We start from the raw sequence: 288,358 nt of genomic DNA, 5'->3' as shown, positions 1-288,358 counted from the left end.
CATAGGGAGTTTCTTGCCTTTTGGGAGGTCTGAGGTCTTCTGCCAGTGTTCAGTAGGTGTTCTATAGGAGTTGTTCCACATGTAGATGTATTTTTGATGTATTTGTGGGGAGAAAGGTGATCTCCACGTCTTACCCCTCTGCCATCTTGAAGGTCCTCCTGAAAGCATCTCTTCATTCAGAGAAGTCACACACATCTCTCCCCAGGCACGTGACTTGTTTCCTGGGAAACACATCAAGAGATGAGGCCACCCATCCGGCCTCACGTACAAGCCTAATAGTGGATCATCAGCTTGACTTATCTGCATCTGCTCTCAGGCAGGGGTAAGAAAGATCCCAAGTCCTACAGTGAGTGGGCAGTCTTAGTTACACTGAGGCTATATTACGAATCACCTGCTTCTGCATCTCTGACTGTGAGCATGGTTCTCTCTTTAATTAAATCCCCTGGGTGAAAGGATCTTTCCAATCAAACAAATTCTGGAATGCTCTGCAGAGGTAAGCACATTAAAGAGAAGAAAAGTAGGGTCAGCCAATTATTAGTTAAGGGAGTGGGAAGCAAGAGCTATCATGTATCTCTTTTTTAAAAGGACATGAATCAAGGAGGTTAAAAAAAAAAAAAAGAAATCCTAATAGTCATCTGCATTGTCTTCTCCACAAGGCAAAATATTTTTACAATTTTTTTTCCAAAGCCTATTAAGACAAAATCAATGAGCTTCATTGCAGCATAGAGACAAGAGTTTCTCAAACTGTCAAAAAAAAAGAAAGAAGTCAGCATTCATTAGTATTGAGGGTTCTCTTATCAAAGTCAGTATGCCTTCTCTCGTCTTTATGATACTACAATTCTTAGCTTGTCTACTTTGCTGTTATTAACTAGAAGTGCATGCAGACTTAAAAATTAGTTCATTATTATGTAATGTGTTCTCAATTTCTTTTTTTCTCATAGAAAATGAGTTGGGGTGTGTTGCATTGCTCATTATTATTTTAATAGTTATTAATGAAATTTAACTTTCCCACTTATACAGTATCATTTCATCAAGTTGCTTTGCCAGTTTTAAGACAAGTAGTCTTATGCTCAGAAGATGTGAGCCTGTCCCATATTATAACGATTAATGATGCTATGATGCCTGTCACTTGCACATATTTTCTAAGAAGAGCTGTCTTGCTGACTGCCCTCACACACACTTCTACCTACTTCACAGCCCTTCTATTTCTGATGTCAGTAATTAATATTTGCCATACTTAAGGAGGATTTGTGTCAAGGAGGGGACAGCAGCCTCTTCAACAGTAAGAACCCCGGTGAAAGTGGCTGTCATCGCTCTGCTATTGCAAAGCATAAGCAGGACAAACGGGGGAAAGAAGGAAAAAGAAATGCATACTGACTTTGATAAGGAAATTCGCTCAATTTAATACTAATGAATGCTAAATTCTTTCTTATTTTTAACAGTCTGAGAAAAAAGTAATAAACGTAATAAATGCTGATCTTTATTGAACAGTGGTGATAGGCTGGTATTTTGCTAAATCTTTTCCATGGACTACCTTAATCTTAGTCTTAATCTTCTAATAATCTTATAAAGTAGGTAGCTTTGCTATCCCCATCAAAGAGAAGAAAACTGAGGCTTAAAGAGATTTAGTGACTTGTCTAAGGTTACACGTGAAGCAAGTGGACAAGCAGTGATTGGAACTGGGTTAATTCAAAACTCTCATGGGAATATCCTAAAAAATGCTCATGCCACTCAGGTGAATGGGGAGTGGTACCAACTCCAGAAATTACATTCCCAGGCCATATCTCATTTTGGATAAAGTCAGTGTAATTGATAATTCTGTTCTCTAAATTTTGAATTTGTTAAGTATTTTCTCTCACATAAGCGAATTTCAATCTTATGAAATCAACGAACAATAGTTTTATATTGCAAGGTTCTAACTTTAAACAGTGGGAACTACATTTTCTCAAAAGCTGACTTCTCTGGAGTTATTAAGTGTCTATAACACATTTGGTCCTTTTTCTCAATGAGAGGGACTGATCGCCAGGAATAAACTCTAACCATTCTCAGACATGCATGGACAAGCCCCTTTGCCATGGAACATCACAGATACAGATTCCAATCATTTTCCAACCCTAGAGTTGATTTTCTTTTGGCCCATTAGGGGCTAAAAAACATGTCACATCTGACGGCTGGACTCTATCATTGGAAAAACTCAACAAAGCTTTGCTGGATACCTGCTCTATATTCAACAGTGTGATAAATGCTATGAGGAACACCAAAGAAATACAAGCAAAGGTCCTTGCCTTTGAAAACTTTACAATCTAATTGGTGAAATGAGACATATTCATATGAAATAATTCATAAATGAGAAAAGCATACAGTAAAATGGTAATCATGTATAGGAAATAATACTGTGATGAAAGTGTTGAAACATAAAAATCGGCTGAATTATATATATATTATATATATATATAATTATATGCATTATTTGTTCATTTATCAACTATTAATTCAACACTTGTCAGGTATGTGGGATTTCAAAGATGAATCAGATATGGACCCTGTCCTCTAATCTTGAAGCTTAAAATCTAGTTGGGAAAATATGTACCTATAAACAAAAATAACTATAATATCAGGCAAAATATAACACGTCTTAGAATCTCTGATATGGAAAATCAAAGAAGCCTTCATGAAAAGAGGTTCCAAGTGAGTTTATCTTAAGGGCTGAAGAGACTTTCAGGGAGTGGAGAGTGGAGAGAGATTTCCAGGAGAAGGGCAATTATGCATGTGAGCCTGTACGTACATATAAGCATGCACACATTTCTAAAAATTAAGAAAGAAACGTACAAAACTTTAACTGGTTGTTTACGGGTTAGGGAACCACAGGAGCTTTTTGTTCACTTCTTGACAAATTTCTGAATTTTCCAAGTTCTTGACAAGTACACATATTTTTCTTCATAATCAGAAAATACTTTTTCATTTTCAAAGCATTTTGCACCCCCCGTGGTAAGAAGAGGAAGGCCAAAACAAAGACTAGACAAAGCAGATTTCTTCTTGCCTTGTTTAAGGAAGGAATGAGGCACCATGGGAATGGAAATGCATGGGTCACTTCCTTCTCTGTCCAGAGGTGAGGTCAGTGTAGCTCTCAACTGTGTTATCGCTGACATTACATCAAAGGAACTAATCCCTTCTCTGTTGAGCTGTACGAAGGACGTGTAATCCTGAGACCTTTCCAAGGCCTACTTCCTGTTTATGACCTTTTTCAAAGTCGATTTCTACTTGCCCACAATTATTCTATATTATCAGCAACCTAGCAAAAGCCCTCAATGACCTACAAAACAAGCCTGAGACAAGGCTTAAGTGTTGACACTTTATTAAGAGACGCAATCACTGAACAGTAAGGGAAACAGAGACAGAGGGGATGTAAATAGAAGGTGATACATTACCACGCCAGCTACTGCTTCACGAGCCACAAAGAGATACAGCTGGTCACTCAGCTGTCCTAACATCTCCAAACAAGCTGCATAGAAAACTGTCCCCAAGTACCATCCACGAAGGCAGAAGGGAGAGGAATGTATCTAATCGCCTCCCTTCCCCATCTCCTGTCTCCCATTTGGCCAGTTTCCTCATAGAGAATCAACTCTTCTGCTCTTCCATCTGGGAGTAACATCTCAGTAAGGTCCCTTGTTGTAGAGCAGACAGAACTCAGCCCCCCTTTGGCTATGAACACCCAAAGAATCCAATCACACTCATGATTGAGGAATAACCTTAAGAGATCACATCCATCACCATCCAGCCTCCTGCCTTCTCTCTGAATCCCCTCATACCCTGTCCCCCACTTCCAAAAGGCTGCTCAGGATACAGGACCATGTGACTGCACACCACATTCTTAGTACAGGGCAGGTAGCTTCCTGGCTCTGGTTGTCGTTGAGGGCTGCCTGTACCAGCCTATCAGACTTTCCCATCTCTACTAGGACACTGCAAATAAAATTACATCATTTCCACAACATTATTCATCCAAGAAAACACATATTGACTCTCTGTTATACATCAAGCTCTGTGCTAAGAACCAGAAATTATGGGTACCGTCCATGCCCACTCGGTACTCAAGAGTTTTGTAGAAGAGACAGACAAATATATCATAACTCAGAGTGATAAGTTTAGTAACATAAACACTTCCAAGTAATAGAAGAAATGATTGACTCTGTCTGAGGCAGCCAGCAAGGCTTCCAAGATGAGCTAATGCCTAAGATGTATTTTAAAGGATGAAGGTGGGTTTATTTATGGAGAAAGGATGGAAGAACATTCCAAAGACCATATAATTTATAAAGGCACACGGGTAGGAAGGCCCATGATATGTTTGGAGGAATTAACATAGTTTTAAACTAATGGATGAAAAGTATAAAGGGAAAGAAGTGTGAAATGAACTTGGGTAGGCAGATGAAAACCAGATGAAGAAGTCTGGAGTCATGCTAAGGAACATGGACTTCTCTTGGCAGTGATGACGACTACTGAAAGATTTGAAACAGCATGGTGGCATGACTAATTCAATATATCGCTCTGGGTACCAGGTGGAGGATCAGAGGCCAGTGAGAACAGAGGCAGGGAGATCCACTAGGGATCCACTGCAATAGCCCAGTAGAAAAAGTTTTAGGCCAATGAAAGGCAGCAACATTGAGGATGCAGATGAAGAAAACAGGTATTAGAATGTTAGAAAATGAAATTGACAGAATTTGGAGACTTAGGGAATGTAGAGGGTAAGGAAAAGGTTAGAGTCAAGAATGATATCCTGATGTCTTACTGAGTGATAAAAATGAGTGATGAGGCCACCAATCAACAAAGGAAATATAGGACAAAAGAACAGGTTTATGGTAGATGGTGGAAAAGGAGCTTAATTTCAGACTGAATTTGAGATGGCTGTAGAACATTATTTCTATTGGCTGGCTATTTATGCAAAACAACCACAAAACTCACTAGTTTAAAAAAGTAATTACTTATTATCACTTGTATTTCTTGTGATTGACTGAGGTTTGGCTAATCCAGGCTGCATTCAGCAGAGCAACTTTGCTTTATACTTTGATGGAAGGGTCCACTTTCCACCACCTGTCTTGGGTTGGATGGGGAGGCTCTACTCCAGGTTTCATCCATCCTCCTTGGACTGACAGGCTAGCTAAGGGATTTTTTTCATGAAGATAGCAGAGATGGAAAAGTGCAGGTAGAAACACACCAAGCCTCTTAAGGCTTGAGCTCAGAACTGGCATTTATCACTTCCACCCACATGCCAGTGGCCAAAGGAAGGCAGGGCACATGGCCAAGTCCAAAGTCAAAGGGTGTGGAGCAGATACCTTTATCCACAAATCAGCTACAGCAAGGGTGTGGATGTAGATAAGGGTTAAAATTTTGAGCCAATAATATGTTGGTTCAAATATCCAGGTAACAGTTTAGGGAAGGCAGCTGGAGATGTATGAGGAGAAAGCTTGAAGGAAAATCAGGGCTAAAGTTACAGATTTTTATTTCATCAGAGTACAGCTTATGATTAAAGTGACAGGAGAAAGTTGTATGTAGTACTTACAGTGATAAGAGAGGCAGGCCAAAGACAGACCCCTAGGAACAAACAACATTCATGAGCACAGGGTGGGATTCCTAAAGGAAACTGGAAAAGAATTGATCACAGGGGTTGAAGGAGGTACAGGAGGATTTGCTATTAAGGAAGCCAAATGAGTAGAGATTTTCAAGAAAGATGCAGGGGTTAAAATTATATTACATCTACTAGTAGTAATAATAAAATATTTATTGAGTGTGTGTTAAGAACCAAGTATTACTTATCAACTCTTTTACATGAATTAATTCACTTAAAACTCATAAAGATGAAATGAAGCACTTGATATATATGGACAAAAATTGATAGAAACTATGGAAAATGAAGATCAATTGTTGAGGAGTCTCTTTCATTTATAACATTTCCATTATTATTTCTTTATAATAATGTTCCTTCAGTACATTAACTCTTGTTTCCATATGGTTTTGAATCTATTCCAGGACCTTTCCCCTCCCCTTCTGAATTGAAAAGAATTTTTTTTTATTGAAGTTTAGTTGATTTACAATGTTAGTTTCTGGTGTACAGCAAAGTGATTCAATTATATATATATATATATATATATATATATATATATATATATATACACACACACACACACATATAGTCTCAGTTATATATATTCTTTTTCATATTCTTTTCCATTATAGGTTATTACAAGGTATTGAACGTAATCCCTTGTGCTGTACAGTAGAACCTTGTTGTTCATCTACTTTATACATAGTATTTTGTATCTACTAATCCCAAACACCTAATCTATCCTCCCCAACCCCCCTTTCCCCATTGGTAACCACAAATTTCTTTTCTGTCTGTGAGTCTGTTTCTGTTTTATAAATAAGTTCCTTTCTGTTTTATAAATAAGTTCCTTTTTTAAGATTCCACATATAAGTGATATATGATATTTGTCTTCCTATGTCTGACTCACTTCACTTAGTATGATAATCTCTAGGTCCATCCATATTGCTGCAAATGGCATTATTTCATTCTTTTTATGGCTGAGTAATATTCCATTGTATATATGTATCACATCTTCTTTAGAAAGAGGTATTCTTTAACTCAATTACATTTCTGTCCAAAGAAGTCTGAAACCTATAGATTTTTCTCATAGAAGCAAGTTCCCACTTCATACACTCCCTTTGCCCAGCCCAAAAATTTAGCGGAAAAGAAAGTACTGCAGTGCCCCACACTCTTAGTTCATACCTTAGAATACGACTAATTATATCACGTTAAAACTTATTGTATGTGTTTCTATTTCCACCACGAAACTGAGCAATTTTAGACAAGTAATTTCTTGTGTTTATAATTATACCCACCGTGCCTAGAGTGGTGCCTGGCATTATGAACAGAGGCAACTGTAAATAGAAATCATGAGTTGTTAAGCCCCCCTACTCAATGATTGGTGATTATAATTAATGCTATTTACAAAGTTCCAAGAATTATGTTAAGGACTTTATATGTAACACTTTCTTGAATCCTCATCTCAACTCCATGGAGTTAGTACTATTATTTCCCTCATTTTGCAGATGAGGAAACAGATTCCAAGAGGTAAATAACTTGTTCAGTGACCCATGAATAGGAAGTGGTCTAGATTCAAATTCAAGACATTTTGACTCTGTTCTTACCCAGTATTGTAAGCTACCTGTCTTTGGCGCTAAGGATAGTATTCTCTGGGGAGAATATGAAATGTTCTATTTCCTCTTTATCTAGAAGAGGCACAAAGAAAAATAAGAAAACATATTCTCTGTCAGTTCCTGGACTTCAAGATCTCAAGGCTTGTCCCATTTTGAGGTCATGGAAAATATAAAAGAAAGTCACTCCCTGCAGGTTTGGGCTCAGGAAAGTCCTCCAGATCTCGCCTTCCTTTCTCTTGCTCTTGGCCAAGGTAGATATTGACTCTCCACCCTGACTCATACTTTTCATATTGCTCCCAATTTTGACTCAATAACTCAGTTCCAGACTGCCTCTTCTTTACTAGTTCTGAAATCCCATAGGCCAGTCCACTGGTTACACAAGGTGCCACAGTCATAGACCCTAGACTGGGGCCCGTGTTGAACCCAGGGACCCGTAAATCACCACCTCTCTCACCCTGAACGCAGCGTGCAAGGAAGGGCACCAGCCACCCAGAATTATTTAGTTTTCTTTGAGAATGTTCAGGAGACCAGAAATTCATTTGTATTTTCTTTGACCCTATCTAAATTTTATTCCTCATTCTGAAGAACTGGTAATAATTCTTAAAGTCTAAGTCAACCAATAAAAAGATTGGACATTTGTTTTGTTACAGTTAAAGTAGGGGCTTGAACTTGTAAATATCTGAGGTCTCTTTCAGTTCTAAAACTTGATAACCACCTTCTCCATTAAATCAGATTTCAGCCATTTCTTGTCATTGGGTCTTTCTACTGATTCCTGGAGCAAACACCAAACACCATTAGGAAACTTTTCTTCCTTGATCAGTCGTGGAGAGGCATTGATTTCTCTTGGATGTCTGTCCTTACGGACACTTGGTGTAGCTCTCTGTTCATTATTTTGCCTGTGGAATGCTCTCCTCTTGTTTATTTGGATACGTTGTGAGTACTTGATCCTTTGCGTATTTCTTCAAGGTTTGTATTCCCAGGAGCAGATATTACATTTATAATATATCTGCTTTAAATTATATTTGTAACAAGGTTAGAATATATACATTTAGAAAGTACAAGTATAAAATTAATATTTTCATTGTGAAGAAGGGATGAAGGGCTACATGAAACGGTGTTAAATGAATTAGGGTATTTTAAAAATTATTTATATGTTGTAGGTGAGTTGAGATTTTATGAAACTCTCTGCAGAAGTGAAAAGGTTATATGTTCCTTTTCACTGAAAGAATACGAGCTTTTTAAAATAATACTTTTAATGGAGATTAGAAGGTTCAGAGTTTAAGAGGATATGTATAACTAGAATTAGGAACAAGGCTGACAAACTTCCCAGGTATTCCACGAATAGAATCTTTTGAAATCAGCTCTACTCTGTGGGAAATAAGATGCAGGGAACTAGGTTACAGATGATGCGGGGAGTGGAAGTTGGCAAAAATGAGTAAGACACTGGCCCTGGCCCCAAGGAGCTTACAATCTAGCTGGATGTATGCAGGATGAGAAAAGTGCATAAATAAAAAGGCTGAGAGGAGGAAGGCAGAGTAGGGAGAGTTTGATCATTAAAAGAGCCAATTTTAAGGATCTCTATTGGAACATTCATTTGACAGTCATTTGGGGATATGCTCTTCTTTTTTGCTTCATAACCATTGTATTTAGCAAATAGGATTTTAGTGGCCATTTTAAAGATACAAGTCATAAGACATAACACCAAAATAATGACTTTATAAATAAACGGACTTTTGAGTAACTAGAAATTATTAATTATGTATACTTAAAGAATATACAAGTAGACATGCAGGAATAAAATGCTTTGATGAAAAAAAAATCTAATTCAACCATAAAATATGCACACACCAGGTCTTTGATACACCAAGTATAAACTCCGGACCAGGGAGCTTGTTGGACTGCAGCTTCTTGAGCCCCACCCCAAACATATGGAATCAGATCTTCATTTTAGTAAGATCCCTAAGTGAGTTTTTGCATATTAAAGTTTGAGAAGCACTGCAGTCTGGCAGTTTCTCAAAAGATTAAATATAGTTACCATATGACCCAGCAATTCTACTCCTAGGTATACACTGAAGAAAAATGAAAACATATGTCTACCAAAATATTTTATAAGAATGCTCATAGCAGCATTATTCGTAATAGTCAAAATGTGGAAGCAGCCCAAATGTCTATCAGTTGATGAATGGATAAATAAAATATGGTATATCCATACAATGGAATATTTGGCAGTAAAAGGAATGAAGTACTGATGCTACAGGATGAATGAACCTTGAAACATTATGCTAAGGGAAAGAAACCAGGCACAGAGCACTACATATTGTATGGTTTTATTTATATGACATGTTTAGAATAAACAAATCCACTGAGACTGCAAGTATATGGGTGGTTTCATAGGGCCGGGAAGTTGAGGAGAGATGGGGAGTGACTGCTAATGAAGAGAGTTTCTCTTTAATGATGAAAATATTCTAAAATTGATTGTGGTGATGGCTGCCCAGCTCTGTGAATATACTGAAAACCACTGAACTGTCACTTTGAAAAGGATGAACTGTATGGTACACGAATTATATCTCAATAAAACTTATCTAAAAAGTGCTAGGGGGACCCATTCCCAGCTATAAGCTCCTCAAGGATGAGAGTCATGCCTCAGATGTAGTAGGAACTCAGAAACATTTATTGAAGAGAAATCACATGGACAGATATGAATCAAAGAAAAGACAACATGCCATTATGATGCCAACGATCGCAAAATCTTTTAGCCTTTGGGCACCTAGAATTAAGAACGATACAGAAAAACACCAAAATGATGGCATGTGTCCTCTGTTCCAGCTCTCAGATGTTAACCACCACCAGGGTGTCCATGCTTCCTCCATCAAATTACACATAGAAAATGTGTCCCCAAACCTACTTTTTTAATTGAAACTGGTAGTTAAACCCTGTTTCTCCTACATGACTCTGGAGGACTGAACTGAGAGGTAAGAGAAAGGTGTGAAAACTGGAATTGTTTTTTTTGTTTGTTTATTAACTGGTTGGTTGGTGTTTGAGTTGGTTTGAATTGATCTGATATGGTTTGGTTTTTGGAGACAATGAAAACTATAAAAATGACACACACCAGATTGTTACTTGTGGTTATTTTTGAAAAGGGGGCTGAATTTTGAGCAATGTTATAAGGGGGGAGATTGTGATTTATCTATGTTAAAATTTTTTATAAGAAGAATATATACACTACTATTGCTTTGTCATTTAAATATTTAAATGAGCCTAACCAAAAAAAAAAAGGAAGATTTTAACTTTATAAGAATGAATCTTGCCCTTCCAAATACTGCTTGAGATATAACTTTACTGATTAACCCAATTTTTATTTAATTTCTTTGCATGTTGTGTTTTGTTTTATTTCACTTTCCTCTGCAACCTGGCTTGGATTTGTGTTTGCCTTTGCTACCCAGGTGTATTTATCAAACCAGGCACTAGAATGTGAGTCTAATATTTATGGGAAAAAATAAAACCACATTTAGTCAATCCATAAACAACCTATGTGTAAGAGATGAGAGGAAAGGCATATACTTCTAGACACTCAGGGCATAATTTTAAGAAAATACCAAAGAGCAAACAATTACTAAAATAACTAGGAAGGAAATCTGCCCCCCTTCACCCCGCATCAGTTCACATCACTCTTGGCATTCTCCTATTTCACCAGAAAAGCCATGAGTGTAGACAAGCTCTGGATAGTCTAAACAGGGAAGGAGCTTATTATCCCCTGTAACCCTGGGCCCCAGAATAGAAATACCAGGAGAGACTAGGTAAAAAGGAACCATTTTCATCACACTCAATGCCTTGACAGAGTTATCCAGATTTATTCTCCTTGCTACCATTCAACACTAACAGGCGTTTTTCCTTTAGGTTGTCATCCATCTCTAGAGGAATGTGGCTCACAGGAATCAGTCCTTGCATTCGTCAACCATCTGTGTGGAACTCCTTAGAACCCACCACGATTCTATCATTTAGATCTCCAAAAACAATCAACTCTACACCGAAACCCATTAAACAAATAAAAGCTGAGAAATTGTCAAATGTGACTATACAGCATAACAGGAAGCGTAAGCTTCAACAGGAAGATCATATGTGTGGCAAACCACATCCAACATGTTTACACACTGACTCCAAATAGATTTCTTCCATACAGGAAATATTTCTAAAATGCACATCTGATTCTAATACCCCCTTGCTTCAAATTCTGCAATGGATTTTGTCTACAGAAAATTCCATATCCCTCAGCATAATCTATAAGGGTCCTCTTAGGGTAGCTCCTCCTGTGTCTCCAGCCTCCTGTCTCACTCCACTCCCCGGACACTTGGTATCCAGTAGTTCAGCCCTTAGGGAAACGAAAAGTTGCACCAAAGACTCCAGGCTTTTTTCACACTTGCTAGCCTTGACTCTGAAATTTCCCCTCCAAGCCTTCCCGAAAATGACTTCTCATCTTTCAGTTCTAAACTCAAGTGTCACTACCTCTCTGAAAACTTTCCCCGCCTCTCTTTCCCAGGTAGAACCGTCCCCTCTCTCCCCTTGGCTCCACCGAGTACTGATTCCTACTTTCACTTTTAGATTCCATAAAATTCTATTACACTCATTTATGTGTCTGCTTCCCCCTGTTGAATTGTACACCCCATCAGTGACAGAGACAATGTTTCATTGATTTCGTATTCTTAGTGTCTAAAATGGAGTGGGAAGTCTGTCGGATGAATGGAAGAATGAATCCTGCTCTTCCTACCCCTTCTCTTTAATTGTGTGTCACATTATCTGTGACAAGAGCTATGGAGCTGGACAGAAGTCGCTTTCTGACACTGAAGTCAAGAGTACAGGGTTAGGCTTAGACTGGGTGCCAGTAAAAGCACTGTTCAGCTCTCTGTTCAAGAAAATCTATTCTTTTTTTAAAATCACTGATAATTTTATTTATTTTTTATTTTACTGTGGTAAGAACACTTATGAGATCTATTCTCTTAGCAAATTTTAAGTGCACAGTATAGTATTGTTAAATATAGGCACTATGTTATACAGAAGATTCCTAGAACTTACTCATTTTGCACAACTGCACAATGTATATAAACTGAATGTTTATATACATTGAACAGCTCCCCAGATCCCCCTCCCCTTGCCACTGCCAACATCTCTCTACTCTCTGCTTCTATGGGTTTCACTGTTTTAGATACCTCGTGCAAATGGATTCATGCAGTATGTGTCCTTCTATGGCTGGCTAATTTTACTTACCATAATATCCTCCAGGTTCACCCATGGTGTCATATATGGCAACATTTTCTTCTTTTTTAGGGCTGAGTAATATGCCATTAAATGTATGTATCACATTTTCTTTATTCATTCGTCAATAGATGTTTCAGTTGTTACCACAACTTGGCTATTATAAATAATGCTGCAATGAACATGAGATTGAAGATATCTTTTCAAGATCCTGATTTCAATTCTTTCGAATATATACCCAGATGTGGGATTGCTGGATCATATGGCATTTCTATTTAGGTTTTTTTTTTTTGAGAAAACGTCATACTTTTTTTCACTGTGTCTGTACCATTTTACAATCCCAACAACAGTATATAAGGCTTCAAATTTCTCCACATCCACACCAGAACTTTGTATCTTCTGTTGTTTGTTTCAATATAATATCAATCGTCACAATTATGAGATGATACCTCATTATGGTTTTGATTTGCATTTCCCTGATGATTAGTGACGTTAAGATGATCTTCCCATCTATTGAAATGATCCTTTAGTTTTTATCCTTCATTCTGTTAAGTTGGTATATCATAGTAATTGATTTGATTATGTTGAACCATCCTTGCATCCCAAGGATCAATCCCACTTGGTTATGGTATTAATATATGATCTTTTTAATGTGCAGTTGAATCCAGTTTGCTAGTATTTTGTTGAGGATTTTTACAACTACGTTCATTAGGGATATTGGCTTGTAGTTTTCTTTTACGTAGTGTCTTTATCTGACTTAGTATCCAGGTAGTGCTAGCCTCATAGAATGGACTTGAGAGCATTCTCTCTCTTCAAATTTTTGGAAGAGTTTAAGAAGAACTGGTATTAATTCTTAAATGTTTGGTATAATTTACCCATGAAGCCGTCTAGTCCTGGGCTTTACTTTGTGGGGAAGTATTTGATTACTGATTCAATCTCCTTACTAGTTATAGGTCTTTTTAGATTTTCTATTTCTTCATGATTCAGTCTTGGTAGGTTGTATCTTTCTAGGAATTTATATCTTCTAGGTTATCTAATTTATTGGCATAAAATTGTTCATAGTATCTTATGATCTTTGTATTTCTGCAATATCAGTGGTAATGTCTCCTCTTTTTTCTGATTTTATTATTTGAGTCTTCTCTCCTTTTTTCTTAGTCTAGCTAATGGTTTGTCAATTTTGTTTACCTTTCTTAAAAAAACTATCAGTTCTGTTGATTTCTTACTATTCTCTATTTCATTTTTTCTGCTCTAATATTTTTGATTTCCTTCCTTCTGCTAACTTTGGACTTAGTTTATTCTTCCTTTTCTAGTTGCTTAAGGTATAATGTTAGGTTGAGATTTTTTTCCTTTTTTAATGTAGGCATCTATTGCTATGAACTTCCCTCTCAGTATGGCTTTTGCTATTTCCAATAAGTTTGGTTTTTTTATTTTTATTTTTATTGTATATTGGAGTACAGTTGATTAACAATGATGTGTTAGTTACAGGTGTATAGCAAAGTGATTTAGTTATACCCATAGAAGTATCCAGTCTTTTTCAAATTCTTTTCCCATTCTTTTCAAATACAGGTGTATAGCAAAGTGATTTAGTTATACCCATAGAAGTATCCAGTCTTTTCAAATTCTTTTCCCATTTAGGTTGTTACAGAATATTGAGCCAAGTTGAGTTATACAGTAGGTCCTTGTTGGTTATCTACTTTAAATATAGCATCAATCCCAAGCTCCCAGTATATCTCTCCCACCCACCCTTCCCCCCGGTAACCATAAATTCATTCTCTAAGTCTGTGTTTCTGTTTTGTAAATAAGTTCATTTGTATCATTTTTTTAGATTCTGCATATAAGTGTTATCATATGGCATTTGTCTTTCTCTGTCTGACTTACTTCACTTAGTATGATAATCTCCAGGTCCATCCAAGTTTGCTGCATCCCATAGCTTTTGGTATGTTATGGTTTTGCTTTCATTCATCTCAAAATATTTTCTATTCTCCCTTTTATTTCCTCTTCAACCCACTGTCTATCCAAGAGTGTTATTTAATTTCCACATCTTTGTAAATTTTCCAGTTTTTCTTTTGTTACTGATTTCTACTCTCATTCCATTGTGGTCAGATGATATCTGATATGAAGAAAACCTGTTCTTTAGAGGGATTTAGACACAGATGGTCACCATGATCACCAATTCCATAAGCTTTGCTTCATAGCTTAAAAAGAGAATCACTGAAAGCATTTCTCCTACAACAATATTCCTCAAGTATGGCTTATGAAATGAATTTAGGTGATTCAGAAACCAAATTATCTTTTCATATTTATGCATCCATTTTAATATGAATTAGAAAACAAAGCTATTTATGGCAGTGAATATGACATGCCTATATGTGGAGTGTAAAAAGATGATACAAATGAACTTATTACAAAACAGAAACAGACTCAGACGTCAAAAACACACTTATGGTTACCAAAGAGGAAAGGTGGGAGGGAGAGATAAATTAGGAGTTTGGGATTAACATATACACACTACTACATATAAAATATAATAATCAATAAGACATACTGTATAGCACAGGGAACTCTACTCAGTATTCTGTAATAACCTATATAGGAAAAGAATCTGAAAAAGAATGGATATATATATGTATAACTGAATAACTTTACTGTATACCTGAAACTAACACAACATTGTAAATCAACTATACCCAGTATAAAATAAAAATTGAATTTAAAAAAAAGATTTTTAAAATCTTTTTTTAAATGCATTTGACTTAAGAAATGATGAACTACCAACTTATTGTAATCATTTTGAAATATGTGTAAGACAAGTCATTATATTGCACATCTTAAACTTATACAGTGCTATATGTCAATTATATCTCAATAAAATTGAAATAAATTTTTTAAATAAAAAAAGAAATGATGAGCTACAATATGTATTTTATACAGCACCTTGTCTATAATAAAAAATAAAAATAAAAAAAATATGAAGTACACATGAGTATAGCTGGTAAAAATATCATGAAGGTGAAAATAATGCCCCAGTCTGTTGATATTAAATTTTCAGCTGCACCTGCTAGAGAAGTCACTGATGCCACAAGGTTAAGAAAATTATCATAAGACTTGGACCAAAGCTATAACTTAGTCTCTATTCAATGCCCACTATTTTAATCCAATTTTAAAATAGGTTGTACCCTAGCAGCTTAAATGATCTCATTAGCTAAGAGAATGTTGGCTATTGTTTATTTCACGAATAGTTAGGTTTGTGTTCCTTTTGTTAATCCATGATTGTAATCAACAGTAATCTGAGGGTAACGTTGTTCTATGGTTCCGAGCAGTAACAAAACACTGTTCCTAAAGCCTGTCATTCTTCTACATATTATTGTTATCAAAACAATAGAAATGTTTCAACCTGCTCAGGTCAGCTTCCAAAAAATAAACAGAGGAAAAGTATCTACAAAGGTTCTTTGAAAAGTCATTGTTGGATAAACAGCACCATTGTTTCTCAAGAAGATGCAAAAGTTTATTGGCACTGGTGACATTGAAATGCCTTCTGAGATATTCTAGATACGTGGTCTCTCTTTAATACATTACTACAATGACACAATTCCTTCTACAGGAGGCAAATCCAAACAAGTAAGGAAATAAGAGAACAAACAAATCAGAAGAAATAGTGCCAGGTGAGGAAACAGTTAGGGCTTCACTGTTTGAGGAGTGGAAGCTACAAGAAACTCAGATACATCCCCAGGAGAGCCCTCTGGCAGGAGAGATTACTGTATGAAACTAAAGGTTTATTCACTAACTTAATTATGCTTTCAATGTTCACTAATTATTTCCTGAGCCATTTAATAAAGAAATTCAACAAGAAATTTCCTATCAGCATATTCAGCCTAAATTTTTATTCCACTTTGGAAAATGCCAAGTCCTATTACAAGTACTGAGAATAACAAATGTGGCTCTCAGTTTGACTTTTTCAAAATCCAAAAGGGAAAAATGGACTACAAAGTGACAAAAAAAAAATACCTTCTTAACTCTGGATAGGCAAATGGAAAGAGGGGAAAAAGAAGTCAGACCCAAGAAGATTAGGTAACTGATACGTTTGTGAAATTAAACTTTTCTTATAAGAGGTCTCCTGAACCATTAAGTTTTGCTTCAAAATGGACTGGAGGCCTTTAAAGGTTGCAACTGATTAGTATGTCTTCTGACCCCCAACCAACATAGGGGTGGTATAGTTAAATCACAGACCTGATTTATGTGTAGTAAACAGATGTGGTTTGTGTAAGAAGTTCTCCAATGGTTTTATTTTCAGGTTATGTTAACAACTTTCTCTTTGTCCCTAAGATCTCAGTAGTTTCTCCACCTTATTTATTTCCCATTCATCCAGTTCCCTTTTCCCATCCAACTTCTCCTACTAGCTCTTTCCCTCTATTTATTACCCTATGTTCTGCTTTCTTCATCTCAATTCCATATGCTTCCCATTCTTCTTAGTTCAGTTTCCTGCAGAAATTTCTGCAGATTCTGATACAAACATTCATGTCATAGTAGTTTATTTTTAAAATGCAAGAAACACCTGTATAGGAAAAGGGAAAAAGATAACAGAAGGGAAAGCAGTCAATAAACGGCGTGTATCAGGTAAGTTAACACTGTGTGTAACTGGAGTTTAATTCTACCAGAAAATACTGGAAAATTGTATAAAATTACATGCCTCAGATTTCTTCCAGCTAAGGTCAAGGGAGCTGGATATTGTATACCACCTCTCAGCAGACTGAAAGTGAATAGATGGGGAAAGGTATTACATGAAAATGGAAACAAAAAGAAAGCTAGGGTAGCAATACTTATAGGAGACAAAACAGACTTTAAAACAAAGGCTGTAATGAGACAAAGAAGGCCATTATATAATAATAAGGGGATCAATCCAACAAGAGGACACAGCACTTCTAAATATTTATGCACGCAAAATAGGAGCACCTAAATATATAAAGCAAATGTTAACAGACATATAAATAAAAATTGACAGTAACACAATAATTGTAGGGGACTTCTATATGCCACTTATACCACAGGATAGATCAGCCAGACAGAAAATCAATAAGGAAACACTGGCCTTAAAGAATACATCAGACCAGATAGTCTTAATATTGATAGATAGAACATCCCATCCCAAGCAGCAGAATACACATTCTTTTCAAGTGCACATGGAACATTATCCAGGATAGAGCATGTGTTAGACTGCAAAACAAGCCTCAGTAAATTTAAGAAGACTGAAATCATATCAAGCATCTTTTCAAACCACAATGGTATGAAACTAGAAATCAACTACAAGAAGAAAACTGGAAAAAGCACAAATGCATGGAGACTAAACAACATGCTACTGAATAATCAATGGGTCAACAAAGAAATCAAAGAGGAAATCAAAAAATACCATGAGACAAGTGAAAATGGAAACAAAACATACCAAAATATACGGAACACAGCAAAAGCAGTTCTAAGAGGGAAGTTTTTAGTGATACAGGCCTACCTCAAGAAACAAGAAAAATCACAAATAAACAATCTAAACTTACACGTAAAGAAACTAGAAAAAGAAGAACAAACAAAGCCCCAAATTAGCAAAAGGAAGGAAATGATAAGATCAGAGTGGAAATAAATGGAATACAGACTAAGACAACAGAAAAGATCAATGAAACCAAGAACTGGGTCTGTCAACAAATACCATATGATATCTCTTATATGTGGAATCTAAAATATGACACAAATGAACCTATCTACAAAACAGAAACAGACTCATAAAAGTAGAGAGCAGACTTTTGGTTCCCAAGGGGGTGGGGGGAGGGAGGGGAATTGACTAGGAGTTTGGGGGTGGTGGATGCAAATAATTACATTTAGAATGGATAAACAACAAGGTCCTAATGTATTGCACGGAGAACTATTTTCAGTATCCTGTGATAAACTATAATGGAAATGAATATAAAAAAAGAACGTATATATGTGTATAACTGAGTCATTTTGCTATACAGCAGAGATTGGCACAACATTGTAAATCAACTATACTTCAATTTAAAAAAAAAAAAGGACTGGGTCTTTCAAAAGATAAACAAAATTGGCAAATCTTTAGCCAGACTCATCAAGAAAAAAAAAAAAAGAGAGGGCCCAAATAGACAAAAACAAAAATGAAAAAGAAGTTACAGCTGACATCAAAGAAATACAAAGGATTATAAGAGGTTACTAGGAACGACTGCCCAATAAACTGGACAACCTAGAAGAAATGGACAAATTCCTAGAAACATACAATCAAGACTGAATCCTATAATAACCTAAATGAGAAAATAATTTGAAAAAGAATGGATATATGTATATGCATAACTGAATCACTTTGCTGTACCCCTGAAACTAACACAACATTGTTAATCGACTATACTCCAATATACAATAAAAAATTTTTTAAAAGACTGAATCAAGAAGAAATAGAAAATCTCAATACACTGATTACTACTAGCGAAATTGAACCAGTAGTCAAAAAACTCCCAAAAAACAGGAGTCCAGAACCAGATGGCCTCACAGTGGTATTTGACCAAACATTTAAAAAACATTTAATACCTATCATTCTCAAACTTGTCCCCAAAAATGAAGACGAAGTAATGCTCCCAGACTGATTCTATAAGGCTAGCATTACCCTAAAACCAAAAAACAAGACAAAGCTACTACAAGAAAAGAAAATTAAAGATCAATATCCTTGAAGAACATAGATGCAAATATCCTCAACAAAATATTAGCAAACCAAATTCAACAATACATTAAAAAAAATCATGCACCACAATCAAGTGGAATTTATTCCAGGGATACAAGGATAGTGCAACATCCACAGATCAATCAACATGATACAACACATTAACAAAATTAAAGATAAAAATCATATGATCATCTCAGTAGATGCAGGAAAAAAACACTTGACAAAATTCAACAACCATTTATGATAAAAACTTTCAACAAAGTGGGTAAAGAAGGAACAAACCTCAACATAATAAAGGCCATATATGACATACCCACAGCTAACATCATACTCAATGGTAAAAAGCTGAAACCTCTTCTCTAAGATCAGGAAAAAGACAAAGATGCCCACTGTCACCACTTTTATTCAACACAGTATTGGAAGTCCTGGCCAGAGCCATCAGGCAGGAAAAAGAAATAAAAGACATCCAAATTGGAAAGGAGGAAGTAAAACTGTCACTATTTGCAGATTATGTGATACTATATATATAAAACCCTAAAGACTCCACCAAAAAACTGTTCTAATAAATGAATTCAGTAAAGTTGCAGGATATAAAATTAACATACAGAAATCTGTTGCATTTCTATACACTAATAACAATCTATCAGAAAGAGAAATTAAGAAAACATTCCATTTTCAATTACATCAGAAAGAATAAAATTCCTAGGAACAAATTTAGCCAAGGAGGTGAAAGACTTGTACTCTGAAAACAAAGGCATAGATGAAGAAATTAAAGATAACACAAATAAATGGAAAGATATATCATGCTCATGGATTGAAAGAATGAATATTGTTAAAATGTCCTTACTACCCAAAGCAATCTATATATTTAATGCAATCCCTATTAAAATACTAACACTATTTTTTGCAGAACTGGAACAAATAATCCTAAAATTTTTATGGAACCACAAAAGACGCCTAATGGCCAAAGTAATCTTGAGAATGAAAGACAAAACTGAAGGGATCATGCTCCCTGAATTCAAACTATACTACAGAGTCACAGTAATCAAAACAGTATGGTCTGGCACAAACACAAAGATCAATGGAACAGAATAGAGAACCTAGAAATAAACCCAGGCACTTATGGTCTATACCATGGGGATAAGACAGTCTCCTAAATAAATGATATTGGGAAAATTGTACAGTTACATGCAAAAGAGTGAATCTGGACCACTGTCTCACACCATATACAAAAATAAACTCAAAATGGACTAAAGACTTGAATATGATGGGAAACCCTAAAACTCCTAGAAGAAAACATAGGCAGTAAGCTCAAAGACATCATTATTAGTGATATCTTTTTGGATTTGTCTCCTCAGGAAGGTCAAGAGAAGGAAAAATAAACAAATGAACTACATCAAATTGAAAGCTTTGTACAGCAAAGGAAATCAATAACAAAATGAAAAGGCAACATACTGAATGGGAGAAGATATCTGCAAATCATATATTTGATAAGGGGTTAATATCCAAAATCCTTATATCTCTATATAAAGAACTGATACAATTTAATATTAAAAAAACAATTTGATTAAGAAATGGGCAGAGGACCTGAACATTTTTCCAAAGAAGACATACAGATGCCCAACAGGCACATAAAAAAAATGTTCGACTTCACTAATCATTAGGGAAATGCAATCAAAACCACAATGAGTTATCACCTCACACCTATTAGAATGGCCATTATTAAAAAGACAAAAAATAACAAGTGTTGGTGAGGATGTGGAGAAAAAGTAATTCTTGTTCACTGTTGGTAGGAATGTAAATTGGGGCAGCCACTATGGAAAACAGTATAGAGGTTCCTCAAAAATTAAAAATAGAACTACCCTACGATCCAGTAATTCCATTTCTGAGTACCCAAAGAAAACAAAAACACTAATTTGAAAGGGTGTACGCACCCCTATAATTGCTGCAGCATTATTTACAATAGCCAAGATACAGAAGCAACTTAAGTGTCCATCAACAGATGAATGGATAAAGAAGATGTGGAATACACACATACACACACAAACACACACACACAGGAATATTATTCAGCCATATAAAAGAATGAAATCTTGCTATTTGTGACAACATAGATGGACCTAGAGGGTGTTATCCTAAGGTAAATAAGTCAGACAGAGAAAGACAAATACCATACGATCTCACTTATATGTGGAATATAAAGAAACAAAACAAATGAACAAATAAAACAAAACCCAGATTCATAGATATAGAGAATAAACTGGTGGTTGCCAGAGAGGAGGAAGGGGGGGATGAATGATATCAGTGAAGCAGATTAAGAGGCACAAACTTGAAGCTATAAAATAAATAAGTCATGGGGATATAATATACAGAATACAGAATATAGTCAAAAATATTATAATAACTTTAAATGTTACAGACGGTAACTAGCCTTACTGTGATGATCATCTCATAATATACACAAATGTCGAATCACCAAAACGAATATGATGTTGTATGTCATTACACTTAAGTTTTTTTAAATGATGTGTAGTACTCTTGTATAGTATCAACTTAGTGGAGCTAAAATAATGTTTCCCAGAATTCCCTTCTCTATGTGATTCCAGGTTAGCATTGGCCACTAAAGAAATTCACACAAGATTTGGAAGGCAGAAATGAAGTAGTAGCCATCACATTGGCTACTACTTGAAGGCCAGTGTAGAGCCCCAGGTACTGTGGCAGCTCACACACACTGTCACTGACCTCTGACCTACCTGGCTGGCACAGGGAAGCACCCACATCTGCAGCTCCTCCAGCTTGACTGGTTCTCCTCCTTCAGCTTTTCCAGGTCCTGAGCCAGATGCGTGTGCAGCTCCTTGATGACAGACACCAGCTTTTCCTGCAGATCTGGAAGTCTGCTTTCCTGCAGGTCACCCACTTTGTTAAGACTGAAGGTGGTGAGAGACAGACATGGGTTCTAATTCACCTTCATGGGCTTTCATTTGTCCTTGCTGTTATTCGCATCTAGTCTTCCTTCCTGATTGTAGATATGGATGAACCACAGAGACTTCCAGCCAAGTACCAGATGCAGAGACAACAGCCTGCACAGCTTGTCCCACCAGCTTCCACAGTTATATAAGATCCAACTCAATAATAAATCCCTTATTCAATGTCAAAATCTGACTGATACAACATGGTAGTTACGTGACAAGGTGTCAACATGAAACTATTTCAGACTCAGTTGTACCTAAGTGTGCCATCCATAAACCTTCAGAGAATAAATAATAATGTGAGGTATCTGGAATAAAGAACAGATGACATCAAACATGATGATGAGCAGACAAGAACCTTCAGTCACAAACTCCAATCTCCAGCCAAACTTCAATTCCCCAATGCTTTCTCCTCTCCTCTCTTCTCCTTCCCTTCCATTCCCTCCCTCCAGCTCTCCTTGCCCTCCCTCCCTTCCTCCTTCCCAGTCTTCTCATAAGCTCTTCCATCTATAACACCTGGCTCTCACCACGAATGCACGCGTGCACACACACACACGCACGCACACACACACCCTTCTTTCTCCTTGCTAATCTCAACTTATACCTTACTCTTTTTAGGATATCTATATCTAACCTGGCTCCAAGAATTTGGTCTACAAGTAGTTCCATAAGCATTCCTTCTTTTCTTGATAGAAGGACGTTTGCTCACTTCCTCATGCGAGAGCACCCAAATCACAACTAACTGCTGAACAATCATCGACAGGAAGACCCTGAAACTCACCAAAAAAGATACCCCACGTCCAAAGACGAAGAAGAAGCCGAAGTGAGATGGTGGGAGGGGCACGATCACAATAAAATCAGGTCCCATGACTGCTGGGTGGGTGACTCACAAACTGGAGAACATTATACCACATAAGTCCACCCACTGGAGAGAAGGTTCTGAGCCCCACATCGGGCTTCCCAACCTGGGGTCTGGCAATGGGAGGAGGAATTCCCAGAGAATCAGACTTTGAAGGCTAGCAGGAGCCTCCACAGGCTCCATTCACGGAAGGCACACACAAAGTAGTGTGCGTGTCAGGACCCACAGGGAAGGAGCAGTGACACCATGGGAAACTGAGCCAGGCCTGCCTGCTAGTGTAGGAGGGTATCCTGCAGAGGCAGGAGGTGGCTGTGCCTCAACGCAGGGACAGGAACACTGGCAGCAGAAATTCTGGGAAGTACTCCTTGGCATGAGCCCTCCTGGAGTCCACAATTAGACCCACCAAAGAGCCTGTAGCCTCCAGTGCTGGGTTGCCTCAGGCCAAAAAACCAAAAGGGAGGGAACTCAGCCCCATCCAGCAGCAGACAAGCAGATTAAAGTTTTACTGAGCTCTGCCCACCAGAGCAACACCCAGCTCTACCCACTACCAGTCCCATCCATCAGGAAGCTTGAGCAAGTCTCTTAGGTAGCCTAATCCACCAGAGGGCAGACAGACATCAGAAGCAAGAAGAACTAAAATCCTGCAGCCTGTGGAAAGAAGATCACATTCACAAACAGACAGACAAAATGAAAAGGCAGAGGACTATGTACAAGATGAAGGAACAAGATAAAACCCCAGAAAAACAACTAAATGAAGTGGAGGTATGCAACCTTTCAGAAAAAGAATTTGGAAGAATGATAGTGAAGATGATCCAGGACCTCGAAAAAGAATGGAGTCAAAGATCGAGCAGATGCAAGAAATGTTTAACAAAGACCTAGAAGAATTAAAGAACAAACACACAGAGATGAACAATACAGTAATTGAACTGAAATACAATAGAAGGAATCAATAGCAGAATAACTGAGGCGGAAGAACGGATAAGTGACCTGGAAGACAGAATGGTGGAATTCACTGCCACAGAACAGAATAAAGAAAAAAGAATGAAAAAAAAAATGTAAACAGCCTAAGAGACCCCTGGGACAACATTAAACACACCAACATTCACATTATAGGGGTCCAAGAAGGAGAAGAGAGAGAGAAAGGACCCAAGAAAATATTTGAAGAGATTACAGTCGAAAACTTCCCTAACATGGGAAAGGAAATAGCAACCCAACTCCAGGAAATGCAGAGAGTCCGAGGCAGGATAAACCCAAGGCGAAACATGCCGAGACACACAGTAATCAAATTGACAAAAATTAAAGACAAAGAAAAATTATTAAAAGCAACAACGGAAAAAAGACAAATAACATACAAGGGAACTCCCATAAGGTTAACAGCTGATTTCTCAGCAGAAACTCTATGAGCCAGAAGGGAGTGGTGCGATATATTTAAAGGGATGAAAGGGAAGAACCTGCAACCAAGATTACCGTACCCTGCAAGGATCTCATTCAGATTCAATGGAGAAATCAAAAGCTTTACAAACAAGCAAAAGCTAAGAGAATTCAGCACCACCAAACCAGCTCTACAACAAATGCTAAAGGAACTTCTCTAAGTGGGAAACACAAGAGAAGAAAAGGACCTACAAAAACAAACCCAAAACAATTAACAGTAATAGGAACATACATATCGGTAATTACCTTAAACGTGAATGGATTAAATGCGCCAACAAAAAGACAGAGGCTCACTGAATGGATACAAAAACAAGACCCACATATATGCTGTCTACAAGTGACCCACCTCAGACCTAGGGACACATACAGACTGAAACTGAGGGGATGGAAAAAGATATTTCATGCAAATGGAAATCAAAAGAAAGCTGGAGTAGCAATAGTCATATCAGACAAAATGGACTTTAAAATAAAGAATGTTACAAGAGACAAGGTAGGACACTACATAATGATCAAGGAATCAACCCAAGAAGAAGATATAACAATTATAAATATATGTGTACCCAACATAGGAGACCTCAATACATAAGGCAAATGCTAACAGCTATAAAAGAGGAAAACGAGAGTAACACAATAATAGTGGGGGACCTTACCACCTAACTTACACCAATGCGCAGATCATCCAGACAGAAAATTAATAAGGAAACACAAGCTTTAAATGACACAGTAGACCAGATAGACTTAATTGATATTTATAGGACATTCCAACGGAAAACAGCAGATTACACTTTCTTCTCAAGTGCATATGGAACATTCTCCAGGATAGATCACATCTTGGGTCACAAATCAAGCCTTGGTAAATTTAAGAAAGCTGAAATCATATCAACAATCTTTTCTGACCACAACACTATGAAATCGATTACAGGGGAAAAAACGTAAAAAACACCAACACATGAAGGTTAAGCAAAACATTACTAAACAACCAAGAGATCACTGAAGAAATTGAGAACATCAAAAAATACCTAGAGACAAATGACAACGAAAACACGATGATCCAAAACCTATGGGATGCAGCAAAAGCAGTTCTAAGAGGGATGTTTATAGCAATACAATCCTACCTCAAGAGACAAGAAAAATCTCAAATAAACAATCTAACCTTACAACTAGAGGAACTAGAGAAAGAAGAACAAACAAAACCCAAACTTAGTAGAAGGAAAGAAATGATAAAGATCAGAGCACAAATAAATGAATAGAAACAAAGAAAACAATAGCAAAGATCAATAAAACTATTGATCTTTGCTATTGTTTGCTTTGTTTTGTGTTCTTTGAGAAGATAAACAAAATTGATAAACCTTTAGCCAGACTCATCAAGAAAAAGAGGGAGAGGACTCAAATCAATAAAATTAGAAATGAAAAAGGAGAAGTTACAATGGACATGGAAGAAAAACAAAGCATCAGAAGAGACTACTACAAGCAACTCTATGCCAATAAAATGGACAACCTGGAAGAAATGGACAAATTCTTAGAAAGGTATAACCTTCCAAGATTGAACCAGGAAGAAATAGAAATATGAACAGACCAATCACAAGTAATGAAATTTAAACTGTGATTTAAAATCTTCCAACAAACGAAAGTCCAGGACTAGATGGCTTCACAGGTGAATTCTATCAAACATTTAGAGGAGACCTAACATCCATCCTTCTCAAACTCTCAAAAAATTGCAGAGGAAGGAATACTCCCAGACTTCTATGAGGCCACCATCACCCTGATACCAAAACCAGACAAAGGTACTACAAAAAAAGAAAATTACTTACCAATATCACTGATGAATATAGATGCAAAATCCTTTACAAAATACTGGCAAACAGAATCCAACAACACATTAAAAGGATCATACACCATGATCAAGTGGGATTTATCCCAGGAATGCAAGGTTTCTTCCATATACACAAATCAATCAATGTGATACACCACATTAACAAATTGAAGAATAAAAACTATACAATCATCTCAATAGTTGCAGAAAAATCTTTTGACAAAATTCAGCACCCATTTATGATTTTAAAAAAACTCTCCAGAAAGTGGGCATAGAGGGAACCTACTTCAACAAAATAAAGGCCATATACGACAAACCCACAGCAGACATCATTCTCAACGGTGAAAAACTGAAAACATTTCCTCTAAGATCAGGAACGAGACAAGGATGTTCACTCTCATCACTATTATTCGACATAGTTTTGGAAGTCCTAGCCATGGTAATCAGAGAAAAAAAAAAGAAATAAAAGGAATACAAATTGGAAAAGAAGAAGTAAAACTGTCCCTGTTTGCAGATGACATGATACTACACATAGAGAATCCTAAGCATGCCATCAGAAAACTACTGGAGCTAATCAACGAATTTGGTAAAGTTGCAGGATACAAAATTAATGCACAGAATTCTCTGGCACTCCTATACACTAACAATGAAAGATCAGAAACAGAAATTAAGGAAACAATCCCATTCACCACTGCAACAAAAAGAATAAAATACCTAGATATAAACCTACCTAAGGAGGTAAAAAACCTGTACTCAGAAAACTATAAGACACTGATGAAAGAAATCAAAGATGACACAAACACATGGAGAGATATACCATGTTCTTGGACTGGAAGAATCAATAACATGAAAATGGCTATACTATCCAAAGCAATCTACAGAATCAATGCAATCCCTATCAAATTACTACCAATGGCAGTTTTTGCAGAACTAGAACAAAAAATCTTAAAATTTGTATTGAGACACAAAAGACCCCGAATAGCCAAAGCAATCTTGAGAAAGAAAAACGGAGCTGGAGGAATCAGACTCCCTGACTTCAGACTATACTACAAAACTACAGTAATCAAGACAATATGCTACTGGCACAAAAACAGAAATATAGATCAATGGAACCGGATAGAAAGCCCAGAGATAAATCCACACACCTATGATCAACTAATCTATGACAAAGGAGGCAAGGATATACAATGGAGAAAAGACAGTCTCTTCAATAATTGGTGCTGGGAAAACTGGAGAGCTACATGTAAAAGAATGAAATTAGAACACTCCTAACACTGTACACAAAAATAAACTCAAAAGAGATTAAAGAACTAAATGTAAGATCAGACACTATAAAACTCTTAGAGGAAAACATAGGAAGAACACTCTTTGATATAAATCACAGCAAGATCTTTTTTGACCCACTTCCTAGAGAAATGGAAATAAAAACAAAAATAAACAAGTGGGACCTAATGAAACTTAATGCTTTTGCACAACAAAGGAAACTATAAACAACACGAAAAGACAACCCTCAGAATGGGGGAAAATATTTGCAAATGAATCAACGAACAAAGGATTAATCTCCAAAATATACAAGCAGCTCATACAGCTCAATATCAAAAAAACAAAGAACCCAATCCAAAAATGGGCAGAAGACGTAAACAGACATTTCTCCAAAGAAGACATGCAGATGGCCAAGAGGCATATGGAAAGCTGCTCAACGTCACTAATTATTAGAGAAATGTAAATCAAGACTCCAGTGAGGTATCATCTCACACCAGTTAGAATGGGCATCATCAGAAAATCTACAAACAACAAATGCTGGAGAGGGTGTGGTAAAAAGGGAACCCTCTTGCACTGTTGATGGGAATGTAAATTGATACATCCACTATGGAGGGTCCTTAGAAAACTAAAAACAGAATTACCATATGACCCAGCAATCCCACTACTGGGCATATACCCTGAGAAAACCATAATTCAAAAAGACACATGCACCCCGATGTTCACTGCAGCACTATTTACCATAGCCAGGTCATGGAATCAACCTAAATGCCCATCAACAGACGAATGGATAAAGAAGATGTGGTACATATATAAAACGGAATATTACTGAGCCATATAAGGAAATGAAATTGGGTCATTTGTAGAGACGTGGATGGACTTAGAGTCTGTCATACAGAGTGAAGTAAGTCAGAAAGAGAAAAACAAATATCGTATATTAACGCATATATGTGGAATCTAAAAAAATAGTACAGATGAACCGGTTTGCAAGGCAGAAATAGAGATACAGATGTAGAGAACAAACGTATGGACACCAAGTGGGGAAAGCGGGGGTGGTGGTGGTGGTGCTGTGATGAATTCGGAGATTGGGATTGACATACATACACTAATATGTACAAAATAGATAACCAATAACAACCTGATGTATATTTAAAAAATAAAATTAAATTGAAAAAAAAAGCATTCCTTCTGTTCTTGCCTGCTGGCTTCTCAGTCTTCCCCCTTATCACCACCTCATCTTTGTCCCTCTAATTCCCAATAATTTCTCAGAACTTGGATGCTACTGCTTCCTAAAACTTTCCCTAGGCTACATTAACTTTGCCTCCTACGAGACACTTACTCTTAGGAGTCTTTATCACACAATATTGGAGTTAGATGTCTATTCAACTGTCACTCCTAGTAGACACTTAACTCTCTGTCTGCCATCTGTGTTGGATGCTGTGATGTCCTGCCCGGATTTCCCTTCAGTAACCGCAGTTTCTGGGAAAGCTACTGGTAGAGAGCCCTCTGCTGCCAGCCACTTTGGGGATTATATGGAACTAAAAACTGAAAAGAGATGCCTTGCCCAAAGCTGCACCCCTTACCAGGGGTGACCAACGGTGATACAGATGTGTAAAGGCCTAGCCTTCCTGCACCAGCAGAAGGCAACTCTGAAGGGTCATTCTTCAGAGCTCCTTGTATGGTTGGCTGTGGTCTCCACTGAGACTGCATCGCAGTCCAACCTCTCCATCTACCCCATCCAGCTCCTTCCTTCCCCTTCCACAGATGCTGATTCTAAGAACACTCCCAAATACACCTCTTGCATTCTAATATCTGCTTCAGAGTCTTTTTCCCAGGGAACCCAATCTGAAACAACCTTGTGCCCCCAACCGTTAGCACAAGGCCTAGAATGGGGTGCAGTAGATATTGGCTTATTAAATATAAGACATAGACGGTGAAGACCTCAGTAGTACAGAAACACTGAAACAAGAGGGAAACAAAGCTGAGAGACTACTATTCAGCTGCTTCAAATACTTCAAGCGATCTTTAGAAGTCTGAACACATGTGGTTCCAGAGTTACACAGACTGATCTATGCTCCTCCAACCTTCTGGATGTTGCTGTAATCTCAGCCAGCAGCTCCTTTGGGATGATTTAAATTATATAAGGACACACAGCCTGGTTGAAGGAACCAAATTCTGACCTAGGTAACTAGGGTTTCTGAAAAATTACTGCCAAATTAACTAAAATAATCCATTCTTAAATGGCAAAAGAAAGAAATGACATTCTATGAAGAAAGCTGTTGGTGAAGGAAGAACCAAAGACAAAGCAAAAAGTATTCTTTTTTTTAACGTCTTTATTGGAATATAATTGCTTTACAATGTTGTGTTAGTTTCTACTGTATAACAAAGTGAATCAGCTATATGTATACATATATCCCCACATCCCCTCCCTCTTGTGTCTCCCTCCCACCCTCCCTATCCCACCCCTCTAGGTGGTCACAAAGCACCGAGCTGATCTCCCTGTGCTATGTGGCTGCTTCCCACTAGCTATCTATTTTATGTTTGGTAGTGTATATATGTCCATGCCACTCTCTCACTTCTTCCCAGCTTACCCTTCCCCCTCCCCGTGTCCTCAAGTCCATTCTCTACGTCTGCATCTTTATTACTGTTTGGCCCCTAAGTTCATCAGAACCATATTTTTTTATGATTCCATATATATGTGTTAGCATACGGTATTTGTTTTTCTCCTCTGACTTACTTCACTCTGTATGACAGACTCTAGGTCCATCCACCTCACTACAAATAACTCAATTTTGTTCCCTTTTATGGCTGAGTAATATTCCATTGTATATATGTGCCACATCTTCTTTATCCATTCATCTGTCGATGGACACTTAGTTTGCTTCCATGTCCTGGCTATTGTAAATAGTGCCACAATGAACATTGTGTACATGTCTCTTTCTGAATTATGGTAGAAAAGTATTCTTTATGGTCAGGAAGCAATAAGAATTTTCTAAAGCTGTCTGGAATTCACCACAGAAAGTGGTGGGGGATGATGTGGAATTCAGACAGGGCTGAGTTATAATAGATGGGGAAGTTAGTTTTCTAAAAAATAGCCTCAGAGAGGGTGTGGAGAAAAGGGAACCCTCTTTCACTTTTGGTGGGAATGTAAATTGATACAGCCACTATGGAGAACAGTATGGAGGTTCCTTAAAAAACTAAAAATAAAACTACCATATGACCCAACAATCCCACTACTGGGCATACACCCTGAGAAAACCATAATTCCAAAAGAGTCACGTACCACAATGTTCATTGCAGCACTATTTACAATAGCCAGGACATGGAAGCAACCTAAGTGTCCATCGACAGATGAACGGATAACGAAGATGCGGCACATATATACAACGGAACATTACTCAGCCATAAAAAGAAATGAAATTGAGTTACTTGTAGTGAGGTGGATGGACTTAAGAGTCTGTCATACAGAGTGAAGTAAGTCAGAAAGAGAAAAACAAATACCATATGCTAACACATATATATGGAATCATAAAAAAAAATGGTTCTGACGAACCTAGAGCCAGGATAGGAATAAACACGGAGATGTAGAGAATGGACTTGAGGACACAGGGAGGGGGAAGGGTAAGCTGAGAAGAAGTGAGAGAGTGGCATGGACATATATACACTACCAAATGTAAAATAGATAGCTAGTGGGAAGCAGCTGCATAGCACAGGGAGATCAGCTCGGTGCTTTGTGACCACCTAGTGGGGTGGGATAGGGAAGGTGGGAGGGAGATGCAAGAGGGAGGAGATAGGGGGATATATGTATACATATAGCTGATTTACTTTGTTATACAGCAGAAACTAACACAACAACGTAAAGCAATTATACTCCAATAAAGATGTTAAAAAAAATAGCATCAAAATACCTTAAACTTTCATTCAAGTTGATAATGACATTTATTTACAAATCACATTAGTAGTTACCTTTTAATTTTCCCTTCATTTTCCAAAGAATAATATTCCATTAAAATCATTAAATCAATGTTTCCTGAATTACTCTCTCTAAATCTAATCTACTCCCAAAAATTGAGTTATCTTTTCATCACGTTAGTCTCAGATATTTTTTTACTTAATTGTCATTTAATGCAAGAAATCAAGGCTATTAATAAGCAGAAGAAATGAAATATGATAGGTGGGTGAAGGCAAAGTTTTGTTGTGATATTGAAGCCATAAAAATCAATATATAACAGTCTGATTCCAAATATTGCGAATTCTGTTGGAAGGTAAATGTTTACAAAAATAACCCTATATTCTTCTAAAACTGTAAAGTACAGAGGCTTACATTGAAAATTTCCAGCATCTTGTCCATGTGGTTGCATCTAATGAGATAAATAGCGTTCATTTAGTCTCCATCATATTAGTTGCTACAATCTAGAAGTATTTTGTGCAATTATTTCTATATCTGCCTCCCTACCTACCTAGAACACCAACTCCATAAGGGCTGGAATCATGTTTGTTGTTGCTGTTGTCCTCCCATTTTATCTCTAGCACCTATCACAGCATGTCGCTCACAACTGACACTCAATAACTAATTGGAGAATAAGAATGAATGATTGATGAATAATTGTGAGGTGAAAAAAGTCATTTTGGAGGACTTCCATTATACTGTTAGTAACCTTAGAGATACTGATGAAATCTTGTTTTTAACTTTTGAACACATCTTGTCAAGGGGAATGGTGAAAAATCATATCCATTTAATTCTCACACGCTATTTGTGCCTATATTGAAAAATCATCCCCATCAGCAGGGTAGAGTTGAAGAAAGGGAGAATGGATGATGTACATTAACCCATTTTATGAGTTAGGGTTCTCTGGTGGCAAGTGACAGAAACCCAGGGGCTAACTTAAGCAAAGGGGAATTAAGCTACCGAAACAAAAATGAAACAAGACAAAACAAACCCCAACCAAACAAACAAAAATCCCTATTGGGATTTTTATTGGAATACATTTGTAGACCAATGTGAGGAAAACCAACATATTAACTATATTGAAACTCTTATCTATAAAAATTTGTTATTGCTTCATTACAAGATCTTCTACATATATTTCAACAAATTTTTATATTTTTCTTCATAAAGGTATTGCATGTCTCTTGTTAGATTTACTTCTAGATTTTTCTACACATACATACACATATATACACACAACTGTGTCAACATTTAAGTAATACTATTTAAAAATTATATATTCTAAGTGGTTATTTGATATATACATGAAAATTAAATTGAACAATGTACACTGATTTTATAACCTGTATCATCCAGCCATAGATGTGTAACAAACCCCCCCAAAACTCAATGGCTGTGTCCTTTGCCCCTTTTGTGAGAAGATATATACAATCTTCCATGTCCATGAGACGTGAGCTTTTTGGTCAATTATCTTGTACAGAGTATAGTATAAATCTGAGTAACTGGTAGGTGGATTTAATCCTCAAGGCAAGTCACAACACTCAGTCCTAAGCCCTGTACTAATCGAATCAGGGAAATGGAAGATTGTATTTCCCAAAATGGCCACGATAATCTCTCTTCAACATGCTCTTCTACAGTGTGACCTAACCACTAACTCATCAAGAAGTGGCACTTATGTCCCCTCCCCTCAAATCTGTGATCTATGACTGCTTTGGCGAATGGAGAATGGCAGCAGTGACACTCTGACTTCTGAGGCTAGATCATAAAAGGCACTGCACGTTCTGCCTTGTTCATGCAGACTTTCACATTTAAAGCTCTGAGCTACCCTGTAAGCAGTCCAACCACCCAAAAGCCTCCATGCTGTGAGGAGGCCAAGCCCCATGGAAAGACCATACACAGATGCTCCACTTAAGATACCCAGCAAAGGTTCCAGCCAACAACCAGCACCAACATCCAGACGTGTGAGTCAAGAAGCCATCTTTGGAAATGGACTTTAGCTCTCAGCCATTTGCGTTTTCCCAGCTGAAGGCCCAGCCACCACAAAGCAAAGCAATCTATCCCCACTATATCCTTACTGAATTGCCAACCCAAAGGATTTGGGGGCATAAAAAAATGGTTGTTATTTTAAATTAATTAGTTTGGGCTTGATCACTACAGAGCAATAGTAAATGGGACAGCAGGTTAGCCAAATCCTCCTGAGACCTCCAGTACCTGGTGGTCTAGAGCCCTATTTGTAACTTCACTGCAAAGTGAACCACATCAGAGCAAAGCTATGGAGAATGTAGTATCTAAATCCCAGCCTGCTTGTTTTGAAATTGAGAGGACTCGTTTGCTCTTGAAATGATGCATATTTCAGAAGCAGTGCTTGCCAACTTGGGGCTAGGTCTTTTTGGGGACTCTATTTTCCCTCATCAAGGTCATAACACCTTTCCAGCTACTTTTGAATACAGGATCAAGGGAGCCGACAGAAAAGACAGCCATGCCCACTGCGTCTCTGAGGAACTGACACAGGCAAATTTCAAACTGAGCCTGGTTCTGTTATTTTAGATTTATTTTGTGTTTTCTGAAAGGATGCTTCGCTCAGCTGCTTTTGCCAGATTCTTTTTTAACCAGGACAACTTGAGAAAGAAACACACACGGGGGGAGGGAGAGACTGTTGAAAACACCCACTGTGTTGAATAATTAATTACTCACCGAAATACAATTAGCTGACAGAAGCTGAACTAAACTCAATTCTTCTATGGTTTTCCGTGTTCTCGTGTGGACTGCTCCTTTTCGGTCCCTAAAGAGGCATTCCTCCAACTTTCTTCCCTGACAGCAACAGGGAAAAAAACATCCGCAAGCCTCCCTGTTACATTTCCCACTTTCAAAGGAATTGCTTCAAATATCACCCCAGTAAATTCAGAAGATTTTCTTTAAAGTGGTCTTACTTCCAACCTGAGTAATTAACACAACTATAAAAGCCCAGCTCCCCGTAACAGATGATTACATGCTAAAAAGACATTATTTGATTGTAAAATTCTGAAGTTGCTGAGTGTCTTGTGGAAGGGAGCCAAAAGAATGCTTTGAGGGGAAATGTCTTCCCACCTCTTCCTGAAATTGCTTGCTTCCCCTTTGGAAGGAAGAGGCAACTATCTCAGCTTTGCAGTTTGAGGGACTTTATTTACCTTGCAGGCAAGGATTCTAGCTGTGAGAATCCCAGGATAGTAGCACTAATCCAAGGCCTCTCCTTCAGAGACAGAAGCATTCCCAAGCAAGACGAAAGCACCAGTTCCTTGGGAAGTCTGCTGACAACCATAGTTGCCTCTTTCTGGAATAAGAGGCCATTTTAAGATTTTTACAGGTCTACTTATTTGTAAAAATCAAACCCAGATCACTTCTTTTAATGGGAATGTTCCAGCAGGTTACAGCTTTACTTTTAACGCCTTTCAAATCTCAGAGAAAGATGTTCTGAGGTGGGAGAATTATTACAGAAGGAACCACAGTACTAGGAAACTCGGACCCTATAGAGATGGTGACTCCCTGTGGTAGCTAGTCTCCAAAGACAATTTCCAGCAATCTCTCACTCTGCTTGCACACGCCACCCCTCCATGCAAAGGTGGAGCTTACACCATCGCCCTGTGAATCTCTGTTGGGTTTTCTATTGCTCTGACCAACTGAATGTTGAGGAAGTGACGTTTTGGAACATCTCAGACATCTTGCACTTTCAAGGACCCTTGAGCTGCCATGTAAGAAATCCAGGTTACTCTTCTGGAGAGGAGGATGAGAAACCAAGTGAGAGAAAAGTCACATGCAGGAGCTCTGGGGTACAAATATCCACTGTTTATCAGCACTGTGGCTCATCAGATTATTGAACTTTCCTGAACCTCAATTTCTGAATTTGTAAAAATGAAGATAATACCTATTTCACACTGTTGTCAAAGTCAAGTGAAATAATACTCTCTTTTTTTTAAGCTTATTGGACATCTACTATGTGTCAGACACTGAGAATACAATAATAAATTATGAATATTTCAGATTGGTTCAAGATAGCAGAGTAGAAGGACATGCTCTCACTACCTCTTTCAAAAACACTGGAATCACAACTAACTGCTGAACAATCATTGACAGGAAGACACTGGAACTCACCAAAAAAGATACCCCACATCCAAAGACAAAGGAGAAGCCACAATCAGACAGTAGAGAGGAGCTATCACAATAAAATCAAATTAAATAACTGCTGGGTGGGTGACTCACAAACTGGAGAATACTTATATCACAGAAGTCCACCCACTGGAAGGAAGGCTCTGAGCCCCACGTCAGGCTTCCAAACATGGGGGTCTGGCAATGGGAGGAGGAATTCCTACAGAATCACACTTTGAAGGCTAGCAGGATTTGACTGCAGGACTTCGGCAGGACTGAGGGACACAGAGACTCCACTCCTGGAGGGCACACACAAAGTAGTGTGTATATCGGGACCCAGGGGAAGGAACAGTGACCCCATAGGAGACTGAACCAGACCTACCTGCTAGTGTTGGAAGGTCTCCAGCAGAGGTGGGGGGCAGCTGTGGCTCACCAAGGGACAAAGACACTGGCAGCAGAAGTTCTGGGAAGTACTCCTTGGTGTGAGCCCTCCCAGAGTCTGCCATTGGCCCCACCAAAGAGCCCAGGTAGGCTCCTGTGTTGGGTTGCCTCAGGCCAAACAACCAAGAGGGAGGGAATCCAGCCCCACCCATCAGCAGACAAGAGGATTAACGTTTTACTGAGCTCTGCCAACCAGAGCAACAGCCCGCTCTACCCACCACCAGTCCATGCCATCAGGAAACTTCTACAAGCCTCTTAGATAGCCTCATCCACCAGAGGGTAGACAGCAGAAGCAAGAAGAACTACAGGGGCTTCCCTGGTGGCGCAGTGGTTGAGAATCTGCCTGCTAATGCAGGGGACATGGGTTCGAGCCCTGGTCTGGGAAGATTCCACATGCCGCAGAGCAACTAGGCCTGCGAGCCACAACTACTGAGCCTGTGCGTCTGAAGCCTGTGCTCCGCAACAAGAGAGGCCACGATAGTGAGAGGCCCGTGCACCGTGATGAAGAGTGGCCCCCGCGTGCTGCAACTAGAGAAAGCCCGCGCACAGAAACAAAGACCCAACACAGCCAAAAATAAATAAATAAATAAATAAAAGAAGAACTACAATCCTGCAGCCTGTGGAACAAAAACCACGTTCACAGAAAGATAGACAAGATGAAAACGCAAAGGGCTATGTACCAGATGAAGGAAGAAGATAAAACCACAGAAAAACAACTAAATGAAATGGAGATAGGCAATCTTCCAGAAAAACAAATCATAATAATGATAGTGAAGATGATCCAGGACCTCAGTAAAAGAATGGAAACAAAGATCGAAAAGATGCAAGAAATATTTAACAAAGATCTAGAAGAATTAAAGAACAAACAAACAGAGATGAACAATACAATAACTGAAATGAAAACTAAACTACAAGTAATCAATAGCAGAATAACCGAGGCAGAAGAACAGAGAAGTGACCTGGACGACAGAATCGTGGGATTCACTGCTGTGGAACAGAATAAAGAAAAAAATAATGAAAAGAAATGAAGACAGCCTAAGAGACCTCTGGGACAACATTAAACAAAACAACATTCGCATTATAGGGGTCCCAGAAGGAGAAGAGAGAGAGAAAGGACCCGAGAAAATATTTGAAGTGATTATAGTCGAAAACTTCCCTAACATGGGAAAAGAAAGAGCCACCCAAATCCAGGAAGCATAGAGAGTCCCATACAGGATAAACCCAAGGAGAAACACGCCAAGACACATACTAAGCAAATTGGCAAAAATTAAAGACAAAGAAAAATGATTGAAAGCAGCAAGCGAAAAACGACAAACAACATACAAGGGAACTCCCATAAGGTTAACAGCTGATTTCTCAGCAGAAACTCTACAAGCCAGAAGGGAGCGGCATGATATACTTAAAGTGATGAAAGGGAAGAACCTACAACCAAGATTACTCTACCCAGCAAGGATCTCATTCAGATCCAATGGAGAAATCAAAAGCTTTACAAACAAGCAAAAGCTAATAAGAGAATTCAGCACCACCAAACCACCTCTACAACAAATGCTAAAGGAACTTCTCTAAATGGGAAACACAGGAGAAGAAAAGGACCTACAAAAACAAACCCAAAACAATTAAGAAAATGCTAATAGGAACATACATATCGATAATTGCCTTAAACGTGAATGGATTAAATGCTCCAAGCAAAAGACACAGGCTTGCTGAATGGATACAAAAACAAGACCCATATATATGCTGTCTACAAGAGACACACTTCAGACCTAGGGACACATACAGACTGAAAGTGAGGGGATGGAAAAAGATATTCCATCCAAATGGAAATCAAAAGAAAGCTGGAGTAGCAAAACTCATGTCCGATAAAATAGACGGTAAAATAAAGAATGTTACAAAAGACAAGGAAGGACACTACGTAATGATCAAGGGATCAATCCAAGAAGAAGATATAACAATTTTAAATATATATGCACCCAACATAGGAGACCTCAATACATAAGGCAAATGCTAACAGCTCTAAAAGAGAATATCGACAGTAACACAATAATAGTGGGGGAATTTTAACACCTCACTTACACCAATGGACAGATCATCCAAACAGAAAAGTAATAAGGAAACACAAGCTTTAAATGACACAATAGACCAGATATATTTAATTGATATTTATAAGACATTCCATCCAAAAACAGCAGATTAGACTTTCTTCTCAGGTGCGCACGGAACATTCTCCAGAATAGATCACATCTTGGGTCACAAATCAAGCCTCAGTAAATTTAAGAAAATTGAAATCATATCAAGCATCTTTTCTGACCACAACACTATGAGATTAGAAATCAATTACAGGGAAAAAAACGTAAGAAATACAAACACATGGAGGCTAAGCAATACGTTACTAAATAACCAAGAGATCACTGAAGACATCAAAGAGGAAATCAAAAAATACCTAGAGACAAATGACAATGAAAACACGATGATCCAAAACCTATGGAATGCAGCAAAAGCAGTTCTAAGATGGATGTTTATAGCTATACAAGCCTACCTCAAGAAACAAGAAAAATCTCAAGTAAACAATCTAACCTTACACCTAAAGGAACTAGAGAAAGAAGAACAAACAAAACCCAAAGTTAGCAGAAGGAAAGAAATCATAAAGATCAGAGCAGATATAAAGGAAACAGAAACAAAGAAAACAATAGCCAAGATCAATAAAACTAAAAGCTGGTTCTTTGGGAAGATAAACAAAATTGATAAACCATTAGCCAGACTCATCATGAAAAAGAGGGAGAGGACTCAAATCAATACAATTAGAAATGAAAAAGGAGAAGTTACAACAGACACTGCAGAAATACAAAGCATCCTAAGAGACTACTACATGCAACTGTATGCAAATAAAATGGACAACCTGGAAGAAATGGACAAATTCTTAGAAAGGTATAACCTTCCAAGACTGAACGAGGAAGAAATAGAAAATACGAACAGACCAATCACAAGTAATGAAATTGAAACTGTGATTAAAAATCTTCCAACAAACAAAAGTCCAGGATCAGATGGCTTCACAGGTGAATTCTATCAAACATTTAGAGAAGAGCTAACACCTATCCTTCTCAAACTCTTCCAAAATATAGCAGAGGGAGGAACACTCCCAAACTCATTCTACGAGGCCACCATCACCCTGATACCAAAACCAGACAAAGATGTCACAAAGAAAGAAAACTACAGGCCAATATCACTGATGAACATAGATGCAAAAATCCTCAACAACATACTAGCAAACAGAATCCAACAGCACATTAAAAGGATTATACACCATGTTCAAGTGGGGTTTATCCCAGGAATGTAAGGATTCTTCAATATATGCAAATCAATCAATGTGATACACCATATTAACAAATTGAAGAATAATAACCATACGATCATCTCAATAGATCCAGAAAAAGCTTTTGACAAAATTCAACACCCATTTATAACAAAAACTCTCCAGAAAGTGGGCATAGAGAGAACCTACTTCAACATAATAAAGGCCATATACGACAAACCCACAGCAAACATAATTCTCAATGGTGAAAATCTGAACGCATTTCCTCTAAGATCAGGAACAAGTATGTCCACTTCACCACTATTTTTTTTTCAGAGTCAAAGAAAATATTTACTATATTCATATCAGCATATATATACAAATATTACAATTCTTTAATAATAAGATACACAGTCTGATTTATTTTGATGACAAAAGATCTGAACAAAAACTTTTAAAGAAGACATGACAATAGCCAATATAGGATGAAAAGATGTTCAACATCATTAGTCAGGAGGGAAATGCAAATCAAAGCCCTCATGAAAACCTGAAACCATAAAACTCCTAAAAGAAAACAGGGGGAAATGCTCCTTGACATTGGTCTTGGCAAAAATATTTTTAAGATAGGACACCAAAAGCACAGGCAACAAAAGCAAAAATAAACAAGTGAGACCACATCAAACTAAAAAACTCTACTCTGCAAAGGAAACAATCAATAAAATGAAAAGGCAACCTACAGAATAGGAGAAAACACCCGCAAATCATATATCTGATAAGGGGTTAATATCCAGAACATACCAATAACTCCTAAAACTCAAATAGCCAAAAAACAAATAACCTGATTTTTAAAATGAGCAAAAGATCTGAATAGACATTTTTCCAAAGAAGACACACAAATGGCCAACAGGCCAATGAAAAGGTGCTCAACATCACCAGTCATCAGGGAAATGCAAATCAAAACCAGAATGAAACACTACCCCACACTGGTCAGAATGACTATTATTAAAAAGACAACAGATAACAAACGTTGAGAAGGATGTGGAAAAAAAGGAATCCTTGTACACTGTTGGTGGGAATGCAAATAGGTGCAGCCACCATGGAAAACAGCATGGAGTTTTCTCAAAACATTAAAAATACAATTACTGTATGACCCAGCAATCACACTTCTGGGCATATATACAAAAGAGATGAAAACAGGATCTTGAAGAGATATCTGAACTCCCATGTTCATTGCAGCATTATTCACAATATTGAAGATATGGAAACAACTAAAGTGTTGATTGACAGATGAATGGATAAAGAAAATGTGATACACACACACAAATAGAATATTATCCAGCCATAAAAACAAAAAGAAATCCTGCCATTTGTGACAACATGGATGAAACTGAAGGACGTTTTGCTAAGTGAAATAAGCCAGATACAAAATCACCACTATTACTGAACATAGTTTTGCAAGTCTTAGCCATGGCAATCAGAGAAGAAAAAGAAATAAAAGGAATACAAATTGGAAAGTAAGAAATAAAACTGTCACTGTTTGCAGGTGACATGATACTATACACAGAGAATCCAACAGACGCCACCAGAAAACTACTAGAGCTAATCAATGAATTTGGTAAAGTTGCAGGATACAAAATTAATGCACAGAAATCTCTTGCATTCCTATACACTAATGATGACAAATCTGAAAGAGAAATTATGGAAACGCTCCCATTTACCACTGCAACAAAAAGAATAAAATACCTAGGAATAAACCTACCTAGTGAGACAAAAGACCTGTATGCAGAAAATTATAATACACTAATGAAAGAAATTAAAGATGATACCAACAGATGAAGAGATATACCCTGTTCTTGGATTGGAAGAATCAATAATGTGAAAATGACTATACTACCCAAAGCAATCCACAGATTCAATGCAATCCCTATCAAATTACCAATGGTATTTTTTACAGAACTAGAACAAAAAATCTTAAAATTTGTATGGAGACACAAAAGACCCCGAATAGCCAAAGCAGTCTTGAGGGAAAAAAACAGAGCTGGAGGATTCAGACTCCCCGACTTCAGACTATACTACAAAGCTACAGTAATCAAGACAATATGGTACTGGCACAAAAACAGAAACATAGATCAAGGGAACAGGACAGAAAGCCCAGAGAAAAACCTACGTACCTATGGTCAACTAATCTATGACAAAGGAGGCAAGGATATACAATGGAGAAAGCACAGTCTCTTCAATAAGTGGTGCTCGGAAAACTGGACAGCTACATGTGAAAGAATGAAATTAGAACACTCCCTAACACCATACACAAAAATAAACTCAAAATGGATTCCAGACCTAAATGTAAGACCAGACACTATAAAACTCTTAGAGGAAAACATAGGAAGAACACTCTTTGACATAAATCACAGCAAGATCTTTTTTGAGCCACCTCCTAGAGTAATGGAAAGAAAAACAAAAATAAACAAATGGGACCTAATGAAACTTCAAAGCTTTTGCACAGCAGAGGAAACCATAAACAAGATGAAAAGACAACCCTCAGAATGGGAGAAAATATTTGCAAATAAATCATCAGACAAAGGATTAATCTCCAAAATATATACACAGCTCATGCAGCTCAAAATTAGAAAAACAAACAACCAAATCCAAAAATGGGCAGAAGACCTAAATAGACATTTCTCCAAAGAAGACATCCAGACGGCCACGAAGCACATGAAAAGCTGCTCAACATCACTAATTATTAGAGAAATGCAAATCAAAACTACAATGAGGTATCACCTCACACCAGTTAGAATGGGCATCATCAGAAAATCTACAAACAACAAATGCTGGAGAGGGTGTGGAGCAAAGGGAACCCTCTTGCACTGTTGGTGGGAAGGTAAATTGATACAGCCACTATGGAGAATAGTATGGAGGTTCCTTAAAGAACTAAAAATAGAATTACCATATGACCCAGCAATCCCACTACTGGGCATATACCCAGGGAAAACCGTAATTCAAAAAGACACATGCACCCCGATGTTCATTGCAGCACTATTTACAATAGCCAGGTCATGGAAGCAACCTAAATGCCCATCGACAGACGAATGGTAAAGAAGTTGTGGTACATATATACAATGGAATATTACTCAGCCATAAAAAGGAACGAAATTGGGTCCTTTGTAGAGACATGGATTCATCTAGAGACTGTCATACAGAGTGAAGTAAGTCAGAAAGAGAAAAACAAATATCGTATATTAACACATATATGTGGAACCTGGAAAATGGTACAGATGAACCGGTTTGCAGAGCAGAAATTGAGACACAGAAATAGAGAAAAACGTATGGACACCAAGGGGGGAAAGCGGCGGGGGCTGTGGGTGGTGGTGTGATGAATTGGGAGACTGGGATTGACATGTATACACTGATGTGTATAAAATGTATGACTAATAAGAAAAAAAAATACAAGGTAGAAGTAAACTCAGCCAAAAATATAAATAAATAAATAAATAATAAATAAATAAATAAATAAGTAAGTAAGTAAATAATGAACATTGCCTTACAAGAGCCCACATTCTAGAAGATGCATATAAAATCCCTGAGCTTAGTCCCAGAGCACACTTTGAAAAAAACAAATAATAATAAATATGGTCTAGAGGATGTTGAAGGTCTATGAGGCATAACTCTTGCCTTTAATATGGCTTTAATCTAGTTTAAAATCTAGGACTAACACATAAATAATAAATTAAGAATACTGCTGCACACTATGTTCTAAACTCCACAAATTCTGCCCAAGATATATAAAAACTGGAAAATGCGGTGTGGAGTAGACTTCCAATGCATGATAGAGGTGAGAATGAGTCGGGCTTCAGTAAGACTAGTAAGTTTTGCAGAGGCAGCAGTAAGGGAAGCTGATATTCCTGGATGGGAAAAAAACTTAAGCAAAGTGATAACTAGAGCAGTGTTGTTGATAGAACTTTCTGTCACAATGGAAATATTTTATATCTGTGCTATTCAACGCAGTAGCCCCTGACCACATGTTGCTATGACACATTTGACATGTGGCCAGTGTGACTGAGGAACTGAAATGTCAATTTATCTCATTTTAATCAATTTAAACTTAAATAATTTAAATTTTGTGGCCAGTGGCTACCATATTGTATGGCATATGCCCAAAGGACTTGGGGAAGACCAATCTTGATTTTTTTTCTATTATTTTCAGTGATGTCATCCAAGCTCAGTTATATTAAGACTACTTTACCCGAACTATCCACTCCAAAGTATAAAACAAAACAGACTGTCAAAATAAGAGTCTTTCCCTGTAACATAATTCCAGGTTGATTTCATGAGCTGCCAAAGCTTATTCTTTTTGCACATCCTCACCTTGGGTTTACCTGAACCAATGGTTTCTCCTTTCAAAGGATTGTTGTTTTCTATAAAATCCACAGAAAAAAGTGGAATTTTTTAAGCCAGCAATGAAGAAGAAAATGATGGAAGGTACATTTACCAGAAAGCTTTTAGTATGCATCAGTTTCCTTGGTTACAGGTAATAGAGAAAATGGGGAGGGGCAAAAACATTTGAAGCACAAAATGCTGGAACAAGAGACCAAAGAATTCAAAGCTCAGAGTAACATTTAGGTCACTAGCAAAGCAAAGTGGAAAAAATGAGGCAATTATCCTGGTAGTCCAAGGCAAAATGAAATTTTTCACCTGGAATTAGCCAGATAATTCCAAATGAAAGGACTTTTTTTTTTTTTTTTCCCGTTGTTGTTTTTCACTGAGTTAAGCTGATAATTGCCAGGGTTTATTTTCTCAATGTACCTTTCAGTATAGCTATAGATAAGAAAAGTTATAGATAAGACTCCAGCTCCTAATAGGCAGACAGACCTATTAGGAGCTGGAGTCTGCCTGTGATGTTTATGATGGAATCCGTATCTCCTGAGGAACTAAATCAGGCCAGATAGGAAAATCAGAAAAGAATGGAGTACACCTGAATCCAGAAGTCCTGAGGAATATAAGATGAGATAGCTATTTTTTTTTTTTTTTTTTTTTGAAGAAACTTTCAATGATGCTTCATACCCAGGTGTCAACCCTGGGTTTAGGAAAGCATGAGTGGGGAGGGAGGAAGTTGTAATTCTGGGAGTAGTAGCAGCTCCACGCTCCTTACGGCGCAGGCTCTTCTGTTGTGGCTTGTTCTATTTCTCTCACAGTAGGCCTAAGATAAGTCTCAACAGATGCCCTGATGCAGGAAAGTGTCCCTGAGGGGAAAGTGTATTCATTAGACTAGTTAGTGAGGGGGAGAAATAAACCAAACAGCAGAAAGAAATTCCAGAATCATCAGTTTAGTGTATTGCCTAGGATTCTAAATATTGCCTCTCTGCCCAGACCCAGCAGATATAGAAAATCAGAGTAGGAGCTCTAGGATATTATACTAGGGGAAACTCTCAAGTGATGAATTAACCTCAGTATAGAACAGGCAGCTGAGACGGACTTTGCCCTCTAGCAGGTTAAAAGGAAGGAACAATGTAGCAAGGCTCTCCAAGTGTACATCAGCCACAAAAGAATCCCTCATGCTGTTCAGCACATTGTGCTGGAGCAGTCAGATTTCCAGAAATAGACTCACCCAAATCCCCTTTTTGTATTTCCCAGAGCTGAACCTGAACTTTCCAGGGGCTTGGCTTGGCTTTTATTTTTTACTCTTCTTTTCATAGATGATTGAATTTCCTAGTGTTGCTTTCAGATCAGATGTTATTTTGAGCACAACTCAAAGGGAGCCATCCATAGACATTGAGAAGCAGTAGGTGGCAGAAAAGTTCAGCTTCATTCCTGATTAAGCAAAGAAACACATCAGGGGGTGTAGGAGAGGGGAAAACACTAAAGGCTCCAAGGTCATTGAAAAGTACAAGTATTTGACGACATAGGATGATGCTGGCTGATGCCCAAAGTCTACTAGGAGGGTGGGAGGGAGGGAGATGCAAGAGGGAAGAGATATGGGAACATATGTATATGTATAACTGATTCACTTTGTTATAAAGCAGAAACTAACACACCATTGTAAAGCAATTATACTCCAATAAAGATGTTAAAAAAAAAAAAAAAGACGCATTTACAGTTTTTAAAATTCCATAGCTATTGTTCACATTTGCTACCATCACCAACAACTTATTTAATCACTACACCTTGAAATTTAAATGTTTAACAATAGAAACTATAAAAAGTCACAGTGGAAAAACATCATTTGATGTAATAAAGGAATGTTGGTGGTTAAAACCTGAGTTAATCTTCTCCCAATAGCATAGCAATCCTAGTTCATAAATCACCCTCAAACCTCTTCCCTCCCTCTCTCCGTCCTCCTTCATGTCCTTCCTCTCACCTGCCAGGAGATATTTGTTGAGCCCCGACACCCTGTGCAAAACCATCTGCCTAACTGTCTCATTTAATTTTCATAATTACACTATATGGGAAAATTGGGGCTTAGGCAGATAAATAGCTTGCAGATAGATCATAATCGGATCTGATTACAAAGTTTACATTCAAAAGCTTTCTATTTGACCACAAGGAGAGAGGAGCATTTATTTTAAATTCAATGTTTGAAGAGTTGGATGTAAGAAACTAAGGAGGAAAATGCTGGTACATCCAGTGACTTATCCACACTAAAACACTCCAAGTCATTATTATCTCACCATTGGTTCCAAGGAGTATTGGGAAAACAATATAATTTTAATGTACCCCCCAGGGACTAAATAACAAAATGTGTTGGTGTCTGAGCCTGCTGAAGTGGAGCTGAAACTATTTTTTGTCATCCTTTCCTTCTTTGAAAGTCTAATTCACCAGTAACCACCTGGGACAGTGCCCCCACACACTTGAGCATCACTTCTCAGCTGTGCTCCTTCCCTCCGAGCTCCTAAGCTGGATCTCTGGCAAAGACCCTGTGCTTAAGGGAAAAATAACAACAGCAAGAACAACAAAAGAAAAAAACCACAGCAGCCCCCACACACATCCATTTCACAGGGCTAAAATCAAATGAGGTGAATAACAGAGCATGGGCTTCATATAGTCAGAGACCTAGAGATTTTAAAATATATCTACATATATTCGTCTACTTTTATGTTCCAGTAAAAACATTTGAGGTCTCACTGAAGATGTCTTAAAACAAGTGGAAAAGTATTTAAGCCCAAACTAGGTACCTACTTTGTTGTCATACCCTGCCTCAGCTTCCAGAAAAACTTGTAGAGATTAAATTTACTAGAAACTTAATCTCCACAATTCTCTTCGACATTTCTTGGTAGCAAGGTGGTAGAATCAAGATTAAAGAAGACAATTCTCTTGTTCTGAACCACCCTTTAAAGATAAAATATGACATCAAAATGCTATTATCCAAGGGATGGGGAGAAATTTGTGGACGATTTTTATCTTTATCATTTTTACTGATCTCTATTTTCTATTTTAAATGACTGCCATATATATTTTAAAGGTTGTTTTATAAGAAAGGGAAGTTAAAGCCTGCATGTAAAAAAATAAACAAGAAGAAATCTGATATATAACTAAAATTTTAGCAAGAGCTGGGGAAAATTTTTTTAAGGCTTCATTGGGTCTACGTAGTTCTCAGGCTCCTTTGCGTCCATATAGTTCTCAGGCTCCTTTGCCTTTAGGAATTCAATGCTCAGGCATTAATAAAACGTAGTGGAAATCCCTCTGGAGCAGAAGGCAGACTATCTGGATTCTAAACCCCAACACGTCCACCCAGTGGCGGGATTACTTTGGGCAGATATTTAACTTCTCCAACTCTTGATGCAAGTTTAGAAAAGGAAAGATAAACCAGATACACTCTAAAGAACTCTTAGAGTCCTAACTGCTCAAAATCCAATGAAATACACTGTATTTAAGCTGTAATGAATGTTGCTTTTGGAGGTAATTAGATATCTTTGAGGGAATTGCAAGATGATAAATGGATGCCTATTTCTCCCAAAGGATATTATTCCCCCATCTGTCAATTCCCTTGAGCCAAGATAATAATCATTAGTCCTTTCCTGAACTTGTTCTTGTCTCTTTTATTGCACATATAATTTGAAAATGATGTACATTCCCCTATCCCTTGCTGGTAACAAGACACATATTATTCTGTCCTCTCACCATCTCTACAGTCAAAAAGTCATCACCCTTCACCTGATGGGAAACACCACAGAATCTCAAAAGAACTCAAAAACTGAGTGGTTAGATGGAATATCATAAATACTATAATGGCAAATACCTGAGGGAGGGCATTTGTTTCTTCGTTTTGTTTTGTTTTTATTTCCATTACTCTAGGAGGTGGGTCAAAAACGACCTTGCTGTGATTTATGTCAAAGACTGTTCCTCCTATGTTTTCCTCTAAGAGTTTTACAGTGTCTGGGCTTCCATTTAGGTCTTTAATCCATTTTGAGTTTATTTTGTGTATGGTGTTAGGGAGTGTTCTAATTTCATTCTTTTATATGCAGTTGTCCAGTTTTCCCAGCACCACTTATTGAAGAGACTGTCTTTTCTCCATTGTATATCCTTGCCTCCTTTGTCATAGATTAGTTGACCATAGGTGCAAGGGTTTATCTCTGGGCTTTCTATCTTGTTCCATTGATCTATATTTCAGTTTTTGTGCCAGTACCATACTGTCTTAATTACTGTAGCTCTGTAGTACAGTCTGAAGTCAGAGAGTCTCATTCCTCCAGCTCTGTTTTTTTCCCTCAAGATTGCTTTGGTTATTCCGGGTCTTTTGTGTCTCCATACAAATTTTAAGATTTTTTTGTTCCAGTTCTGTAAAAACTGCCATTGGTAATTTGACAGGGATTGCATTGACTCTGAAGATTGCTTTAGGTAGTATAGTCATTTTCACAATATTGATGCTTCCAATCCAAGAACATGGTGTATCTGTCCATCTGTTTGTGCCATCTTTGATTTCTTTCATCAGTGTCTTATAGTTTTCTGAGTACAGGTTTTTTACCTCCTTAGGTAGGTTTATACCTAGGTATTTTATTCTTTTTCTTGCAATGGTGAATGGAATTGTTTCCTTAATTTGCCTTTCTAATCTTTTCTTGTTAATGTTTAGGAATGCCAGAGAATTCTGTGCATTAATTTTGTATCCTACAAACTTACCAAATTCACTGATTAGTTCTAGTAGTTTTCTGGTGGCATCTTTAGGGTTTTTTATATATAGTATCAGGTCACCTGCAAACAGTGACAGTTTTACTTCTTCTTTTCCAAATTGTTTTCCTTTTATTTCTTTTTCTTCTCTGATTGCCATGGCTAGGACTTCCAAAACTATGTTGAATTACAGTGGTGAGAGAGGACATCCCTGTCTTGTTCCTGATCTTAGAGGAAATGCTTTGTTTTTCACCATTGAGGATGATGTCTGATGTGGGTTTGTTGTATATGGCCTTTATTATGTTGAGGTAGGTTCCATCTATGCCCATTTTCTGGAGAGTTTTTGTCATAAATGGGTGTTGAATTTTGTCAAAAGCTTTATCTGCATCTACTGAGATGATCATATGGTTTTTATTCTTCAATTTGTTAATATGGTATATCACATTGATTGATTTGCATATATTGAAGAATCCTTGCATTCCTGGGATAAATCCCACTTGATCATGGTGTGTGATCCTTTTAATGTGTTGTCGGATTCTGTTTGCTAGTATTTTGTTGAGGATTTTTGCATCTATATTCATCAGTAATATTGGTCTGTAATTTTCTTTTTTTGTAGTATCTCTGTCTGGTGTTGCTATCAGGGTGATGGTGACCTCGTATAATGACTTCAGGAGTGTTCCTTCCTCTGCAGTTTTTTTTGGAAGAGTTTGAGAAGGATGGGTGTTAGCTATTCTCTAAATGTTTGATAGAATTCACCTATGAAGCCATCTGGTCCTGGACTTTCGTTTGTTGGAAGATTTTTAATCACATTTCCATTTCATTACTTGTGATTGTCTGTTCGTATTTTCTATTGCTTCCTGGTTCAGTCTTGGAAGGTCACATCTTTCTAAGAATTTGTCCATTTCTTCCAGGTTGTCCATTTTATTGGCATAGAGTTGCTTGTAGTAGTCCCTTCGGATGCTTTGTATTTCTGCAGTGTCCATTGTAATTTCTCCTTTTTTCATTTCTAATTTTATTGATCTGAGTCCTCTCCCTCTTTTTCATGATGAGTCTGGCTAATGGTTTATCAATTTTGTTTATCTTCTCAAAGAACCACCTTTTTGCTTTATTGATCTTTGCTATTCTTTTCTTTGTTTCTATTTCATTTATTTCTGCTCTGATCTTTATGATTTTTTTCCTTCTACTAACTTTGGGTTTTGTTTGTTCTTCTTTCTCTAGTTCCTTTAGGTGTAACGCTAGACAGTTTATTTGAGATTTTCCTCGTTTCTTGAGGTAGGATTGTATTGCTATAAACTTCCCTCTTAAAACTGCTTTTGCTGCATTCCATAGGTTTTGGATCATCGTGTTTTCGTTGTCATTTGTCTCTAGGTATTTTTTTATTTCCTCTTTGATTTCTTCAGTGATCTCTTGGTTATATAGTAATGTACTGTTTAGTCTCCATGTGTTTGGTTTTTCTTTAATTTTTTCCCCTGTAATTGGTTTCTAATCTCATAGTGTTGTGGACAGAAAAGATGCTTGATATGTTTTCAATTTTCTTAAATTTATGGAGGCTTGATTTGTGACCCAAGATGTGATCTATTCTGGAGAATGTTCCGTGTGCACTTGAGAAGAAAGTATAATCTGCTGTTTTCCGATGGAATGTCCTATAAATATCAATTAAATCTATCTGGTCTATAGTGTCATTTAAAGCTCGTGTTTCCTTATTAATTTTATGTCTGGATGATCTGTCCATTGGTGTAAGTAAGGTGTTAAAACGTCCCCTATTATTATTGTGTTACTGTCAATTTCCTCTTTTATAGCTATTAGCATTTGCCTTATGTACTGAGGTCTCCTCTGTTAGGTGCATATCTATTTATAATTGTTATATGTTCTTCTTGGATTGATCTCTTGATCATTAGGTAGTGTCCTTCCTTGTCTCTTGTAACCTTCTTTATTTTAAGGTCTATTTTATCTGATATGAGTATTCTATTCCAGCTTTCTTTTAATTTCCATTTGCATGGACTATCTTTTTCCATCCCCTCACTTTCAGTCTGTATGTGTCTCTAGGTCTGAAGTGGGTCTCTTGTAGACAACATATATATGGGTCTTGTTTTTGTATCCATTCAGTGAGCCTCTGTCTTTTGGTTGGAGCATTTAATCCATTCACATTTAAGGTAATTATCCATGTGTATGTTCCTATTACCATTTTCTTAATTGTTTTGAGTTTGTTTTCATAGATCCTTTTCTTCTCTCATGTTTCCCACTTAGAGAAGTACCTTTAGCATTTGTTGTAGAGCTGGTTTGGTGGTGCTGAATTCTCTTAGCTTTTGCTTGTCTGTAAAGCTTTTCATTTCTCTGTCGAATCTGAATGAGATCCTTGCCTGGTAATCTTGGTTGCAGGTTCTTCCCTTTCATCACTTTAAATATATCATGCCACTCTCTTCTGGCTTGTAGAGTTTCTGCTGAGAAATCAGCTGCTAACCTTATGGGACTTCCTTGGTATGTTATTTATCATTTTTCCCTTCTTGCTTTTAATAATTTTTCTTCATCTTTAATTTTTGTCAATTTGCTTACTATGTGTCTCAGCGTGTTTCTCCTTGGGTTTATCCTGTATGGGACTCTCTATGCTTCCTGGACTTGGGTGGCTCTTTCTTTTCCCATGTTAGGGAAGTTTTTGACTATAATCACTTCAAATATTTTCTCTGGTCCTTTCTCTCTCTCTTCTCCTTCCGGGACCCCTATAATGCAAATGTTGGTGCATTTAATGTTGTCCCAGAGGTCTCTTAGGCTGTCTTCATTCCTTCTCATTCTTTTTTCTTTATTCTGTTCCATGGCAGTGAATTCCACCATTCTGTCTTCCAGGTCACTTATCCGTTCTTCTGCCTCAGTTATTCTGCTATTGATTCCTTCTATTGTGTTTTTCATTTCAGTTACTGTATTGTTCATCTCTGTTTGTTTGTTCTTTAATTCTTCTGGTGTTTGTTCTTTAATTCTTCTAGGTGTTTGTTAAACATTTCTTTCATCTTCTCAGTCTTTGCCTCTATTCTTTTTCCGAGGTCCTGGATCATCTTCACTATCATTCTTCTGAATTCTTTTTCTGGAAGGTTGCCTATCTCCACTTCATTTAGTTGTTTTTCTGGGGTTTTATCTTGTTCCTTCATCTGGTACATAGTCCTCTCCTTTTTCATTTTGTCCGTCTTTCTATGAATGTGGTTTTTGTTCCACAGGCTACAGGATTGTAATTATTCTTGCTTCTGCTGTCTCAAGGGCATTTCCATATGGGCTGGCCAGAAAAGAATTCTTTGAGGAAGAGAGATTTGAATTAAGATGTGTTGGATAAGGAACTGGACATGAGAAAAGCAAAGAAAGAGCTTCCCAAGAGAAAGGAACAGCACGAACAAAGGCCCTGAGATGAGAAAGAGATTGCCATAGCCCAGGAACTCAGAGAAGACCACTGTGATCAACTGGGGAGAGAAGTACACAGAACAGGCTTGGAGAGTCAGCAAGCCTGGTTCATCCAACACACTGTAGGCTGTGCTAAGGTGTGCTGCTAAGAGCCGCAGAAGCCATGCAGAGAGGCATGACATGATCTACTCTGTGTCGTTGGAAGAAAAAGTCATCTGGCTGCTGTATGGAAAATAGATGTTGGGAGGGTGGTTTGGCAAGAGCAAAAGTGAGGAAAACTGTGGAAAGAGTACTCCAGTAGTTCAGAGAACAGTTGGCTGGACCATGATGATGGCAATGCAGATGGGGAAAGTGGATGGGTATGAGATACATGTTGGAAAAGAAACAACAGAACTTGTTAATGGATAAGATGTGATGGGAGGCAGGGGTAGTTGAGAGAAGCAATAATGACCCCTCCCTCAGGTTCTGGCTCAAGTAACAAAGACATGGGGAAGTTTAATGCAATGAGAAACACTAGGAGAAAACCAAGTTTGTGTTGTGAAAGCAAGACTACCTGTGTACAGATGATATTTAAACAATGGGAACAGATGGGTTCATCTTGGCAGAGAATATGGACAGAAGAGGGTAGAGGACATGGGACCAATGCAAGGGATTACAACATTTACAACAGAGAGTGAGGAGGAACAAAGAGGTAAAAGGAAACCAAGAGAGGGTGCTTCCCCAAGAGTACAGAATTTTCAAGAGGGAAAAGTAGAGAACTGGGCCTAATGCTACTCAGAAGTTTGGTAAAGTGAGACCTGAAAAGTGACAATTGCAAGCGGCAATATGGAAGTCATCAGTGACCAAAACAAAAGCCATTTTTCACCTTTTAAGTACGTCTTTAATGGCATGCTAGGAAATCAGCTTCATTGTAAAGAGGAATAAGTGGGAGATGAGAAAGCAAAGGCAACACACAAATACAATTCTTTTATCTCTTTTTAATTTTTGAATAGGAACTATATTAATATAACACAAAAGTAAAGGTTACAAAAGAGTATGCAAGGAAAACCTCCTTCCCACATGTGAGGCTAAGCCCCACTCTTCTTTCTGAGATATTCTACACATATGTAAGCAGCGTGCTTGTCTTTTTTGTTTCCTTTCTACACAGATGACACTATATACACAGTTCTGAGTCTTCCTTTTCTGACTTAAAAATCTCTTAGGGAGATGCATATAAAGGAAAATATTTCAAAGGACATTTTAGACTCTCGATTCTCATTCATCAAACCAGCCACTCCAAATGTGAAATTATCATCTACCAGGATGCAATAAAAGTCTCGTGGCAGCCTACAATGCAGGCATGTAAAGAAGTCATGACCTGTGATTGACATCATCCTGACCACACTAATGAAAAAACAGCCATGTTTAATTGTCCAGTGTTCTATTAATGGTTCTCAAGCACACCTTCAACAAAATTAGTGTTCATAATTTTGATCCTAAAGTATCCTAAACTGTCTCATGCATCTTCAGAGCAAAATTAAATATGCTATTTGATATAGCTTAATGTTTTATTTAAATGCTTTGAACATCTACAAGTCAAAGAGGTTAATATACAACTTATCCAATAATATCATGTCATGGATATTATATATGAGAACTGTCTGTTAAATAGCATATTTGATTAAGCAGAGTATCTCTTTTCATAACTAGAAAAGAAAAAATAAAAATACAATTTTATGTATGAAAACTGTGACAATATTAAAATGTAGCCCCAATTTTTTGGTACTGTTCCCCTCAAAAGGAAAGGATATATGTTTACTCTCCCCATATCTGCATGAGTTTCTGCTTGCCCTGACCAATAAAGTATGGTGACTCATCGATAAGTTTTTAATGTCTATATTTTCTTCTTTGTTTGAAAGCAAACACAAGGTTTCTGGATTAGAGGCAGTCTATCATTACCTACAGCAATAACCACACCCCGTGCTCCCCCTTTAGAGCAATGTGATTCACACCAGATGGTTACATCTGCCTTCACCATCTGAGGAGGACGGCCTCCTCACAACTGTGTGATTTCTGAGCTGGGTTGTGAAAATCCAAGCCAGAATGCTCGAATTTTGATCCCTGAGCCACCACCATATATGAGTCCAACTACCCTCCTTGTGCCATGCTGTGAAGAAGCCAGGCCACATAGAAATGCCTTGTGTAGGCACACCTGCTGTGGTCCTCGTCTTGAGTCACTCTAGCCTAGGCACCAGGCAGATGAGGGAACAAGCCTTCAGAGAAGCCCAACCACCATCTGGCCAGCCACTTTCAGCCTTTTAGACTTTCCATCTGAGGCCCAAAGCATAGAGGACCAGAGACAATCTAACTCCACTAAGCCCTGTCAGAATTCCTGACTACAGAATCCAAGAGCAAAATAAAAACGGTGGTTTTAAGCTGCTCAGTTTTGGGGGAATTTTTAAATGCAGAAATAGCAACTGAAATAGCAGTGTTTTAAACAAGCAAGTCAGTGATACACATATAGCAGTAAGATACCTTTACATCACTACACCACTATCAGTAAAATTGTGGTGGGATTTTTAAAACAAGTAAAGACACAGAATCTTTACTCTTAGACTCTAGAAAAGATGGTTTATAGGGACAACTATTCAGAACAAGTGGACACGGCAATGTTATTAATGACAGCACAATTGTAGGCACCCTTCCCAAAAGACAGTGTTTTTTGGTTGGAATTTGTGAGAAATAAAAAAAAAGGTTGTGAAAATTAGAAAATGTAAAATAAAGCTGCTTTCTTCATTGGGAAAATAGTGATGACATGCGCTTTCTGATCTCTAATCAAACATTCTTCCCTTCTTTGTGAGGGTAGCAGTAAGAAGACAAACACTCTATAAATTATTGGGCAACTGATGAGATGTTTTTATGACCATTTAAAATAAAAATGTGTAGTATATTAGCAAGTGCATGTTACAGAAAAATTGAGTAGGAATATATTAGAGAAAATCAATTCAAAGCACGATTATAACATACATATCAATAATTACCTTAAATGTAAATGGATTAAATGCTCCAACCAAAAGACATAGACTGGCTGAATGAATACAAAGACAAGACCCATATATATGCTGTCTACAAGAGACCCACTTCAGACCTAGGGACACATACAGACTGAAAGTGAGGGGATGGAAAAATATACTCCATACAAATGGAAATCAAAAGAAAGCTGGAGTAGCAATACTCATATCAGACAAAATAGACTTTAAAATAAAGACTAGTACAAGAGACAAAGAAAGACACTACATAATGATCAAGGGATTAATACAAGAAGAAGATATAACCATTGTAAATATTTATGCATCCAACATAGTAGCCTCTCAATACATAAGGCAAAGGCAAACAGCCATAAAAAAGGGAAATTGACAGTAACACAATAATAGTAGGGGACTTTAACGCCCCACTTTCACCAATGGACAGATCATACAAAATGAAAATAAATAAGGAAACACAAGCTTTAAAAGGCACATTAGGGGGCTTCCCTGGTGGTTCAGTGGTTAATAATCCACCTGCCAATGCAGAGAACACGGGTTCGAGCCCTGGGACAGGAAGATCCCACATGCTGTGGAGCAACTAAACCCGTGTGCCACAACTACTGAGCCTGCACTCTAGAGACCACAAGCCACAACTACTGAGCCTTCATGCCTCAACTACTGAAGCCCACATGCCTAGAGCCCGTGCTCTGCAACAAGAGAAGCCACCACAATGAGAAGCCTGCGCACCGCAATGAAGAGTAACCCTCACTTGCTGCAACTAGAGAAAGCCTGTGTGCAGCAATGAAGACGCAACACAGCCAAAAAAACCAAAAAAAAAGACACATTAGACCAGACAGACTTAACTGATATTTATAAGACATTCCATCCAAAAACAACAAACTACACTATCTTCTCAAGTGCTCATGGAACATTCTCCAGGGTACATCATATCTTGAGTCACAAATCAAGCCTCAGTAAATTTAGGAAAATTGAAATCGTATCAAGTATCTTTTCTGACCACAAAGCTATGAGACTAGGTATCAATTAAAGGAAAAAATAACTATAAAAAATACCAACACAGGGAGGCTAAACAATATGCTACTAAATAACCAAAAGATCACTGAGGAAATCAAAAAATACCGAGAAACAAATGACAATGAAAACACGACAACCTAAAATCTATGGGATGCAGCAAAAGCAGTTCTAAGAGGGAAGTTTACATCAATACAGTCCTACCTCAAGAAACAAGAAAAATCTCCAATAAACAATCTAAACTTACACCCAAAGGATCCAGAGAAAGAACAAACAAAACTCAAAGTTAGCAGAAGGAAAGAAATCATAAAGATCAAATCAGAAATAAATGAAAAAGAAATGAAGGAAACAATAGCAAAGATGAATAAAACTAAAAGCTGGTTCTTTGAAAAGATAAACAAAATTGACAAACCATTATCCAGACTCATCAAGAAAAAAAGTGAGAAGACTCAAATCAACAGAATTAGAAATGAAAAAGAAGTTACAACAGACACTGCAGAAACACAAGGGATCGTGAGAGACTAGTATAAGCAACTATATGCCAATAAAAGGGACAACCTGGAAGAAATCGGCAAATTCTTAGAAAAGTACAAATTCCAAGACTGAACCAGGAAGAAACAGAAAATATGAACAGACCAGTCACAAGCACTTAAATTGAAACTGTGATTAAAAATCTTCCAATAACAAAAGCCCAGAACCAGATGGCTTTCCTTGACAGGTGAATTCTATCAAACATTTAGAGAAGAGCTAACACTTATTCTTCACAAACTCTTCCAAAACATAGCAGAGGGAGGAACACTCCCAAACTCATTCTATGAGGCTCAAAATCACCTGATAGTAAAACCAGACAAAGATGTCACCAAAAAAGAAAACTACAGACAAATATCACTGATGAACATAGATGCAAAAATCCTCAACAAAATACTAGCAAACAGAATCCAACAGCACATTAAAAGGATCATACACCATGATCAAGTGGGGTTTATCCCAGAAAGGCAAGGATTCTTCAATATACACAAATCAATCAATGTGATAAACCATGTTAACAAACTGAAGAGTAAAAACCATATGATAATCTCAATAGATGAAGAAAAAGCTTTCAACAAAATTCAACACCCATTTAAGATAAAAGCTCTCCAGAAAGTGGGCATAAACCTACTTCAACATAATAAAGGCCATATATGACAAACCCAAAGCCAACATCCTTCCCAATGGTGAAAAACTGAAACAATTTCCACTAAGATCAGGAACAAGACAAGGTTGCCCACTCTCACCACTTTATTCAACATTATTTTGGAAGTTTTAGCCACAGCAATCAGAGAAGAAAAAGAAATAAAAGGAATCCAAATCAGAAGAGAAGTAAAACTGTCACTGTTTGCAGATGACATGATACTATACGTTGAGAATCCTAAAGATGCTACCAAACTACTAGAGCAAATCAGTGAATTTGGTAAAGTAGCAGGATACAAAATTAATGCACAGAAATCTCTTGCATTCCTATACACTAATGACAAATAATCTGAAAGAGAAATTAAGGAAACAACCCCATTTACCACTGCAACAAAAAGAATAAAATACCTAGGAATAAACCTTCCTAAGGAGACAAAAGACCCGTATGCAGAAAACTATAAGACACCGATGAAAGAAATTAAAGATGATACAAACAGATGGAGAGATATACCATGTTCCTGGATTGGAAGAATCAGCACTGAAAATGGCTATACTACCCAAAGCAATCTATAGATTCAATGCAATCCCTATCAAGCTACAAATGGCATTTTCCACAGACCTAGAACAAAAGAGTTTACAATTTGTATGGAAACACAAAAGACCCTGAATAGCCAAAGCAATCTTGAAAAAGAAAAACGGAGCAGGAGGAATCAGGCTCCCCAACTTCAAACTATATTACAAAGCTACAGTAATGAAGACAGTATGATACTGGCAAAGAAACAAAAATACAGATCAAAGGAATAGGATGGAAAGCCCAGAGATAAACCCATGCACCTATGGTCACCTTATCTTTGACAAAGGAGGCAAAATATACAATGGAGAGAAGACAGCCTCTTCAAACAGAAATATAGATCAATGGAAGAGGATAGAAGGACCAGAGATAAACCCATGCACATATGGTCACCCTATTTTTGATACAGGAGGCAAGAGTATACAAGGCAGAAAAGACAGCCTCTTCAATAAGTGGTGCTGGGAAAACTGGACAGCTACATGTAAAAGAATGAAATTAGAACACTCCCTAACACCATACACAAAAATAAACTCAAAATGGATTAAAGACCTAAATGTAAGGCCAGACACTATAAACTTCTTAGAGGAAAACATAGGCAGAACACTCAATGACATAAATCACAGCAAGATCCTTTTTGACCCACCTCCTAGAGAAATGGAGATAAAAACAAAAGTAAACAAATGGGACCTAATGAAACTTAAAAGCTCTTGCACAGCAAAGGAAACCATAAACAAGATGAAAAGACAACCCTTAGAATGGAAGAAAATATTTGCAAACGAAACAACTGACAAAGGAGTAACCTCCAAAATATACAAGAGGCTCATGCCGCTCAATATCAAAAGAACAAACAACCCAATCCAAAAATGGGCAAAAGACCTAAATAGCCATTTCTCCAAAGAAGATACACAGAATGCCAACAAACACATAACAGGATGCTCAACATCACTAATCATTAGAGAAATACAAATCAAAACCACAATGAGGTATCACTTCACACCAGTCAGAATGGCCATCATCAAAAAATCTACAAATAATAAATGCTGCAGAGGGTGTGGAGAAAAGGGAACCCTCTTGCACTGTTGGTGGGAAAGTAAATTGATACAGCCACTGTGAAGAACAAATGGAGGTTCCTTAAAAAACTAAAAGTAGAATTACCATATGACCCAGCAATCCCACTCCTGGGCATATACCCTGAGAAAACCATAATTCCAAAAGAGTCATGTACCACAATGTTCATTGCAGCACTATTTACAATAGCCAAGACATGGAAGCAACCTAAGTGTCCATCAACAGATGAATGGATAAAGAAGATGTGGCACATATATACAATGGAATATTACTCGGCCATAAAAAGAAACAAAATTTTGTTATTTGTAGTGGGGTGGATGGATCTAGAGTCTGTCATACACAGTGAAGTAACTCAGAAAAAGAAACACAAATACCGTATGCTAATACATATATATGGAATCTAACAACAACAAAAAAAAGGTTCTGAAGAGCCTAGGGGCTGGACAGGAATAAAGACGCAAAGGTAGAGAACAGACTTGATGACCTGGGGAGTGGGAAGGGTAAGCTGGGATGAAGTGAAAGAGTAGCACTGACATATATACACTACCAAATGTAAAATAGCTAGCTAGTTGGAAGCAGCTGCATAGCCCAGGGAGATCAGCTCGGTGCTTTGTGACCACCTAGAGGGGTGGGATAGGGAGGGTGGGAGAGAGACACAGAGGGAGGGGATATGGGTATATGTGTATACATATAACTGATTCACTTTGCTATACAGCAGAAATTAACACATTGTAAAGCAATTATACCCCCAATAAAAATTTTTTTAAAACCCCATGATTATAAATCTCCTAAATTATCACTTGATAATATTTTGTTGATATATTGCCAAGGGACAAAAGCAGAGGTTTTCAAAATACATACATACTTAAACATACACATAATATATATATATAATATTTAATAACATAAAACTACATAATAAATATCTTATATGCTTATATAAAATATATATATAAATATGAATATATATATGCATGCATATACATAAAAATATGGCCGGGAAGAAATAGACCAAAATATTATTGATACTCTCTTGGTTCTGGTATTACCAGTGATTATTTTATTCTACTTTTGTAAGAAGGAAAAAGAAACATTTTTTTAATTTATTTTATTTTTATTTTCTAAATTTTTATTGAAATATATTTGATTTATAAAGTTGTGTTATTTCAGGTATACAGCAATGTGATGCATTTATACATATATATATTTTTTCACATTCTCTTCCATTACAGGTTATTACAAGATATTGAGTATACTTCCCTGTGCTATACAGTAGGCCCTTGTTGGTTATCTATTTTATCTGTGAGTCTATTTCTGTTTTGTAAATAAGTTCATTTGTATCATTTTTTTTAGATTCCACACATAAGCGATATCATATGATATTTGTCTTTCTCTGACTTACTTCACTTAGTATGATAACCTCTAGGCCCATCCATGTTGCTGCAAATGGCGTTATTTCATTCTGTTTTATGGCTGAGCAATATTCCATTGGATATATATATACCACACCTTTATCCATTCATCTGTCAATGGACACTTACACTGCTTCCATATCTTGGCTGTTGTAAATAGTGATGCTATGAACATTGCGGTGCATGTATCTTTTTGAACTATGATTTCCTCCAGATATATGCCCAGGAGTGGGATTGCAGGATCATATGGTAGCTCTATTTTAAGTTTTCTGAGGAATCTCCATACTGTTTTCCATACTGGTTGCACCAACTTACATTCCCACCAACAGTATAAGAGGGTTTCCTTTTCTCCACACCCTCTGCAGCATTTATTATTTGTAGATTTTTTTGATGTTGGCCATTCTACCCGGTGTGAGGTGATACTTCATTGTATTTTTGATTTGCATTTCTCTAATAAGCAGTGACGTTGAGCATCTTTTCATGTGCTTTTTGGTCATCTGTATGTCTTTTTTGGAGAAATGTCTTTTTAGATATTCTGCCTATTTTTTGATTGGGTTGCTTTTTTCTTTGATATTGTGCTGTATGAGCTATTTGTATATTTTGGAGTTTAATCTCTTGTTAGTCACATCATTTGCAAATATTTTCTCCCATTCTGCAGGTTGTCTTTTCATTTTGTTTACAGTTTCCTTTGCTGTGCAAAAGCTTTTAAGTTTAATTAGGTCCCATTTGTTTTTTGTTGCTGCTGTTGTTTTGTTTTTATTTCCATTACTCTAAGAGACGGATCTAAAAACATACTGCTGCAATTTATGTCAAAGAGTGTTCTGCCTATGTTTTCCTCTAATAGTTTTATAGTATCTGGTCTTACATTTAGGTCTTTAATCTATTTTGAGTTTATTTTTGTGTATGGTGTTAGAGAATATTCTAATTTCATTCTTTTACATGTAGCTGTCCAGTTTTCCCAGCACCACTTATTGAAGAGACCGTCTTTTCTCCATTGTACATTCTTGCCTCCTTTGTCATATATTAACTGACCATATGTGTGTGGGTTTATTTCTAGGCTCTCTATCCTGTTCCACTGATCTATATTTCTGGTTTTGTCCATAATGTTTGTCCAACAGTACCATACTGTTTTGATGACTACAGCTTTGTAGTGTAGTCTGAAGTCAGGTAGCCTGATTCCTCCAGCTCCATTTTTCTTTCTCACAATTGCTTTGGCTATTCGGGGTTGTCTGTGTTTCCATAAAAATTTAAAAATTTTTTGTTCTAGTTCTGTGAAAAATTCCATTGGTAATTTGATAGGAATTGCACTGAATCTGTAGATTGCTTTGGGTAGTATAGTCAGTTTGACAATATTGATTCTTCCAATCAACAACGCAATATTCTTTCCATTTCTTTGTGTCATCTTCAATTTCCTTCAACAGTGTCTTACAGTTTTCAGAGTACAACTCTTTTGCCTCCTTAGGTAGGTTTATTCCTAGGTATTTTATTTTATTTTATTTTTTTTTGATGCCATGGTAAATGGGATTGTTTCCTTAATTTCTCTTTCTGACCCTTCATTCTTAGTGTATAGAAGTGCAACAGTTTTCTGTATTAACTTTGTATCCTGCAACTTTACCGAATTCATTGATTAGCTATAGTAGTTTTCTGTTAGCGTATTTAGGACTTTCTATGTATATTATCATGTCATCTGCAAACAGTGACACTTTTATTTCTTCTTTTCCAATTTGGATTCCTTTCATTTTTTTTTTCTTCTCTGATTGCCATGGCTAGGACTTCCAAAACTATGTTGAATACAAGTGGTGAGAGTGGACATCCTTGTCTTGTTCCTGATCTGAGAGGAAATGCTTTCAGTTTTTCACCATTGAGTTTGATATTAGCTGTGGGATTTTTATACATGGCCCTTATTATGTTCAGCTAAGTTCCCTCTATGCCCACTTTCTGGAGAGTTTTTATCATAAATAGATGTTGAATTTTATCAAAAGTTTTTTCTGCATCTATTGAGATAATCATATGGTTTTCATTCTTCTATTCGTTAATGTGGTGTACCACACTGATTGATTTGCAGATATTGAAAACATTCAATAAGAAAACAAAGAAACATTCAAAATCATAAAGAATAAATAATTTCAAGAGTGAAGTGTTAGAAAGAGAAACGATGGAATGCATTATTATTTATCTTTGTCTTTATTTATATATGTAAATTTTTCCTTTCCAAAAGCAGAGAAATTTTAGATGAATTGTTTTAGAATATACAGGTGTATGCATACACACACACACACACACATATATATATGAACATTGCTACTCAGCATATAGTGCTTCCAGCTGTCTCTAAAACATATTAATAAAGGATTTTAAACTAGAACTGTATGCTATGATTGCTATTGGAGATAAGATACTAAGCATAGATGTTTTTCATCTAATAACATTTCTGATTTCAAGTCCAGAAGAAATTAACTGGAGCAGTTTTATTAAGAATAAGCTAGTAAATTAATTCTGGTTTACATACTTTGGTTTTGAGATTCAGAGAGCCTACTACTTGAGGAATTGGCTAAGCTGAAAATTAAGGTACATACTTATTGGTTGACTGGGGCAAATACCATCAAAATCTCAGACACAGAAGAGTTTCTGGTTTGGAGTTAGGGAAGGCAGCCCAGGGTTTTTCCAGATCTCTCTATCAAACTATGGTGACAAAGCCTCTTGATTCTTGCCTGCAACTCACAAAATTAAGTGGCACAGGTACCACCTTTAAAAACATTCCAAAATTATACCATTGTTAAAAATATTCCAAATCAGTTTTTAATAGAGAAATTGGTGTCTGTATGGGCAAAATTTTTGTTTTCAATACTCTGTGAACATCATGAAAACATCAAAGCAGAAATTTCTGATAAAGTTATTCATAAAATTAGACTGATTAAACTAAGTTCCAAGTCACAGATTTATATCCAATGAGTTTCAGGGCATTTTTCCTCCTGTGTTCTACCAGTTTACTCTGTGAATATAGAGACTGTCTATACATGATATGGTCAACGTCAAAGGGGATAAGAAGTTGAAAAGAACTTTAGCTCTCTTTTTGTTTTGTTTTGGATTTTTGTTTCTTTTGTTTTTGTGTTTTGTAATTTATTTTTTCCAGTTTTATTGAGATAGAATTGACACATAACATTGTATAAGGTTAAGGTGTACAACATTAATGATTTGCTACATGTATATATGATCATATTAGCTTTCTTTTACTGATATGTTAATATTCATTTTATTTTCAGACACATGCTTGTGTGGCAGCAGACTCTACGGTGCCCCCATGATTCCTATCTCTTGGTATCTAAGCCCTTATATAATCCCCCCTTGAATGTGGGCAGGACGTATTTCTTGCTTTTAGCCAACAGTGATGGAGTGTCACTTGCATGATTATGTTACATAAGATAGTGACCTCCATCTCACAAAAAGATTCTCTCCCTTGCAGGGTCTGAAGAAGCAAGTGGCCATGTGGGGAGGACCCTGTGGCAAAGAACTGAAGACAGCCTCCAGGGACTGAGGGTGGCCTCCAGCCAACAGCCAGCAAGAAATTGGAGCCCTCTGCCCTACAACCCCAAGGAACTGAATTCTGCCAAAAACCATGTGAGCTTAGAAGCAGATACTTTCCCACTGGAGTCTTTAGATGAGAACCCAGACCTGTCTGATGCCCTCATTGCATCCTTGTTGAAAATCAGCTGTGACCAGATTCCTGATCCATAGAAACTGTGAGATAATGAGTACTCTTTTAAGCCACTAAGTTTGCAGTAATATTGTTAAGCAGCAAATCAAATTAATACAGCTTGATTTTCAAAAGTGAGCAAGATTTAACTCTGCCATATTTCATAAATCTGAGTAACTTTTAGCCCAATTGTAACCAAAAAAAGGTTGAACATTTTTTAGTCCAAATAATAAAGTGGTTTCCCTCTAAATAAGCTTAACTTTTATATACAAAACACCAACCGTGTTAATTTTATGATGAAAGTCATTTTACATAATTTATTTTTCCTTTTCAAAATACACAAGTTTAGATCTTAAGTAGAGACTAATTACAGGGGTATGCACCTTTTTCTGACTTTTTTACTTAACTCTCTCTTGACTGTGACTTTCAAACCTGTAGAAGTTTTACTCCTCTGATTCAGATCAAAGAATAGTAGAAGAAGAGGAAAAAAAAGAACCTAGCATTTACTCTGTGCCTGCTATATTCTAAACCCTGGACTAGATGCTTTACATATATTCTTTCCTTTAATTTTCACAACCACCCTGCAAGGTAGGCATTAACTCCACCATTTCACTGATGAAGAAACTGAGACTCAGAGAGCTGAAATTACATACTTAAGGTATCACAAGTAGTAAATGACTGAGCCACGGTTTATATTCAAAGGTAGTATGTCTCCCAGTTTCATGTTTTTCCCACACTACCACTTTTAGAGACTAGAGTGTTATTTTTAAATGTCTCTAAGAGTATTGCTAAATTCTCTGCAAGTAATTCCAAGTTGCACTAAGGAAAACCTATATTTTTAAACAATTTCTGGTGCCACAATCAGTTGGTGCTCATTGAACATCACTTAGTGGCAAGAGGTGTACAAGACAAACCTGGGTATGCAGAGAAAATTTTAAAGCATCCTTTCCGTAAATAGCTTCTATTCTTACAGACTTGGGTCATTTGGGAGGGAGCGGGAGAGGTGGTGGACCCAGGGAAAACAAGTACAGTGGAGCACTGACCTACATTGTCAGAAATGCAGGGTCGGTTTTCTGATGATGGCATTCTGACTGGTGTGAGGTGATATCTCAATGTAGTTTTGATTTGCATTTCTCTAATGATTAGTGATGTTGAGCATTCTTTCATGTGTTTGTTGGCAATCTGTATATCTTCTTTGGAGAAATGTCTGTTTAGGTCTTCTGCCCATTTTTGGATTGGGTTGTTTGTTTTTTTGTTATTGAGCTGCATGAGCTGCTTGTAAATCTTGGAGATTAATCCTTTGTCAGTTGCTTCATTTGCAAATATTTTCTCCCATTCTGAGGGTTCTCTTTTGGTCTTGCTTATGGTTTCCTTTGCTGTGCAAAAGCTTTTAAATGCTGGAGAGGGTGTGGAGAAAATGGAACACTCTTGCACTGTTGGTGGGAATGTAAATTGATACAGCCACTATGGAGAACAGTATGGAGGTTCCTTAAAAAACTAAAAATAAAACTACCATATGACCCAGCAATCCCACTACTGGGCATATACCCTGAGAAAACCATAATTCAAAAAGAGTCATGTACCACAATGTTCATTGCAGCTCTATTTACAATAGCCAGGACATGGAAGCAACCTAAGTGTCCATCATCGGATGAATGGATAAAGAAGATGTGGCACATATATACAATGGAATATTATTCAGCCATAAAAAGAAACGAAATGGAGTTATTTGTAGTGAGGTGGGTGGAGTTAGAGTCTGTCATACAGAGTGAAGTAAGTCAGAAAGACAAAAACAAATACAGTATGCTAACACATATATATGGAATCTAAGGGGGAAAAAAAAGGTCATGAAGAACCTAGTGATACAGGGAGATCAGCTCGGTGCTTTGTGACCACCTAGAGGGCTGGGATGGGGAGGGTGGGAGGGAGGGAGATGCAAGAGGGAAGAGATATGGGAACATATGTATATGTATAACTGACTCACTTTGTTATAAAGCAGAAACTGGCACACCATTGTAAGGCAATTATACTTCAATAAAGATGTTTTAAAAAAAAATTGATAGATTAAAAAAAAAAAAAAAAAAGAACCTAGTGATAAGACGGGAATAAAGACACAGACCTACTAGAGAATGGACTTGACGATATGGGGAGGGGGGAGGGTAAGCTGTGACAAAGTGAGAGAGTGGCATGGACATATATACGGTACCAAACGTAAAATAGATAGCTAGTGGGAAGCAGCCGCATAGCACAGGGAGATCAGCTCGGTGCTTTGTGACCACCTAGAGGGGTAGGATAGGGAGGGTGGGAGGGAGGGAGATGCAAGAGGAAAGAGATATGGGAACACATGTATATTTATAACTAATTCACTTTGTTATAAAGCAGAAACTAACACACCATTGTAAGGCAATTAAACTCCAATAAAGATGTTAAAAAAAAAAAATGCAGGGTCAGGCCTTGAATCAGAATCTGCATTAGCAAGATTCCCAGGTGGTGCATACTAAAGATGAAGGAGCACTGAGGTTGAGAGATTAAGAAATTCTTTCTCTCCATGGGACTGACTGTCTTAAAAAGAAAGGTGGTTTTTTTTTTTAATCAGTCATCAATTTTACACACATCAGTGTATACATGTCAATCCCAATTGCCCAATTCAGCACACCACCATCCCCACCCCACTGCGGTTTTCCCTCCTTGGTGTCCATACGTTTGTTCTCTACATCTGTGTCTCAACTTCTGCCCTGCAAACCGGTTCATCTGCACCATTTTTCTAGGTTCCACATACATGCGTTAATATACGATATTTGTTTTTCTCTTTCTGACTTACTTCACTCTGTATGACAGTCTCTAGATCCATCCACATCTCAACAAATGACTCAATTTCATTCCTTTTTATGGCTGAGTAATATTCCATTGTATATATGTACCACAACTTCTTTATCCATTCATCTGTCGATGGGTATTTAGGTTGCTTCCATGACCTGGCTATTGTAAATAGTGCTGCAATGAACATTGGGGTACATGTGTCTTTTTGAATTACGGTTTTCCCTGGGTATATGCCCAGTAGCGGGATTGCTGGGTCATATGGTAATTCTATTTTTAGTTTTTTAAGGAACCTCCATACTGTTCTCCAAAGTGGCTGTATCACTTTACATTCCCACCAACAGTGCAAGAGGGTTCCCTTTGCTCCACACCCTCTCCAGCATGTGTTGTTTGTAGATTTTCTGATGATGCCCATTCTAACTGGTGTGAGGTGATACCTCATTGTAGTTTGGATTTGCATTTCTCTAATAATTAGTGATGGTGAGCATCTTTTCATGTGCTTCTTGGCCATCTGTATGTCTTCTTTGGAGAAATGTCTATTTAGGTCTTCTGCCCATTTTTGGATTGGGTTGTTTGTTTCTATAATATTGAGTGAATGAGCTGTTTATATATTTTGGAGATTAATCCTTTGTCTGATGATTTATTTGCAAATATTTTCTCCCATTCTGAGGGTTGTCTTTTCGTCTTGTTTATGGTTTCCTCTGCTGTGCAAAAGCTTTGAAGTTTCATTAGGTCCCATTTGTTTATTTTTGTTTTTATTTCCATTACTCTAGGAGGTAGATCAAAAAAGATCTTGCTGTGATTTATGTCAAAGACTGTTCTTCCTATGTTTTCCTCTAAGAGTTTATAGTGTCCGGTCTTACATTTAGGTCTCGAATCCATTTTGAGTTTATTTTTGTGTATGGTGTTAGGGAGTATTCTAATTTCATTCTTTTACATGTAGCTGTCCAGTTTTCCCAGCACCACTTACTGAAGAGACTGTCTTTCCTCCATTGTATATCTTTGCCTCCTTTGTCATAGATTAGTTGACCATAGGTGTGTGGGTTTATCTCTGGGCTTTCTATCTTGTTCCATTGATCTATGTTTCTGTTTTTGTGCCAGTACCATATTGTCTTGATTACTGTAGCTTTGTAGTATAGTCTGAAGTCAGGGAGTCTGATTCCTCCAGCTCCGTTTTTTTCCCTCAAGACTGCTTTGGCTATTCAGGGTCTTTTGTTTCTCCATACAAATTTTAAGATGATTTGTTCTAGTTCCGTAAAAAATGCCATTGGTAATTTAATAGGGATTGCATTGAATCTGTAGATTGCTTTGGGTAGTATAGTCATTTTCACAATATTGATTCTTCCAATCCAAGAACATGGTATATCTCTCCATCTGTTGGTATCATCTTTAATTTCTTTCATCAGTGTCTTATAGTTTTCTGCATACAGGTCTTTTGTCTCCCTAGGTACGTTTATTCCTAGGTATTTTATTCTTTTTGTTGCAATGGTAAATGGGAGTGTTTCCTTAATTTCTCTTTCAGATTTTTCATCATTAGTGTACAGGAATGAAAGAGATTTCTGTGCATTAATTTTGTATCCTGCAACTCTACCAAATTCATTGATTAGCTCTTGTAGTTTTCTGGTGGCATTTTTAGGATTCTCTATGTATAGTATCATGTCATCTGCAAACAGTGACAGTTTTACTTCTTCTTTTCCAATTTGTATTCCTTTTATTTCTTTTTCTTCTCTGATTGCCATGGCTAGGACTTCCAAAACTATGTTGAATAATAGTAGTGAGAGTGGACATCCTTGTCTCATTCCTGATCTTAGAGGAAATGCTTTCAGTTTTTCACCATTGAGAATCATGTTTGCTGTGGGTTTGTCGTATATGGCCTTTATTATGTTGAGGTAGGTTCCCTCTATGCCCACTTTCTGGAGAGTTTTCATCATAAATGGGTGCTGAATTTTGTCAAAAGCTTTTTCTGCATCTATTGAGATGATCATATGGTTTTTATTCTTCAATTTGTTAATAAGGTGTATCACATTGATTGATTTGCGTATATTGAAGAATCCTTGCATCCCTGGGATAAATCCCACTTGATCGTGGTGTATGATCCTTTTAATGTGTTGTTGGATTCTGTTTGCTAGTATTTTGTTGAGGATTTTTGCATCTATATTCATCAGTGATATTGGTCTGTAATTTTCTTTTTTTGTAGTATCTTTGTCTGGTTTTGGTATCAGGGTGATGGTGGCCTCATAGAATGAGTTTGGGAGTTTTCCTTCCTCTGCAATTTCTTGGAAGAGTTTGAGAAGGATGGGTGTTAGCTCTTCTCTAAATGTTTGATAGAATTCACCTGTGAAGCCATCTGGTCCTGGACTTTTGTTTGTTGGAAGATTTTTAATCACAGTTTCAATTTCATTACTTGTGATGGTCTGTTCATATTTTCTGTTTCTTCCTGGTTCAGTCTTGGAAGGTTATACCTGTCTAAGAATTTGTCCATTTCTTCCAGGTTGTGAAAGGTGCTATTTTTAATTTAAATTTTAAATGGAAAAAATATGTGAATGTTGATTTTTGCAGAATGGTAGGATTTTCACATTCAACTCTTTAAAGTTATCCTTAGAAATAGAAAGGTTCATGAATTTTATTTCATACTGGTTATCTCTAAATCAAATCCCTTTCCTTGCACATCAATACCAAATTATATCCCACTACCCATAGCTCATGTGTTCTGTGTTTTATTCCTCTCATGGACAGTAACAACTAAAGAAGGCAACTTCTATATGCCTCCTAAAGTTCTTCTTAGCTCATGGATTACTAAAACAACCTAACAAAATATTTTTGTTATACCAAAGAGATCTAAAAAGATTATTGCTGAAAACGCAAGAAATACAATGTTGTTTGCCTGTCATCCAACCAAAACAGATTAAAGTTTCCCAACTTTGCAGTGAATGCACTTGTAAGAACAACTGCCAAGTTAGTAACTACAGTCGATGGTCAAACTTTATCCTTTTAGGCGTGGAGAAAAGGGAACCCTCCTACATTGTTGGTGGGAATGTAAATTGGCACAGCCATTATGGAGAACAGTATGGAGGTTCCTTAAAAACTAAAATTAGAACTACCATATGATCCAGCAATACTACTCCTGGAAGTATATCCAGAAAAGATGAAAACTCTAATTCAAAAAGATACATGCACCACAATGTTCATAGCAGCACTACTTACAATAGCCAAAACATGGAAGCAACCTAAATGTCCATCAATAGATGAATGAATAAAGAAGATGTGATGTATATATGTGTATGTATGTATGTATGTGTGTATACACACACACACACGCGCGTGCACGCGCGCGCGCAATGGAATATTACTCAGCCATAAAAAAGGATGAAACAATGCCATTTGCAGCAACATGGATGGACCTAGAAATTATCATACTAAATGAAGTAAGTCACACAGAGAAAGACAAATATCATATGATAGCACTTATATGTGCAATCTAAAAAATAATACAAATTAACTTATTTACAAAACATAAATAGACTCACAGACATAGAAAACAAACTTATAGTTACCAATAGGGAAAGGGGGGAAGGGAGGGATAAATTAGGAGTTTGGGATTAAAATACACACACTACTATATATAAAATAAACAACAAGGACCTACTGTATAGCAGAATACACATTATATTCAATTGCACATGGAACATTCTCCAGGATAGATCACAGCTTAGGCCACATAACAAATCTCAATAAATTTAAGAAGATTGGAATCATATCAAGCAACTTTTCAGACCACAACAGTATAAAACTAGAAATCAACTACAAGAAGAAAACTGGAAAAAATACAAACACATGGAGTCTAAAATATGCTGCTAAACAAGTGATGAGTCATGGAAGAAGTCAAAGAGGAAGTCAAAAATACCTTGAGAAAAATGAATTTGAAAACACAATGTTCCAAAATCTATGGAATGCAGAAAAGGTAGTTTTAAGAGGGACATTTATAGCAATACAGGTCTACCTCAGGAAACAAGAAAAATCTAAAATACATCTAAAGGAACTAGAAAAAAAAAAAGCAAAGGCCAACGTTAGTTGAAGAAAGGAAATAATAAAGACCAGAGCAAAAATAAATAAAATAGAGACTTAAAAAAATATAGAAAAGATCAGTGAAACTAAGAGCTGGTTCTTTGAAAAAGTAAACAAGATCAATAAACCTTCAGCCAGATTCATCGATAAAAAAAGAGATGGCTCAAATAAATAAAATCAGAAATGAAAGAGGAGAAGTTTCAACCAACACCACAGAAATGCAAAATATAATAAGAGATTCCTGTGAAAATAATACACCAACAAACTGGACACCTAGAAAAAATGGATAAATTTCTAGAAACATACAATCTTCCAAGACTATATCAGAAAGAAATAGAAATCTGAACAGACGAATTACTAGTGATGAAATTGAATTATTTAAAAAAAAAAAAAAAAAACTCCAAACAATCAAAATTCGAGTACCAGACAGCATCACTGGGGAATTCTACCAAACATTAAAGAAGAGTTAATACCTATCCTTCTCAAACTAGTCCAAAAAGTTGAAGAATGCTTACAAATTCATTCTACAAAGCCAGCATTACCTTGAAACCAAAACCAAACAGAAACTATTATAAAAAAACTAAAACATGGACTAATATCTCTCTTGGACATATATGTAAAATTCCTCAACAAAACATTAGCAGGGCTTCCTTTGGTGGCGCAGTGGTTGAGAGTCTGCCTGCCAATGCAGGGGACACGGGTTCGAGCCCTGGTCTGGGAGGATCCCACATACCGCGGAGCAACTGGGCCCGTGAGCCACAATTGCTGAGCCTGTGTGTCTGGAGCCTGTGCTCCGCAACAAGAGAGGCTGCGATTGTGAGAGGCCCGTGCACCGCGATGAAGAGTGGCCCCCACTTGCCGCAACTGGAGAAAGCCCTCGCACAGAAACGAAGACCCAACGCAGCCAAAAATAAATAAATAAATAAATAAAATTTTTAAAAAAAAGTCAATTTGTATTTGTAACCTAAAATATTTATAAAAGAAAAAAAATTTAGCAAACTGAATTTAACAATACATTAAAAGGGTCATATACCATAATCAAGTGGGATTTATCCCAGAAATGCAAGGATGGTTCAATATCTGCAAATCAATCAACGTGATACACCATATTAACAAAATAAAAGACTAAAATCATATGACTATCTTCTCAATAGATGCAGAAAAAGCTTTTGACTAAATTCAATACCCATTTATGATAAAACTTCTCAACAAAGTGGGTATAAGAAGGAATGTACCTCAACATAATAAAGACCAGATATGGCAAACCCACAGCCATCATCATACTCAACAATGAAAAGCTGAAAGCATTTCCTCTAAGGTCAGGAACAAGACAAGTATGCCCACCCACTCTCACCACTTTTATTCAACATAGTATTGGAAGTCCTAGCCACAGCAATCACACAACAAAAAGAAATAAAAAGAACCCGACATAGAAAGGAAGAAGTAAACTATTTGTCAATGACATCATACTATAGAAAATCCTAGTGATGCCACTAAAAAATTACTAGAACTTAATACGTAAAGTCAATAAAGTCACAGGATACAAAATTAATATACAGAATTATACTACATTTCTATACATTAACAATGAACTATAAGAAAGAAAAACTAATGAAATAATTCCATTTACAATTAAATGAAAAAGAATAAAATATGTAGGAATAAATTTAACCAAGGAGGTGAAAGACCTATACTCTGAAAACTATAAGACACTGATGAAATAAATTGAAGACAACACAAATGGAATTATATACTATGCTAATAGATTAAAAGAATTAATACTGTTAAAATGTCTGCAATACCCAAGGCAATCTACAAATGCAATCCCTATTGAAATACCAATGCATTTTTCACAGAACTGGAACAAGTAAGTCGAAAATTTGTATGGAGCCACAAAAGACTCCAGTAGCCAAATTAATCTTGAGAAAGAACAAAACTGGAGGTTTCATACTTCCTGATTTTAAACTATGCTATAAAGCTATAGTAATCAAAGCAACATGGTACTCACATAAAAACAGACTATACACAGATAAATGGAACAGAATAGAAAGCCCAGAAATAAACTACAGTTAATTAATTTATGACAGAAGAGCTAAGAATATACAATGAGGAAAAGACATCCCCTTTAATAAATGGTGTTGGGAAAACTGGACTGCTACATGCAGAAGAATCAAACTGGATCATATTCTTACATGATACAGAAAAGTAAACTCAAAATGGATTAGACTTAAATGTAAGACCTGAAACCATAAAACACCTAGAAGAAAACATAGGCAGTACACTTTTTGACATGGTTCTTAGTAATATTTTTTATAAATGTCTCCTCAGGCAAGGGCAACAAAAGCAAAAATAAAGAAATGAGACATCAAATTTAAAGGTTTTTGCACAGTGAAGAAAACCATCAACAAAACAAAAAGGCAACCTACTGAATGAGGGAAAATATTTGCAAATGATATATTTGATAAGGGGTTAATCCCAAATTATATATAGAAATAATATAACTCTATATCAAAAAGAAACAAACGATCTAATATAAAAATGTGCAGAGGACCTGAATAGACATTTTTTCCAAAGAAGACATACAGATGGCCAACAGACACATGAAAAGATGCTCAACATCACCCATCATCAGGGAAATGCAAATCAAAACCACAATGAGATATCACCTCACACCTTTCAGAATGGCTATCATCAAAAAGACAACAAACAACAATTGTTGGCGAGAATGTGGAGAAAGGAACTCCCATGCATTTTTGGTGGGAATGTAAACTATGGCAGCCATTATGGAAAACAGTATGGAGATTCCTCAAAAAATTAAAAATAGTACTACCATACGATTCAGCAATTCCACTTTCGGGATTTACCTTAAAAAAAAAACCAAAAACATTAGCTGGAAAAGATATATTCACCCCTACGGTCATTGCAGCATTGTTTATAATAGCAAAGATATGCAACCTACATATCAATCAATAGAAGAATGGATAAAGAAAATGTGATATATGTGTGTGTATAAATATATATATATTTATACACACACACACGTACACCACACACACAATGGAATACTACCCAGCCATAAAGAAGAATGAAATCTCACCATTTGTGACAACATGGATTGACCTAGAGAGTAGTATGCTAAGGAAAATGTCAGACAGAGAAAGATAAATGCCTTATGATCTCATTTATATGTGGAATCTAAAAACAAAAACAAACAAAACGTATGGTCAGACCACTCAAAATGGCTATTCTCTTGCTCTCTGTACATCCCCTGCTTGATCAGTGCCTGCTTCACCTACACCCTACTCACATGACTGACCTTCCTACATACTTGTCCCAGGCCCCAGCCAATGATTGTTCTAGCTTTAGATCAGAACATCTCCACTATGCTTATCAAAGGGGTCGTGAGGGGCATGCCCCTCTGCTGGCTTCCCTGGTAACCCAATGAGCCAACCTGATGTCAATTCCCCCTATAACTGACAACCTCCCTCTGCCCCCAACAGCGAGGACTGCCACCATGTACTGCTCCGCCAGCCACTGCACATGGTGGGGTGTTGCTCCAGGATCTTGTTTCAGACATGTAAGCTCCCCCATCCATTAAATCACTGATGTCTCTGTCGCTGACTCTGGGCTCTATTTTCAGTCTTGAAGCTGGGCAAGCACAGGCCTTGTAAGCCTGTGGGGTGCAGCCCAACACAGAGCAAAACAGAAACAGACTTACAGATACAGAGAACAAACTGGTGGTTGCCAGAGAGGAGGTGGGTAGGGTGTTTGGCAAAACAGGTGTAGAGGATTAAGCAATACAAACTTCCAGTTATAAGTCATGGGAATGTAATGTACAGCATAAGGAATACAGTCAATTATACTGTAATAATTTTGCATAGTGACAGATGATTACTAGACTCATGATCATTTTGTAATGTATTGGATCGTCAAATCACTATGTCGTACACCTGAAACTAACGATATTGTACATCAACTATACTTCAATCAGTTAATCAGTAAGCAAATCATATAGCATGTTAGATGGTATTCATTGTTACAAGGAAAATAAAACAGGAAAAAGAAGCCTGCAGTTTACATTTTTCATGTTTTGAATCCTGACTTTTTTCCATATTTAATTCTATAATATAATCATATCTATACTATCAATATAATTTAAAGTCAAATTTTAACATGTAGATATATCACAATTTACTCAACTATTCACCCATTATTAAACATTACATTGTTTCTAACTTTTCACTGTTTTAAATAATTTGTAATTGTTTTTCATCATTCCATATATGAATATGTGGTCTTCTAGACAGTTTTTCATCAACTCAAATACAAGAATAATGTCATCTTCAATTTTTATGTCCTGAGAATAACCCGCCTATACAAAATTCTCTATGCATCTGCACTCAGTGAATGCTTTCTGAATAGTAAACACACCCCCAATAATAAATTAGAAATTAATTATAGAATGAATGGATTAAGTCCCCAGGGGGCACTGAACTAACACTGAAAGCAGCCAGCAGACTGCCCCAGGCTAAACAAGGCTCGCTACAATGGTAGAATGGGAGCACTCCATGCTTTGATAAAACTCTACAGAGATAGAAAGCTTCTTGCCTTCTAGTCATTATGTCATCACTAGGGAAAGAGAGAATTCTGTTTCTAACTATGAAGCACAATTCCAGTGACTTATGAAAGCTCTTGAATAGTAAATATGTACACTCCCTGCAAAAAAGTCCTATGTTAAATTCGTAGAAAAGCCTGAATGGGAGAGGGAGTGGTGAGAGTAGAGATCAAAGGATCTACATACCTTCCCATATAAAAATGTTCTAAAGTCTGCTTGAGTCTCCTGTGTCAGAGATGACGTACCTGTATTGCTACCTGAAAGCAACAAAAGGCACCAGACCTCCATGGAGTAGCTACTGTGTACCAGACACTCTAGTAGGACAGACAGTAGTTCTTCCTGTAGTTGAGAAACTGGAAATGAAATGGAAGTGGGCAATGGGGAAGGAAGACAGACAACCACAATGTAAGCAAACAAATAAATGATTGAAAGTAGTGGGAAGTGCTACCACAGAAACAAACAAGGTTCTGAGAGTTATTTGGTGGAGACGGTGACTACTTAAAGTAAGAGCATTTCTGAGAAGTTAGACCTGAGACTTTAAGGATAAAATAAAGTCATCCATACAAAGAAAGAGGGAAGGGAGGGGAGTAGCAGGAGGAAGAAAAATGTCCCAAGTAAAGACCACAGCATGTGCTTGGCTGTGAAGAAGCCAATTTAACCTCAGAGTGTCCCCCACTATCCTTTTTCATTTTCACAGCCCAGGTGCTCCCATCCTGGCTTCCTGACTCAGCCTACTTTTCACAACCTGTTTCCCAATTAAATTTTAACTTCTGTTTCAGTGCCTAAGCACCCCGTTCCCTAACAAGGCAATTCATTTTGATGTACTCCGACTAGAGGTAAGTCCCATGTGATACACTTTTTCTGCATGTTTTAATTTTTGTCTATAACACCTGTGTGTATGTGCATGTATAAACTTACATATAAAAATTAAATTCTAAGCAATATTTCAAAAGTCCAGCTGAGAGTAATATTTACGGTCAGTGAAAGAATACTCAAATATTCAATGATCACAGGAAAACCTTACTTTAATTTATATATGTTGATAGTTTCTCAGAAAATCAAGGTTCTACATATTTATTTAAGTTACATTGTTATTTATTTACTTGTGAAATTAGTTTTAAATGTAGGGGGGCTTTTGATATTTTTGTTGTTGTAGAGAAAAATCCTCACAGCCTTTTTAAATTGTTGAACTCCTTCAAATTTATTAAATAAGCTCAATGAGTTAATTATCATAAAGTTGATGCATAAAATCAACCTGCTATGACAAACATAACTTACAAGTTAAAATAAACAAACACAATTTTCCGGCCACAAACAGTCTAGCAAATGAATTTTCCCATAACATTTGACTTTGGCCTACCAGTCAGCCCTTGAATTATTACAATAATATTGTCAACTTCATAGGAAATCTCAAGATTTTAGGAAACAGGGCTTCCCTGGTGGCGCAGTGGTTAAGAATCCACCTGCCAATGCAGGGGACACAGGTTCGAGCCCTGGTCCGGGAAGATCCCTCATGCCGCGGAGCAACTAAGCCCATGAGCCACAACTACTGAGCCTGCGCACCTAGAGCCCTTGCTCCACAACAAGAGAAGACACCGCAATAAGAATCCCGTGCACCACAACGAAGAGTAGCCCCCGCTCGCTGCAACTAGAGAAAGCCCATGTGCAGCAACGAAGACCCAACGCAGCCAAAAATAAATAAATTAAGCAAATAAATAAATAAAAAGATTTTAGGAAACAGACACAAATTCAACAAAATAAATTTGATATAACTTTAGTATCATGGTAAATACTATGCAAATATTCACTTTTGTGTGTGGTCAATGGAAACAAAGTATAATGCTTAATTGTGGCCTTTAAGTTCTCAAAAGCTCTAGGGTCCATAGTTCTCTCCAGGTTTCTATTATTGAAGATAATAATCTCTAAATTTCAATGTTTTTTATTATTTATTATTAAATATTGAACAGATATAAAGGAATAATTATAAAATGTGTAAGGCATAAAGAATAACAATAGAGGAACCCACACGTACCCATAAACTCATGCTTCAGCTTAAGAAACAGAACACTTCTGATTAACCTCCAAACGTGTCACCAATTCTGCCATTAAAAAACTACATATAAAATTGGTGCAGTCACTATGGAGACAGTATGGAGGTTCCTTTAAAAACTAAAAATTGAGTTACCATACGATGAAGCAATTTGACTCCTGGGATCCAGAGAAAACTCTAATTTTAAAAGATACATGCACCCCAATATTCACAGCAGCACTATTCACAATAGCCAAGACATGGAAGCAACCTAAATGTACATCAACAGAGGAAAGGATAAAGAAGATGTGGTATATTTATACGCTGGAACATTAGTCAGCCATAAAAAAGGACAAAATAATGCCACTTGCAGCAACATGGATGGACCTAGAGATTATCATACTAAGTGAAGTAAGTCAGACATAGAAAGACAAATATCATATGATAGCACTTATATGTGGAATCTAAAAAAAAAAAATGATAAAAATGAACTTATTTAAAAAACAGAAACAGATTCACAAATATAGAAAACAAACTTATGGTTACCAAAAGGGAAAGGGGGGAGGGATAAATTAGCAGTTTGGGATTAACAGATACACACTACTATATATAAAATAAGCAATAAGGACCTACTTTGTACCACAGGTAACCATATTTAGTATTTTGTAATAACCTATAATGGAAAAAATCTGAAAAAGAATAGATATATATATGTGTGTGTGTATAACTGAATCACTTTGCTGTACACCTTAAACTATCACAACATAAATCAACTATACTTCTTTAAAGAAAATAGTACATATGAAAGACATGAGTAGGGACTTCCCTGGTGGCGCAGTGGTTAAGAATCCACCTGCCAATGCAGGGGACACGGGTTCAAGCCCTGGTCCAGGAAGATCCCACATGCCACGGAGCAACAAAGCCTGTGTGCCACAACTACTGAGCCTGCGCTCTAGAGCCCGTGAGCCACAACTATTGAACCCACGTGACACAACTACTGAAGCCTGCGCACCTAGAGCCTGTGTTCTGCAACAAGTGAAGCCACCACAATGAGAAGCCCACGCACTGCAACGAAAACTAGCCCCCACTCGCCGCAACTAAAGAAAGCCGGCATGCAACAACAAAGACCTAACGCAGCCAAAAATAAATTAATTAATTTTTTAAAAAATTGGCTATTATAAAAAAAGAAAAGAAAAAAAGAAAGACATGAGCAGATGTGACTTTTTCTGAGCATTAGTTTACTTAACCAAATAACTTGTGTTGTTTCTGGAAGTTAAATTATGTAATCAATATTCAACACTTAAAGAAATGTACAAATGGGTGAGTTGAAAAATTAAGAAAGCGTATACAGAGTAAACAGAGATCACTTAACAGCCCTCTATGACAACCAAGATGAACAAATGATGAAACAGTAAATCAAAACGGGATTCATAAAACAAAGTACCAAATGCAAATAGTCAACACTGTTCATTGTGGAAGAGCAAGAGCTTGAACTCTGAGCCCTAAGATGGAAAATATTTGGGTCAAGAATTCAAAACTTAAACATAACAAATGTTGTTTTGGTGAAAGTGATTCATCTCACTAATTTTCTGAATCATCAACATTTTAATGAGTTTCTTACAAGGAATACACCTGAAGAAAAAAACTACAAGGGGCATGTGTGTAGGATAACAACCAAGCCAGAGGATGTCCACCAGATGGGCACCAAGGGTCATTCACTGCCTGTATTAGTCACGAATAACTATTTGTTAGTTTTGCTTCAGAATTTCATCTTAAATCAAACATATAAATAAGGAAATAAAATGCATTAACATTTTATTTAGTATTGAGACCCTAGAATAACTTATGTTAACACTATTTGCAGCTAGTTATTTCTTCAATGTTTCCCTTTTCTTCCATAAGTTTGATAAGGGCAATGACCATGACTTTTTTATTACTGTATCCACAAAATGTCCAGCCCAGTATCCAGCACATGAAGATCTTCGTTAAATATTTGCTGACTGACTACAAATAAGTTCATTGGTTCAAGGTCTATCCTCCAAGAGGTAATACACTTGATTTTTAATAATAGCCTCCAAACTTTCCAACTTTCAAAACAGTCTTTTCATTATTCCAAGTCCACAACAATCCAATATTTTGAGAGACTTACTCTATCATATTATAATAATTTATCTCATTTTTAAACATAGGTATATAAATCTCAATCAGTACTTCCAATTGGTCCGATAACCAGTGTTATCTCCTTAAATTCTATAACACCAGCCAACGTTAAGAAGCCATGATGTTATATACACTCCCAAATGTACAATAGATAGCTAGTGGGAAGCAGCCACATAGCACAGGGAGATCAGCTCGGTGCTCTGTGACCACCTAGAGGGGTGGGATAGGGAGGGTGGGATAGGGAGGGTGGGAGGGAGACGAAAGAGGGAGGAGATATGGGGATATATGTATATGTATAGCTGATTCACTTTGTTATACAGCAGAAACTAACACACCATTGTAAAGCAATTATACTCCAATAAAGATATTAAAAAACAAAAAAAGGAAGCCATGATGTTATAACAAGCCTCTGTTGTCTAATCACCAAAGAATTTCCTTTAGGCTGTTTTTAAATACTGAAAATATTTCAAGACTGCCCGGCAAGTTCCTTCTTTCTGGTCAACTTAATTCCTTTTGCTTACATCTGCTCCAGCCGCCAAAACTGCCCTCTATCCCATTCATGCAAAAATATTTATCCTCACATTTCAGAAAACACAATGAAATGATTACTCTTTACTGATTACTCTTCCTCCTCTCCAAGGCTTCATAGTGATAATGCTGCCCAAAAGGCAAAAGAAATACCACTGTCCCACGGGCCCAGTTACAAGGAGAAAATGACTGATTTTAGGAGTTATGGCCCTTCCCAATGTTAAAACTATTTCAAAACTTTGATTTTGTAAATTCTCATGAAGCATTAAACTTCATTAATTTTGTTATGTACCTACTGGCACTGAATTTTTCTTCTCATAGTTGGCAGAAGGACTCCAGGGTATTCAACTTTTCAGAAGTCTCAATTCTTCTGAACAGCCCTGAAGTTAGTTTTATTCACAGACTGATAAAATGAATTGTTTCTCCTGAGAAGCCAGCTTGAAATATAGGGAGAAAAATAAAACTCTATTTTTTTCTTAAAAAACAGAACCCACTATTTAAAAATGTATTAAGGCTTCTATTTACCAAGGATGGTTCTACACTTGAATAGCAAGAGTCATTTATTACTGAAGCTTGTGTATTGTGTTTGACTTCTGGAAAGAACTTACACCTTAAGTAGCAATATCTTCTTTCTATGGATTCTTCACTGCCATCATTTGTGTTCTTCCTGGAGCTTCCCCATCACCAGAGCTTCAATTCACTATTCTGTAAGAATTTATTCCTCACCCAGGATTCCGGAAGAGTTATACAAGTTTTCCCTAACCTGTCCCCAGATTAACAGAACAGTGAGTATCTAGTGCTTAAAGTAATCGCATGCACATCAACTCTGATGAAGTTTTTTTTCCTTCTAATTGTCAATGAATTTTGTGAGGCATTCAATTGGTTATGACTACAATTTAGGCTATAATCTTTCAGAAGGCTGCAGGGATATTGGTGCAATAAATATAACTTACATCTCTGATATCCTAACCCCTTGCTCCTCAAAGAGTGGTGCAGGACCAAACAGCACAAGCATCCCTCGAGCGCTTGTTACAAATGCAGAATTTCAGACCAAATCTCAGTTCTAGCGAATCATCAGCTGCATTTAAGCAAGGTTCCAGGTGACGCCTATTCACATTATATTTTGAAAAGCATTGTTTTAACTGACATAATCCATCAGTGCCAACAGCATTCAGAACCATTTAATGAATCTGCCAACAACCACCACCACTAACCATTTATACAAAACATGTGTCTTGTTTCTTCACCTGTGTTACTAGTACAAATAACTGCACATTCTTAAAACCTGGCTTTTCAAACTGATGTGGAATGTTCACAACAAACTTATTCTTGGGTTGAGAGAATATTGTAAATATACTTCAGAAATTGGTTTTTATAAGCTAATATTTCTTACACCTAAAATGGAATTCTAACCTGAACAGTAATATGTAAGCATATTACTTAATTTCTCTGGAGTTTACTTTTCTCATCAGCAAAATGGGGATAGCAATGGATACTCTAATGGAATATTGTGAGGATTAAATGGGATCACACAAACGGAGCACCCTGCATCTCAGTGCTTCTCTTGACACACTGGTCCCTTTCTCTCCTACTGGAGATGACTCTCCGCCCTCAGTCAAGGGAGATGGCAGCAGATTTACAACTCCAGCAATCCACAACTCCTGATGCCTCCAGCCAAAAACTATCAGACAGGATGCTTGTTAGTCCTGACGGAGCATTCTGAGAAACAAACCCAGGTCACATTCCCAACCACAATGTGAAAGCTGGGATAGGGGAAGAAGAATGGGGTCCTCTCAATTCAAATTATGATTGAAAGATGGGATGGGATTGCTTTGCAGAGGAATAACCAACGAGTAACGGGTACCTAGCCACTTCCAATGTCCATTGCACGAAATGGTGTACTTGGAAAGGGAGGAAGCTGAAACCAGAAGCAAGGCAGAGTAAGGTAGATGAAGGGATGGGGATGCATCAGAAGAATCAGCAGATGCAGGGGTGCCTAGAGCATGATCAGCATAGGGTGGAGATAGTAATATGAGTGCCTGGGGTCCACTGGAGGACACTGAGAGGTTTTAAGCAGACTGATTAAGGTATTAAGGATTTGGCTCTGCATGCTGCACGTGGAATGGAGCGGTGAGTCTCAACTCTGATTACTCATTATAATCACTTGGGGAAATTATTTAACTCACTTATACCTAGGCCACACCCCAGACCAATTAAATCAGAATTCTGCAGGTGAGACCCAACTACCAGTAGTTTGTGTGTTTTCCGGTGAATCCAATATACAATCAATTTAAGACCCACTTACCACTGGATGGGGGAGGCAAGAAAAAGGAAGGGAGTCCACAAGGAGACTGTTGTATTAGTCCACATGAGAGACCATCGAAGCTTGGATGGTGCTACTGGCAGTGGAAACAGAGCGCTTCCAGGTATCTTTAAAAAGCATCTTCAGGAGGCTGCTTCCTCAAATCTCTCACTTTTAAGCTGTTGAAGGTGGTCTTACAGTATAGGCGTTACGATTTCCCTTTTCTCTCTAAGGTTCAAATTTTACAATGCTTCCCTTTGTAGCCGTGAGACAGGCTGGGACCTGCGACCCTTTGCTGCAGTGCTGCTGGGCTTGCACCTGGATACACGTCTCCTCCAGCAACACAATACAAACAAACTGTATGGGACTAAAAGTAACTGCCTGCACGTTCAGTTGGGGCAAATTATGGACAAAAGATACAAAGAAACCAAAAAACCCAACTACCACTTTTGAAGAGCCTGGAGCAAAAGCAGAGGGTCGGCAGCAAAGGCAGGTATTGCGCATGCCCCCTGCGCACACCACCACAAAGGGATGGGCAAACCACCTAAGCCATCCCTCCAGCCTGACCCCCCTGGACACACCCTTACCCTCACCCCCATATTAGGAACAAGCTCGTCCTCCCACGCCCAGGGAGGGAGCAAGCAACGGAAACTGTTACTTGTTCTCACTCCCCTCTGCTGCAGCGTGGGCCCCTATAAAGCTTTGCCTGAATTTCTTGTCTGGCCTCTGATCAATTTCTGTTGGTTAAAGAGGCCAAGAACCCTGTTCGGTAACAGCCCTATGAAATTCGAGTTGTTTTTGTTTCCCACTCCGCTAAGAATACACTGACTCTAGGAAACAGCCTTTCTGTTAACCCTCTAGCCTCCTCTCTCCCGTCCTAAGCGGCCCTGCAGAGTCCCTGCTTCCTGTGACCGAGTTCTCCGGGAGCTCTGAGCCCACCGCTGGGCACCTGGAGGGAAAAAGAAGGAATCTGACCCCGCGCCTCCCTCTGCCCTGCTCTCAAGTCTTCTGTCACTGTGTTGCAGGTTTAGAGGTCAGAGGTCAGGCAGGCGCGCCTGCGCCTTAGGCCTCGGGCGGGGTTGGGGGCGGGGGCGGGGGCGGGGCGGCCGGAACCGCGGGGGTTTCTGTGAAGCGCCTGAGGCAAACGCCGCCCCGCTGCTGGGCTCGGCCTGCATCCCGGAATCCGAGTCTTTCGAGCTCTCCGAGCCCTCTGGGATCCGGTGGTCCTGCGACTGCTGTCCCCAGCAAGTCAACAGTTCCACAAACAATTTTTCCCCAGTGTCTTCTCCCCAAGCTGCCCAGCCCACATAGCCACCCAAATGGCTGGAAAGGGCTTTCTCAACCAGGGCTTTCTCGACCTGCCTGCCTGGAACTTTCACTCGAACTGAGAGAAGCAGAGCGAACAGATGGATACCAGATCTGCCATTTGTCTGGATTCGTGTTCTGAAACCCTTTAGATAAGACCTTCCTATCACCCATCTCAGAAGCATAAAAGTGTGATGGGATTTTCAGCGGACCGACCAAAGAACCCAGAAGGGTAGAGGAAAAAGTCTTCTTCCCCTCCAATATGAAGAAATGTCAGGGAAAGATCACCGTCTTCACCCCAAGGAGAGAGGCCTGAAACAAATCCTTCCCTCCCAGCCTCAGAAGGAACCAACCCTGCCAACACCTTGACCTCGGACTTCTAGCCTCCAGAACTATTTGTATTTACAGTTCTCTCATATGAGAGTTCAGACAGATCCACAACTTCCAAAATTAAGTCCCCAGCTTCAGAACTACAGCTCTTGGGGCTTCTCGGCCTCCATAATCATGTGAGTTAATAACCCATATAAATCTGTTTATCTAACGTATACGAGTTCTGTTTCTCTGAAGGACCCTGACCAATACAAGTAGTAACTTTCTAAAAAGTCTAAGAAACCTTGGAGTACTTATCAATAGATTACATTGCTTCTTCAGTTAATGATTTTGTGCTTGAGCAAAACTTCCTCCTTTCATAGCATTGCCCTTATGCGGCTCCAATCTGTGCTCAGATGTGTTCCTAGGATGCTTAGAGCTTTGACTTGGATGAGCCCAGCTAGAAGGCATCTTGGGCATTCAGTGAATGATAGGAAGCTGGGACTGAGGGAACTCGGGGCAGGGGTAGAGAGGAAGGGAGTAGCCAGAAGTGCAGTGTGCACTCTTCTAGGGTGTTCCGTGGAATAGTCAACATGAGGCTACAATCAGTGTGACAATTCTAGATGATCCCTCTATTTGTAATAGACTCCCAGGGAGCCATGAGCTGGATATATGGGGTACAAAGGAGGAAGGGTTGCAGGAACTTGGCAAATATCAATCAAGTGGGCTGACTCTTTGGACAAGATTCTAGTCCCAGCAGAGGACCTGGAGGGCTAAGTAGGAACCATCAAAGATGCACTAGATATATAACATGGGAGTGAAGAGAATAGGCAGCTCATTAGAAATGGGGGTACCCGGGGCTCATTCCAGTGATCCCAGGTATGACTGTACACCCTATCTACCCAGTGGTCATATCTGTTCTGTTTCAGCTCTTTTAATGCAGGCCAATGAAAGAGTTCCCAGAATCTAACAATCAGATGAATTATTTGAACCATCCTTTTGTAACCGTTACAGATTTATAGCCTTCTGAAGGTCCTACAACATGATTGGGTCCAGAATTACGTGGGCTTGAACCTGCATGAGAGGAGATGGAGATGATTCATTATGAAATAAATATCAGAAATTAGAATCAGAGACCATGCCTTTTCATAACAGCAACAAAAGAAACATTGGGTGGCCAGGCCAGGACTGGCGTGAGGCAAGCAAGGTGTCTAGAATTTGTGCACAAGGTGCCTTTCTTGCCTCAAGTAAGTGGCCCAAGGTTGGCAATAGCGACCTAGTAGTGACCCTGCTGGTTAACAATATTGACCCAAAGATATTTGATAAGAAACCTAAGAAATGTGGGGAAAACACAGCCTTCAAAACAGATAAGAAAAAATGGTGAGAAGGGGGGTTGGGGGAAAAGGAGAATAGAATATAGTAGATAGTAAGCTCTGTGCTGTGGTGCTGGAGGGCCCAGTGGCGACAGCGGAGGGGAAAGGCAAAAACGTGGAAGGAGAGCAGTAGACGTTCTCACAGGAGAGTGGGAGCAACAGTGAGTAGCTCAGTGCCAGTGGGGAGTCTGACTTGTGAAGACAGCCTCATGCCAACAAAAGTGCACATCAGTGACAGGACAGGTGAACTCGTGTGTGTGTGTGTGTGTGTGTGTGTGTGTGTGAGTGAGTGAGAGAGAGAGAGAGAGAGAGGGAGATTGACAAGGGAATAGCCAGTATCCTTATCCTTTTCAAACAGAGATTTCTGGACTTTGTCTTGAAATTATACTTTATGGCCAGGTATTTGCCATTTGCCCTTATACCTATTTTTAAAAAATTTTTTTTAAATTTATGTATTTATTTTTGGCTGCACTGGGTCTTCGTTGCCGCGCTCAGGCTTTCTCTAGTTGCAGCGAGCAGGGGCTACTCTTCCTTGCGGTGGCTTCTCTTGTCGCGGAGCACGGGCTCTTGGCGTGCAGGCTTCAGTATTTGCGGCACACGGGCTTAGTTGCTCCGCGGCATGTAAGATCTTCCTGGACCAGGGCTCAAACCCATGTCCCCTGCAATGGCAGGCGGATTCTTAACCACTGCACCAGAAGGGAAGCCCCTTATACCTATATTTAAATCAGGAGCTCTCCCATTGTAATCTTGGGCATGTTGCTTAACATTTCTGTGTTTTAGTTTCTTCATCTGTAAAGTGGGGGTTACTCTACATATGGTTGCTGTGAAAACTAAATAAATTAATAAATGTAAAGTGCTTAGAATAGCATCTGGCATGTCATATGACATTCGACAAACGTTGTTGCCACCACTATTGTTGTTATTAGTAGTAGCAGTGGTGTATGAATCTATTACAGCAATATCAAAGTATGTTATACATAATAATGACTGTAGCTCTTAGTAAATCATTAAATATGTTAACTTAAGAGTGCCTGAAAACATACAGTGGATGTTGGAATGATTTCTGTCAAACTGTAGTTAAATAGTTAATGTTGGCGTTTAAAGGGGTTCATATTTGCTCATGTGGAAACTTAAGCTCCTTGATTATATCATTTCTAGATAGTGTTGGATAATTGAGATGTTACCATGAACAGTTATGAAATATTAAAAAAAAAGAATCTACGGGAATTGGTGATGGATTGGCATAGAGCTGGGGTGGGGTGTGGAAGAGAGAAGAATCAAGGGTGCTTCCTACATATCTGCATAGATGGTGGCTATTCCCTGATAAGGAAAAGATGGAGAAAAAACAGGTTGGGTGGAGTGGACAATCATGAGTTCAGGACATGTTAAATTTGAGACATAAGTGAATCATACTGGACTAGAGATGTAAATCTTTGGATCATCAGAATAGAGGTAATATTTTGAGCCATGGGAATAGATTAAATATCTCAGTAAAACATAAAGAGAGAAAGACTAGAAGGAAAGTATTGTATGCCAACCCAAGAAAAAGCATAAAGTATTGATGGTTGCAGATAATGTAAATTGGTGTATTTTGAGTCTCCCAGGTGATTCTGATAATGAACCAGGCTGGAAACCACAGCTTTATAGTATTTTTCCTAATAAACTTTCTGGCAAAGTTACTTCTCCCATGGTTCAAATAATCCCAAGAATGCTGAGAAGGGGAATATGCTGCTCAAAATACTCAGCAAAAATAATTACTGGGAGAACTCATGAAAAATATCATTAAGACAATAGAGAAATAGAGTAATATGATGTGTATAATAAAATATGATGTGTATGTAACTAGGTTTCTTTTTTTTTTTTTTTAATTTTTTTTTTTTTAATTTTATTTATTTATTTATTTATTTATGGCCGTGTTGGGTCTTCGTTTCTGTGCGAGGGCTTTTTCTACTTGCGGCAAGTGGGGGCCACTCTTCATCGCGGTGCGCAGGCCTCTCACTATCGCGGCCCCTCCTGTTGCGGAGCACAGGCTCCAGACGCGCAGGCTCAGCAGCTGTGGCTCACGGGCCCAGTTGCTCCGCGGCACGTGGGATCCCCCCAGACCAGGGCTCGAACCCGTGTCCCCTGCATCGGCAGGCAGATTCTCAACCACTGCGCCACCAGGGAAGCCCGTAACTAGGTTTCTTAAAGAAAGAAAGTTGACTAATCGGATAGATATCAACATAACAAATATCCTGGTTTCTTGTGCCAACCATTTGAGACCAGGTAATTAAACGTTCTCAAGAAGTATATGTATTTTTTCCAGAAGCTTGCACCAAACTTCTTAGATCCTGTTAGTGTCAGAAGGAATCATGAAGGGACAGATGGAAGCTCTAAAATGGAACAGTAATTACAGTAAAAGAGCATAACTGTTATTTATAATTACATGCCTCTGAAGAGTTCTTTCCTTCCAGTTCTAGAGGTTTGACCCCTTCTGAGGTGGAGTACTTGTAAATACTAGGGAAGTAAGACAGATTTAAAGGTTATCTGTCAGGAGGTGGGGGCATATACTTCACAAACTTCTGTAGCTTCATGAAAGGAGGCTAAAAAACACAGTAAATGTCATCTTAAGAAATAGGTGCTTAAAGTCAGAATGAATATAAATAATTTATTTAAATATTAAGTTTCAGGGCAATACCTATAACTTCTAATAGATAATAAAGACGCATAAAAAGTAGTTTCATTCCATAAAAAAGAATGAAATTTTGCCATTTGCAGCAACACGGACTTGGAGGGCGTTATGCTAAGTGCAATAAGTCAGAGAAAGACAAATACTGTATGATATCACTTATATGTGGAATCTAAAAAATACAAAAAACTAGTGAATATTAAAAAAAAAAAAGCAGACTCACAGGTATAGAGAACAAACTAGTGGTTACCAGTGGGGAGAGGGAAGGGGGTAGGGGAAATATAGGGATGGGGGAGTAAGAAATACAAGCTATTATGTATAAAATAAGCTACAAGAATATATTGTAAAACACAGGAAATATAGCCAATATTTTATAATAACTATAAATGGAGAATAACTCTTTAAAAAAAAAGTGATTCAGGGACTCTTTCCCAAACTCTGATACTGACCTCAATGCTGTTATGTGTGGCCCTCCTCTATATTCTTAATTAGTTACCCCACTGGATATCACCCATTATTTAAGATAAATTCATAGAATGAGGAATCTAAAAAAGGTAGATTCATTCCAAATAATCTACTAAAAAAATGGCAGTCAGAAAGCAAATAAGAACATCCAGATAGCATATGAGTTCTACAGGCAGAATTCTTCCATTTCAACCTCTGCCAAATAAGGAGGCAGCTCCATCCAAAGACTTCTGATCTCTCTGCATCCTCTCTCTGGATAATCTCATTCTCTCACAACACTCATGTTGATGTTGGTGACCCCTAAATTCAGACTTCTTTCCCAATCTCTTTTTTCACGTTTTCAATGGCCAGCTGAATATTTTCACCTAGATAACCTTAAACTCACTCTGTTCAAAATTGAGTGCATTCTCTTCCTTGGAAAACCTGCACCTCCTTTTGTGTTATCTTTTTCTGTTTATGTCATCACCACCTTTTTTAGCCCTTATAAACTGTAAATCTCAGCTCTATCTTTGTCTCCTCCTCTTCTTTGTCTCCAGCAGATGCTGTAAATCTGTCTATTTTTAGCTTCCCAGTTGCCAAGCCCTACACTTTTACCTCAAAAGAGTCTGATGTCTGTCCCATCTTCCCAGTTCCCTCTGCCATTTACATGTCCAGTTCTTGTTATTTCTTACCAAGACTAGTGTTGCAGCCACCCCATTTAATATCACCTGCACAGGTGGATGTTCTAGGAGGCTAGTGAAACTTAGATTTCAGGACCCAACACTCACATGAGCCCCTTCCAAGGTCCTCTACCTAATGTCAAATTCATTCTTGAAGAGCACCCCCCTAATTACTTAAGCTTCAGGCCCTCAGAGCACCAGACTTCCTAAGGCATGACTGACCATGCCAATCTCTGACTCAGTGGCCCACCATCAACCCACCCAAGGTGACTACATAATAAACACATTCTCCTCTACCTGACTGAACCTTTCTTGGTCTTGCCCAAACATTCCTTCCCACCTATGTCCCTTTTAGTCCACTTAATATATACTATTCTTAAACCAGTGAGTTGCTACTACACACCCTCTTGTTAACCAACTCCACTGTGGTTTTGCTGACATATTTTCCTCCAACAAGAGCATCCCTCCTGCCTCACCCTCCCTTTCTCCCTACCATACCCCCAAGCTTTCACCCAGTGCTAAGGTTCCATATTAGGTATCATCATCCTCATGAAGTCCTCTTAGATGTTTGCTAGCAAAATGCAAGTTCTCCCTCCTCTAAACTCCCACTAACTAGAATTTCCCAAATGAAATTATTACTTTATATCTTTGGGGTATAAGCAAACAATGGCCCATGTGTTAAATCCATACATTTATGGATTTGTTAAATCCATAAATAAATCCTGTTCATAAATAAAGTTTTATCGGCATACAGCCACACCCATTTGTTTACATATTGTCCTGTGGCTGCTTTGGTTATACATGGCAACAGCAGAGTTGAATCTTACAACTTTTATCCAGAATATATATTTTTTCATCTTTTAAACTTTCTAAAATTGAGAGGTTTTCTTTTTAGTCATTAGTTAGACTACCTTAATTAGGTAGACTACCTCATAATATCAATTTTTATTTGCATTGTTATTTCTTGCATCCCAGGTGAAAGATACCTGGAATGCAAGGAACAAGGAGTAGAGATATTAAGATGGCGGCTGGGTACAATGGGAAGACACTGATTTATACATTAAGAAAATCATTCCTGATGTAAGGGCTTGTGGATATAAAAATCCTCCATCAAAGTTGTCTTACCGTAGTAGACAATGAAATGTGATTCTCAGATACCCTTTCAAGAAAGGACTCATTTTGGGACTTCCCTGGTGGTCCAGTGGTTGGGACGTCACCTTCCAATTCAGGGGGTGCAGGTTCGATCCCTGGTCGGGGAGCTAGGGTCCCACATGCCTCGCGGCCAAAAGACCAAAACAAAAAAAAGAGGCAATATTTTAGCAAGTTCAATAAAGACTTTGGAAATGGTCCACATCAAATAAACAAGCAAAAATATCTTAGAAAGAAAGAGAGAGAGAGAGAGAAGGGAGGGAGGAAGGAAGGAAGGGAGAAAGAAAGGGAGAAAGAAAGAAAGAAAGAAAGGACTCACTCACCAGCTGTGAGGAGAGTGGTTGACTGATAGCCTTACCAACACAATGTGTACTCAAACTTTCTGATCTTTGCCAATGATAGGTGAGAAATGGCATTTCAGTAGTTTCAATAAGCATTTCTTTATCATGAACAAGATTGAATACTTTTTTGTATTCTTATTTTCTTATGTTTAAGAATTTTTTCATTTCTGTAAGGTGTCTCTTCATATCCTTTGACTATTTTTCAATTGGGCTGATAGTCTTTTCAATATTTATTTGTAGAAATTCTTTATATATTAGGGAAATTTACCTTTTTTTCTACAATGTAAACTGCACTTCATTTTCCTAGTTTGTCACTTGTCTTTTGACTTTGTTTATGGTGGCTGTGTTGCAAGGATTAATTCCTGTAGGTCTGGAATTAGCCTGGACTGTTTGGCTGAAACACATGCACAGCATTGGTCAAGGAATGAAATGAACTGATTAATAGTGTTGCTTTGAAACCATGGGTTTTAGGTGAGTTTTGGCATAGTAGTTTATACCAGCTTGTTAGCATTGTTGATTGATAACAGTGAGACTGATGATTTGTACCCAGCCTCACTAAGACTCCTAGAGGAGCTCTGACTTAAGCTCTTACATGGAAGGAATATGTCTAAGTGACCAGCAAGGTAAGAATAAGCCCCATCTGAGACTCCTTTGGGGGCTCCCTGGTCTGAGATATTTTGTGCATACATCAGTGGTTCCTGATCTGAGAGATAAAGTACATCCTGGTACAGCCCTCCAGACAGAGTACGGTTGAAGTTTGCACCTAGCCTCTCCAGGCTGCCCTTGGCTGTGATGCATATCCTTATTTTAATGTTGTTGCTATATTACATCATTTTCCTAAAATAAACTGTAGATTTGAAAGCCATTGTCATTTGGGATCCTATGAGTCTTCTTTAGCAATCAAATCCTGTCGCCATCAATCAATGCAATGACTTTTGCAATACAAATTTCTTTTTATCTTTATATAGTCAAAATTGTCAATCTGCTTTATAGCTTTGGGATTTGTTGTGTTATTATTTTTATCTAAACTAATTTTTTCATCTGATTGTTGATTTATTTTACCTTCGTTCTTGGCTTAAAGTTGCTTCGTTTGTTGTAGAATTTGAGTCTCAGATTTGTTGAATGGGAGCTTTTGCCTTCTCTCTCTTTCTCTCTCTCTCTCCTCTCCATCCCAGGTGGACTTATATTGATGATTCAAAGTCCTTATCCGAGAGTGATTTGGGGAAATATAACAAATCCAGTTCAGTCACTGAGCCAGTGGGAGACTTGCTCGGTTGATATTGGTGAGGCTGAATCCCAACTCCTCAGGCTCACAAATTAGTCATAAGCCCACAATAGCCTCTTTATGCCTCATTTCCAGAGCAGGGGACATTAAACAGTGAGCCCTATACAGTCCCTATATACATGTTACACGAAGCCCAGAAAACCTATACTTTGAACCTCAATCACACCTTTGATTTTCTGCCCAGAGAGATGTTCCTCTAGATTTTGAGCCCACATAGGGTCTTTTATATTTTTTATATCATTCCAACATGTTTGGAGAATAATTTACGACTCCTTCTTGATCAGAAATGTATGGTGATATGCAAATATTTTTCCTATATTTCTCTATCTATATGCTGAAAGAAATAAAATGTTATATTATTAAATAAAATATGTATTTCACATACATATTTTACTGTCTGTAACTATACTCCCAAGAAGAGCTCTCTTCTAAAACCATGATGAGGAGAACAAAGAATAGCTTTCAGAAGAGTTTGATAAATAACTTCTAATCACTCTTAATCAGGACTCCAGCCAGAATTTCTGACACTGCTGTATATTTTAATAATCCCAGCTACTCACTAGGCAATCTTCCCATGTAACAATAGATGACTGACCCACCATTCCAACTAAAGTTCTGAGTGTGATGTTTTGATTAAAAACGAAATTGCTAAGCATTATACATTAAAAATCAGACTTATATAATTATGGGTTTAAGTAGCTGAAAGTGCCTGAAAGAACAGCCTCTGATCTCTTCTTTCATTGATACAGGCAAGAGGATTAAAGCTGAAAGACCATCCAGAGATCTGAGATCGGAAAGAATGCGTGGATGAAGTGGTCCATGAAGAGACTTTGGGATCCAACTGAGATCCAGCTTAAGAGTCTTAGAAAGCAAAGTCATTAGCACCTAGCAAAGGCTCTGAGCCTCAGCTAAATCTCTACAGAACTATTGTTCTCCCATAGTAATGAAATGGAGAAAATTATGTTCACTAGAATTCTTTTTCAGGGACAGTACTACCTTTGTTTGGAAGTCACTCCTCAATAAGCCTGCCTGGGGTAGATACTGAGACCTGCAGGGAACCTCAGAGTGTGTGGAAGTGACCTGGAGGAAATTCTCAGTGAAGCCAGATGGAGAGGGGGGGAAAGGAAGAAGAAGAAAAAGGTGCGATAGCAAGAAAAGTGACAAGATGTGCAATATGTGATCCCTTCCTACGTCCCTTCCCCAAAATTCAGTGAAGATCCTCAAAATATATGTAAAAATTTGATGGGAATGTTTTTTTTCCAGTGGAAACAGTGAACGGATGGTCCTATACATCCATGTGGTCCTGGAACAACTTAGAAACAGCCTACACAGACAAGGGAATACAGGAGCAGAGAGAAACAGAGTCAGCAAGTATTGTCTATAAAGAGCAAACAAGTAAATATCTTAGACCTTGTGAGGTCCATAGTCTCTGTCACAACTGCTCAATTCTGCCATTGTAGCATGAAAGTGACTGTGGACAATATGTAAAAAATATATATTTCGAAATTGGAATTTCACCTAAGTTTTCATGTGTCACAAAATATTATTCTTCTTTTAGTTTTTTCGTCAACCGTTTAAAAATGTAAAAGCCACTCTTAATTTGTAAACCATATAAAAACATAAAATTTGGGCTTCCTTGGTGGCACAGTGGTTAAGAATACACCTGCCAATGCAGGGGACATGGGTTCGAGCCCTGGTCCGGGAAGATCCCACATGCCGCAGAGCAACTAAGCCCGTGTGCCACAACTATTGAGCCTGTGCTCTAGAGCCTGTGAGCCACAACTACTGAGCCTACGAGCCACAACTACTGAAGCCCGCGCACCTAGGGCCTGTGCTCTGCAACAGGAGAATCCACCACAATGAGAAGCCCGCACACCGCAACGAAGAGTAGCCCCTGCTCACCACAACTAGAGAAAGCCTGCGCGCAGCAACGAAGACCCAACACAGCCTAAAATAAATAAATTTATTTTAAAAAATTAAAAATTAAAAAAGCAAGAGTTACAATGTTAATATAAAATCAGAATTAAACATTGAAAGCATTAAACAGGAGTGTCATTTAAAAAAAAAAACAAAACAAAATTTGGCCCATGAGCTATAGTTTACTCTCCCCTGGCCTGAGATATAATGTATAGGAAGGTAGTTAAGTCATGGGAAGACCTTCAGGCTGTCCCAGGCAGTAGAAGACATGCTAGTCTATAAAGGTAGGGTCGTACCTGCAGCCATGCAGTTAACTTCTATCAAAGCTACGGCAGCTCTATAATAAAGACATGGGAAACTCTAAGGAGCTTCCTAGTTACCTTAGAGGACCCTCCCTCCTGACCTCTGCACTCCTCTTTCTGCCCAGTGAAACACGCTTGTGTAATATTTAAGCAAAACAAGTGTTTTTTCAGACTAGGAGGGACAAGGAGAAAAGTTTCATGGTGAATAGAATGAAAGAATGATCAGATGACACAAATTTGGTTTTTGGGAACTCAGGATGCAGTTAGATTCCAGGCATAGACTTTCAAAGACTTGAATTCATCATATAATTACATTATTATCTTGGAACTTTGAAGATGAAGGCCCTTCTTTCTCTGGCTCCTCTGAGCCACACATGTCCTAAACTAGGAGGCAAATGAAGAATCAAGCAGTTCAAGCTTCCATGGGGCTCACAGGCAATGGTGTGGAAGTTTCTGGAGTAGGGAGAGAAAGCTCATGTGTTCCTGAGTCACTCCAAAAAAAGTATTAAAAACTGAAAGCTGCATGTTAGAGTTAGAGTAATAGAAAAGGGAACATGTGGGGAGAGAAAATAGGAGATGTGGATAAGTAGATGGGTGTAAGAAGAAGAAATAAAGATTAGAGAATTGACTTCAGTTCAGTTTCTAATTCACTAGTTTTTTTCTTCCCCTCAGCATTTAGAAAGTCAATTGTATTTCCAGTTTAAAATTGCCTTACAGTTTTAAAAAACTGCCTTACAGTCTAAAAATTGCTGGTAAATGTTTTAGGCATTGTTGGAATGCAAAGCCTTCTGGAAAATATGTGGATCACATATTCCAAATTTGACTATATAATGTACTAACACACCCAGCAGGTCAGAGAATCTCAATGCCTTTCGTTAAACTGGTCCTAGTTAAGGACTTAACAAGTTGCTCAGGGAGATTCCTCTCTAACTCTGATGGATTTTTTAAAATATGAATGTTCTCCCCTCCTTCAGAAACATTAAGGGCATTGGTTCCCTTCCCTTCTGGTCCCAAGATGCTGCTAAGGGCAACCCCTTGAATCCAGCTGAGATAGGCTGGGACCTGGGATTCTCTACCAGAGTGCTTGCACCAGGACAAAGATCTCCTCCAGTAACAAAATACAAAGAAACTATGAATGACTAAAAATAACTACATGCATGTGCGGTTGGGGTAATTATGAACAGTAGGATACAAAAAGGCCACAAACCAACTGCCATTTCTGAGGTGCCAGGAGCAAAAGCAGGGTACTGTGGCATGATTCCTGCACACGGCACCACCACAGAGGTGAGCAGACCACCTAAGGTAGGCCTCCTGTGGACCCACGGACCTGACCCTTCTATTACCCCATTTAAGGACCCACAGAGCTTCTCTCAGGGAACAGTAAGGACACCTGTTTCTTGTTTTTACTCCTTGGAGCTACAGAAGTAGCCTTGATAAAGCCTTACCTGAAATTCCCATCTGGCCTCTTATCAGTTTCTACTGATTAAAGGATCCAAGGGCCCTTGTCGGTAACACAGACTCATGGTGTTCTTTGGTTTTTATTTAGGTCTTTACATCTTTAAAAACACTTGGGATTGCTTATAATAAAACACAGGCAGCATAAGACTGAATATGATGGGACCTCCCTGGTGGCACAGTGGTTGGTAATCTGCCCGCCAATGCAGGGGACATGGGCCCTGGTCCAGGAGGATCCCACATGCCGCGGAGCAACTAAGCCTGTGTGCCACAACTACTGAGCCTGCACTCTAGACCACAGCACCACAACTACTGAAGCCTGCGCACCTAGAGCCCGTGCTCCACAACAAGAGAAGCCACTGCAATGAGAAGCCCATGCACCACAACGAATAGTAGCCCCCGCTTGCCGCAACTAGAGGAAACCCACATGCAGCAATGAAGACCCAACACAGCCAAAAATAAATAAATTTATTTTTTTAAAAAAGATCAAAGATGATTAAAATAGGACCAAAAGGGCAGCTACAAGCAAACAAGGGAATACCAAGGAGCTATAGAAATGCTCACCAGAAGTTTGCTCTGAGTTTCTGACAGAAAATGAGGTATGTATCCTTCATTATTATTAGAAGGAAATACACCGGTTTATTTGAAAGATTCAACCCTTTGCTTCACCCTAAGTTTTGAAATGAATTTCATTATTCAGTAACATGGGTTTATTTATCAAGACCGACCTCTGTGCCTCTGGATGTTATAGGCAATAGAGAAACAGAGATAGAGTGCATTTCCTGTCCTCCAGGTGTTCATGGTGTAGGAAGGAAACAGGTATCTAGATAAACTATTAATATGGGTTAAGATCCCTAATGGAACCATATACAGGATGCTATAGAGGAGTCATCATGACTGCCACCGCCACCAGGCAGCCAGGGGGCATCCGCCCGCATCCCCGGCCACGGGGTCCTGCTAGAGAAGCCCCCTGGTGGCTATGCTGAGTGTCTGAACCAATGACGGAGCGGGCGGGGAGGGGGTGCCGGCAGGAAGGAGGAAGTAGGCCTTCCCGCCGACCCTACTGAATGCTCCGATTGGGAAAATGAAACGGAGGAAGCAAGACGAAGGGCAGAGGCTCCTGCATGGCTGCGAATGATGCCCTGGATCGACTGATACCCTGGACGTGGAGCGTGAGAACAGCACCGCCCTGGGGCGTGAGTGGAGCCCGCGGAGGCAGAGGCGGGCCACCACTCTCCTGGGAGGTGGTTTTCCAGGCTCTGGCTTCCTCACGTACCACGGCCAAGAGAATCGGGACAGGGATGCTGACTTGGGTGTGGATGTGGGTGACATTCTGGAGCTTGGGAAGCCACGGTACACAGAGGCTGACGCCATCCCCTGCACAGGCGAGGAGCCAGGTGAAGCCAAGGAGAGAAGCACATTCCTCCGGGGCGCAGTCCTACACGGCCCTCCCAGCACATGCACCACGCCCGAGTTCTCTAAACAGGCAAGGAACGAGATGCCTTCTACCAGCAGCAGTGAGAGCGGCACGCAGGAGGCCGTGCAGAAGACCGGCAAGAAATAGCGACCAAAGATGTAGCTGTGACCATGTCTGAGGCCCTGCTGGGTCAGGGAGCTTGGACGGCGGCTCTCCTGTGGGGACCGTTACGAGTGCCTCGTCGGCATGGACTCGTACTCGATACCCCTGAAGGCCATCCAGGGTTAGCACGTGCACTGTGAGGGGTGCTGACTACAGACCCTGGTTGCCGAGAATCTCCGCCCAGAGACCCACGGAGAATCCACTCGTGAGCCAGCCACCCCAGGCAGACCTTGCCTCCAGCAGCCCCCCTCTCCGCACCCCACCCCCCGTGACATGACCTCCCCCTTGTACACACTTGCACACAGGTTCTCCACGTACATACATGCACACACACAGGACTCTGGAGTCAGAGTGGAGGCAGAGGCTCAGGCTCTGCCTGCCGGATCCCACCAAGATGTGGGACCATACCTGTTCCAGGTTCCACTCCTGGGGTGGGAAGGTGGGGGCAGTAGGAAGGGGAGGTAGTCCAGCAAGGCTCCTGAGATCCAGCCACCAGCCTGACAGATGGACAGACAGACATGCAAACACCAAACTGAAGCACATGTAATAACAGGACCATATATGTTTACAATGTTGTGTATAAATGGGACAACTCCTCCCCTTAGGTTGTAGGAGTTTCTTCTTTTGTTAAGAACACCTGGAAGCAGTGCCGTATTCAGGTCTGGCTGGGGGCAAGGTCCTTCCACATCTTGGGATGCCTGCCTCTCCCCCTCCCTGGACTGTGGTGTCCCTTCCATCTCCCATGTGCTCCGTGTTCAGTGGTGTATATTTCTTCTCCCAAACATGGGACGCATGCCCTAAGGACATGATCTTCTTAGCCTTAGCTCCTGGGGCTCTTCATCAGGGGTAAGGGAATGGGGAGGCACGGGAAATGGGAACCCAGCTGAAGCAGGGGCTGAGATTGGGGCTGGAGGAGGGTGCTCCTGGCTGCACAGACTTCAGCTGAGAACCTTTCCTGATATTAGAGCTGCTGTTCCCAGGGAAAAGTGTTGTCTGCCCTGCCCCTCTTATGGACCCCATGGACTGATGCTTTGTCTGTATATTCTATACAAAGGTACTTGTCCTTTCCCTTTATAAACTACATTCGACATGGATTAAACCAATATAGACAGATTTTTTAAAGATGCTATAGTGTACAGAGATAAAGGAAAATAACTTTGCCTATGGTTGGCTAGCTAAACTTCCTGTAGAAAGGGAAATTTGAAAGATGAGCAGAGGAGAGGCAGCTGCGCAGGCAAGGAGATGGTCAGCCCAGCTCTGCACTGAGGGATGGAGGAATGCCCAGGAGCCTCCTCTGTTGCTGCTTGGCTGTGTGGCCGAAAATAAAATCTGCCATTTTTTTTAATACTGTTCTAAAAATAGGGGGTTTGCTTAAATCCGCCAGTTGGTGTTTTGATTTTTAAATTATGTGCAGAGGATCATGCTTAAACCCTAGTGAGTACCGGAGTGGGGAGGGCCTATAATTCACTCAAAGTAAATGGAAGAAAAATTGGCATCAGGGCTGTGCCTCTGAGGTGGGAGAGACAAGTTCAGGACATTGGTCCATCAGAGACCTCCCAGCTCCATGTAATATCAAACGGCAAAAATCTCCCAGAGATCTCCATCTCAACACCAAGACCCAGCTCCACTCAATGACCAGCAAGTTACAGTGCTGGACACCCTATGCCGAACAACTAGCAAGACGGGAACACAGCCCCATCCATTAGCAGAGAGGCTGCCTAAAATCATAATAAGGTCACAGACACCCCAAAACACACCACCAGGCGTGCACCTGCCAACCAGAAAGACAAGATCCACCCTCATCCACCAGAACACAGGCACTAGTCCCCTCCACCAGGAAGCCTACACAACCCACTGAACCAGCCTTAGCCACTGGGGACAGACACCAAAAACAACGGGAACTATGAACCTGCAGCCTGCGAAAAGGAGACCCCAAACACAGTAAGTTAAACAAAATGAGAAGACAGAGAAACACACAGCAGATGAAGGAGCAAGGTAAAACCCCACCAGACCTAACAAATGAAGGGGAAATAGGCAGTCTACCTGAAAAAGAATTCAGAATAATGATAGTAAAGATGATCCATAATCTTGGAAATAGAATGGAGAAAATACAAGAAACGTTTAACAAGGGCCTAGAAGAACAAAAGAGCAAACAATGATGAACACCACAATAAATGAAATTAAAAATTCTCCAGAAGGGATCAATAGCAGAATAATTGAGGCAGAAGAACGGATAAGTGACCTGGAAGATAAAAGAGTGGAAATAACTACTGCAGAGCAGAATAAAGAAAAAAGAATGAAAAGAATTGAGGTCAGTCTCAGAGACGTCTGGGACAACATTAAACACCACAACATTCGAATTATAGGGGCCCCAGAAGAAGAAGAGAAAAAGAAAGGGACTGAGAAAATATTTGAAGAGATTTTAGTTGAAAACTTCCCTAATATGGGAAAGGAAATAGTCAATCGAGTCCAAGAAGCACAGAGAGTCCCATAAGGGATAAATCCAAGGAGAAACACACCAAGACACATATTAATCAAACTGTCAAAAATTAAATACAAAGAAAAAATATTAAAAGCAGCAAGGGAAAAAACAACAAATAACATACAAGGGAATCCCCATAAGGTTAACAGCTGATCTTTCAGCAGAAACTCTGCAAGCCAGAAGGGAGTGGCAGGACATATTTAAAGTGATGAAAGGGAAAAACCTACAATCAAGATTACTCTACCCAGCAAGGATCTCATTCAGATTTGATGGAGAAATTAAAACCGTTACAGACATGCAAAAGCTAAGAGAGTTCAACGCCACCAAACCAGCTTTACAACAAATGCTAAAGGAACTTCTCTAGGCAGGAAACACAAGAGAAGGAAAAGACCTACAATAACAAACCCAAAACAATTACGAAAATGATAATAGGAACATACATATCGATAATTACCTTAAATGTTAATGGATTAATTGCTCCAACCAAAAGACATAGACTGGCTGAATGGATACAAAAATGAGACCCATATATATGCTGTCTACAAGAGACCAACTTCAGACATAGGGACACATACAGACTGAAAGTGAGGGGACGGAAAACGATATTCCATGCAAATGGAAACCAAAAGAAAGGTGGAGTAGCAAATCTCATATCAGACAAAATAGACTTTAAAACAGAGGCTATTACAAGAGACAAAGAAGGACACTACATAATGATCAAGGGATCAATCCAAGAAGAAGATATAAAAATTGTAAATATTTATGCACCCAACATAGGAGCACCTCAAAACATAAGGCAAATACTAACAACCATAAAAGGAGAAATCAACAGTAACACAATCATAGTAGGGGACTTAAACACCCCACTTTCACCAATGGACAGATCATCCAAAATGAAAATAAATAAGGAAACACAAGCTTTAAATGATACATTAAACAAGATGGACTTAATTGATATTTATAGGACATTCTATCCAAAAACAACAGAATACACATTCTTCTCAAGTGCTCATGGAACATTCTCCAGGATAGACCATATCTTGGGTCACAAATCAAGCCCTGGTAAATTTAAGAAAATTTAAATCGTATCAAGTATCTCTTCTGACCACAATGCTACGAGGCTAGATATCAATTACAGGAAAAAATCTGTAAAAAATACAAACACATGGAGACTAAACAATACAATACTTAATAACCAACCAAGAGATCACTGAATAAATCAAAGAGGAAATCAAAAAATACCTAGAAACAAATGACAGTGAAAACATGACTATCCAAACCTATGGGATGCAGCAAAAGCAGTTCTAAGAGGAAAGTTTACAGCAATAAAATCCTACCTTAAGAAACAAGAAACATCTCAGATAAACAACATAACCTTACACTAAAGCAATTAGAGAAAGAAGAACCAAAAAAACCCAAAATCAGCAGAAGGAAAGAAATCATAAAGATCAGATCAGAAATAAATGAAACAGGGCTTCCCTGGTGGCACAGTGGTTGAGAATCCGCCTGTTAATGCAGGGGACGTGGATTCGAACCCTGGTCTGGGAAGATCCCACATGCCGCGGAGCAACTAGGCCTGTGAGCCACGATTGCTGAGCCTGCATGTCTGGAGCCTATGCTCCGCAACAAGAGAGGCCACGATAGTGAGAGGTCCATGCACTATGATAAAGAATGAACCCCGCTTGCCGCAACTAGAGAAAGCCCTCGCACAGAAACAAAGACCCAACACAGCCAAAAATAAATAAATAAATTAATTAATTAATTAATTAATTAATTTTTAAAAAAGACTGGAGAAGGTTTGCCATTGCTTTAAAAAAAAAAAAGAGGGGCTTCCCTGGTGGCGCACTGGTTGAGAATCCGCCTGCTAATGCAGGGGACACGGGTTCGAGCCCTGGTCTGGGAAGATCCCACATGCTGCGGAGCAACTGGGCCCGTGAGCCACAATTGCTGAGCCTGCGCGTCTGGAGCCTGTGCTCCGCAACAAGAGAGGCCGCGATAGTGAGAGGCCTGCGCACCGCGATGAAGAGTGGCCCCCGCTTGCCGCAACCAGAGAAAGCCCTCGCAAAGAAACGAAGACCCAACACAGCCATAAATAAATAAATAATTAATTAAATAATTAAAAACAAAAAACAGAAAAAAAACACACCATAAAAGCACCAGACACATATTTATTCTAAACTACCCACTGTTTCATAATGTTTCTTTATAAAAAAAAAAAAAGAAAGAAAGAAATGAAACAGAAATGAAGGAAACAATAGCAAAGATCAATAAAACTAAAAGCTGGTTCTTACAGAAGATAAACAAAATCGATAAACCATTAACTAGACTCATCAAGAAAAAAAGGGAGAAGACTCAAATAATCAGAATTAGAAACGAAAAAGGAAAAGTAACAGCTGACATTGCAGAAATACAAAGAATCATGAGAGATTACTACCAGCAACTATATGCCAATAAAATGGACAACCTGGAAGAAATGGACAAATTCATAGAAAGGCACAACCTTCGGAGACTGAACCAGGAAGAAATAAAAAATATGAACAGACCAATCACAAGCACTGAAATTGAAACTGTGATTAAAAATCTTCCAACAGGGCTTCCCTGGTGGCGCAGTGGTTAAGAATCCACCTGCCAATGCAGGGGACACGGGTTCGAACCCTGGTCTGGGAAGATCCCACATGCCGCGGAGCAACTAAGCCCGTGAGCCACAACTACTGAGCCTGCGCGTCTGGAGCCTGTGCTCCGCAACAAGAGAGGCCGCGACAGTGAGAGGCCAGCGCACCGCGATGAAGAGTGGTCCCCGCTCGCCGCAACTAGAGGAAGCCCTCGCACAGAAACGAAGACCCAACACAGCCAAAAAAATAAAATATAAATAAATAAATAAATAATTAAAAAAAAAAATCTTCCAACAAACGAAAGCCCAAGACCAGATGGCTTCACAGGCAAATTCTATCAAACATTTAGAGAAGAGCTAACACCTATCCTTCTCAAACTCTTCCAAAATATAGCACAGGGAGGAACACTCCCAAACTCATTCTAAGAGGCCACCATTACCCTGATACCAAAATCAGACAAAGATGTCACAAAGAAAGAAAACTACAGGCCAATATCACTGATGAATATAGATGCAAAAATCGTCAACAAAATGCTAGGAAACACAATCCAACAGCACATTAAAAGGATCATACACCATGATCAAGTGGGGTTTATCCCAGAAATGCAAGGATTCTTCAATATACGCAAATCAATCAATGTGATACACCATATTAACAAATTGAAGGAGAAAAACCATATGATCATCTCAATAGATGCAGAGAAAGCTTTCGACAAAGTTCAACACTGATTTATGATAAAAACCCTCCAGAAAGTAGGCACAGAGGGAACTTACCTCAACATAATAAAGGCCATATATGACAAACCCACAGCCAACAACATCCTCAAAGGTGAAAAACTGAAACCATTTCCCCTAAGATCAGGAACAAGACAAGGTTGCCCACTCTCACCACTATTATTCAACATAGTTCTGGAAGTTTTAGCCACAGCAATCAGAGAAGAAAAAGAAATAAAAGGAATCCAAATCGGAAAAGAAGAAATAAAGCTGTCACTGTTTGCAGATGACATGATACTATACATAGAGAATCCTAAAGATGCTACCAGAAAACTACTAGAGCTAATCAATGAAAGTAAAGTAGCAGGATACAAAATTAACGCACAGAAATCTCTAGCATTCTTATACACTAATGATGAAAAATCTGAAAGTGAAATTAAGAAAACACTCCCATTTACCATTGCAACAAAAAGAATAAAATACCTAGGAATAAACCTACCTAAGGAGACAAAAGACCTGTATGAAGAAAATTATAAGACACTGATGAAAGAAATTAAAGATGATACAAACAGTTGTTGAGATAACCATGTTCTTGGATTGGAAGACTCAATATTGTGAAAATGACTATACTACCAAAAGCAATCTACAGACTCAGTGCAATCCCTATCAAACTACCACTGGCATTTTTCACAGAACTAGAACAAAAAATTTCACAATTTGTATGGAAACACCAAAGACCCCGAATAGCCAAAGCAATCGTGAGAAAGAAAAATGGAAGTGGAGGAATCAGGCTCCCTGACTTCAGACTATACTACAAAGCTACAGTAATTAAGACAGTATGGTACTGGCACAAGAACAGAAATATAGATCAATGGAACAGGATAGAAAGCCCAGAGATAAACCCACACACATGTGGTCACCTTGTCTTTGATAAAGGAGGCAAGAATATACAATGGAGAAAAGACGGTCTCTTTAATAAGTGGTGTTGGGAAAACTGGACAACTACATGTAGAAGAATGAAATGAGAACACTCCCTAACACCATACTCAAAAATAAACTCATAATGGATTAAAGACCTAAATGTAAGGCCAGACACTATCACACTCTTAGAGGAAAACATAGGCAGAACACTCTATGACATAAATCACAGTTAGATCCTTTTTGACCCAGCTCCTAGAGAAATGGAAATAAAAACAAAAATAAACAAATGGGACCTAATGAAACTTAAAAGCTTTTGCACAGCAAAGGAAACCATAAACAAGACAAAAAGACAGCTCTCAGAATGGGAGAAAATATTTGCAAATGAAGCAACTGACAAAGGATTAATCTCCAAGATTTACAAGCAGCTCATGCAGCTCAACATCAAAAAAACAAACAACCCCATCCAAAAATGGGCAGAAGGCCTAAATAGACATTTCTCCAACGAAGATATACAGATTGCCAACAAATACATGAAGGAATGCTCAACATCATTAATCATTAGAGAAATGCAAATCAAAACTACAATGTGATATTATCTCACACCAGTCAGAATGGCCATCATCAAAAAATCTACAAACAATAAATGCTGGAGAGGATGTGGAGAAAAGGGAACCCTCTTGCACTTTTGGTGGGAATGTAAATTGATACAGCCACTATGGAGAACAGTATGGAGGTTCCTTAACAACTAAAAATAGAACTACCATACGACCCAGCAATCCCACTACTGGGCATATACCCTGAGAAAACCATAATTCAAAAAGAGTCATGTACCACAATGTTCATTGCAGCTCTATTTACAATAGCCAGGACATGGAAGCAACCTAAGTGTCCATCAACAGATGAATGGATAAAGAAGATGTGGCACATGTATACAATGGAATATTACTCGGCCATAAAAGGAAACAAAATTTTGTTATTTGTATTGAGGTAGATGTACCTAGAGTCTGTCATACAGAGTGAAGTAAGTCAGAAAGAGAAAAACAAATACTGTATGCTAACACATATATATGGAATCTAAAAAAAAAAAAAAAAGGTCATGAAGAACCTAGGGTCAAGACCGGAATAAAGACACACACCTACTAGAGAATGGACTTGAGAACACGGGGAGGGGGAAGGATAAGCTGGGACAAAGTGACAGAGGGCATGGACATATATACACTACCACATGTAAAATAGATAGCTAGTGGGAAGCAGCCACATAGCACGGGGAGATCAGCTCGGTGCTTTTTGACCACCTAGAGGGGTGGGATAGGGAGGGTGGGAGGGAGGGAGACACAAGAGGGAAGAGATATGGGGATATATGTATATGTATAATTGATTCACTTTGTTATACAGCAGAAAGTAACACACGACTGTAAAGCAATTATACTCCAATAAAGATGTTAAATTTAAAAAAATTAAAAAAAAAGAAGATGAGCAGAAGCTCATCAGATGCATAAAAAGAAACAAGTATTCCAAACACAAGAAAGGGTAAGCATGCAGAGATAGAAATAAATGGCTTCTTCAGAGCAATGCAAGTCTTCTATAGAGCAAAGAGTATATGGTTAAGGGATGATGAGGCCAAATAAAGAGCACAAGAGTCAATTTATAAATTATTTCTTCAATAGATTTTTACTGATGTATAGTTTACAAAATTATATTAGTTTCAGATGTACAACATAGTGATTCAAAATTATTATAAATTATACTGCATTTAGAGTTCCTGTGCTATACGATATATCCTGTACCTTATTTATTTTTATTGAATACATAGTAGTTTGTACCTCTTAATCCCCTATCCCTATCTTGCCTCTCCCTTCTCTCCTCTTCTTACTGGCAAGCACTAGTTTGTTTTCTATATCTCTGAGTGTTTTTCATTTTATTCATTCTTTTGTTCCATTTTTTAGATTCCACATATAAGCGATAACATACAGTATCTGTCATTCTACATCAGATTTATTTCACTAAGCATAGTAACTTCCAGCACCAGCCATGCTGTTGCAAATGGCAGAATTTCATTCTTTTTTATGGCTGAGTTGAGCCCGTGAGCCACAACTACTGAACCTGCTTGCCTAGAGCCTGTGCTCTGCAACAAAACAAGCCACCACAATGAGAAGCCCGTGCACCACAACGAAGAGTAGCCCCCACTTGCCGCAGCTAGAGAGAGCCCGCATGCAGCAACAAAGACCCAACGCAGCCAAGAAATTAACTAATTAATTAATTTTTAAAAAGAATTTTAAATAATAAATGATCGTATATTAAATGAGAGAAAGGGAAAGTATTGTTCAAGTGCTTCGAAGTAGGATTGGGATTCTTGGGCAAATTCCTCCTTTTCCTTCCCATTTAACATCTTACATACCAGGGATCACAGGCATTGTGGCCTTGCTCATCCCACTAAAGAGTCTGTCAAGAGCTAAATGGCAGTATAGAACTACCATACGACCCAGCAATCCCACTACTGGGCATATACCCTGAGAAAACCATAATTCAAAAAGAGTCATGTACCACAATGTGCATTGCAGCTCTATTTACAATAGCCAGGACATGGGAGCAACCTAAGTGTACATCAACAGATGAATGGATAAAGAAGATGTGGCACATATATACAATGGAATATTACTCGGCCATAGAAAGAAACGAAATTGAGTTATTTGTAGTAAGGTGGATGGACCTAGAGTCTGTCATACAGAGTGAAGTAAGTCAGAAAGTGAAAAAAACTACTGTATGCTAACACAAATATATGGAATCTAAAAAAAAAAAAATGGTTCTGAAGAACCTAGAGGCAGGACAGGAATAAAGACACAGATGTAGAGAATGGACTTGAGGACACAGGGAGGGGGAAGTGTAAGCTGGGACGAAGTGAGAGAGTGGCATGGACTTATATATACTACCAAATGTAAAATAGATAGCTAGATAGCTAGTGGGAAGCAACCACATAGCACAGGGAGATCAGCTGAGTGCTTTGTGACCACCTAGAGGAGGTGGGAGGGAGACGCAAGAGGGAGGAGATATGAGGATACATGTATATGTATAGCTGATTCACTTTGTTATAAAGCAGAAACTAACACACCATTGTAAAGCAATTATATTCCAATAAAGATGTTTAAAAAAAAAGAATCCAGTGAGAGAGGTATCAAAGGAAAAAAAAAAAAGAGCTAAATGGCCATACTAAAACATTTCTAAACAAGAAGGTCTGTTCCAGATAAACTAAAATCTCAATCTGCAGACATAGGAACTCTGATACTTTAAAGACTTCATTTGAAAGGAACCCTTTGTTAAAAATTCTTGCCTTGACAGATATAGTCTACCCTGTAGAAATACATAATACAAGAAACTTGAGAGCTATCAAGAAAAGGTTTCTCCATGTTGCTGCAAATGGCATTTTTCATTATTTATAATGGCTGAGTAGTATTCCATTGTATATGTTTACCACAACTTCTTTATCCATTCGTCTGTTAATGGACACTTAGGTTGCTTCCATATCTTGGCTGTTGTAAATAATGCTGCTAGGAACATTAGGGTGCATGTATCTTTTCAAATTAGTGTTTTCAGTATTTTTAGATATATACCCAGGAGTGGAATTGCTGGGTCATAAGGTCATTCTATTTTTAGTTTTTGAGAAATGGCCATACTATTTTCCACAGTGGCGGCACCAATTTACATTCCCACCAACAGTGTATGAGGGTTCCCTTTTCTTCACATCCTCACCAACATTTGTTATTTGTGTGTGTGTGTGTGTGTGTGTGTGTGTTTTGGTGATAGCCATTCTGACAGATGTGGGATGATATCTCATTGTGGTTTTGATTTGCATTTCCCTGATGATGGCAACATTGAGAATCTTCTCATGTATGTGTTGAACACATGTATGTCTTCTTTGGAAAAATATTCAGATTTTCTGTCCATATTTAATCAGATTGGTTTTTGATATTGAATTGCATGAGCTGTTTACACATTTTGGATATTAACCCCTCATTGGTCATATCATTTGCAAATATTTTCTCCCATTCAGCAGGTTGTCTTTTCATATTGTCAATGGTTTGCTTTGCTGCCCAAAAGCTTCTGAGTTTAATTAGGTCCCATTTGTTTATTTTTGCTCTTGTTTCCTTTGTCTTAGGAAACAGATTATATATATATATATATATATATATATATACCTACAATTTATGTCAAAGAATGTTCTGCCTATGTTTTCCTCTAGGAATTTTATGGTTTCCAGTCTCATATTTAGGTCATTACCTACTTCAACTTTATTTTTGTATATTGTGTGACAAAATATTCTAATTTCATTCTTTTGCATGTAATGTGCAGTTTTCCCAGAACCACTTATTGAAGAGACTTTTTTTCTTCATGTATATTCTTGCCTCCTTTGCCCTAGATTAATTGACCATAAGTGTGTGGGTTTATTTCTTGGCTCTCGATTCTGTTCCATTGGTCTGTGTGTCTGCTGTTGTGCCAGTACCATACTGTTTTGATGACTGTAACTTTGTAGTGTAGTCTGAAGTCAGGGAGCATGAAACCTCCAGCTCGATTCTTTTTCTCAAGGTTTTTTTTGACTATTCAAGGTCTTTTTTGTTTCCATACAAATTTTTAAATTATTTGTGCTACTTCTGTGACAAATGCCATTGTTATTATGATAGGGATTCCATTGAATCTGTAGATTGCCTTGGGCATTATGGTCATTTTAACAATATTAATTCTTCCAATCCATGAACACAGTATATCTTTCCATCTGTTTGAGTCAGTTTCATCACTGTCTTATAGTTTTCCAAGTACAGGTCTTTTACCTCCTTAGGTAGGTTTATTCCTAGGTATTTTATTCTTTCTGATGGCATTGCAAATAGGATCCTTTGCTTAATTTCTCTTTCTGCTAGTTCATTGTTAATATATAGAGATGTAACATAATTCCATATGTTAATTTTTTATCCTGCTACTTTACCAAATTCATTTATTAGTTCTAATAATTTTTAGTGGCATCATAAGGATTTTCTGTGTATAGTATCATGTCACCTGCAAATGATGACAGTTTTACTTCTTCCTTTCCATTTTGAATTCATTTTATTTCTTTTTCTTGTCTGATTGCTGAGGCTAGGACTTCTAATACTGTGTTGAATAAAAGTGGTGAGAATGGGCATCCTTGTCTTGTTCCTGAATTTGAGAAAATGCTTTCAGCTTTTTACTGTTGAGTATGATGTTAGCTGTGGGTTTATCATATATGGCCTTTATTGTGTTGAGGTATGTTCCCTCTATACCCACTTTGTTAAGAGTCTTTATCATAAATGGATATTGAATTTTGTCAAAAGTTTTTTCTACATGTGTTGGGATGATCATATGATTTCATTTCTTCACTTTGTTAATGTGGTGTATCACACTGATTGATTTGTAGATATGAAACATCCTTGCACCCCTGGAATAAATTCCAGTTGATCATGGGGTAAAATGCTTTTAATGTATTGTTGGATTCCATTTGCAGTTTTTCCATCTGTATTCATCAGTGATATTGGCCTGTAATTTTCTTTTATTGTGATTTCTTTGTCTGGGTTGGTATCAGGGTGATGCTAGCCTCAAAGAGTGAGTTTGGAAGTGTTCCTTCCTCTTCAACTTTTTGGAATAATTTGAGAAGAATAGGTGTTAACTCATCTTTAAATGTTTTGTAGAATTCACCCGTGAAGCTGTCTGGACCTGGACTTTTGTTTTGGGGCAGTTTTATTTATTACCGATTCAATTTCATTACTGGTAATTGGAAGGTTCATATTTTCTATTTCTTCCTGGTTCAGTCTCGGGAAATTATACGTATCTAGGAATTTGTCCATTTCTTCTAAGCTGACCATTTTATTGGCATATAGTTATTCATAGAAATCTCTTATGATCCTTTGTATTTCTGTGGTGTCAGTTGTAACTTCTCCCTTTTCATTTCTGATTTTATTGATTTTGACCATCTCTTTTTCTTGATGAGTCTGGTTAAATATTTATTTTGTTTATCTTCTCAAAGAATCAGCTCTTAGTTTTACTGAACTTTTCTACAGTTTTTAAGTCTATATTTCATTTATTTCCATTTCGATCTTTATGATTTCTTTCCTTCCACTAACTTTGGGTTTTGCTGTTCTTCTTTCTCTAGTTCCTTCAGGTATAAAGTTAGGTTGTTTATTTGATATTTTTCTTGTTTCCTGATATTGCTATAAACTTTCCTCTCAGAACTGCTTTTGCTATGACCTATAGGTTTTCGGTTATTTTGTTTTTGTTTTCTTTTGTCTCTAGTATTTTTTTATTTCCTCTTGATTTCTTCAGTGATCCGTTAGTTGTTTAGTAGCATGTTGTTTAGCCTCTCTGTGTCTGTAGTTTTTGCAGAGCTTTGGGGTTTTTTTCTTGTAACTGATTTCTAGTCTTGCACTGTTATGGTCAGTTAAAATTTTTTGAGAAAACAAAAACCAGTGCACTAAAATAATCTAAATTCTTCTCAGCCAACAGAAGCCTAGAAATGCTACATAAAATATAACCACCTCTGAACTGGGTTTTGTTTTGTTTTGTTTTGTTTAAGTTTACAGGAAAGAAAAGGAAACCTCCAGATGCTATAAAGGAAAAGTAAGTTAAATATTAGAGTAGTAAGGGCTTGTTCTGATATTAGACTTCCCTGGAGGGTAGGTGTGGATCTTGGTAGTCTAATTAAAGTCCTATAAAGAGCTAGATAACTTCATTAGACATCTGATTTTCTAGTACAGTGCTTCCCAAGCTTAAATGTATGTAGAATCATTTGGAGATATGGTTAGCACACAGATTCTGACTGAGCAAGTCTGAAGTAGAGTTTCAACTTTCAAGTTTCTAACAAGTTCCCAGATGATGCTGATCCTGCTGGTCCAGAGGCCACTCTTTAAGTAACAAGACTGTAGTAGAGCCAGAACATTTTCAAAAACAAAAGCAAAAAAGCATTCATTCCCCTATTTATACCAAAATGTTCCAGGACCAACCATAAAATGGTTGAGTCTCTCCTATCAACACCATTATCAGCATGCACTCCAGACACTACAACCCACATCATGGCACAGAATGGGCTTGATTTAAAAAGTTGCATCTGAAGCTGGTGTGGAAGGAAAAACAGGGGAAAGGGAAGGGAATGAGGAGAGATCAACAAGACAAAATCTTCTATTTTGAACAAAATCTTCTACACTGAATTGCCAGGTTAGCTAAGTAGTCAACTTTTTATATTTTCTATCTACAAGCTATTTTCAATAATGATAATTTGTCCAAATTAGGACAAAATATAAATACCACTTGAGATGCACCAGGGGGCCCCAAAGGGCTCTATTCTATCAAATCACATTTAAGAAGATTTAGCACAACACTTGAAGAACATAAAATGGCTGGGCAAGAATGTTTGATATCAGCCAGTGTCAAAAGGTTCATCTTCAATGAGCAACACTTGATAAATTTCTATTAAATGAACTCACACCCCAGCCTGAATGTCTCAGAAAGTCATTCATGTCTGCCATCATTTCAGCACTTAGCAAAGCAAAACTCCTTGTGTCTGTGCTTTGGGATCCACAACCAACTGACTGGACACCTGGGCAACAGGCAAGTCATACAGCTCTGAGTGATTCACAGAAAAAAAGAGATGGAGATTATATTGTGTCAGCTACCCCAAGTTGGAATAGGGATTTTTCAGGACAAGCTAAACTAACTCTTCTCAGGATTAAAATGCATGAAAGTTCTGAAGGTTGCTTAGCACATTGTCATTTATGGGTAACAGATACCAAAGATTTTCCAGAACCCATCCCAAAACTTCATTTTCTGTCCTGTCAATTCCAGGATTACAATTAGCAGTGGAGACTGCTAATTGCCTTACAAAATCCATTCTCCCGTTCTCCTACAATAGAATTTAGGAAAGAGTTACCCAATTAACACTATATTGCCTGACCACCCTTGAAGCTAAGTGTAGCCACGTAACTGCTATCACTAATTTAACATGAGCAGAAGTAAAGTGTGCATCTTACACTTCAGTTACTTATGAGAAAAGATAACTTGCCCTAGACATCCCCTTCTTCCCAGTCTACTGTCCCTGAGATTCAGCTTGACCATGCAGATGAAGACAAAGCCCGAGGATGTGGAGGAACCCACAAGATGAAAGACACCTGTGTGGAGCTGAGCTGTCCTCACCTGGACACTCACCTCAAAAATCTTGTGTGAGACTTGAATAAACAAAATTCTTCTTTAAACCACCATAATTTAGCCCCCTATGTTATAACAGCTTTGCCTTTATGTTATCTACTGCTGTAGCCTTCTGAAGAAGCTGTCAAAAACTGAGTCTTACTAAATTAGTCTGATAAAGCAATTTCACACCTTCCTAGGGAAGCTATACCAACCATCCATTAGAATTTACTGTGTTTTTAATAAAAGAGATATATTTATGGGCAAAACTATTTAAAGGAGATTGAAGAATTTAGCCATTTTTCTATCTGTTAAATCATTGTGCTTTAAATAACAAGAGAAATATATTTAAAAGCAAAACAACTTGGAGAAGATAGCTATTTGTATCACTATCAGTCATTTTTATTTCCAGTTATTCAGTAAAAGCTGATGATATGTGGTGTAAAGGGGGAAATTATTTTTATAAATTATCAAAGCCAACTCTCTTTCCAAAATCAAAGTGAACGCTGATTCATCCTATCCCTGCTGATATACAGCTCATGCATTGAAGAACATATCATTGTCATAGTTCATTAGGCAGATTCTCCCAGCATTTTCCCTCTTTCCATGGCTCCATGGGTTAAGGGAACAGCACGGCTTTTGTTATAAGATCCACCTCTATCTGAACATTGGATTTAGCAATTGCTATCTGTTCATTCGTTTAGCACTAGGGATACAAAGATGGATGTGTTTCTGTCACTATCCTCTAGGAACTCGTGGCCCAGAGTTGGAGACAGAAATCTAAAAAGATTATTACAGGGACTTCTCTGGTGGTCCAGTGGGTAAGACTCCATACTCCCAATGCAGGGGGCTTGGGTTCGATCCCTGGTCAGGGAACTAGATCCCACATGCATGCCGCAACTAAGAAGCCAGCAAGCCACAACTAAGGAGCCTGCCTGCTGCAACTAAGACCCAGTGCCACCAAATAAATAAATAAAGTTCTAGGAGGGTAAGCTTGCAAGAAAAGAATCTTAAAAAAAAAAAAGGATAGAAAAATACAGTAAAAAGATTACTACACACAAAATAGCAGAGGAGAGCAGGTACATCAAGAGAGGCCAAAGGGGTATGTCATCCATTTATGAAGGTCAGGGACTTTGTCTTCTTCCACCCTTGTATCCCAGTTTCCATTTAATATATACTGATCAAACCAAAATTAATTTACACATTCTTTGGCCTTAAGTGAGTTGCTTCTTTAAGTCATATTTTCCTCACCAGTAAAATGGAAAAACTAATCTTTGCCTCATAAGATTGTTTTGAGGAATAAACGAAATAAAATGTGTAAAGTACCTTCACATAGTAAAGACTTAATATATTAAAGCTCCTTTTCCTTCTCTTTCCCTTCCAACAATGACTTGAAGCTAGAAATGTTCATGTGTATTACATTTATTATCAATTTCCCCACTTTCACTAATTTCTATACTAAATACTCTGTCATGTATTTCTATTTTCAGCCTATAGATCTCTTGTGGATAAAATGTTCTGATAGTTTATTACTTTCTATAAGGAACACTATTTCCATATAATGGCTCTAAATTTGCTTCTTCAAGTATCAATGGAGTTACTCTATTTTTTAACACATGATGATTTATTGCACAACTTTGTTCACATGAGCCAAACTGTAATTTCCTCAACTGAGTCCAGACTCAAGAAAAACAGTCTATCTTCAGTGAAAGAAGTTCAGAAAATCTCAACCCACCGGTCCAAAGTTGTAGCATAAATCAGTCACCCACCTCCAGCCATGTTGGAAACAGAGCCTGAGAGAAATTAGCTGTTATTCTATCCATGGGTGAATATCCAATATGCACCACTACACATACAGAAAATCCAGTCACAGAAACCAAGGTGAAAACTGATACAAAAATGGAGTTCTGGCAAAAAGGAAAATGAAACTTCCCTATAGAAAAGCCTCCACTACTAAAAACATATGCAAGCCCCCCCACACACACACAAAACAACATATATGCATACATAGAAGATAACTTCCTTTAAAGAAAAACTCATAGAAATTATAAAATACAGAAGATATTCAGGTAACTGTAAAATTCATGTACCAAAAAATACATGAGAGACTTCACCTTGATAGAAAGGAGTAGCTTGTGGAAGAGCAATTCTTCCTCCAAGAACAACTAGAAAAAATTGCATACAATACCAAAAAATATCTATTTGAAGGCTCAGAGAGCTGCAAGGCAATTAGGACTTGAGAAGCCAAGAAAGGTTAAGCCAAGTAAAGCCACTTTTACCTTCAAAGCATTTGCAAATTCTTGGCGTGGTGTAAGAATCTGGGAAGAGAACTACAAACGTGGAGCTCCTGACAAAGTTAGAAAGATTAGAACTTGGGCCTCCTAAGGCAGCTAATAATTGAGTGCTCAAGTTCCTAAAGAGAAAAGAAATGGAGAGAAGTGTGACACATCATGGTATTCCACCCAAGGCTTGTGTTGGATGCACACACTGCATGGGGCAAAAATCTAAGAGGTTAAACAAAAAGATGCTGAAAGAAAGGAAGAATTTTGAACAGTCTCAATTGCCAAGGAGGCAAAAATAGGAATTCAAGACCAGAAAGTATAAGGCTCTAGTAAATATTTCATCTGGACTCTCAGCTGGGACCTCAAAATGGCTACATGTCAGGGATAAACCAAATATCATATGATATCACTTATATGTGGAATCTAAAAAAATGATACAAATGAACTTATTTACAAAACAGAAATAGACTCACAGACATAGAGAACAGACTATGGTTACCAAAGGGGAAAGTGGGGAGAGGGATAAATTAGGAGCTTGGGACTAACAGATACACACTACTATATATAAAATAAACACAAGGTCCTACTGTATTGCACAGGTAACCATATTCAATATCCTATAATAAACCATAGTGGAAAAGAATATAAAATATATATATATATATGAACTGAATCACTTTGCTGTACATCAGAAGCTAACACAACATTGCAAACCAGCTGTACTTAAATTTTTTAAAAAAGACATGGATGAAAGAACCTGAAGACAACACAGATGGAAAGATACACTGTGTTCTTGGACTGGAAAAATTAATGTTAAAATGACCATACTACCCAAGACAATCTACAGATTCAGTGCTATCCTTATCAAAATACTAATGGCATTATTCACAGAACTAGAACAAAAAATTTTTAAATTTGTATGGAAACACAAAAAAACCCAAATAGCCAAAACAATCTTGAGAAAGAACAACAGAGCTGGAGGAATAACACTCCCTGACTTCAGACTACAATACAAAGCTACAGTAATCAAAACAGTATGGTACTGGAACAAAAACAGACACATAGATCAACGGAACAGGATGGAGAGCCCAGAAATATACCTACACATTTATGGCCAATTAACCTACGACAAAGGAGATGAAAACATATAATGGAGAAAAGACAGTCTCTTCAATAATTGATGCTGGAAAAACTGGAGAGCTACATGTAAAAGAATGAAAGTGGAATATTTTCTCAGACCATATACAAAAATAAACTCAAAATGGATTAAAGAACCTAATGTAAGACTGGAAACCATAAAACTCCTAGAGGAAAACATAGGCAGAACACTCTTTAACATAAATCATAGCAAGTGTTTTTTTGATCTGTCTCCTAAGGCAAAGGAAACAAAAGCAAAAATAAACAAATGAGACCTAATTAAACTTAAAAGCTTTTGCACAGCAAAGGAAACCACTGACAGTACAAAAACACAACCTACTGAATGGAAGAACATATTTGCAAATGATATGACTGATAAGGTGCTATATCCAAATCTATAAACAGCTCATACAACTCAATATCAAAAAAAAAAAACCAACCTGACTAAAAAATGGGCAGAAGACCTGCACAGACTTTTTTCCAAAGAGGAAGTGCAGATGACCAACAGGCACATGAAAAGATGCTCAACATTGCTAATCATCAGGGTACTACAAATCAAGTCCACAGTGAGATATCATCTCACACCTGTCAGAATAACTATCAATAAAAAGACCACAAATAACAAATATTGGTGAGGATGTGGCAAAAAGGAATCCTCATACACTGTTGGTGGAAACTTGTGCAGCCACTGTGGGAAATAATACGGAGGTTCCTCAAAAAACTAAAAATAGAACTGCCATATGATCCAGCAATTCCACTCCTAGGTATATATCTGAAGAAAATGAAAACACTAATTTGAAAAGATACATGCACCCCAATGTTCCTAGCATCATTATTTACAATTGCCAAGGTATGGAAGCAACCTAAGTGTCCATCAACAGATGAAAGGATAAAGATGATGTGGTATATATATACTATGTAATACTACTCAGCCACAAAAAAAGAGCAAAATTTTGCCATTTGCAACAACATAGATGGACCAAAGGGTATTAGGCTTAGCGAAATAAGTCAAAGAGAGACAAATACTGTATGATATCACTTATATGTGTAATCTAAAAAATGAAACAAGCAAATGAATATACAAAAGAGAAGCAGACTCACAGATATAGAGAACAAACTAGTGGTTACCAGTAAGGAGAGTGATGGGGCAGGGGCACGAAAGGAGTAGGTGATTAAGAGGTACAAAATACTATGTATAAAATACATAAGCTATAAGGATATATTGTACAGCACAGGGAATATAGCCAATATTTTATAATAATTTGAATAGAGTATAATCTATAAAAGTACTGGAGCACTATATACTTTAAACTAATATAATATTATAAATCAACTATATTTCAATTTATAAAAAGAGAGAAAAGAGAGCGGTGCATTCAGGGTGGTATTGGAAGGGCAAGAATAGAAACAGAGATGTAGAGAACAGACTTGTGGACACAGAGGGGGAAAGGGAGGGTGGGATGAATTGAGAGAGTAACATTGACATATATACACTACCATGTGTAAAATAGCTAGTGGGAAGCTGCTGTATAGCACAGGGAGATCAGCTCAGTGCTTTGTGATGACCTAGAGAGGTGGGATGGGGAGGGAAGGAGGGAGGCTCATGAGGGAGGGGATATAGGTATACATATAGCTGATTCACTTTGTTGTACAGCAGAAACTAACACAACAATGTAAAGCAATTATAATCCAATAAAGATATTAAAATAAATAAATAAAAATAAAAAAGAGAGAGAGAAAGGTGAAGTGGAGGTGAACCGAAGCCACCCAGCTGACAGGCAGCACCAAGGCTCCCAGTGTTATGAGTGAAGCCACCTTGGACATTACAGCCTTCCCAGCCCCGGTCAAGCACAGCTGCATGAGTGAGCTCAGCCAGCAGTGTGCAGAGCAGACATGAGCTGTCTCTGCTGAGTCCTGCTGGGATTTCTTGACCCACAGAATTTTACACAATAAATGGTGTTGTTTTAAGGCACTAGGTTTTGGGGAGGCTTGTGATGCAGCCATCTAATAAGCCATCTCTTTCCCCTACCTCCTCATCTCTATTACTCAACTGCATTCCAGATCTCATCTGTCTGGGTGTTTTTAGGAAGCCAGGAAACGATGCCCAGGTAGAAAATCCTCCCTGGTGCCAAAATGGGCCAGCAGGCTTGCTTCCTGCCCACATTTCCCAAGCCAGTCTTGTCCCATTTCCACTTTGCTTTGCCTCAGATAAACTTTTAGGAATTTTCCCCATTTCTGATTTATTCTGCAACACCTCTGTCTCGTAATAGCAAGGCCACTACCATATTCAGCTTGGATCTTCCCTCAGGGACCCTAAAATCACAATTTGCAGATGGTTATTTTTGAGCATAAGGAAGATCTGGAAATGTGCATATGTATATCTGTATGCACATACTTATTTTTATTTATATGCCCTAGGTCTCAACCAAGTCAAAATTACATTTAATTCTATATATATTTGAATAATTCAACCTAGATGTCTACCTCTTTATATGTCTCCCAGTGCCAACTAATAATGTACCAATTTCCGACAAAAAGCCCCTTTTAATTCTCTATAAAAGATTCTTTAACCCAATTTGATTTATTCAGTAGTCACAATATGAATATGAATTGACCTGGAGAGATTATTCAGCGTTTTTAAGAGATCTAAATTGTTTCCAATGGCAACCAGAGAATCAGCTTGACATCTCAGACTATGACAAACTTAGAGTTCATCCATATGATGAGCCCAGCAGAGAACTGGGCGGTTTATGCATTTTAATCATTGGTAATTTGGGTGGTTGCTGATGAGAAGACTTTAATGTGAGGAACTTGGAGAGTGTCCCAAGGAGAGTTGCCAAGGTAATTAAAACAGCCTTGTAAATCAGTTTTAAGAATATGCCAGGCTGCCCAAGTGACCATCAGCCTGTCTGACCCTCCCCTTCCCTCCCCTGGCCACCCCCATCTATTCATCAGACGTTCTCAGCCTTAATTGAAATTGACAACACAGTGATGACCAAAATGTGCCATGGTTTATACAGCACATACTACTTCATAATCTCATAGGGAATGTGATACGAAATGATGAGATAGGTCGTTTACACCCTGCCGACTTTCTGAAAGTGTGTTACATAGCCTACATTTTAAAAATGCAATGAGAATTAACACAAGGTAATAGCCAGGCTTGGGCGTTTTTAAATGTATATAGGAGAAGGTAAAGAAGTAGAAATTAAATCCCCAAACATGCTAAATGAAGAAACCTAGGATATGTGGATATAAATGTAGCCTTGACAATATAGCATGGAAGAGAGATGGGGGGAGGGGAAGGAGAAAGCACACTCAGAGTGGGATGAAGGAGTTGGAGGAAGAGATAGTGGACGCAGAGTGCTGACATATACTGGGTTCCAGTCTCCATATATTGAGCTGCTCTAGAGCTTTCACGTGTCTCATGTAATCTTCATGGGATTTGATGAGAACATTGAGACTCAGAGCTGGAGTCTCACCCAAAGTCTCACAACCAGAAAGTGATGGAATATTATGCCTAACTAACCTAAAGCTGTATGACCCCAAAGCCAATACTCCTTCTGCCCCCAAATTCTCAGTCAACAAGGAATTTATTTAAGGGCACTAAACAATAGAATAAATAGTCTTATGCAAAGCAGTTAATTCATGCATGCAAGGGTGGGTCTATTTTCAGAAGTCAAGTATGTTTTAGTGGTGAGGCATTTGTACACAGTGGTTAAGGGCACAAGATCCAGAATAGGCAAAAAAAAAAAAATTTGAATCTTAGTTGCATCACTTCCTAACTGTGTGATCTTTGGCAATTTACTACACCTCTTGGACCTTCACTTTCCCCATCAGAAAAGTGAGAACAGTTATGCCTAGTTGATTGGATGTTGAAAGGATGACACAACGAAATACAGAATGCTTAATAAAGAGTTCTGAACACAGAACTTAATACATGTAAACTATAATAATCTATTTTATTCTCATTCCTATGTAGATGATTATTAAAATGGCCATGATTTCTTTTCTTTTGTTAAAACAGCTTTATTGAGGGGTAATTTACATACCACAAAATTCCCTCATTTTATACCTACAACTCAATACTTTTTATTAAATTACAGAATTATACAGCCATCACCACAATCTAATATGAAACATTTCCACCATTCCAAAAAGAAATCTCATGCCATTTGTGTTCATTTCCATTCCCACCACCAACCCCAGGGAACCACAAATCTTCTTTTTCTCCCTACCCTTATTCTAGCTTGGAACAAAGGTCAACACTACTAAGAAAAATATTAATTGAATGTTAATAATATTTTAAAATACAAGACATAAAAAAATTTACAAAGAAAATCAGGTATATATTACTGTAAATGATCACTCAAAGTAGAAGGTATAATATTGATGTTAAACCAAACCAACAATAGTGATAAACCTTGCCAACGAAAGCTCATTATTCAGACAACATTTAGTAATAGGTCATAATGCAAATTCTCCTTTGAAAAAGATAATTATATATGTATACGTGTATATTCTTCTAAATTTGTGTAACTCTTTACATTTTATAAGTAAAAAAAAATGTTTTTGTTTAAAAAAAAGAAAATCAGTTATAAACACAATTGTCAAATCATTTTAAAAATATGATATGGTGAAATATGTGCTTTATTACTAATGAATTAAATAACAAGATCTAGTGTTGGCTCCAATAAAGACTAAAATCTTAAGGTAATGATGAGTATTAGTGATAATTTGAGTATCTGCAACAAGTATGATATGAAAGAAAGATGATTTCTTTTTTTTTACTAGTCTAAATGGAATAGTTTTTATTGAGTGAAAGATTCTTTAAATTCTATGATGCTTTACAATTTTCAAAAGTTTCACACACATAATTTAGTATAATCCCATAATAACCCTTTTTATTTCCACTACCTTTATCTTGCCCCTTCCCTCCTCCTTCTCCCCACTGATAGCCACTAGTTCATTCTCTATAAGATGGCCATGATTTTACTGAAGTATTTACAGGTAAAATAACATACTCTCTGGGATTTGCTTCAAAATACTTTAGCTTAAAAAGGGGACTGGAGAGAGTGGTGGGCTGGGATGGCCCCGCCAGGGCGAGTGCGGCGCTCAGGTACGAGATGTTCAAAGAACACTGTAGGAAGAACACACTCCACGAAAGATACCCTCCTCTACACAGCACTCTATATATGCTGATGAGGAAGAATTCTCCAAACACTGTGGATCACCTATCCCCTCAACTTCTCAAGGAAAATAAGCGAAAAGAAGTTTGGACACTTCTGAAATTGAAGCAAGTGAAAACGAGTCTGTAAAAAATAGTGCAAAAAAGCCAGGAAGAAAACTCAAGCCCATTAGTGATGAATCTGAAAGCACTGAAGAAAGTAATATAAGAAGAAAAGTTAAACCAGCAGACAACATAATACACGACAACATGAAGCTGTTTCAGCTACAGCATCTTCAGAACTTTCAGAGAAACCAGCTGAATCAGTCACGCCTAAAAAGATAGGACCACTTAGTACTGAGCTCTCTGTTGAAAAAGAGACACTGGCAACAGAAAGTCAACTGAAAACTCAGAAAAAGATGTTTCGTGGCAAAAGGAAGAAACCAAGAAGTGAAGTCACAGACTTGGATACTTCCTACTGTGTACCTATTTGGTGTTTGAAAGAAAACCAGTGACATCATGGAGTTAGATGTTGTTTTGTCTGCATTTGAGAACATCCCCTTAGAGTATAAACAAAAAACAGACTCAGAATTTGTAAGGAAACCATCGACAAATTTCATTCTGATTTGAAAGAAGAACTCATCGAACTGCTTAAAGAAATCCAGATGTTGAAAACTCTGAAAAGGAAGAACACTAAGATGATCTCAGATATCGAAAGAAAAGGCAACTTTTGTCTTTTTGTGTTTGTTTTTTTCTAATTTCTAACTTGCCTTTTAATTTTCTTTCTTTCTTTCTTTTTGGCTGCGTTGGATCTTCGTGGCTATGCACAGGCTTCAGTAGTTGTGGCTCGTGAGCTCTAGAGCGCAGGCTCAGTAGTTGTGGCACACGGGCTTAGTTGCTCCACAGCATGTGGGATCTTCCCAGACCAGGGCTCAAACCCGTGTCACCTGCACTGGCAGGCAGATTCTTAACCACTGGACCACCAGGGAAGCCCGGGAACCCATTTTGAAAAGGTAGAATTTAAGACATCTAGTTCCCTTTAGCATTTTCTAGCAAGCATGAGCAGTGATACGACCAGCATTTCTAGGATCTATGTAATGAGCTGCAACCAATAGAATAGTCTCGTTTCTGTTTCATCCAACTTCTGCAGTTTACTCAGTTATTGCCTCTGGCTCTTTGCAAAAATAGATCTGGGGATATTTGTCTCCAGTTAAATTATTTTATGAAACTTGAAATTACCTTCAGTATTAGTGTTATCTTTCTTTGAGAAATCAACTGCTAAATAACAATGAAAATTTTAGCTAAACCTCATCTTACTTACAGATTTCAGCCAGAAAAGGATTTTCCACATTTAGTACCAACCCTACCCACCTGTTCTCTATCCCTTTTGTAGATAGAACCCATAAAAGGTAAAGTCCAAGTACTCTATGAAGAAATAATGTATTCTAAACAGAAATAGACTCACAGACATAGAAAACAAACTTATGGTTACCAAAGGGAAAAGGGTAGGGAGAGGGATAAATTAGTAGGAGTTTGAGATTAACAGATACAAACTACTATATGAAAAATAGATAAATAACAAGGACCTACTTAAAGCACAGGGAACTATATTCAATATCTTGTAATAACCTATAATGGGAAAGAGTCTGAAATTTATATATATATATATATATATGTATAACTGAATCATTTTGCTGTATACTTGAAACTATCACAACATTGTAAATCAACTAACTATATTTCAATTAAAAAAAAGAAATAATGTATTCTTCCATGAAAATTCTACAAACATAAATTCTTTGGTCCTTCCCTTTTTTTCCCTCGCAGATATAGCGGAAGCCCGGAGATGTTTAGATCTTTTCCCTTCGTCTGCGGTTACCTTCATGGTTGCTTGTGATTGAAAGCTTTCCAAAACCCACTTGGGCCTCTGAGCAACACTCCAGCGACTGCACGTTAACCTGAGTAACTAGAGACTGCAGCTAACGCACCTCACACCTGTGCTTTCCCCACTGCCAGCCTTTCACACACACACCTTGTTACAAAAGCAATTTAAAGAACTGTATTCTGAAAAGAAAATTTTTTACATGTTATTTTTCCTTCCTAGATGTCTCACTTCAATTAGCTAGGACATTGTTATCCCCTTAGCAGGCTGATTAACCCCTGGTGCTGCCCCATCTGTGTATCTGTGTGCTCCATTTTTCCATTTATCAGCCTTTGGTTGCACTTATCCACTGACCTGTCTATTGCTCCTTCTAGACAAAGAGTTTCTTCAAGGCAAGGGTCATCTCTCACATGCTTCTAAATCACTAAGCATCTGACACAATGCCTGGTGCATAGGAAATGTTCAAAAATTTGTGATGAACACATGGTCCATACTACATTCTGTCCAGTGGGTAAAACCACGTCTGACACCTAAGTATTTCCACATCAGCTTTGCTATTCTTAACTTCAATAACTGCTATGTGCCTAAATATGGATATAAAGTACATATTTATATTGCTCAGTTGGCCCTTTCCATCTGTCTTCTGTTCTAGGAAATTTCCTTTATTTCTCTGAGTATATCCTTCATTCCAGTTCTCATTCCAAGAGACTACCTTTTCTCCTAAAACTCCCATTAATTGATGTAATTGAATGTTACACCTTTTAAATCTGTTCTCTCTCTCTCTTTCTCTCTCTCTCTCCTGACTTCATATTCATACTTTCCATTTCTTTATCTCTTTGTGCTGTGTTCTAAGAGAAATTTCTTCAGCTTGGGTTCTCAGTGGTATCCACTGGTTCATCTATTAAATTTTTTCCAATACTATATTTCTAACTTACATGCAGTGAAATGTTCAGATTTTAAGTATATGGTTTGATGAGTTTTAACAAATGTATATATCCATCTTTACATCCAAGACTCAATTTATTACCCACAGAGCCATGCTGAAAGAATGATGAGAAAACAAACTTCAGGAGAAAGAAAATGAAGCTCAGAAGAACAGATACATGCATGAACTATTAGAAAAATTTATTCTTAAGTCTAAATAATTGTTTGTTAAAATATTGAAAATAATCTGAAACTAAAATTCCAGTTGAAATCAAGATAGGAAATGGAGAGGGACTTCCCTGGTGGTCCAGTGGTTAAGACTCCACGCTTCCACTGCAGGGGCATGGGTTCAATCCCTGGTTGGGGAAATAAGATCCCGCATGCCACGGGGCATGGCTGAAAAAAAATGTGCAAATAAAAATGTGTTTAAAAGAGAAGAGGGAGGTGGAGAAAGGAGAGGAAGCAGAAGACATAAAAGCATGCTACATTTTTTGTATTGTTTAATGGAAAGCTACAGAGATACTATTTAACTGCAGACATTAGAACAATACATTTAATATGGAGACACAAAAGACCCTGAATAGCCAAAGCAGTCTTGAGGGAAAAAAACGGAGCTGAAGGAATCAGACTCCCTGACTTCAGACTATACTACAAAGCTACAGTGATCAAGACAATATGGTACTGGCACAAAAACAGAAATATAGATCAAGGGAACAGGATAGAAAGCCCAGAGATAAACCCATGCACCTATGGTCAATTAATCTATGACAAAGGAGGCAAGGATATACAATGGAGAAAAGACAGTCTCTTCAATAAGTGGTGCTGGGAAAACTGGACAGCTACATGTAAAAGAATGAAATTAGAACATTCCCTAACACCATACACAAAAATAAACTCAAAATGGATTAGAGACCTAAACGTAAGACTGGACACTGTAAAACTCTTAGAAGAAAACATAGGAAGAACACTCTTTGACATAAATCACAGCAAAATCTTTTCTGATCCACCTCCTAGAGTAATGGAAATAAAACTAAAAATAAACAAATGGGACCTACTGAAACTTAAAAGCTTTTGCAAAGCAAAAGAAACTACAAGCAAGATGAAAAATCATCTCTCAGAATGGGAGAAAATATTTGCAAATGAATCAACAGACAAAGGATTAATCTCCAAAATATATAAACAGCTCATGCAGCTCAATATTGAAGAAACAAACAACCCAATCCAAAAATGGGCAGAAGACCTAAATAGACATTTCTCCACAGAAGACATACAGATGGCCAAGAAGCACATGAAAAGCTGCTCAACATCACTAATTATTAGAGAAATGCAAATCAAAACTACAATGAGGTATCACCTCACACCAGTCAGAATGCCCATCATCAGAAAATCTACAAACAACAAATGCTGGAGAGGGTGTGAAGAAAAGGGAACCCTCTTGCACTGTTGGTGGGAATGTAAATTGATACAGCCACTATGGAGAACAGTATGGAGGTTCCTTAAAAAACTAAAAATAGAATTACCAAATGACCCAGCAATCCCAGTACTGGGCATATACCCAGAGAAAACCATAATTCAAAAAGACACATGCACCCCAATGTTCATTGCAGCACTATTTACAATAGCCAGGTCATGGAAGCAACCTAAATGCCCATCAACAGACAAATGGATAAAGAAGAAGTGGTACATATATACAATGGACTATTACTCAGCCATAAAAAGGAGTGAAATTGAGTCATTTGTAGAGACATGGATGAATCTAGAGACTGTCATACAGAGTGAAGTAAGTCTGAAAGAGAAAAACAAAAATCATATATTAACACATATATGTGGAACCTAGAAAAATGGTACAGATGAACCGGTTTGCAGGGCAGAAATTGAGACACGGATGTAGAGAACAAATGTATGGACACCAACGGGTGAAAGCGGTGGGGGAGGGGGGGTGGTGGTGTGATGAATTGAGAGATTGGGATTGACATGTATACACTAATATGTATAAAATGGATAACTAATAAGAACCTGCTGTATAAAAAAATAAATAAAATAAAATTCAAAAAAAAAAGAACAATACATTTAAGTGTGCATGTTAAAATCTAAAAGTAATCATAGTAGAGTAATGAAAAAGTGGACACCACATCAGAGCAGTTTGGTAAGGCCACTGTGAGAAGGTACTACTTGAGCTAAGACCCAAAGGGTGAGAAGGATCCTGTGACGCAAAGATCTAGGGAAAGCATATTTTAGGCAGAGGAAATAGCATGTGCAAATGTCTGGAGGCAGCAGAAGGATTGGCATGTTTGAGAACCAGAGTGGAGGCCAGTATAGCTGGAGCGCCAAACAAGAGTGAGAAAGAAACACTTAGATCTGAAAGGTAGGAAAGAGTCAGACCATGAGAGGCCTTTACACAATGTTAAAGGGTTTGGATTTTATTCTAATTTTTGAGGGGCCACCCTGAAGTGAGTTTTGTCTGTTTTATTGACATATAGCTGATTCACAATATTATATACATTTCAGGTGTACAACATAGTGATTCACAGTTTTTAAAGGTTATGGTCCATTTAAAGTTATTATAAAATATTGGCTGTGTTCCCTGTGTTGTACAATATATCCTTGTAGCTTATTTACTTCATACATGGTAGTTTGTACCTGTTAATTCTCTCCCCTTATCTTGTCCCCTCCCCCTTCCCTCTCCCCACTGGTAACCACTAGTTTGTTCTCTATATCTGTGAGTCTGTTTCTTTTGTGCTGTATTCACTAGTTTCATTTTTTTTAGATTCCACATATAAGTGATATCATAGAGTATTTGTCTTTCTCTTGCATTTCTCTGATGATTAGCATCTTTTCACATGCCTGTTAGCCATCTGCATGTCTTCTTTGGAAAAATGTCTATTCAGTTCTTCTGCCCATTTTTTAATTGGGTTGTTTGTTTTTTTGATATTGAGTTGTATGAGCTGTTTATAGATTTTGGATATTAGCCCCTTATCAGTCATATCATTTGCAAATATTTTCTCCCATTCAGTAGGTTGTCTTTTCATATTGTTGATGGTTTCCTTTGCTGTGAAAAAGCTTTTAAGTTTAATTAGGTCCCATTTGTTTATTCTTGTTTTTGTTTCTTTTGCCTTTGAAAACAAAAAAATATTGCTTCAGTATATGTCAAAGAGTGTTCTCCTTTATTTCTTCTAGAAGTTGTATGGTTTCAGGTCTTACATTTAGGTCTTTAATCCATTTCGAGTTTATTTTTGTTTATAGTATTAGAGAATGTTCTAAATTCATTCTTTTACATGTAGCTGTCCAGTTTTCCCAGAACCATTTGTTGAGGAGACTGTCTTTTCTCCACTGTACATTCTTGCCTCCTTTGTCATAGATTAGTTGACCATAAGTGAATGTGTTATAAAATCATTATGGAGAACAAGTTTCAGAGAAAAAAAGTGGAATCCAAGAGGCTAAGTCAGAGATGATGGAGATTGGATTGGGAAATGGCAATGGAGATAGAAATGAATGGATCAGGGGAAACTTTTAGAGGGGACGCTGACAGTCCCTGGTGATGGGCTGGGCATGAAGGTGAGGGAAAGGAGAAAGTTAAAGATGATTCCCAGGCTTCTGGGTTTTACAATCAGGTGAATTGTTTTTACAGTTGGGTAAATGGTTTCTATAATTGAGTGAGTGGATTTTATAATTGGGTGAACCTTACTGAGTTGGGAAAGTAATTTGAGAAGAGAACAAGGAGTGAAGACCACAGGCCTCCTTTACATGCATCCAGATGCCCTTTTAGATGCCCACGTGCAGGTGTCTGTCCACAAACCTGGAGTTCTTTTTTTTTATTGAAGTATAGTTGATTTACTATGTTATGTTAGTTTCAGGTGTACAGCAAAGTGATTCAGTTATATATATGTATATATATATTTTATACATATATATAAATATATATACATATATATTGTTTTTCAGATTCTTTTCCATTGTAGTTTTTTATAAGATATTGAATATAGTTCCCTGTGTTATACAGTTGGACCTTGTTGTTTATCTATTTCATACATATTAGTGTGTATCTACTAATCCCAAACTCCTCCTTTATCCCTCCCCTACCCGCGTTCCCCTTTGGTAACCATAAGTTTGTTTTCTATGTCTGTGACTTTATTTCTGTTTTGTAAATAAGTTCACTTGTATCATTTTTTAGCTTCGACGTATAAGCAACTCCCATGTGTTGCTCTGCCAACATGGAAACATCAACTTTTATTTCCCTGAATACCAAACTACGTTCTTATGAGCTCTGAACACACAGAGTACAAGATACTCTGTTCATTTGGCAGAAATGGCATTCCTCCCCCAAAAGGCACTAGTATCTTTACCAGGGGTTGATGCACAAACTTGAATAGAAAAAATGATTTTCACAACATCCACCTGAAGTTTAGCACTTCCTTCAATTCTGAATGTAGGCAAAAAACTGCAGTATTATTTGCTATACCTGTGACTGTGTTACAAATACAATTACAAATATTTTCCTATCACGTCAGAGGTGTTCCAAGTATCTCAAAATGTTATTTATGCTCATCATTACTTTGAAATATGCCAGTTATTTGACCTGACACTAGATCTTTTTATTTAATGTGCTATTAAATAATATGATATTTAATATCACAATATTTTAAAGATTTGATAATTTTTTTCAGTATAATTGGTTTACTTTGTAATCCCATGCATTTTATTTTATGCATTTAAAAACATTATTCTGAGAAGAAACCCACAAGGTTCACCAGACTCATAAAGTTTGTCAAGTGCTTAAAACATGCCCAGTTCCTATTAGCACTACGTAAGTTTTAATTAAACAAATAAAAATAAATTTCATGGGTTACTGGTGGGAGGGGGTTACAGAGTCATGGACTGGGAAGGCTAGGAATGGAGAATAGCAAGTGGAAAAGGAAACAGGAAAAATATAATTTCACTAAATAAAATCCCAATATGTGTGATATGATCCCACTAATGCCTGTTTATATAATTTTATGCTTATTTATAAAGCAAAATTGTAAAACAATGAGCAAATTTTAAATCTCTTATAAGTGTTGGAAGTCACTTTCCTAACGCTGTCTTCAGAGTTCAAAGATAAAATAATAAAAAGCCAGAGTTAAGGCATCTGCAGAAAGACCAAACATAGCAAATTCAGCCACGGAGATGATACACCCTGCCTTTCTCTGAGTGTAGAACCAGTCCCAAGTTACTGAATTTCAGGAGATTTTCATTAAAAAATAAGATAGGTGAGAATTTAAGGAAAACATTATCATCTGTTCTGTGAAAATCTCTTTCAAAAAAATTACGGTTTCTTGGCGGTTCACTTGAGAACAACAACAAAAAAGAGACAAGTAATGTGTTATAAGATATATTATGAGAAAGCCAGGCCACACCTTCAGAGTCCACCAGGGTCCTTCCCCAGGATCCCCATCACCCACAGACCTCCTGGCATGGGTGACGCTCTCTGATCTCGCCATGTCTGAGGACTCTTCCCTTTTAGTCCGTTAAGTCCAAAGTGAGCCTCGGTCTTTCTGGGTTATCCTTCTTGCAAAGAGGAGAGTCATAGGATACCAAGGGTCCCCAACCCCTGGGATCTAATACTTGATGATCTGAGGTGGAGCTGATGTAATAATAATAGAAATAAAGTGCACAATAAATGTAATGCGCTTGAATCATCCCGAAACCATCCCCAACCTACAGTCCTTGGAAGAATTGTCTTCCACGAAAACAGTCCCTGGTGCCAAAAAGGTTGGGGACCACTGGACCATTATACGGTAGGCACCATCCGCTAAGCTTCCACCTACCCTCGATCCATTTTTCTTACTGCAGCCAAAATCATTGTTTCTAAACACAAATGTGGTTCTCTCAAACTCTCCCTCCAAAAACCTTTTAGTCTCCCCCATTTCTCTTTGGATCTGGACAAAACTCCTTCATGTGGCTCCAACGCCCTGCGCTGTCTCAACTGAGCCCACCTCTCCAGCCTGACCCACCACCATGTTCCCTGCATCTGTGCTCTGTACACTCGGCCCTCCTGTCACCTGACCTCCCTGAGTCTCCCTCTCTTTGGGGCCCTTTGCATGTGCTCATGCCTCTGACTGGAATGTCCTCCCACCTCCTCACCAAGGTATAGCCTGTGAATCTTTGAGACCCAACCTCCATCCCAGTTTCTTCATGCTTTAGCCTCTCTGAGATTAGAGTGTGTCCTACAAGTAAGTGGAGTCTTGTGAGCACTGTTGGCCCAGATGCAAGTCAATTCTTCCAAAAAGAATTGCGTTTGCCTCTGCCAGTCATCTCAGGGAACTGCCAATCTGAAATCACTTTAAATTCTCTCCTTGAGTTTTGGGACATATTATTAATGTGAATTCAGATGGAGAACACTTAAGCACTGACTTGACATTGAAATTCTCGGGAGAGTTTTCTTTTCCTCCTTCAGCTCAGTGCCGACATTGAGACAAGTAAATTTCCTTGCTGTCCCTTTCCGTGAGATCATTTATTTCTCACTTGCCCTTTTATTGCAGGGGGCATCCCAGCTTCAGGTGGAGGTTCCCTTTTAGGAATTCCATTGTGGTTGATTTTTTTCTTAGTGGTACATAGAATAACCATGCATCATATAAAAACTGCCTCTAAGTTTTGATGAAATACAGAGGTTCAAATTCCCCAGTTAGAGGCTTTCTTGGTATTCTGTATGTCTCCAGTTTTCCCACTCGTCACAGCGTAACTTCAGCTTTGTTTCTGTGAGTGGTTAAATCTACCTCCCTTTCTAAACTATAAGCTCTGTGAGGACTGAGACATGAGACTTTATTTTTGTCATCATGGCAATTCTAGAGTCTTCTACATATTTTTCCAGCTCATACACCCTTTGAGCTACTTCATTCAGTTCTGGGATCAGAATTATCATTGTCATTCTAAAGAGTATAATCCCAATGCACAGGGTATCACAGAGCTTTCTGAACAATACCTGACATATCCTCAGATGCTCAAACGTGACGATATGAATTGACCAGGGGGTTAAATTATAACAGAACTGTGGCAGAGTCAAAGCCCAAACTGGGGCCATGATTTCCATGTTCTTGGTACATGGAGGCTTTCTACTTTCTGCAGATTAGAACCTCCCAAAGTTTCCCAGCTTGGCTAGAACTTACTGTTCACTCCTCAAACCCGAATCCCCTGAAAGCTAAGTTCTCTCCTTTGTCAATTAACACAGCATTATGCATTCTTCCAAAAAGGAAAAAATGAGACCATTTCTCCCTCCCTGCTTCCCCATTCCATTATAAAACTAATCATATTCAGATATTGCACCAGTTCCTCCTTCAGACATCATATAATAAGGTAATGCTTATGGGTGTAAAAATCATTTAATATATTAATGCATTTTTTCAAGTTTAACATTATTTACTAAAATCTTTATTACCCAAAGCATGGAGTGAAAAGGAAGGATGGAGTCAGTTAATACTAATGAGGATTTATTTACTAGTTTTTCCTGTTAGGAAGTAAAGATGACTACCGTTTCCTTTCAAATAAAGAAAAGCGAATGGGTTTCCTAAGACAGAGTTGATAATCCAGGAATCATCTTGGATAATAATAATAGTTATTTGCTTGGGGCTTACCACAAACGGTAAATGCTACTATTGTGCCTTTTAACAAATGGGGAAATCATGTAACTCTAATCAAGCATAGCTGGAAATAGGTGCTCAAATATTGTATTCAGGACTCTCTCTCTCCCTCTAACTCTTGGCTCTACTTGATTCCATGTTAGCTTTATTTCCTAAAAGGCAATTACCATGTAATGAAAAAATCCCCAACAATCCGTATTTAATTTGTCTTCATACCTTACAATCTCAGAAGGTGAGAGATCTTTTATGACTTTAATTTCCCAAAAGAGACTATTTGCCCAGAGTCCCCAGACAGGGAGGAGGTTTCTTGCCACATCAGTGGGTCTGTGGAAAGGATCCCTTTAGTCCCTTTTCACTAAAGAACATCTGTTCAAGTCGTTAACGCTGCATAACAAATCACTAAATTTTAAGTGACTTAAAATAACATAAATGATCATTTTCTTATCTCATGTGGGTGAGAAATTTGACACTGGCTCTATGGGCAGTTCTGGCTCAATATCTCTGAAGCATTTGCAGTGCTAGGTGACTGCAGCTGGAAGTGGGGTGGGGAGGTGGGGTGGAGGCCAGCAGGAGCAGATGGGTGCTGGCCAGGCATCGCTCTAAGTGTAGTTCCAGGGCTTCTCCAAGTGGTGTCTCCACATGCGATAATTTGGGCTTCTTCATGGCACGGTGGCCTTGGGGCAGTTGGACAGCTTTCATGGCAGCACAGGCCCCCAGCACGAGTGTTCCAACCAGCAACTGGAAGATGCACCACATTTTCTGACCGAGACCTGGAAATCATGGAACATCACTTCCACTGACCAATTCTATTGGTTAAAAGTGAGACATAAGAGATTCAAGGGAAGGGGAATTAGATTCCACCTTTGATGAAGGAGGGACAAGTTTCTACAAAACCATGTGGACTAAGAAATATTCTTATGACCATCTCTGGAGAATGCAATCTGCCACAGCAGCCCTTACAGAGCCCTGGCTGGACGTAAGAGCTTCAGTTCTGACGTGTATCCCACACAGGCCCAGGTTATCAGGATATCATGCTGCAAGCATGTTTCTCTAACTTCAAATTACCTTTGTTTTAAGTGAAGTACCCACAGATTTCCATCTCTTTTTTTAAACGTATGATTTAGTTTTGCTGTTGTTCTTGTATTCTATCCATCAGGTCCATGTGTTAGTAATGGGAGGGAAAAAAGTGTTAGTCCAGTCCCCGTGCCCAAAACTAGATTTCAGTTCTGTTCCTAATCTCTGAAACTTCAGTCTCGTTCAGCAAAAATCTCCACCAAATTTAAATCAGGTTATTCTTTATTTTTTAACTTGAGAGAATAAAGCATATGAAACTCTTGGGTTTTCTTTTTAGTTCTCTTGTCAAAAGTGAATCCTGATATAAGGAGTAGATGAGTTTTGAGCAAAATAAGCAAAATAGAGTCACACAAAAAATACGAGAAAGTCTTGAAAGCAAGCAGAGAGAAAAGACATATGGCCTACAAATAAACAATAATTAGTCAGAAAGCAGTTATTTCTAAAGTAACCATGTAAACTAAAATACAGTGAATATTGCCAACATGCTGAGTGACAATAATTATCAAATTGTCAAGCAAACTTCCACATCCAACTAAAACATGTGATTGAAAATAAAAATGAGATTGAGGGTATGACCAAGATGGCAGAGTAGGAAGACTCTGAAGTCACCTCCTCTGCAGGCACACCAAAATTACAACTTACAGAGCAACTATCTATGAGAACGACCAGAAAAGATTTTCCAAAACTGAAGATATAAAGAAGGAACCACAATGAGATGGGTAGTGGCAGCAGAGACACAGTTTAGTCAGGACCCACACCCGTGAGTGGGTGACCCCCAAACAGGAGAAATATCACAATTGCAGAGCTTCTCCCCAAGAAACGAGCAGCCCCAGGCTCATACTGGGCTCCTTGGCCAGGGGTCCTGCACCAGGAACACAAACCCCCAAAACGTCTGGCTTTGAAAACTAGTAGGGCTTAAGTTTGGGAGCCAGAGTACTATAAGATACACATGCACATGCAAAACCTCACATGTTCTGAGTCCCGATGCAGAGGCAATAATTGGAAAGAAGCCTGGGTCAGACCCACTTGCTGACCTTGGAGATCCTGCCAGAGGGACAGGAGGCAACTGGGACTCCCCCTGGGGATGAAGACACTGGTGGCAGCCATATTGGGGAGTTCATTGTACCGCAATGATGCCATCACTGGCGTATGCCATTTTGGAATCTACCATCTAGCCTATTAGCGTCAGAGGCATACTCGCCCACCAGCAAACCAGCACTAGCCTCGCACCCCTCTGGGGCATGCAGGCAGCCTCGTAGCAACATGGCCCCACCCGCCAGCAGGCCCTCAGTGGATGGAGGGAGGTTGGAGCCTGGATTTTCATTGTTGGAGTGGGTGGTTATAGATAAGCAAGGAACGAGGTCTAGAATGATCCATGCGGTAATGGAGTCAGAGACATCCACGTGCCACAGTGTTCATTGCAGCTCTATTTACAACAGCCAGGACATGGAAGCAACCTAAGTGTCCATCAACAGATGAATGGATAAAGAAGATGTGGCACATATATACAATGGAATATTACTCAGCCATAAAAAGAAACGAAATTGAGTTATTTGTAGTGAGGTGGATGGACCTAGAGTCTGTCATACAAAGTGAAGTAAGTCAGAAAGAGAAAAACAAATACCGTATGCTAACACATATATATGGAATCTAAAAAAAAAATGGTCATGAAGAATCTAGGGGCAAGATGGGAATAAAGACACAGACCTACTAGAGAATGGACTTGAGGATATGGGGAGGGGGAAGGGTAAACTGGGACAAAGTGAGAGAGTGGCATGGACATATATACACTACCAAACGTAAAATAGATAGCTAGTGGGAAGCAGCCGCATAGCACAGGGAGATCAGCTCGGTGCTTTGTGACCACCTAGAGGGGTGGGATAGGGAGGGTGGGAGGGAGGGAGATGCAAGAGGGAGGAGATATGGGGATATATGTATACGTATAGCTGATTCACTTTGTTATACAGCAGAAACTAACACACCATTGTAAAGCAATTATACTCCAATAAAGATGTTAAAAAAAAATGGAGTCGGAGACATCAATATAAACTCATGTTTAGCTTAATGTAGATACAAATATTTATACATAGAAATATTTGCAGATATGTGTATATACATGGATTAATATTCACACGTATATTTGCTTGCTCTATCAGTCAAGAGGGCACAGAAGCAAAGATACCCCTGTAGCAACTAACACACTTAGTGCCCAGAACTTGGTTTCCCCTAGCACTCTCTACTAAAAGGGCTGGTTAGGACTCCTTAGAGAAATGGCTAATTCTATGACTGGGGCAGAAAATATACAAGATGAGCCTGGAGCATCTTATAGTGCCAGAAAATTCAAAAGTGCTAAAAACAAACAAACAAACAAAAAAAAACACACTGGAATGTTTTGAGCAACAAAATTAAATAGCACGGAGTTATAATCCAAAGTATAGAATAAATATCTATGATATAAATAAATGATGAAATAGACATATAAATGGGGGGTGATAGACAAATCTCCCATGCAGAAGAATTGCAAATAATTTATGTAGACACTCCACTCTCAGAGAGGTAGAACATAACCTCCCACTTAATTGTGGGCTGCACATGGTGACTGCCTGCCATAGAGAACAGTATGGAAAAGGGGAAAAAAGAGTAACTTGACAGTAGAGAAACTTGAAAACACTACCTTAGCCAGGTGATCAAGGCCAACATCAACAGTGATAAATAATGTTGAGAGTATATTCCTTAGTTGTGATGTGATGAGGATAACACTTTACCTCTGTGGTCTTCCCCCCAGAACACATAACTGCAGTCTAACCATGAGGGAAAAAATCAGACAATTCTCAATTGAGGGATATTCTACAAAATACCTGACTGGCACTCCTCAAAACTGTCCAGGTCATCAGAAACAAGTAATGTCTGAGAAACTATTATCATAGCCAAGAGGAGCCTAAGGAGACATGACCACTAAATGGAATGTGGTGTCCTGGATGGAATCCTGGGGCAGAAAAAGGACATAAGGTAAAAACAAAGAGATCTGAATAAAGCGTGGATTTTAGTTAATGATACTGTATCAGTATTGGTTCATTCATTGTAATGGACCTTAGTTAATTATTAAGAAGTTAATAATAGGGGCTTCCCTGGTGGCGCAGTGGTTGAGAATCTGCCTGCTAATGCAGGGGACACGGGTTCGCGCCCTGGTCTGGGAAGATCCCACATGCCACGGAGCAACTGGGCCCGTGAGCCACAACTACTGAGCCTGCGTGTCTGGAGCCTGTGCTCCGCAACAAGAGAGGCCACAATAGTGAGGGGCCCATGCACCGCGATGAAGAGTGGCCCCCGCTCGCCACAACTAGAGAAAGCCCTCGCACAGAAACGAAGACCCAACACAGCCAAAAATAAAATAAAAATAAAAATAAATAAATTAAAAAAAAAAAAAAGAAGTTAATAATAAGCGAATCAGTGCGGGGAACTATCTTCACAATTTTTCTGTAAACCTAATACGGTTCTAAAATTAAAATTTTATTTTTAAAAATAAAGTGAATGCTACCCAAAGAGAAGGAATGCATGCACGCCTTAGCAGAGAGCAGGCGTGTAAATAGTAAAAGAGTTATACCAACAGGGAGGGTGAATGGTGGAAAGCTAGTACACATAAAGCAAAGGCACAGAATTGCCAGAAAGCTTAACGCTTTGTCACTCCAAGTGTGACCTCTAACCAGCAACACTTTATCACGTGGAAACATTAGAAATGCAGAGTATCAGGCCCAACCCCAACGTACTGAATAAGAATTTGCATTTTAACAAGCTCTATAGGTGATTTATATGCACTTTAAAATTTAAAAGGCACCAGCTTAATGACTATCAAATACAGATTGTCTGTTCATCCTCTGTCCTCCCCAAACCCCACCTCTCCCCAGCAAAATTCTTTCACCTATAAAGCTCAGTAATTCGGTTTTTCTTTTTCTTTTTATCTTTTTAAATTTGTTATATGATTTTTAAAGGTTACTTTTCATTTACAGTTATTATACATATTGGCTATTTCCCCCGTGTTGTACAATACATCCTTGAGCTTATCTTACACCCAACAGTTTGTACCCCAATTTTCAACCCCGATATTGCTCCTCCCTCTTCCCTCTCCCCATCGATAACCACTGGTTTGTTCTCTATATCTGTGAGTCTGCTTCTTTTTTGTTATATTCACTAGTTTGTTGTCTTTTTTAGATTCCACATATAAGTGACCTCATACAGTTCAATAATTCAGTTTTTCTGACAGACATCCTTTACTACAAAAGTCGATGAACTTACCAAGGATTCTAATTGTGAAAATATTTCTAACAGAACAAATTACAGGCTGGATCTCTGGACAAAGACAACACTTTTAGTCTTAATTTAAATTCTGTACTAGTTAACTCTCCCTCAAACAACTTAGAGAGTTGGTATGGGGAGTTCTTTTGTTAAAAAATAATTGTTTATTGATCGTTTTGAAGTATTGATATATGTAAGCTTACTCCAGGAGAGAAAGAAGAAGGCTTTCCCTCTGCCCAGATGAAGGTGTGTTCACCTCTATCTACAGAGTGGAAAATCAGGCAAAGTAATTACAGGTGGAATAAGGGCTGTAAGTTCCAGATTACTCTCAGGAAACATTTCTGAGTCTAAATGTACTTTTTAATTATCTCTTCCAATAGCACCATGCTAATTGGCTAATTTGGAAATGATATGAGACCCCGTGTGCTTTAAAGAAAATCTGTTTGTTTATATATTTATTTGCACCTGAGACTGTCTTATTGCTGGCAGGACAGATATTATTAAAACAGAATCACCTGCTTATTTTAACCAGATATTTTTTTTAACGAACATACATGAATTGGATTATCCCTAGGGTTTCAGGAGGAAGTATTGGCATTTTGAGTGATGGGAAATTGCCACTTAGCCAGGAAATAAACGAGCTTTAAAAAGATCCCATTATTTTTTACAAGGTTATTATTGTAAATGTTTCATAATAGAAGAAATGCCCTTCAAGTTTACCCTCATTGTTGGTTAATGATTGGGGTGTTAACCTCTAAGGAGTCCAGCTCTTCCCATCAAGCCACAGAGTTTTCATAAGTGGTTATTACATAAAATAAAATTACCTTTTATTGGTCCCCATAATATTTCCAACAAGTTCCTCCATTTGTTAGCTATGTTGTGAGGAAAATTTATTGAGTTTATTTGTCTGGGCTAGGAAACAGTGGGTTTTTAAAGTTTTTATGAGTTGACCATATTTTACTATTAACAAGACCATCCTGAACTCTGTAGAAACATGATTTAGGTGAAAACGTGGTGATATATTTGGATATTTATTTATATTTCACATGAATATTTCACATTGCTGTACCTGTTTCACTAAGAGATGGAACTTCATGATACAAACAGACTTCCCCTCTAGCTTACTATTGAAAATGTTCCTTTCCAGTCTAATTACTGCCACTAAATAATAAAAGAGGAAACTGCTAGGATCACCCTGGATTTCGGAAAGTGCAGTGGCAGACAGTCTCCTCCCTCCAGCTTGACATTCTCCTTTTTTCTGAAAGTATTATTGAACGGGCTGCTGCTCTTCTGCACTGTGAGCTGGACCTCATCGCGAAGTTTAGAAATGTTAGGGTGCCCCCTACCGTTGCAAATGGGGAAGCACGGTTCTTCGCTGTTGCATTCGGGGAACAGGATTCTTCCAAAAGGAGTGCTTAACCAAAGTTCACATAAGTGATGGTTAGTCACATGGAAGGAAGGTAATGAGGGAGGAAGGGAGGAAGGGAAAGGAGAGGGAAGGAAGGAAGGAAGGAAGGAAGGAAGGAAGGAAGGAAGGAAGGAAGGAAGGAGGGAAGGGAGGGAAGAAGGGAGGGAGGGAGGGAGAAATAATAACCCTACCTAAGGATAAATTTAAAATTTTGGAGCAGAGCTACTTTAACTTTCAGCCTGGTCTAGAGATCCATCTAGAGATCCATCCATGAAGGGAGCAGGGGTTTGAATATTACACCACCAAAAATATATGTGTATGTGCACTTTTCTAAAATGATAGTGTGTAGCTTTCATCATATTTCAAAGGGATATGTAACCAGGGTCACTCTCTCTCTGCCACCTTCCCTGTCACCTTTTTTGGTAACGTCAACATCCCTGGAGGTGGTCCTTGTACTTAACACCAGACTTCCCATTTTTTGAACTCCTCTCCTTCAGTGATCTTGTTCTCCAACCGACTTCAGTCACTCACGCTCATTGTCACACCCCAAACATTATTACCAACAACCCTACCATCTCCAGGATCTCACGTGCAAGCGTTCCACTCTCTGATCACCATCTCCTATTTTTCTAGCTTCTTTTTTGTGATACTTCTCCACAATTCTTGACCCGCTGGAATGGTCCAATCCATTGACCCTGCCATTTTTCACTACCGTTTCACTTCTGAACTTCCTCTTTACCCATCTTAGTTTCCATGGTAATCACTAGAATCGTTTCCTAGCATGCACTCAGCTCCTAAATCCCCCCACCATCTTATTCACCAGGAGAAATTCCTACCCTTGCTAAATCCAGAGCTCCACTTACTCCACGTCTGAAGTTCAGTGGTTGCATATGAAAGAACTAACTGAAGATAAACACAAAACCGAGTAATCAGTCTCACCTTGGATTTGTAATCTCCAAATTCAAGAAGGCTGGCAATTTCGGTATATTATTGATAAACTGAACTTTATCACAGTTTGAAACTTCTGTTCTTTTTTAAATTTAAAAATATCTTCAAAGCACAAAGCTGAGGGACTTCCCTGGTGGTCCAGTGGTTAAGAATCCACCTTCCAATGCAGGGGACGTGGGTTCGATCCCTGGTCAGGGAACTAAGATCCCACATGCCGTGGGGCAACTAAGCCCGCACACCACAACTACTGAGCCCACGTGTCCCAATGAAGGGCCCACGCACTGCAAAGAAAGATCCCGCCTGCTACAACTAAGACCCGATGCAGCCAAAAATAAATAAATAAATATATTTTTAAAAAAAAAAACACAAAGCTGATAAGAGAATTGCACCTGGAATACATGAAGAACTCTCAAAACTTAATAATAACAAGTCAATTCAAAAAAAGGCAACGTATTGGAACAGACACTTTACCAAAGAAGTTACTGGCATGGCCAATGAGCCCTTGAAGGATGCTCAATATCATTAGTTATCACAGAAATGCAAATTAAAATCACAGTGTGCTATTACTGTGCACCTGTTAGGATGACTAAAATTTAAAAAGAAAAAACTGACAATACCAGGATGCACTAAAACCATCATAAATTACTGGTGATAACACAAAATGATACAGCCATTTTGGAAAACAGATTTTCAGTTTCTCATAAAGTTAAACATATACTTACCATATAGCCCAGCAATCTTACCCATAAGTATTTCCCCAAGGGAAATGAAAACTTATCTTTACACAAAACCTATACATGAGTATCCATAGCAGCTTTATTCAGAATTGTCACAAACTGGAAACAACTCAAATGTCTTTAATTGGTAAATGGATAAGTTGTAGTCTATCCATACAGTGGAAAACCACTCAGCAATAAAAAGAATGTAGTACTGATTCACACAGTGATATGGATGGATCTTGAAAGCATTGGACTAAGTAAAAGAAGCCAGTCTCAAAAGGTGAGCTACATACTCCACAATTCCATTTATATGACAATTTGAAAAAGGCGAAACGATAGGGACAGAAAACAGATCAGTTGTTGTAGGGACTGGAGTGGGGAGTGGAAGATGTTCCCTACAAAGGGAAATGAGAGAATTCTGGCAAGTGGTAGAACAGTTCTCTATTTTGTTTGTGATGGTGGTTACACAACCTCCATGCATCTGTCAACACTCATAGACTTACACCCTTAAAAAGAGTGGATTTTAATGTATGTAAATGATATTTCAAGAAACCTATTTAAAAATTGATGTAATTTATCACAACATCAAAAACAATATATAGAAATAAATCTGACAGAAGATGTACAATATCTTAACGTGGAAAACTAAAGAGCGTTTACTGAGATAAAGAAAAGCTAAGTAAATGCATGGATGTACCGTATTTATTGTTTGGAAGTCAAAACATTATCAAAATGTCAGTTCCCCCAATTGATCTTTAGAGTCAATACGATCACAATAAAAATTCCAGCAGACTGTGTGTGTGTGTGTGTGTGTGTGTGTGTGCACATTTTTTAAAAAAATAGAATGAGGAGGTCTGCTCAAAGCATAGAAAAGTGAGAGACAGACAATGAGAGGTATTAGGAGGAACTGTCATATCTGCCAAAATCAACAATAGACACCTAATTAAGAAAAATAAGAATCACGGGGATGAGGGCAAAGCCAAGAGGTCAACATAAAGATTATATGAATAGGTGGAGAACAAAGGGGTACTTACAAGTGGATGAGATGAGCTATGACCTAAACTAGGCCTTTTGATAATATTTCCTGAGCTAAAACAGTACAAGATACTCCCCTGCCTAATATCTCCATAACCATCAAAACCAGCTTACAAGCTGATAAGGAAGCCCTTGTTATTTCCATTTTGTAAATAAGAACACCACAGCTTTGTAAGGTTAGGGGTCTTTCCCAAAGTCACAGATGCAGTGAATGACAGATTTATTATTCATATCTAATGCTCCCAATTTTCTCCTCAGATGGGGTCTGATTGATGAACCGCTAAGCTTTATAACATTGTGCAGTCAGACTTAGTGAAGCATGAGGGCCTGAAGACCGTGTCATACTGGGGACCATGATTCCTGCAAATGGGAATCAAGAAACCAGCACTCCGTATCTGATGAAATACAATTTAGGAAAAGGGACTCATTGTAGCAAAAGGCAGAAAAAAACCTAATGATGAATTAGAAATCATGGAGGCATGAAACTTGATTGAGATTCTGGTTCTTCATACTTTATTATTAGAGCCAAAGGTAAGAAATTTAAATCACAAAATGCTCATATTCTGCATGTAAACAAAATTTCTAGCATCATGTACCTTACAGCTTCCCGAGCACCCTGAACAGCCCTACAACTCTTTGATTCTAGGAGTCTGTGTGGGGCAACACAGCTGATTTCACAGTTGGGTTGCCTGCTTTCTACTGAGCCCTGATCAGAGAGGACTGCAGCTTGTGGCAGCTCTGTCCATAGGTTAAAGGCTGCTTCTTCAGTGACAGCACGACATATGCAAATAACATCAAGCAAACAGCAGAGATTCTGGCCTCAACTACAGGTAAACTAGAAAGTTTCCAATTGCTCACATGTTAGAAAAGAACAACGTTTTTAAAGCCACAAGGGGGCGTTGGTGACACCACAAGCCATGGAGGTGTCCTCAGCTAGGCTTCTAGCAAGCCCACAGCAGCCAGCAGGCCTGTAACAGGCAGAGGTGGCCTCAGGGTGCAGCGTGCTTCAACTTGACTGTGCATTTCAGTTACAACACAAGGTGTGCTTGTGAGTGGCAGTGACCTCAGCTGATAGCAGATTGCCAAGCCCCAGTAAGAAGGAGCTAAGGCAAGGAGATTCAATTCTAGAAAAGTGTTTTCCATGTATGTAAACCTTTTAGACATTAGGAGATAAAACTTTTAAATGGTAAGTTAATTCAGATGCCTTTTTGCTACAGAGCTTGATAGTAGCTTTTAAACAGGGCTTACCCAGATAGGCATCACTAGGTCCATGGGCCCAAAGACACCTGCATCAGGGCAGGGAGCAAACCATCAGTCAGCTTCACTTGGATTCATGTGGCTTAAGGATCACCCCCCTACACATATCCTATGACTCTAGATGTTCTAATTCATTGGAGGAAAAAACTTTCACAGGAGGTGGTTTCTGACTTGTAAGCAATTCCAAAGCAAGAAGCCATGGAACAGCTCCTGGGTGTAGGATTGAAGGAGCCCACTCACAAAGAAATATTTATAATAGGCTGTGATGTAACACCTACACTCAACTCAGTTCCTAGAGGCTTGAAGTTTAAAGATACAAAAAAATGTTTCAAGTTAATGCAAACTAAAGAGACATGACAATTAAATGCAGCATGTGTTTGTAGACTGGATCCAACCTAGATCAAGAAAAAATTTTTTCAGTATAAAAGATTATTGGAGAAATTTGAATACAGTCTGTGAATTAGATAATAATGCCCTGGTAATGACAATTTCCTGATTTTGAAATTTTCACTATGGTTGGGTAATAGCATGTCCTCATTTTCAGGAAACACATACCAAAGTATATAGAAGTAACATGTCCATGTGCGCATGTATGGATGGGTGGGTAGGTGGATGGAAAGATGAAGGAAAGGATAGATGTGTCAACCTTTAAAACAAAAAGGTAAGTGATTTATCCAGCAAAATCGTGTTTAGCTGAGAAAAGCAGAGGAATTGCAATTCTGGTCATGCAAACTATGGCGAACCATAGGCAAGTCTGGAGAACAAAAGAGAAGAGCATTTGTCTATAGAGGAAAGGAGAAAGTTGAAAGGGGCCGTTTTGAACAGAAGCTCATTGGAGGAGATTGAGAGTTAGGCACCATGGCAACTTCTCATTGAGTTGCGGTGGTTCCTCACTGGCGGGGCTGTTGCTGGGAAAGGGGAAAAATCTTCCTTCTTCCTGCTGGGGTATGTGAAGCAAGCTTTTTCCTGCAGGGGTATGTGAAGTTAGCTGCAAAGAGTAGGATGTGCATGAGAGCTTCCCCTTCAGAACTTCCTGACTCCTTTTGAATGAGGTTTTCCTGTATTCATTTTTACAGATGGGTGGATGGATGGAATTAAAGAAGACAGAGCTGGAAATTAGCTAAAGCAGCAAAAGACAGATTTTATCCAGGAACTATTGCAATAGGGGGAAAGGGACCTCAGTATAAAACTGGGCTCAGTTTTGAATAAAACAAGGAAAAGAAGAGATTTATAACCAAGGGAGGTCAGTGGACAGAAAGATATTAAGAGGAGACATCAGGGTAGGGGGAATTCTTGCTAAGCTGACTTAACAGGAGTTTTTGCCAAAAGCAGGCCAAGGAGTAGAAGGACGTGTTCTCACCCCCTCTTGCGAGAACACCAGAATCACAACTAGCTGCTGGATAATCATCAACAGGAAGAGACTGGGACTCACCAAAAAAGATACCCCACATTCCAAAGACAAAGGAGAAGCCACAATGAGATGGTAGGAGGGGCACAATCAGTGTAAAATCAAATCCCATAACTGCTAGGTGGGTGACTCACAGACTGGAGAACACTTATACCACAGAAGTCAACCCACTGGAGTGAAGGTTCTGAGCCCCATGTCAGGCTTCCCAACCTGGGGGTCCGGCAAAAGGAGGAGGACTTCCTAGAGAATCTGACTTTGAAGGCTAGTGGGATTGGATTGCAGGACTTCGACAGGACTGGGGGAAACAGAGACTCCACTTGTGGAGGGCACACAAAAAGCAGTGTGCACATCAAGACCCAGGGAGAGGAGCAGTGACCCCAGGGGAGACTGAACCAGACCTACCTGCTAGTGTTGGAGGGTCTTCTGCAGAGGTGAAGGTGGCTATGGCTCACCATGAGGAAAAGAACACTGGAGGCAGAAGTTCTGGGAAGAACTTCTTGGCATGAGCCCTCCCAGAGTCTGTCATTAGCCCCACAAAAGACCCCAGGTAGTCTCCAGTGTTGGGTTGCCTCAGGTCAAACAACTAACAGGGAGGGAACCCAGCCCCACCCATCAACAGTCAAGTGGATTAAAGTTTTACTAAGCTCTGCCCACCAGAGCAACAGTCAGCTCTACCCACCACCAGTCCCTCCCATCAGGAAACTTCCACAAGCCTCTTAGATAGCCTCATCCACCAGAGGGTAGAGAGCAGAAGCAAGAAGAACTACAATCCTGCAGCCTGTGGAACAAAAACCACATTCACAGAAAGATAGACAAGATGAAAAAGCAGAGGGCTATGTACCAGACGAAGGAACAAGATAAAACCTCAGAAAAACAACTAAATGAAGTGGAGATAGGCAACCTGCCAGAAAAAGAATTCAGAATAATGATAGTGAAGATGATCCAGGACCTCGGAAAAACAATGGAGGCAAAGATCAAGAAGATGCAAGAAATGTTTAACAAAGACCTAGAAGAATTAAAGAACAAACAAACAGAGATGAACAATACAATAACTGAAATGAAAACTACACTAGAAGGAATCAATAGCAGAATAACTGAGGCAGAAGAATGGAAAAGTGACCTGGAAGACAGAATGATGGAATTCACGGCTGCGGAACAGAATAAAGAAAAAAGAATGAAAAGAAATGAAGACAGCCTAAGAAACCTCTAGGACAACATTAAATGCAACAACATTTGCATTATACGGGTCCCAGAAGGAGAAGAGAGAGAAAGGACCAGAGAAAATATTTGAAGAGATTATAGTCAAAAACTTCCCTAACATAGGAAAGGAAATAGCCACCCAAGATGAGGAAGCGCAGCGAGTCCCATACAGGATAAACCCACGGAGAAACACGCCGAGATGCATAGTAATCAAAGTGGCAAAAATTAAAGACAAAGAAAAATTACTGAAAGGAGCAAGGGAAAAATGACAAATAACATACAAGGGAACTCCCATAAGGTTAACAGCTGATTTCTCAGCAGAAACTCTACAAGCCAGAAGGGAGTGTCATGATATACTTAAAGTGGTGAAAGGGAAGAACCTACAACTGAGATTACTCTACCCAGCAAGTATCTCATTGAGATTCAATGGAGAAATCAAAAGCTTTACAAACAAGCAAAAGCTAAGAGAATTCAGCACCACCAAACCAGCTCTACAACAAATGCTAAAGGATTTCCTCTAAGTGGGAAACACAAGAGAAGAAGAGAAGCTATAAAAACAAACCCAAAACAATTAAGAAAATGGTCATAGGAACATACATAACGATAATTACCTTAAACGTGAATGGATTAAATTCTCCAACCAAAAGACACGGGCTTGCTAAATGGATACAAAAACAAGACCCATATATATGCTGTCTACAAGAGACCCACTTCAGAACTAGAGACACATACAGACTGAAAGTGAGGGGATGGAAAAAGATATTCCATGCCAATGGAAATCAAAAGAAAGCTGGAGTAGCAATACTCAGATAAAATAGACTTTAAAATAAAGAACGTTACAAGAGACAAGGAAGGACACTACATAGTGATCAAGGGATCAATCCAAGAAGAAGATATAACAATTATAAATATATATGCACCCAACATAGGAGCACCTCAATACATAAGGCAACTGCTAACAGCTAAAAAAGAGGAAATCAACAGTAACACAGTAATAGTGTTACTTTAACACTATTTTACACTAAAGGGGACTTTAACACCTCACTTACACCAATGCACAGATCATCCAAAATGAAAATAAATAAGGAAACAGAAGCTTTAAATGACACAATAGACCAGATAGATTTAATTGATATTTAAAGGACATTCCATCCAAAAACAGCAGATTACACTTTCTTCTCAAGTGCGCACGGAACATTCTCCAGGATAGATCACATCTTGGGTCATAAATCAAGCCTCAGTAAATTTAAGAAAATTGAAATCATATCAGACATCTTTTCTGACCACAACGCTATGAGATTAGAAATGAATTACAGGGAAAAAAACGTAAAAAACACAAACACATGGAGGCTAAACAATACGTTACTAAATAACCGAGAGATCACTGAAGAAATCAGAGAGGAAATCAAAAAATACCTAGAGACAAATGACAAAGAAAACATGACAATCCAAAACCTATGGGATGCAGCAAAAGCAGTTCTAAGAGGAAAGTTTATAGGTATACAAGCCTACCTCAAGAAACAAGAAAAATCTCAAATAAACAATCTAACCTTACACCTAAAGGAACTAGATAAAGAGGAACAAACAAAACCCAAGTTAGCTGAAGGAAAGAAATCATAAAGATCAGAGCAGAAATAAATGAAATAGAAAGAAAGAAAACAATAGCAAATATCAATAAAACTAAAAGCTGGTTCTTTGAGAAGATAAACAAAATTGATAAACCATTAGCCAGATTCACCAAGAAAAAGAGGGAGAGGACTCAAATCAATACAATTAGAAATGAAAAAGGAGAAGTTACAACTGACACCGCAGAAATACAAAACATCCTAAGAGACTACTACAAGCAACTCTATGACAACAAAATGGACAACCTGGAAGAAATGGACAGATTCTTAGAAAAGTATAACATTCCAAGACTGAACCAGGAAGAAATAGAAAATATGAACAGACCAATCCCAAGTAATGAAATTGAAACTGTGACTAAAAATCTTCCAACAAACAAAAGTCCAGGACCAGATGGCTTCACAGGTGAATTCTATCAAACATTTAGACAAGAGCTAACACGCTTCCTTCTCAAACTCTTCCCAAAAATTGCCGAGGAAGGAACACTCCCAAACTCATTCTATGAGGCCAACATCACCCTGATACCAAAACCAGACAAAGATACTACAAAAAAAGAAAATTACAAACCAATATCACTGATGAATATACATGCAAAAATCCTGAACAAAATACTAGCAAACAGAATCCAACAACACATTAAAAGGATCATACACCATGATCAAGTGGGATTTATCCCAGGGATGCAAGGATTCTTCAATATATGCAAATCAATCAGTGTGATACACCATATTAACAAATTGAAGTATAAAAACCATATGATCATCTCAATAGATGCAGAAAAAGCTTTTGACAAATTTCAACACCCATTTATGATGAAAACTCTCCAGAAAGTGGGCATAGAGGGAACCTACCTCAGCATAATAAAGGCCATATATGACAAACCCACAGCAAACATCATTCTCAATGGTGAAAAACTGAAAGCATTTCCTCTAAGATCAGGAACAACACAAGGATATCCACTCTCACCATTATAATTCAACATAGTTTTGGAAGTCCTAGCCACGGCAATCAGAGAAGAAAAAGAAATAAAAGGAATGCAAATTGGAAAAGAAGAAGTAAATCTGTCACTGTTTGCAGATGACATGATACTATACATAGAGAATCCTAAAAATGCCACCAGAAAACTACTAGAGCTAATCAATGAATTTGGTAAAGTTGCATGATACAAAATTAATGCACAGAAATCTCTTGCATTCCGATACACTAATGATGAAAAATCTGAAAGAGAAATTAAGGAAACACTCCCATTTACCATTGCAACAAAAGAATAAAATACCTAGGAATAAACCTACCTAGGGAGGCAAAAGACCTGTAGGCAGAAAACTATAAGACACTGATGAAAGAAATTAAAGATGATACCAACAGATGGAGAGATATACCATGTTCTTGGATTGGAAGAATCAATATTGTGAAAATGACTATACTACCCAAAGCAATCTACAGATTCAATGCAATCCCTATCAAATTAACAATGGCATTTTTTACGGGACTAGAACAAAAAATCTTGAAATCTGTATGGAGACACAAAAGACCCCAAATAGCCAAAGCAGTCTTGAGGGAAAAAAACGGAGCTGGAGGAATCAGACTCCCTGACTTCAGACTATACTACAAAGCTACAGTAATCAAGACAATATGGTAGTGGCACAAAAACAGAAACATAAATCAATAGAACAAGATAGAAAGCCCAGAGATAAACCCAGGCACCTATGGTCAACTAATCTATGACAAAGGAGGCAAGGATATACAATGGTGAAAAGACAGTCTCTTCAGTAAGTGGTGCTGGGAAAACTAGGCAGCTACATGTAAAAGGATGAAATTAGAACACTCCCTAACACCATACACAAAAATAAACTCAAAATGGATTCGAGACCTAACTGTAAGACCGGACACTATAAAACTATTAGAGGAAAACATAGGAAGAACACTCTTTGACATAAATCACACCAAGATCTTTTTTGATCCACCTCCTAGAGTAATGGAAATAAAAACAAAAATAAACAAATGGGACCTAATGAAACTTAAAAGCTTTTGCACAGCAGAGGAAACCATAAACAAGACGAAAAGACAACCCTCAGAATGGGAGAAATATTTGCAAACGAATCAACGGACAAAGGATTAATCTCCAATATATATGAACAACTCATGGAGCTCAATATTAAAGAAACAAACAACCCAATCCAAAAATGGGCAGAAGACCTAAATAGACATGTCTCCAAAGAAGACATACAGATGGCCATGAAGCAAGTGAAGAGCTGCTCAACATCACTAATTTTTAGAGAAATGCAAATCCAAACTACAATGAAGTATTACCTCACACCAGTTAGAATGGGCATCATCAGAAAATTTACAAACACCAAATGCTGGAGAGGAGGTGGAGGAAAGGGAACCCTCTTGCACTGTTGGTGGGAATGTAAATTGATACAGCCACTATGGAGAACAGTATGGAACTTCCTTAAAAAACTAAAAATAGAATTACCATGTGACCCAGCAATCCCACTACTAGGCATATACCCAGAGAAAACCATAATTCAAAAAGACATATGCACCCCAATGTTCCTTGCAGCACTATTTACAATAGCTAGGTCATGGAAGCAATGCTGATCGACAAATGGATAAAGAAGATGTGATACATATATACAATGGAATATTACTCAGCTATAAAAAGGAACGAAATTGAGTCATTTGTTGAGACGTGGATGGATCTAGAGACTGTCATACAGAGTGAAGTGAGTCAGAAAGAGAAAAACGAATATCGAATATTAACGCATGTATATGGAACCTAGAAAAATGGTACAGATGAACTGGTTTGCAGGGCAGAAGTTGAGACACAGATGTAGAGAACAAATGTATGGACACCAAGTGGGGAAAGCCACGGGGGGGTGGGGATGGTGGTGTGGTGAATTGGGCGATTGGGATTGACATGTATACACTGATGTGTATAAAATTGATGCCTAATAAGAACCTGCTGTATAAAAAAATAAAATAAAATTCAAAAGAAAAAATTCAGGAAGTAAATACAAATCAATAATAAACATTTTATAATAGCTATCCAAAAAAAAAAAAAAGCAGGCCAACGTTAATACATCATAGTTGGGGGATGAAGAATTTCATCAGATATGGAGGGTAATCAGATATCGACGATGGGAGGATTCTCTGTAAACTGACTTAGCAAGATTCTTGCTAAAACTGTGGAATGCAGGCCCAGGAAGGACAGACACAGAAGCCCAAGGTCAAAACCTAATTGAGAAAAGGGTTCAAAGGAGCCTGACTAAAGTTTGGTCAAGGAGCCTGCCTCTGTCAATAGATGGGTGAATAGACAGATGATAGATCAGATAGATAGATAGATGATAGATAGATAGATAGATAGATAGATAGATAGATAGATAGATAGATAGATAGAGACATAGATAGAGACATAGATAGAGACATAGGTAGGTAGATGGATGGATAGATAAATAGATACGAAGATAGATGGATAGATAGAGACATATATAGGTATGTAGGTAGGTGGATGGATGGATGGATGGATAGATAGGAAGATAGATGATAGATAAGTCGGTAGGTAAATAGATAGATAGATAGATGATAGATGATAGATAGATAGATAGATAGATAGATAGATAGATAGATAGATAGATAGATAGATAGATAGGCAGGGAAATAGATAGATAGACAGGGAAATAGATAGACAGATAGATGTAGATGTGCTTGTAAATGTTCTTTGGGAAGGGTGGGGATCCCCGATCTGTAGCATGTGTTGGTTTGCTTAGTGTAAATACTCTCACTGTAGCTGGTTTCAGGCTACCAACATGGGGTCACGGACACAGTGCTGGGAAGAAATGCCCACAGTTGACTGCAGTGGACAGTAGGAGCAGGCTCCAGCCCACCCCTGCATAATTCTTCGTGCTACTTGTGCAAATCTTCTGGAAGTCTAAAATCATTTCAAAATAAAAAGTTAAAATTTTTCACATAAATTACCTATAAAATAAATGGATTATACAAATTTTTCCTAGGGATTGGGTAAAGCAATCTTTTGAACCTTAGTTGTTTGTTTTTTTTTTTTTTAAGTAACAGTAGCCTACAGAATAACCACAACATCTAAGTTAAAGAGTAATTTTTTTAGACTAATAGACAAAAACCAAACAACAAAATGTGAAGGTCTATCACAGAGAAATACTGGTAGAATACATGCTATTGATCATTCAATTCATCAAGTGATATTGCTGAGAAAGCTTCGGTCATGGATTCAACCCACCCTGGGGCTTTCCTGATGCACAGAAAGAACACGCTGGACCGGGCTCCCACTTCCCCATCACCATCCGGATCTCATCCCGCCCAGGCATCACATTTGTATATCAAAGAGCCGAGACAGGAGGGAGGGAATGATTCAGCACAATTTGCTACAATAACTCTCTAAAGCTACATCTAACAGTGTGGTCAGCTATGTCCTCTTCAGATACTCCAAGGACAATATGCTTTTCCGGCCATAAAAAGATGTGAAAAGCTACCAGACATCATGTCGTTGTTGGAACTCAAGTTTTTATTCCCAAAATTCTGCTCCTTGTGATTAAGTCTTTTTTCCCCAGGTGCTGACAGAGACTTAAAAGCCCATTAAGCTTCAGTTGTGTCACAGTGACACCTAAAGAGAAAAATAACAAAATGTTGAAGGCAGAATTTTGTGAACCTGGTATCACAAACCAGACTTTGAATATCAGGCCACCCACTCAAACACAGCATTCTTAAGCACACTAAACATGACAAACTTCCAGCGTCATTCTGAGCTATGCCTTTGGTGAGCTTAAAGGTTAACTCCAAGTGCTTGGCAAATTCTTTGGTGCTTTATAGAAAACAAGAAAATAAAGTTTAAAGTCCAAGATCTCATTTATTAGCAACGCATCCAGGCATATAAGCCCTATGACAGTGATTGCTGAATTATAATATCTAAAACAAGAATGGACTGAACATTTTAGATGAACACGGATTTAACAATTCTTTGGTGTAAATGAATGAACTCCACAAAGATCACGTGGCTGTTTTGCACTTGGTCCAGTCTGCGTGTTGTAACTCATTCAGAACATTTCTGATATTCTCAACACAAACTTCTCCCCGGTGATGTTTTTCTGATGCAAGATTCCATACATTTTCAAATTCATCCTCCGAAAGCTTGACACCAATGTTACATAATATCTCTGCAATCTAGGGGAAAAAAAAAAAACTTTGAAAGTCAGGCTAATATTTATGTGTTTTTCAGTTTGTATTTTCAAAAATATCTTTATAATATCTAAGACTATGGACACTTATCCCCAAAAAAGATGTGTGCATGTGTGTGTGTGGTGGGGGAGGAGGGCTTATTACGTATAATAAGCCAATATTAAAATTCCAGTACTTTCAGCTCAGGAATCGTTTTGCTAATATGAATGAATATGAGCATATTCAACTCTACTAGCCAGTATACAAAATTACTTTCAACTCTAAGTGTTTCTGTTTATTTTAAAGGGAGGTGGCCAAATTCAAGCAGAAAGTGTAAAAGAGTTAAAGCTAGAAGACTTGCTGGATTTGATTTCCATCCCAGTCACCTCTTATGTATGTTATCTAAACCCCTTGCATATTAGTTTCTCTTCTTTAAAATAAGAATATTTATGGGACTTCCCTGGCGGTCCAGTGTGCTTCCACTGCAGGGGACACATGTTCGATCCCTGGTCGGGGAACTAAGATCCCACGAGCCACGTGGCCAAAAGATAAAGAACATTTATGGAATGTCTCTAACTGGCCTGTTGTAAGCTTTAATTATAGCTGGGGGTGTGCAAATGTCGGAGAGATAGTGCATGCGCGAGCGAGTGAGCAGACTAAAATCTGAGCGTATTGAAAACCAGCAAACTTTGGTTATTAATCATCTCTCTTCAGTGATAATTAGTAAAAGAGATAAAGGGAGGGGGGAAACATGCTTTATATGTCCCAGGGAAAATATAAGAAATGAAAGATAAGAACCGGTAGTGGGAAGAAATATTAGAATGAGTAGAGGGAAGAAAAGATTTGAAAAAAAAAAAAATGAAACTAAATTTAAAAGAGGAAAGACATTTACTATGAAGCATACAGGAGGGAAGCAAAGAGGGAAATGGAATGAAAGGTTAGACAGTGAATAGGAAAGCCAAAGAAATAGAAGAGCCGCAGAATACCTCTATTAAACTAAATCTTAACAATTAAAAGGTCCCCTAGATATGATGTGCCTTGTGGGAAATTAACAATATAATCAAATACACTTGAAATTCAGGAGATCCGTGCTGTCAGGGGCAGCAGCTACACAGCAGAAGCGCCTCAAGGCACCCGTGTATAGTTGCTATTTTCCTCCACCCAGTGACAGGTAAAGAAAGTCCCTGCAGGGACTTCCCTGGCGGTCCAGTGGTTAAGACTCCACGCTTCCACTGTAGGGGTCTCGGGTTCAGTCCCTGGCCAGGGAACTAAGATCCCGCATGCCATGTGGTGCAGCCAAAAAAAAAAAAAAAAAATGTCCCTGCAGAGTGAAGCCCTGAGGTGCGTTCTTGGGCAGCCCAGCCCTTCTCCCCTGCTTCCTTCCCAACTCTTTGGGAGGCATTCCTACCCTCGTTCAGCTTTCCATCCTCGTGTATTGATTAGCTAACACTTTTACAGAAACCCATCTATTCTCAAGGTGACGTTATTACTCCAACCAGGTCTCTGGGTTCTTTTTTTTTTTTTTCTTTAATAGACTTTATTTTTTAGAGCAGTTTTAGGTTTTTAGAAAAATCGAGCAGAAATTATAGAGAGTTCCTGTATGCTCTATCACTTGACCCCTCTTTTCCCCTGTTAGTAACATCTTGCATTAGTGCGGTATATTTGTTACAGTTGATGAGCCACTATTGATACATTATTATTAACCAAAGTCCATAGTTCACATGAGGGTTCACTCTCTGTGTTGCATAATCTATGGGTTTTGACAAATGTATAATAACACGTATCCACCATTATGGTATCACACAAAATAGTTTCACTGCCCTAAAGATCCTCTGTGCTGCACCTATTCATCCTTCCCTTTTTCTCTCCAACTCTCTGGCAACCAACGGTCTTTCTACTTTCTCCATTGTTTTGCCTTTTCTAGAATGTCATTTAGTTGGAATACTATATGTGCAGGCCTCTGGGTTCTTACTTCCTACCTAGAATTGTGAGATAAAGGATGACTTCCTAGTTAAAAGAATTTTAGGCATCAGGAAACAAGCAGGAGATTTTTGTTTCTTTTGGTGGCCCTGAAGCCCTATTTCATAGGCCCTTTAGAGTGACTGAGGGAAGAGAAAATACAGTCTGCAAATGTTTCTTCTCTGACCCTCTGTGGTGGAGCCTGGGTTCCTTCTTTGGGACCAGCCAGCAGGCATCTTCCTCTGAGTTTCTCCCCTCCTCTCCCCCACCTCAGTGGAAATGAATCATTGGAATGAATCTGTTACTAAGTTTGCAAGTTTGCAAGCCATCAACCCTGCATGTGAAGTCCCAGAAAGCATCACACATCTGTTCACATCATTTCTAGCTCTGGATTTGAAAGTTCAAAGAAGCAATTGCTCCCTTGATCACAGCCTGCTTTCCACAATGGCAGATCTAGACAGGCTGCTCTGACCAAGACCTGCCATTACTCCTCGGCCCTCAGAACCCCAATGGCTATTCTGGCCTAGCCGGTTGCACCTGCTTTATAACCAACCTAGGAAGAAAATCACCTGGGGCATGAAGACCATGTTTACCGAGTGAAAAAACAAGATACATGGGCTGACACGTGGCAACAGGACAGAACATTTTAAATCAGTGCTTGTTGCAGATAATCTGAGATAGCAGCTCATAAGGATGGCAGAGTGGGCCTCCTCACACTTACTCTTTGGTTTTGGAGACCCACGACCACAAGGGTACTTACACAAGGAAGGGATTGAGCCTCTTTGCTTTTACTCAACGAAGAATAGTGTTGAATATCTTAGGAAAACATTTTTCTTCTTATACATAGGTCATAGTGAATATATGATGTGAGTGTAATGCTTCTTATTAGAGTAAATTCTACTTCAAGAATTGTACCAAATATCACAACCAAATTGAACATTATCCTCAAGAATCCTAATTCGGGGAGGGGGGCGGGGTGCTCCTGATGACTTTTGTAATATAAACGCTCAAGCAAATAAACATTTCCACCTTTGTGTGTAGTTGGCCTTTCTTTCAACCCTTTTGAAATCACATGTTGTACCTCTTTTTTGGATCTGGTCTTGAAGAAGTCTCTTTCAAACAATCCTTTCTGGCCAAAGATGGTAGGATGCAGCAATGAATAGGCATTTCCCTCTTCACCATAATTGGTTCTGTCACTGATGCGGCGAATTTGGGGGGCGGGAATATCGGACCGAATGGTTGGAACACCGTAGATGGGATAACCTAGGACATGGATGGGGGAGGAAAACAGACATTCTAAATACAGCCGCCACCAACCATGTGGCTACTGAGCACTGGAAATGTGGCTAGTCCAAACTGAGCTCTGCTCTGAGTGTAAAATACACAATTCCAAAGATGTAGTACCCAAAAAAAGAATGTGAGACATTTAATTAATCATTTTATATTGATTCCTTGTTGAGATGATAGTACTTTGGAGATACATATTGTACATAAAATATATATATATATATATATATTTACACACTATTAAAAAAATGTTTTTTTCTTTTGGCCACGCCATGCAGCATTCAGGAACTTAGTTCCCTGACCAGGGATTGAACCCGGGCCTCAGCAGTGAAAACACCAAGCCCTAACCACTGGACTGCCAGGGAATTCCCAATATACTATTAAAGTTAATACCACCTGTTTCCTTCTTCTTAATGTGGCTACTAAAATTTTTTAAATACATATGACACCAGGACTTCTCTGGTGGAGCAGTGGTTAAGAATCCACTTGCCAATGCAGGAGACACAGGTTCGAGCCCTGGTCCAGGAAGATCCCATATGCCGCGGAGCAGCTAAGCCCTTGCACCACAACTACTGAGCCTGCGCTCCAGAGCCTGCGAGGCACAACTACTGAAGCCCGCGCGCCTAGAGCCCATGCTCTGCAACAAGAGAAGCCACCTCAATGAGAAGCCCACGCACCACAATGAAGAGTAGCCCCTGCTCGCCACAACTAGAGAAGGCCTGCACGCAGCAAGGAAGCCCCAACGCAGCCAAAAATAAATAATAAATTAAAAAAAAAAAAAAACATACAACACCAGTTGTATTTCTATTGGGCAACACTTTTCCAAAGCAAGTAGCAAGCTCTCATCACAACAGAATGTAAAGCATGTCTATGAAATCCAAGAAAAATATGTAAGAAAAATATGTTAAGAAAAATATGTAAATCCTTAATCATGGCCTTAGTCCAAAAAAGGGATCTTGACCAATGTAAAAGAGTCTTTCTAAATTCATCATGCTTGATATTGAGATCTGGGCAGTTATGGGTTGAACTGTATCCTCCCCAGACTTTTATGTTAAAGTCCTAACCCTTAGTACCTCAGGAGGTGACCTTATTTGGAAAGAGGGTCATTGCAGGAATAATTAATTAAGATGAGGTTATACGGGAGAAGGGTGAACCCTTAGTCCAATATGACTGGAGTCCTTATAAAAAGGGGACATTGGGACACAGCTGCTCACACAGGAGAACATCAGATGAAGATGAAGGCAGAGATCAAGCTGGTGCAGCAGAAGCTGTGTAGCACCAAAGACTGCCGGCAAACCCCCAGAATCCAGGATAGGGCCTGGAGCAGATTTTCCCTCACAGCGCTCAGAAGGAAGCCATCCTGCCAACACCTTGATCTCGGACTTCCAGCCATCATGAGATGATCAATTTCTGCTGTTTAGCCATTCAGTTTGTGGTATTTGTTATGATAGCCCTAGCAGACTAACAGACTGGGAATAAAGATGTAAGGAACCGTTCTGTAAGAACTCTTCAAATATTTGAAGGCAAATCTGTTTGTAGCTAAGAATCACGTGGTTCCAAAGTCTCCTAGCACTTGGTGAAGTCTGAATTCCAACGAGGTCTAACATTCTGGGTTCTGAGCTATGATGGTTTCAGTTTCATTAATACAGAGAGAATCATTTTACTTGGGTCACCATGAACACTAGTTCAATTCAGCCTACATTTGTTGAGCCCTCCTGGGTGCTTAGAATACAGAACTGAATGAAAGGTCCTGGACTTTGAGAAAGTTAGAGTCTAATAGAGGCTGGGGGACAATGCAAGGACAGACAAAGGACACTCCCCTTCTGTGTTTGTTGATCCTTTTAACACTCAGCAAATAATGTGACATACTCACAAGTAGAAGGAACAGCGCCTACAACTGCACTGATCTCCGAAGAAGTTGTCTTGTAGTGATTAGAAACTTTATCGCTTGGCCTCAGAAGTGTCCGCAGAGTCTTTTCTGAGCTCCCTGGCTCTTTCAGGACAACATCTTCCGGCTTTATCAGGAGAGCTGGTTCAGATTCTTCTACATTAGCCTCAGCAGGGTTTGCACAATCTGGTTTTCCACCTTCAAGCAAAGACGGAAAGGGGAAAAAAAAGTACAGGACAAAGTTACTACCTGGTGCTCACCCTGTAACAAGATGAGTTTTCCCATTTAGTCTCTTCTTGCTGGTGGAAACGGAGGCTGAGCTGGTGTAGACCCTCCGCTGACACCAGTAGCCACTGTGGAAGTACAAGTTCAGGCCAAGGTCATACACCAGGAAATCTGAACAAGGTCTAATATTTTTGCTCACTACTTCGCTCGTTTTATGCTAGATTGAAGCTTTTAAATCTGAAACACCAAATGAAAACGGAGAACTTTTTTTTTTCTTTCCTCTTTTTTAAAATTAGAGCCTATTTTCATATTTGATTTGAACTACAGGATTACCAGAGTTGTTCCTAAGACTGTGCCCTGGGGAGGGACAGGAGAAGAAATATTTGGAGCTGTAAATTCCGCACATACCTGATCGCGGTAGGGAGGGAGCCCCCATGCACTGTGACATTTGGAGAGGCGATGAGAGCTCGCTGTGAGCGCAGGAACCGATTCTATAAATAACTCCCTTCCAATCAGCGTATAAGAGAAAACCCTGAGGTACAACTGCGATTGTAAGATTCTGTTCTCTTTTGCAGATTTGCTTTGCTGAGTCAGTTCTGAAGTTGAGGAGGAAATTCCTGACACAGCTTTTTCACGGAGCCGCTAAGAACACAGCCAGCACTAGGCGGCGCTGTGGTCTCTCGAGCGCTGGAGGAACTCAAGGTGCTGGGCAAAGCCCAGCCCCGGTGACACAGGCGAAGGGTGCCCCAGTGCCAGATCGGGGTGGCAAACCAGAAAAGACAAGCCCATCTAAAGTCTGCACCCCCCGACTCAGCCCCTGCCAATCGCTGCCGTGAAAGCGTCGGGCCCAGTGTTCCAGACCCTCTGGACCCACTCCCTGCACCCACTCCCCACAAAAGGCAGAAATCTGGACCAAGTATGAAATATAGTTTCTCAGAAAACTGCTCGAAAGCCCCTGCCTGAAAGGACGCGCCCCCTTTTCTCCAGCCGTCAACAGTAAGATGGAACTTGATATAAGAAAATTCCTGGCAATGCATTCCTGAGTCCCTTCTGACTGACCCACAAGCCACTGTCTTAGAAGAAGAGGAAAACCTCAAGAACTCCACTGAAAATGGCTGCTCAAGTCAGGACACCCCCAACCAGGAACAATTAGAAGAACCACCTGGTTTGAAAGCAGGCTTTTGTTTCCCCCACTGCTTCATGAGTTGTACCAAGAAGGAAAGTACTCTGTCACCCTCTATTTATTGCTGAGAGAACTAGGGTAGACTTGTTTTCTATAAGAAGCTTCATTAGGTAGAGAAGATCCTCCTGTTCTCCTAGCGGACAGCAGAGAAAAGCCATCCCAGAAACCGGTAAGGGCTCCCGTGATCAGTAAAGCCCCAAGTGTGGTACTGGCTTTGCAGGAATAAAAGTGAAAACAGGAGTATCTTCACGTTTTAGAGGAGAGATATTCCAAGAGGAGATAAAAATGTAGACAATCTTTCAAATGTTAATCGTCTGTAAGAATCAAGACTTGAAAATTAAAGCAAACGAGGTATCATTATATAACAACTAAATCACAAGAATGTTTGAAATAACACTCAATGGTAGCAAGATTGGAGTAAAACCTTCTCACCACCGTGACTGATAAAATTGCAAATTGGTACAATCATTTAAAAAAGCATAATGAAAGAGGGAGTTACTTCTGGGACAAAAATAACATTCATAAGAAATGAGATATAATTAGAAACAGAAAGCTTTCTGAGAGATGATAATCATTATAGCGTCACCCATATTACTTTTAAAATATCTGGAAATAACCTAAGTTTTAAAAAGTGAGGAAATGGTTTAGTAATTCATAATACCTCAGCTTAAGGGAACTGAGAATGAAGTTTACAAAAACCATAAAAGTATCTCTTCATTCCATAGAAATTTGAGAACTAAGTTTTTTTTTTAGCCAAATAAAAATGGTACAGTCACCGTGATTTTAGCTATTTAAAAATATTTCCATACACAGACTTCCCTGGTGGCACAGTGGTTAAGAATCCGCCTGCCAATTCAGGGGACACAGGTTCGAGCCCTGGTCTGGGAAGATCCCACATGCCACGAAGCAACTAAGTCCGGGCACCACAACTACTGAGCCTGTGCTCTAGAGCCCACAAGCCACAACTACTGAGCCCGCGTGACACAACTACTGAAGCCTGTGCGCCTAGAGTCCGTGCTCCACAACAAGAGAAGCCACCGCAATAAGAAGCCTGTGTACCGCTACGAAGAATAGTCCTTGCTCACCGCAAGTAGAGAAAGCCCGCATGCAGCAACAAAGACCCAACACAGCCAAAAATAAAATTAATGAATTAATTAATTTTAAAAACAAAGAACAAGCTTATAAAAAAAAATTTCCATACGCACACACACATATGTATATATGTATATCTATATATGGTTAGTGATGCAGGAAGATAATGTGTAAACATGAAGATATTTGAATAAAAGTAAAGATTATGTTTTTCCTTTTCTTAAAAAAATTTAACAGATCAAATTCTATTTTACAATTGACTTTTCCTGAGGGAAGGGAGCTAATTTCTCTAAGAAAATGGTTTTCAAACAGCTTTCTGAGGAACTCTCTTTCATATTTTGGGCTTCTGTGTAAATTGTTTTGCTTGTAATTGTTTTCTTTTGAATGAGTAATACACGGTTCCAAACTTAAAAGATACAAAAACATAGATTGAAAAGTGAGTCTCGCTGCCACTTTGACCCTCAGCAACCAGTGTCCCCTCCCCAGAAATAATAAATGTTATCAAATTCTTTCCTAACCTTCCACAGATAGTCTATGCATAAAAACGAAAACAAATATATGTATATGTGCATATCTTTAAATATATAATATTAAAGTTGACAAGAGTCAAACTCCTAAGAAAAAGAACATACTAAAGTCCATTTAAGAATTTAGCAAGCCTTCAGAAATTAAATACCTTTAATAATGACCCTCTCTTCATACTCTTTAAAGGGGGTTTTATCTTTCCAGTTAAGAAAATTTGCAAATTCAAGGTAGTTAATCAGCCCGTCGTTATCCACATCACAGTATTCAAATAGCTGGTCCAGGAGCTTCTCATCTATGTGCACACTGGCCTGGTCACACGCTTCCTGAAGCTCAGCTTTATCTATGGCCCCATCTCCCTTCTGTTAGACACGAAGCAAAAAAAGATGACGTGAGCATTGTCTTCACGAGCAGAGTGGGCAACATCTGTTATTTCCTTTAAGAAAAAAAGAAAGAGCTCTATCACATAAATTCAAAGAATCGGTCCTGTTTTTCACATAAGGAGAGTCAGATATTAAGCGAGATTTGTCCCCATCGTGTCCATCTGATATGTGCGCGGTAATTTCAACCCTGGTTGGAGTGGAGTGTGGCTCACAGCCTTTGTTCATTTTAATATCTTTCTCATTAAATCATGTTGTTTACACTCAGGTTGAGCAGGCCTAAGCATGATTCGTGCTTGACATTTCATTTGACAAATGTTGTGTACTTTTGACAGCTTTCTGCAATTTTCAATGCTTTCAAAGTTGGTGTTCCAATTGGGCAGTCAGGGACTTCCCTGGTGGTCCAGTGGTTAGGACTCCACACTTTCACTCACGAGGGCCTGGGTTCAATCCCTGGTCGGGGAACTAAGATCCCACATGCTGCGCGGTGTGGGAAAAAATTTAAAAGTCAACTGGGCAGTGATTATCCTACACTCTATTGCCTGGTAAAAAGAAGAAATTAGGGAAGTGGCTGCAGGCCAAGCACAGAGAGTGGATTCAAAGGCAGCTGCCCCTGGATATTAACGCTCCCGTCAACAAGAGGATTCACTCAGATTCATCCTGGAAGCGGGAGGAGGGGAAGTTTCCACCCCTTTCAGACAACAGGTAGAGACAGAAGCACCTACGCTGAGCGTGAAAGGAGGGAAATTTAGAAAGGCTCTGGGCAGAACCCGGCTGATTCACTTGCGGGGTGAGGGGCTGGAGCACATAATGCTTGTTAAGGAAGAATGGCCAGAGCTGGGCGTCTTACCACTCAGCCCTACTGCAGCCCGTCAAGCCAAACTTAGATCCATCCGAGATGACAGGGAAAGGTCCCAGTGTTTTCAAAATAGGTGCCAGCTGCAATAAGGGAGCTTTGGCCCTCTCAGAGATATTTCCCCGAGATAGTTAAACTCCCAAGGGAAAACATAAATGACTCACTAACAATCAGCTCCTAGGCCCAGGGTTGGATTCACAATGCTGGTGAAGGCAATCCCATTGAGAACAAGAAACTGACACAGTGAATTCTAGATAAATTCCTGCAGCCAGACCCATAGGCCTGGAGAATGTTCCTAACCCTCATGTTGAAACAGAATGAGAATTTAAAATATATTATATGGGCAGGGAACTGCAATGCCCTGGATTAAAGTAGACTGCTTTATGAAAGTCTCCGCTGCCAGCCCAAGTCAATCAAAACTACGAGCCCCACAACCCTAACTGAAAAGCAAAGGGGGGGTGGTGGGCTGTTGAATCGAGGGTCCCCAAATCTGAAAAAGATGGTGGCGATAATGAAAGAAAATGCTTCTTATTCACTGGGTACAGAGCCACTCCTGCCTCTGCAGCCTTGACGTTTCCCTCCCCCCATACCCCAACCTCAGCTGTTCTAAGGAGGACTAGGTGTGGGACAAGATCTCCTTGTCCCCAAGGGGGATCACAGGCCACAAGTATCTGTCCCAGTATGTTGTGGAACTTCAGGGGGATGGAGACTGAAACTAGTACGGCTTCATTGGCTATGGGTGCCAAAGTCGTCACCCTACTGAGTGTGCAGCCAGAAGAGATGTCAGGAATCAGCTGGTGGGGTTTGGGCAGGGTTTGTTCAAAGTGGAGAAGGAAAGTTAACAATATATTATTTCTGTGGCTTCCACTGCTGGATGTGTCAATTGGTATTGATGCTTTCCATACCTGTCTTATGAATGTTCAGGCACTTATGATCAAGAGAAGCCACATGGAGGGAATGCTAGTACCTTTGGGGCCCCTCAACCCTCATGACCCCTTTGAGCTGCAAGTCTCTATGAATAATGATTTCACCACGTAGAGCCGCTGGGCCTGGTTCACTAACCTGAAACCCAATGGTCTTCACTGGTCTGCTGTGGCTTTCAACCTCAGTGAGAGCTAAGGACCAAAAAAGGGCATAGTCACTCTACTCAGTGGGCAGAACTCAAGGTTATTATCACAGCTCCGGCCAATACTGCCATTGATGAATCTGTTATATTTTTACTGACTCTTGGACTGTTGCCAATGGCCTGCCTGCTTGGTTGCCACTTAGAAAACTACAGACTGGGGACTTCCCTGGCAGTCCAGTGGTTAGGACTCCATGCTTCCAATGCAGGGGGCATGGGTTCGATCCCTGGTCAGGGAACTAAGACCCTACATGCCGCCCAGCATGGCCAAAAGTATAGAAAATTAAAAATTTTTAAATTTAAAAAATTTTAAAAAAGAACACTACAGATTGGAAGATTAAAGACACCTCTTTTTGAGACAGAAAACTATGGATCAACAGAGGAATGGATAAAGAAGATGTGGTACATATATACAATGGAATAAAAATGAACAAAATAATGCCATTTGCAGCAACATGGATGGACCTAGAGATTGTCATACTGAGTGACATAAATCAGACACAGAAAGACAAATATCATATGATATCACTTATATGTGGATCTAAAAAAGAAGGGGGTACAAATGAACTTATTTGCAAAACAGAAATAGCATCACGAATGTAGAAAACAAACTTATGGTTACCAGGGAATGGGGGGAAAGGATAAATTGGAAGATTGGGATTGACATATACACACTACTATATATAAAATAGATAACTAATAAGAACCTGCTGTATAGCACAGGGAACTCTACTCAATACTCTGTAATGACCTACATGGGGAAAGAATCTAAAACAAAAAGTGTGGATATATGTATATGTATAACTGACTCACTTTGCTGTACACCTGAAACTAACATATTATAAATCAACTGTACTCCAATAAAAAAAAGAAAAAAGAAAAAAGAAAACTATGTAAACAAATCACAGCTGCTGAGTGAACCATCCAGGTAATTCATATAGATGCCCAGGATAAGGGTCCATCCTCCGATGTGGATGACAGGAATCAAGCTTTGGATTGAGCCTGCACCACCCAGGTTGCACCATCGCTGCCTGGATCCATCCTTGTAGCAGACATGACAATAAATGCACCATTAGACCAGGTGCCAAAAAAGCAGTCGACGTTTCTGAGGCAGAGGCTACCACCACATGCCTAACTTGTGACTCCTGCAACAAGCTGACCCATTTGTCTCATGGTGAGGGAGGACACATCACACACAAGGCATTGCCCCATGCTCCTGGCATACTGACTACATGAACCTTAGTCCCCACTCAGAGCTATTGATGGTGCATCTCTCTGTTGACACATTTTCAAGTTATAGAATTGCTATTTCAATCCGATGAGCCAGCTCCAGACACAAAAGTATGGCCCATGCAATTCATCTGAGTCACATGCTTTGTTTTCTGGACCACTTTCGGTCTGACAGTGGCGTGACTTATAGCTCAAAGGCTACTCAACAATGAGCTGTTAGTCAAGGTATTCAATGAACCTTTTCTGCTCCCAACCATCCACAGCAGTCTGGTATTACTGAGCTTTGGAACAGCCTTCTCAAAAACCACCTCCCTTCCTCACCAGCTCTCAGCTCACACGTCTTAGTAAACCAGTTTTGTCAATGAATTCAACTGTCCCCCAGAAGGAATCATCCCATCTCAGCTACTTCCTGGATAATAAGCAGAATAAAAGGAGTTGGAATTATAGATACCTATTTTGAAAATCTGAGACTCTGCTGTGACCATTATTGGACATGATGAGTCTTTATTTTTCCCCCCGCTTTAGATTTTAAGTTCCCTGAGTTAAAAGCCTGCACATGATCTGGGATAATGTTTGATGTGCTGGGAGTGTTAAACAAATAACAGAATTAATCCTCTAAGCCAAGAAGAGTCATTTAGGAAATCACAGTTTATTTGCTCTGTTTTGTTTTGCTTTTCAATTAAATTAAATCTGGGCATTCAGTAGTATAAGATTCAAATCATCAAAAACAATCCTACAGCTGTACTAGGAAGACCCACGTCTTATTACCCACTCAGGAAAAAAAAAGCTCCTCAAGGACACTGAACACTACATTGTACATATTAAAAGTTAGCTATTTAAAAGGTATATCAGCATTAACTAATTCTCAGTAATTTCCTCCTGCTTAATTTAATTTTATCATAAGGAACGTGCCTGGTGGTTCACTGAGATCATCGACAGCTATTAAGATGATCGTCTTGACTATGATTACATTTAACATGAGGAATTTTTAGAAAGAGGAGCACTATACATCCCACTCGTTTTCCTTATTCACTTTACTACCATGTAAATTTCCCCAATATCATCTTTGTAGACACTTGGAGTTGAGTAAAGTTTAAAATATACTTGTTTTTGCTTACGTAATTTAATTCTGAAGAATAATTTTTAAATTACCTGTAAATAGCCATCGATCTCTACTAAAAACCAGAGGAACAGCTGAATACTTACATTGTCTTTAAACACAACTTTGTGAGAAATGTCGTTGGTGACTGATTGGTGTTTGTCCCCACATAATTAGTACAAACTTAACTGAGATATTTAACCCACTTTTTATTCACCAGTACATCACAGGCACACAGGCCCCTAATCTAAAATCAAATAAAACGAATGGGCTTAAAATGAATTAGCCAATGAGTGATCAAGATTTTTTTATAAGATAAAAATTGTGAGGTGTCACTTTTCTAAAACCGTACTCAACGTTGGAATGGAGATAAGAATATTATCTTTTCCTTTCGAGATAAACTAAAATTATTCTGCTCTTTCTTTTCTTCTCCTATCAAGATTATGATGCACTACATCATCCTGGGTTTATTTATGAGCTTTTATTTGTTTATGTTAGACTCATTCTAAAACGGTTTGAGGCTGCCTAGAAAAAGAAGTACAATGAGAGCCAAAAAAAGTGAGGAAATCAGGGCAAAGAGAAAACAAAGTTGGACTAAAATAAGATGAAACCTGAAATAAAAAGAGTGCACAGAATGTATGCTATAAGATCACGTTCACAAACTAGATGTGTTTCTCTGCATTGGCTCTAAGCTTCCTGGCAGCCAAGTCAAAAAGGTATGCACGATTGGTCCAAAGTCATGCTGTACATGAAGTAAAAACAAACCAGATACTTAGACAAAGCACAGTTATGTGCTTTAGAAAGACTGGGTTTCCTTATAAAGAGGATGCATGTGACAAAAATAAATAACAGCCACATGGGCGTACTAATAAAACATGTGCCACGTTTCACAAATTGTTTGTGCAGTAGCGCTCCTTAGTGCAAGCCTAAGGCACTGTGCAGCTTGGTAAATCCTGTGATGGCCTAAAATGATGTCAGGTAATTATGCAGCCCCGGGTTGATCTGACTTGATCAAAGAATAAAATTTAGAGTAGCTTGAAAATTGAGTGATCTTGCTCTCAAAACTGAAACCACACCTGGTCCCCAGGGGAGAGCATTCTAAGCTTGACTTGGACCGGACTGACAATACCATGTGTACACATTCAGAGTGAGACAGAGACTGTCCATCCCCCAGGCTCCCAGCACACTCCAGTTTAATGATCTGCAGCAGTGGTTCTCAAACCTGAACCTGCATCAGAATCACTGAAAAGCTTGTTAAAACACAATTGCTAGACCCCAACCTCAAATTCCTAATTCAGTAGGTCTGGGGTGGGCCTTAGGATGGCATCTCTAACATGTTCCCAGGTGATACTGATGATGGTGAAAGAACCACATTTTGACAATGCAGATCTACTCCAGCAAACTTTTTCTGTCAAGGGCCAAAAAGTAGATATCATAGGTTTTGCAAGCCATTCAGTCTCTGATGCACTACTCTACATGTGTAGTTGCAAAAGCAGCCGTGGACAATACTTAAAACAAATGGGCATGCTTATGATCCAGCAATCTCACTCCTGAGCATATATCCAAAGAAAACTCTAATTCAAAGAGATACATGCACCCTAATTTTTCAAAATATAGGCATGTAAAACTATTTACAAAAACAGGTGGTGGACTGGACTTGATCCTGATCTACACCATCCTGCTGGGACCTGTAAGCCCATGCGTAGACCAAAAAAGCTTCACTTTACTACTGGCCTTGTCATAGTGTCTGAAGGCTGCCAGCAAAGTGTCAAAGTTTTGGTAGTTAACTTTCTTTAAGTGATGTCGCACTGCCGCAACCAGGGCTCTCTGTCTGTCCTTGCCTCGGAGATATTCTCCCGGAAGTCTTCTGTGGATGAGATCACCAGCTCCTATTGAAGACAGGGGGAAAAGAAAGTCTTTTATCTGAATTTAAAGTCTGTCACAATTATTCCCATACTAAAAAAGAGAGAGATCTAGCAACTTCTGTGAATGAAAAAGCCTAACTCCAATACTATTACGCAGTATGACAGAAAATCCTTTTGTATAAAAAAAAAAGTACAAAGTAATTGATAAAAATGAATACTTCTGCTTTATGCGACTTCTTTGCTCAATGAAAAAAATCTGAAAAAATGAATTTTATGGGGGAATCATGAGCCCACTCAGCTGTCAAATCCTTTCCTAAGACAACAAAGTCCTTGACCGACACCCTCTTAGCAGATATTTGTCTACAAGGCTGAGGATCTGAAAGCTGGGGCTGATTCCACGTGGGAGTCACTCTGTGTGCCTCGGGGTTGACTAAATGTCTGGGAAACCTTGTAAAAACTGGACACAAGTTCCCTACTCCTTCCTAATGTGGGTTTCCAGTCTGCCTTCAGTCCGCATACCAAGTCCCCATTTCTGTCCTGCTTCCCCTACACTATTACCAGCACAGAGACCTCCATCCACAGTCCATTAAGTGCGTCCTGACCCACAACCCTGAGCAATAACCCCTCCAATCCACCTGCTACCACCGCCAGACCTGGCCCTTGCTTCCACTTTTCTTTCATGACTTAAAGGAACTTTCCTGAATTATGACACAAAGAAAGTACAAATACACTACCTCTAAACCCCATTCCTTGGATGTTAATGGTGACACAGATCAGACCAGAGTTGACCATGTTGCTTCAGATGTGATGGCTTGGTGAATGTCACCAGAAGAAACCTTCTGCCTCTGTTCTTTTTCCCCTGGCTTATACCCCTCCCTTCCTGCTTTCTTGCGACAGGGTCATGCTGGCAGTTGGCTGTGATATCCTGGGTAAGTTAATTTAAATTGCAACATTGATGGTTGCAACTACAGAGGATCATACTAAGTGAAGTAAGTCAGAAGGAGAAAGACAAAGCCCATATGATATCACTTATATGTGGAATTTAAAATATGACACAAATGAACCTATCTATGAAACAGAATCACAAACATAGGGAACAGACTGGTGGTTGCCAAGGGGGGAAGGGGTTGGGGGAGGGAAGGACTAGGAGCTTGGGGTTAGCAGATGCAAACTATTATATATGCAATGGATAAACAACAAAGTCCTACTATATAGCACAGGGCAGTATATTCAACAGCCTATGATAAACCATAAAGGAGAAGAATTTTTTTTAATGTATATGTATATGTATGTATAACTTTGCTGTACAGCAGAAATTAACACAACATTGTAAATCAACTATACTTCAATTTTTAAAAATTGAAAAAAAAATAAATTGCAACATTGGTTGCAGTTCAAGGCAACTAATATTCACACTTACTTTGTACAAGGCCCTATATTATTAGGCTCTGTCAAGGGTCTCTTTTAATAGGTACTCGTAGCACCTCTAAGTTTATTATAAAATCAGGAGTTAATCCTGCATATTCTGATAAAAGCCTTCTTTCTAAGGGTAGACCCTAAGTATGGGTGAAAAGCCCACAACCAGTGCTGGTTCCAGGAACTGGGCAAGTGCCTCAGAACAAGATCATCTGAAATGGGGTCAGCTACTATCAGACCATCCTAACGTAGGCAAAACCCAAGTAAGGCTCTGCGAGAGGAAATCAAAGTGGTTAGGGGTGATTTTTGACAAATAAGTGTGGCTTCCTTTTCTCTTCCACATTCCTTCCCCTGATGTCAACCCTCTGGGGGGCTGCTCTGTATAAGGACCTCCCCCCACCCCGACTCTTCCATAAGATGGCTCTTGGTTGAGTTTTTTTTATCTTGAGAGGCCTTCCCTCTCCATTAACATCCAAAAATAACCATTTGAATGGTTGTATCTCCAACTCTACCTGGTTTTCCCACCACAACCCTACCAGGTATGACTGCCTAGTGGATGAGAGGTACGCTGATGCCCTCTTCTGGCCTGGCCCTGAGAGAATATTTATGAAGCTCATGAAAAATCACTGACAACTACTCAAGAGCCATCTCTAAAGAGCTGAAACCAGGAGTACAAGCTGTGGCCCTAAGAGACAGAACCATGACCTCGCTACCACACCAGGGACATCAGAAAAGCCACGCTTGCTCCTCAGTTGCACCCTGCCTACAACCAATTCCCAGGATGCACAACTGCCCATGATTCTCCTCCACATCGCCTCTGCCCTGGTGCATTCTGGGAGCTGGATTCTCCTTCACATCGCCTCTGCCCTGGTGCATTCTGGGAGCCGGATTCTCCTCCACATCGCCTCTGCCCTGGTGCATTCTGGGAGCTGGATTCTCCTTCACATCGTTTCTGCCCTGGTGCATTCTGGGAGCTGGACACAGCCCTTGCACTCTTCCTGGAAGCATAGTAACATAACCAACAACCCCAGGCCTGAGGGATGAGGCATTCTTTGTGCAGTGGCCTTTCTTTCCCTAAGTAAGGGTAAGGGAGCAATCCAGGCCCAGTAAAGAAACCAATATGTTCTCGGAAGCAGGCAAACCCTGAAGCTTTCCACGGAATAGATGCTGCTAGTTAACCCCAATAGTAGTCACAAAAGGCCATTGGGGTTTATCTGTGTCCGTCCATGAGCTCCACGAAAAGTCTAGAGCGGGCTGACAGTCCCCTTTCACAGTTACGCTGTACAGTGCCAAGGCCAATACTGACACATTTTTTAAACTATTAATGTCAGTGTCCTTCTTTTTCATTTTATAGCTCTATCTTATCATTCAACTTTTAAGGATAACGTAGCTCAACTATTAGGAAATTTGTCAATGTTGCCTAATTGTCAACATGATAAACTATGTGTTAGATTCATTGATTCATGCTATAGATACCGGGGAAAACAATGTACTGTACGCTAGACCCCAAGAATCCAACAGACAGCAAGATGGGGTGCCAACCAGCATGAACCTGCCCTCAAGTAGGCAGCTGGGCATTATTATCTACTTGTATTTCAGACTAACTGATGGGTTTCCTAAATCATCCCTTACCCACTCCTAGAGGTATGAAGAGCCTCTAAGATGGGCAGGCATCCGTTAAACATGTAACAGTTGATCTAAAAACAGAACCAAAATATAATCTCCTAATGTGGTGATTCATAGTGCTCTGAAACACCATGTTGCAGAAGCTCAGTAAATATTTATTTTATTTGTCAGTGAGTAGACTTTAACACATTTTTAGTAGCAGTTCTTAAAGTTTAGTGTACGTGAGAATATATGAGCATGGATCCCAGGAACCTGCATACTTAATAAACTCTCTGGGTGATTTTAATGCAGGTAGACTGCAGACTGTATTTTGAAAACCAGTAAAATACAGCCCAATGCTGATAAGTTTTGGCATAGTTTTCCCTTTGGAAGTCTGCTGTTTAGATCCCTTAGCACTAAAGACAAAATCCTGGGAAGTTTCTTCTGCCACTTTATAGGTTGATTAATTGATTGGCTGGTGGGAAGAGTAGTTCTTAAGTATGTGGTTGTAGAGTACAGTGCTTTCTGGAACTTGAATGTCCCTACAGTTCATCTGGGAATGTTGTTAAAATGCAGTTTCTGATTCAGTAGGTCTGGGGTGGAGCCTAAGATTCTGCATTTCTAAGAACCTTGCAGGGGACACCAACACTGCCCATCTGCAACCACATTTTGAGTAACAAGGGCCTAGTACAATATTGGAATTCATTAAAAAGCTGCCTCACTTGACTTTGGCTTGTTTGAAACAGGCCTTATTTATTTTCTAAATAAAATTCTGAGCCTTAAATACACTTAAGGAATTCATTACAAGGGCTTTAAACTGTTCCTATTTCAAATATAATATGAAAATTTTGTTTCTTTCTTGTGCTACAAATTGTTCTCTTTACTGTTAATGTAATATTTTAAGCCATTAAAATTAGAAGCTTTGAGAGAAGGAGATGGTGAACTTAACTGCATGATTTGGGGGGTGGGGGCGGATTTTGTTGTTTGTTTTTTAAGGAGAAAGTTTGTATATTTACCATACTCCTCAGGACGGAGACAAGCCCCAAATGTGTGGTCTGGGGGAACATTCATTGTTTCTGCAATGCTATCAAAGAAAACAAATCCTTTAGTGAAAATTCCCACCACATGGCATCCCTGGAATTTAAAATATGTTTGCCATATGTTTTTAATAGCCTATATTTTCTCCTATAACCAAACTATGAGAATCAAACAGAAGTTCTCCAACAGATCTTTTTCCTAATCTCCCACTTGCATTAGCAATGGCTGAATGCTTTCACTGGCTTCCAGTGAAAAAGTCCAGACTGAAAAAGAAAAAAACAGAACATACTCAAAGCAGAATTATGGAAGTACATACATATATATGGGGGGCTGGGGGGGGGGCAGGGAAGAGAGAGGAAAATTAATGCAATAAGTTAAATTTCTGAGACCCCAGAAATAAAGCTTTACACAAAATTCTTCCACCCTGTTCTCCAAATGCCGTGTCCATTTTGGAGACTCAGTACTTTCCTGGAACCCCAAGCGCTATAGAGGCTAACAAGAGTTCCCTGATTAACACAAAAGGATGATTCTCATTTAATAGATAGAACCTAATAGAACACAAACCAAAATTTGCCACAAGAGTAGTTTGTAAATTTGATCCAAAAATATTTTCAATTCTAAGTTAATCATGAACTTACGGATCTAAAATTCTTCCAAGTTTATGTTGAAATTTTTCTTTGAAATCATCAACTCTCTTGGATACAACCTTAGCTCCTCTTTTCCTATAAAATTAGAAAATTGTCAGGTATCTGTATTACCTAAAGTATTCTTGGCTACCAAATATACATATGGTGAGGAATACCATAGTATCATTTGGGTCATCAAAAAATAAATCCAGTTTCAAAAGAAATGATATGCTAATAAGAAAGCTTTATGTGTTCATTCTTCTATCATGTATATTCTATTATAAAGATAAGTTTATAATAGAATATAAAATTTTGATTAAAGAATAAGACAAGCAAACAAAATTTTTTTCAGTAAACAAAAAGTGTTAATATCATTCTTATAAGTGTAACTCCTAAAATTGCTAACGGAAAAGTAAGCATCAAAGAAATAAATAACCAAAGGATATAAACAAATAACTCAAATCTAGTAAGCAAATATATGGAGAAATTATAATACTCTCCAGTAATAAAAGAAATATAAGATAAAAGAACAACAAAGTACCACTTTTAACACAGTACATAAATATATATATATATATATATATATATATATATATATATATATATATATATATATATATATATATATATACACACACACACATAGAGAGAGAGAGAGAGAGAGATGAGAGACAGAGAAAGAGAATATCTAACATTGGCAAAAAGTATGGTAAAACACTTGTAGATTGCGAGTGCAAATTGCTATAATCCTTTTGGAAATAATTTGGTAACATGATTCAAAAAGCATAAAAATGTTCATCCTCTTTTATCCACATCTGAAAACCAATCATAAGGAGATAATCCACATAATTAAGTGTGAAAAGAAGTTACATTTATAAAAATGCTTGTAGCCTCACTGTCTACGATGGGAAAAAAAGAATCTAAGTGTTCAATCCTGGAGGGTGATTAATTATGTCGTATTAACAAGAACACACTCTGTGTGCATTCAAAATGTTGGTTATTTAGAATACACAGCAATATAAAATTATTTTATGTTAAGCGAAAAACCAGGATATAAAATGGTATTGCACTCTGATTAAAGCTATGCAAAAATCAACACAGGAAGCCACACTAGAAAGGAATAGATTAAACAGATAATAAAGGTTGAATTAAGGTGACAGGATTACGGGTGATTTCATTTTGCCAGTTTTCTGTAATATAATTTCATTACTTCTATCACTGTGATTAAATGAGTAAGAATTTCTTTTGAGAACTGCAAAATTACAACACCGCTATTTAATAACATTAAAATTAATAAATTCTCTATTGTTTTGCTAAGACTAAAAACAATGAACATTAAACCCTTAGATTCCATTTGCTTTTAAAACTATTTCCTGTACTGGAGAAATATGGAGTTGAATAAATTTCTGGAGAAGAGTGACACTCTGTGGAGAAACAAAAGATGAAATATAAAGTAATTCATCTTTTATCTCTTCATTTACTTCCCATTAGTTCAAAAAGGGAGAAAAAGAACAATATGGGTAAAGTCAGAATAAATCAGAGGCAGTTTAAGGGCTGTAATTTGAACAAATAAAGTTGACAATCTAAAACCAGCTCCAGGGACTTCCCTGGTGGCACAGTGGTTAAGAATCCACCTGCCAATACAGGGGACACAGGTTCGAGCCCTGGTCCAGGAAGATCCCACATGCCGCAGAGCAACTAAGCCCATGCGCGACAACTACTGAGCCTGTGCTCTAGAGCTCGAGAACCACAACTACGGAGCCCCGAAGCCCACGCTCCTAGAGCCCGAGCTCCGCAACAAAGAGAAGCCACTTCAGTGAGAAGCCTGCGCACTGCAACAAAGAGTAGCCCCCGCTGGCCGCAGCTAGAGAAAGCCCGCATGCAGCAAGGAAGACCCAACGCGGCCAAAAATAAAAAATAAATAAAATAAAATTTTTTTAAATAAATAAAACCAGCTCCAAGGGGCATGATTAGGAACATGCCTGGATGGTGATGGTAAAGTTAAGGATTCTAAGTCATGGAGCCTACGCTTCTCAGCCTAAAAGTGCCTGGGTTATGTTTCTAGGAGAATCGGGAAGTATTTGTGAGCAGCCAAGTATGTCAGAGTATCAATAACTGTAACATCATTACACACCTCACAGTATTCACTAACCAACTCAGAGTAAAGTCTCTGTGTGCCAATCAATTTTTTCATTCAGACACATACACACACACACACACACACACACACACACACACACCCCATTTCAACATTCTAACTGATTCTTCAGACCAAAGGTCATAAACAGAATATAGATAGAGGTAGTTTTATGGAGGAAATATATTCCTTAAAAGTATATATCCCGGGCTTCCCTGGTGGCGCAGTGGTTGAGAATCTGCCTGCTAATGCAGGGGACACGGGTTCGAGCCCTGGTCTGGGAAGATCCCACATGCCGCAGAGTGGCTGGGCCCGTGAGCCATAATTACTGAGCCTGCGCGTCTGGAGCCTGTGCTCCGCAACAAGAGAGGCCGTGATAGTGAGAGGACCGCACACCGCGATGAAGAGTGGTCCCCGCTTGCCACAACTAGAGAAAGCCCTCTCACAGAAACGAAGACCCAACACAGCCATAAATAAATAAAAATTAATTAAAAAAAAAAAAAAGTATATATCCCTAATAACTCTCAAAAGTTAAGAGTTAACCAAATTTATGTTAAAATAGTGCATATCAAAGCGAGATGTAAACAAAACAGAATAAGACTCACAGACATGGAAGACAAACCTAATGGTTACCAAAGGGGAAGGTGGGGGAGGGATAAATTAGGAGTTTGAGATTAACAGATACACACTACTATATATAAAATAGATAACCAATTATATAACAGGGAATATAGTTCCCTGTGCTATACAGTAGGCCCTGTGCTATACAGTAGTCCCTGTATAGCACAGGGAACTATACTGCATATCTTCTAATAACTTAGAATGGAAAAGAATCTGAAAAAGATTAAATTTATATATATATGAATAAATAAATCACTTTGTTGTACACCTGAAACTAACAGAACATTGTAAATCAACTATTCTTCAATTAAAAAATAAAGACAAAAAAAGAAGAAAATAGGAACAAAAAAAAAGAGATGTAAACGAATCTACTTCACTCCAAGTTTATAATAGAAATCACACTGAAGAATGAAGTAGTGAGTCCTTTTTGAAATACAACAAATCAAGGGAATAAAGAATCTGTCATTTCAGCAATAATTTTCCAACTAAGTTTTGAAATACAGAAAGAATGATCAAATAAAACAGTGTTCCATAAGTGATGTTTCCTTGTGGGTAGAGACAAGTTGGTGGGACATGCATCCTGCATATGGCCTGCTTTTATAAATTCAGTGTGTTTTTCTATGACTATCCCAAATCATTGATAAATATGTGCTTGTTAAGGACCCAAAAGCTCTGCTCTTAGGACCTTCTTAAGGACCACCTTGTGAATATGTTTATTTCATACCTTTAAGAAATGGATAGTAGGTTTAATATTTCTATGCTTTCAGAAGTGGATAAACCATATTTGTCACCTTCTTTTAAGTATCAATTTCTATGTTATATTTAATTATAAATATCTAGTGAAATACTTAAATCATTTCTTCATGTTTTCCTTTATGTATGTTTTAACAACTTTAATAGTGATAAATTAATGAATATTTGTTTTATAAGCTCTTCTTCTATACCCTAAAGAAAAACTATCTCATACGGGTTTAGTATAATATTGAAAGAATTTCTTCTGTGTTTGTGTTTTAACATTATTGTTTTCAATAATTCAAGTATCAGAAACTCATATAATAAGGGAGTGGGAGAAGAATGGAAATCAAAATTTCAGGCCTGTGATCACAGAATCCAGTGCCTATACCCCTGGTGTAGTGGTTAAAGGCAGCCCCTGGAGACACACTGCCAGGGTTTCGTCCCTACCCCTAGTATTTCTCTACTGCATGATATTGGGCAAATGATTTCACTTCTCTGTACTTCAGTTTCTTCATCTGTAAAATGGAAAGGCTAAAACTTATAGTACACCTGAAGTATAGTTGAATTACAGTGTTGTTAGTTTGCTGTATAGCAAAGTGACTCAGTTATGCATATATATATACATTCTTTCTCATATTCTTTTCCATGATGGTTTATAACAGGATGTTGAATATAGTTCCCTGTGCTGTACAGTGGGACCCTGTTGTTTATCCATTCTGTATATACCAGTTTGCATCTGCTAATCCTAAACTCCCAATCCTACCCTCTCCCACCCTCTCGCCCCCTTGGCAACCACCAGCCTATTCTCTGTGTCCCTGATTTTGTTTCTGTTTCATAGATAGGTTCAGTGAATAAACTTTTCCAAACCCCCCCCCAAAAAAATTATAGTACTACCTCACAGAGGTGTTGGTAGGATTAAATTAATCATATATAAAGTACTAAGCATTTGGCCTCTATAACTAGGAACTGTTATTTCAGCGACCAGACAGGCAAATGAGCGAGGTAGGTGGGTGCCTATGGGAATATGCAAATTCTGTGTGCACCCCTGGGGTCTATGGAAACTTGGAGGGTCAGTGTATCCTTTAAAGAGGGCAGAGGGCATAAAAAATGGTACAAATGAACTTATTTACAAAACAGAAATGACATCACAGATGTAGAAAACAAACTTATGGTTACCAAGGGGAAATGGGGGAGAGGGATAAATTGGAAGATTGGGATTGACTTATACACACTACTGTATATAAAATAGATAAACAACAAGGACCTACTGTAGAGCACAGGGAACTCTACTCAATACACTGTAATGACCTATATGGGAAAAGAATCTTAAAAAGAGTAGATAGATGTACATGTATGACTGATTCACTTTGCTGTACAGAAGAAAGTAATGCAACATTGTATTTGTTTTGTTTTATTTTTTGTTTTTTTTGTTTTTGTTTTTGGCCGCACTATGCGTCATGTGGGATCTCAGTTCCCTGACCAGGGATCGAACCCACAACCCCTGCAGTGGAAGCTTGGAGTGGACGGCCAGGGAAGTCCCAACACATTGTAAATCAACTATACTCCAATAAAAATTAATTTAAAAAAAGTTATAAACTAAAAAAATAAAAATAAAAAAATAAAGAAGGCAGAGAACAAAGCAAATCCACTCCCACCATTGATATATAGAAATGCAAGCCCAGTATATTCGTTTCCTGTGGGTGCTAGACAAATGACCATGAACTTGTGGCTTAAAACAATAGAAATGTATTCCCTCGCAGTTCTAGAGACCAGAAGTCTGAGATCAAGGTGACAGCAAGGCTGCATTCCCTCCAAAGGCTCTAGAGGAGAATCTGTTCATTGCTTCTTCCAACATCTGGAGGCTGTTGGCATTTTTTTTTTTTTTTTTTTTTTTGCCTTCCTTAGCTTGCTGTCACATAATTCCAGCCTCCTCCATCTTCACATCACCTTCTTCTCCTCTGAATGTCTTCTGCTTTTCTGTCTCAAACCTCCCTCTGCCTTTCCCTTATAAGGACACTTGTCATTGGATTTAGGGCCCACCCAGATCATCCAGAATGACATCTTCATCTCAAGATCTTTAACTTAATTGCATTTACGAAGACCCTTTTCCCATATAATATAACCTTCATAGGTTTTGGGAATTAGAACATGGACATCTTTGGGGGCCACCATTCAACCCAGTACCTCAGTATTTTCAATATTCTGATTTTTTAAACATAGTAGGAAATATAGGTTTTTATTTTGTTTGTTGGCTTAGATATAAGATATAAGACAGGGAATGAAAAACTAAGGAACCTTATTTTAATTTCTTAGGAAAGTAGTCAAAATGTAGAATGCAGGTGTAAAAAGGTCACAGTTTGTGAGAGTTAAGTCAGATGCTCAGGTGCCCAAATAACTATTAAACAAAGCTGAATGATAAATGACAGGTCAATTATATGTGACATGATTGTCTTTGTAGAGACTTGAAAGCCCACTATCTTTAAGAAACATAGTAGGGTTGATCCCATAGATTAAAAACATTCATGTATGTCTTCCAATCTGCTGAAAAGACATGAAATAACTTTAGAATCACAAACACACACACACAGGGAATTCCATGGCAGTCCAGTGGTTAGGAGTCTGCACTTCCATTGCAGGGGGCCTAGGTTCTATACCTGCTGGGGGAACGAAGATCCTGCAAGCCACGTGGTCAAAAACAAACAAAAAATCAAACAGAAAAAAACCCAACAACAACAACAAAAAGACAGTATCATGGTTATCTCTGGGGGAACTGGACAGTTTAGAAGACATATCACTGTGTATCTTTTTCTATTACTTTTATGTTTGAACCATGTCACTGCATTACCTCTTCAAAAAATAAACGTAATAAACTTTTAAGTCCATATGCCATATATCTAACACTTGTTCCAAGACACAACATACTTAAACTTACATTTGTAGTTCGTGAAGCCAATGTAAAGTTTTTGCCATGTTTCGTCCATCATTAAAATGTGGTGTTGGGATCCCAAACAAGTTAAATCTATGAAAACTTGATGGGTTATACTTTCGGTGCTTTGCTTCTCCTAAGAAAAGAAAAGGGAAGACTTCTGACTTAAGCAACACAACTTTGTGCAAGAAGCGCATGATGTTCTCATTGACAATGAAAATGAGAGTGGGAAAAAGAATGGAACTGTCACAGCGCAGGAAACTGCACACATTTGGCTACAGATGACAGAGGCATTCTCCCATGTGAGCTGGGAGACTGGTGGAACAAGCGTTCCTTGTGTTAATATTTGGAAAGTAAGTAAAAAAATGATGTAGGAGAAAGACATATAACTGATGAAAAATTCAGGCCCCATCAATGTTAAAGAAATCCTGAAGATCAGGGGAGGTACTGCAGGGCTTTGTGACCCCAGTGGTGCTTTAAGCTATGCTAAGATTTGAGAGATTGGTGTTTTATACTTGCTCTCACTGAGATTTGTGTTACAACCCTCACATTTCGTTATAATCACTTATCTCATATTAGAGACATTCAAAGGGTGATAGAGGGCTGAGAACCCAACAGGGAGGTCTTTATTTTTAAGATCTAGTACTGTGCTTTTTTCAAGTCATGATGTGGTATTAGTTTTCTATTTGTAGATAAGAAAGTAAGCCTGAAACTAGAGATCAGCTCAAAGGTTATAAAATGATGGAGAAAAAATATTCAGCCTCACCAGTAACCCAAATAATGTAAGCAAAAACAATAGCGCACAGTCATAATTCGACTCTCAGTTAAGCAAAAATAAAGAAGATTGGCAAAGCTCGCCATTGGGGAGGATGCAGGGAAATGGACATTCTCATACACTGTGCCTGTGAGGGCAAACTGGGGCAGCTATTCAGGTGGAGAGTTTGGCTCTAAGAGTGAAATTTTCAGATGCTCAGAAATCTAGGAATGTATCCTATGGAAACAAATCACATTCACAAAGATATATAAACAATACATTTTTGTAATCCTGAAAAATACAATATTGATAACTGACCTGAAAAGACAACCAAGAAATTTCATATGTGGGGAGTGGGGGGAAGCAAAAGGGAAAAAAAGTGTGTACAGTAGGTTGCAAAACACACACATACACTCATATATGAATGAGCAAAGAAAAACATATATGAAAGTATCACCTATGGCAGATGGGAATTGTGGGAGATTTTCTTTGCATTTCATATATTTCTATACAATCTGCATTTTATAAAAGAAAATATCTATTACTTTAGTAATAATTTAAATTAAGTGTATTTAAAAGAGGTTGTTATTGTTATTGAATGATGCCCTTGACATAATATTTCAAGTAAAAAATTTTAAATGCATATAGCAGGTTCTCCAAAAGCATGGAGATTATTGTCACATTTAACTGAAGATAGCTCCGTGGATGGGGGTTAGAAAGATGTTCAATATATCAAATGTAGTTATCTCTGGCTAATGGGATTTCAAGATTACATTTACTTTCTCTTCATTTTTCCATGATATTTACATTCTCTACAATTACATTTTTATAATAAAAAATAGTGCTTTCATTAAAGGGAAAAAGTAAAAAATAAATATTTAAAGGATTGGATTCTATTCCTTTTCAAGAGGCTAGTGAAACTTCTGTAAAAATCAGCAAATGAAAGTAATTTCAGTCATGTGATAGTCCATTAGAGTCTTCTAAATATTAAAAAAAAAAATTGGACTGGGAGTTTCGGACTAGCAGATGCAAACTACTATATATAGAATGGATAAACAACAAGGTCCTATTGTACAGCACAGGGAACTATATTCAATATCCTGTGATAAACCATAATGGAAAAGAATGCACATATGTATAACTGAATCACTTTGCTGTACACCAGAAACTAACACAACATTGTAAATCAACTATACTCCAATATAAATAAATAAATAAATAAATTTTAAATATAAATAAATAAATAAATAATTTTTAAAACTACACTCATTTTCCTCCAAGTGCTAAATGCATGTAAAGGGCGTCTATATACATATTCATTGAAATCGTTCTTTCTTAAAACAATCAAATGGCATTGGATTAGATTGTGCTATCGATGCTAAACTTTTCCAAAAATGAATAAAATATTTTCACAAGAGAGGAATGGAGGGAAGGAGGAATAAAGAAAAGGAAGACTAAAAGGAGGAAAAGAAGAAAGAGAGGGGACTTCCCTGGTGGCGCAGTGGTTAAGAATCTGCCTGCCAGTGAAGGAGACACGGGTTCCAGCCCTGGTCCGGGAAGATGCCACAGAGCAGCTAAGCCTGTGCGCCACAACTACCGAGCCTGCGCTCTAGAGCCCGCGAGCCACAACCACTGAGCCCGCGTGCCACAACTACTGAAGCCCATGTGCCTAGAGCCCGTGCTCCACAACAAGAGAAGCCACCGCAATGAGAAACCCGCGCACCGCAATGAAGAGTAGCCCCGCTCACCAACACTAAAGGAAGCCCACGCGCAGCAACAAAGACCCAACTCAGCCAAAAATAAATAAAATAAGATAAATAAATTTATATTAAAGAAAAGAAAGGGAGGGACAGAGCCAGGGAAGTGGCGGCGGAGGAGACACGGAGAGAAGCCTTGTCAAGGTTGTGAAAAAGCGCGGGGTGGAAGCCGCCGTGGAAGGATGGAGATTTTCTCAGGACCGGGGTGTACCGGGCAGTGTAAGGAACCAGCAGAGACTGGTCATGGGAGAAGGGAATGGCTGACTCCAGCCGGAGATCAATGGGCATAGCAGACAAGCCCCAGAAGGAGTATGATGTGAAGGGGCGGTGGAGGAGAAAAGTAAAGAAATAAAGACGGAGAGAGGGGTCATGTGCTGCAGTGAAGGGCTAGTTTTGCTTCTAACTAACGCAGATTAGTTCGTGAATCATGCACAGGCCATCGGCTTTCTCAGGACAGGTATCAGAGTCTAATTTTCAATCCTCTGTTAGATCAAGATTCTACTTAACACCCACACGTCAACAATTAAGTTGTAGTTTACAGCACTTAAACATCCAATGCCTTTTAGTTATGCTATAGAATAATTCTAGTAATAAGGCTTTTAGTCAAGATCACTTAATAATAATAATAATAATAATAATAATAATAATAATAATAATGATAATAGTTACTGAGCCCTCACTATGTTCCAGGCACCATGCTTGGCATTTTGCAGGCACTCACTTCATCCTCGCAACATTATTATCCCTATTTAAGAAATTTAAAATAGATGGTGATAAGTAAAATATTCAAGGTCTAAAAGATAATAAATGGACAAGCTAGGCCTTGAACTTGATCTGACTCGAAAATTTCTGCGCTTGACCATTATCTAATATTCCTCATGTAAAGCGAAGCACTTAGAATAATCCTACTATTTGAATAAAAAACAAGATTAGACTACCCAACATTTAATCTTACTTAGCTATTTTTTTCATTTTAATGAAACATATCTTTCTACATTTTACACACAAAATACATAAGTGTATCGGGGTTTATAACCTTATAAGTAATAAGTTATTATTTATTGATCACCTATTATATGCCAGACATTTTAACTTTAAGCACATCATCTCCCTTATTCCTCTTCACAAATCTGAGTCTCATATTCTCAGGCCCATTTTACACTGGAGGAGACTTACCTGCATAATAATCATTGTGAGATACAATATACAGATCGTGTCCTGCCTGTCCTTCTTCAAATACTTCTTGATAGGATTTTGGTGGATTCACCACCTCTCTAGCAGATAATTCTGAAGGAAGAATTAATGAAATCAGTTTTAAGGCATTTTTCAGCTCTTTATAGCATATTTAAGTTGACTAGAGCAAATGACTAACTGGTATGCTAACTACATAAGCTACATGGGTAAAAAGCCAACATACATAGAGATTTATCACCAAAGACAGGAATAGCCCAGGCATCACTGTCTTAAGGATTCCACTTGAACAGATTCAATCCCTAGAATTCTGAAGAACTCCATACTGGTTAACCACTTTGGTTGTCCTGAGCTATATGCCAAGCCCAGTTAAATTCCCAATTTTGAGGATCTCAGGATACTTTTTATTTTAGTTTGCTCCAGACTTCCCAAGATGATCTAGGCAAATTTGAATCACAAGTCAGATTCAGAAACCCTGATGCACTGTAGGGAAGCCTTGATGCAAATTTTGGCAGCTGTAGACAACAGCACACACCCTGAATCTGTTTAGATGTGAATATCTATCTTCAAAGTAGCCCAAAGTGCCAGGGAAATCACTGGAATCAGAAAGAAATTCTTCTTCTTACTGCTCCCAAACCTAGAGCTAGAAGATCTTTGTTGAACAGCTGCTTTCCCAGGACTGGTGGTCCCTGGTTTTAAATACAGCGAATTATTTTGTTTTTATTGTTTCATGTAATGATTTTCAAATATAATTCCATTTACAATTTCACTCTTCTCTTTCAGCCTAACAACATACATTAAGATGTTTTCTTTTGGACTTTCTGCCAAGAAGTGGGGTCTGTAAACAGTTAAGAATACCAGAAGGTAGCCCTACTCAGAATAATCCTGTAAAGCAGTGCTTCTTTTTGACGTGGGAACCATTACACCTATTAATACACATATACACATTTTGGAACATTCTTTCTATTACATATTTAAATGAGGCACACCTAGACAGTACTTTCCATATTAAATGAAGTAATCCTTGATGGCGGTTATGATATAATTACTGTAATTCTGTAATGCCCGGTGTACTTAAATACAATTTTTAATCCTATTTAAAAGAAAAAAAAAGATATTTTATCTGTTCTAAAATACATTTTTCATGTTTCAAATTTTAGCAGGTTTTAACTTTAGATCTGATAAACTAAAGTACAACTGCACATTTTGCATTCCAAGAGAAAGGCATAATTTATCTCCAGAACGGATGTTACTATGTTAAGGAAAATAATCTAATGGACATTTTGGTGAAAAAAAGATAAGTTCCTGGAGCAGAGCCTCAGTGGTTGCAGAAAGACAAAGAAAGAAGCGAATTCCTCTGCAGGATGAAAAAAAGATGGAATTTGAGTTTTCCTGTAATAAGATCCCTGGAAGGAGAGGGTAAGAGACCAGAAAAGACTAAATGTGAGAAGGTGTAAAGGGAAAGCACCCAACAACGTGGCAGGACGCTGGGGCTGCAGAAGAAAAAATGGCCTGTGACCAATTCTATTCTAAGTCGTTTGTTGAAAGATTGCTCCACTCCCTCTCAAGATGAGAGGGGAATCTGCTCTGATACTGCCTGTTCGGTTAATAAGCAAGTGTACACATCATGGATCTTCATGAATGAGTGTTGTACACAGCGTTTACCTAACTTATCTGTTCTGTGGTCTTTGTATGAAACAGAATTTCATAAAGAGTTAAAGAGTTATGCACAGACCTAGAGAACAAACTGGTGGTTGCCAAGGGGGAGCGGAGGTGGAGGAGGGATGGATGGGGAGTTTGGGGCTAGCAGATGCAAACTGGTATATATAGAATGGATAAACAATATGGTCCTACTGTATAGCACAGGGAACTATATTTAATATCCTGAGATAAACCATCATGGAGAAGAATACAAAAAAGTATGTATATATGTGTATTACTGAGTCACTTTGCTGTACAGCAGAAATTTACACATTGTACATCAACTATACTTCAATACCAAAAAATTTTTTTAAATGAATTAAGAGTTATGAACACATTAGAGGCTTTGGTGGAAATAAAACACACAAATAGATGTCCAGGGGAAAGAGATAGCAGCCCTCACAGCTGGTCCCAACATCAACTTCCCTGAGTCTCTTTCCTGCCTTTACACCATCTCTATTCTGCTCCCTGAATCTCCTCTCCAAACCCTGAACTCTTACGGCCTTGACATACATCAACTCTAAGGTTTCTGGGTCTGAGAGTAACTTTCTTGCTATGATTCCCATCTTTCATTCTTGAATCAACATTTACACCAGCACTAAATAAATCCCAACAGGCTATTTAATCCCATTTTCTAAGAAGACATTTTATCACTCTTTCCCCACCCTTTATTTTCACTACCTCTGATGACTGCCGTCCCAAATGTCATATTGAGTATATCCAAGCCTTTAGGTAATCCTGGCGTCTGATCATGAGATTTTCCTAGCGGTGCCCGTTGATTGCTAAAATATACTGATTCCTTCTTATCTTTCATTTTCTGTTGAAAGGTTGTAATAGGCTGTGGGTTGATCAGTACCTTTGCCTAAAGAAATCGTACAAAGCAAAGATGTAACAACCAAAAAAAAGGAAAAAAGTCTGAAACTCAATAGCTGGGGAGAAGACAATATGATTGTGGGAAAACATTTCATGATCGTTGTCTTGGCTCACCTTCAAATGAACCATCAGAATTGGGGCTATGCAGCTTAGACATGTCTAAACATGACTTTTCATTGGAGCTAAAGCATTTATGAGGGCAACTCCCTGGTTACTCGACTCAAAGGTTCCAGAAAAGTAGGAATGACAAGCGCAAGAGCCACGTGCTTCCCACCAGCTCCCTCCAGGTATAAGATCAGGTCTTCTGACCCTTGACTGTCCATTCAATCAGTAGCAGGTAACACCGGGAACCTGCGTGCACACAATGCATGTACAAGTGCTCTTAGCATCTCCAGCAATATCACCCAGCCTTTGTCCTCACCATGCTTTAACAAACCTTGACAGCACTTCTCTTTACTGTGAGAAAATTAAGTGCAGCTTGGCTTTTATTACCTGAGGGGAGAATATTAGTCTGTGGCTTAAACCATCGACTTTTCTACACTCACCCTCTTGGCTGCTGCTGCTTGGATTTTTTTCACTGCCCAAGATTAAGAGTGGGAAGGAGATATTTCACTAATACCTCATTTGTGCATTTTCACCTTGGTAAGTGAATAATGCACAGGGAAAAATAGAAAAGAAGTTACCGCTGTTGAAATTTCAGATCTTATTCCATGTGTCAAAGAAGGTGCAATTTGGGGATCATTTGCTCTGCCGTAAAATACTCTTTCGGCTCCAGCAGGTGGATATCTGAAGTTGAAAAATTTTTTTGCCTCAGGTGGGGTCGTTAGCTACCAACAGGGAGAGAAGAAAATAGAATTATTAAGTACAGTCGATTAGATATTAGCAAGACTGATCTATACCAATCAATGAACACCCTTCATTACATGAGTTTAATCAGTACCTGGGGATCTACAGCTCCAAAAAATGAAACATCCTGAAATTTTTTTAATGGAAATAAACAACATATTTTAAAAGTTATATTTAGAAAACAACCAAGAAGTATCCAGGTTAGGAAGCATACCATAAATGACTATTTCCCATCGAAATAAATGGAATCTCCAGTAGTTTTTGTAGAGCTGGAAATTGTAAGCCTGGAATTTTCACTTCCTTGGACAAACTCAATAGAAAGCCCCAAAATACAGTAAAAATAATCCAAATTGACCACATTAAATTTATGCAACTCTCAGAAGGAATGTTGAGCGTTGTTTATCTTACGTTCACACAAATGCATTTTGAAAACACTCACCCTGGGAAGTTTTTCAGTCAAGCAGTTTGCAGCTCTGTATCCAATCGGAAGAACTTTCCCTGCCTAAAGAGAAAAAAAGCAATAATTGGTCACTGTCAGGTCCAGGGGGAGTGTTTTGAAGAATGGAATGTATTTCAAATTTGGCCTATGTATCTAATGCTAAAAAGTTACTTTCAACTACTTAACACAATTAAGAAAAGTAGTAAGAACAATTAGCAAATCTAAGACAATCCTGATGTATAATATAAACATTAGATGCTACATATATTCAAGCATACCTTTTTTTTTTACAGTGCAGCATTGTTAGTGATCCATCAATTATAGGACCTCTGCAACAGGCTGAGGGATTCAACTTTCAGAAATAATCCTGTCATAGTTCACAGGTTAATTATCGGCTGTCCTATTGTCATCAGTACAATGAGAGTGTGGCTGAATTCAAGCTAAACTCAAAGTATTAAGTATTTCTGAGTGAGTGTGGGTGTGTTTGCATTGTGGGTGTACTTCCACCAACACCCTAACTTTTGATATATGCGAACATGTCACCCCTGGCCAAGCTCCTTCAGTGAATGGCCCAAACCTCACTTGGCTTTGTTCACTTAATTCTAATTTGGGTCTTATCTGCCCTTCCCTTGCCCAAGCAAAGATTATAACAGTTTATTCCCAGCAATGCACCTCTTATCTATTTCCCCTTTATCATTTCAAGGCAGCTGATAGTTATGCCTGCAAAGCATAAGTTTCTCTTTAAAAAACCGAGAGAAAGAAACTTCCCATACAGAATGTTCTAGGTCTCTGGAGGAGGATGGGAGGAAATCAGTGAAAAGCAGAGAGGCTGAGAGCTGGGTGAATGGATGAATGTGTAGGTGTTGGCAGGGGGATGGATCAATTAGATAAATGAGGGATGACTGGATGACAATAAAGACAGATGGATATAGATGGGTAGGTGAAAGTTTTTTATTATGTTAAATGTTAACTGCGGAATTCCTCTTAGAGGGAGAACCATCAAGGATTAAGAGAGTAGGGACTTCCCTGGTGGCTCAGTGGTTAAGAATCCACCCGCCAATGCAGGGGACACGGGTTAGAGCCCTGGTCCAGGAAGATCCCACATGCCGCAGAGCAACAAAGCCTGTGCACCACAACTATTGAGCCCACGTGCCACAACTACTGAGCCCATGTGCCACAACTACTGAAGCCTGTGCACCTAGAGCCCATGCTCCGCAACAAGAGAAGCCACCACACTGAGAAGCCTGTGCACCACTACGAAGAGTAGCCCCTGCTCTCCGCAACCAGAGAAAGCCCGCACGCAGCAACAAAGACCCAATGCAGCCAAAAATTAATTGATGTATTGATTTAAAAAAAAGAGATTAAGAGAGTATCTTGATGACATCTCTGTGTATAAAAGAGGAAGCCTGTAGACATGGTCAGACAGAGAAGTTAATTGCTTTGCTAAAAAATGGGAGAAAATATGAACTCTTGATGGGATAGACTAAAGAAGGATTAAGAGAGATGAGAGAAAGACTGAGAAAGAGGTGGGAGGAGGGAATGATCTAGCAACAAGGTCAGACACCAGGGGGCCCAAGATGTGAAACTGGCCAGTCACAAGCAGCCCAACCTTAATGCCAAATCTTGAGTAAATTCTACTTACACAACTACACAATGGGAGAAGAACCTTGGCTTAAAAAGGAAAGGGGCTGTGCTCTAACTTGAGCTGAAGCAGGGTGGGGAAAAGAGAGGAGGGATGCAAGTGATTTTTTTTAAATTTCTTTTTGCTTGTTTTTTATTTTATTTATTTGTTTTTGTTTTTTTTTTTTTTTGAGATACAAGTGATTTTTAATTCAGCTGGAAATTGTAAGAAATCACAGATATGTCAGGGAACATAAAGTCTCTCTTACTATACATGTTATAGAAGCTCCAGCCATTCTTTTAAATATTTAATGTAAAGATTAACTCATAAGGAATGGAGCAGATGTGGTACATATATACAATGGAATATTACTCAGCCATTAAAAGGAATGAAATAATGCCATTTGCAGCGACATGGGTGGACCTAGAGATTGTCATACTGAGTGAAGTAAGTCAGACAGAGAAAGAGAAAGAGAAAGGAATCTAAAAAGAAATGATACAAATGAACCTATTTACAAAATGGAAACAGACTCACAGACTTAAAGAACAAACTTATGGTTACCAGGGGGAAGGGTTGGGGGAAGGGATAGTTAGGGAGTTTGGGATTAACATGTACACAGTGCTATATTTAAAATGTATAACCAACAAGGACCTACTGTATAGCACAGGGAACTATTGTTCAATATTATGTAACAACCTAAATGGGAAAAGAATTTGAAAAAGAATAGATACATGCATATACATAACTGAATCAGTTTGCTCTACACCTGAAACGATATATCACAACATTGTTAATCAACTATACTCCAATATAAAATAAAAAGTTAAAAAGAAAAAAGACTAACTCCTAAGGCTGGGGATACCCAGGGCAGCTACTCGCCAGGTGCTACATGATGAGAGAGATGGAAGGAAGGATGGATTGATTGACAGATCAATCAGTCCATGGCCTGAGAGATGACTTTACTTGCCCGTCATCTGCTGACCTTCCAAGTGTTTGACAGTGGATATTCCAGGTTTCTATCACTGTAAACATTCTGTTGGACAGAAATGCCCTCGGTATTCCTCATCGAGTTGCCTACTTGAAAATCAGTAGATTCCAAATCAGTAGCTGTAATCAGGTTTGGATGTTCTCAGGCCATTTGACTGGGGACACAAAGATGGAAGCCATTATGTCTGATTTCTATCTACAGTGTCATATGATGTGTGACAAGTCTCGCTCCAGCCATGGATCTCTTTTTATCTCTATTTCAGTTGTTTCCAAGGATGCCTGTTCATCAATTTGAGATGTGAAGGATAGCAGAACTTGCCACCCCCAAATATGCCTCTTTGGCATAAGGATTGTTTTCAACCAATTATTTTAAGAAACAGCAGAAGCTCTGAAAACAGAGTAGAAGTTACCCTTTTGTAAGGGACATGTAAGGGACAAAGGAAATCGCTTGTAAAGGTGTTTCCCTCTCTGTACTAGGAAGAGAAGGTTGACTCTAAATGTCCAGGAACTCTTATCAATGGAGAAGGCACCGATTTAATCTGCATAATAAACCTTACCTTTGTTTACCATGGTTTCCCTGGTAACCTCCCATAGCTGGCCTTCTTTTTGCCCCAACATCTTTTTTTTTTTTTTCATAGTTAGATGAGTTTTCTTCTTTTGTTGAAGTATAGTTGATTTACAATGTTCTGTTAATTTCTGCTGTACAGCAAAGTGATTCAGTTATTTTTTTGATATTCTTTTCCATTATGGTTAATATAGTTCTCTGTCAACATCCTTTTTTTTTTTTAAGTTTTTTTTTTTTTTTGATGTGGGCCATTTTTAAAGTCTTTATTGAATCTGTTACAATACTGCTTCTGTTTTATGTTTTTCGTTTTTTGGCCACGAGGCATGTGGGATCTTAGCTCCTCGATCTGGGATTGAACCTGCACCCCCTGCATTGGAAGGTGAAGTCTTAACAACTGGACCACCAGGGAAGTCCCCCAACATCCTTTTTTGTCTGTAGCTAAAGATGGTATTTAAGGTGGTGACTTGGGCCATCTTGGGAAATATTTTCCTGGGTATCTCCCATGTATACATGAGGTATACATGTTAATAAATGTGTTTGCTTTTCTCTTGTTAATCTGTCTTTTGTCACAGGAAGTCCCAGCCAAGAACTCAGAAAGGTAGAGGGAAAATTATTTTCCCTCCCCTATTATTTCTCCATCAAGCTCCACAACATGAATATACTCTATTCTTCATAGCCTACGCTTTGAATCTGGCTATCCCAAACATACTTCCCAAGTTTGGTGAAAATCTGTTGTGTAATTTTTCATGTGGTCCAGTAAGAGACAAACGGAATGAACTTTTGTTTTATTTATACAGATATAAACACACTAAATATGCAACAACAGGCAAATGGTTAAATAAAATATAGTACCTTCAAAAGATATGCTATCGTGGAATCATTTAAAATGATGTATATAAATCATTTTAATGGTATAGGAAAATGTTCATGAATTTAAAACAAAGACGTAAATTTGCATCATACAAATTCAAAGAATCACATCTCTATCTGCAATATACACAGCACACCATAGACAAAAAGTTGTTAGTTGTGATCGCCATTTCTGAGTGGTGAGATTACATGTGCTTTTATTTTCTTCTTTGTACTGTTTTCTCAATATTTTACTGCGTACTGCTTTATTAAGCAAAAGAAAGCAATGAAGTCTTTCAAAAAATCTATAAACAATATCAAATAGAAGGGAAACAGCTGCAAGAGCACTAGAAATAAGAATGAGAATCAAGTATATGCAGAGCCAGGACAGAACTTAAGAGCAGCTTTAGCAGTCACCTTAATTTCTACTTCCTCAGCTCTAAAGGGGGGACCTCTGCTGATCCTAGTGACTCCCTAACCCAAGAAAGGGAACAATGATCTTTTCTGAGTCTTTTACCTTTTGCCTCAAGGGCATTTGTTTTAATGTCTCGGAAATGTCTTTGATTTCATCCTCCAATCCTCTACTGAATTTTTATTTAGACTCTCTAAATAACTTATATTTAAGTTCTAAAATGTCGTTTCTTCTTCTCTGGCTGTTCTTTTTTTAAATTATTTTTATTTATTTATTTATTATTAAGTTTTATTGGAGTATAGTTGCTTTACAATGTTGTGTTAGTTTTTGGCTGTTCTTTTAGAAGTTCCAATCTTGTCTTACTAATGCAACATCTTTTATCTCTCAAGTAACTTTCCTGTGTGCTTACATTTCCACTATTCTCTCTGGGTTTTCTGTCAGCTTGTTTCGGCCCCTCCCTTCAAGCTGGCATCTGATCATCACAAAGTTTAAGACTCCACAGAGATAATTATGGAGCTCCGTGTGTTACAGGGCTTGTTGACTCTCAGGCTTTCCTATAAGATGATCAGTTAATGAGGCAGCCTTTATTTTGGTAGAGTCCCCAGTATAAATTTTTTTTTCCTCTAGGCTATTCAGAATTTCCAGAGACTAATAATAATGGTAATAATAACTGACGATAATAAAGCACATCACATAGGCTGGATACCATTCTAAGGGCTTCCTATGTATTATTTCATTTAATACTCATAATGGTTTCCACAAGGTAGGTACTATTATCATCTCCCTCGTAAGCAAACTGAGGCACAGAGAGGTTGAGTAACAGGGTTACACTGCTCCTATATTGGCAGATATCTGAGCCCAAGCAGGCTGGCTTCTGAGTCTCTACTCTTATCGGTCATGCCCTTCTGTCTCTCTAGTCACTGCCTACTGGTGAGAGGGTGGGCTTTACCCCCGGCTGCTGGCCCTTGAAGGGCCCACCAGGAGAGGAACCTAGGGCAATTGCACTACAGAAACTACACTTTTACTTACTAACGTCCCATTTTCAGCCTGGAGCTGGCCTCTTGCCTTATCTTTGGCTTGGAGTCTTTTGACTCCAAAAACCACTTTGGGAAAATAAATCCACAGTTTTGGTAGAACGGCGTGGGAGCTGGTGGAGAGAGGTAGGAATCATGGTAGCATAGAATGGAGGAGGGGAACTGGAAACCCAACTACACTGAATTTGGACCTTCAACCAATCCTTCAGTTTTCAGATCCAAGTTTTACTACATCTTCTTCCATGGGCTGAGCTTCTCAGGGATTATTCCAGGCAAATGGGATCATTTCTGGTGGAAATTACCACCTGATTTCCCTCATATTTCATTTCCCCCTGCAAAATCAGTGGCCATGTCTCCATCTTCCTATTTTCTAAAATTTATTGAAATTTTTAAACTGTTGTGTCCTCTTTTATTTTCTTTTTCCTCATGGTTTATTATCTTAAGAAAAAAAAACAATTACAGGCCACAAAAGTCAGGAAATTAGCATGGATATAATTCTAGTATCTAATATAAGGACCAGGTTCAAATATCACCAGTTGCCCCAGTACAGTCCTTTCTAGAAAAAGGAGTAAATCCAAGGTCACAGCGTGAGTGCTTGAGACTACGTTTCCCATTAAAGGAATCTGTGTTGGCTAAACAAGTTCAATTCTAGAGTCCCTGCCTTGCTCTGTCCTGGGGAGTGTGGCCTGGTGAAGGAATGCTGCAGGGGATCCATGGGGCAGCAGGTGAAGGCTGTCAACCGGCTACACTCTCCCCACCCCCCGACCCCGGCCCAGACCCGCACCCAGCAGGTCCTCTTGAGTGGAGTCAGGATCCAAGTGCCTCGGTAACCAGCACACATGCATAGCATTTACTTGTCATGTCTGTTCTGTCTTCTTTGGTCAGGAACAGTTCCTAATGTTCTCTTGTCTTTCATGACCTTGACATTTTTTGAGTATAGGTCAGTTATTTTGTTAAATGTTCCTCAGTTTGGGTTTGACTGGTGTTCTCTTTTTTTTTTTTTTGCAAAGAAAAAAGATACAATGTTTAATTAGTGGAATCAATTTGCAAAAACAAAATTGAATGTTAGTATTATTCAAAGCCAGAAAAAAAATCTGTACTTATCAGGGTACCTAAGGCAATAGGACATAAAAAATTACAAGTAGTTAACACTGCTCTTAAGCACACAGAAAACGTGAAGAAGTTCTTGGGTTCTACTCATTTGGTTTTGGGAGAGTCACTTTACCATTGGATGCCTCAGTTTCCCCACTTGTGAAATGCGGGTCTAGAACAAGGTCTCTTCGGAGCTGAGCACCAGAAGTTCTGTTTTACTCTGATTCCAAGGAGAGGAAAAATAGGCAGGATGCTAAATCTCACTCAAAGCCTTCTGCAACGAAATTACCTCATCCATGGAAAATAGTATTTGAGTATAGACTAAAGATATAGAATTTTGCTAGGGTCATTTCTTGCCCTGTACTGGAGTTTTTCATTATGTTTTCTTCATATTTTCTGTTTCTTCCGGGTTCAGTCTTGGAAGGTTATACCTTTCTAAGAATTTGTCCATTTCTTCCAGGTTGTCCATTTTGTTGGCATAGAGTTGCTTGTAGTAGTCTCTTAGGATGCTTTGTATTTCTGTGGTGTCTGTTGTAACTTCTCCTTTTTCATTTCTGATTTTATTGATTTGAGACCTCTCCCTCTTTTTCTTGATGGGTTTGACTAATGGCTTATCAATTTTGTTTATCTTCTCAAAGAACCAGCTTTTAGTTTTATTGATCTTTGCTATTGTTTTCTTTGTTTCTATTTCATTTATTTCTGCTCTGATCTTTATGATTTCTTTCCTTCTGCTAACTTTGGGGGTTTTTTGTTCTTCTTTCTCTAGTTCCTTTAGGTGTAAGGTTAGATTGCTTACTTGAGATTTTTCTTGTTTCTTGAGGTAGGCTTGTATATCTATAAACTTCCCTCTTAGAACTAACTGCTTTTGCTGCATCCCATAGGTTTTGGATCATCGTGTTTTCATTGTCATTTGTCTCAAGGTATTTTTTGATTTCCTTTTTGATTTCTTCAGTGATCTCTTGGTTATTTAGTAATGTATTGTTTAGCCTCCATATGTTTGTGTTTTTTACGTTTTTTTCCCTGTAATTCATTTCTAATCTCATAGCATTGTGGTCAGAAAAGATGCTTGATATGATTTCAATTTTCTTAAATTTACTGAGGCTTGATTTGTGACCCAAGATGTGATCTATCCTGGAGAATGTTCCATGCGCACTCGAGAAGAAAGTGTAATCTGCTGTTTTTGGATGGAATGTCCTATAAATATCAATTAAATCTATCTGGTCTATTGTGTCATTTAAAGCTTCTGTTTCCTTATTTATTTTCATTTTGGATGATCTGTCCATTGGTGTAAGTGAGGTGTTAAAGCCCCTCACTATTATTGTGTTACTGTCGATTTCCTCTTTTATAGCTGCTGGCAGTTGCCTTATGTATTGAGGTGCCCCTATGTTGCGTGCATGTATATTTATAATTGTTATATCTTCTTCTTGGATTGATCCCTTGATCATTATGTAGTGTCCTTCCTTGTCTCTTGTAACATTCTTTATTTTAAAGTCTATTTTACCTGATATGAGTATAGCTAGTCCAGCTTTCTTTTGATTTCCATTTGCATGGAATATCTTTTTCCATCCCCTCACTTTCAGTCTGTATGTGTCCCTAGGTCTGAAGTGGGTCTCTTGTAGACAGCATATATATGGGTCTTGTTTTTGTAACCATTCAGCAAGCCTGTGTCTTTTGGTTGGAGCATTTAATCCATTCACGTTTAAGGTAATTATCAATATGTATGTTCCTATGACCATTTTCTTAATTGTTTTGGGTTTGTTTTTGTAGGTCCTTTTCTTCTCTTGTGTTTCCCACTTAGAGAAGTTCCTTTGGCATTTGTTGTAGAGCTGGTTTGGTGGTGTTGAATTCTCTTAGCCTTTGCTTGTCTGTAAAGCTTTTGATTTCTCCATCGAATCTGAATGAGATCCTTGCCGGGTAGAGTAATCTTGGTTGTAGGTTCTTCCCTTTCATCACTTTAAGTATATCATGCCACTCCCCTTCTGGCTTGTAGAGTTTCTGCTGAGAAATCAGCTGTTAACCTTATGGGAGTTCCCGTGTATGTTATTTGTCGTTTTTGCCTTGCTGCTTTCAATAATTTTTCTTTGTCTTTAATTTTTGCCAATTTGATTACTATGTGTCTTGGCGTGTTTCTCCTTGGGTTTATCCTGTATGGGACTTGCTGCGCTTCCTGGACTTGGGTGGCTATTTCCTTTCCCATGTTAGGAAAATTTTCAACTATAATCTCTTCAAATATTTTCTCCGGTCCTTTCTCTCTCTCTTCTCCTTTTGGGACCCCTATAATGTGAATGTTGTTGCATTTAATGTTGTCCCAGAGGTCTCTTAGGCTGTCTTCATTTCTTCTCATTCTTTTTTCTTTATTCTGTTCCGCAGCAGTGAATTCCACCATTCTGTCTTCCAAGTCACTTATCCGTTCTTCTGCCTCAGTTATTCTGCTATTGATTCCTTCTAGTGTAGTTTTCATTTCAGTTATTGTATTGTTTATCTCTGTTTGCTTGTTCTTTAATTCTTCTAGGTCTTTGTTAAACATTTCTTGCATCTTCTTGATCTTTGCCTCCATTCTTTTTCCGAGGTCCTGGATCATCTTCACTATCATTATTCTGAATTCTTTTTCTGGAAGGTTGCCTATCTCCACTTCATTTAGTTGTTTTTCTGGGGTTTTATCTTGTTCCTTTATCTGGTATATAGCCCTCTGCCTTTTCATCTTGTCTATCTTTCCGTGAATGTGGTTTTTGTTCCACAGGCCGCAGGATTGTAGTTCTTCTTGCTTCTTCTGTCTGCCCTCTGCTCTGACTGGTGTTCTCTTATGATGAAAGTTATACATTTTTGTCAGGGCTATCAGAGGAACAATGCTGTGTTTTTCTATCGGGAAACACACGCTGCCAATTTGTCCTATTACTGATAGTGTTAACTTTGATCACTAAAGGAAGGTAAAGCCAGCTAGGTTTCTCCACTGTAAAGTTTGTAATCAATAATTATTCTATGTAATGGATAAACAACAAGGTCCTATGTAAAACACAGGGAACTATATTCAATATCCTGTGATAAACATAATGGATAAGAATATAAAAAAGATTTATATATATATATGTGTAACTGAATCACATTGCTGTACGGCAGAAATTAACACAACATTGTAAATCAACTATGTATCAATTTTAAAAATTATTCTGTGTAAATATCCAGTTCCTCACTAAACTTTTACCTACTGTTTTACGAGTCATCCATTGATGACTCTTACCTAAATCATTACTACTATGATGGTTGCCAAATGGTGACTTTCTAATTCCATCATTCCATCTACACTATACTGCAAGGAAATTTTTTTTTCTTGCTATTTTTTTCAAACACTCATGTATTTATATCAGTATGGGCTCATGGATTTCTGTTTTATTCAATGGTAATTTCTTAATTGAAGTATAGTTCATTTACAATATTGTGTTAGTTTCCGGTTTACAGCAAAGTGATTTGGTTATTTTTTTTCAATGTTTTTCCATAGGTTATTACAAGATATTGAATATAGTTCCCTGTGCTATACAGTAGGTCCTTGTTGTTCATCTATTTTATATATGGCAATGTGTATTTGTTAATCCCAAACTCCTAGTTTATCTTTCCCTCCCTTCCCCTTTTATTCAATGTTAATTTTATTCAGTGCTCAAAGTATAACAGTTTGGGCCACTGGGAGCTCCTTCAAGCTTGTTTCTGCACCCCTTTGACATATCTGCATTATTCTTTGAGCCTTTTCTTACTTTTTAGTTCTCAAATGTGTTCCAAGTTCATATCGTACTACACCAGCCCTAGAGTCAGCCATTCCCCCGAAGAGTCCTGATTCCTTTTAGTAGAGAATGATATTTAGAAATCAAGATCCCGGTTCTGGTGTGTTCATTGCTACTAAGTAAACATTGTTTCTAGATCCTCTTAGAGGATGGAGCTAGGAAATGTGTGGTGTATACACACCCCACACACTTACATCTATATCAATTCTATGATACTCTGTTTAGTTAAATGTATCTAGCTTAGATATTGACATGGATATAGACATAGATATATAGATATAGATATAGATATAGACATAGACATAGATATACCATGAGTTTTCACCAATACCTCCAATTACAATCCACCACAACAGGATTCCTTCTATCCTTCTCCTTTTCGTATTAGTAAGCTTTTTCTCTACCAGTTAGAAATCTGGCTCCTACTGTCCTCAGTCTTTACTTATCTGCTCAGGCCCTCTGTCTGTAATCAAACTCCCAACTGCACTGACCACCTCCTCACTCAGGCACCTCCTTCCTCAGTTCCCAGCCACAGCAGTGCCACCTCCCTTGGCCACCTCGTCAGCTGGTCCCCAATATTACAGGTTTCAGTGGCCAAGTATGATTCAAGTCAACTCAGGAAGGTTGATACAAGACCATTTTCAGCTGCTGAAGACCCACTGACCCATAATCATCCACTCTCCAAACTCAGTGTGGGCTGGCATAATGGTCCCAATCTCTCCCTTGGTCAAGATCACGCTGTTTTACTCATCGATATTCCTAACTCGGAATATCTCAGCAAAAAAGTTAGGAATGATGGCATCAATCTTTCTGCCCAGAAGGCCCTGAACCCATTAGGCAAATAAAACCACCCACTTCTCAGAATTCTGCAGAGATTGGCTCTTTGTAAATTCAGACAAAATGAATCTTTGTGACTTTTTTTTTTTTTTTTGAGTATCAGGGCTTGCATGACTATCAGGTTCTCACAAGATTTACAAATAGGTGACCCCTTTGCCTCTACCCATCCCTCAAATAGCTATCAAGGTCTCTTTGTGTAGAAGAGGGAAAAAATAAGGCATCCCTTTGCATGACATTTACCACATTGTAAAATCATTGGTCTATTGGTCTCAAGTCTCTAGACTGTAAGGTTTTTGGAAAGACGGTACTGTATCATTTTTCATTTTTGTAGCCCTAGCGCCTAACATACTGTCTAGTCATTGTAGACAATATTATCTTTTTAAAACCTTTCTTTGAAACTTTCCTTCCTTCCTCCTCTTTGTACTTCAGGCCTCAATACCATTTATCAACGCACTTTGTAAGGTTCAGTTGTTTAGTCTTAATAACCCCAAGGTTTCTGCTATAGACAGTGCATTAATGTCAATCAAGGGACAGCGTCAAGATGTCTTGGAGAAATGACCATTAGAGAGATTTTGATCTCTACCAGAGTGCTGTCCAAGAGCCCTTTCAAGGGCCTACACAGAGAGGACCTCGTTTTACCAGACTCTTTAGTTCTTGAAGAGCACTCCAAAACTCTCCTCTTGGGCCACCATTTCTTGGCTTTTCCTGAATACAGGTCCTTGCTGCTATACCAATGACTGTTTTACCAGCAGGACGAGAAGGCCTAATGGGGTCTCATAAATCCATCAGAGCAGACCTTCACTTGCAGCCAACTCTGGGCAGCAACTTCAAACCACAGTATGAGTGTCCTTACAGTGAGATGCATCTGTTCCCCTCCCCCCAACACTGGAGCGGCCTCTCGTGGAGATGACAGTTTTCCTGAGTGCACCCTGATGAAAAGCTAGTGTCCACGCAGGCTGATTTTAGCAGGCTCTTCACATAGGTATTTCCATCTGAACTCTGCTCACTGTCATACTTGAAAATGGGTTTTGACCTCTCCCAAATGAACTTCTTCCCTTCTCTGAAACTGGATGAACTCAGGGGCATCAAATACTTCACCATCCCATCCCTTGATCAGGATGCTGGGGATCTCCTGTTCTTTTCCTTTCAGTTGTACGTGTTCCACTAAGCCTACGAGAAGTAGATAATACACACAATATCTAAACTGTTACAAGCATAAAGAAAATGAAAATATGGAAGACTTCTCAATTCTTTTCATGTGCTAGCATTACCCTAATACCAAACTCCCAGAAAGATAACACAAAAAGGAAAACTGTGTCCAATATTACATGGGATCATAGATGCAAAAATCCCACTAAAAACTGGCAAATCAAATCCTAGAATATATCATAATAATAATATATCACAACCAAGTAGGGTTTAGCCCAAAAATATGAAGATGGTTTGCTATTAGAAAATTAACTGTATAAATTCAGGAAAGATATATTTCAACAAACGGGGGGAAAGCTCTTCATAGTTCAAGTTCTATTCCTGACTTTTAAACATACTTAGCAAACTGGGAGTGGATATGGCAAAAATAATACTTAATGGTGAACCATTAGAATCATTCCCATTAAAGTCTGAAAAGCGACCTTTCAATATTGTATTATTGATCGTAGGCAATGCAGTGAGATAAGAAATTGAAATGAGAGTTATATATACTAAAGAAGGAAAGACAAAAGAAGTGTCAATATGATTGTCTACCTAGCAAATCCAAAAGAAATAATAAGCAATTATGACCAATCAGAGTTCAGCAAGATGACCAGATATAAGAATAAAAAAAACAAAACAATGAAAACAAACATATGAAACAATTTTCAATCTCATTATAAATCAAAGAAATGTGAATTAAAACAATGCCTTACAAATCATTATTAGTTTTTAAAACTTAGTGGTACAATCTTCTAGGAAGGGATTTGGCAACAAGAACTAGAGAAAGATTCATCCTTTGGCTTCTGTTGAAACTCTATCCTAAGGAAATAGTCTAAGACATATACATAAAGAAGTTCATAGACTGTTTTTACAGAAAAATCTGGAAATAAATCTATTTTCCAAAAAGAGAGGAAATGAGTTATCTAAAGAATCATATATGGGCTTAAGGAAATATTGCTTTTATCACTAAAACATCTTTTAAGTTCTCTGTAATAACACTGAAAAATTTATTAAATAATAGTAAGTGAAAACTCAAGACAATTTTTATGCTTGCTGTAACAACTACATAAAAATGAATTAGGAGAAAAGTGTCATGGGAAGTATAGTACAGTCTAGAACTCAGACTCTTAAATTGGAAGTGGTGACTTCAAATCCTGGGGCTACCACTTCTTAGCTGTAAGACTTTGGCCAAATTATCTAATTTTCCTCAGTTTCCTCACCGGTAAAGAGTTAATACCTGCAAAGCTCCATGGGTAGTGATGTTGGTATAGTAAAGCCACTGATAACAATTAATGTGAGGGCAGCAAAGTGCCAGTAGGCATAGTGTTAGGGTGATAATATTATTGTGTTTTCATTCCTGTTTTCTAAATTTTCCATGTTATTATCTTTGTTTTATAGTGAAAGTAGATATTTTAATATTTAAAAAATTATTTTAAAAGGAACCTTGTTTCTAGTCTAGGCTAATCTCTCCTCTGGCCTGTGATCCCGGTTCCACTCCCTCCTGCTTATCTAGGGTCTGGTTCCACCCATTATCTCGTTTGTGTTATCTCAAACTCCCCTACTGATTCACTAAATAAATAAAATTATTCCTAAATGGAATCTTTACTCTGTTCTCTTCACTGTCACACTTCTTAAGGGAAAAAAAAAGTTACAATAGTTTTCTCCAATTCTAATTTCACTCTTCAGTATATTGGAATCTGCATTCTCACTATGTTGCTAATTCCCTTAATGCCCAAAGCTAATTCATCTTTATTCTATTTACCCTATCAGAGACGTTTTAACACTGTTGGTCACTTTCTCCTTGAAGCTCTCTTCCCTGTCCTCTCACATTTAGAAAGGAGGACGTGAGAGGTAGCAGAAAGCAGAGGTTTTAGAACTGCCTGTATTGGAAACCAGAAGCTGGTTTCTGCTCATGCGTGAGATCAGGTCTGAAGCCATAGACCCATAGACTGCAGAACCGATCCAGAAAGGAGAAGCAGGCATGGTCAAGTGAGAAGAGAGTGGCTGGGGAAATCCAGTAACGGAACCAGAAAGCAAAGTGGGTCAAAGACAAAAGAACACCCTGAGTCCCAAGGGGAACAAAAGTCTGCAGATGCCAAAAAAAACAAAACAAAACAGTTCTGCAGAATCCCTGTGACCTCTTCAGCAGAATTGTGTTCTCTAATCTCTCCTTTATTCCCAGAACACTTTAAGGATGCTCCCCTTATGTTGCTCAATACCACCCTCTCAGACTCACCTCTTTCTTCTCTGACTGTTTTTTCTCCCACGTAATCATCCAGCCTTCCTTCCATTTATCAAACATATATTTACTGAATGACCAGTATAAGCTGGACATTGTGATATGCCATGAAGCTACATGATAAATAAGAGAAAATCCTTGTCCTCAAGAACTCACCTAGTTGACATTTCTTTCTCTGATCATCTCATGTGTTTCCCAAGGTAAGATCTTGCCTAGACCTTCTTTGTCCCATTTCCACCCATGGCTCCAACTGTCTCCCTGGCTTTTTTCTTCTGATATCCTGTAAGTATCTGAAACTCAGGATGGCCAACACCAGATATTCGTGTGTCACCAAACCAGAAGATGTCTCATTATCAACCTAGAAACTCTTAAGTCATCCATCAACTTCCCTTTCACCACATAGATCCACAACTGGATGGCAATTCTTAACAATACCATCTCCTAAAAGGTTCTCAGAATTGCTCTCTCTTCTCCAATTCTTTCCAACTCTATGTTAATTTCTGGCCATCATTACCTTGAAATAGCCTTCTAACTTTTTCCTGTCATCCAATATCTTACCCTTCAAGTCCACCATTATTATTCACATCAGAATTATCTTTCCAAAAGGCAAATTTTATTTATATCTTCCCTCATGAAGATCCACCATTGCTTCTGTACCCCTACGTTTTACCCCTGCATTCTGGACCTTTAGATTTCTTCTTCATCTCTTACCACCATGCTGGCTAAACAGCATTGCTTATACCTCCCAACACAAGAAGCTTTGGTCATACTTTATGCCATTCTTTGCCCAAGATGCTCCAACCGTTTCCATCTGACAAATACTGACACCTTTCTAAATTAGCTGAAATATTACTTGCTCTGTAAAGCCTTTCCTATCTCCTCCAAAAAAAATTGCCCGAACTTTCCATTGCGCTTCATATTTAGAGTGTACTTCTATTAAGGAAGAATTTGTTTTCTATGCATTTAGACATCTATATAATATTTGTTTAGTTATTGTCTCCAACATTGGAGTGAGAGCCTAAACCCATGGGATAAGAATCATATGCTTTTCGTTTGATAGTGCCCTGGACCCAGCATAAGGACCACCACAAGTCTTTGCTGAAAGAATAAATAACTCACAGAATAATGAATAGAAAAAGCAAACTGTTTTTGAAAAAAGTACGTGAATATTAGGATATAACATGTATTGCAGTTGGAGGGTTGAGAAAATGCAGATTGAGGAATGAAATGTAGGCCAAAGGAGAAAAGAGGGAGAAATCAAGAGGAACCATTCGTGTGCACAGAAAACAAAGCTGACATTAGAAAAGGAGGCAGAGAGTCAGAGGAGATCGGACAAAGTAACAGCTGGAAAGAGTCTCTTGGGACAAGGAATATCAGAATCTCAACAAAATCTCTGCAATCTGACTCCGCAAATCCTAACAAGTCTCACTAATTTATCATCTTGATAGAGACATGGCTATTCATAGTTCCTAGGGAAAGTACTAGGAAAAAACTTACACTTGGCAAGCAAGGTAACCGATCAAAAAATTTCCCAGAGTATATGGGTCTGATGCGATCTGGAGGTTCTAGTCCTGGTTCAATGTTCTCAGTCTCCCTTTGCACTTCAGGTTGTTGAGCCAACTGGCACTCAGAAGGTCCTATCACCAAGCCCATTTGGGGCTCTGTAGGCTTAGTTTCATCTGGATTCTCTAGTTGGGGGAGCCCCAGGTCCACCTCCACAGGAGGCTGTATCTCCGTGCTGCACTTCTTCACCACACAGGTGGACTCTTTTTCCAGTTCCTGTCTAGGTTCCATACCCAAAGTAGGTTGCTTCCCCACTGAAGCCCCTAACTCTTCAGGGTCACCAGCCACAGGACATCTCCTGCTCCCTAGAGCCTGTGGACTTTCACACACCAGGCCCAGTGGAGACTGTGTTACCCTTCGAGGACAACACCCTGCCAGGAAACGCTCATTTTCTAAACCTGCTCTTCCTGGCAACATTCTCAGAGGAAATTTTGTTTCCTGTGAGGCTGAGACCCTGTTGACTCCTAAATTACTCCCGTCCATGAAAGTCCTAGAAATATTCTGTCTTTTTAATCTTATATCAAGCCCATTGCTCGATGGACATTTTGTTTCCGGTGAAGCCATCCCCTCCTCATATTTATTACTGCGTGGAGAATCTTCTTTTCCTAATCCCACTCTGAGCCCCAACTCCGTGGGAGATGTTGTTCCCATGAAGACCCTTCTCTCTCCTAAGTCATCTTTTCCTTCCTGGGTGAGTGCCACGTCCATGCTCAGGGGAGATTTCCTCTCAGATACCCTCATTCCTCCAAGGGCACTCATCTCTAAGGGGTAAGCTGTACCTGGCTCGAGGGAAGATCCCAATCCCTTGGAGGGCCCCAACCCTTTGGGGGACCCCACTCTCACGAAAGAGCACATCTCCACTCGGACTCCCTGCCCACTGCTTCCTGCCCGCCACTTCACACCTAGCAGGGTTCACTGGGGAAAAGAAGATGGAGGTCTGTTTACCCGGTTACCTGGGAAACGGGGGCGTGGCTTGGAGCGCAGCTCTTTCCAGGGCAGGTCCCCGCCCATCTCTCTCCCTCTTTCTCCTCTCCCCCACTCCTCTTTCTCTCCCCTTCATTCCCCCCATTCTCCCTTATTCCTTCTCTCTTTTTTCCCCCTTCTTTAGTAGATTTGGAGGGCAGGAAAACTTGAAGGATGAGGTCTTGGGCTCTAGAGCAAATGACCGCAAACTTCTCTTTGGTTTCCCAAGCAACGCAGTCCCATTAGGATGGGTTCAGCCAGGGGCCTCCTCCTGGCCACGGGCCTATTAAATTTACTGGCGATCAGAGAATAAATAACCCTCTTTCTGGTGGTGACCACCAATTTTAGACCCTTCCTTGTGAAAGTACGTGCACACTGCATGTAGTTCTTTCAGCGCTTAAGACATCCTTTAAAAATTCTGTAAAGTTACTATATTTGGCAGCTGTGGTAAGGAACATCTTAAAGTCTTTGAAAACACACTTCAGTAAATAGGCTTTAAATAGCATTTCAAGTAAATATATTAAAATTTGAAATGCGTTACACAATAATGCATATTGAATTTTTAAAATAATGTGGCGAACTCAAAATTAAGTATGGGATTTTTTTTTTAACTCAAGTTTTAATGAATGTGTATTTGGTGAATATTTGTCATGTTCTACACATATAGGGGATACAGAACACCTCGCTTAGAATTTGAATGAAATTTATGAGATTCCACTTTTTTAAGAAAGCCAAATGAAAAATTTGCAAAATCCAAATTTTTTTAAAAGTGGTTAAGGGATACTATTTTACATTTGTAAAAACAGTGTCCTGTAATTTTCTAGATAGCTAATATAAATATTCTTCTCCCCCTAAGCAATTTAAATGACTTGATTGTGTGTAAATCAAGGTATGTCTGTATAAGTGTTCATTCGATTCTTTTGTTTACAAATATCTACAGTACTGAGTCCTCATTTTGTGTCAGTACTGGGAATGCAGTGGACTAAGCCAATCCCTACTTCATAGAATATATATTCTAGTAGGGATAGATAACCATCAAGTAAACCAATAAATAAGATCATTTCCCATGATGAGTGATGAGTATCATGAAGAAAACAGAACACTTTGATATGGAGGGAAGCTACTTTAGAATTGATGGGCTTAGAAATCCCTTAGGTATGTGACATTGAGCTGAGGCTTTCATGATGCCCTGCAAAGACACTAGCTTTTAAACCTGAATAGCTCAAGCTTCCATAGTCTTTTTCTCACTGCCTTGCCACCATGCCTACAATTCCTTATGCCAGAATTACCTTTCGGTTTGTCTCCAGACAGTCCCAGTTAAAAGTAAATGTTACCATTCATTACCATCTATGCAAAGAGTCATTCTTCAAGTACACAATGGAAAGATTTCCTGGAGGAGAAGGTAGAAGACATGGAGTGTTGTGGATGATTGAGAGATGCAAGGTGCTGGGAATTCCTGAGTCGGTGTTTAGAGATTTGAGGGCAAAGGCAGCACTAAGGGCAGTGTTCAGTTCTGCATGACTTTATTTAGGCTCCAACCATTTTGTAGCTTCCTTAAGAAATTTTACCACCTAGTAGTTAAACAGGAGAGAAGGGGGCAGGGCACAACCTTTAAAAGAATAACATAGCCGGAGGACACGACATAAACAGATTAGAACCAAATAGGTCCAAGATGGTGGACAAGTCGACTTCCACTAGACCTTGAGCCTCAGTATACCATCATTGTAACACATCAGCAAGCTGATGACACACCCACAGGCGCCATGACAGTTCCAAGATCAACCATAAAGGTCAAAAAGTGGGCGGTGGCCCAATTCCTGGAAATCCCCACCCCTTCCCCAAAATAGCTGGAATACTCCTCCCACTCTTTGGCCTATGAAATTACCCACCCCTATAAAAACTGACAACCCCCGTACCCTGGTGCTGCTCTCACCTTCTGAGATGGCCCACACTCTGTCTTTGGAGTGTGTCTCTCTCAAAAAAAATCCACTTCTTACCTATCACTTTGTCTCTCACTGAATTCTTTCTGCGATGAGACATCAAGAACCTGAGCTTCATTAAGTCATGAGACGAGGTGTGATCTCCGTTAAAAGACCATGGGTTCAAGTCCCAATCTGGGTTTTGGCTGGGTTTGGGTCCCGGCCTGTGGGTTCAAGTCCCACTCCAAGTTACACGGCTTCAGTAGGATCTCTCATTTGCTACTAGAATGTATCCAATTATCAGTCCTCCTCAGTTATCCAGGGTTAGGGAAAAAAAAAACACAGGCCTATTGTGAGTGGCAGTACAAGAGCAAAGCTTTACTGTGGCATTTCCATCTCTCCAAAATTACTACTGGATCTTAGAGGTACCAGCCACTGGAGTAGCACTCCCCAGCCAAACATTATGACTAAACTATAAAATACTGTGGAATGTATTCATGAATACAGAGAATTGGTTTTTTTTTCTGGCCTTGCCCCGCAGCTTGCGGGATCTTAGTTCCCTGACCATTGAACCCAGGCCTCGGCAGTGAAAGCGCTGCTAACCTCTGGACCGCCAGGAATTCCCTCACGAAGGAGGTGAATTAAAAGACAAAACTGGTAGAAAGTGGGACTCCCCTGGTGGTCCAGTGGGTAAGACTCTGCTCTGCGCTCCCAACGCAGGGAGCCCGGGTTCGACCTCTGGTCGGGGAACTAGATCCCGCATGCATGCCACAACTAAGAAGTCTGCATGCCGCAACAAAGATCCTGTGTGCCTCACCTAAGACCCGGCACAGCCAAAATAAATAAATAAATAAATAAATATTTTAAAAATTGGTAGAAAGAAATGAATGAGGAAGCAATACCCTAGAACAATGATGGGGAGTTCCTAACAATGTATAAATTTCAGCATCCAGGTGTTATTTGTGAGGACTTAAGTCAAATGTTCACCATTCTAAATGTAATTAAGCTTGGGAATTCCCTGGCGGTTCGGTAGTTAGTGACTCAGTGCTTTCACTACCAAAGGCCAGGTTTGATCCCTGGTCAGGGAACTAAGATTGCACAAGCTGCATGGCACGGCCAAAAAAAAAATGCAATTAAGCTCACAAATTTTGGGGAGTCCCTATTATATCAATCAAAGTTCCTCTGAGAGGAATTTAAATCATGAATAAATTATGGTCCTGGTCCTTAAGAACTTTAAAATCCTAATGGGAATGAAAGCCTGAGGAGGAAAGTCTAGGCAGGTACTCTCTAACTGTAAAGTAAGGCAGATACATATTAGAACTATTACAGAGCGTAAAGTATCATGAAACTACAGGAAAAAGACCACTAAATCCAGTAGAAGTAGCCTCAGATGCCATCCAGAGGAGTTGGCATCCTGGCCAAGGTGAGACCTGCAGTGATGAGAGGTAGTGGTATTCCAAGGTGCAGAGAACAAAGTGATCAAAGATGCCAAGATGGAAACACACAGGCGACACTCTGGGAACACAGAGTAGACTGGTATGATTAGGTCACAAGGCAAGAGTTTGGGGAGAGGGAGGCTTTAGAAATAGAACGAAAGAAACATGGGTTGGGACCAGAGTTGAAGAACTTTGTACTCTATTTAGCAATTGCATATTTTTGAGTAGGAGAGTGACTGGCCAAAGTGTAAAGAATGGGTTGAAAAGGCAGGAGTGTGCATTAATTTCAGCTTATACAAATACTACCATGGCCCAGGCTTTGGGATTAGAGCTTAGATTTGGGATTAGAGAATTTTGGGTGACAGAATGGGACAACGAAGAGCTGAAGATGATTCTGCTCTTTCAAGTCTAAGTGACTGGGAGGCTGTTAATACCAGTCACCAAGCAGAAGCACGTTTGGGATGGAATAGGTCTGGTTTGGGGCATACTGTTGACATGCCAAAACTGATGTGACATATCCTGTTTCCTGATTCTTCCTGGGATTGTCCAAGAGGTATCACCATGACTAACATACCATATTGGAACCACCCCTTGGGATAAAGTGCCACAGACACCGTTTGCACATGACACATCATGTTCTTGGGGTTAGTAACTGGGAGGTTGATCCGAAAGGCTGGCTGTTCAAGGGTTCAAATCACCTTCATTGCAAAATGTTGACTGAGCACCGACAGGATACCTTAGGCCAAGTACACATCTAGACGATCAATACTGATGGCCTCACGGCAGGGCTATAAATAGTAAACAGCAAACTGAAAAAGCAACCCTCATCCTGAGGAAAAATCGATTTAACCTTCTACCAAATTCCGAAAGGAATTTTGTTTTGTTTTGTTTCAGATGCCCAGCCAGGGACTGTTGTGTGAGATGGAGCCAAAACAGCTTGTCTTAAGTAGGTCTGCACTGGAGGCTAATGAATGTCTTGGATTCTTTTACTGGAATTGTGCTTAAGAACTCAGATTCTGGAGCCAGCCTGCAGGTTAGAACACAATTTCATCACCTACTCCGCGGTGATTTTGGACAAGTTACACAATCTCTGTGCCTCAAATTCTTTACCTGTAAAACAGGCACGGCACATTCGTGAATTCCACAGCCACGACTGAAGACTCCTGGCTGCCAGCCGCTGTGCTAGACAGCGGCGAGGACCACTTTGGGGAGGTAGTATTCCAATGTAGGGAGGCGGACGATAGAGCTAGTTTCAGAGTGAGAGCCTCATAGCGTAGGAAGAAAATGGGATAATTCCTGTAAAGCGTTTAGTGCAGTAACCCGCGACGGGAAATTCTTTGTAAAAGCTACCTATTATTTTATAACTTGCCCCTCCGCACCCAAAACAGGTAGGCTCTCAAGAAAAGCAAGTTATTATTGAAAATGTCCCCGCCTAAAGACAACTTTCGGGGGGGGGGGGGGAGGATCGCATCCTCCTCCCTGGAGTAAATGCCCCTTACCTATCCACCCATCCCCAGGGACGTGTTGGAAGGCTCTCTTGTGCTAGAAAAGCCCCCACAAAAAGGCCCCTTAGCCGAGCTGGCAGAGTTGGGGTGTTGCAGAGGTGGGGTAAGGGGAACTGGGAGCTAATATTCACAGAGGGAACTTCGCCGCCCCACACCTGCTGGGAGCAACAAACCCAAGTTCTCCTGGGCTCCCCCTAGAGCAGGCCGGCCGAGGAGTACCCCCGCCCCGTCCCCGCCCTCGGCCACGGGAAGCCACGGACCGCCGCCCAGATAACAATGGCGCCGGCGGGGGCGGGGCCGCGCGCGCCCCGGGGAAGCGGGGGAGGGGAGGCAGCCCGCGGCCGTACCCGACCCCGCGGCTCGCTGGGGTCACGTGACGCGGCCGCCCCGCCCCGCGGCCCAGCCCGGACTCTTAAGGCTCTGAGAAGGGGCGGGGGAGCGGATGGAACCGGAGGACGGGGGGGGGGGGGGGGGGGAGACCGGAAGTGACGAAGGGGCGTAGTCCGCGACGTGCGGCGACGTGGCGGCGAGGCCGGCGCCGGGCGGCGGAAGTGGCTACCGCGCTGGGACTGGAGTGTTTGTGTTTTGGTTAGCGAAGGAGCCGGCGGCCGGCCTGAGGGGAGGAGGGAGGAGGAGGAAGAATTAGTGGGAACTCGAGCGCCGGCGGCGGCGGAGGAGGAGAAAGCAAAGAGGAAGGCGGAGCGGCGGGAGGCGGAGACGGAGACCGACGGGGGCGGCACCGCGGCACGAGCCCCGCACCGTCCAGTCTGAGGGGAGCGGCGAGACGAGGAGACGCGCCGCCACCGCCGCCTCAGCCTCAGCCTCCTTCGGGCTCCGCCTGGGACCTACAGCCGGAAGCTTCGGCGCCGCGGCCTCGCGCGCTGCGGGCTGACTCAGGTAACCGAGCCGGCCCTCCGCCTGCGCGGAGCGGGTCGGGACCCCGGGTGGTCCGCGGGCCCTGCCGGCGCGGAGTCCTCAGCCCTTCTCTCTCGCGCGTCGGGACCCGGGACCGGAGATGGGCCGAACACGGCGTCTCGACCCGCCGGCCCTGGTGACTCATCCTTCGAGGGGCTCCGGAGGCCAGGATTTGGGGACCGGCCGAGGGAGCGACGGGTGTCACCCTGTTCCCTTCTCAAGATGGCGCCGCGAGAGAGGGCCGGAGGCCGCGGTTCCGCCTGCTCCGTCCTGGCAGCCCGGGGTTGGGGGGGTGGTCTCCGGCCAGAAGCAGGCCGGATTCGGGGGAGGAGGATGGGAGAGACGGCCCAGGGGCCTGGCGGGGCCTGCCTGCTCGGGCGATCGGAGCTGGGTGTCAGTTGCTCAGGTGCTCTCGGAGGAGGAACTGGGGCCTCCAGCAGGTGTGAATTTGGGGAGCTCCGCCTACCCCCCGACTCCCTGAGCCGGGTAATGGAGGGAGGAGGCGGCTCGGGAAGCCGGGCTGTCTAGGGATTCTTGTCTCATCGTTGGAAGGTGGTGAACCGCAGCCTTAAACAACTCGGCACAACTAGGTCGCTGAACACACTCAGTGGGTAGAGCCCTTTAAACGTGCTCTGTTGTTCGCCTCCCTGGAAGCTGGTTACTCTCCTGAGACTTTTTCAAGCTCTGAACGTCATAATTCACGTGTTTTGCTGAAGTGGTGCCTAAGTGTCCAGTCAATTGCCTTTCACATAACTAGGAGGAAAAAACCCCACATGGACATGACTGCGATAATTTAGGACAGCTCAGAAACTTTATTCTTAGTGTAAAATGGGGATAATAAAAAGAGCTCGTAGGGTTGCTGTGAGCCTAATTCATAGGATGGTGCTTGGCACAAAATAAGTACCCAGAAATGTAAGCTGCTGTTAGTTTTGATCAGAGAGCACCCAGGAGGACTTTAACTCTAGAATGCCAGGTGTTTTCAAAAGATTTAAAATGCACTTTATGCAAAATCTTGGGCTTTTGTGAAACAAAAGTTTAAGTAGTGAATGCAACTGTTACAAAACGTAGCTTTTAACCTTAATGTTATGCTAACTGTATATTTATAATTAGATTTAGTTATGTTTTGTTTGAGATCCTTGGAGGGAACTATAATGCAAGGCTTTAAACCTTAAAAGACAAAGCTAAATCATAATCTTTTTTAATGGGCATCTGATGTTTTCCCTGAAATTTTGGGAGGACTGTGGAAATTCGGAGCATGTTGTCCTTGATGAGTAATTCAGTTTGCTGTTTTGTAGGTAATCAGACAGTTGGGAAGTGTTTTAGTTGCTATCGTGTGTACTCTCGGAAGGTGTGTTGGTGCATTTTCAGTCCACCTGACTTTCTATTGATACTCGGTCATTATTTCATCAAAGGGGCACTTTAATTGCCAATTTTCAATCCCTGCTGTGTGTTGACCACTGTATTAGAAACTTTTTACATATATAGTCTCTTGTTTACTTCCCACAGCAGCTGTGAAAGTTAGGTATACTGGAAATAGAGGCTTTGAAATGAAAGCACTTGCTCCAGCAGAAATTGGTATAACTAGCCAGGATTAGATCCCCAAATCTTGTATGTTTTTGGGGTGGTAGGAGGGTAGATGTGGGGTTGGAGCATTTTTTTATTACAGAAAATTTTTTAAATGTACAGAAGTAGGAAGAATAGTATAATGAACTCATCATCTAGCTTCAGTTATCTTATGGCCCATCTTGTTTTATTTACGCCCCCATTGTTTGGAAGCAACTCAGACCTATTATTTCATTTGTCAATATTTCAGTACGTATTACTAAAGGATAAGGACTCTTCAAAGCTGCTGTTCAGGTAAGGCAGAGGTGATTTTACTGCCATGAATGTAAGGTCTCATGGATATGTTTATTAATGAGTTCATGGTCAAGAGGGATTCTTGTATAAACTCATTTCATGGGTAAGGCAAATTTCTTATTAGGTACCTAAATGAAATAGAACAGTGATTTGAGAAGAGGAATCATCAGATTTAATGTTATTAGCACATGATCAGGTTTTGATTAAAGATGGAAGAAAACTATTATGATTGATTTGTGAGTAGACTGGAAAAGAGTTCTTTGAAAGTTCCCTAATTCCTTTGAGATTGAAAATTAGCGTTCTTAGATAATAGTAGAAGACATAGAAGTTGTCCTTCAGGCTAGTTTTTTCTAAATGTGTTAAATAGAAAGTAACGAACGACACATTTGTTAGCTCCAGAACTACAGAGAAGTATAACTAAATAAGACACTAATTCACTCACCACGTAGAGAACCACAGTTAACAGTTCCACGTCTGATGTACTTGAGCACATCAGAAAACAGTTTTAAGTCTTTTAGGCACCAGACACACCACCTACTTAATATATTTGTTGCTCCAAAGCTACTGTTAAATAAACAAAAAACATGTACCGTTTAACAGAAGCCTTCAGATAATAATGGCCAACATTTATTGAGCTGTTACTATGTTCTAAGATCTATTCTAAGAGCTTTCCACTTACTAACTTAATTTTACTCAAAACTGTTTTAACCTAAGTACTTGAGTCACCTCTCAGGTTGCCAGGGTTTGAAACTCAGCTCTGTTGAAGCTCCGTCACAGTAACTGTGTGACCTCAAGTTACTTAACCTCTCTGTGCCTGTTTTCCTCATTTTTAAGGATTGTAATAGTCAACTTTACAGGATTGTTGAGTGGCTGCGTTAAGTACTTAAAACCACGTGGCACAAAATGGAGTCTTTGATAAAGGTTAGCTTTAAAATGTTTTAAAAGCCTTGAAAATTACAGCATGACTTTAGGCTCAAATCTCATGCCTTTACGGTATTGACAAAGGTAGTGAATTAAACTAAATGACATTCAGTGTCTATTAGAGGTTATAATTGTCATGCAATAATGTGTTACAGGCAGAATTTACCAAAGTGATTAATAGTAGATTTGCTTTGTTTTGCTGATTTGTATAATTAATTACTTCATATTTGTTTTTTTACAGGTTTCTCTACCTCCAGAAAGAAAAAAATTGACACCTTGCATCCTGGAAGTTCATTTAAGAGACTGAAATTAGGGACTTCTTTCAAATTTGGACATGGCTAATCGAGGAGCAACAAGACCCAATGGGCCAAATACTGGAAATAAAATATGCCAGTTCAAATTAGTACTTCTGGGAGAGTCTGCTGTTGGCAAATCGAGCCTGGTGCTTCGTTTTGTGAAGGGCCAATTTCATGAATTTCAAGAGAGTACCATTGGGGGTAAGATTTTCTTTTATCCTTTTTTCATTTAATTGAATCATACGTTGACAAATAAGATTTTGCTGTTCTGATTGTATGATGATGGGTACTAAATAGGTCACAGAGTGAAGAGCTGAGCAGCAGACTCAAGCTTTATAACTTGATTTTTGTTAAGATAATGTTGTTTAATAATTTGATTTACTGGTTATCCCCAAGACGGTTGTATGGAAGCTAAAATACAGATGCAAACATGAGTGGAATCAGTGTCCTCAAGTATAAGATTTGATTGGTATCTTTCTTGATAATGATTAGAAGCTTCTTCAAGTTAATACATGTTTGTGCTGAATTATATTGGCTTTAGAATGAATAGTGAAAATAGTAAAAGTAAATAGTAAAAGAGTTAACATTAAAATTCTAATTCTAAATAACTGAGGGAAGAGAAAAAGTGAGTGATTAATGAAGAGGGACATGAAAGGGAAATGGGACCTGAAGAGAAAGATGGAAGGAGAGGGGAAAGAGGTAGAGTAAGCCCTGCTTACAGTGGTTTTGGTAAGACTGAGGCAAGGGGACGGTAAGATGCAGGACAAAGAGGAGACAACTAACAGAGCATTGTTGTGAATAGAAGACAAGAAATTAGATAATTGAACCTCATCAGAGAAATCCACAACCGTATATAGCAAGGGGCAAAACAGCCTGTTTTGGGCGTCAGTTTCATCTGCCAAATGAAGCTTTTGAATTAGATACTGTGTGGACAGCTTTAAGATTCGCAGTATTTTGCAGGGGGTGTGTAACTAAGCAGTACCATGTTTTTTCCAGGTATTTTATACATTTTAAAGTCATACTTTTGAAATATGTAAGGCAGATACCCATTGGCATGTAGCAACTTCTTGGAGTCTGTCTTTCAGGAGCATAACTTTATGCTATGCATTGAGTGTATGTTCTCAAGTAAGTACACTTGAGAATTTTATTTGTAGTTTCAGATCCTCCCAATAAGATAAATTACAGAACTCTAGTATCTCCTGGCTTTTCCCTACATATAGGAAATATAGTAGGTAAGTGGTACTTCCACTTTAATAGACTCAGCAGTATAACAGTGATTGTCAACCCCCTCCATTTGTATATCATGTTACAGTGTGATCCCATTTTAGTATTTTATGGTTTTTATAATGGATGAGCATCAAAAATATAGTCCATATCATGCAGCTTTTATTTTGATTCAGAAATCTTGGTATTTTAAAAAATTTTAATGAAGTGTATCACACGTTCTTTATGGTTTCTTTGTTAATACATTTGTGTGTGTGTGTGTGTATATACCATTTAATAATGAAATATAAAAATATATATACGTATGATTTAATAATGAAGTATTACCTCTCAAGCTTTAGCCTCCTCCAGAAAGCAAATTGGGCCAAAGTTAACTAGCCCACATGGTAGGAAGAGTTTTAAAGAGTTTGAGGTTATGTCCACCCACCTTAAACTGGTGCAAAAAGTTAGTTGTTATAACTGCTTTTTGGCAAGTGATTGTCAGTTGCAGCATTTTCCAAAGTTAGGCAAAATACCTGGGCCGATATGTTTGGGACTTGCTATGTGCTAACCCTGCCCCCCTTCACAGTACATATTAAAATAACAAAAACACTGAAGTACTGTAGTAAAGGACTTAACTCCTGGGAAACGTAGCCTGAGACTAGAACTTTGTTTTTGTTTTGGATACTCCCAGTTATCTTCGAAGTGTATTTTTTCCTAATGACATCTCAGGAAGGACATTTAAAAGAGAAATTTAACCCCTTATCAGTGCATCATCATAAATATACATATCCTCTGATATGTGTGTATGGGTGTGTATATATATATATATAATCTCCATTTCCATTTAATACCAATTAGATTGTCTACATTTCATTAATGAAATTGTCAAAAGGTTTTCATTCTAACACATAAAACTTCCTTAATATTTTCTACGAATACAGATTGAGCTGGCTTTTTAAACCAACTTTAGAAGCACTTTACATCCCAATTTCTGTGTTAATGGTTACTGGCTGGATACCTTTCCACTATGTTGACCACATATTAATATTCTCAGGAGGTATGACAGTGCCACTATGATTACAGGTGTGAGCCCTGGTTTTTTTGTTTGTTTTTGAGAGATAACTGACATAATATTGTGTAAGTTTAAGGTGTAAGACGTATTGGTTTAACTTGCCTACAAAGTGAGCACTGTTTTTTTGTGCTCTTTGCTAGCAGCTCTTCACCCTTAAGGACTAGAGTAGAATCTAAGCATTTAAGGATCTCAAGGTTTGAGCTATTTAAGGTCTGTAACTTGTAGGTAATATGTCTTTTTGTTTTGGCTGATGTGTGGTAGGAGCTATCTAAAAATGAACCTGGCCAGATGTTTTACATTTCATCGGTTGTTTATTTTTTACTTAACTGTTTATGTTTAATAACATTAGTTGCGGTCTGAAGAGCTCACATAAAATTTTCATCTCTGCTTGTGTTGTAAGGTGGAAATCATATACTGCACTCTTGAATTTGTGTATTCTAGAACCTTATATTCATCAAGAACATCAAGGTTTCTTTAGTTTTTGTGGTTCTTCCTGAACACGATAGCTTGATTTAAGAGTCCATGTTGTCTCGCAATACCCCACGCCCCTGCCCCTTGACTCCATAGCACTCATAATGAGATAGGTAGTTAGGTGGTGCGTTTAGTGCTTTGGGGAGTTCTAGCTTATTTGTAGGGGTTTAAAGTCTGCATGACATTTATGTTCCTGTTGTTTGTCTAAGACGAGCCCATAAGGTTAGCAGGGAGCATTAGGCTCAGAGGGTTGTCATCCTTCTTGCTAGCTCACCTGGAGGCGCATAGCTCGTCAGTAAATACCTGTTGGATGTTTGGACTGGCCATCTTTCATTTAACACCTTGAACACCTAAAGATTTATCTTAAGTTTTGACAGGTCTTCCAGGTGATTCTAATACACGCCAAAGTTTGAGAACCCCTGCTTTCTGTGTTCTGAGGAGCCAGTAGTACGTTTACACTACATGTTAAAGTTCTCCCACAAATGGAATAATTGCTTTTGTTTTTTTTAAACTGTAGGATTTTTTTAAAAAACTTACTGTTCATCTAACTCCTCCAGTTTGAGAATTACAAGTATTATGTACTGGTTACATTACGTATTACCTGTTGCTTCTTTGTATGGGAACGCCTTCCTTTTAACCTGCTAGGCCTCTTTAAGAGAGCATGGCTCCTTCCTTCTCTGTTCCGTCAGGGATACCCTGCCTTGTCTTTACTTACGGGAGTTAGACTATCCATCGCTTGCAGTTATCTGTACCAATGCTGCTCCCTTTTATTGCCACAGATAATCAAGGACCGCTTATACGCTAACTTAAAGAAATAAGTGCCTTCTCTTTTAAGCTGTTTTCAGCAGTTATTAACCCTAAGTAGAGTGTCTAAAATAATTATTTCAGGGTTGTTTTTACTGGAAGAACAAAGTTTATTCTATATTTGACATCCATCCAGTTTTACTCTACGGGGCTACCAGGACGTGTTTTTCTGTTCAGATTCAAAAACATCTGGGGGAAGAATTATTAAAATTAAGAAAAACAAGGTTGGTTTCAACGTTATCATTGGCAGTCTTTTACCTTACCTTATCAATTTACCACCAAGACCTTCTTAAGAGTCGAGCGTTGTGGTTAAGAAAGGGGTGGCGGGCGGCTCTATAGCCACACTGTTTGATTTAAAACTGTAGCTCCAGCACATACCACGTATCATCTGCGGCAAGTCATGCCCAGCTCTATTTGCGTCTTACATGAAATGGAAATAATAGTACCTTACTTGAGAGGTTTTTGGTAAGGATTAAATGAAAGTGCATACACATTTCTTGGCACAATGCCTAGCATGGAGTAAAATGCGTATTAAATATTAGCTATTACCATTAGCATCACCACCGTTACTTTTTGCTGAGTCACTTTTATCACTGTTGATATTTTTGTTGTATAGTCATATGACATTATTTTAGAACCGTGACTTTTCCACCTAGTGCAGAGCATTCGATTTAGGATTTGACAGTGTTAAAGAATTTTATGTCCAGATTTTCTCCTCTTGGAAGATAAAGTTTCTTATTAAAAATTATAGGAACAAATAAGATGTAAAAAACTTTATGAGCAGGTGCTTCCTAAATTTGAGCCTTTCCAAAAATGGAGTTTTTGCAGATTCCTTCAAGGAAATAACATGAGCATATACAACTAAGTTTCTTTAAATTCTATATGGTGGATTCTTGCTTAACCCTCCCACCATTTGTTGATTTTCACAAAAGTGGGTATTCATGTATGTTACATTAAATGCCTGCTCCCCACATCAACTAAGATATTTTGGAAGTTTTCTCAGAGAGAGAAATTACACAGTTATATAGAATACGACATATATGTAGATATTAAAGTTGCTTCCTAAACTGAGAAATAAAAGCAGCTAGAAAATTTAAATCTGAATAACTCATGTTTTTCCTGTAGTAGTAAGCTTTCTACTATTGCCCTTCACTTGTTAGCGGTAAGAAAGACTTGTTTGTGTAATTGTAATCTGTGCATTTGTTTATTTACTTCCTTTATCTTTTTGCATCTGCATATTGTTTTCAATGAAAAGTACTTTTGAGAAAGGATAGAAGACGTAGGGACAAACCACCAGCATATAGTTTTCAATTCATGAGAAAAATGGTTTTTGAAATACTCATATTCTTTCTGTTACAGTCAGAGTTAAAATTTGTGGGAGTTTATCTTTTGGTTTTAAGTGAAAGAATCTTACCTTTATGCATAATAATATTGCCTTCTAGAAAGTACATTTTCAGTATTTGAGATAGGTTGTATTACTAGGAGAAATTGGTAAAGATTGGGTATTTTATATATATGTTTGTACCAGTTCTGACCTAAAAAATTTTAATAGTCTTAACATCAGTTATTCCCCAATGTTCCAGTTTAAAATGTTATCCTATGTGGCTACTGAAGCATTGCTGTGAATTAGCCAATAAGCTTAGCTTCAATCCTGGCTTCCTTTTACAAACAGCACTGTTTGTTTACACATTTATAAAATGAGAAGAGTGAGCTAAATAAGGATTCTTTTAGGGCAGACTTTTTTTAAAGTGTGTACTCTCCTCCACATTAAACAATGCAATCAATATAGTTAAACCTTTTCTTCCTCTTAAAATTTATTTCACAATTTGGGGTCATGAACGTCTGTTTTTGCCCTGTCTTACTTAATTCATCGATGCCCTCTGGTGTTGCTGAAGTGTTCAAAGCTGTTTGGTAGAATGATTTTGCCAATTAGCTCTAACTATGGTGAACTACCTCTGTTGATTCACTAATTTGCTGCTTTTATTCTGCTATCACTGGGAAATAAGATTATCAAGCTTTTCTGAAATTCATTCACTCAACAAATTTACCAAGCTCCTAGCACTGTGCTAAATATTAGAAATCAAAGTTAACCTTTCCCCCTTCTGGGTCTTACACCATAGTAATCTGAGGTTACTTATATGCAGTCTTCCTTACGATGCATGCTGAATTAATTCATCATTTGGAGTCATCATTGAGAGCCTTTTGTTACCAGGCCTCTTGGTGGCAAATAGGGATGTATTAGAGGGAGAAAAGCAACAGGAGTAATTCCAGAGGCTTTTGATTTTTTTTTTTTTTTTTTTTTTTTTTTTTTAGAAATTTCATGTAATGTCTGAAACATTTATATCAACATATTTCCATACATATTTCCATACACATACAAATATGAGATTTTTAGAAATTTCATGTGATGTCTGAAACATTTATATTAACATATTTCCATACAAATAACCCAATGAAAGTTTAGTATTAGTTGTTTTGTTTGTTTTTTTATACTGCAGGTTCTTACTAGGCATCAATTTTATACACATCAGTGTATACATGTCAATCCCAATCGCCCAATTCAGCACACCACCATCCCCACCCCACTGCAGTTTTCCCCCCTTGGTGTCCATATGTCCGTTCTCTACATCTGTGTCTCAACTTCTGCCCTGCAAACTGGCTCATCTGTACCATTTTTCTAGGTTCCACATACATGCGTTAATATACGATATTTCTGTTTCTCTTTCTGACTTACTTCACTCTGTATGACAGTCTCTAGATCCATCCACGTCTCAACAAATGACTCAATTTCGTTCCTTTTCATGGCTGAGTAATATTCCATTGTATATATGTACCACATCTTCTTTATCCATTCGTCTGTCGATGGGCATTTAGGTTGCTTCCATGACCTGGCTATTGTAAATAGTGCTGCAATGAACATTCGGGTGCATGTGTCTTTTTGAATTACGGTTTTCTCTGGGTATATGCCCAGTAGTGGGATTGCTGGGTCATATGGTAATTCTATGTTTAGTTTTTTAAGGAACCGCCATATTGTTCTCCATAGTGGCTGTATCAATTTACATTCCCACCAACAGTGCAAGAGGGTTCCCTTTTCTCCACACCCTCTCCAGCATTTGTTGTTTGTAGATTTTCTGATGATGCCCATTCTAACAGGGGTGAGGTGACACCTCATTGTAGTTTTGATTTGCATTTCTCTAATAATTAGTGATGTTGAGCATCTTTTCATGTGCTTCGTGGCCGTCTGGATGTCTTCTTTGGAGAAATGTCTCTTTAGGTCTTCTGCCCATTTTTGGATTGGGGTGTTTGTTTCTTTAATATTGAGCTGAATGAGCTGTTTATATATTTTGGAGATTAATCCTTTGTCCGTTGATTCATCTGCAAATATTTTCTCCCATTCTGAGGGTTGTCTTTTCGTCTTGTTTATGGTTTCCTTTGCTGTGCAAAAGCTTTGAAGTTTCATTAGGTCCCACTTGTTTATTTTTGTTTTTATTTCCGTTACTCTAGGAGGTGGATCAAAAAAGATCTTGCTGTGATTTATCTCAAAGAGTGTTCTTCCTATGTTTTCCTCTAACAGTTTTATAGTGTCCAGTCTTAGATTTAGGTCTCTAATCCATTTTGAGTTTATTTTTGTGTATGGTGTTAGGGAGTATTCTAATTTCATTCTTTTACATGTAGCTAGCTGTCCAGTTTTCCCAGCACCACTTATTGAAGAGACTGTCTTTTCTCCACTGTATATCTTTGCCTCCTTTGTCATAGATTAGTTGACCATAGGTGCGTGGGTTAATCTCTGGGCTTTCTATCTTGTTCCATTGATCTATGTTTCTGTTTTTGTGCCAGTACCATATTGTCTTGATTACTGTAGCTTTGTAGTATAGTCTGAAGTCAGGGAGTCTGATTCCTCCAGCTCCGTTTTTTTCCCTCAAGACTGCTTTGGCTATTCGGGGTCTTTTGTGTCTCCATACAAATTTTAAGGTGATTTGTTCTAGCTCCGTAAAAAATGCCATTGGTAATTTGATAGGGATTGCATTGAATCTGTAGATTGCTTTGGGTAGTATACTCATTTTCACAATGTTGATTCTTCCAATCCAAGAACATGGTATATCTCTCCATCTGTTGGTATCATCTTTAACTTCTTTCATCAGTGTCTTATAGTTTTCTGCCTACAGGTCTTTTGTCTCCCTAGGTAGGTTTATTCCTAGGTATTTTATTCTTTTTGTTGCAGTGGTAAATGGGAGTGTTTCCTTAATTTCTCTTTCAGATTTTTCATCATTAGTGTATAGGAATGCAAGAGATTTCTGTGCATTAATTTTGTATCCTGCAACTTTACCATATTCATTGATTAGCTCTAGCAGTTTTCTGGTGGCAGTTTTAGGATTCTCTATGTATAGTATCATGTCATCCGCAAACAGTGACAGTTTTACTTCTTCTTTTCCAATTTGTATTCCTTTGATTTCTTTTTCTTCTCTGATTGCCGTGGCTAGGACTTCCAGAACTATGTTGAATAATAGTGGTGAGAGTGGACATCCTTGTCTCGTTCCTGATCTTAGGGGAAATGCTTTTCAGTTTTTCACCGTTGAGAATGATGTTTGCTGTGGGTTTGTCATATATGGCCTTTATTATGTTGAGGTAGGTTCCCTCTATGCCCACTTTCTGGAGAGTTTTTATCAGAAATGGGTGTTGAATTTTGTCGAAAGCTTTTTCTGCATCTATTGAGATGATCATATGGTTTTTATTCTTCAATTTGTTAATATGGTGTATCACATTGATTGATTTGCGTATATTGAAGAATCCTTGCATCCCTGGGATAAATCCCACTTGATCGTGGTGTATGATCCTTTTAATGTGTTGTTGGATTCTGTTTGCTAGTATTTTGTTGAGGATTTTTGCATCTATATTCATCAGTGATATTGGTCTGTAATTTTCTTTTTTTGTAGTGTCTTTGTCTGGTTTTGGTATCAGGGTGAGGTTGGCCTCATAGAATGAGTTTGGGAGTGTTCCTTCCTCGGCAATTTTTGGGAAGAGTTTGAGAAGGAAGGGTGTTAGCTCTTGTCTAAATGTTTGATAGAATTCACCTGTGAAGCCATCTGGTCCTGGACTTTTGTTTGTTGGAAGATTTTTTTTTTTTTAATATTTTTAAATTATTTATTTATTTATTTTATTTTTGGCTGTGTTGGGTCTTCGTTTCTGTGCAAGGGCTTTCTCCAGTTGTGGCAAGCGGGGGCCACTCTTCATCGCGGTGCGCGGGCCTCTCACTATCGCGGCCTCGCCCGCTGCGGAGCACAGGCTCCAGATGCGCAGGCTCAGCAATTGTGGCTCACGGGCCCAGTTGCTCCGCGGCATGTGGGATCCCCCCAGACCAGGGCCCGAACCCATGTGCCCTGCATTGGCAGGCGGACTCGCAACCACTGCGCCACCAGGGAAGCCCTGTTGGAAGATTTTTAATCACAGTTTCAATTTCATTACTTGTGATTGGTCTGTTCATATTTTCTGTTTCTTCCTGGTTCAGTCTTGGAAGGTTATACCTTTCTAAGAATTTGTCCATTTCTTCCAGGTTGTCCATTTTATTGGCATAAAGTTGCTTGTAGTAGTCTCTTAGGATGCTTTGTATTTCTGCGGTGTCTGTTGTAACTTCTCCTTTTTCATTTCTGATTTTATTGATTTGAGTCCTCTCCCTCTTTTTCTTGATGAGTCTGGCTAATGGCTTATCGATTTTGTTTATCTTCTCAAAGAACCAGCTTTTAGTTTTATTGATCTTTGCTATTGTTTTCTTTGTTTCTATTTCATTTATTTCTGCTCTGATCTTTATGATTTCTTTCCTTCTGCTAACTTTGGGTTTTGTTTGTTCTTCTTTCTCTAGTTTCTTTAGGTGTAAGGTTAGATTGTTTACTTGAGATTTTTCTTGTTTCTTTAGGTAGGCTTGTATAGCTATAAACTTCCCTCTTAGAACTGCTTTTGCTGCATCCCATAGGTTTTGGGTCGTCGTGTTTTCATTGTCATTTGTCTCTAGGTATTTTTTTATTTCCTCTTTGATTTCTTCAGTGATCTCTTGGTTATTTAGTATCGTATTGTTTAGCCTCCATGTGTTTGTCTTTTTTACGTTTTTTTCTCTGTAATTCATTTCTAATCTCATAGCGTTGTGGTCAGAAAAGATGCTTGATATGATTTCAATTTCCTTAAATTTACTGAGGCTTGATCTGTGACCCAAGATGTGATCTATCCTGGAGAATGTTCCGTGCGCACTTGAGAAGAACGTGTAATCTGCTGTTTTTGGATGGAATGTCCTATATATATCAATTAAATCTATCTGCTCTATTGTGTCATTTAAAGCTTCTGTTTCCTTATTTATTTTCATTTTGGATGATCTGTCCATTGGTGTAAGTGAGGTGTTAAAGTCCCCCACTATTACTGTGTTACTGTCGATTTCCTCTTTTATGGCTGTTAGCAGTTGCCTTATGTATTGAGGTGCTCCTATGTTGGGTGCATATATATTTATAATTGTTATATCTTCTTCTTGGATTGATCCCTGGATCATTATGTAGTGTCCTTCCTTGTCTCTTGTAACATTCTTTATTTTAAAGTCTATTTTATCTGATATGAGTATTGCTACTCCAGCTTTCTTTTGATTTCCATTTGCATGGAATATCTTTTTCCATCCCCTCACTTTCAGTCTGTATGTGTCCCTAGGTCTAAAGTGGGTCTCTTGTAGACAGCATATATATGGGTCTTGTTTTTGTATCCATTCAGCCAGTCTATGTCTTTTGGTTGGGGCATTTAATCCATTCACGTTTAAGGTAATTATCGATATGTATGTTCCTATGACCATTTTCTTAATTGTTTTGGGTTTGTTTTTGTAGGTCCTTTTCTTCTCTTGTGTTTCCCACTTAGAGAAGTTCCTTTAGCATTTGTTGTAGAGCTGGTTTGGTGGTGCTGAATTCTCTTAACTTTTGCTTGTCTGTAAAGCTTTTGATTTCTCCATCAAATCTAAATGAGATCCTTGCTGGGTAGAGTAATCTTGGTTGTAGTTTCTTCCCTTTCATCACTTTAAGTATATCATGCCACTCCCTTCTGGCTTGCAGATTTTCTGCTGAGAAATCAGCTGTTAACCTTATGGGAGTTCCCTTGTATGTTATTTGTCGTTTTTCCCTTGCTGCTTTCAATAATTTTTCTTTGTCTTTAATTTTTGCCACTTTGATTACTATGTGTCTCGGCGTGTTTCCCCTTGGGTTTATCCTGTATGGGACTCTCTGCGCTTCCTGGACTTGGGTGGCTATTTCCTTTCCCATGTTAGGGAAGTTTTCGACTATAATCTCTTCAAATATTTTCTCTGGTCCTTTCTCTCTCTCTTCTCCTTCTGGGACCCCTATAATGCGAATGTTGTTGCGTTTAATGTTGTCCCAGAGGTCTCTCAGGCTGTCTTCATTTCTTTTCATTCTTTTTTCTTTAGTCTGTTCCGCAGCAGTGAATTCCACCATTCTGTCTTCCAGGTCACTTATCCGTTCTTCTGCCTCAGTTATTCTCCTATTGATTCCTTCTAGTGTAGTTTTCATTTCAGTTATTGTATTGGTCATCTCTGTTTGTTTGTTCTTTAATTCTTCTAGGTCTTTGTTAATCATTTCTTGCATCTTCTCAATCTTTGCCTCCATTCTTATTCCGAGGTCCTGGATCATCTTCACTATCATTATTCTGAATTCTTTTTCTGGAAGGTTGCCTAGCTCCACTTCATTTAGTTGTTTTTCTGGGGTTTTTTCTTGTTCCTTCATCTGGTACGTAGCCCTCTGCCTTTTCATCTTCTCTGTCTTTCTGTAACTGTGGTTTTTCGTCCACAGGCTGCAGGATTGTAGTTTTTCTTGCTTCTGCTGTCTGCCCTCTGGTGGTTGAGGCTATCTAAGAGGCTTGATGGGAGGCTCTGGTGGTGGGTAGAGCTGACTGTTGCTGTGGCGGTCAGAGCTCAGTAAACCTTAATCCACTTGACTGTTGATGGGTGGGGCTGGGTTCCCTCCCTGTTGCTGTGGCGGTCAGAGCTCAGTAAAACCTTAATCCACTTAACTGTTGATGGGTGGGGCTGGGTTCCCTCCCTGTTGGTTGTTTTGCCTGAGGCAACCCAACACTGGAGCCTACCCGTGCTCTTTGGTGGGGTTAATGGCAGACTCTGGGAGGGCTCACGCCAAGGAGAACTTCCCAGAACCTCTGCTGCCAGTGTCCTTATCCCCACAGTGAAACAGAGCCACCACCCGCCTCTGCAGGAGACCCCCCAACACCAGCAGGTAGGTCTGGTTCAGTCTCCCCCGGGGTCACTGCTCCTTCCCCTTGGTCCCGATGCACACATTACTTTGTGTTTGCCCTCCAAGAGTGGGGACTCTGTTTCCTCCAGTCCTGTCAAAGTCCTGCAATCAATTCGCACTAGGCTTCAAAGTCTGATTCTCTAGGAATTCCTCCTCCCGTAGCCGGACCCCCAGGTTGGGAAGCCTGACGTGGGGCTCAGAACCTTAACTCCAGTGGGTGGACTTCTGTGGTATGAGTGTTCGCCAGTCTGTGAGTCACCCACCCAGCAGTTATGGGATTTGATTTTACTCTGATTGCGCCCCTCCTACCGTCTCACTGTGGCTTCTCCTCTGTCCTTGGATGTGGGGTATCCTCCTTGGTGAAGTCCAGGGTCTTCCTGTCCAGCAGCCAGTTCGGCTTTTGATTTTTGATCATTGGCTATTTTGATGTAAACATGAACTGCAACTACCAAATTACTAAATTCCTCAAGATGAGAGTGAAGTCACATACTGGATTTTGAGAATAAGAAATAATCCTTACCTGGAAGACAGAATGGTGGAATTCACTGCTGCGGAACAGACTAAAGAAAAAAGAATGAAAAGAAATGAAGACAGCCTGAGAGACCTCTGGGACAACATTAAACGCAACAACATTCGCATTATAGGGGTCCCAAAAGGAGAAGAGAGAGAGAAAGAGCCGGAGAAAATATTTGAAGAGATTATAGTCGAAAACTTCCCTAACATGGGAAAGGAAATAGCCACCCAAGTCCAGGAAGCGCAGAGAGTCCCATACAGGATAAACCCAAGGAGAAACACGCCGAGACGCATAGTAATCAAAATGGCAAAAATTAAAGACAAAGAAAAATTATTGAAAGCAGCAAGGGAAAAACGACAAATAACATACAAGGGAACTCCCATAAGGTTAACAGCTGATTTCTCAGCAGAAAATCTGCAAGCCAGAAGGGAGTGGCATGATATACTTAAAGTGATGAAAGGGAAGAACCTACAACCAAGATTACTCTACCCGGCAAGGATCTCATTTAGATTTGATGGAGAAATCAAAAGCTTTACAGACAAGCAAAAGCTAAGAGAATTCAGCACCACCAAACCAGCTCTACAACAAATGCTAAAGGAACTTCTCTAAGTGGGAAACACGAGAAAAGAAAAGGACCTACAAAAACAAACCCAAAACAATTAAGAAAATGGTCATAGGAACATACATATCGATAATTACCTTAAACGTGAATGGATTAAATGCCCCAACCAAAAGACACAGGCTTGCTGAATGGATACAAAAACAAGACCCATATATATGCTGTCTACAAGAGACCCACTTTAGACCTAGGGACACATACAGACTGAAAGTGAGGGGATGGAAAAAGATATTCCATGCAAATGGAAATCAAAAGAAAGCTGGAGTAGCTATACTCATATCAGATAAAATAGACTTTAAAGTAAAGAATGTTACAAGAGACAAAGAAGGACACTGCATAATGATCCAGGGATCAATCCAAGAAGAAGATATAACAATTGTAAATATATATGCACCCAACATAGGAGCACCTCAATACATAAGGCAACTGCTAACAGCCATAAAAGAGGAAATCGACAGTAACACAATAATAGTGGGGGACTTTAACACCTCACTTACACCAATGGACAGATCATCCAAAATGAAAATAAATAAGGAAACAGAAGGTTTAAATGACACAATAGACCAGATAGATTTAATTGATATATATAGGACATTCCATCCAAAAACAGCAGATTACACGTTCTTCTCAAGTGCGCACGGAACATTCTCCAGGATAGATCACATCTTGGGTCACAGATCAAGCCTCAGTAAATTTAAGGAAATTGAAATCATATCAAGCATCTTTTCTGACCACAATGCTATGAGATTAGAAATGAATTACAGGGAAAAAAACGTAAAAAAGACAAACACATGGAGACTAAACAATACGTTACTAAATAACCAAGAGATCACTGAAGAAATCAAAGAGGAAATAAAAAAATACCTAGAGACAAATGACAATGAAAACACGACGACCCAAAACCTATGGGATGCAGCAAAAGCAGTTCTAAGAGGGAAGTTTATAGCTATACAAGCCTACCTAAAGAAACAAGAAAAATCTCAAGTAAACAATCTAACCTTACACCTAAAGAAACTAGAGAAAGAAGAACAAACAAAACCCAAAGTTAGCAGAAGGAAAGAAATCATAAAGATCAGAGCAGAAATAAATGAAATAGAAACAAAGAAAACAATAGCAAAGATCAATAAAACTAAAAGCTGGTTCTTTGAGAAGATAAACAAAATCGATAAGCCATTAGCCAGACTCATCAAGAAAAAGAGGGAGAGGACTCAAATCAATAAAATCAGAAATGAAAAAGGAGAAGTTACAACAGACACTGCAGAAATACAAAGCATCCTAAGAGACTACTACAAGCAACTTTATGCCAATAAAATGGACAACCTGGAAGAAATGGACAAATTCTTAGAAAGGTATAACCTTCCAAGACTGACCCAGGAAGAAACAGAAAATATGAACAGACCAATCACAAGCAATGAAATTGAAACTGTGACTAAAAATCTTCCAACAAACAAAAGTCCAGGACCAGATGGCTTCACAGGTGAATTCTATCAAACATTTAGACAAGAGCTAACACCCTTCCTTCTCAAACTCTTCCCAAAAATTGCCGAGGAAGGAACACTCCCAAACTCATTCTATGAGGCCAACCTCACCCTGATACCAAAACCGGACAAAGACACTACAAAGAAAGAAAATTATAGACCGATATCACTGATGAATATAGATGCAAAAATCCCCAACAAAATACTGGCAAACAGAATCCAACAACACATTAAAAGGATCATACAACACGATCAAGTGGGATTTATCCCAGGGATGCAAGGATTCTTCAATATACGCAAATCAATCAATGTGATACACCATATTAACAAATTGAAGAATAAAAACCATATGATCATCTCAATAGATGCAGAAAAAGCTTTTGACAAAATTCAACACCCATTTCTGATAAAAACTCTCCAGAAAGTGGGCATAGAGGGAACCTACCTCAACATAATAAAGGCCATATATGACAAACCCACAGCAAACATCATTCTCAGTGGTGAAAAACTGAAAGCATTTCCTCTAAGATCAGGAACGAGACAAGGATGTCCACTCTCACCACTATTATTCAACATATTTCTGGAAGTCTTAGCCACGGCAATCAGAGAAGAAAAAGAAATAAAAGGAATACAAATTGGAAAAGAAGAAGTAAAACTGTCACTGTTTGCGGATGACATGATACTATACATAGAGAATCCTAAAACTGCCACCAGAAAACTGCTAGAGCTAATTAATGAATATGGTAAAGTTGCTGGATACAAAATTAATGCACAGAAATCTCTTGCATTCCTATACACTAATGATGAAAAATCTGAAAGAGAAATTATGGAAACACTCCCATTTACCATTGCAACAAAAAGAATAAAATACCTAGGAATAAACCTACCTAGGGAGACAAAAGACCTGTAGGCAGAAAACTATAAGACACTGATGAAAGAAATTAAAGATGATACCAACAGATGGAGAGATATACCATGTTCTTGGATTGGAAGAATCAACATTGTGAAAATGACTATACTACCCAAAGCAATCTACAGATTCAATGCAATCCCTATCAAATTACCAATGGCATTTTTTACGGAACTAGGACAAATCATCTTAAAATTTGTATGGAGACACAAAAGACCCCGAATAGCCAAAGCAGTCTTGAGGGAAAAAAACGGAGCTGGAGGAATCAGACTCCCTGACTTCAGACTATACTACAAAGCTACAGTAATCAAGACAATATGGTACTGGCACAAAAACAGAAACATAGATCAATGGAACAAGATAGAAAGCCCAGAGATAAACCCACGCACCTATGGTCAACTAATCTGTGACAAAGGAGGCAAAGATATACAGTGGAGAAAAGACAGTCTCTTCAATAAGTGGTGCTGGGAAAACTTGACAGCTAGCTACATGTAAAAGAATGAAATTAGAATACTCCCTAACACCATACACAAAAATAAACTCAAAATGGATTAGAGACCTAAATCTAAGACTGGACACTATAAAACTCTTAGAGGAAAACATAGGAAGAACACTCTTTGAGATAAATCACAGCAAGATCTTTTTTGATCCACCTCCTAGAGTAACGGAAATAAAAACAAAAATAAACAAGTGGGACCTAATGAAACTTCAAAGCTTTTGCACAGCAAAGGAAACCATAAACAAGACGAAAAGACAACCCTCAGAATGGGAGAAAATATTTGCAGATGAATCAACGGACAAAGGATTAATCTCCAAAATATATAAACAGCTCATTCAGCTCAATATTAAAGAAACAAACACCCCAATCCAAAAATGGGCAGAAGACCTAAAGAGACATTTCTCCAAAGAAGACATCCAGACGGCCACGAAGCACATGAAAAGATGCTCAACATCACTAATTATTAGAGAAATGCAAATCAAAACTACAATGAGGTGTCACCTCATACCAGTTAGAATGGGCATCATCAGAAAATCTACAAACAACAAATGCTGGAGAGGGTGTGGAGAAAAGGGAACCCTCTTGACTGTTGGTGGGAATGTAAATTGATACAGCCACTATGGAGAACAATATGGAGGTTCCTTAAAAAACTAAACATAGAATTACCATATGACCCAGCAATCCCACTACTGGGCATATACCCAGAGAAAACCGTAATTCAAAAAGACACATGCACCCGAATGTTCATTGCAGCACTATTTACAGTAGCCAGGTCATGGAAGCAACCTAAATGCCCATCGACAGACGAATGGATAAAGAAGATGTGGTACATATATACAATGGAATATTACTCAGCCATGAAAAGGAACGAAATTGAGTCATTTGTTGAGACGTGGATGGATCTAGAGACTGTCATACAGAGTGAAGTAAGTCAGAAAGAGAAAAACACATATCGTATATTAACGCATGTATGTGGAACCTAGAAAAATGGTACAGATGAGCCAGTTTGCAGGGCAGAGGTTGTAGAGAACGGACATATGGACACCAAGGGGGGAAAACTGCGGTGGGGTGGGGATGGTGTTGTGCTGAATTGGGCGATTGGGATTGACATGTATACACTGATGTGTATAAAATTGATGCCTAATAAGAACCTGCAGTATAAAAAAACAAAGAAAACAACTAATACTAAACTTTCATTGGGTTATTTGTATGGAAATATGTTAATATTAAATGTTTCAGATATTCCATGAAATTTCTAGAAATCTTATATGTTCTGGTATAATGTTATAAGTCATAATCCTAGTTATTACCTTAAAATGTATATCTCAGAAATAACTAATTTTCTTGTCAACTGCATTATTATGAACTTTCATCAAATTTTTAACTGTGGTCACTTTTAAGTCTTTTGTCATTTACAGACAGTTCTGTGTGTACTCTGATGCTTTTGCAAATATGTTCCTATAAAAGGGTTTCATCTTTAAGAAATTCATGGAAAAGACTCTGGCAAGTACAGGTTTCTGGTAACTGACTGTACTGCTGAACTGAATGAATAAGCATTTTCAGAACTCTAATGAAAAACTGATGAACTCATAAAAGTGCTAACAAAAGATCAAGATGAAAAAGAAAAATTTAATTACATGGGACTGAGTGAACTGATGAGGATGAGTATAATTTTTGTGACTTTCTGTCTGAATTAAAAAAAAAAAAAAATCCAACAAGGACTCAGTGGCAAAGAATATACAAATCAATTTTCACTCCAAAGTAAAGGAGCTGTTACAGTGGAGGATTACTGGACTGAATGTCAATATTATGACATAGTATGAGTGTGTTTCATGTTTGGTAATTGCAATCATTGTTGCTTTTGTTGTGGTCATCCATGTACAATGCTTGGTGTCAGTCTATTTATCTCTTGTAAAAATAAAATACAGTGTGTGTGTGTGAAAAAAAAAATAATGCTTAGTGTTTTACAAGTGTTGCAAAACAGTATTTGAGGGAAGTGCTGGTGAACAACATTCACCCTCTTTTCCAGGTAATATAGATGAGGAAGGGTAACAGCAGGATGAGGAACCAGTCATTTGTGGGTTTTTAGCCTGTTTGCAAAGCTGAAGATAGCAGGCACTCTTTGGATTCAAAAAGAAGAGATACTGTGATGATATGGGACTGTAGTCACTCTAATTATCAGACACCTTCAGCGTTTCTCAGTTAAAAAAATAGTTATTTAGGGACTTAAGTGGTTCAGTGGTTAGGACTCCTGCTTCCACTGCCAGCGGGTGCGGGTTCGATCCCTGGTTGGGGAATTAAGATCCCACATGCCATGTAGCACGGCCAAGAAATTTAAAAAAAAAAAAAAAAAAAAAAGTTATTTATCCTCACATAGAACGAGAGCCAGGAGGGGTTCCACTTAGTTGATATCAATTCTATTTGAGGTGTAACGTGAATGTATCTTGGACACATAGGGTACTTTAATATTAGAGGGCTTGAACTTGAATTTAGACAATCCTAACTTTCTCATCTATTGTATTCATAAGTAATTTGTAAATTTTAGAAAAATGTGACTTCAAGGAAATACAGGGTAATTTTAGGATAGCTTGTAAGGTAATTTTTAAGTTAGTTACATGTCATATGATGCAGTCATAGAACTTATACGGCATTCTCACAGTGTCATCTGGACCTTACCATAGCTATATGAGGAAATACTAATCTTATAGATGAGGAAACTGAGGCAACAAAAGTGATTTGCCTGAGGTTTTGCAACTAAGTGACAGCTGGGATTAAAGACAGATCTTTCTTCATTGCCACCTGTATTCTGGAATTGATAAAGTTTAGGGTCAGGATATGCATGACATAAGCATTCTGTTATAAAATGTGTGGTACTTGGCAGGTACGGAGCCCCTTATATATTGATTTATTGATATAAGGAAAATAATGTGAAAGTATTTTTTTTTTTTTTTTTAAGGTTTCCTGACATCCTGAGAGGTAATTAGTCTTCCACTCAGGAGCACTTTTTTTTTTTTTTTAATTGTATAACTATATATACATTTTTTTAAAATTTATTTATTGATTTATGGTTGTGTTGGGTCTTCGTATCTGTGCGAGGGCTTTCTCTAGTTGTGGCAAGCGGGGGCCACTCTTCATCGCGGTGCGTGGGCCTCTCACGATCGCGGCCTTTCTTGTTGCGGAGCACAGGCTCCAGACGCGCAGGCTTAGTAATTGTGGCTTACGGGCCCAGTTGCTCCGCGGCATGTGGGATCTTCCCAGACCAGGGCTCGAACCCGTGTCCCCTGCATTGGCAGGCAGACTCTCAACCACTGCGCCACCAGGGAAGCCCCAATGTGAAAGTATTTTTAAATAAAAATTCAAATCACTCATGTTCCAAAGTGAGCACCACTGTGTTCATTTTAATGCCATCCACATGTATCACATTTGTATTATTTCATTGATTTGTCCTTATAAGTCAAATCTCAAATGGTTGACATCGAAAAGTCTCCCTCCTATCTTCTACCCACTTAGTTCTTTTTCCCAGAGGTAGTGTTACTTTGTCCTTGCAAAGTTACTATTATATTTAAATCTGTGTATTTTCTCCTTTTTATGCAATTTGAAACATACCAGACCTACTGTAGTATACTTTTTATTTTTCACTTTAATACTGTCCCAGTTATCTACTGCTCAGAAACGAACCCAAAGCTTAGTCATTTAAAACAATTATTATCTCTTTTGTTTCTGGGGGTTGAGTGGGCTTAGGTGATTTTCTGATGTCATGGGTGGCAGTCAGTGCTGGGGCTAGAATCATCTCAACACATCTGGCAGCTTATTCTGGCTATTGGTTGGGACCTCAGCTGGGGCTGTCAGCCAGAACACCTGCATGTGGCCTTGCCACCTGGTTTGGGTTTCCTCACAGCATGATGGCTGGGTTCAAACATGAATATCCCCAAAATACCAGGCAGAGGCTGGGTAGCTTTTTATGACCTACCCCCCCAGAAGTTCACATAGATAGCGTCAATTATGTTCATATCACAGGCTTGTACAGATTTGAGGAAAGAATGTCAGTGTCATGTTGTAACAAGAATGTGTGTGAAATCTTATGGCCATCTTGGAAAATACAATCTGATTTTTCATATCATTTTATGAAGAGCATCCTCATTTTTCTTGGCTGTATCAGCATTCCTTTGAATGGGTCACAATCAATATGCTTTATCAGTTCTAGTTTCAGATTTGCACATTGTTTTATATTTTGGGGCGTTAACAGCGCTGCATTGAATAATTTAATTCGTAGTCATTTCTCACATATTCCAAGTATTTCTGTAACATAAATTCCTCGAAGTTGACTGCTGTGTCTTAGGTTATATACTTTTGTAATTCTGATACATTTTTCCCCACTGCCCTCCAACCAGCAATGCACAGAATGCCTGTTACCCTATTTTACTAACTCAGGGTAGTGTCATACTTACAGATCTTTGCCATGCTTATGTACATTGATCTCTGCATTTTTTAATGTATATTTTTCCCATAATAGGGGCGAGGTCAAGCATCTTTTCATATTTTTAGAGCCCATTATGTTTCCATTCTCTGTGAACTATTTATAACTTCATGATATTTTTATATAGAATCATTTATAATAGTCCTGCTATTGTATTGTTTCATTTATTAATGATAATACTCAATATCTGTATTGTATTATATTGTATTCATACTAATTTTAGTAACTGACAGTCTCCTATTTTTTAACTATATCCTTATTGTTAGACATATAATGTTTGCATTTTTGTTTGCTGTTTTAGGTAATCATCTAATAGTGGATGTATTCTTGGAATTTTTTCTTCTCTGGACTTATTTCTGTAGGATCAATTTCTAGATGTGGTTACTGAACCAAAGTAATTTTATTTAATGATTATGGAATCAAAGGGATTCCAGTCTCTTCATCACTTTTTTCTTCCCTTAAAGATAGATATTTGCAATTTCTTTGAGCCTTGCTTGGCATAGATAATTGTATTCTGGGATTACAGGTTTCCTGTAATTGTTACTCTGGGGCTTAGTCTTCTCTGTCTCTTCTGCCTTCTTTAGCTTGCCTTTTTCCAGTCTTATATTGTAAAATACTCAGATATCAGAACTTTTATTTTAAGCTCACTTAGTGGATAGGCTTATTGCTAAGCATTAAAAGAGTCACTTTCAAGGCCAGTAATTTTTTTAAAGTCTGGTAGATTTCCTTGAGACTTGGGAAGTATTAAGTGCTAGGTTCTTAAACCAAATGGAGAAGGGATATCACTAAGGAGAAGGGGGAAAGAGGCCTCCTTTGCAAAATAGCCAGGGCACAATCCTTGCACATTATCTTTGATTTTCTTTAGTTTGAAAATTATATGCCTGGGTGTAGAATTATCAGCATTTCTCTTTCTTGGTGTTCTCTGAGCTTCCTGGATCTGTAATTTGGTGTCTGACATTATTTTGGGGAAATTCTACATCTTTATTGCTTCACATATTCTATTCCTTTCTTCTCCTTCTGGTATTCCCGTTATGAATATAGTACACCTTTTGTACTTGTCCCACAGTCCTTGGATATTCTGTTCAGTGTTTTTCAGTCTTTATTCTCTTTATATTTCAGTTTTGAAGGTTACTATTGATAGACCTCAAGGTCTGAGGTTCTTTCCTCAGCCATGTCCAGTTATCTAATAAGCCCATCAAAGGCATTCTTTATTTCTCTTGTGGTGTTTTTGACCTCTGGCAATTTTGGGGTGTTCTTAAGATTTCCATTTCTCTGCTGACATTGTCCATCTATTCTTGTTTTCTGTCTTTACCATTAGGGTCCTTAGCACATTAGTCCTAGTTGTTTTAAATTCCCAGTCTGGTAACTCCAGCATCTCTGCTGTTCCTGGTTCTGATGCTTGCTCTGTCTCTTCAAACTGTGTTTTGCCTTTTAGTATGCCTTGTGATTTTTCTTGCTAGGTGGAGATGATATAGTGGGTAAAAGCAAGTGCCATAAATAGGCCTTTAGTAGTGCAGTAAAGAGTTGTGTGTGTTGGGGGGGGACCATTCTGTAGTCCTGTGATTAGGTCTGTCTTTTAGTGAGCCTGTTTGTCTAAACAGTGAACTTCACAAGTGGTCATCAGTTTTTTTCTCCCCCCCCCCCTTAGATGAGACAGGATGGCTAGAATGGGCTGGAATTAGAGATTTCCGTTCTCCCACATGGAAGGATAGAACTGGCTTGAGTTGGATATTTCTTCCCCCAAGCCAGTTAAGAGTCTGATAATACTCCAACAGGTTATTCTCGGATTAACTAGTTTCTCATGGGGACAGGCTTTGTTAAGAACATGGTAGTCTGGTTTATTGCAAAATGGTTCCTTTTCCTCTTACCTTGCCAGAAGCAGGCAGGGATTTTTCTCTGTTATGTACTGTGAGAACCTGATCAAGTTCCTGGATGTAAAACTCACAGAAGTGTGGTGCCCCCTTCCTCCCCCATGGCTGGTGGGTTCCCCTGGAGTTTTTAACTCAGATTTGTCCATACCTAACCTCCAGCAATTTGTCAATTACAGTTTCCTACACCAGCACTGGTTTCCTCAGGTTTCTGCTCTTATGTGTTGTGGTTTTCTGTATCCACCTGGCTTGTCTTTCCAACTTGGGGGACAACAGATTGCCCTGTGACCTCACTTCTTTTTAGATCTAAGAATAACTGTTGATTTTTCAGTTTATTTAGCTTTTCATTTGTCAGGATGGAGTGGTGACTTCTAAGTTCCTTGTATGCAGAACCAGAAGTCATCTTTGCTTGCACATTATAGGAATTTTTTAAAGTACTGTTTAAACTATTTAACAAAGTATCTGTTGTCCATAAATGTCTTTCATGGACATATATCCCTTAAAGCTGAGTTAATTTCATTAACTTTTTCTCTTGATGTTTGTTGGGGAGCATTTGTCTGATACTAGCTAATAGCTTGTAACAACTTCTCCCCTTTCTCCCATTTCTTCACCTTTCCTCTTTGTGACGTGTGCCTTCATTCTGCTTCCCAATTTAGTATTTGGAACATGATTGTTATATAAAACCAGTCAGGTGAGTAAAGACTTTAAGGATTGTGCCCTTGGTGTGGTAACCACAGACTCTCAGCCTTGAAGGTTCAAATATTGGTTTTATCAGTTCATTCTAGGGTGATTGGGTTTGGGGTACTAACTTAATACTAACCAAGTTCAAACTCCTACAACTAATTTTAAAACAGTGTACATTAATGTACTATCAGAAATACTAGTATGATAATGTTCAGCTAATGACACGTGACTAGCTTATGTCCTGGCTAGTAGATTCCCTTAGAAGAGTTGGGTGTCCTTTAAGAGTAACTGTCAAGCTATGATAGTAAAGGAAAAACACATTGACCTCTGTTATTCCTATATTATTTCTGAAAAAAATTGCATGAATTAGTCTTTTTAAAAGTATATCTTCCTCCTAAATAATGTTGGAGAAAAACTGATCCTCATTTTGCATGACTTCATGCAGACTTCTTTATGTATCATTAACATTTTCCAAGATTGCATTCATTTGGCAACAATTATCTTTAGATGTTGCTTTAATGATTTTTGTTGTGATAAAATACACATAATAAAAATTTTACAGTTTTAGCCATTTTAAGTGTGCAGTTTTATGGCATTAGGTATAGTCACATTGTTGTGCAAACTCATGTCCATCTTCAGAACTTTTTTATCTTGCCCAACTGAAACCCTATCCATTAAACAATAACTCCCTATTTCCCCACTCCGCCCCCCACCTGTGGCAAATACCATCCTACTTTCTGTCTCTGAATTTGACTACTCTGGGAACCTCACTCATATAAGAGAAATTATACGATAGTGTCCTTTTATGACTGGCTTTTTTCACTTAGCATGTCATCAAGGTTCATCCATCTTGTAAACGTGTCAAAATTTTCTTCCTTTTTAAGGCAGAATAATATTCCATTTTATGTATATACAACATTTTGCTTATTCTTTCATCCTTCGATGGACTCCTGGGTCTCTTCCACCTTTTGGCTATTGTGAATAACGCTGCTGTGAACATTGGTGTACAAATATCTTTCACATCTTTTGGACATATATCTGGAAGTGGAATTGTTGGATCATATGGAAATTCTGTGTTTAGTATTTTTGAAGAACTTCTATACCGTTTTCCACAGTGGCTGCACCATTTTACATTCCCACCATCAGTGCACAAGGGTTTCAATTTCTCCATATCCTGGGAACTCTTTGTTTTCCGTTTTGATAATAGCTATTCTAATGGGTGTGAAGTGGTATCTCATTGTGGTATTGATTTGCGTTTTCCTATTAGTTAGTGATGCTGAGCATCGTTTCATGTGCTTCTTGGCCATTTGTGTGTGTGTGTGTGTGTGTGTTTGCCATGCTGCACGGCCTGTGGGATCTTCGTTCCCTGACCAGGGATTGAACCTGGGCCCCAGCAGTTAAAGTGCCAAGTCTTAACCACTGGACCACCAGGGAATTCCCAGCCATTTATCTTTGGAGAAATGTTTATTAAAGTCCTTTGTCCATTTTTTTAATTGGGTAGTTTGGGTTTTTGTGTTGCTAAGTTGTAGGAGTTTTGTATATATTCTGGATATCAGTCCTTATCAGATGCTTACTGGTCTTTGAGTTCAATATGATGAGTATTTATATAGATCATCTCATAAGTTGGATTTACTTTGGGAATATGGCCATCTTTTTATTTTTTTATTTTTTATTTTTTGGTTGATTAATTTATGGCATATTTGTTTTTGAACTTTTGAATTTTATTTTATTTATTTTTTTATAGAGCAGGTTCTTATTAGTTATCCATTTTATACATATTAGTGTATATATGTCAGTCCCAATCTCCCAATTCATTACACCACCATGACCCCCTGCACCACTTTTCCCCCTTGTTGTCCATACGTTTCTTCTCTACATCTGTGTCTCTATTTCTGCCCTGCAAACCGGTTCATCTGTACCATTTTTCTAGGTTCCACATACATGCGTTAATATACGATATTTGTTTTTCTCTTTCTGACTTACTTCACTCTGTATGACAGTCTCTAGATCTGTCCACGTCTCTACAAATGACCCAATTTCATCCCTTTTTATGGCTGAGTAATATTCCATTGTATGTATATACCACATCTTTATCCATTTGTCTGTCAGTGGGCATTTAGGTTGCTTCCATGACCTGGCTATTGTAAATAGTACTGCAATGAACATTGGGGTGCATGTGTCTTTTTTTTAAAAAAAAAAACATCTTTATTGGAGTATAATTGCTTTACAATGGTGTGTTAGTTTCTGCTTTATAACAAAGTGAATCAGCTATACATATACATATATCCCCATATGTCTTCCCACTTGCGTCTCCCACCCTCCCTATCCCACCCCTCTAGGTGGTCACAAAGCACCAAGCTGATCTCCCTGTGCTATGCGGCTGCTTCCCACTAGCTATCGGTTTCACGTTTGGTAGTGTATATATGTCCATGCCACTCTCTCACTTTGTCCCAGCTTACCCTTTCCCCTCCCCATGTCCTCAAGTCCATTCTCTAGTAGGTCTGCGTCTTTATTCCTGTACTGCCCCTAGGTTCTTCATGACCTTTCTTGTGTTTTTTTTGGATTCCATAAATATGTGTTAGCATACGGTATTTGTTTTTCTCTTTCTGACTTACTTCACTCTGTATGACAGACTCTAGGTCCATGCACCTCACTACAAATAACTCAATTTCATTTCTTTTTATGGCTGAGTAATATTCCATTGTATATATGTGCCACATCTTCTTTATCCATTCATCTGTCGATGGACATTTAGGTTGCTTCCATGTCCTGGCTATTGTAAATAGAGCTGCAGTGAACATTGTGGTACATGACTCTTTTTGAATTATGGTTTTCTCAGGGTATATGCCCAGTAGTGGGATTGCTGGGTCATATGGTAATTCTATTTTTAGTTTTTTAAGGAACCTCCATACTGTTCTCCATAGTGGCTGTATCAATTTACATTCCCACCAACAGTGCAAGAAGATTCCCTTTTCTCCACACCCTCTCCAGCATTTGTTGTTTGTAGATTTTCTGATGGTGCCCATTCTAACTGGTGTGAGGTGATAGATACCTCATTGTAGTTTTGATTTGCATTTCTCTAATAATTAGTGATGTTGAGTAGCTTTTCATGTGCTTCTTGGCCATCTGTGTGGCCATCTTTTATATATGATCTCTATATTAAATTTTTACTTTGTTGCCAGGCTTTTGGAGTGTTTTCTGTTTGGGCTTAATCACTGTGTACGCTTTCCTTTCTGCCCCAATCTATTTTTATCACCTTTCTTACCTTCCTCCTTGTGTTAGTTGAACTTAACTTCCAAGAATATGTGGTCTTCATCTTCTTTGCTGCCATGGTCTGTTGGGTACTCTCTTCTATACAAATATACAATTGAAAATAAAAAATGGCCTCAGCTTTTATTTTGGCTGTTGTTGGCTTTTAGACCATCCATACATTCTTTTTTTAAAGATTTATCATTTATTTATTATTTATTTATTTTATTTATTCTTGGCTGCTTTGGGTCTTAGTTGCGGCATGCAGGATCTTTCGTTGCGGCTTGCAGGCTCTTCATTGTGGCGCGTGGGCTTCTCTAGCTGCAGCGCACGGGTTCCAGAGCGCGTGAGCCCTGTAGTTTGCGGCACACGTGCTCTCTTGAGGCGCGTGAGCTCAGTAGTTGTGGTGCGCGGGCTTAGTTGCCCTGTGGCATGTGGGATCTTAGTTCCCTTACCAAGGATCGAACCCACCTACCCTGCATTGTAAGGTGGATTCTTACCACTGCACCACCAGGGAAGTCCCGTAGACCAGGGGTCCCCAACCCCTGGGCTGCAAACCGGTAACGGTCCGTGACCTGTTAGGAACCGAGCCGCACAGCAGGAGGTGAGCGGCAGGCAAGCAAGCGAAGCTTCATCTGCTGCTCCCCGTCGTTCCCCATGGCTCGCATTACCTCCTGAACCCGTCTCCCCCAATCTGTGGAAAAATTGTCTTCCATGAAACTGGTCCCCGGAGCCAAAATGGTTGGGGACCACTGCCATAGACCATCCATATATCCTTGTCTGTGTCCGATTTTATCATCTGAAGTCAGTGCTCATCTGTCTGATAAAATTCATTATATTGTATTATAATACTACTGCCACTGATACTCATTTTCCCAGCAAACCAATTTCTGCCTTCACAGATAACTTTGATACCTTGTTCTTGATGACACTTGGTCAGTTTCTGCCATCTTTCTCCCTGAAGTTTGATCCAGATCCATCAAACTCAACCATTGAATTACTTGGCTCTAAAAACCTTTGCTTCCCCTACACATCGCTTCCAAACAACCTCTAACTTGGATTTTATGATCACAAGCCCCTGATCAGCATCTGAGATGTTGAACAAGGCTCTTCCCCTCCCTAACAACTATATCCTTTCAATTTTAATAGGGCATCAAATCCACCACTTCCGTGCAAGTTTAATGTAAGGGAGAACATAGTCATGGAAAAAAAAATTATATATATAATATGTGTGTGTGTATGTATGTATATGGGGTTTTTTGGGTTTTTTTTACTTTTTGGCAATTGAGGTCATTTTATTAGTATTTTAAATTTAGTTGCTTCTTAATACTTAACCAAGGCATCAGTGCCTTTTCACTTATACATTAGGTTACTTCTTATTATTAAATACAAAAATACTTTGAACTTAAAGGTGTGTTCTCCCTACGCTTCTGCTCCCATATCATCTTTTAAGGATTCCATGAGATATTAGGTTAACATATAGAGTTTTCATGGCTTTGCCACATGTTGGCAAAATTATTTCAAAACAGTTATACAGTATCTCCAGCAGAGCATGAGTTTTTGCTACACTCTTTTATTTTCATTTTTTAATTTTGCTAAGTTAAGGGATAATACTTAACTATTTTTGCTGTGAGGATGATTTCATTGATTACTAGTGGTGTTGATTTTTTTCTGTGTTACATGCCTTTTGTGGATTTTCTTACACATTTATCTTTGATGCTTTTGGAGTTATCTTAAGATTTATACGAGCTTTCTACATATTAAAAATTAATCTCATAACATCCACTATAGAAATTTTTCTAAATGGGTTTGTCCCTGTGTTTTGAGTGTATGATACATGTTTTACAAACCTGAAGTCTTTAATTTTTATATAATCAAACCTGATAGTCTTATAGGATTTTTTGGTCAGTTCTAATAAAGTAATTCTTTCCGATCAAATTTGATAAAATAATAAGTTGAGGGTTGGGGTGATATTGGTTCCTTGATATTTTCCTTTTTTGCCCTTCTGTTTAGTTCATGTAGAATCATTTTAGGTGTTAGTTTAAACTTTTTTTTATGAGTTGTTAACCTTTGGTTAATGCTATTGATTTTGGATGTTCTTTCCCTTGCCCAGTGTATTGCAGTGTCTCCTCCTTGCTTACTGTTTATCAAGGTCTTACACATTATAGGCCTTTGGTGTTTGCAGATTTAACATTTACAGTTTCACCAACTCTCAGCTGACCCCAAGGTCTGACATTCAGTAATTTGTAGTTTTGCTAAGACTGAAGTGTTACTTGCTTGCTGCCAAGCTTGCAAATAGGAACTGATCATGGAAGCCCAAAGAGGGAGCCTATTAGACAGGCCAGCACCTGCATCTCAACGCAGCTTTGTTTTTCTTTACTTGTCGTCGCGTACACAGTAACTCTTGAAGTGATAAAAGCTGTTTCTTTGTGAAATATGGGCCCGAAAAGAAAACCAACTGCTAGTGCTGGTGATGGAAGTGAAGAGAAAATGAAGAGGTCTAAGAAAGTGATGGTTCTTAGCCAGAAAATAGACGTTTTGGATAAATTAAAGTGGTTTTGCAGATTCAGGTAAGTTGGTGGTTGGTTAATGTTGTTACAGTATTTATGTAGTAGTTTATATTTTGAGTGCTAGAATTTATTTTTACAGCTTTGTAAATGACTAGTAATGTACTTTTAGAAGCATCGAGGATTTGAAGATGTCAGCTATACTTCGCTGACTTTTATGGGGGAAGTTAAATACTTTGGTAGTATTTGAAAACTTGAGAACTTTGGGAAATCTTGATGGTCTTTGTGGTATATAATGTTTATAATACTGGGTTATCCTATTCCCATAATATTTCTGCCCTTGTGGCACTACAGCACTTCTAAGTAGTTCTAATGTGTTTTTGATTGTACCCTAAAACTCATTCCACTGGCCTCTAATATTGGTCTTTTTTCTCCTCCCCCCCCCCCAATTATGCTCTTTTTATCATATCACATTAACAGTATGGTGTTACCCAGGTAAAAAGATCTTGTTGGTACTTTGAGATTGTGTTTGTTACATAATAACTTGAGTAGAGAGAGGCCTTTTGAATTACCTATTTTTTCCCATTTGGGAACTGTATCTAGTCAAAATAGCCCCCAAATAGTTGTACATATCTTTCACGGACTTCAGCAAACTTTTTGGACATTTATATGAACTGAGATTTATTTTAGATATTGAATATGGACAAGAATAGCTAGTTTCTCAAGGAACTTCCCAGTCTAGGAGAAGATAATGTAAACCAGTGTGATTATAAAGTGTGAAACATGTTCTTGCATAGGGAACTCTGGAAGCACAAAGGTAGGACCTGCTTAAAAGGGTGTGATGAAGGATGGCTTCGGAGAGGAGTTGAGTGAATTGATTGTCCTTGTTCTTTGTTAATTTGATAGGGATCCAGTCTCCTCCCAGCATAACACTGAAATTTGGTCACTGCCTGTGTATTGTAAGGCTGTTTCTTTGATCTGTTCCAGCCAATTTAAAGAATTTACTATCTGCTTTATTTTAGCTGACGCCTTTGGATTTTCATTTCAGTCTTCTTGCCTCTTCCAAATAATGTCTCTTTCCAATAATTTATTACTTTAATTATTATAAGAATATCTGAAGTGATATTACATAATCGTTACGGTGGACATTCTCTTCTTGTTTCTAGGTTTAGAGAGATTGCCTAAGAGCTTTGTGCAAAATGCAGGTTTCAGGCTTAAGGATAGAATGGACACTTGATACATTTTTCTTTTAATTTATTTTATTTATTTATTATTTTTGGCTGTGTTGGGTCTTCGTTGCTGCACGTGGGCTTTCTCTAGTTGCAGCGAGTGGGGGCTACTCTTCGTTGTGGTGTGCAGGCTTCTCATTGCAGTGGCTTCTCTCGCTGTGGAGCACAGGCTCTAGGCGGGCGGGCTTCAGTTGTTGTGGCTCGCGGGCTCCAGAGCGCAGGCTCAGTAGTTGTGGCGCATGGGCTTAGTTGCTCCGCGGCATGTGGGGTCTTCCCGGACGAGGGCTAGAACCCGTGTCCCCAGCATTGGCAGGCAGATTCTTAACCACTGTGCCACCAGGGAAGCCCGACACTTGATAAATTTTAAGGAAGAATTCTGCGTGTATATTAGGAATATTGACTCAAATGCCCTTTTGTAATTTATTTAAATAACGCATGATTTTTCTTTTTTAGCCTACTGGTGTAATAGCTTTATATTTCTGAAAGAAGTGGTCATTGGCTGTTATTCTTTTAATATATTGGTTGGAATTTCTTTTCCTGTATCTTGTCACTTTTGTACGTGCCTTTATAAAAAAGAATTGGTATCCTTTTGTGACATCTTTAACTGGTTTGAGAATCAGATTATATTTCCTTTAAGGCAGCATAATTAATAGTTCTTTCCCTAAGCCTAGAATTGACTTATGGAAGTGTAAATGAATCTTTTTGCTACCAGTGTACTTTGTGGTTATGGAACAGAGAAAACAAAGTTTGAATGCAAATTATAATCCAGTTTTTTTCAAGTTGCATCAAACTATACTTGAGAAAGGGATTATATTTTGTGATCCATTCCTTACCTTTTATCCCCTTTTGTTAAAAAAGGAGTTCTGTCTTAGGGCTTAATTTTAAGTGTTTAAAAATACTGATTCTGCATGAGAACTTTTCGTGACTGGGAAAAAGTGACACAGTACTTTCTTGGTATCCTTTATCATAAATACAGGATTTTTTAAAATGGATATTTTTGCTAATTTTGGACGGTAAAAGAAGTTTGAATTGGAGTATATTTTAAATATGACTAGCCAATTGTGAGAATTCACAGAACCCTTAATAGAATTAACTCAAGATAAAGAAATTTCCAATCATGAAGGTTACAAAATTGAGAAGATTATAGTTTGTTGATACCAAAGCCAGTACAGCAGTCAGTTGACCTAATAAAAATAGCACAGAAGATAAATGTTATGTCTAATATGAAAGAAATGTAAATCAAATTAGACTTGGTTTATTCAGCACATTGGTATTAACTAGTAAATCTCTTAAGATTGACATCGCTCGTAAACTGCTACAATTTACAGGATTGGATCATAATTCTCTTGCATGGGAGGACAGAGTTTTTGAAAACTTTATAGCTTAATTCTATGCCAGTTTCAGAGGAGTTGAATACACCTTGAGCTGAAAGAAAAAGGAAGGAGCATACCAACTAATATTGAGTGATAGAGCAGCAGGGTTTAACTACTAAAGTTAATGAAGGAAAGGAACTGTAAGGTGTGCTTACTGTTGGCCAGCATGCTGGGGAAAATGGCTGTGTGTAGTTCTGTGGTGCAGCTAACAACATTTAAAAACTTACTCTAAGAGTTATATTTTAAAGTTCAATTCACTTGATTATAATGTACCTCTTATAAATCAATTTCTTATTTTCAGAAGTATCCATGTGGTGTCTTTCCTGATGTTTATTCTTAGAGCCAAGAGAATCATACTTATAATAGACATTTTACTTCATATTGTTCTCAGGAAGCAATTGAGAAAATAAATGATACAGTAATTCTTTGCAAGATGTGACAGCAATCTCTTAATTTTAAAAGAAGGAATATCATTATAAAATGCTACTTTCTTATTAAGATTAAAGTCTCAGAAAAGAACAGATGGAAAAAGTACAAATCACAAAATCCATAAGGCAAGGAATGAAAGCTAGGAGTTAATATTGAATCTCTATTAAACATTAAACACTAAACATAAACACATTAAACATAAAACATTAACACTTAATTAAAATTAAGTCTAGGTTGAGGTAATAACGATTACAAAAATTAGTGTCGATGTTTTGATGGAATAATATAAAAAATATATTGATTAGTGGTAATGGACTGGGACTAAATTCCCAGATTATGCCAATTAAACCCAGGAGAATGGAGCAAGAGGTATGCTGTTGTCAGTATAGATGGTAGTTATAGGTATGCTGATCCACCTTCCCCCCGTGCTTTCAAGAATATCAGTATATATATTTCTTAAATCATGTGACAATTTAAAGTTTTTAAATACACAATTTGTAAAACAATTTAAGAACTTTAAAAAACTTATTTAATATTACAACACACTTTTTAAGAATGTAGGAAACACTTTCAAGCTGTGATTTTACTATGAAGGTTTTATATGTAAGCATATATTTATCTAGCTTTGAAGCATAGATCTTACAGGTATTTAAAGCCACTATTAACTGTGGGTATGCAGTATATCAGGTTTCTAGGTGTTTTTCTGTAGTATTAAAATATTAGTAGGAAAATGATAAACTTATTGCAGACATTTTCTTCTTTCAGCTGCTTTTCTAACCCAAACGGTGTGTCTTGATGACACAACAGTAAAGTTTGAAATATGGGATACAGCTGGTCAAGAACGATACCATAGCCTAGCACCAATGTACTACAGAGGAGCACAAGCAGCCATAGTTGTATACGATATCACAAACGAGGTAAGTGGAAATGCATTCTACAGTGAAACTTGTTTGAATATCCGTTTTTGGTATTCAGAATTTCAATTATAGAAAAGATTTTTTCTTAATCTTTTTTTGTTAGCCAAGCGTGACATTTCTGCCAAAGCTTTTATGAAATAGAGAGGCTGATTTTAAAAAATAAGATGCAGTTGTCTCAGCTACTACAGTAGTGCTAAGAATTGCTTTCCAGGAGTCACACTGGACAGTCTTTAAAGCCTCGCCTCACAGACACGCTCCCTAGCCATTCTTTGAGCCTGTGCCGAATAGCTGTTTCTTTGTTTCCCAGGAGTCCTTTGCCAGAGCCAAAAACTGGGTTAAAGAGCTTCAGAGGCAGGCCAGCCCTAACATTGTTATAGCTTTGTCAGGAAACAAGGCTGACCTCGCAAATAAAAGAGCTGTCGATTTCCAGGTATGTTGAATTTAACTTTCACTTGGAGGCGCATATTTTTCTTCTGTACCCACACTTGAATTACAGTTACAATTTTAAAACGTTGCAAATGATAGAAAATTTTTAGACAGATGTGTACTATGTAATAAAATCTCATGATAAACTTGAACTTTTAAATATCTTTATTTAATTGTAATATATAAGTTGATTCAAAGATTTTGTTGACCTAAACAATTACAAAAGAAGTAATTGTTCACAAACAGTGTGGAAATATATAAAGCAAAAGGTGATTGCCTCCTACCCTAATCCCTCCAACCCCACGTATACTTTAGTATCCTTCCTAACTTTTTTTATCTACCTATATATATATCACCACACATATACATACCTACATACACACATACATATATGTGGTGGTTCTTAAAAGGGCCTTCAAAAATAAAAGCTTTAAAAAATCCGGTGTGTATGTTATCTAATATAGCTAATTAAGAGTGTTCCCAGCTGCAAAATAAAGTACAGTCATTTAAAATAAAGCAATGTCTCTAGTTAGACATTTTAAAACTTGCCCTCCTCTGGCTCTTCAGCTTCTCTACCAGAGAAGTTTGGTTGTGGCCATTATATGTATAATATCAGTGATGTAACGTTAATGTTCTTTTTTGATGATGGAGTACACGTACTGGGAGAAAGGGCACTAATATTTCTTGCACCATTAGGTAGTAAACTGAGCATCTACACATGTGGTTTCATTTAATTCTGGTGACAACCATGTGAGGTATAGTATCTATTACTCTTTCTAAGATAGTTACCTCCTCAGCATAGAGAGGCAGATAGCGCACTTACATTATAGTCACAAGTGGCCCTGTCACATAACATTTCAAAGGAACCTCATTTTTTTTCTTTATCAAATTGGAATGATAATTGGTTGTTCTTCACAACAGCTGTGAGGATCAAAGGCGATAATACACGTAAACTGTAAAGCATGACAACGTAAAGTAGTAATAGAATTTTCAAAGGAATGATTTATGACATATTCAAAATTAAAATGTTGCGTGTAGAAGTCATTCAGAATTAAATACAAGGGTGCCATTTAGTGGTTGAAGCCAGTGTTAAATATTTGGTTTCCCTTTACCTTCCTTGCAAATAACGAGCATAGGTAAAATTGCCATAAAGATCAAAGAGAGTTTTATATTTAGGATTGTCGTCCCTCTCTCCGAAACTCGTCATCTGAAAGTAGATTTAATGTGAGACCAGATAAAGTAGGATGGGATAGTGCAAGAAGTTAAGGCAAAAGGGAAATTATAAACTACGCAGTACTCTTACCCTTGTTTTACTTTTAACTATAAATAATTGCTTATTATACAGTTGTTGGTTATAGGTGATCAAGTTGGAGTAGTAATAAGGAAGCCTCTTTTTTTCTATAACAAAAATAAGGCAGGTATAGTAATAGTATGTGCAAAGGATATATCTCAATTTTTGTTCTATAAACAGGAAGCACAGTCCTATGCAGATGACAACAGTTTATTATTTATGGAGACATCAGCTAAAACATCAATGAATGTAAATGAAATATTCATGGCAATAGGTAAGATTAACTTTTTTGCAAACAGTAAAAATATAGGTAGAACAAGTTACACTGGGGGCATATTTGCTTTGACTGTCTTTTTTTTAATTCTTGGAATTTTGCTTTGTTTTGTTTTTAATGATTATACTACTATCCTAGATTTCTTCCAGAAGCATTACTTTGTTAGGCATATTGTTAAATTTGAAAAATTACCCATTAGGTTGCAGTGCTTTCAGTTTAGTTAAGTTTCTTCTAGGTGAGTGGAAAGCCTGAACTTGGAGCTGATAGTTCAAGCAGATAGATTTTCTAAAGATTTCACTGAAAATTTTGGATAAATACATGTTTTTCTATTAGATTATAGTTTTTATATAAAAGGAAGATAAACTCAGTAATGTTTTTCAATGCAACATATAGGCATGATGAGATTTGTTTCTTACTGATCAATAACTATTTTCATCTCTCCTTTGCTCTGAACACTATTTTTGTTTATTTTTCAAGTTCTTTTTAAATCATTGATTACTGACAGCTATAACACAGACAAGTACATTGTACATATACAGATTTAACAAATTGTTTTAACGCGAATACTGTAATGGAGAAAGTTTCAAAGCACTGAGGCACAGAGAGAACAAGGGAAAGCAAAACAATATCCAGGCTTTCTATTGCCTCCATGGTCATTTGATCCTACACTGGGCTCTTACCTTTCCTCTGAGTACTTTTAACTAATAATGATTGCTGTTGCACAGTTGTTGATTATAGGTAATGAAGTGGAAGCCTCCTTTTTTCTATAACAACAATTAAAATATTTTTATTGACCCTAGCCGCCTCCTAGTAGTTTTCAGGTGCAGATCCCATGGGAGGGGTCTACTGTGGTGGCTGTCACAGTCTGCTGCGTCCACACTGTCCGTGTGCCAAGCGCTCATCTCATCCCACAACACCTTTTATTATACAGCAGTGATTATTAACTGGGGTGTCCACATCCTTGGTCCCAAATAAGTATTGTTTTATACTGAAGTCATACAAAATAACCAGTTAACAGCTGATTCGGAGGCTAAAGAAAACCCAATAAGAGCTGCAGGTACTGTCATGTTATCTTTCACTAGATGAGAGAGTTTAGTGGTGGCTTCATTTAGGGAAAAACTTGCCTGTGTACTGTGTAAAATATTTTCCTGAGAAACTCAGGCTTGCATTTTATTAGGGAAATACTAGCATAGTTGTGAAGGATTATGAGACAATATATAGTTGTTGTTGTTTTTTAATAAATGGGACAGATCACACCCACAACCACATCTGAAAAGTTAGGAAACAAGGAGATAATAGGGCCCTCAAATCAGGCTGAACTTTTAAACCTTTCTGATGCTATTAAGACTCCACCAGATGGGCTTTATTTAATTTGTACCTTTTATTTAGACTTGCTAATAAGGTTATTTCTTTCGGTCAGAAAGTAGCCTATGTATTAGAGCTTTCATTTGCTTTTCTAAAATTAGAATGTTTCTTTCCTTGAAAGAAACTGCAAGTGTAAATTGAGTTGTAACCTCTCCATTAGTAACTTAAATAAATCACACAGTGAACTCATATTTGTACTTTTGATGGGTTCCCCAGTAGAGTACACTTGTTTAGTGGGAGAGAGTCTACAATAAATTTATCATCTGCTTTTAATTTGATAAGGTCTTCAGTGGCTTTTTTCATTGCACATCTTCCTTAACTTGATTCAGGATTTTTAGCTTCTCACAGTCCTAATCAATTCAGGGTCAGGTTGGTAAGCTGCAATTATTTATATACAGAGTAGATAGTACCAGCTTCGCTTTGGGTAGCACTCACTAAGATAGGAGACAGGAGACTACTTCTTTTGAGACCCCCTGAAGATATGTTTTAGTTCATCTTCACACAATAAAAATTAACCAATACAAGTTAAAGGTTCCTCATTCCAGTTTATTTCTTTCAGCCTCCTAATTTCACTCAGATCTAATTACAAAAAGCCCTTGCAGAAGTATGCCAAAGGGAGAAATGATCACTTAGTCCAAAACCTAATTTGGTATTAATTATAATAAAGTTTGTAATGTTAGCCTACTCTTTGTCCTGGAGGGGCTTTGTTTGTAAATACATTTGACTGGAAATTTACCATTTTATTACCATTTACACTACCATCCCTAGAGCCATTCCTAGAGAAGTGGCCCAAGGGAACGCTTTTCTTCCCAAACCTCAGTGCTCCTGGCTCCCAGATCCAGTGCCCAGCCCAGCATCTAGGATTCTAAAGATGATTAATGCTATCGTGGAATATTACAACAAAGAAACTGTAAAAGATCCAGAACACAGCTAGGCATTTAGATTTTGAAGTAGATCTTGTTCAGCTTTTGTGTAACCTCACAGCTAAGGTAAAACCTAGAGTCTTACCTCAGTGACGTATCCCCAAGGCTGATAGAAACCAGTGTGTCTAGCCACCCTTACAGTCGGTGCTCTTAGAGATATTTAATGTTTAATGAATCCCAACACATCAAGGATCTTTGGGATCCAAGCAAACTACATATAGCGGGTACATTTTCTCATCAGTGGGAGCCATACTCCAGAGAACAGCTGTTAAGCTCCATAGAAGTTAGCAAAGCTAAAGCCATAACTGCCAGTTGTGGGGCTTTGTCCAAATGTGTGGCAAGCCATGCTTATCTGGCTCAAGATTGGAAAATGTTTTTTTGAGATAGTGCCTTCAGGATCAAGTCCATGTATATCAGGCAGAGCTACTGTTGAATCAGATTAGGATTCTTAATCAGCCACAAGAGAGGAAAATGATAGATGTTTGAAGGGTAAAGTCTATAAGTGAAGAAAATAGGAGGTACAGTCTGTCATGATATGGGGTAATAATTTGCACAGTAGAGGACAAGTTCTCCTGGGGTGATGGTATTTGTTTATATCCTGACTTGTTCCAGAAAGTTTGTGGCAGTCCAGAGAACATTGATGGGTTGGAGCTGAGCTTCTTTATTATAAACATAATGGCTGGCCATTATTTTTAGGAACTTACTTAGATTTTCTTTAAAGTACAACTTTTCTGGTATTGTTAAGTGAATCTATATAAAGAATTAAATACAGCTATTCTAATTGTGTTTATTCTGATAATTTATCTCTCAGCTAAAAAGTTGCCGAAGAATGAACCACAGAATCCAGGAGCAAATTCTGCCAGAGGAAGAGGAGTAGACCTTACTGAACCCACGCAGCCAACCAGGAGTCAGTGCTGTAGTAACTAAACCTCCAGTTTAAACTAACTGGAATGTTCTTCTGCTTCCTAATTGTTAATAACAGTGGAATTGGAGCATTTAACAAGCCCAGTATGACTTCCAAAAAGAAGAGACTTACGATAGTCAAGTTTCTAATACAGAATTATTTTAAGTGTTTTGAACTTAATTTTTAATAACATGCATGTGACCCTCTGACTAATGTTTCAGCAGTGAAAGGGGAAAATGAGAGCTGTGTGTACACTTACTTCCTTGGAATGTTAGTGGGACTCATGTCTCTTCACCAGGGATATAAACAGATGACTCTGAACCCACAGGTAACCAGCCAGTTGTGTGAAAAAGATTTGGAACTTACTCATTTGGGCTTTTCAAAAAAAATTCTTTCTTTGGAAGGAGGTTCTAAAGGCATTTATGCTTAGCTACGATATTCAGGCCACCTGTAATTTCTCTTAGTATCCTTATTTAAAGTACACATTCCACATTTTAACAAATTAGCCACAAGGAAACAGTCCCACATCTTCAGGGGGAAAAAATGAACATTAGTGGCATCTAAATTATAGCTAGTCCTGTTATTTTTTAAATGGGGTAAAAAAAAAAAAAATCATATGTAACCCTGTCTTATTTTAGGAATATGAAAACGGATAAAATGCATCTTAAAGAATAGTGTTCCCTTCAAACATGTAAGTTCTTCAACAAAAATGAAACAAACCAGGTGTCTGTGATTTCTGTTTAATCGCTGCTGGCCATTACATAGCTTTTGTTGTTTGGGAGTAGGGAGGGGCTTTTGTGCCCTTTGGACATAGAAATAGTCAATGCACTAACAATTATGTACATTCAAACTTGATTATTTCAAATTCGATCTTCAGCTGTACTGTAAATAGGGTACTGCATTGTAGTCTCCATATATGTTTATTACTTTTCTGTAATATTTAAGAGTTGCTTAAAAGTATACAAAATGTACAGTTACTAAAACAGCTAATTTTTTCCTTCTCTCCCCCTTTGAAAGGAAGGGGCTTGAATTGTTCCTACCTGGCTAGAACCATAATAAACAACGTACCAGTAATTTGTAACATAAGTATTGGATATGTTAGTAACAATCTTGCAGCCTTGTTTTCCAAAGTTCATTTTATTTTGATCAGTTCAGTATATTGCACTAATTGTTTTAGGTATTTTCATTATATGAAATCTACCATGTGTCAGAGATGATTTAATCTATTTAAATGTTGAACTGCTAGCAGAACTTGTACATTTACAGTAATTCAAAATTAGTAAGGAAAACAGTTCACCAGTGTTTAGTTTTATATTGAGGTGCTCAGGTTGGAATAAAGTGGTATAAAAAGCAGGTACTGGTTTTTCTCTTTTTTGGCATGAAACAGTGAACATATATAAATGGTACTGTATAACCCACAATCTGCTTTTATATTTCCTTTACTACATTGTTAAAAATGATTTGTGTGGTGTTGATATGTTATCCTAGCACCTGGTTCACTGAAGAATTGTCTTCATGTTTTTGCTCTCTGGAGATACTCACTTCCATTGAAAAGCGTGACCATGACTGTAATGTTGTCTCTGGAGCCAGCCGCCAAAGCAGCACTTACAAGTTCACGGCTGATATACTCAGCAGCACCTCCATAGAAACTCTTAGTGCATGATCCTTTCTCTTTTTCACTTGAGTCTTTTGGCACACCATCTACACTGGTCGGTCCATCAGTTTCTTTCTCACTGCAAGGATCACGCTTAGTCATTTTTGGTGGAAATGTTCCTATATTTTTAAGGTTACGAATAGAATATTTTGAATCTGACAAATTTTCTTTTGAATTTATAGTTGACGCACGTTCTTCAGATTTGCACTGAAACACTATGTGGATGTTAGTTTCTGGTTTAGATGTCTTTCGTTCATCGATTGGGAAAAGCAGAGACCCTTTGGATGGTGACAGTTTGTTTCCTGTGATAGAACACTGTGCTTCTTTATATACTTGAAAAGCTGTCATTGTCAGTGCAGTGACTTCCTTTGTATCCAGAACTTCCCAGAGTCCATTAGTAGCTAAGATAAGGAATTGACATAAGTCATCTATAGGCACAGAAATAGTTTGAGGCGCTGGAATAATGAATTTTTTCAGTTTGAGATTTCCATGAAATCCAAGTCCTCGTGTGGTTTTTATTTGCCCTTGTAGGAGCCCGTATGGTTCATGTGAACTAATTATCGCTCCATTCTGAAGTACTCTTCTTCTTTCATCTGTGTTTCGTGTAGTGTGTTCTTTGGTTAGGCAGAAGCCTTTCCCATTTCTGCATAAGACTGCTTGCACATTACCTAAAAGATTATTTTTAAAAATTGATCCTCGAGATTTATAACCATTTATATCAAAGCATGCTGTTAACTTCATAAATAGAAATCAGGCCGCTTAAAAATATTTTTTAAATATATGTAGTATTGATATCATTATTAGAAGATTTACAGTAATTCAGATTTCAAACTGGGGGGCTAATTTATTCCTCATTTTCAAGCAATTTAGTGTTTAAAATACTGAATTTAGTATTAAAATAACTGAAACTACAGATAATGAAAAATAAGTAATTTTTTTATGAAGCATCTTCTGAGTGTTACATATTTGTAGAATCAAGAATTGAACTTTTTTATAACCAACATATTCCATAGAGCAGACATTTTAAAAATGTTTTAATAAATGCCTTTTCAATTAAAAATACAAACTTTGATTTTTTTCTAAGAGTGCAGTTTGGTAAATTTTTAACTGGTCAAAGTTAAAACCTGAATATATTATAGGTATGGGTGATTAAAAAACTAGAAAGCCACTGTTAATGTCCATCTTATTAGGTTTGTTATGTGTGTTAAAAAGAAATTAAGTCATCCCAGTGAAGAAAAAAATAGTGTGTTATTAATGTATTAAATGGATAATAGCTAACCAACATTAAACCCTTTGATTGAAAACTCAGGTATTAAAAATCTGATTGTAGTTTGTTCATGGTTCAGATGAACCTGTGATGTGTGCTTTATTTAAAATCTTAAGAAAATCTGAACATAATGCTCTGAACAGATTGAGGGATGGTTGTATTACCAAAATTTTCTTTGGTATACAAAAAAAGACTCAGAATCTTTTAGTTTGTTAGGAAAAATTGACTTTCCCAAGTTTTTAGGAACATAATTGTATATTTATAATACCTATGAGAGTTAATATTGCTGGAATCATAGGCAAAATTTACGTTAGAATATTCTGATTTCAAACATGGCACCGTACTTGGAATCAGAATTTTGTTGTTGCAGGCCTTCATTTCTAATCCCTTAACGTTTTAGGTAAAGGGATTTAGGTTTCAGAAGGTAAGGTTCACACACCTAATATGTTGGACAGAGCCTGAGCTGGTGAAGCATTAGTGTCAGGCATAGAGTGAGCCTATTGGCTCATTTACATAATGGCAATTATTAATATCTGAGCTATTGGATGGGACCAAAAGATGATTGTGTGGAAAATATTTTGGAAACCTGATAGCTGTATAAATGATAGTCCTCAAAACTGAATGACCTCTTTTATTTGTGGTTTGGTTATTAATATTTTCTATTAACTTTTTTGCTGGTCATTCTGTTTACACTCTGCAGAAGAGAAATCAGTAAAATAATTCTTGACTTCTGCTGAGTTTTAAATTATTATTGTACTAGCAAAGCAGCATGGGTTGGTATTAAACATGCCAACTGGGTAGACTGAATTGTTCTCTTAGGAGAACATAAAATGGTTCAGTTCCTCTTTTAAATTAGAAAATTTCTTTGTTTGTGTACCTACACGTATAAATAGTGTGACCATAGCTCTGGAAACACAGGGGCTCAAAATAGTCAATCCACTGACTTCTAAATGTTTTATTTGCATGTGGCAAGCCAAAGCTCACTCAGCAAAAAGAATAAGCATTGTGTTTCTTCTGTGTGATTTGAAAAGCATTTAATATGATTATGTAGTTACAGTGGAAGGGTAATACATTGGTATTTTGATTTTAGTTGCCTCTGCAGAGAGCTTGGTAAACATACCTTATGTACTACTCTTTGCCTTTTTTTTTTTAATTGCTGTGCTACAGAGTAGGAAATGCCATTTTTGTTGATTTTATTATTGTGAACATCCCTTAAGCTCAGCACAATAAAATTTTCTAGAAAATGAGGACAGTAAGTAATGGCTGCAGGTTTTGCCCTGCCATTGACTTGCTATCTGACTTTTGAGTTATTTAATTACTTGGACAGTTTATTCATCCTGATAGATGGTGCCTTCTGACTAACTCACATCCTTAACCTGTGTGAATTTGCATGAAGGAAGAAGAAAGTGAAGGAGAAGTACCCAGTGTTTCTCAACTATTCGTGCATAGCTCAGGAAATAGAGGAGGATAATAAGAGGCCCTGGAAGAGTATCAATGGAATACACATGGCGAAAAAGTGGATATGCAGAGTTAATGGTTCTATTTCCTGAACCTCGGGTTGCATGTGCTGTCAGTTGCAATCGGGGTTGTTGAAAGTGGTTGTCTACATTAAGCTGAAAGCTAGAATAGAATAATGAACAAAGAGCTTCAAGGAAGATGGGAAATTGGAGGGAGAGTTAAAAATAACACTATATCCGTGTGTCTTGGAGAACTGAAGGAAGAGAGAGGAGCAAGACATGACAGTTTGAGAGAGAGATTGGCTTTCAAGAAGGGTTCCTGTAATATCTGTTGGGAGGAAATGAGAATAACTAAGCAGTGAACTGTGATGAAGAAGACCTTTACACAAAAACATAATGAATCTGAGCATAAATAAGTATTCAAATTCCTAGACACAAAGTTACCAGCTTTCAGTAGTTGGAGAGATGGAGCTTTTCAGAAAAATGTTATCAAACAAAAGTGGAACCTGAAACTAACACAACATTGTAAATCAACTGTACTCCAATTAAAAAAAAAAAAACGGAATAGTGTTACTGGAAGGGCAACATGTTTAAGGACATTAATGGGAACTAAAATGAACTGCTTTGAGATGATATTTAAGCCTTTTTAAGATGACATGTATGGGGGCTTCCCTGGTGGCGCAGTGGTTAAGAATCTGCCTGCCAATGTAGGGGAGCCCTGCGCCAGGAAGATCCCACATGCTGTGGAGCAACTAAGCCTGTGCACCACAACTACTGAGCCTGCTCTAGAGCCCACGAGCCGCAACTACTGAAGCCCGCGTGCCTGGAGCCTGTGCTCCACAACAAGAGAAGCCACCGCAGTGAGAAGCCCGCACACCGCAACGGGTAGCCCCCACTCGCCGCAACTAGAGAAAGCCTGTGCGCAGCAACAAAGACCCAACTCAGCAATAAAATAAATAATAAAATAGATGACACGTATAGTCAGGCAAAGTGTTCCTTATGCAGAAGGCAATGACTTAACTGCCTTCTGCAATTGCTGGTTTGTCTTTCAGTTTGTGAAAAGGAGGAGTGTCCCTGTCAACTTCAGAATGACCTCTAGAATCCCAAACAGAATTCTAGATCTGAATGGGCAAGATCTTTTTTTTTTTTTTAGATGAGGCCCTGAAGGTCATTTACTGTTGAAAATAATGGAAGTTTTAGGAAAGGACTGGAGGAAAGAGTAAGAGAAATGTTATATGGTGGTGAGAAAAGGAAACATCCCTAGGATGCATGAGTGCCCTGGATAAAAAGATGGCTTGGCTTAGAAGCAGCAGCATGAGGAAGAGGAGAGACTTGAGAGCTCGATACTTGGGACTTCAATCCCAGTTTTGTCTGTGTGACTTTCATTAAGTCACTTTATTTCCGTGAGTAACAATTTACCACCTGCAATATTTTTTGTCAAGTTTATATTTAAGGAGGTAATTTAATAAGTAGACACTTGACAAAGGTTATTTTCCTTTGTGTTCCATGAAGGGGGAAAGCAGGTGAAGAGAGTCTATCCAAAAGAGATTGAGATGAAGCTATGAATGTTTCATTTCAGACCCATTTAAAAAAAACTTATAAGAAAATCCTTACAAAGAGTTACAGGCTTAAGGGAGTAGGGAGCAGGAACTTGGAACTTGGGAAATGAGGAAATAGATATTGGAGAAAGAAAAAGGAGCAGTTGAAAAGCAGCATAAACAAACTAAGGAAATTTAAACCCTAGTGAAGTATCCCTAAAATGGAAGCATAATAGAAATACCTGTAGATGAGGTTAGGAAAACAACTTATATCCAGTTTTTTCAGCATTCTAATTTTGGCAAAAGAGGCTGAAATTGTATGCATGGGTGCCATGTTTTGACTCTTCCTACTGGTGATTAGCATGAGAGCCTTATTGATGTGGAGCTAGTTTTCACTGTATGTTCAAAAGATTCCTTTGATTGTTTTGTAAGATGTGTGAGCATGAAACTCATGTTCACCATTTTCCAACTGGAACCTAACTACTTCACACATCTGTCTGAACTATCTGTCAAATATTTGTTGATTATATTCTCAGAATCCAGTTTGTATATATGTGAGTCCACATATATACAAACCAACATACCCCAAAAAAGGGAGATGGGGAAGAAAAAGTCTATAAAGGTCAGTGTTATTTAAGAATATGTATATGTGTGTGTATATATACATATATATATATATATATATATATATATTTTTTTTTTTTTTTTTTTCCCTGCTTAAGATAAAGTGATTCTGGAGCTGAATTAGGTTTTAGGGGAAAACGATGGGGCTGGAAGTAATTTTAAAAGCAACTTATTAAACCACTAAGGACAATCACATCTAGAAAGGAAAATCACAACAAATGAAAAGATCTGCAAACACAGCATCAGTTGTGAATGAGGAAGGTGAAGACACATAAGAATGAAGGGACACCTTAGAAACAGGAAGCTGCTGGTGTTCATTTGAAGTAATGAGACTTTAAAGGACATGGGTTCTGGCTCACTTACTAATGATATAACCATATATAACAAGACTTTGGTTAGCCTCAAGCTTCTATTAAAATGGGATTATTCTTACCTCGCAGGTTGTGAGGATTAGATAAAGGAGTCATTGGTAACCTTGAGAAGAAGAGAGAAGAAAGGGGCTTGAGGAACAAATAAAGAATTGTGAGGGCTTCCCTGGTGGCACAGTGGTTAAGAATTTGCCTGCCAATGCAGGGGACAGGGGTTCGAGCCCTGGTCTGGGAAGATCCCACATGCTGCGGAGCAACTAAGCCCATGCGCCACAACTACTGATCCTGCGCTCTAGAGCCCGTGAGCCACAACTACTGAGCCCACATGCCACAACTACTGAAGCCCACGGGCCTAGAGCCCGTGCTCCACAACAAGAGAAGCCACTGCAATGAGAAGCCCGCGCACCACAATGAAGAGTAATCCCCGCTCGCTGCAACTAGAGAAAGCCCGTGCACAGCAACGAAGACCCAACGCAGCTAAAAATTTAAAAAAAATTTTAAAAAGAATTGTGAGTAACAGGGAAGTAGTGGGTAAAGTCATGCTTGGCCTCTGGATCTAGAGTGAGCTCACAGGACAGAGAACAAGGACACTAGGGGAAAAAAGGTAGTTTCTTGGGCCTCATTAAAAGAAAGTATTAACAAATATGTATAATCTAGACATAAAGATGCTGGAATAGCAGATACACTAAAACACTCAAATATTATAAAGGAGCAGTAATGTGCCAGTGTGGGTCTTGGATTGACTCTCCCACTGAGAATAGGAAAATATCCTGGATAATGTATATACTTTTAAGTCATATACATTGATGAGCTAGTAAGAAAGTAAAGAATTCTCCCGTCAAAAGAATAATGGCTGAATCCCAGAGTATGCCAAGAGCAAAAGCCAGTTTTTACCTGAGAGCATTTATTGAGCTGAATAAATGAGCTTAGACTTTTCACGGGGTTATGGAACAGGAAGCAAAACCTAGGGCTTGTTCAAGGTGGGGAAAACTAGTGGTTCTCCCCAACAAAGCTAGGAGCCCAAAGAACCATGCCCTCACTGAAACACTGAACCAAAAATAAATATATGCCTCTCACCCACCACGCAGACTGCCAGAATAATGGACTATTTCAAACTGATGCTGAACAGTGGAGGAAAGAAAGGGAGCCACAAAGAATTTGGAACCACCAACCTTTGTGTATGTGTAATCTGGAAAATCTCAAATCGATTATTTAACTCAGATTGATAGTGTTAACAAGCAGGGATCAGGCAGTGGTCAGTGCATAGTCAGGATGACACAGGCTTCAAATAAATCCCCCCAAATATAAATTATAGGGGATTTTTCTGCTTCTGGCCAAGATAAAATAACAGTGACTGGATTTACCCTTTCATCTGTGTTGAGACAGAACTGAGAGTCCAGGGAGAGCAAAGCACCTAGAGTTCACCTAGGAAAGAGTACCAGAGGGAAGGATGTTGCACAGAGACTGCCAGAGATCTGAAGAGAAGCCTCCTCAAGTGTTTAGTAGGTTACTGATCAATGTGTGTGTTTGAGGAAACCACCTAACACTGGGAAAGAACTATCTGAGAAGGATTAGAGAGAGTGAGTATGATTTTATTTGGAAAAAAAGAGTCTTTGCAAGTGTAATTAAGTTAGGGTCTTGAGATTGATTATCCAAGTTGGTCCTAAACCCAAGAAGTGTCCTCAGAAAAGAGAAGAGACACACAGGGAGAAGAGTAGGAAGCTAGTGAAGATAGAGGCAGAGATTGGAGGAGTTTTTTGCAGCCACAGGCTAAGGAGTGCCTGGAGCCACGAGAGAAGCTGAAAGAGGCAAGGAAGAATTCTTCCCTGGAGACTTCAGGGGAAACATGGCCTTGCAAACACCTTGATTTTGGTCAACTAGCCTCCAGAACTGTGAGAATGGATTTTCGTTGTTTTAAGCTGCCAAGTTTCAGCTAATGTGTTATGGCAGCCCTAAGAAACTAAAACAGCAAGCATGCAAATAAGTAGGGAAATACTACCCATAATAAAATGAAAAATCAATTGAAACCAACCCAGAACTGACGCAGATGTTGGAGTTAGTAGGCAAGAACTCTCAATGTTATAAGTGCATTGCCTGTGTTCAAAAAGTTAAATACAGACATGGAAGATAATTTTAAAAATCAAACTTCTGAAGATGACAAATACAAAATTTAAAATGAACAATACACTGGATGTGATTAACAGCAGATTCAATATTGCAGAAGAAAAGATTAGATATTGCAGAGTAAGGATCTCTGAAAATCTACTCCTCAGTAAAAGGAATGAGAGCACTGGCAAAAATTGTTAAAGTCAACTTTTCTAAAATGCTGGAAATTAACCAAAGGCTTGCAAAAATCTGAGAAACACTGAAGAGAAACAACTGACCAAAAAAGTAGGTAAAACCAAGTGGTCATGGCCTTGTAACTTGGCCTACTTCCAACCACTTCTCTTCAGCTCTGCAATAGCCTTGAAAACCAAACATTTTATAGTGATGCTAGCTCTGAAAATCTACAGTCTAGCAGCCTCTGCAGGAGAAAGGATGGCTTTGGACCTCCCTAAAAATATCTATCCCTGGAGAATTGTCATTATGTGAACTATCTTGCAATTCCCTGAAGAAAGCTCCATTCTCAAATCTTGTCATCATTTGACTTGACTCAGAGCTTACTATATGCAAATAACTCATCCTCAGCGTGTTTGCCAAAAACAATCAGCAGCAATTGTTTAAAATCACACTTGCCTGAGGCAGTGAAAGCATCTGGGGATGACAAGAGGCTGACCCCCCAAAAAGTATAAGAAAGAGCTGAGGAATGAGAACCTATAGAGGATTTTGAAAAGCTCAAACATACTCCTGGGAAAACAGAAGAGCATGCACATGTGCAGGCTGTACACATGCCCAGGACCTGAACAAGCCTTAATTTCTCACCTATGGCTAATCTTGATGATTGACCCAAGTAGGAAGTAAAAGCATAGGCAGAGTTGTAAACTGCCTGCCATTTTTTACAAGACAAGCCTCAAAAAAGACAGCACCTCAGCAAAGACTGGAAGACATACATATTAGTAGTAGGTATTTAAGGAAATCTCCATCTAGTCCTTAGCTGAACACTAAGATAACCAACCAAGCAGAGACTTTGTGTCTGCACACGACAGAATATAGACTCTACAGAATTAGTTCATAAAAGTCACAAAACAAACAGTAGCAACAACAAACCCTGGAGAGGGAGGGGATCTATATTATTTTAAATGTCCAGTTTTCAACAAAAAAAGAGTAATGAGAGAGTAATGAAACATAGTAATGAAAGCATAGCCCATACACAGGAAAGAAAATAAGTCAATAGAAACTGTCCATGAGGAAGTCTAGGCATTAGAATTAACTGGACGAAAAATGTTTTAAAATTTATCAATATGTTTAAAGGAAAATGGGGCTAAAAATTAAAGGAAAGCATGAGAACAATGATCCACCAACCTAGAGACTATCAATAAAGAGATGGAAATTATAACAAAGAAGCAAATCGAAATTCTGGAGTTGAAAAGTACAATGTCTTAAATGAAAAATTCACTAGAATGAGCTCAGCATCAGGTTTGATCTGGCAGAAGAATCAGCAAACTTGATTGATAAACTGAGATTATCCACTCTGATGAATAGGAAAAAAAAAAAAGAATGAAGTAAAGTGAACAGAGTCTCAGAGACTTGTGGGACACCATCAAGTATACCAACATATGCATAATGGAAGGAGAAGACAGAAGTGGGAAAAAAAGAATATTTGAAGAATAGCCAAAAACTTCCCAAATTGGAATAAAAGCATGCAAGAAGCTCAACAGACTCCAAAGAGTATAAATTAGGTCAGTACTTAAACACATCATAGTCAAACTGTCAAAAGACAAAGAGAAAGAAAGAATATTGAAAGTAGAATGAGAAAAGTGGTACATTACATACAGCAAAGGGATACTCAGTAAGATCAACAATTATGTCTCATCAGAAACCATGGAGGCTAGATGGCAATGGGATGACATATTCAAAATGCAAAACTATCCTTTTAAAAATGAAGAAATTAACACATTCCCAGTTAAAAAGAGACTGAGATAATTCATCATTAGCAGACTTTCCGTACAAGAAATACTAAAGGAGTCTTTCAGGCAAAAATGAAAACACTAGATTGTAACTCAAACCCACACAAAAAAAGAAAGGTAACTACAGTTGTCTTTTAGTATCTGGGGAGCACTGTTCTAGGACACACAACAGATCTGTGGATATTCAAGTCCAATAGACAGCCCTCCATATCTGTAGTTCCACATTCACTGATTCAATCAACCATGGATTGTGTAATAGTGTGTTTACTATTGAAAATATTCTGCATATAAGTGGACCCACACAGTTCAAACTCATGTTGTTCAGGGGTCAACTGTATATAGGTACATATAAAACAGTAAAAAATGTATTTTATTTTTAACACTTTTATTTTCCTGTCTTATTTAGAAGAAAGCTGCATAAAAAAATAATATAAAACTTTATAGGCTTGTAATGTGTAAAGATGTAATTCTATAAAGTAAAAAGAAGGCTGGAGGAAATAGAGCTATATTGGAGCAAAGATGCCATATATATCTTTTGAAGTTAAGTTGGCAATACAAGCCAAATTGTTTCTAAGTTAAGATTTTATTATAATCCTCAGAATAGCCACTAAAAATATATATTTTTAAATATATAGTAAAAGAAATACAGGAATTAAAATGATGTACTAGAAAATATCTAATACAAAATACTCTAATACTCATCAAGAAAAAGAGGGAGAGGACTCAAATCAGTAAAATTAGAAATGAAAAAGGAGAAGTTACAACTGACACTGCAGAAATACAAAGCATCCTAAGAGACTACTACAAACAACTCTATGCCAATAAAATGGACAACCTGGAAGAAATGGACAAATTCTTAGAAAGGTATAACTTCCCAAGACTGAATGAGGAAGAAATAGAAAATATGAACAGACCAATCACAAGTAATGAAATTGAAACTGTGATTAAAAATCTTCCAACAAACAAAAGTCCAGGACCAGATGGCTTCACAGGTGAATTCTATCAAACATTTAGAGAAGAGCTAACAGCCATCCTTCTCAAACTCTTCAAAAAAATTGCAGAGGAGGGAACACTCCCAAACTCATTCTATGAGGCGACCATCACCCTGATAGCAAAACCAATGATACTACAAAAAAAAGAAAATTACAGACCAATATCACTGATGAATACAGATGCAAAAATCCTCAACAAAATACTAGCAAACAGAATCCAACAACACATTAAAAGGATCATACACCATGATCAAGTGAGATTTATCCCAGGGATGCAACGATTCTTCAATATACGCAAATCAATCAATGTGATACACCATATTAACAAATTGAAGAATAAAAACCATATGATTATCTCAATAGATGCAGAAAAAACTTTTGACAAAATTCAACACCCATTTATGATAAAAACTCTCCAGAAAAGTGGGCACAGAGGGAACCTACCTCAACATAATAAAGGCCATATATGACAAACCCACAGCAAACATCACTCTTAATGGTGAAAAACTGAAAGCATTTCCTCTAAGATCAGGAACAAGACAAGGATGTCCACTCTCACCACTATTATTCAACATAGTTTTGGAAGTCCTAGCCACGGCAATCAGAGAAGAAAAAGGAATAAAAGGAATACAAATTGGAAAAGAAGAAGTAAAACTGTCACTGTTTGCAGATGACATAATACTATACATAGAGAATCCTAAAGATGCCACCAGAAAACTACTGGAGCTAATCAAGGAATTTGGTAAAGCTGCAGGATACAGAATTAATGCACAGAAATCTCTTGCATTCCTATATACTAATGAAAAATCTGAAAGAGAAGTTAAGGAAACACTCCCATTTACCATTGCAACAAAAAGAATAAAATACCTAGGAATAAACCTACCTAGGGAGACAAAAGACCTGTATGCAGAAAACTATAAGAGACTGATGAAAGAAATTAAAGATGATACCAACAGATGGAGAGATATACCATGTTCTTGGACTAGAAGAATCAATATTGTGAAAAGACTATACTACCCAAAGCAATCTACAGATTCAATGCAATCCCTATCAAATTGCCAATGGCATTTTTTACAGAACTAGAACAAAAAATCTTAAAATTTGTATGGAGACACAAAAGACCCCAAATAGCCAAAGCAATCTTGAGGGAAAAAACGGAGCTGGAGGAATGAGACTCCCTGACTTCAGACGATACTACAAAGCTACAGTAATCAAGACAATATGGTACTGGCACTGGCACAAAAACAGAAACATAGATCAATGGAACGAGGTAGAAAGCCCAGAGATAAACCCACGCACCTATGGTCAACTAATCTATGACAAAGGAGGCAAGGATATAAAGTGGAGAAAAGACAGTCTCTTCAATAAGTGGTGCTGGGAAAACTGGACAGCTACATGTAAAAGAATGAAATTAGAACACTCCCTAACACCATACACAAAAATGAACTCAAAATGGATTCGAGAGCTAAATGTAAGACCGGACACAATAAAACTCTTAGAGGAAAACATCGGAAGAACACTCTTTGACATAAATCACACCAAGATCTTTTTTGATCCACCTCCTAGAGTAATGGAAATAAAAACAAAAATAAACAAATGGGACCTAATGAAACTTCAAAGCTTTTGCACAGCAAAGGAAACCATAAACAAGACGAAAGGACAACCCTCAGAATGGGAGAAAATATTTGCAAACGAATCAACGGACAAAGGATTAATTTCCAAAATATATAAACAGCTCATGCAGCTCAATATTAAAGAAACAAACAACCCAATCCAAAAACTGGCCAAAGACCTAAATAGACATTTCTCCAAAGAAGACATACAGATGGCCAAGAAGCACATGAAAAGATGCTCAACATCACTAATTATTAGAGAAATGCAAATCAAAACTACAATGAGGTATCACACCAGTTAGAATGGGCACCATCAGAAAATCTACAAACAACAAATGCTGGAGAGGGTGTGGAGAAAAGGGAACCCTCTTGCACTGTTGGTGGGAATGTAAATTGATACAGCCACTATGGAGAACACTATGGAGGTTCCTTAAAAAACTAAAAATAGAATTACCATATGACCCAGCAATCCCACTACTGGGCATATGCCCTGAGAAAACCATAATTCAAAAAGATTCATGTACCACAATATTCATTGCAGCTCTATTTACAATAGCCAGGACATGGAAGCAACCTAAATGTCCGTCGACAGAGGAATGGATAAAGAAGATGTGGCACATGTAAACAGTGGAATATTACTCAGCCATAAAAGGAAATGAAATTGAGTTATTTGTAGTGAGGTGGATGGACCTAGAGTCTGTCATACAGAGTGAAGTCAGAAAGAGAAAAACAAATATCGTATATTAACGCATGTATGTGGAACCTAGAAAAATGGTGCAGATGAACTGGTTTGCAGGGCAGAAGTTGAGACACAGATGTAGAGAACAAACATACGGACACCAAGGAAGGAAAGTGGCAGGGGGTGGGGGCGGTAGTGTGACGAATTGAGAGATTGGCATTGACATGTATACACTGATGTGTATAAAATGGATGACTAATAAGAACCTGCTGTATAAAAAAATAAATAAAATTAAATTCAAAAAAAAAAAAAGGATGACTAATCTTAGTTGAGGAAAAAGAAAAAAGAAAGCAGTAACAGAGGAATAGAAAAACAAAAGAGATATATATAGAAAACAAACAGCAAAATGTCTGACATATATCCTACCCGATAATTAATTACATTAAATGTAAATGAATTAAATACTTGAATCAAAAGGCAAAGATTGGCAGAATGGAAAAACAAACAAACAAACATGGTGGCAGGCTGAGTAGAATCCCCAAAGATATCAGAACCTAATCTCTGGAGCCTGTAAATGTTACCTTATATGGCAAAGACTTTGAAGATGTGAATAATGATCCTGAGATGCTTAACACCGGATTGTCTGGGTGGGTTCTAAATTCAACCACAAGATGGAGATTTGGCTACAGACACAGAAGAAGGAAATGTGCATATGGAGGCACATTTGAGATCAGAGTGATGTGGCCACAACCCAAGGAATACTGGCAGCCAAGCAGAAGGTGGAAGGAGCAAGGAACAAATTCTTTCCCGCATCCTCTGGAGGGAGCACTGCCATGAAGATACTGGGCCAGTTATGCTGGTTTAGAACTTCTTGAACTGTAAGAGAATAAATTTCTGTTGTGTAAGCCACAAAATCTATGGTAAATTTGTAACAGCAACCACAGGAAACGAATACAAACAAGATCCAACTATATGTTCTCTAAGAAGACACTTGGTTCAAAGACAAAAAGATGGGGAGAAAAGGCTATATCAGTGAATATACTAAAAACCATTGAACTGTAGACTTTACCTGGATGAATTGTGTGCTTTGTGAATTGTATCTCAATAAAGCTATTAAATATAAAATCATTGGGGAAAAGGATTTAAGGGATCAAATAAGAATCCCATATGTTTATAAGGGACTAGTGTGGTTAATTAGAAATGTAAAAATTTGTGGTTTATTTGATGTTATGAAAAAAGTGTAATTATGTATGCTGTAGCAATATGTTTGAGTTTTAATCCTGTGAGGATTAACTGAAGTAAAATAGGAGAGCACCAGGAGAAGTGATAAAATGCAATATAAATGAGAAGTTCTAAGAACAAAAAGTCAAGAATGTCTGTTTGGAAGAATCTTTTAACACATGCACAAATTCAACACTTATTCAATGACTGTATCACCACACTCATCTTTCATTATAAAGTGAGGTGGAGTTTTCTTGGTTTTAATTCCAGAGTTGTGATGATACTGGTATTTGACAAATTTCAAACAAGAAAAATGAATTCCCTTGCTATCTTTATAGGTCTTGTTTTATAAAATACAAAACATGCCCTTGATAAATTTGTGTGAACATTTATTTTTTGTAACTCATTTAAATTACTTTCTTTTAGGAGCACTTTTTTATCATAAACCATGACCTCCCTTTCACAAGTTGGATTTTTTTCCCCTACTTATTTGTGTCTGTTAGAATGAAGGATGCCCAAATGAAAACATTTTAACACAGTTATGTATGTAAGCCTGTAAATTAGATCCAAAAAATGTTTGACCTGGAAATTAGAACCTGCCAAACAACAGTGAGCTTGGAACTAATGAATCATAGTAAACTGAACATTTGATGATAGTATCTACTTATTGAGTATCTCATATATTTTCCTTTAATTTTCCAGGAACCATGATATCAAATGATATTTTCTAATAGAGGTCCCAAGTCCAAGGATATGGGTCAGTTCCCAGATTAGTCTGAAATCTGAAAACTCTCCATCCATGAAGTAGGCCTGCTCTGAAGCACTTTGGAACCTCAGGGTAGAGCCTGAGAAATGGCAAATGCTCCGAGGAAATTGGCATTGCACTTGGCTCCATGGTATTGCTTAATCTGGTGTGCTCATTTTGGGCTCACAACCAGAGTTAGATCAGAAACAGGCCGGCTTCCAGGGACCTTGACATTGTGATGGTCTTGGTGAGTATATCTGGCCCTGGTGTGGGCCAAAGTCCCACTCCCTGAGGCCCAGACTCCTCAGACTCTGGAAGCAATCCCCTTCAGAGGCAGTTTGATTTCCAGCTCCAATTCCTATTACCTCTGACACCTTGAACAAATAATTTCACCTCTCCGAGTATCTATTTTCTCATCTGGGCAATTGGGTCAACAACACTTAGAAATGGCGGCAGGGGTTGGGAAGGAGAACAGATGTGGTTTAAGGGTCCAAACTTGCAACAAGCAGTAAATACATCTTAGAGGTGTAATGCACAATATTGGGAACAGAGAGAACGTATATATTTTAATCATCAAACTTGCTAAGAGACTGGAACTTAATTTTTTCAACCACTATAAAGAAATGATGATTATGTAATGTGATAGAAGTGGTAATTATCGCTACAATGGCAATCATGTTACAATATAAAAATGTATCAAATTAACATGTTGTGCTTCTTAAACTTACACAATGTTACATGTCGAATATATTTTTTTAAAAACAATACTTAGATATCTTTAGATATCAGAGTTCTTGGAAGACTACATGAGCAATTACTCTGTATGCAATATTCAGTGAGTGGACACTGTCATTAATAACAATTCTACCGAGGAAAGGGGTGGTGGAACCCTAATTAAGCATCTCATGGAAATGAGCATGGAACTCGGGTTAACTTGGCTAAAACTGTTTTACCTCTGGGCTGTCCATTTTGGCAAGCTCCTTAGCTAGAACTTTAGCACCGCATGTCAAAAGAATTGTTTCTTGAAATAAAATTAAAAGAATCCAGCCAAAATTTTTGGAGAAGGAAATACACGCCTATAAAACTGAATCATGAACGATTGCTTTTCCTAAGATGAAATCGATGCAACTTGGCCAGTGAGCACAAGAATGACCTGTTGCAAATATGTTAGTTACCAGAAAAACTGACCAGTTTGAGCAGCTATACTAATAACACTCAAAGAACTTTCCATTCTCCCGAAAAAGGGAAGTGTGGGAAATGTTTTGGTTTCATTCCGATCTGAGCAAATGTAATAGATTTGCTTTACCTTTATCAATAGCTGTGTTGCTACCCCATTAAAAAACGTCATGTTTTGGTCACATTATTTCATGTACGTGCCTCCTTGAGACATAATTATAATTCGTTTTGTGCCTGCAAATCTACATTTAAACTGTGGTTATTGATCGTTTCTTAAATTGGTCAGTGAAATATCTAGGCACTAGTAAGTCATTAAATAATAGGTCACTAGATAATTCTGGAAGCAAGAGAGGTTTTGCTGCCAGGAATAAAACATGTTAAGGTGTAACCTGGTACCGTTCAATATACATACCAGTGTTTGCAATATGTAGCACTCCAGAAATTATTTTCGGCATCCCCTGGAAAGGGACCAAAGCATCAAGGTCACTGAATCTTCTCCAAGACTTCTTAGCTTTGGGACTTTTAATGTTGCCTTCCAATATGCAAGTAACCGCAGAACAGCCGCTCCATCGAGCCCTGGACACTTCCTTCCTTCCAAGACGTAAAAGCCTGTCCATTCTCCAAAATGCTTTTGCAAAGGCTTTGTGTATGTTCTCATACTCACTTTTCAATGCTTTTGTCTTTTTCTTTATGGAGGAGAAGGAGTCTTCTATAGCTCTGTAGTCTTCTCTAAACACTGTGTGAAAAGAATTGATTACTTTTTGCTCTTCAGGGGTCATTTGGTAGGAAGGATCAAGTCTGGAAAGTTGGTGGAGAAGTAAAACTGGGAGTTCCATTGATGTCAAGTCTGCTGCCGAGGCACCGTGATGTCCATCAAACAAACCAAAAAAACACACGTTGGGTTTGTTGCCAAAATTATTCACGACAGTGAATTTATCATTCATGTCAGCTCTCCATGTAGAATTCCTGTCTTCGCAAATGGCTGCTCCTTTAATTAATAGGTGACAGATTTTTTGAGGATATATTGAACTCTTGTGAATGTTATCAATAATCTTATAGTATGCTGGTATTTGTTTCTTCCAAAGAAGCTCAAAAGCGTTATTAATGCTCTGTAAGATTTTTTCAGTAAATGCAAAAGATGACAATAGTTTAGCAATGATGGACTGCCTCTGATCAGCAATAGTTGAGAGCCCTGGTTTCTTCCCACCCATCCACTGAAAGCCCAATGTAGCCAGAGCTACATGCTGCTTTTTATGGAGGAATATTCCAGGTAGGTCAATTTCATGCTTGCATATGGAACAGGGAAATGTGATCATCTCATTATAGACCTGCACTTCGTGTTTTTCAGAGTCTTTTGATGGTCTCTTCTTTTTCCTTTTAAAATGCTTTCTTCCCCATGTAAGTGGGACTCCCTCATCTGAATCATGTGTCAGTTTTCTTGTGTACAATTGCCTTGATTTCCAAAACACTCTGCAAACAGGATAAAAGATATTTACATGCCTGGAATGATGCACTGAAAATCTCTTCAATCAGGCCCCTATCTTTGCAATTTGCTTTGGCTCCTTGAGATTTTATATCAGCCTAGAATATTCTTATTCCTCTTTCTATGATTCCCCCCCAAAACACATAGTAAGTACTTAAGGAATTGGTGATTGGCCTGTGTAGGCCCAAATGAAATTTGCCAAAATCTCCAGAAGGTCAGCTAGACCTCGAAGAACAAATACTCAGATAAATCAGCACAATATTTTATCTAGGCAAGTGAAGGTATATGCTTGAGACCTAGGAATGTGATTTCAAATATAAGCATAATTATTTTTGTATTTGATTTTGTCCTAATAATAAAATAATTTTATTTATATAATAATATTATATAAAGAAATATAATAATTTTTAAAAAAACACTTTTGTCCTAATTAAAGTGTTCTCAAGAAAATGAATGGGAGATGCCAAAACCAAGCAGAATGATGAAAAGAATGGATAGTAAGGACAGAATTTTTTAGGACTGCAAAGGGAAAGAGGTATGGCCTGAGGAAAGGAAAGGAGCTGGATGATAAATTTCCAGAAAGCAGACACCCTTTCTTACACTCCTTCCTATCTGAAGCATCTACAACAGTACTCAGCACATGAAGCCACTTGTATCCATTTTTATGGGCATTTCGTAGGGCAGGAGATCTTTGAAAGGGCCTGTGGAGGTATGAGAGACCTGAAAAAAAATGTTTTGGTTACAAAATATTTTAAAACCTGAAAAATCAAAGTTAGTGACTTTAAATGTTTATGAAATGTGATATCTTAAAACCAGCTAACTTCCAGATGCAAACTAGTATTATATATATAGGATGCATAAACAACAAGGTCCTACTATACAGCACAGGGAACTATATTCAGTATCCTGTGATAAACATAATGGAAAAGAATATGAAAAAGAATATATGTATGTATAACTGAATCACTTTGCTGTACAGTAGAAATTAACACAACATTGTAAATCAACTATACTTCAATAAAATAAATTTAAAAAATGAAAACAAACTTATGGTTACCAAAGGGAAAAGGAGGTGGGGGAGGGATAAATTAGGAGTTTGGGATTAACAGATACAAACTACCATATATAAAATAGATAAACAACAAGGCCCTACTGTATAGCACAGGGAACTATATTCAATATCCTGTGATAAACCCTAATGGAAAAGAATATTAAAAAAGTATACATATGTATAACTGAATCACTTTGCTGTACAGCAGAAACTAACACAACATTGTAAATCAACTATACTTCAATTTAATTTAAAAAAATTAGCTAACTTCAACTCAACTCACATATGAATTGTATTTGATATGGGTATATTTAGTCTGCTCCTTTCCTTATGTGTATTTAATTCCCTGATGTGCACAACTCTATTGGATACAACTACTCATCCCTACAGTAAAATTTCATTTACAAATTTCCACTTCATACATGCTCATTGAACTATCAGCCTATTAGCAAGCTTTCCTGGCTTTGCCTCTCCAACCAATTTTGGTTTCTTTTTTTTGTTTGTTTTTCTATTTTTAACTTTTTCTTTATTCAGTTATCTTAATTAAAACAATATATTTTATTAATGTTGTCTATAAAATGTACAAATATTTGGATTTAGCAGCAGAAAACCTCCCTAAGAATCTAAAAGAAACTTGTTTCTTTTTTTAATGGAAAATTTTAAAATCACACAAAAATGGAAACATATAATGAGGCCCCATGTGCCCATCACAAGCTTCAACCATTACCAACATTTTTTCACTCTCGTTTCCTCTGTGTCCTCAGCCACGTTATTTCATTTTACTCATTTTTACTGGAGTATTTTAAAGCAAATCCCCCAATTCTATCAATCTCACTCATCGATATTTCAGTATTTAGACAGCATCCATTCACTCCTTCAATACCTACAACAGGCCAGCTACTGTGCAGCTACAGTGCAGCTTACAAATAAGGCTGGTGTCTTGCCCTTGAAGCTATGAGGGGAGGAGTCTATAGTTCCACCCACGTGCTCATACAAAGAACCACACAGGTCAGATGAAGCCAGGACAGAGCCCCATAACAGGGCTCAACCAGGGGCCCGACCTTCATCTGGTTAGGAATGGCGCCATTACACTTGAGAAGCTGACCTAGAAAAACGCCCAGTTGAGAAAGAGTAGCAAGGGCTCCAAGGCCAAACCAAAGGGATGACCAGTTAGCAGGCAAAAGGAGGAAGGGGACCCAGCCAAGGAGGTGGACAGGCACACAGAGAAGTAGTGGAAAAAATGTGTACCGGCAAAGTTTTCCAGCTCTTCTGACCAAAATGTATATCAAATATTTTTAAGTTGCTATTATTCGGTAATATTCATATAAAGGATACAGTTTTTCTGAGGCTTGTGGAACTGTTGGGACAATATATAAGGCATACCAATACTATAGTTAGACCTAGAGTCATCAGACAAAAATAAAGTTATATCAGAATTTTATTTTCCTATATATAGCCATAATACAACTCTCTCTCACATGGAGCCATTCTTAGAAGGTAATGCATCTTCATATATTCGTTCATTCATTCATTCATTCAACAAACACTTGGATGTCTGCAATTTGCCAGGTACTGGTTTATTTGCTTAGGATAGAAATGTGAACGAAGGCATTTTCTGTAATGAAACTTATATTCTGATATGAAAGACAGACAGTAAATAAAGGAAACATGGAAACGTAATATCAGAGATAAGTACTATCATGAAAAATATAGCAGAATAAAAGTAGAGAGAGAGAGACGTAAGCCCTTTTTGTATAAGGTAGTCAGAGGAATATACCACTCCTCCACGTACATAGTCTAACAGGAAGCCAAAGTTTCATTTGATGACTGAGAAAGTGGAGGAAAAAGAAAACTGCAGATATAATTGTTCGTTGACTACATTTGTTATCCAATACAAATGAAGAAACGTTACCTGAAAGCGCTATTAACTTCCATGTTCCTTTGGGATTGCCACCATCCTTTGCCTACTCTCTTTACCACCTTTCCCAGCCTCTGTTCCTCCAACCTGGCTAGTGTTGGCAGTGGTAGGAGTGGAGGGGTGGGTGATGGTGGTGATGGTGGTGATGCCGGTGGGAGGGTCCCCTGACTTGCTGGTGGACCTCTCTGTGTGGAATGTTTACTACATCACCTGGAACCTCAGTCAGAACTCACTCTATGATTCTGAAGAACTGTGAAGCAATAAGGTCACAAATTGTGTTAAGTAACAAACTTGTCTTTGAAATTTCTGAAAGAAGGATCATTCATTGAATAGACTGCCTTATGCCTGCATACTAAGACTTAAAAAATGAAAAGAGTGACTATCAATTAATGTACAGCTGTCTTCCCACTCAGGGGTAAGGTATCTCAAGCCATCTCTCCAGGACACCCCTTCCTACCTGCCCTGGAGGGTCTCCCCATCCCCACTCCCATCCTGCCACCCCAAGTCACTGCTTGAAAGGTACAGGCTTTTTGTTTTTTGGACTGTCTTTATTTCTTGAGGCTGACTTTATTCCTGGTCGATATCTTCAGTTCCTAGGTTCTTAATCCACAGCGGCCTTCCACTTTCTCACCCCAGGCCTGGATTAGAACTAGAGTCTTAGAACAGCTTGTTTGCATATTGAAGAAGACTGGACAAGCCCGACTACTTACCGGACATCACCACAGGCACGTATCCCAGTCAACCCCAAATTAACATGTCCAAAATGGAACTCACCACCTTTCCTCCAGAATCATCTCCCACCATTAACTTGGTTAGGCTAGAAACTATGTTTTCCAGAATCCTTTTCCCTGTGTGGTTCCAGGTTAGACTTGCAAGAAAGGAATTTGGGGGCAGGACATCTGAACGCCGCTATGGTTCAATGAGATGACCCCAGATGCAGAGGTGCCTAGCAGGTCCAGCTTGTCCTCGCTCCCTCTACGTTGCCAACAGCAGCCCCAGATCCACCAGCAAGTGGACCCCCAAAGGCAAATACTCCCTCCAGATTCCTCCATCAGCATGCCTTCTGTGGTCCTACTTCAGTGGCTGGATATCCTTGGCTTCTCAGACTGGCTAGGGACTCCTCTGGTCCTTCCAGCTCCCTTTCCCAGATGTTCAGTTGCCCGGCTCCTTCCACAAATCGTGTGAGGTCAGATTTCAACAATGAATTCTTTTTTTTTTTTTTTTTTTGGTCTGCGCCAAATGGCATGTGGGATCGATCTTAGTTCCCCAACCAGGGATCAAACCCATGCCTCCTGTATTGGAAGGGCACAGTCTTAACCACTGGACCGCCAGGGAAGTCCCCCAGAATGAATTCCTTATTCCATAATTCCTTCACACCACTCATGCAGGTGTACTGCCTGCTCACTCCCAGCAGCTGTATCACACCCATGCCACGTCAGTGTGGGAAGCTTACTGAGGCAGTTCTTTCAAGCAAGTCCTGAATCTCCTGTCAGCTCCAGCTCCCGGGCGGGGTCAGGTATCTCTCTCGGGGTGGCTGGGTGTTCATATCTCCACATGCAGCCCTCAGGCCCGCTGGTGATTAGGGTTGTAGGAAAACCTCCTTACAAAAGTGGCTTAGGATCAACTTCTTTCCAGAGAGGCAAAAATAGAGAAAACATATTCCTGAAATACTTTGCAAGGGAGCAGTTGGGTCTATCTCTACGTGGATTCTCAGTAGCTTCTTTTCTTCCAAAGTGTATTTGCTGTCTGTTAATTTTGTCTATTAATTGATTAATTATTTTATGTCATTTCTTTTATTGACAAAAACATGTACTTCTATTTATTTATTAGACACCCAATGACACCTTTTTAAAACAGTCAAACAATACAGAAGTATGTAGAGGAAAAGAAGAGATCTTCCTTTCCCCAAAGTGACCACTGCCAAAAATTAGGTGTAAATTGTTCCAGACCGGTTTCTATGTATTTTCATATGTATGTGCATGAAAACATAGACACAGTCTAATTTGAAATTCAGGTTTAATTTGCTTACAGTCAGTTGCAGAAATTCTAAATGTACAGCTTGATGAATTTTTATACAGGAATACACTTGTAGACTCCATTAAGTCTTGTTTTCTGTATCTTAAAAAATAACATGGCAGCATAATCATAATATTATTCTGTAAATGTTTCCCATCACTTACTAGTATGGGGTCTAGTATGGGGTGATGATTTTTTAGGTTGATAGTCAGTACCTATCAACCTACCCCATTTTTTTTTTTTTTTTTTTCCATGCTGCATGGCTTGTGGGATCTTAGTTCCCCGACCAGGGATCAAACCCTGGTCCTCGGCAGTGAGAGTGCTGAGCCCTAACTAGTGGACCACCAAGGAATTCCCCCTACCCCATTCTTTTTAACCACTGTATTATCTTCTACAGTAAGTGTAAACATGTAACATAGATTATGAACCATTTACCTGTAATGATGGAAGTGGTTGCTTTTGTTCTGTTTTGTTTGATATAATAACATTACAATGAACACGAACACAGCGGTCCAGGCCTCTTCATGTGGTGCTGCTGCTTGAGGGATGTCCGACCCACGGAAAGTCAACACGGCAGAATGGAAGTAGCAAAGGCTTAGGAGCACGCCGGCTGGACTCGAATCCCAGCTTGCTGCTGGTTTGTTGGTGCTCTTAGGTTATCTAGCCATTTGGGACCCCAATTTTGTCAGCGGTGAAATAGAGATAATATTAGGAACCTTGCTGGTTGATGTGAAATGAGCGATGTCTGTCAAACACTGAGCACAGTGTACAGCATAGATGCTCAATACGTAATTGTTATTATCATTAATATTAACTTAGTAACATTATTTAGTCTCCCCACGTTCCACAACCACCTTTGCATAAACATTTCCATTAAATTCTCTCCCCATGATCCACTTTCACCTATTTGTTTCTTTCTGCTCACTTTCGGCCCTGCTTATGTCTATATCTATCCTCACCACCCTAGCTCCATGTCACCTTTACACACACACACACACACACACACACACACATATGTAATATGTACATATACATGTTTCAAAAGCAACTTAAAAGAGTGGGCAGGAAACGATGCAAAGCTATTTCAGAGTCTTAAGACTTTAATAGTCTTTTTTTTTTTTTTTTTTAATTTATCTTTGGCTGCATCAGAGCTTAGTTGCGGCATGCAGGCTCTTCGTTGTGGCACGCGGGCCTCAACTCTAGTTGTGTGGGCTTAGTTGCCCTGCGGCATGTGGGATCTTCCCAGACCAGGGATTGAACCCACATCCCCTGCGTTGGAAGGTGGATTCTTAACCACTGGACCACCAGGGATGTCCCAAGCCTTTAATATTCTTGAGAACATCATGTGTCCACTAAAATGACAACTTGTACTAAGTTTGCCCAAATATAAAGAAAAAACAAAGCAACCTTCTAAGGTGGAGGATTACATAATTAATGTACAAAAAATAATTTGAAATACAAGAGAAAAGAGAACCCACTAGATATTACAACAAGAAAATAATTTAATTAGAAATAAACCCGGGACTTCCCTGGCTGTGTAGTGGTTAAGAATCAGCCTGCCAATACAGGAGACACGGGTTCGATCCCTGGTCCGGGAAGATCCCACATGCCACGGAGTAACTAAGCCCGTGTGCCACAACTACTGAGCCTGTGAGCCACAGCTACTGAAGCCTGCGTGCCTAGAGCCCATGCTCCGCAACAAGAGACGCCACCGCAATGAGAAGCACGCTCACCGCAATGAAGAGTAGCCCCCGCTCGCCGCGACTAGAGAAAGCCCGCACGCAGAAATGAAGACCCAACGCAGCCAAAAAAAAACCAAAAAGAACGTTTAAAAAAAAAAAAGAAAGAAACTCAAAAAAAGTATGAGGGAAAAATTCAAATGAAAAAACTGTAAAACACTACCAAGAACATAAAAGAAAATATGAATAAAGGCAAAGACTCATCTATGTTTTGGATTGGAAAACTCAGTATTGCATAGATGTCACAAACATGGGCCAGGATGTGGAGCCATGAGAACTCCTAAACATTACACTACTGATGGGAGGGAAAATCAGGACCATCACTTCAGAAAACAACGTTGCCCTATCCGGTAAGTTGAAAATCCCAAGGACCTGCAAACTATGGCCTGTGGGTCCATCTGGCCTCTACCTGTTTTTATGTAGCCTGCAAGCTAAGAATGGTTTTTACATTTTTAATTGGTTGAAACAAACCAGAAATACAATATTTTGTAGCATGTGAAAATTATTCAAAATTCACGTTATCAGTGTTCACAAATGAAATATTAAAACACAGCCACGCTCATTCTCACAGGGATTGTCTTTGGCACTTTCGTAATACGATTTCAGAATTGAATAGCTGCAACAGAGACTACAGGGCCTTCAGAGCTTAAAACAGTTACTACCTGGTCCTTCCCAGAAAGAGTTTGCCACCCTCTGTCTTGCCCAATGCCTTATGCCTGTAAGTCCATTTCGAGTAATTTGCTCTATAGAAACAATTGTGGGTATGCACCAGGAGACATGCATCAGAGCAGTTATATTAGCATAGTTGATAGTCAGGAAAAACTGGAAACAACCCAAATATCTCTCAACAAGAGTATATTAGTTATCTACTGCTGCATAGTGACCTACCACGACTTAGTAACTTAAATCAACATATATTTGTTACCTCATGACTTCTGTGCAGCACAGCTTGGGTGGGTCTTCTGTAAGGCTGCCATCAGATATTGGTCAGAGTTAGGTTCTCATCAGAAGGCTCAGCTAGGGCAGGATACACTCACAAGTTCACTCAGGTCAATAGCGGAGTTCATTTCCTTGCATTTCCAAGACGGAGGACCCTGGCTTCTTGCTGACTGTTCACTGGAGGTAGCCCTCAGTTTCCAGAGGCTGCCTTCAACCTTCTTGCCGTGTGGGCCTCCCAACATTGCATCCATGGATAAATCTTAAATACATGTTACTAGGTAAAAGATGCCAATCTGAAAGGGCAACATATTGTATGATTCCGGCTACACAACTTCTGGAAAAGACAAAACTACGGAGATAGTAAAAGGATCAGTGGTTTCTAGCGGTTGGGGGGTGGGAGGGATAAATGGGTGGGCACAGGGGCTTTTTAGAGCAGCAAAACTATTCTGTATGAAACTGTAATGGTGGCTACATGCCATTATACATTTGTCAAAACTCATAGAATGTACAACACAAAGAGTGAACTTTAATGTAAACTATGTACTTTGTCAATAACAACGTATCATTGCTGGCTCATTAGTTGTAACAAATGTACCACACTATTGCCAGATGTTAATACAGTAGAGGGAAGGGAGTGAAGGGGCATGTGGGAAATCTCTGTACTTTCTGCTCGATTTTTCTGTAACCCTAAAACTGCTTTAAAAATAAAGTTATTTAATTTAAAATATGTATGTGTATGTGTTAAGTAGAAACATTGTAGGAAAATATCTTTCTGGAAGTGTATCCACTAATTTTATTTTCCCAATTTGTGTCTAAATAAACAGTCAAGGGTGTAGGAAATTAGAAGATTGACCATCTTGGGCAGGAAGAGAGGAATTCCTTCGCTATTAGATACCTACATCAACCATTCATTTTATATCTTGAGCACTTGCAGGAGTAGGTAGTAGATATAAAGGCCAATGAGAGTTCTCTGCACTTGAGGAGCTCAGTGTCATGGGGAAGAGAGACACACAGATGCATTACTGGATAATAACAAAGCCGGTGCTTATTTCTTTTTCTTTTTCTTTTTCTTGTTTTTTTGGCTGTGCCGCACAGCTTGCAGGATCTCAGTTCCCGGACCAGGGATCGAACCCACATCCCCGGCATTGGAAGAGTGGAGTCCCTGGACCGCCAGGGAAGTCCCTGCTTATTTCTAAGCATTCCATCCACATTGTCTCACAGCCACACAACCCTGCAAACTAGCACCATTAACCCATTTTACAGACAAGGACCCTGAAGCTCTGGGTGGTGAGTTACCTTGCCCTGAGTAAGCAGCAGAGCTGGGAATCAAGGTCAAGTGTGTTAACCAGCAAAACGGGTGACTTTTCTACGATGCCAGGGAAAGAGGTAAAATCAATTCATTTTGGAAGAAGAGGACCGTAACAGTTGCATTTTGTGAAGGAAGTTGGAGTCTCATTATTTTGAAGTTCAAATACACTCACAAGTCTTTCCTCTCCTTTTCGCTCTTCTTGTCTTTCTTTCACTGGAATAAATTCTTTCACTTGTCATTCTCCCCTCTGAAGGCCAATCCATGACCTGTGGCTCAATGGAAAGGTGGCCAGAAAAGAAAATACTGAAAGTCACCCCACCTCCCCAGTGACACCCCTCTGCCCTGGTTTGGTGTAAACCACCCGTCAAGTTCAAGTTTCCTGGATGTTCCACAGCTAGGATCATAAAAGTGGGGACGACGGTCACCAGCATGTGTGGAAGAGAGTTATATTTAGCTGTCCTTTAGGAGCTGGATCTCTGGATATCACAGAGATTCTGGTACAGCCTGTTACTGTTTGAGGGCTCCTGGGCCTGAGGCAGAGAAAAGGGAGTGGGTGGCTTGCTGACAGTTTTTATAAATACCCAGTATTTATTCAATGGCAGAAACACACAGAACACACAGAGCATGAGAGGAAAGGACACAGCTCAGCTCCATTCATCCGCTGGGCCCAGGACCAAGCTCTTCTAGTCTGTCCTGAGCCAGCTGCAGCCCTGTGTCTGGGGAAGTCACCTGCCTGCCTGCTGGAGAGGGAAGGAAGGAACAGGGAACAATGACGCCCTTGTGAAAAGCCAAGGTTTTCGTGTGTTTGGTTTTGTTTTTTAAGTTTATTTTCTAATCAGGTCACTCCTCTGCTTAAATCTTTTCAGTAGCCAGCCACTGTTTTTAGGATAAAGGTCAAAAGCCCTGATATGGCAGATGAAGCTGTGTAGAAAGCCTCAGCCTGTCTCTTCCCACTGTCCCTTTCCTTTTCTTCTTTTTCTTTTCTTTTTTTTTTTTTTTTTTTTTTGCCACACTGCACGCAGCTCGTGGGATCTTAGTTCCCCTGACCAGGGATTGAACCCAGGACCTCGGCAGTGAAAGCGCAGAGTCCTAACCACTGGATTGCCAGGGAATTCCCCCACGGACCCTTTCTTTAAAGTTCCTCAATCATGTCTGCACTCTGCACACCTCAGGCCTGTACATGCTATTCCCTCCACTCTGAATGCTTTTCCTTCCTCGTCACTCAGTTAATTCTAACTCATTCTTAGTTTCTCAGCTAAAACATCACTTCCACAAGCTGAACTTGAGCACCGTCAGAAAAGTGTTTCCCCGGGCTTGCCTGGTGGCGCAGTGGTTGAGAGTCCTCATGCCAATGCAGGGGACACGGGTTCGAGCCGGGGTCAGGGAAGATCCCACGTGCCGTGGAGCAACTAAGCCCGTGAGCCACAACTACTGAAGCCCGCGTGCCTAGAGACCCTGCTCTGCAACAAGACAAGCCACCGCGATGAGAAGCCCACGCACCGCAATGAAGAGTAGCCCCTGTTCTCCGCAACTAGAGAAAGGCCCGTGCGCAGCAACGAAGACCCAACGCAGCCAAAAAAAAAAAAAAAAAAAAAATTAAAGTGTTTCCCGATGCCTCATGTGAATCCTCCGTCCTTAAACGCCTTCACAACTCCTGATACTTTCCCTTTATTTGAGTTTCTAATGATGCATTTGTGTGATGATTTAATTAACGTCTGTCTCTCCAGTCCTGCCTTGCTTGCCATTTTAACCCGGGGGCCAATGCATAGATTTATAATAAGCAGATATACCTGCCATGTGGGAAGAGTTCCATAAATATTTGTCAGATAAATAAATGAACACGTGAAATAAGTGTTTGCGCACTTAAATATTTAGGTTTTTTTTTTTTTTTTTTTTTGGCTGTGCCCGCACAGTTTGCAGGATCTTAGTTCCCCGACCAGGGATTGAACCCACGCCCTCAGCAGTGAAAAGCCCAGGGTCCTAACCACTGGACCGCCAGGGAATTCCCTGTAAATATTTAGTTTTGAATAAAGGGAGTAAGAAAGATCCTGATCCTTTTCCCTCAGTTCTCAGTTCTTAGCAGTGCCTTAGTCTGAGGATCCTGTCCCAGAAGCTGACCAACAGCAGAGCTAAGGGAAAGAAGAGTGGAGTGTGAGAAACTCTTAGACTCTGCCGGGAACTTGGCCACCAAGCGGTTTTACCCTCTACAGCTGTGCTGTCCAAAACGGTAGCCACTAGCCACGTGTGCTATTTAAGGTTAACTAGTTAAAAGAAAATTAAAATGTTAGTTCATCAGTGTCATCGGCCATGTTTTACATGCTCAATGGCCACATGTGGTCAGTAGCTACCATATTGGACAGTGCCGAAGTAAAACATTTTCATTATCACAGAAAGCTATATTGACTAGTACGGCCCTAGAATGAAAAATAGCCTCTTCTGCACAGAAAAGAGGAGGTGGGGAACAGACTCTGCACCTATTATTATTATCGTCTGTATTCCACATAATTCCAGGTGCTGCAGCTGAATGTTCTTTATCTGTAGCTGGGACTCCTAAATGCTTCCCATCAGAGTTTTTATAAAGATGAAATTTGTTATAACACATGTTCAGGCCCTTAGTCAGCTCTCAGTAAACAGTAGCCAACATCAAGGAACCCTTCCACACTGTTGGTGGGAATGTAAATTGGTACAACCTCTATGGAGAATAGTACGGAGGTTCTTTAAAAAACTAAAAATAGAGCTACCATATGACCCAGGAATCCCACTCCTAGGCATATACCTGGAGAAAGCCATAATTCGAAAAGATACATGCACCCCATGTTCACTGCAGCACTATTTACAATAGCCAAGACATGGAAGCAACCTACATGTCCATTGACAGAGGAATGGACAAAGATGTGGTACATATATACACTGGAATATTACTCAGCCATAAAAAAGGATGAAATAATGCCACTTGCAGCAACATGGATGAACCTAGAGATTGTCATACTGAGTGAAGTAAGTCAGACAAAGACAAATATATGATATCGCTTATATGTAGAATCTTAAAAAAGGGTACAAATGAACTTATTTACAAAACAGAAATAAAGTCACAGATGTAGAAAACAAACTTACGGTTACCAGGGGGTAAGGGGGAGGAGGGATAAATTGGGAGATTGGATTGACATATACACACTACTATATATAAAATAGATAACTAATAAGGACCTACTGTATAGCACAGGGAACTCTACTCAATACTCTGTAATGGCCTATATGGGAAAAGAATCTAAAGAAAGAGTGGAGATATATGTATATATATATATATATATATATATATATATATATATATACACACACACACACACACACGTACGTATAATTGATTCAATTTACTGTACACCTGAAACTAACACAACATTGTAAATCGACTATACTCCAATAAAAATTTAAAAAAACAAAAACAAGCAAACAAAAAACCAGTAGCCACCATTGTCATCAGCTGTAAGTTAAAGGGGTTAAAATCAGGAGAGAGTCTGGTATAAGTTACTTAACTTCTCTGAGCCCCAAGTTCCTCATCTCTACGATGGAGATAATAGCCCTCACGTCCTGGTAAGGATTAGAAGGAACATTTTGCAGAAAGGGATTAGCACAGTGCCTACCATGTAGTAAGTACCCCCAAACAGTTAGTTATTCTTCTTTTATTATTGTTGAGTACTACAACAAATTTGATTTTCTCCTAGATCAACTCAGAAATTGGATTCCAGCTGTTAAAACGTTCCAGGTGTGTGTCTAAAGCTGTGAGGATGGGGCCAGCAGTGTTAACTTCCTGAAGCTTTCATTTGGTTTGCTGAGGGCTGGCAGCCCAACCTGTAAGTCAAATGATTAGCAAGAATCAGTTAAATTCCCTTTGGTCAGACCCACATTTCTGAGATGCCCAAAACTTCTCACTAGGCTGAGAAGTGCCTGACATATGCGGTAGGTCAGAATTCTGCAAAAAGAATTAGGTATCTTTAACAACTGAGCTTTTAATTTGGCCTCAGCTAGATTCCCCTAATGTCTCCTGTCAATTCTGCTGGCTCTGTTTTCTTCCAAATTTTAGACTTGTTTCCATAAGGCAACCACATTCCAAACAGGATATGTATGTTTGTATTTGGAGGGTGGAGAGTGGGAAAAAGAGGGAGGGAAAGGATGTTTAATCTGATATCAAGTTAAAACCAAGAGAGGAAAAGGGTGGGTGGCAGAAAGGGATCCCTAATATTTATGGAATACCCATTATTTGCCAGACGATATTCTAAGCACTTTTTTCTCATGGACTTTTTTTTCTTCTTTTTCTTTATTTTTTTAATTCAAAATTATACATAACTACCCGGTCAAAATGTAATCGTATTTAAAGTGTACAAAATGTAAATGTATGTTCATCCAAAAAAAGGTGAATGACATGAATGTAAAAACATTTAAAAATTCAAATTATTTTTTACGTTTCAAAAAATGCTCTTTCTTCTGCCATAGTCAAAGCGCCCTTTCAAAACTAAAAGGCAAAATGAAGTTATAGTTAATCACTATCAAATTTTTAGTCAAAGATATTAAAATACGCTGAATGTTTTATTAGCTTTTTAGAAAATTCAATGACGTCTTCCTAAATAATTTTATAAAACTGTTCACATTCTTTGCATTCAATGTTCATCTATTTGCCAATGAAAAAGTCTATTTCGTGCTTCCCGGAGATAACGTTTAGATCTATAGACATATACATTTAAGGGTAAAATGAATTCCTTAACATTACAAAATGTTCCTCAGACACTGGGCAGCGTTAGTGAATGTGGCGCTAGTTGATGAGGACCCTCAGAACCATGAACTGGAACACAAAGGGAAGAAAGAAAACGGCTGCTTGGTACTCTGGGAAAGAATACTTTGTTATGCAAGAATCTTTTGCATTCATGCTTAGAAGGAGGATTTGACAAGTTAATTAATTTGTCTTTTCTCTTACCTAAGCATTCCTGCCACTCAAATCCTTCCTGCACTCCAAAACTGTGCCTCTTTCACATGCAAAACTTCTCAGTATTCCGATGCAGGCGCCTTCTGTTTCCAGGCTCAAGGACAACAGATGCGAGGGAGTGTGCGTCTCAGGCAAGGGCTTGATCTTGCTGGGTAGAAGGGTGAAGTCTAGGTTTATGGGGTTGCCCCGTCTGAAGCTCCTACCAGGTGACAAGTGACAGAGATGCCCCCGCCTCCACTTTGTCTTTGAGCGTTTATGACACAAGCGATTCTTTAAACTGTGGGCCCCAGTGTAGGGGCTCCTTTTGCCTGAGGCCAAGGGTGGTCCTGCTTTAAAAACGAATTAAAGAGCCTGCAGTCTTTAATGGGAGTATCAAGACTATTCTTAAAAGGCAATATTACAGGGAACTCTCAGTAAAGATTGAGCTAGAAGGCCATGCTCTAAGGCAATCCTTATGCTCCAAACATTTCACACGATAGTTTAGAAATAAAATACAAAGAGAAAGTTTAATAAGATGGTGACCATGACCACTGCCACCTCACACTATACTCAGCAATTGACTGAGTTGCAAAAGAGATGTACATGTGAGAGATAAGGTCAATAAAACTCAAAGAACGCATAGGAGAGTATCTTTACAAACACGGGCTAGGCAGAGAGTTTTTAAATGGGACACATGGAAGCACTAAACATAAAATAAAATACCGACAAATCAAACCCATAAAAGTAAAAGCTTCTGATCATCAAAGGACACTCAAAAGAGTGAAAGAGCAAGTCACAGACTAAGAGATTTGCAACATATATATCCATCGAAGGATTCCAATCCAGACTGTACATTAAAAATCTGCCACAAAACTATAAAAAATGGGTAAAAGACTAGCACAGACATTTATTTCACAAAAGATGGACATCCTAGATGCCAAGACGCAAATGAAAATGTGCTCAATGTTATTATGCATGTTGTAAATGCTAATGAAAACCACAAGGAAATATACTACTCGACAACCACCAAAATGGTGAAAATTAAAGAGATCGACGGTACCAAAGCTTTATGAGGAGAGCGGCGCTGTCAGCCTCACACACTGTGGGCAGGAGTATAAATTGGTACAATCATTTTGGGAGGGACAGGACCTATTAAAGCTTGACATACACTTTCCCTATGATCTAGCAACTGTCCCCCCTAGGTATATACCCTGGAGAAATAAGCATATACGACAACGAAAAGGCATTATAAGAATATTCATAGCAACTTTATTCATAGTAGTAAAAAACTGGAAATGCTCATCGACAAGAGAATGAATAAACAAACTGTGATAGTCATATAATAGAATACTATACAACCATAAAAATAAGTGACATATGGCACATGGAACAACATGACAGATATCATAAACATAATGGTATTCGAAAAAAAAAGCCTGACAACATGAGCCCATGCTGTATGGGCATATTTACATGAAGTTCAAGAACAGACAAGACTAATCTATGATGATGAAGCCAGAATAATGGTTGCCTTAGGGTACTAACTAGAAAGGGGCAAAGAGAAGCCTTCTTGGGTGTTGGGAATATATTGTTATATCAGTCTGGATGGTGGATGACCAAGTATATGCATATATAAAAAGTCATCGAGCTAGACAATTAATATAAGCATGCTTACTCCAATGTTCCTAACAGCACTATTCACAATAGCCAAGACATGGAAGCAACCTAAATGTCCATCGACAGATGAATGGATAAAGATGTGGTACATATATACAATGGAATATTACTCAGCCATAAAAAAGAATGAAATAATGCCATTTGTAGCAACATGGCTGGACCCAGAGATGATCATACTAAGTGAAGTAAGTCAGGCAGAGAAGGACCAATATCATATATCACTTATATGTGGAATCTTAAAAAATGATACAAATGAACTTATTTACAAAACAGAAACAGACTTACAGACATAGAAAACAAACTTATGGTGACCAAAGGAGACGGGAGGTGGAGAGATAAATTAGGAGTTTGGGATTAACTTATATACCTTACACTACTATATATAAAATAGATAAACAACAAGGGCCTACTGTATACCACAGGGAACTATAATCAGTATCTTGTAATAACCTATAATGGAAAAGAATCTGAAAAACAATAGATATTTATGTACAACTGAATCACTGTGCTGTACACCAGAAACTAACACAACATTGTATTTCAACTCTACTTAAATAAAAAAAATTTTTTTAATTAGTGTGCTTACTACAGGTTTTATTTTGTAAATGTTGAAAAACATGAACAAGAAGGATACAGCCTGCCTTAGAATGTTTACTTCTGGGGAGGCAGGCACTGGGAAACTGAGATAAAGGGAGTCAGGAAGGAGGATTTCTTAAACTAATAATATATATCTCGCCGGCAAATGAAAACATTAAGAAAATGTGGTTGGTGAATGTACAGAAATTAAATCACTCCCTTTATTTTTCTATATGTTTGAAATATTTTATAACAACATACACATTTTTGTGCTTTGGGAGGATGTCATGTTACTATGCTTCACACTTTTTGTTTGTTTGTTTGTTGTTTTCACCCAAAGTGGTTGCTGCTGTATAGCACCGACTTTATTTTTTATTTTTTTATATTTATTTTTGGCTCTGTTGGGTCTTAGTTTCTGTGCGAGGGCTTTCTCTAGTTGCGGCAAGCGGGGGCCACTCTTTATCGCGGTGCACGGGCCTCTCACTGTCGTGGCCTCTCTTGTTGCGGAGCACAGGCTCCAGACGCACAGGCTCAGTAGTTGTGGCTCACGGGCCCAGCTGCCCCGCGGCATGTGGGATCTTCCCAGACCAGGGCTCGAACCAGTGTCCCCTGTATTGGCAGGCAGATTCTCAACCCCTGCGCCACCAGGGAAGCCCTAGCATCTACTTTATAAATTTTGAAATACTCCACTCTGAGCTTTGATTTTTAGACCCAGAGGGTCAGCCAGCCAGGACTTAAGATTAAGGACTTGAGGAGACAGATTTTCCCTTGATAAGGAGACCCTAAACTAGAAAACCTGTCCTAAAAATCTTTTTCTTAATTTGTGAAATTATGTGTATGAACACTTTTATAGAGTTAGGGAATTAGACTCCCTCTTATGTTTATTTTAAACAATAATCTGGCACTAACATTAGTAAAATTCATGATATTCAGACTGTTAGAGAAAATCTAGGTCATACCAAAGTTTGGTTCTTTGGAAATTTGATTTTCTTATATAATTTTCAAGCTGCTGAAAGAGATAGATACTCACATATTGCTTTAGAAAAGCAGTCAGCCGTTTAGCCGGAGTTCAGAAGAAGGAGACTTCATTTCTTTTACTTACTTTGTACCTTCATTGTAAATGGTGGGTAGGCTGGTAAAACAGTCATATGTGTTAGTACTTATAAACAGAAAACAAAAGGGAAAAACCCCTCTCTCTTTACAAGGGCAGTGCTCAGCCAAACACATTTAGGTCTATTCACATTAGATATGAAAATTGCTATTAAGAACAACTAAAAATAAAAATGAATAAAATGGCACTAATGGTATTTGGTGCATAGTTAAGACTCACACTGGAAATCATGATTTAATTGCAAAGATGCTTGAAAACCAGGGACGGAGATTTTATGTTTCCCCATCCTAGGATTCATTTCATAACTGTTTTCCAGTAATTTTTCCTTAGACAGGTGATAGATTTTATTTTAGAGGTTATTAAAATAAATGTCCAGTGATCACAGCCACTTTCTAAGGCATCTTTCTCCTCCTTCTTTATTTTATATTCTCATCGAGCTGTTGTCTCTAAATAAGCAGGTGGCTGTGCTGGGAGGGAAGGGTGCCAGCCATTGGCCACACTGGGCTAAACCGGCTGTGATACCCCTTGTCCAGACCAGTCCTTCGAGTCTGCATCCTCAGTGGGGACAATTTCAATCCATCTGTGGGCTTCAGGATGTTGGTGTATTATAGGAGGTGGGTAAGAAGGAATATGGCAAAGAGGTACTAGATGTTGGAGTAGCAGCAGATGGTCTCCATCCTTCCTTTCTTAGATGGGAAGGCATCTCCAGGCAAAGGATACTAGATGAATAGGGCCAGCCATGCTGTCTGGGGGAAGGTGTCGGGCAAGACAGCAAATGCAAAGGCCCTGAGGCAGGAAAAAACTTCCTGAGTTAGGCTGGAGTAAACCACACACAACTGGGAGAAGGGCCTGGAGAGGTAGGCCTTGCCAATCAGGTTATGGGGTTGTGATTGTATTTTCAATGTTATGAGAAGCCCTTGGAGGGTTTCAAGCAGGGGGTTGTGGGATCAGGTTTGCACTTACAATTTTTTTTTTTATTTTATTTTTTTAAATTTATTTTTGGTTGCATTGAGTCTTAGTTGCTGCACGTGGGTTTTCTCCAGTTACAGCAAGTGGGGGTTACCCTTTGTTGTGGTGCACAGGTTTCTCATTGTGGTGGCTTCTCTTGTTGCAGAGCACAGGCTCTAGGCACGCAGGCTTCAGTAGTTGTACCACGTGGGCTCAGTAGTTGTGGCTTGTGGGCTCTAGAGCGCAGGTTCAATAGTTGTGGCGCACGGGCTTAGTTGCTCTGCGGTATGTGGGACCTTCCCAGACCAGGGATTGAACCCCTGTCCCCTGCAGTGGCAGGCGGATTCTTAACCACTGCGCCACCAGGGAAGTCCCTGCACTCACAATTTTAAAACTCTACCATGAAGAGGGGGATCATGGTAGAGCAAGGGAAGCAGAGAGTCCAGTTTGCTGGTAGAAAGAACTACTACTATTTATTGAGAACTTTCTTTGAGTGAGGCACTGGGAATATAAAAATGAGAAAAAGAAATTTTACTCTCAAGGGAGCCCAGTAAAGGCAACGACATTTAGGAGTCGGCTGTGTATCTTTCTAAATCTTTCTCTGGCTTTTGCATTTTTATATGCATTGACTGAACACATAGAGAATTGTACTTATATGCCAGTGTGAGTTTGCTTTTAATATAGATGGTATTATACTGTACAGGGTTCATTCAGCAGCATTTCCTGGAGATCTACCTGTGCTATTACATTTGTATAAAAGTCATTCTTTGTGATAGCTGCATACTATTCTATAGTATTAATAAGCCAGAACTAACCTCCAGGAGTCAACCTGCTCCCTCAATTCCTACTCCCCAAGCCTTTTCTTTCCTAATTGTGGTTTGCTTACCTCAGCAAGTTGTGTTAAACTAAATGAAGAGGTAAACTGAGGCAAGCTTGAACTACCAGAGATTGAGATTACTCAGGAATAGCATGGGAATTGCAATTTAAGGAAATGCAAACCACAGCAAGCCAAGGGCGACTGTGCTGGTGTGTGGGTGGGCTGTATTTATGGGGTGGGGGAGAGCAAAGACGGGGAGTCTGGTTGCAGTCTAAGCAGTAAGTTCATTGGCTTGAGGACGGGAAGAGACTCTTGGCGCTTTTTCATTGGTCAGGAGGTAAATCTGGGTCTTCTGTATAACAGCCTTTAGGGCAAATCAGTCTCTCAGTTCTTAAGTTCCAAGTTCCGTTCTTTTCAGGGCACATGCAGGAGATTTCCATTTTAGATGGACATCCTTTCACAGTTGTGAATACTTTGTAAATGAAAACATTGCCTTTTCTTTTCTTGGTGCTCACTTCATAAAAGGACTGCACACAGGAGCTCACTAAATGCTCACAGCAGCCTGATTATGCAGAGGCAACAAGCCTCCTGAATCCTTTGCCCTTGAACTGTCCTTGCCTGGTGCTCATAACACACTTTGAATAAGGCCTTGAAACTGTGGGCCTTCAGCCTAAGGCAGTATGTCATCTGGGTGCTCTGAGCAGGGAAATAATGAAAAATAATGTTCAGTCGATGTCACAAGCCATTCACCATTCAGACAGTGATGGTTTTCAGGGCCGGTTGAAATGAGGTTGTTTTCTTCTGCTTCAGAACATCCTGGAAATAGCCTGCCTCCTGAATTCTGGGGACAGCTTGGGAGGAAGGGGTGATGGGTGAGTTAATATTGAAGCTGGGCTCCCCCCCTCAACATTTTATGATGAAAATTTCAAACATAGAAGATTTTAAAAACCGCACAGTGAACACTCTTATACCTACTACCTAGATTCAACTCTTAACATTTCACATTTCACTCTACTTGCTTTATCCTGTATCTATCTGTTCATCTGCCTATTAGCACATTCACAGATGCATCAATCCATCTTTTTTTTTTTAACATCTTTATTAGAGTATAATTGCTTTACAATGGTGTCTTAGTTTCTGCTTTATAACAAAGTGAATCAGTTATACATATACATATGTCCCCATATCTCTTCCCTCTTGCATCTCCCTCCCTCCCACCCTCCCTATCCCACCCCATCTTTTTTTTTTTTTAATGCTTCTTAAAGCATACTGCATATATCAGGACACTGCACCCCTAAACTTTCAGCAGGTGCACCACCAACTAGACTTTAATATTTAAAAATTTTTTAATATATGAGGGATATTTTTATCCAGTGAAATGCACAGATCTCAAGGGGGCCATCAGTTTGACAAATGCCTACATTGTGGAACCTAAACCCCTATCAATATCTGCTGACATCATGATATTGGACTTTGTTCATGGGATCTCAGTCTTTAAGACTCCCATCCAGCTTAGGCAAGAATCATAAAAATCTGCAAAACACCTCAGTAGAGCCAGAAGCAAGTAACAGTAGTAAAGCGGAGCATATCAAGCTAAGAAAAGAAGCCCCAGGTAACTGTCCTGGTGGAACCAGAGAGTCTACAGTTTCAGACCTTGAGACGGGACTCAAGTTGGGAGAGGTTATTTCCTTTTGTGCTGTTTAATGTCACTGTCTGGATCTACAAACTTAAAAAAAAAAAGTTCATTTTTACATATCACTTTGCATTAAAAGTCAAAAGAACATAGAGAAACTAGAAAAAGGACAGAGAAAATTAACTGGAAAAAAACGGGATGGGAAGGGGAATATTTCCAGGGAAAAGCGCATTTCTGCAGGCGGTCTGGCCGGAGCTGGGCAAGAGCTTTACTGTATGTAAAGAAGTTGATTAATACGCACATTATGACCCATATTATACAGAAATTATGACTCACATTACAAAAGCAGGGCACTTGTGAAGGGTCCTGAGATACAGTGCTAGGTTTTCAAAAACTGCTTTAGAGAGGCCAACCAAAGGTGCACAATTTCAAATGAAAAAAACTGAAACGTGGTCTCCGAATTACTAAACACCACCTTCATTGTCATCAACAATGAAAACGACAGTTTGCAACAGTTTCAACAAAGTTGAAAACGCTGAGTCGA

At 38.6% G+C, this 288,358-nt stretch overlaps 3 protein-coding genes and 2 pseudogenes across 4 annotated transcripts; 3 read left to right on the top strand and 2 right to left on the bottom strand.

The window, feature by feature from the left end:
* The first annotated feature begins 96,543 nt into the window (after positions 1-96,543).
* LOC137766692 (E3 ubiquitin-protein ligase RNF220 pseudogene) lies at positions 96,544-97,518 on the top strand (annotated as a pseudogene).
* Positions 97,519-120,466: 22,948 nt separating this feature from the next.
* LOC137766691 (centromere protein U pseudogene) lies at positions 120,467-122,446 on the top strand (annotated as a pseudogene).
* Positions 122,447-150,912: 28,466 nt separating this feature from the next.
* EFHB (EF-hand domain family member B) lies at positions 150,913-201,511 on the bottom strand. The gene is made up of 13 exons (XM_068547301.1): positions 200,591-201,511; positions 184,494-184,556; positions 183,892-184,035; positions 183,017-183,197; positions 180,620-180,730; positions 176,939-177,068; positions 170,526-170,609; positions 169,866-169,933; positions 165,698-165,852; positions 159,430-159,637; positions 156,239-156,451; positions 154,160-154,341; positions 150,913-151,125 (listed from the first exon to the last, which is right to left on the bottom strand). Exons 1-13 carry the CDS (start codon positions 201,509-201,511, stop codon positions 150,952-150,954), a joined length of 2,634 nt encoding a protein of 877 aa, XP_068403402.1. The 3' UTR covers positions 150,913-150,951.
* A 5,504-nt stretch (positions 201,512-207,015) lies between these two features.
* Positions 207,016-249,592, top strand: RAB5A (RAB5A, member RAS oncogene family). 2 transcript variants are annotated; one of them, XM_068545856.1, is made up of 6 exons: positions 207,019-207,376; positions 210,414-210,669; positions 242,905-243,056; positions 243,364-243,486; positions 244,954-245,047; positions 248,147-249,592. In XM_068545856.1, the coding sequence occupies exons 2-6, from the start codon at positions 210,507-210,509 to the stop codon at positions 248,260-248,262; spliced, it is 648 nt and encodes a 215-aa protein (XP_068401957.1). In that variant the 5' UTR covers positions 207,019-207,376; positions 210,414-210,506; the 3' UTR covers positions 248,263-249,592. The 2 variants fall into 2 exon arrangements, with proteins under 2 accessions (XP_068401958.1, XP_068401957.1); XM_068545857.1 differs by lacking the exon at positions 243,364-243,486 and having other exon boundaries at positions 207,016-207,376.
* A 160-nt stretch (positions 249,593-249,752) lies between these two features.
* PP2D1 (protein phosphatase 2C like domain containing 1) lies at positions 249,753-270,109 on the bottom strand. Its single transcript, XM_068547285.1, has 3 exons — positions 270,087-270,109; positions 266,053-267,110; positions 249,753-250,561 (listed from the first exon to the last, which is right to left on the bottom strand). Exons 1-3 carry the CDS (start codon positions 270,107-270,109, stop codon positions 249,753-249,755), a joined length of 1,890 nt encoding a protein of 629 aa, XP_068403386.1.
* Between the last annotated feature and the right edge of the window lie 18,249 nt (positions 270,110-288,358).

Source organism: Eschrichtius robustus, chromosome 6 (genome assembly GCF_028021215.1).
Source record: "Eschrichtius robustus isolate mEscRob2 chromosome 6, mEscRob2.pri, whole genome shotgun sequence".
Taxonomy (NCBI): Eukaryota; Metazoa; Chordata; class Mammalia; order Artiodactyla; family Eschrichtiidae; genus Eschrichtius; species Eschrichtius robustus.
This window is presented reverse-complemented; position numbering and strand designations above follow the sequence as displayed.

What these genes read in the sequence shown, in the direction of transcription:
- RAB5A (XM_068545856.1), top strand. Translation starts at nt 210,507, where the DNA reads ATGGCTAATCGAGGAGCAACAAGACCCAATGGGCCAAATACTGGAAAT. An exon ending in TATACGATATCACAAACGAG is followed by an intron (nt 243,057 to 243,363) that starts GTAAGTGGAAAT and finishes TTTGTTTCCCAG; the next exon opens with GAGTCCTTTGCCAGAGCCAA. An exon ending in TGAAATATTCATGGCAATAG is followed by an intron (nt 245,048 to 248,146) that starts GTAAGATTAACT and finishes TTTATCTCTCAG; the next exon opens with CTAAAAAGTTGCCGAAGAAT.
- EFHB (XM_068547301.1), bottom strand. Translation starts at nt 201,511, where the DNA reads ATGTGCTCTTTCGTGAGAGTGGGGTCCCCCAAAGGGTTGGGGCCCTCC. An exon ending in GATCTGAAATTTCAACAGCG is followed by an intron (nt 183,198 to 183,891) that starts GTAACTTCTTTT and finishes CGATTTCTTTAG; the next exon opens with GCAAAGGTACTGATCAACCC. An exon ending in CTTGGAAGAATTTTAGATCC is followed by an intron (nt 169,934 to 170,525) that starts GTAAGTTCATGA and finishes TTTCTTTGATAG; the next exon opens with CATTGCAGAAACAATGAATG.
- PP2D1 (XM_068547285.1), bottom strand. Translation starts at nt 270,109, where the DNA reads ATGGAAGTTAATAGCGCTTTCAG. An exon ending in GAAGTTAATAGCGCTTTCAG is followed by an intron (nt 267,111 to 270,086) that starts GTAACGTTTCTT and finishes TCCTGTTTGCAG; the next exon opens with AGTGTTTTGGAAATCAAGGC. An exon ending in GCTACATATTGCAAACACTG is followed by an intron (nt 250,562 to 266,052) that starts GTATGTATATTG and finishes ATAATCTTTTAG; the next exon opens with GTAATGTGCAAGCAGTCTTA.